This window comes from Eutrema salsugineum, unplaced genomic scaffold (assembly GCF_000478725.1).
Source record: "Eutrema salsugineum unplaced genomic scaffold, Eutsalg1_0 scaffold_9, whole genome shotgun sequence".
Lineage (NCBI taxonomy): Eukaryota > Viridiplantae > Streptophyta > Magnoliopsida > Brassicales > Brassicaceae > Eutrema > Eutrema salsugineum.
In genome coordinates this window covers 1,020,374-1,285,021 of record NW_006256342.1, presented here as the reverse complement: position 1 = coordinate 1,285,021, position 264,648 = coordinate 1,020,374, and the positions used below count along the sequence as shown (strand labels likewise).

Sequence of the window (264,648 nt, the reverse complement as noted above, 5' to 3'; positions counted from 1 at the left end):
CCACGCCTTTGCAACTTTGGTTATCCCGTTCTACTATTTTACCAACAAACTCTTTCTAAAATTAATATTTTACATAAGCCTAATTGATTTAATTTATTAAGTCTATGAACACTACAGTTTGACAAGACAATCCAAGTACCACAACTCGTTTAACAAAGGTAGTCCAATGAATTCGACTACAAACCATATTAAAGGGCAATTACCTAATTGTTAAAAGCTAATGTTAATAACAACTTCATTTTGTATTATTATATATATATATATATACGATATATATCTGAACGGTGAATATTGGTATGAGAAACGAGGAAACTTTTGAAGGCCTATTATCGGAAAACGGATAACCGCGAAAGTCGAGCCTACTTACTAATCTCATACTCTAATGTTTTAAACACACACAAATTTTGAATTTATTAGCCACCTTTCTTGTTGAATAATTTGAGCTATCGATTCTAGCCTTTTCTCACTTTATTAGTCTCCCACAAGGCAAAAACATATCGTTTAAATAATTTATTTATTTCTAATCAAAATTTTAAACCAAAAGCAAGATTAATCCCTAACTAAACATTAAAAACTATGATAAATTCTACAACGACCAAATATGAGAGCTCAAATTTGACACATTCGAGGGAAAAATAAATTAAGACAAAGAGCGATGAAAATTTAAATAGTCTCAATTTAGAGACTAAATTTGTCTGAAATTGAAAAACCACCAAATATGACCATTGGTATTTTAAATAGGCACATTATTCACATTCAAACATAAGGTTCCACTGCAAGGAGACACCGCCTCTTAACCATCATTCTCTTGTATACTTCAATTTACGATTAAAAAACAGTGTCAATTTTTAATCCAATGTTTAAAGTGTTATCTAATTTTATCTATATTGCTATGATCATGCTGTGTTAAACCCTAAAATAAGAGATCAAACAATAAAATGTTACGACAAACACTATATATTAAAGACTAAATATTTTGTTGAACATTATTAGTAGTGTTTGCTGGAGCCAAACTAGTTAATGTGTTGGTTTTACTATCAAATGAGACAGTTTGTGATATATATGGTTGAAATATTTGATCATATGCTATATTTGTGCAGTTTCATTTTATTTTATTGTTTTTCTTTTCTTTTTTATAAATCATTTATGGAATTGAATTTTACCAAAAAAAAATCATTTATAAAATTAGATTGTTTGATGAAATTTGATGTTGTCTTTTTATTTTACTATTTGTGAGTTTATATAAAATACGTGTTTTGATTTTTGTGGCGAGGAATTGTCATTAAACTCCTATTTTGTTTTGGTATTTAATTTTATTTAGGAATTAGATAGTCGCATTTCCTGCGAATCTAAAGCATGAAAAGTTTGTATACATAAATGATTAAATATCATAAAAAAATAATAATCCTGATTATCTGAATAAATATATATATATATATCCAATAACACTATTTATTTGATTGATTGCACATGCGCTGGATACATATTTTTTGTTTTATATTTTTTGCATGATTAATAACAATAATAATATATATTTTGTTTTTTAAAAGTTAGATGTACTTTCTCTGGCATAACTTTGATCATAACCGTTTTCATGTAATACTTTGCTTTTCCGAACTATTTTTTTTTTCTCAAACTTTTCCGAGTTCATGATTCTAATTTCCCAAATAACTCTAGATACTTTAATAAGTAAATATATTATGCACTAAAAATCAATACCATTCTAGTAGAAAAGTAATTGTTTTCACCATTTACAACATCTACAATAACCAGCACAGAAACAGTGAATGAAACTTAACCTATAACATTAGATTCGTTATATCCTTAACTCCTTATTATGTCAACATTATTTTACATTCATATCTATTCAAAAAAATTTACGCACACATCTCCAAATTTCTTCCTATCAACAAGACGATTTTTTTATAACGGAACGAACCTTTTCTCCAAATAATTATTGAGCTGCCAATATCTATCAGCTTCAGATTATACGGGTATCATTTGAATGGTTTAAAGTTAACTGCATGGCTGAAAAAAGATAACAAAGATAATCTGAAATGGATATATAAGGATGATATTTATCGATAGAGATTATATTTGAGTTTGTGGCAACTTCTTGAATGGTCGGTTTGGTGGGTTATCTTCCATGTGTCTCCCCCGAATGCTGTAATATTTTTCAGTTTCTTTAAAAAAAAAAAAATTAAGTTTCTTATATTTTATTGCATAAACGCTCGTGATCATGGGACATCAGAAATACTTTCTTTAACACAAAAAAACATTAGAAATACTTTCGTATTTAAAAAAAAAGAAGACAAATATTTTATTTTGTTTCTGTTTCTCTCTTTTTGTTTTATTCTGTGGTAGTTATCCAATTTTGGAATTTTCATTCCCTAATCGCTTTATATATACGTTTTTTTTTTAATATATACAAATTAATACTTCAAAACAATATCTAAAAACTCTGGCCACATATTTAATCTATATCATTCGACTTGTATAGTTCATGGATTTTTCTAGGAAAGATCTCTTGTTTTTATTTCCTTTTTACATGAAAGGTCTTCTAAGGGCATAATCGCATGTATATATCTTGTCTAGAAAGTGGAGAATTTATATCACGAGTGTGCAATTACGAATTAGACCCGAAAAAAAAAGTTGGATCACATGGTTGTGGGCCCAAATAAATGGGTCCATATAATTAAAAAGGCCCACCTGAGTTATTATTGTTGAAAAAACAAAGAATACGTAGAGAAATGACGTGGAGGACATTTTAGACGAACAAATGAGTGGAGAGGAGAGACGACTCAAACGAGTATAAGTACATAAATGTGATCGGGTCTAGAAGGCATCGATTAGTCCATTTCCCAAATTGGTCTCCCTGTTATATCAATTTCAAATCGTTTGGTCTCATTTCTTGTGATTCTAATTCGATTTGGTCGTTATTTTTTGTTCCATGAGTCGTGTCCTATCTCATATCATATGTTTTTGTATCATCATACAAAATATAAAACGAGAAAGTGAAATTTCGTATATTTAGAAAATATAAAATGTGTTGGCAGACTTTGTAGCATTGGTGCTTTAGGATGGTCTCCAAAACAATTTAATGGGTTTTCTCCATTGGGCCTCAAATGGATTATATTTGGGCCAAATTTCGATAAAAGGGAGACTAGAGAACGGGTTTAAGATCATGCTTAATTGGAAGTTTTCTCCTTCCTCTACAACCGCAATTACAAAAAACGACAATAAAAAAAGAGAAAATCATGTTTTGCTTATTTGATCAGCTACACCCCAACAAGTGACACAAAGTCTTAAACTGGTGCAAGAAAGAGTAAACAAATTTTGTTTGGTTCTACTTGCGAGGAGCTTTCTTCTTTCCTGCAATAGCAACTCTCTTTCCCTTTTTAGTGCGAGCATTAGTTTTGGTTCGTTGTCCTCTGCAAGGCATTCCATGTCTATGTCTACTTCCTCTGTAGCAGTCTACTTCTACCAGTCTCTGTATTTCCGATCCAACACGCCTCCTCTTGAATCAAAAATCATGGAAACAAAAACAGCAAAAGCCCATCGTTTAGAGAGACGAAAAATAGGTAAAAAAGATTAAGACGAGAAAGAAAGTTGAAATATGATATAGAAAGAGCAATTTTTTTTACCAATTCATCACCATGTTGGTGCATGCCAACTTCTTCACGGAGGTCAATGAGTTCTTTTCCAGTTAAGTCTCTGGCAAGTTTGTTAGTGATCCCGAGCCCACAGAGAACCTGGTGAGATTTACGGCGCCCGATTCCATACACTTCTTGAAGACCGGTTTTGAGTGGCTTATGGTTTGGAACCTCTGCGTTTCCCACACGAATCCCTTGGACACGTAATCCATGGAACTGCAGAGAAAGAGAACAAAATAAATGCGTGAATTTGATACATAACTCGAACAGGAAATTAAACAAAGTCTTGCAGCTTTGATTCACACAGGCCGAGTTAGGAATCTAGCGGCTTCAGTTCACAGACATATGTAAGACGCAGGATGTGATCCTCAAAGTTAAACTATAACTCAAGATAGTACGCAATTGCAAGATCTTTACACTTTTAGCTGAGCCAAAAACAAGCCAACATATATCAACAGTTACTCATAATTTCACACAACAACAAAGAAAAGTGTTGTTAAGCAAACGTTTGAGGAGAAACCAAATTCTCAATCGATTGACAATACCTTGCCAATTTCAATACTTTTAGACAAAATTCGATTTCAAAAAATATATATCTTCTCATTTCTCACGATCTGGAAACGGGAAAGAAACCTAAACGGACGATTCGAAACAAATACACAACGAGAGAGAAACTTCTAGGTCTGGCGAACAGATTGCAACTTAATAGTTACCCTACATTTTAGAATCGCATAAGAATCAAATGCCGAAACAGACGAATCGAGTTTATCTACTGAAACCCTAATCCGAAAACTCAAGGAAGAAACTGATGGAGATATTAAACGCAATTAGCATTGGAAAGAAGATTGGAATTCGAATAGGAGACGAACAACTCACCGATAGATTCCGAAGCAGAGACTGGCTATGGTCGAATAAGGTCGCCGCGGATCTGCGTAAACCCAACATCGTAGAAACTGAGTTACGGAGATTCACGGTGAAGGAGGGTTTAAGATTCAGTTTCCAACCGCCGTTAGCGCCGCCGCTTTTTTCAACCAAACGCAATCGCGTCTCCCCTCTCGTTCTACTCTGACTCTTGCTTGGGTCTCTGAGGCTTAGATTTCGCTTATTGGGCTTTAAAATGGAAAAACTCTTATTAGGCTTTTCATTTTTTGAGAGATGAGGTCTCAGGTCCAATACACTATGTCATGTTGGTATTTGACTGGTTGTCCAAAATCAACCCGGTTTTTATGAATGAGAGAAATTAGGAACTTGTATAATTCGTTAAGGTCTTCCTGATCAAATTAGTTTGATTAGCCTAGTTTTTCTAGGCGCTTCAGGTTTCGATTGCGGTGTAGAAGCAAAAGATTAAATAAGTAAATCTCTCGTGTAACTTTTAATCTATGTTTTGTGGGAGTCATCTTTGAAACGTGATGCTGAGGAGCTAGTGAAAGCGGTTCAAAAGCCAATACTCATAAGATTGATTTTTGTTTCGACCTTCTTTTTAATTTCAAGCAAGAGAAGCCAATTAAGTTGTAACCGAATATGATTTTCATATAAAATATGTTTTTGAGTAATATATTAAAAAAAAAAACATAATGGTTTTAGTATTGCAAGGATACAAAATTTAATGAAATTTGAGCTATCTCCTACGGGTTTATAGTTTTTTTCTTCTTTTACTTCAATGTCTTTTGGTTTCGACAAAAAAAAAGGATTACATAGTTTTGCAGCAATTATGACGTGATAAAATAACTGCCAGAGTTTTCATATAGATAGATATTAAAGATATTTGATTTAGCTCTTGTGAAAACTCGACATTTTTAGAGTTTTCTTCATATCTGAGACCAAATTTTGTTTGTATCCGTATGCTTATTCTGATTAAAGGTATAATTTTTGCGAATATATTATGCATGCAACAATCACATGTCAAGTTAAAATGTGTGGTCATTTTCACGAAAAGAAACTTGTAAAGGTTCCCAAAAGGGTTCGATAATGACTCAGACGTGTTAAGCACGGGACATATTTATGTATTTGTGGTCTCTATTACATTCCCTTTCTCACACTTATCATTTTAAGAGATATTTTATAATTCAACCATCATATAGAAGATTGTCGGGTAATAGTCATGTAAAAATAATTTACAGTTAAATGTTTTAGATTAAAACGGTGAATAAAAAGTCAAAAAGAAAATTAGGCAGAGCTCACTTTTGTGATCGGAATCAACATTTCGGTCTGACGTATATATTAGTAGATGTTATGTCTCACATTAAGACAAATTTACAACTTGGGATATAGACACTAATATAAGACGTAGGGTTTCCCTAGCTATAGTATGGCCATATTAATTATTGAAATTTAACAAAAAAAATTAATTAATTATTGAGAAAGAAAATTAAGAGGGTCGTGCCAAATTTATTTACAATCTAGCAACAACAAATAAATTATTTACAATGTCAACAATACTTTATGTATTAGTGGCAAGTGGCAAAGCATATAATTTATTTCAAAGTATAATATGAAGCGTGGCATGAACAGTGCCGCTTATTCCTCTGTTATAAAAAAGTTTGTGTAAAACTATCTAATTTTACGAATTCAAACATAGTATTAGAATATTTAATACTTTATGACTAATTGCCCACAATGGATTTTTAAAATTTTAAAGTCAAAGCTATATTGATATGTTTATTAAAATGCCATAGTATATTTCCCTTCATTTATAAACTATTTTTACTACGATTTGTTTTCCAACTATTGGGATTTGTAAATTACGCTGATAATTATAATGGATTCTCCCACTAGGAAATATAAATAACTCCAACGACTGTGGCAATGGGGATTTAATTTGTTAATATATTTCCCAATGTAGTTGGAGCCATTCCCAATGCTTTTGGAAGCCCACAAATCTTTGAATAATTCACGTATTTCATACTTTGCCTGTTGGCTGAGAGCTACTTAATCAATATAGTACAAAAGTAACATTATCGTAATAGATAAATTAATCTGACTAACTAGCAATTAATGGAGTAATGGTTTGAATATAAGACGCCTTAATGACCCTGGTCATGGTCATCTCTGCGTCTGACTCTTAATAGCCATAAGGGACGTCTTTGATAAACTTAATCATCCTGTTTTAATGGTACTATAAAGTAATGAGAGATGTGTAGTTAATAATTTTGTAGAACGACAACATTATACTAAAATAATTTGAGCTCTGGAGAAATTCTACCGGTGATTTCGTAGTTATTATATATATATATATATATATATTATTTTTTTCGTTTTTGGCTAAAGGGTTTATTTTGTTTTTTCGTTTTTATCACAAATGAACCTAGAAAAAGGGAATGACAACAAGTCTTCAGTGAATTAAACTTAGTTAAGACTTAAGAGTAGCATTTTATTTGTTTTTATTATTCTTCAATGAGTTGAACATAATTCTAGTAAACACACCAATCATAATACAATTAATAAAATAGATAGAAGTAAATTGGAAATGGTCAATTATGTTTTTTTTTTTGTTAAAAACATATTGGAAATGTTTATTTTCTGGCAAAAAAAGTATCGATTTGGCAGGTCTGTTTTGATCCACGTAACATATTACAGGCTGTCAACAAACCAATAATAAAGTACAATAAGGCTGGTAAAATATCTTTGTTATGAATTTATCTAATCCTAATTAATTCTAAAAAAATAATACCTAACATGAAAGTTGGTAGAGATCTAAGTTTTATAAAAAGCATAGACCAATCTACTAATTTTCATATTATCAGAGCCACCTGATTCTTTTGGCTACTTCGTGAATGTTTCCATGTTTATGTTCGAGCGTTATGGGGATTTTAGTGAAAGTTATGTATGTTGGGTATTTGTGAAGTACTATACAAAAGATATAAATTAATTCATTTATTTTTAATTGAATTTTGAGTTGAAAATTCATGATAAACTTAAATATTAAACATATAGTGATGGAATTTTAATTAGAAGAAAACTAGAACACTCATCATTGCAAGCAAAATGTGCATTATATTGACGTTATGATTCGGTGCATAGCTCATAAAAGGAGGTGGTCTCAACAAGACGTAGATGTTAGAACTGGACACTTGTGCGAAACTAGCAATCTTGGCGACCAACGAAAAAGATTGTGGCCGCACTTCGAATCAAACAACATCTTTGTGTGAATGACAAAACAATATACCAGACAAATGATGACTTTAGTGTAATTTTATAAAGACGACATATTTTTGCGGCAAATAGGGAAAGGGTGACGGAGAAGACGACGATAGCGAAAAACGGTGGTCATGAATAAGACTCATGAATTATACCAACATTTTCTAAATTTAGTTGGATTTTTCTTTATTGGAAGAGAAAATAAGACGATATGATGTCCACAACAAAAAAATTGAGTAAGTTAAAAAGGGCTATATCTACATACATACTTCTGTTATAATAACTCTGATGCTTTTAATATACCAAACGGTCTTAAAAATTAATTCATACAACAATCCATGTAAACCGAAAAACAAAAAAAAAGTAGATATGCTTTGTTTTAATCTTTATCAATTATTTAAGTAGGTGCAGATGGCCATTATATACAAGATTGTCAACTTTCAATACCTAGTATTGATCAATGTCCATGAAAAATAGTAGTAAGTTGCAGGAAGAACAACTCTTCAAATTTCGGACGTCATTTTCACTAAGGACCGAGGTAAGTGGAGAGAGAGGGAGAGATGACATATATAATTCAGAAGTAATTTAACTTAGATTATATATCACGAATAAAGACAAATCAGAAGAGTGGGATTTTATATGTGATAATAGAGGGAGTTTGGATATGGTTGACACTTGACCCTTGTGAGCACGAAACAACGTTCTTTAGAAAACTAAAGAGAGAAAAATCAGTCAGTGTCTCGCCGTATCCGCAGTGGTCGGGACGTCCCTTGTTACGAGATCGCGGCTAAACGTTTTCTTGTGCCTACCTTCTTTGTTTTTTTTTCTTATTCCTTTCTATTTTATTTTAGTTTTCTTTATTTAGGAAGTTTCCCTCTCGATCAATTTAGTTTTTTAATGGTCTAAAAGGTAACTACGTGCCCTATGCAAGCCCCTATGCATTTGACGAATTTTCTATAGAATGAATGGTAAGAGAACTTTAGTATTTAGAGAGGCACATTCATAATTTAAAGCGAGAGATCGATGCGTTTAGAATATAGTGTATGCTAACAAAAAATCAAAGACGAACGTATTGTTTTTATCGTCCATTTCTCATTTGTTAAAGCGATTCGAGACCGCGAAATACATATTCCAATTCCATTAAATACCACTTCCTATGGATATGGTATTCGATTGTTGAGATACTGACGTTTGAAGCGGGAAGTTACAAAAATGGTTGCATAGTATGATAGTAATCTAGATGAGATTTTAAATTCTGAGATTAATTGGTCCCAATATGTCGTGAAGAAAGGGAAAAGCATCAAGCATGCATGAGTAGTCTAACTATGAGATTAATAAGTTTCAGCTTTAAACCAGCATTTGTATATACGCAGAAGTTAAAACTAACTAATTACCAGTGAGAAGTAAAACTTAATCTTTCCATCGTTCTTTTATCTATAAATAAGTACTTACTCTAACTTATTTATTTTTGGGCAAAAAATGAAAGTTTTTGTCGTATTCAATTCATACACATATTGTATTTATAAATTAAATCGGGGATGAGTTCTTAAAAAGCTAATAAAGCAAATAATATTTATTTTTAATTCGATTTTGATACCAAGAAAATGTCCAAATTATTCATTTTCATAAGAGGTTTACGATAATCACTGGAGACTGGAGTAGTTCATAAAATTTAGTTATCGTCGATCCTGTATATTATATTCTCTTCATAACAAATATGGAAATATTATTACTTCCATTATTAACTCTTCTTGTATTAATATAATGTAAAATGCGTATGAACCACGAGTCCACGAATCTCGTGGGGACGAACCGAAACTCCATTTTGGCACTTTAGATCATTTTTCCTTTTGGTATCGGTATCGAATCAATACAACAGTACCGTGGCATTATTATTCGTCTCCCTTTGACGATAATAGTAAAAATGTGTATGCAAATCAAGCACAAGTGGTAACTAACTTGAAAAATAAAATAAATAAATAAAACTTGAAAATAATTATAGTCTCACTCGACAAACGTTTATCAGGCGTGATTGAATGAATAGCACTTGATGCGAACTATAACAAACTTATTAGACGACAAAGACATATTATGGGAACCATATGTAAGATTCCCTGACAATAGCTGAAAGGAAACGATAAAATCAAGACGGTAAAAGTTTAAGTTACATGCTTTCATCATCATCATCAACAATAACATAAATCATAAACACATTTATACATATACATTTGGAAAAGAAAAAAAAACTCTAACAAGCACCCAAATTACCATTTTTTTACATAAGCGGTACTTGTTATTGACTTTCGGATTTTCCAATGCATATAATCTTACACGTAAATCTTAGAAGATCAAGAGATCTTCCTTAACGTTGTAACCCATCTTCTCTAGATTAGGCTGCAACGCAAACTGGATCATAGGCGGTGGTCCACACGCGAGCGCGAGCGATTCTCCTTCTAAACCTTCAGGGATATGTTCTCTAAGCACAGCTTCGGTAATAAAGCCGGTGCTGTAATTCCAGCCTTCTTTTGCGATCTCAACGACATACCAAACCTTTAGCCTGTCCTCATGCTTACTAGCCCATCCTTCTAGCTCTTCTCTGACAAGTATGTCATCCTCGGTTCGGTTTGCGTAAACCACAAACATCTCGGTTTCGTCCTCTGGATCACTCAGTATCGATTGAATGACTTGGTAAATCGGAGTAATGCCTGTTCCTCCAGCAAGCATGGCTAGTTTCTTGGCAAACTTGGGTTTGCCGTTGACCATGAAGTTTCCTTTGCCTTTGTACTCGATATGTCCTAATGGACCCTTGATGTCTAGAACCGACCCGATGGGTAACGAGTCCAAGTGCTGCGACATGGTTCCTCCGTTGGGGAATCTCGGATGAACGTCTTTGAAGTAAATCTTGACGACCAGGTCGATATGTCCAATGGCGTCGACCGTGCTGGTTGGAGTATAGGCTCTGAGACAGAGCTTGTCGTTTATGTTGGCGCAGAGGAAAATGTGTTTCCCCACGGGTAAACCAAGCTGCTGATCTTCTGATGGTAATGCGAATCTGAACCTACGAACGTCGTGAGAGATGGAAGTCTTCTCGATGAGTGTGACTGGGACTTTCTCTCGTGGGTTGACCAAAGCGATGTTCTTTGAAAGAGCTAGCTCTTTGATTGGAGCTAGCAAAGAAGCTACGTTTGAGCCACCGTGGACCGAAACATTAGGTGAAGAGTCGTAGCCAGTGGTGATGAGTTCACCGATCCTGTAATCTTCTAGAAGCTTCTTGGCTTTGTCTGAGTGAATGGCTTCAAACTCTTCGGTGCAATCGGTGCCTGCGTTGATGAGGATCGAGTCCGAGCCTCCTGGATGTTCTTTCAAGAAACGTGTACAGTCGTAGATGTGACCGTGGACGATGATCCACGCGGATTCGAGGGAGTTGTGTTTTCTAACTTCGGAGATTGAAAACATCTTCGAGGTAGTGTTCATGAATGGAGATGAGACCGATTTCTTCAGAGTATGGTTTGATTCGGAGGATATCTCAAGCTGGCGTTCCTTTGCCATCCACCCACCCGATTGGTTTCCGGGTCGGGTCGGGTGTTCGAAAATGACCCCTATCTCTCCTTTGTGAGGCTTGCACACGTTGGTCCTCACCCTGAACCAACAGTTGTTCATCATTCCCTGTTTAAGCACCAGTCAACGTCAGTATTGCTCAAGTCAAAAGTATCATATGTAAATAAATCTATTCGTAATCAGTTGGCTGGAGACCATGGACTTACGACTTTTCTAAGTTTTATATATTTTCAAATTTTTTACACTAATATAATTGCCCACATCAAGGGAAATGATTAATTAACCACTAAATATGAACTGTACAATGGAGACAATTAAAGAAGTTTTCTTAATTCCATGTTGATTAGAGTTGTAATTAATTAAGAAATTCCGAAAAGCGAATATGGTTGGTGACACGTCTTAAGAAACCATCAACAATATAGCAGTGGTTCCAACTTTGTAGGACGAAGACGAATACAAAATCAAATTGTTTATAATACTCAAAGACTGGATTAAATTAATAATAACTCTAAACTAATCAATAAAAAAAAAGAGAACAAAATTTAATTTGTAATAAGTTAAAACTGAGAGAGAGAGAAGGTTACCATGAGATTCCAGATGAGTTTATCAGGCTGGGTGTTGAAAGACTCGTCCCAGGCTCGAACCGCGATGTCTTTGGCACTAAGGAGATCAAGAACCTCGACGTCAAGTGACCAGAAACACCAGCACCAGAACTTGCCATACTTGTTCGGCTTCTCTTGGTGGTCAAGCTCACACACACTCCACGTGTCTCCTCCATCTAGCGTCACCTCTACTCTCGTTACCTTCTTACCTCCTCCTGTTGTTTCAAACCATTTACAAGTTATTCTTCAGAACTTAACAACTTAATATGTACGTATAATCTAGTTTTTTTTTTTTATTAGAAGAGATTAATTACCAGAATAAGCATAGCCTCTTAATGTGTATGGCTTCTGAGTAGTGAAAGCATTAATAGGCAAGATCTCCTCGTGACCAGGTGTCGTTATCACCGAGTTTATATTAAGCTCGTTGATTATATATTCTGGCTTATACCACCAAGCTGCAACACACATGAATATTATTATTACCCCCAGTCTAGTCTGGTAAAAAAGTAAAAAGAGAAAGTAAATAAATTACCTTCTGCATTTGCCAGCTCAGCATCGACGAGAGAAGGGAGGACTCGGTTGTCTTTGTAGTGGTAGTAACTGTCAGATTCTTGAGGCGTGACGATGATTCGCTTTAACCATTTCACCATCCGCCCGCCGATGAAACCGGGTACGATGATCCGAACCGGAAACCCATGATCCGGCGTCAGAAGCTCTCCGTTCTGCATATACGCTAATATGATGTCTCTCGCGGGATCCATGGCCATCTCCTTCTTAATGCTTGTTCCGTATTTAGATCCGCCGCCTCCGGGAAGATCCTCCGCTCCTTCGAAGCAGACGTTGAGCGCGCCGCCTCTTCTGCTGTAGATTCCGCATCGGCGGAGGATTTCACTGAGCGGAACGCCTTTCCAGAGGGAAGTGGATACTCCGGCGGATCCCCAGTTGAATCCGATAGTCTGCTTCACCATGTTCTGTTCCTTCCGGCGATTCCCGGCGCAGACGAGTGTGACTGGGAATTCGCGGCTGGGAAACTCGGAGATTAGCTGCTCCATGGTGAATTTCACCGGGCGCTTGACGAGTCCGGTGATTTCGATGGTCCAATCTGACCAATCGGCTTTGGGGACAGAGCCGTGGTTTCGGACGTAATGGAGAGGGACGGGAGTGATGAATCCGTGGTGCATAAGGCGAGGGAGAGGCGGTTCGGCGTTGAATGGGTGTTTTCCGGTGAGACGGACCATAGAGGAGTTACGCTGGATCCAGTTATCAGCCGTTGATTCGTCTCTCGAATCTAGAATCGACGGCTCTAAATCGATGTTGGATTTGCGAACCATCTCCTTGTAGTAGGCGACGTTACGGTTGTGGCTCTCGTCCTCGTCGTCGCTGGAATCGTAACGGTCTTCTTCCTCGACGGTGGTGTTTTCGTTTTCTCTGACGACGAGTTTTTCGGTTAGAGCGCCGACACTCTGGTGGCGGTCGAATGAGCGAGAAGGAACGGGAGGAGGCTTGAAGGAGCGAACGACGCCGCCGCCGTTCATGGCGGGGTTGAGGCGGGGGTAATGGCGGTTATCGACGGAGGTCGCCATGGAAAAGATATTGAATCGGTGACGAAAGAGAGGAGAGAAGTGTGATTGAATTTCTTTTCTCTGCTCTTCTCTTTAAGAGAGCTTTTTTTTTTTTGGTTTTTTCTTCTTTTCGTTTATGAATTTTATTTGGTTTTCTCTAAAATCTGGCGTTATAGGGTTGTATTTATAGGCCGTTACGGAGATTGAGTAAATAAAATAATGAAAATTGAGAGTAAGGAGAAATTGCCAAATGTGAGTTTTTGTGGTCTCTGAGTCGGGGGACCCACCTACCTAGATCCTTAGCTTTGGCCTCTAGGGCGGGAAAACTTATTTCGCAATATTTTTTTTTTTTACATAATTTATTTCGCATGATATGATTAATTTTATAGTCTTATTTTTGTTAAGAAATGGTTACAAATAATTGCGCATTCAGAACATCGAACCCTGGTCAGTACCGAGGGAGAGTACTATGATACTACTACACCAGATTTGGTAGAAAAATCTTGTTTCATTTTCGTCGTCAAACTTGCATAATTCTTAATTAGTTCGCTACAAAATGAAGCTACACATTAAATTACACTTGTTAGTTATTATTTATGCAATTATATTGTTGAAACAAAGAGATATGAGTATAGTGCAAAAAGCAATAAGAACTGAGTAGGTTCGAAAATAGCCTGGAATATATTGAGTTCAGTTTTCCATGTAAAGTTAGTATATGTCACCAGGATACTATGAATAGCCATTTCATTGTAAGACCGCGAAAATCCGATTGAAATCACGAATAGAAAATAGCAATATTATAAACGATATGTTAAGGTAAGAGATTAAAACGAAAGTTTGAAAACCGATTGAAAACAGACGAAAACACGGAGTCGAGATATGATCTCTTTCCTTAACTCAATAAATCGCCCGTAATGTGTGACGGTTTGTTGCGATTTTTGAATCCCAGGATACAACCGTGATGAGACTATTACGCAACACCCGTAATAGAATCTGTGAACTAAAATACTATGCTATAACTCTCGAGACACTTACGATATTAAGACGAGAGGGATTTGCTGTGTGTTTGGAGTATTCGAAAATTCGATTCTTAATTCGATGATGTAGAATGAGAGAAGAGGGCGTCTATTTATACTGGAAGGTTCAGCTTGATCCGCAAGGAATAAGCTTTTGCGAAAATGAATATTACGAGATATTCTCCTATTTCCGTGAGTAAAAGGATTCGGAAATCTTCCGTTATTATCTGGACGCAATCTTTTATTTCCTAAGATTTATCCTTTCAATATGCAAAAAATATTTCGCAGGAACTAAGAAGCCCACGACCCACACCCAGCTATATAGAGCCCAAGAGCCCAAGAGCCCTAAGAGCCAATTAAAAAATGCAACGAGCAACGAGCAAGGCGACGGCGGCGGCGGCGGCGCGCATAGATGTTTTTGCGTAATGCCCTTTTACTTCCACAATGCTGTTGACCCTTATTGTGAGAAGGTCATATTTATACAAGAGATTTTTCTCCTTTGTGAGCAATGTGGGACAAATACACTTCCACTAAACTTCCACTTTTAGTTATAGCCAATAGGAATATTTCATTTTCATAGGCTCAAACCCAAATCTCAAATGAATTTATAAGGCCCATTTGCTTATTAAACTTCATTTCTTATTCACACACAAACTCAATATTATAAGTCCAAATGCTTATTAATATTGGGTTCCAACATTCATTTCTTTACTATAAGTGTTCAAATATTTAATTACTGGTCTTGATATCAGCTAACAAGTTCACTTCCAAAGATAGTGAGAATCAACTATCAATGCCAGCTTTAATAACTTAGTTTTCATTTGTTACAAAATTTCACATCTATGGTGTCGGAATTGTTTGTGACCATTTTGAATTTTGATGGAAGTAAACCATGTTCATGCATGATAGATTTGTATTATTCCTTTAGTGTTAATGTACTCCAATTTTGAATTTGGAAAAGTCAAAGAAACCCTAATATCGGAGTTTAAATGAAACTTCTCGGAAGTATGTAATAAACAAAAACATTGCACCTATTAAGAAGGTATACTTATTCTAATATTTGTAAACAGAATTCAAACAATAGTCTTAATCCTATCAGTACTTACGGGCAAGATAGACCCTCCCCCTTTTTAATTTCGAAAGGAGATAAACCTTCCCTTGAAGATACAAAAATGATCTCGTTGTATAACAACGCCTAAGCTTTGTTTTTCTTTGTCGCCAGTCTTTCTCGCTCGACAAATGGTTTATTCGTGTTTCAATTAATTATGATCATGCTTGCATACAGTAGTTTCCTAATTTGAGTACTAATTACTGTTGTCTGTACATGACCATAGCTGAAGAACAATTAAGCTGTTTTCCCTTCTATTTAATTTTCTCTAGCCATGACAACAATTTTATTTTTATATAAACAGTAAAAAGTATAGGCTAAAAAAAATTAAATTTATCTGGAATTCAATATACACACCGAATATTTTTTTCGATAAAATGGTCCTTTAATTTGTGGATACAACAAAAATCAAACTTTTAAATTTACAATCTGACCACTAAAATTGTTCTTTGTGTAATTAATGTGTCACCGCAGCAAAATAGTTTACGAGCAATCAGAGTCGGCCCTGAACTACATATTTTTTGCATGGGCCGCAAGCTATAGAACAAAAAATTGGCTATTTTACATATTTTTAAAAAAATGGGCTGTTTTATCTTTAAAAATTTTCATGTAAATATAGGGGTCACAAGCCCATGCTTAGTTTGCTTGGGTTCAAGGCCGGCTGCTAGCAATATGCACACGTTGTACATAGCAAGAACTATAAAATTAATCTATATATATTATATATATATATATATGACAAAGAACTTTCGTTTTTAGTAATTGATATGATGCGATTACATTAATGACAAATTAATAACACGTAAACCTGCTTATATCTTGGGTCAAAATTTTGTACGTTAGTGAATGCTTAATATGGACATAGGACTCAAGATCATATTGCATCATGTGTGGTGTGGTTGTATAGATTACAGTCTACAGAACCCGTAAGGGGTATTCGCAAATATATTTTGTTTATCTTGACTTTAAATTCTTAAAATTAACGTCGTTAGTGTAACTATAATAAAATGGAAAATGAGAATCCGGTGGGTAGCTATAAACATATATCTATGGGCATATTGTTGACTTGTTTAATATTGAAGAAAACATATTAATTAAGTCGAGAAAGTAAATATCTCGAAGATTTTTATGGATTACATGACGATTAAGAAGATAAAGCGCAATTAAGTATATACTAACTAGACATTCAGGCATAAAAAGGAGATTAGAGAGAAGACTTCGGAGGCTAAGTGGCGCATGGGATCACCAACGGCCAAGCAAATACACGAACGGGGCAACCATAAAAGGGGACGGGTCATAATAATATTTTTGGATTTTCAATATTACATTATAATTATAATGATACATGTGTAAGAACATATGGACCCACTTATTATTATCTTTTACATTCTACGTAATGAAATCAATTCAAGAGTCAATCTTGGTTAAAAGCCTCAAAACAAATAATCAACTTTGCACGGCGTAGCGTACATGGAGAAGTTTGAGTTTTTTTTTTTAACAAAAAAAAAATGCATGGAAAAGCTTCTAAATAATCAATATATTCTTACATTTATTTGAAGAGAAATCTTGGAAATAGTCTCGATTTACTTTTAAGCTTGGAATATTTAACTGCATTTTGATTTCTGTGCATCATTTTGATTATAGAAAATAATGACATCTAAATCATTTTTTTTTGTAGCTCTTTAATCTATTCTCAACATCGTTATCAATGGTAGCTTGTTACTCCATAGAGACTGTTTTCAAACTGTTTATATCACCTGGAATAATATTTTGTTTTCTGTTCATTTTGGTTAAACGAATACTAAAATTTACCCTCAGATATATCTAAAACTGATCAACTACATATACATTTAACTTAAACTTGTAGAATATGCATTATAAGTAACTTTTCTCGTGCTGGTCCAACTTCTAGCTCGCGAACTTTGTATGTGCTCTGATTTTTGAACAATTCGCTGGTTCAATTTCTTGCTTCATGATCTGCTTTTTCGCCAAAGCAGTTATTGGTCTTGACCAAATTCTGCAACTTTTTTTATTATATAGTAACAAGAGTTTTCTACTTTTCTTTGAATACGATTTAAACCCGTAGATTATAGACTTCGGTTTCTGATGGTGTTGTCAATGGTACAAGTAAGGTGCATAGACGAGTGATAACCTTTTTATGTTTTCGCTGGTCATCCGTGAAATATAGTATTTTGGACCCCAAAGAAAGTGAGGAATCGCAACGTATCCAACTACATCAATGCCATATTATAACAAATAAAATTATAAAATAGTGAAATACGAACCTCATTTTATGCAAAATTTTCAATAAACAAAAAAAAAAAGCATCTCTATATGTAGAAGTCTTTTACAATATGTTTATTTTTATAATAACTGGTAGACTGGTAGTCAAGTGTTGAGATTAATGAAATCGTCAAGCTATTTAACATTTTGAAAATCATATCAAAACTAAATTGATTATGTGGTCTTAGTTTACACCTACTGAATGTATTAGATATCAATTAAATTGTTGGTAGATATTACTAATAATAAAATAAAAAGCCAATAGAATAGAGCATTATAAAATTAAAATTAATATACTAAGTACAGTTTCGATCAATTTAATTTGTATATTTGTATTAGTACTATCAATCATAAGTTCTGTTAACATTTGGAATCAATAGTTTTAGATTAAAATATTATAAAGTCTATCAATTAATAGTTTAGTTGTTACAAAAAATAATATTTCAAAATATCCAATTCACTTACGTATTAATTTGAAACTTACAATGCAGATATAAACTAGTTACTATAAATACTAGCTAGTTCCTCTGTTCATTTATATAAAATGTTTTAGGATTTTTTTTTTGTTTCATTTCATTTGAGTTTTATACGTATAAATGTAAAAATATATTTTTAATATGCTATGTTGTATTTAGTATTTTTTTAATAGGTTCGATTGTTTTTCATTAAGTATTAAAAAATATTTTTTAAAAAAAAAATATTGAGGACTTCCTAATTTTCGTTAAAAGAGAACAAATTTTGTAATTAACGTGAATTTTTTTTTTGTCAACTGCTAGTGATAGTAGCATCTTAGTTAATATAATAAATTTTAAAGTAAAATTTTTAAAAGTTGTATACCTTGTAACGCAAACACGAAGCACAAAGAATATTATGGTCATCAGCATTTCCCCTTGTATTTATAACTTGTAAAAGATTTTTGATAAAATAGACAAAGAAGGGCAAATATTGTGATATTATTTGAAAGAAAACAAACTAACAAACTATTTAACTAGGTAAACGTAACGAAACATAATTGCAAATGCCGAAAAATCAAGATACACAAAAACACAATCAAAACTGGCTTGTATCATAATCTGTCACCGTAACTACACTAATATCATGTACTCGGACAACATCATAATCATTAACATATGATCCATAAATATGATGGACCACAGGTCATTATACAATTTCAAATAAATCAGATAATGCAAAATATCGCAATATACCATAACACAACACAAGCTAGCTTCATCTTTTTTTTTTATTGACGTCGGCAATATAGCTTAGCTCCAAGCCTCCAACATACAGGTTTGTCCCTATTTTAGTGTAATAACAACCACTAGATATGATATGGAGATTTGCCACACGTAATCTTTAATTAAATCGATACGTTCGAAATTGGATTTCACTTTTCACGATCATGAACAGATAGTTAGAGCATGTGCAACCGGGTATTTAGCAGGGTCTCTTAGATTTTTTTTGCATTTAACTAAATCAGAAAGGAAATAATTTGCTAAAAAGTCTCTTATTTAGGAGATGCAAGAGACGTCTCTAAATTACACGTGGCTTAATGTTATTGGACAAAACAAAAATCAGAGGAGAAAACATTTATAATGGGTTTAAAATAAATCTAGACAAGTCGTGAATCAGTTGTCTCCTTCTCCGCCGAGTTTCTTGTAACAGCTATGGAACGCGACGATTCTAGAAAGCACAGCCGCGAGATCCACTGTTACTTCGACTCTGCCTAGAAGCTTACCGGATGCGACGCTGCAAGTGTCGCCAGTACGGCCGGAATAGACAGAGACTCGGAGTGAGATCTGTTTATCGGAGACTCTTCGAATTGCGTCGGCATCGAAGTGAAATTTCGGAGCTGAAGTGGATGGTTTCGGCGGAGACGAAGCGTCGGAGAAAGAGGAGAGAGGGAGAAGCGCTTTTTGTGAAGGGAAATGTTTGATCCATAGCTTGCAGTAACAAGGCGTCGCAGAGGATGTACTTCGCCGCCGATTTCTAGAAATCTAATTAGATTTCTCCGTTGGACCTCATAAAAATGCAAATTTTTTAATTGGGTCTTCAAACCCATCTTAATAATAAAAAATTAGTTAAGAGACCTTTATGTGTCTTTCCCATTGTACATGCTCTTAGCTTATAATATAATTTCTCAATAACAATCTAATATAATATAGCATTGAAAATGATTCACCAATGTAATTTACTCTGGCAATACTTTTTACTTTTTTAATGTTTTACAGAGTTAAGATTCACTTTGCTACAGACAAAAATAAGAAAAATGAAATTAAAAAAAGGAAGGGAGGCAACTGGGGGAGCTTGATACGGTTAGGGAGACATCGACCCTTTCGTGACCCTTTGAGCCACTTTCACTGCATTTACGTTTATTTTTTTCCTAATGTTCATATATATTAATTCTGGTTATAAGAGAAACATTGTATTAACAATTTAACATGTATCATCTAATTTTAAACCCATATTGTGCTATTTAAGAATGTACTATTCGACGGCTAAAGAAATTCAAGTATGGAAATTTAGTATAGAAATATCTTCAATTTTTGGAAAACAGAATGTAGAAACTGTAATATATTCACGTCCTAAACATCGAACCGAAATGAAATCAATCCATTTTCTATAGAATTGTGTCATTGTTACTACGCAGTGGTCAAAATATCCCAATCGTGTGTTCAATTAACTTACCGTCAATTCAAACACAATTATCCTGGCGATTATGAGAGCAATTTGCAACTATCATAATTATAATCCCCCTTGTTGTTGTTGTTTTCATGTTGTGTTGTTGTTTTGGCTAAAAGCAAAATCATATAACATATTTAATGTGTGTAACGAAATAACTATTAGAGTTAAATGTTCCAATATATGCACCACTTGACAGACACCAAACACAAACGGCGAGGTATATTTTTGACCCATATGATATCATATTGGTATAATTGACACTTTACTGTACTGTTTATAGTCAATATCAAGTTTGTGTTTAAATAATATGGCACTTGTTTAAGTTGGACGTATAGACGGTATATTATTGAATCGTACTCGGAGCTAGTTTTCAGCTGAAACTAAGTTCACAAGAATAATGACTAGATGTTATAAAATAAAGTAAAGGGTAGAGGATTGTATGAAATGAAAAAAGTGAAAACAATCTAATAAGTTTATTAGTCTAATAATATATAAGAAAGAATAGAAATTGTTAAGAACCCATCTTATAATGGAAGTTCCAAGACTCATTAAGTTTTTTTTTGTTGCTAAAAAGATTCATAAATTTCAATGTAAACAACCCTTTTAAAGGAAGTAATCACAGAATTTCATATTATAATCCTTCCAAATCGTCATTTTAAAAAATAATATCAAATAACAATGGTTTTGGCGGATTGAAACAATGTGCCACATACATTGACAACGTATAGATGGTTATATATACTATATTCACCACAAACAATCAAACTATTGAATAACAAATTTTCTTTTTGACAATAATATTAATATTTAGAATGATTCAGAAATCTAAACCTGGTATGCCAAATTTACATATAATTTCAAAATCCATAGAATAAATTTTGGTAGTAGTTACTTTAAATGAAAAGTTCAGATAAAAATTGTTAAGAGAAACTATATTAACTTTCACAGAATATGTTTTAAATAAATATTATGAAAAAGATATGCAATCATGCAGTGACAAATGGTTGCAACTTGCAAGGCCCAAAATTCTCCAGGTCAATTTACCGCACTGGACGCACATTGTAATACATCTGCTATTTTGCTATAAGAAAGAGGAAGAAAAAAACGAAAAGGGAAGACACTAGATGCAACAAGAGTAAATAGATAATATTAAAATATTGTAACAAAATAATAAATTTCTGCATGGAAATCAGAACAGATCCGAGAAAGCTTAGCTATATTATACCATTCACATTTCGCAATGGCAAGGGTCATATTACCGCATATCGCCTCCCCTGGATATCCCCTTAATTTTCTGTCTGTATTTTTATTTTTGTTGCTTTTATTGCAATATTTAATTTTCTTTTTTATAAAAAAAACTTGTTATTGTTAAGACTGAAGACTGTGAAGTGGAAAGATGCCACACTAATTATTATCATCATTTAAATAATCAATCAACGCACTACTAAGTTAAAGTGTTTTAGTTTTATGGAAAAGAATTGGAATTAACCCCTGATGGTTTCACATAAAGCAGTGGTCCAAGGGATTACATTTTTTTTGCTTATTTATTTAACCATAAAGATGCAGTTTTTATAGTAATCATACAGTTATGGAACATTGTTGTTAGTCAAATTATTATAATGATTTTCTTCTTTATTAATGGATAATTATGAGATTCTTGTCAGCATTTTAATAACATTTTAGACTCTCGCTTTGCATCGTATCTATATCTTAAACTATAGGAAATCAAACAAATTGCAAAGTTCGTCATTAGGCAATGGCTAATGATCACTGTCGATTTGCTTTCATAATCAATCATCTGTTATTTGTTGGCGTCAAAAAAGAATTCTAAGTAAGGCCCAATGTAATGCAAGACGATATCTGTTACCATAAGCCCATAGGCCCACTACACACATGTTAGTTATTTAAATTTCATTTTGATAATTCATAAATGAGTCAGCATTTTAGATCGTTGACCGTGGAGTAGTTAAACTTGCAATGAAAAAAAGCCGCACGAGATACTGCCACGTGTCATTCTGATTAAGAAAGAGATTTGTCTCTAGCCTGATTTGCTGCGTTCTCCTAATTAACAGCAAAATCCCGATTCGAGTTGCAGAACCCCAAAACAAAAAAAAACTCAAAAAGAAAGCAAATGGGAGATGAAAATCCGAGGATTATGTTCGGTGTGATCATCACCGTGTACGTTGATCGTGAAATGACGACCGTCCGATCGTTACGAGCGAGACGGAAAAATGAAAGGACGTGGAGGCGTGACATCGGAAGGACACGTGGCTATGATCGGAGAGCTAATCTGTTAGCGTACATTCGTCAGCTGAGGGCTGAAAGTCTCGCCGGAGATTCGAAATGCGACGGCGTAGAGAGTGACATCACATCCGAACGGCCGAACCCGAAGGTAACGTTTCTCTGATTTTCATTTCTTACGATTTTTTTCCTTTTTTATTAATTCAGTTGACATAACGAGCTTTTATGGGCCGGATTTGGGTTGATTGACTTATGTGCGTACCTTAAAATTGATTGACTTGCGTTTTATACGCAAAGATTAGAGAGCAAGTAAGCAGTTGCGTCTGAATTACCTGACTATTGATATTTGATATGGACTATCCAACTTATGACATTGCTTTAGAGTTTAGAGTAGTAGCCTCTGTAAAGTGTAAACATTATTTTTTGTCCGTAAAGTGATTTGTTTTAAACCATAATGCAGAAAAAGAAAAAAAGGTGGATACCAAAGATGATGAGTAAGTTCCGGTTACCGTTTCTCCGGCCATTTCGTCGGAAAAATAGGACGTGGAGATATCGCCAGTTTGTTCCAGATGAAGAAGAAGGAGAAGCAAAGAGCAAAGCTTACAGTTCAGATATCTGGGTACTTCGTGTTCCGATTTATCTCTTTTTTTATACGACTTGTTTCAAATTGAAACTACATTCTTTATTTATCTTGTTTACTGTTTTCCGAATGAAGAAAAAGCTTAAACATGTGGTCGGAGGATTATCGCGCGGCTGCGTACGAAGTAGAAGAGACTCATGAAGACAAAACAAGAATCAATAAACGGACTTTTGTCCGATGTTGACAGTAGGGAGTAATTACAATCTTCTTCTTTTTTTGTTCACATAACCTTTTTATTTTTCTTCCAGAACTTAAGGAAGATGAAAATCAATTAAATACATGAAAACAGGAAATAAAGAAAAAGGCATAAGAGATCATGCCTCATTAGAGTACAACAATGCAGAAACAAGAATACAATTACAGAGAACACATAATTTACATGAAAAATAAATAAAAAAGAAAAGGGACGACTGTGAGTTTTTTTTTCAATTCCCTGTATGGCTAGTTGGCTAGTCATGTTAGCCTTTTATACTGCTCCTGCAAGTTTGAAGTCAATTTGTAATGCTGAAGAGAGTTTGAGAAATATGCAGAGGAGATTGATCATGCATTTGCTTTGGTCAAATCAAAAGTTACCGACCTCTATTGCCGCCCCTCTGATTCCTTGGGAAGAGCAAACCGCGAAGCGAACGGCTTGGAGAAGCAGGGGATCGAGAAGATGATGCGAAGTCGCTTGACTCCATATCGATAAAACGTATATGATGGCTTTGTCCGTGCCATGTATCTAGATCCAATATGCCATTGCTCAAAGAGTCATCCGAACTGTAATCTTCATCGTCTTCCTCATCATAAACAGCTCGGCTATGCGGCTCTATGACATAATCTCCCAACACAACAGCACCTGGAGTTGATGACATGATCGTGCTTATCACATCTCTCCTGTCTCTTTCCCTCTCAAGCCTCTTCCATTTGGTTTCTAGAGCTGGATCAACAGCTCTCGGGCAAGCATGTGGGTGTTTTTCCTTCATGTGTTTCTTGAGCTTTTTGAAGTTTCCTACAAAGGAACAGTTTTCCTGCATGCAAGTCCTCCTCTTGGAGTTGAAATGCACACGCGCATCTTCCACAACAGTCCAACCTTTCACTTGACCTCTGCATAGCGGACACAAAAGCTCGGGTTGTCCTGAGTCTTCGTTGCCATAAGACTTCCTGTATTGGTCAAGGCAGTTGGCAAAACGGCTGCTTGTTGCGCACATGTAGGGACGACAGCCTTTGTGATAGGACGAACACAAGAGAAGAACTGCATTGTGTGGAGACTCCAAACATACTGGACAAGTTGAGCCTGCCCATTCTTTCTTGCAACAAGACGGTGGTGATGGATAAGGACTAGCAATGTGAGCCCTACGATTCACTTTCTTGATTTTCCCCATTCGATCAATCAAACCTATTCAGCACAACAAAACCAAGAGGGTGAATAAGACCATCACACAGAATTCTACTTAGTGTGGTGCAAGTTGTGAAGCCAATGAAACCAGACAGAAAAAACTCAATCGTAAGATCCATGTGAGTTGGTGAGGAACAACCAAAATTTAGCACTCTAAACGACCAGTTGATCATGGATTGGAGAAAATTTTTAATCCATCAAATCAAACAGTAGCAATGCTCTTTAATAGCCATTGATCACGGATCCAAAAATCTGGATCAGGAAGTCATGGATAAGCTACCAGATAACTACAGTTTTACTTCTACGCAATAGAGTGAGCGTCCGTAAATAGCAACCACAAGCAAAGACACGATTATGAAAATGAAAAAAAATCCAGATCTGGAGAAGCAATTATGGCAATTCAAATCAACAATTCATGCAAATTTAAGCAAAGCATCAATGGGAGAGCAGATTTTCGATCCACATATAAGATCGAGACGAATCATACAGTTCAATGTTTGACACCACACAAACAATGACTCGAGATCTCGCTCGAACGGAATCGTAATCGAGAATCTAAGATAGATCTCTCTCCCGAAATGGAAGATCCGAGACTAGTAGCGAATCTTATCTAGAAATTTTGACAACGAGATTGGCGAATTTCAACAATATGATAGGTTGATGGATGCGGAGAAGGCGCGAGGTAACAGTACCGGAGAGAAGGAGAGGAGATCACGGTGGTTGCCGGAGAAGGAGAGAACTCCGAACTTCAAGGATGTTCAAAAAAAGGGAAAACCGATTGCTTCTTCGAATTGACGTACGCAAACAAAGCCTGAGACTCTCTTTTTCTTTTGTTTTTTAAAACTTGTGCGGTTAGATTCCAAATGTCGTCATTTTGACGCAACCGTTTTTCTCATCCAAATTCTCGCTATACGATATGCTCGCTGTGTTTGATATAATGGGCCTTTAGGCCCTTTCCGCTCTTAATCAGAGGCCAACATTTTTTCTTTCTTGCCATTGGTTTTGAACTTAGAAATTTCGGATTAGGTGATAAGATCATTTTTGTATTTTCCTAAACTTTCATATTTTTATATTAAAAGGCACAAGGTTATAAGTAAATTCCAGGTTTCTAGCTTACTTATACAACGAAGGAATTGATAAAACTATCGTAAAGTAAAGATGAAGTGTCTTGATATTGTACGGGAAGTGCTGAGTAATGTCTTTATTGAAGCTTTAGATTTATCTCCTAAAGATGCTGTCTTCTAAATATTATATATTTATTCCGTTTGGAGTAGCTTGAAATATAATCAAATTTAAGAAAAAAAATTATACAAATTTTAAAATCTATATAAGCTGATATTCAGAGATGAAAGTTTAAATAATATTTTACAGAAACTATTGTATCCATATAAGATAGAAATGACTCATTCTTGAAGGGTGTTTTGGGGGTATTTACCTAAACTATAAATACAAGTTCAAATAATTCAAATCGGGTTGTACATAGTTTTTTTTTTCCATCTGACTTGCATTAGAAAAGCCCACTAAAAGGCAGATGGCAGAATCATAAAGAGTGTTCTCTTAAACAGAGCCACAAAAAGAACTAAAAAAACAGAAAAGCAAAACCATACAAAGATGAGCACACGAAGGAATCGATTTACATCAGGGAAATCGATTACATAGTTAAGTGATTATTTAAAACAAATGGATATTCAAAAAAATATAAAAATAATAATAAGACATAAACTGGTATCGATGTTTTTATATGTTCCGGTCAGATTAGATGATCAAATGACCAAACTAGGATTTGGGTTTCTCTGTTCCTAGCTAGAGACACTTAACATTCCACATATCATAGACAGGAACCATGTTTGGAGTGAAGAATCCGAAGCTCTGTTCAACCTCTCCTTGCTTCAAATCCTCATTGAACATCTCAAAGAAAAACGTCACCACAGGAACCTGAGGCCGCCTCGGCGTAGCCCTAGCACCCGTGGTAAGTTTCTTAAGCAACCCCTGATTATACGCACGTGCGTTCTCCACGCTCGTGTACGGAGGGTTACCTCTCGTAGGCCAACCCGTCTCGGCCACGTACACTTTCACACCTCCGTGTCCGAGTTTCTCCAACGCCGCGTTGAAACTGTCCACAGCTGCATCGAATATGTTCGTGTATTGGTAATTCCCGTCGATCACGACCGGTTTATCTGAACCGAACGTGGCGTACGCTAACGACACGTGGCTAGGGTCAGACGCGTATGCGAAATAAGGGTATATGTTGACCATGAGTGGTGAATCAGTAGAGCTTAGAACCGATGCGATTTCGGTTAAAACTTCGGTTATTTGCGGTTTAAATACTCCGGCTGATGGTGGATAAGAGTTAGCGAGCGCGGCTGTGGATAAGACCGTGGTGACGTGGATCGTTCTTGAGATTCCGGTTTGGGTCAACGCAGCTTTTATATGTCTCATTGCTTGTGGAACGTACCGTCCGATCTCACTTTGGATCACTTCGTTTCCCACCGTGATCCAATTGAAAGAGACGTTGTATGGTGCTATAAACGTTTTGACCCAATTTACGGCGTACTCGTATTGATCGGCTAATGTTTTGATCTCTTCGTTTTTTGGTCCGACGGCTACGAGAAGACCGGTTCCTTGTAAGGAGTTGAGGAGGTCAGGGAATGGCTCGTACAGTCTTATCCAACCGATGTTGATTTTCTGGTAAAGAGATATTGTTTGGGTCGGAGATGGAAGATTGTCTCCGTTTCTACCGTCACAAACTCCAGCGAACAGAGTGTCTCCGACGACTCCAGTTGATCTGGTTGAAAGAAAGAGAAGAGTGATTACGAGGAACATTATGTTGCTCATGTTTTTGCTACTTTATTTTGGTATACATGCATATGTTAGTTTGTTTGTCTGTGTATATATATGTTTTGTGGTTTATGTGGACTTTACTATTGTGATCTATCTTTGGTGTTGATTAAATATGTAATGAAGTAATATCGAAGAAAATGTGCTAGTGAATCTTATGTATATTATTAATGACATGTAAATGGGACATAGCAACTTTTGACTGTAGGAACTTTTGAGCACGTTTATATCTTGTTTTGTATTTTTATTGTCATGTACAGTTAAAATGTTATGACATTAAAAGAACTTGATTAAATTACCTCATGAAATCTTGGCTAAAGAGTAAAGATGGCTTTAGATTTAAGATTTTTTAAAAACTTTTTGTTTGAAAAGGTAAATTAAAAATGTTTAAAATAACATAAAAATCTCTACAATGTTAAGAAAATCTGCAAAATATTGGGCTATTCAATCCAAAGCTATACTAAATCCTTTAAAAAGATCGAAAATTTTGAAACCAATGATATATTGATATGCAAGACTTGATCATCATGTTTTGGTTCTTACTCATGTCATGTATAAAAACTTCAATATCTTGTCCACCACTCCACCTACCGGCAAAAAAATTCAATTATCTTGTATCGAACCATCGTTAACTTTTATTTTCAGCTTTCAATAAAGCGCGTTTAAAGCTTGGATTAAATAGTTCTTTATTTTTCTATTGATTTGTCTATGACATATCTTTACCTTTCTAGCTTATTAATTTGTAAGATCATACGATATAGCGTAAAATGGGAAAATATAAAATTGAATTGGTTTTTAAAGTGAAAAACTGAACACTTATACATAAAAGAGTTTTAAACACTAGTATTCTAGTAACAAAGGTTATAGACAGGAGTCAATAGTCATATCAGGTGCGAAGATTCCAAAACTCTGTTCCACCGGACCCTGCTTCTGATCCTCCTTTAACATCTCGAACAGAAACAAATCCACGGCCGTCTCCGGCCGGCGAGGCGTCCGTATCTGCGTAGATCCACCACAAGCCCGAAGTCCCATATTGTAAGCCATAGCATTATCCACGCTCGTGTACGGTGGATTCCCTTCCGTCGCCACCGTCGACAAAGGGCCTCGTACATACGAATGGCGTCGATTTTTGTTGCTCTTTTATAAAGCTACTGTATCTGACGGCGACGGGAGATTGTTGCCGTTGCGGCCGTAAGACCATCATTATCGCAGAGTTTTATATAGGTTTCTTAGCCCAAAAAACAAATAAAATAATGTTTTAAGCCCAAAATTAATAAAAATCGATTCTTATTTGGGATCTGCAAGAAACGATTCTTATTCCACACGTGTCATAAATCTATTGGACAGACAAATCTCTCGGCCAAATTTTCAATTCTTGACCATTTTTCCTCTTCAGATTCCGACTCTTCATTCTTCGACCATTTCCCGGTCAAATCATCTCCACCGACGATTCATCCTCATCTTCGTCCACATCTCCGACGCGATGCCCGTCTCCTCCAAGCCGATACACCTATGACGCCCCGAGATCTATGTCACCGTCTCATAAACGATTCGCGAAGAAAACCAGCTCGTAGAGGTTTGTTACTCTTCACTTTCCTCTTTGGCAATGATGGTTTTGAGAAAAATGATGATTTGAATCTTCAATTAGGTGATTACAGACTTGGGAGACCACCTGACGCACGTTATCTCAGTGAACCTGGATGATAATCCTCTTTAATTTGATGGTGATTTGATATCCTCTTTAATCATAAGGCCTGGTGTTGGCAAGACCACTGTTTTGCTAGAGATTGCTTGTGTCTTGTCCGATGAATTCCAGAAAAAGAGTGGTGGGTCTTCTTGTCCTTCCTCTATATTTCTCTTAGCCCTGAAAGGTTTTGGTTTTTTCTTTTTGATAAAAAGTGATTTAGTATGTGCAATGTGTGTTTAGATGATAATTGATACAAGTAACGAAATAGGAGGAGACGGCGATATTCCACACTCGGCGATTGTAGGTGCATAGAATGCAAGTGCCGAAGCCATCTTTGCAGCATAAAGTGATGATCGAGGCAGTAGAGAACCATATGTTTCAGGTGATCATCGTTGATGAGATCGGCACAGAAGCTGAGGCGCTTGCTTGTCGTTCCATTGCTGAGCGGGGAGTGATGCTAATTGGCACTGCTCATGGAGAACAGCTCCAGAACATCATAAAGAATCCTACTCTTTCAGACTTGGTAATAATTGCTGTTCTGAAATGTTATATTTGTCCCTTTGCTTCAGCTTTTTTTCTCAATGTTCTTTGTCCCTTTACTGATTTTTTCACCAAATCTGTTCTTGCCTCTGCAGTCACTATCTTCTTGACATTCAATATATTCTTGGCTTACTCTTGTGCAGACTGAAAAGAGTGTTGATATGTTGCTTCGAGGAAGAAACCCCATGGTTGAGGTACACAATAACTGAATATACATAATGATGGTTGATCGGTTGAGATGTAAAGGGAACTGATTTGACTTGTGTAGGCTATTATAACTATGGTTTTCGATTTCTAGGTAAGGAGAAGAGATGAGGAGTTCAACGTAGTGATAGAAAGATGGAAGTCATACGATTGACAAGGCATCTGAGTTTTCCTTTTAATGGTTGTTCATGTCACAAACTCTGTCTTTCTTGTGAACAAAGGTGTTGTCAGTAGATTGAAAAAACAAAAAAAACATTTGTATAAATGACTAATGCAATTTGGAGATTGTGTGTCCATGTCTATTTAGAAAAACATGACATGAGGTATTAAAACTTCCCTCTGCTTGCTTCTTCTCACTAGTACCAATCTTCACTATTAATTTTTTTTTTTTTTAGAAACTCATTTAGAGGTTTTGCAATGAACCATCAAAAATATTGAGTTTCTTGTTAAGAGTTTTTAATTTATAATTAATAATAAAAAATTGTTAAGAAACTCATTAGAAATTTTAGGGATAATGATGCTCTAACATACTCCGGTGATGTTTACTAATAAATTATATACGCTATTATAGATAACTTACGGGTAAATTATTGATTGATGACGAGATAAAATCTCATTAATAATTCACATTGTATCACACATGATATATTTTAATACTCCAAACGGAATGCGAAAAACTAATTTGGTCCAAGAACCAAGATGTGGAAGAAACCCATCGTCCCACATAAAAATATCAAGACCTGATAGCTTCTTACTAATTTACAACCTGGCAATATATTAAGCAAAGTACTTTACGAAAGCAGAAATATTAAGCATGTATACATTTTTTACTAGTTCGTCGGTTTGTGAACGAGCTTTGCTTATTATAACCACATAACTTTATCGTCAGCTATATTAATTTCTACAGATTTGGAGGTTCCAATACCAACTTTTCATAAAGAATGTTTTAAAATACCTTTATATAAAATTAATTGAAATAACCTTAGCTCCTTGATATATATATGCATTAGCCAAGCCAGCTAAATTCTACTGGTTTGGCCATCTAACTTTTGTTACTCAATTAATTTTAAAGCCAAAGGATTCTAAACAATGGATTATAGTTTTTAATAAGTGGGCTCAAAAAACCATTTTTCATATTGCCATGCAGCATATATGTACATCACATGGAATTAATACGACCTCCTTTTAGTGAATCAATCAAAATCAAGGTTTTATTTGTTTGAAATAGAGCAAATCCAACAAGTACTAAAAATAGTGGAATCGTCATAATAAACAATACGAAGGCACCAAAACAGAAAATTAAAATAATATAAAAGAGGGATCTCTTAGCAAACTAAAAAAGAGGGATCTGAAAGGAAATCATATTTGGATCTGAATGAGCTTCTGAAAAAGGTATGATCAATATCTCCATTTACTACAAAAAGAGGGATCATATAATAATTAAGGAAAGGGAGGTAAATTAAAAAAAAGCATATCCGTACGCTCTATGAAAGAGTGGAATGAATTAACGTGCTCGTATCTCGTGAGTCATCTAACGAATTAAAACGTAACACGTGTTGAAACAGAGGAGGTGCACGAGTGCTACCCTACGCCTCACACCTCTCTATCATATTCTCTGAATAAAAAGGTGAAAGAAAAAAAAAAATTTCTGCCGAAAATGAACCGTTCCTCTGTTGCCTGCAAATAACGCGAAAATCTCTCTGAAGAAAAAAAAAGAAAAAAGAAAAAAAGAAAAATAATCGAACCAGTCGTGGGAATGATCCGAAAGAACATGAACCAGAGAAATTTGAAGAAACCCTAATCTTAGCCACGCTTTTATCCATCTTCTTCGTCTCTTCTTCTATCGTTCTAATCTGAAAGGCGCCAAGATTGGTACGGTGGAGCTAGGCTAGGGTTAGGTTTAGGCTTCGGGAATTAGGGTTAGGGTTTTGATTACCGGCTGATTTCTCCCGTTACCTGGGAGGTGCACGAGGACGAAATTGAAGGCGGAGTCATTTTGGGGATTCAGCGTTAGGGTTAAGTGTTCCTTTTCATGGGCCGCGCGGGAGTTTATGGTGGTGGTTTGTGTCGGTTATGAACGTTGACCAATGCCAGTGGCCGAAGAAGATGATGGGTAGGGGAGTGGACGGAGGTTGTGGTGCTGAAGATAAACCTTGCCGACCATTTCGCAGGGCTACGCCTGAGAAGGAAAATGGGAAGAAGGGCTTTGAGGATAAGGGTTCGCCGGAAATCGATTTGTTAGCTCAGGCTAGCAAAAATCTCTCAGAGAGGTCTCCTTATGATGTTCCTGAAGATGGCTCCACTTTGGTGGCAAGTGTGCCTACTCTACCCATTGTGTTTGCTAATTTGCTCAACCAAACGGATAACAAGAAACGGCATAAGAAGTCTCATTCTGGGACGGATAAGAAGAAGAAGAAGTCTTCTAGGCAAGGGGATAAGTTGCGAACTGGGAGCATCTGGGTTGAACATCAGGACTATTTTAGGCGCGTAGAATTGCCTGATTTAGAAACTTTGTCAGATTTAGCATCTCTACGATCTTTATCTTCTAGAAACTGCTTTTCAGTGCCATCTGTGGAATACGAATCCATTAATATTCAACAGAGGGAAACTGATGCGAGTGCAAAGAATGAGGATGTTGTTTGTGCAGAAGGCGTTGTTCTGGAAGAAATTAAAGACCTTCTTAGCAAAGAGATATCTGAAGGCACAGTAAAGAAAGAAGAGGTGAACGAGGATGGTGGGCAGCCAATGAGTGTTGACAATGTGGGGGATGAATTATCCTCTGGGACAGACTATTCTGGTAGTTTAGAATGGGTTTTAGGCTGTAGAAATAGGATTTTGTTGACATCAGAAAAGCCCTCCAAAAAGCGGAGGCGTCTTGGTGGTGATGCAGGTTTGGGAAAATTAGTGGTTGCCGCTCCTTGCAAAGGCAATGCGTTGTTATGTGATTTTTGCTGCACTGGTGAGGCCAAGGAATATCATAACCAGCTGATTGTTTGCTCTTCCTGCAAAGCTACAGTTCATAAAAAATGCTATGGTGTTGTTGAAGATACAGATAAATCGTGGTTGTGCTCATGGTGTGAGCTGGAGAATGCTCGTAGTGATTCTGAAAGACCATGCTTGCTTTGTCCCAAAAAGGGTGGCATCCTGAAACCTGCTCTCTCTAAAACTGAGAATGGTGGGCCAGCGGAGTTTGCTCATCTGTTTTGTTCTCTGTGGATGCCTGAGGTGTATATAGAAGACTTGAAAAAAATGGAGCCTATCCTGAATTTGCCTGGAATAAAAGAAACTCGGAGGAAGTTATTGTGTAACTTGTGCAAGGTGAAATCTGGTGCTTGCATTCGGTGTTGTAATGGTATGTATTGTTGCTTTCTGTGCATCCAGTCTACTTCTGAGCATGGGTATCATTGATATTATTAATGACATGTTCTGTTCTATAGTTTGGGTCATTTACTTACGCTGCTTCTTCCTTGGAACAACTTGACAATTGTGCAAAAAAGTACACGTACGGCTAACAAATAGCGAGTACTGGTTGCTCATAATCTGCCCATTTGAAAATGCCTATATATCACCTGCAATTGGGCTTAATTATTGTGCTCACAATTGTAGTCCTTGCTTTGCATGCGCCAGATAACACAATTGTCTGGATCATATATACCTGGAAAATGCTTTGTTGACATTATTCATCGCATGGAGTGTTATCATTTTTATACCAGGCTACTATGTGATGATTGCATCGCGAATGAAACCATCTTTTACATCTAGATCTATTTTTCTTATATGAATATTTTGCTATGCGGGGTTTCTGTGAAAGGAAACTTGCACGCAGTTTGGACCTAACTAAAATAAAAAAGGCAAAGAATGTTACCTTTCTCCGCTCCCTATGTTCTTACTTGATTTACTTATCCAAATTTATGGCTTCATCATGGAACTACTTGTTACACTTTCCTTTGATTCAGTTTATTCTTCAGTCTTTGGTGGATATCAGATTTGTAATTGTTACTTTATAACAATCTTTTGATCATAGGATCATGCCGAACGTCTTTCCATCCAATATGTGCAAGGGAGGCAGGGAATAGGCTAGAGGTCTGGGGAAAACATGGGTGTGATACTGTAAGTTTCACCACTTACAGAACGGAATCATAGACATTCGTGCTGATTTTTCTTTAACAACATAAGAAAAAAACTTGTAGGTTGAACTGCGAGCTTTCTGCTCGAAGCATTCAGATATTCAAGAAAGTGGAAGATCCATAGAGGGAGGAGAAATTATTGCAGCTGATAGTCGTTCTCCTGTATGTCATCTTCCATCAGAATGTGTAAGAGAAGGTCACCTAAGAAACGATGAGATGGGAATTGACGTAGGAACTCCGGGATCTGATATTTCGAGAAACAGTGACGTGCGAGAACTGGGATCACCGCGTTCAAATATTAACTGGTCTGCAACAGACAATGTTGAATCAGAGATGACTTGGAGAAGCACCGATAATGAAAGAACCCTGTCCGAGTCTCTTAGTTTTGGATTGATTCTGAAAAAGGTCTGAATACTCTTTACAATTTTTGGATTATCTGTACCTGTTGACTCTCTGGCTCACTGACTCACATATTTTTAGTTGATCGATCTGGGGAAAGTGGATGTGAAGGATGTGGCTGCAGAGATTGGGGTCAATCCTGATGCTTTGAATGCCAAACTTATGGTAACGCGTAAAACTTCTCGTATACCTGGTTAAAACCTCTGTGTTCTCATTGTGGGTTTCTGTATATTGATTTAAAATTTTTGAACTATAGGATGGAGACTTGCTGCCTGATTTACTAGGCAAGATAGTTAAATGGCTTAACCAGCATGCACACATGGGTGCCCGGAACAAAGGCGAAAAATTTAGAAGTACCAACACTACAATATCTGAGCGTCGGGCAGCTAACTGTACTGAGGATATGGTGATGTTAGATTCGGACATCTTAGATCCTGCTGTCACAAAGGCTTTTTCTTTGGAGCGAACACCCGAAAGCAGTATTTGTAATAATAATACGATATGTACCTCTGCCGAAAATTGTACTGGTAATGGTATTGTGGTTGATGAAGCTAAAGCTAATGGGCCAGTCTTGAAGAAAGATAGTTCTGGGAATTTGGCATCTGATCATTCTCCAGAAGAACAGGTACTTTCCCATGTTTCGCATCACAAATAGTTGTTACTTGTTAGTTATCAAAGGCTTGCTAGATCTGTCACCAAGGTTCAAACGCAGCTGCTTCTGCATACTTATTTTCATGCCAAAGGACCTGCTGATGAGATATTTGGCGTTGTGCCTTGTTTCTTATATACAGAAATCAGTAGTTGTTGATCAGGAAGTTCATCTCGGGAAAAGTTCTGTTAATCGTTCTGGTATATTCTTCTAACTTTTCACTATTTCTTCTTGCATATCTCATGTAGCAATTCTCAATGCTTGTTATCTCCATTTTGTATTTTCTTAATTTGTTTTACTTAGTTGCTTGGAATTTTTTCTATTGAGGATGTCTCTTCGTCGTCCAATGTTTATTACACTTGATTATTTATCTTTTCTTAGTTGATGGTAACTGCTTCTGATCTTATTTTTAATTTGTTGTGTAGATGATCACGGAGAACAATCCAACTCTAGTTCTTCTGGAGTCATTCTGGAGAATGCCGTTTCCTTGGGGACTAATGGAAATTTGAACAGTCCAAGCCCTATTATCTTGGATCTCCTGTAAGCTCCGAAACACAATGAGGAGGCAGTCTCTATTGTTCTCTCGGCTACATAAACATTCTGCCTACTAAATCATTTTTTTTAATATATGGTGCTGCAGTGATAATGAACCATATCCTGGTTTCAATCCTCATCCTTATATCCGTAAAGAATTGTCAGAGATGGGCAAGGGTAAGACCTCGAAAAGCAGTGAGGATTCTTATGTGGATACGTTGATAAACAAACCAGATGGTAGAGACTTTGTGATTTACGCCACAGCTTTTAGGACATTTGGTAACATTATAACATTTGGCAGGCCCTGAAGAAGGAAACAAACATCTGCAGGACGCTGGCAATCACACTATCTGTTGTAACCACCACAATCAGAATGCAGATTGCGGAGACAAATTCTGTCAGTTATCCAAAGCTAGGAAATTGGGCATACTGGATCTGTCTCCTGAAGATGAAGTGGAAGGAGAACTTCTATATTATCAGCTTCAGTTACTTAGCACTGCAGTTCCAAGAAAGCAACTATCTGGTAATTTTATTGCCCATTGTTATTTGCATGGTTCAAATTCATCATTGTTTTCGGCACTATTTAATTTCTTTTATGTTATTTTGAAATTGGTTCCTTTTGTCAGACAATCTAGTGTATGAAGTTACCAAAAAGCTGCCCCTGGAGATTGATGAACAGCATGGACGAAGATGGGATGATGTTCTGGTCAAAAAATATTTCCATGATGTCAGGGAAGCAAGAAAGCAAGGTAGGAAAGAGAAAAGACACAAACAAGCCCAGGCTGTTCTAGCTGCTGCTACTGCTGCAGCAGCAACATCTTCTCGGAATACATCGCTAAGGAAAGATATGACAGAAGAACCTGTACAACAAGAGGTTGTTGTTGCTACGTTTAGATTTTTTCCTCCGTGTGTTTATTCTATTTGTGCCATGTTTCTTATCCTTTATCATTCTTGTTGGTTTTAAATCGGACAGATGAGTACCTCTAGACGTAAAGTGACTGGCAGCTCTCACCTAGTGCCACAGACAAAGGAAACACTTTTAAAGATGGCTGTTTCCAGTCCACCATCTGACAAACGGTCTGATCATCGTACACCAGACTTTTCAGAAAATCCACGAAGTTGTGACATCTGCAGACGCGCTGAAACTATATGGAACCTGATTGTAGTGTGCTCTAGTTGCAAGGTGATAGACATTTCCTGTGAATTATATATAGTGTTTAATTAAGGTATGATTTTGTCTTTTAGGGACAACTTTTATGCACGGTATGTTATCTGATCAGAGCTTCAATTACAGGTTGCTGTTCACATGGATTGCTACAAATGTGCTAAAGAATCTACTGGTCCTTGGTACTGTGAACTATGTGCGGAATCTACTGGTTCTTTCAATTTTTGGGAAAAACCGTATTCTTCTACAGAGTGTACTTTATGTGCTGGCACAACTGGGGCTTTTAGGAAGGCCACAAATGGGCAGTGGGTACATGCATTTTGTGCTGAGGTGAAGTTTCCTTCTACAGCAGCAGTTATCTGCAGTAATGAACATTGCAAATAATTTGGTATAAAATTTCTTGCAGTGGTCCTTGGAATCAACCTTCAGAAGGGGGCAAATAAATCCTGTGCAGGGAATGGTGGGTTAATATATATTTTTAGAATGCAGAATCAGAATCAACTTCAAGCTGTTTAAAAATGCTAAAGCTTAATGTATGATGCTTTGTTAGGAGTCTCTGGCCAAGAACACGGACACTTGTTGTATATGCCAACGGATATATGGTGCATGCATTAAGGTACTCACCCTTTCTTACTTTATTTATCCGAAGACATCTAGCTTCAGGTGTTGGGACAACGATTGAACAAAAAGTTTATGTTGTCTATTTACAGTGTAGTTATGGTAACTGCCAGACGACATTTCACCCATCCTGTGCCAGAAATGCGGGCTTTCATATGACTGGTGGTGGGAAACTTCCACATAAGGCTTACTGTGAGAAGCACAGCTTGGAACAGAAGGCAAAGGTCTTATTTGTCATCTCTTTAGTCATCTTCATGATTGCCTACTTGCATAATAAGGTTGCTTAGATCTGTCTGACTGTATTTGCAGGCCGAATCTCAGAAACATGGGGCAGAGGAGCTGAAAAGTCTCAAACATTATAGGGTAGGAGTTCTTAGCAAAGGCAAATTATTTTGCTTTTCGTTGCTGTCGTATCAAATTATTTTTAACTCTTGGAGTTTTGCTAAATCTGTTCCAGGTTGAACTGGAGAGATTACGCCTTCTGTGTGAGCGGATAGTCAAGAGGGAGAAGTTAAAGGTAAGTTGAACTACCGAAACCCTAAATCTTCTTATAATTGAAATGAAACAAATGGGCGCTTGACCTGTCACTGGTATGGTATATTTGCAGCGAGAGTTGGCTGTTTCCTCACATGAAATACTTGCTGCCAAAAGGGATCACGCAGCACGGTCCTTGCCAGTCCGTAATCCATTTTCTTTTCCAGAAGTGTCGTCGGACTCAGCGACAACATCAATAAAAGGTCATCCAGATAGTAATATATCTGGCAGTGAAGCAATACAGAGGTCAGATGATATCACCATTGACAGCACAGCCTCTGTTAAGCGCCGAGGCAAAGGTCCCATTTTAATGGACACTGATCAGAGAACCGACGATAGTGCTACTTCCAAGGGTCGGTTTTCCCGTAAGCCAACCGAAAGCCAAATATTTTCCGGGAAAACCGTTCCCCGCAAACATTGTATAGTCTCACCTAGTGTTTCAGAGGATGGAGATAAAGACTCAAAGCCCAAGAAGGTGAGGAGAAACTTTTTGTCCTAAGTTTACATGCATCGTAAGTTGGACTCTTTCTGCCCAACTCAACTTTATTCATGAGATCTTATAATTGTTTTATCTTGATAACTGATAATAGCAGCATGTAGAAACATTCGCGAAGGAGCTTGTGATGACATCGGATGAAGCTTCGTTCAAGAACCGGCGGCTCCCAAAGGGATACTTCTATGTTCCTGTTGATTGCCTGCAAGAAGACAAGCCGGGCAACCCGAAGGCGGCTTCATCGGACAAGCCAATAAACCAGAAGGCCTCTTCAGGTGATCCGTCAGGTAAAGACGGGTAAAGCTTGAGAACATATGTTTTGGGCTCATTGCTCTTTACCCTGATTAAGATACTGGCTAGTGGTGGACATCGCTTCTGCGCCCTTACCAGGATTCACCAACTGGCTTAAAGCAACAAAAAAAAAAAAAGAACAGATGGTATTGCTAATTTGCTACAAAAGAGCTGTGGCTGCGACTGAGACTCTCAGCTAAAAAGGCCTTGTGAAGCTTTTGGGTACTCAAAAACAAACTGTGGCTATGCTAGTGTTTGAGATTTGAGAGTAAAGAAAAAAAAGGCTTCAGATTGGATTCAGGGTAGTGAGAAAAAAAGCTCCCTATGACCTTATAAAGAAGAATCGATCATGTGTAATTCTGTTTGTATAAAGCAAAAAAAGAAAAAAAGGGTTGCGTAAGTGTAAATATTCATCATTGTGTCTAAAATCTGACAGAAGGGTATAATAGTTTGTCTGAAATTTTGTTGGTTATGCATTCTCTTCACTCGTTAATTGCTAATTTGGCACACGATGGTTTACATCGATCCTGCTTCTGTTTGAGAGCACATTGACATTAGCTAACTCAAAAGTAGAAGAATTACAAAGCAAAAGTTGTTGTACTGCTAATTAAAGCTTAAGCAACAACTCTCATAACAAAGCCACACTAAAGAGTCTTTTGCTCATATGTTAAAAGATTCTGCATTTAAGGTCCTTAGTATGCAATTTGTATACCTATGGTTCTTTACAAAATTTGTCATCTCCTCCAATCTCTTTTTATTTTATTTTTCTTTCAGCTGTAAATCAAAGCTGTGACCTGTTGGTGTGAGCGTATGATTTTGTAATGGCTCCACTTAGATATTGAAAATTTCTTTAGAGAAGTGCATTCCAAACAGCTCCTTCTCCTTCGCTACACACTTGATGTACTATCTTCATTCTCTCTACCGACTTGCAAATCCCACTGCAGCTCCATTCGAATGACGCCACACACACATCGCCCGCCTCCGCCTTCCATCTACAATCTATGTGAAGCAGAAGGAAAAATAACCATCAGAAGCAAGAGAGAGAGGAGAGAGAAATTGCTTGAATTTGTTTGTGTGACTTAATTGTACTTTACCTGGAGGAGTCCCACAACAGAAGTTTCGGTCATCAATATGTTCAACCTCAAGACCGATAAACCATGACCCCAAAGACACATCCTCATTAGCATATTTATGCAATATTTGCCTGCAGACAAAGGTTTAACCTTTTAGAACAAACAAATATATGATGTTAATATATAAACGAAGCTGGAAGACTCTTTATTGGTGAGGATGTAGAATTACGTACTGGTTGATGGATATGTATTTGGCAAGATCCTTGGAGATGGCATAAATCTGTCCCGTAGCATGTCGAAAGTATTTATTACCTTCCTCTCCAAATTTCCAATACTCAGGTTCATGATACTTCACTGTCCTGAAATAGTTTAATAAACTACTAATTTAACATTACTCTTAACAGCAACTTCAGAAAGATTTGAAGATGGACTCAGGCTAATGGAATTACTTTTGAGCAAGAACAGGTCCTGATTTCATACACCCAATATAGACCCTCGGCTTTGAGCGGTGACGAGCAAGTGTGGATGCAAGCATGCCTGAAAGGCAAAGTTAAAAATCTTTTTGATTTGCTGCCACTGAAGGAGAGAGCAGCCAAAGAAACGAGTAGAAACAGGGGTTTTTTTTATTACCGAGATTCACGTGAACATCATCATCAACCTTGATATAGAACTCTGCATCCCATTTCGCTACTGCAGTGGAAAAGAATATTTTGGTTTTTGCTGAGAGTTCGTGATACCCTTCAACATGCTCCTGCAACCAAATCCAATAAGAACTTTAAAGAGAAAGAGAAGTGAATAACTTCTATCTTTTCTTAGAAATCTAGAATTGTCTCACCAGCCTAAGGAAGTCTTTGTGTTGAGCATATTCTGAATCAATAGCTCTATCCAATATACTATTTGACGTCGCACTGCCAACACAATTGTAATACACACAAGTCAATCTCAACCTCAGTTCCATGAATTCCTCGAATACACAAACCTCTGAGACAAAGAGAAACAGCTTCACCTGTGTCCAATCATGAACTTGATGACAATCCCTTTCTCCTTTTCCAGTTTTTCAAGCTTCTCCCCTGTAACATACCCACATATATATATTCACTAGATTTGATGCGAAAATATGAACAACCAGATCAGAGTAAGGAGAGGATCACTAAATCTGCGATACCTTGAGGCATCCACGTTTCTCTGACTGAATCACGCCGTTTTCTACTGCTAAATGCGGTATTGATTCCCATTACCATGAACACTTTCTTCCTCGCGTTTGCTCCCGTTGTTTCAACCGTCTCTTGAGAAGTCCTTGTAGAAGACAACTGCATTTGAAGCGTAGAAACTGACTTATCCAGCGACCTGTTAAGAGTCCAAATACACACACAAATAACATATCGAGAAAAAAAGACAAGTCCAAGCGCAAAAGAACTTGATTATCTAACTCACTGTATTGCTTCATGAGTTCTCAAAACTTCGTCAATCACATCTTTTTCTTGCGTAGCTTTCTGAATATGAGCAAAATCAAGATGCAGAAACATAAGAGCTCCAAAGCGTAAACCCAAATCTCTTTGATAAGAAAAGTCTAAAGACAATGAACTTTCGCAACTTATCTTCAGAATTAAGAGGTAAAATCATTCGATTGAACTCTTGAAAACTATAAACTAATCATAAAAAACGGATCTCCCGAAGCCAGATTCCCTAAACTGGTGCAACTCTTAGTTTAATCAAACACTAATCTAACTTTCAAAATTAAATTTTCATGATACTCTACTATAGTGAATCGAGAAGCATACTTTCTTATGAGCACAATCGTCTGACACAATCTGAAGTTCATGGTCACGACGGCGCTGAGAAATTAGCTGACTTCCGGAATCCGACGACGGTTCCCATGACCTGAAACGCACAAATCCCCAATTACCAAAAACCCATCAACAAAAATCGAAGAGAAAGAAACAAAAAAAAAACCAGAAGAAAGGAAAAGTTTTGACGATAAGTGCAGGAGAAACGAAGAGAAATTCTGAGAAACCTTGAGGTGAAAATTGCTCCCAGGGCGAAGAAAGAGATGCAGAGGAAAGGAACCCATTTGAGGGAAATTGCTCTCTTGGAGACTTTGTGCTTCATCGTGGAGAGGGTGAAAGAAGAGAGAGAGTGAGATCAGAGTTGGCAGATTTAAAGGGAACACACAATCGAGAAAATTTCAAGTGATCCATTGTCATGAGAAGTGATATGAAATTAGAAAGTTTCCAAATAAGACTTTTATTAATACTTTTTTGACTTTTATTTGGCATCTTTTATGTCTTTCACACCGTCGAATATGCCAAACGCATTAATTTTAGAAAAATACTTTAAAATGTTACAAAATTATTTTTTGAATTAAATCTATCACAATAAATTTAAAATTTTGAAAATAGCACAAACCCTCTAAGTTTGTCTATTTTATTGTCAAGAAAAAACCCTCGGTCTATTATTTTTTTCTTTGGAAAAAAACCCTTCTCATCATTTAAGGAAACTCTCCAAATTACATTACTTACATTACTTAAATGTGATAACTCATTCTTTGGAATCTTTGGTGGATTAAGAAATTATAGGAACCTTTTGATTTATCAGAAACAAAACAGTCTATGAAATCAATATTTCTGAAAAGTAATTCATAAAGTAGAGGAATTGAGCATTTGTTCTTCACTTGTTCTCATACTCAAGCAACATCATGAGGTTTTTTAACTCTTAAGTGACAAAAAAAACAAAATCGCTTTGAGCTTTGAGCATGCATGGAATAGATACATGGATTAATGGGCTTTGTTCTCTTGTGTTTGTTGTAATCATGGACTCCTCTATAATGTCTTGAAATTGAAAAAGAAGAAAGACAAAACATCATATAACATCAGATATGTTGTTTTCGTTCTTGTAACATTTCTTAGCCATATCAACATCAGCGTTGGTAGGGAAAAGTCTAGCTACACAACCAACATGAGAACAAGACGGAGAGCAAGATTTAGATATAGTTTCACATGGAGTCGTGGGATTCAACCAAGACCAGGATTCAACATGACAAAACATATGCTATCAACAAAAGGCAAGAGAGCCATATGCTTCATTGAAAGAGTGTAAGGAGCCAAGTATCTAGTTGTCGTTCATCAATAAGTTCAATTTCAAGTCCGATACATCATGACCCCAAAGACACATCTTCGTTAGCCAGCAATCAAATTGTTTTACTCTTTCTCAGTGAGCATGACTCACTTGCTACCTGGCGTCATCTTATCTTTCTCTGCACTAAACATATTTGTTTTTGGCTGTTTTCTCGAATTGGGTCGCCTAAAGGATAAAGCTCAAAACATAACCTCGAAATGAAGAATGTGAATCATTTTGTTTTACACAACCTCCTCATTGTATTCCAAGAAACCACATTCTTGATATTCTTCAACTTAAAGACGATTTGGAGTGCATGTTCATTTGCTAAACTCAGTTTCAATCTGGTCTTTACTACCAACCCATGAACCGCAAGCCTGACCGCAACTTCAGAAATCCCAGCACAAACCTTAATCACACATGGGATCGTAAAAGATGAGTCTCTTTGATCATTTTAATAATTAAACATCTCTAAAACGTCGTGGTAAGAGCTGAGCTGATAACAACATTTCACTAGAAAAAAAATCGTCTTCCAAGTTTTTATAATGCCTGATTAAACCAGTATGGACTGAAGTTATTTGATTTGTTCAAAAACTTCTATATTTATTTTTAAAGGTGGTCAATTAATAAAACCAACACTCGATCGTCCTCTGTTTTGCGATGTTGCCTAAGCTTGAGATTCATAAATATATAGTACAGATATTCCAAACATTTGTTAAAAGAACCATGAGCAAGAAGAAAGAAAAAGAGGAACTCTGGAATATCTTTGATCCAGAAAGCTCTCCAATTGCGTAAGAAGAGGAGAAAAATTAAATAATCTGAATATCTGATATAGGTTACGCACTCACAACAGTACTGTTCAAATAAGAAAATCCCTTTCAGTAGTATAAGAATGAGACGAACAAAAAGAAAAAAAAAAAAAACACGAAAACGTTGGATGTTCCAACAAACAACCTTAGAAGAAAAATATACACAAAATCTCAGGAGAAGAGGAGAGTTCGGATGTCGACAGGTGGCAAGTGAGCGGAGCAAACAGGACATTGAGGAGTGTGCAACAAGTAACGAGAGATACAAGTTCCGTGAAAGATGTGATTGCATCTTGTTTTGTGAACAATCTCATCTTCTTTCGGATACCCTTTTTCGCAGAGACGACACGATTCCGAGCTTTGGTAACCATCTACGATCTCTGTCGTCGGTGGAGCAATTGGTACAACTCTGTTTGTCGCATCTTCAACGTCCAGAACAGAGTCTCTGGTTCTCAATGCGCCTAGGACAATACGTGTGATGAGGTGAATCTCAGGGACATAATCTTGACCAAACGATCTGGTTTGAAAGTGAAAGACGAGGACCGGACACGCGGGAGGTACCACCTCAAGATCCTTGAAACAGAAATTGGAGACAATGTAGTCGAAGGTCTGATTTGTTAGGTTGGAATCCTTGCGCATCGCCAAGGACCAACCGACCAAATCTACGAATGATTTGGACAATCCTGCTTTCGAACCTCTTCTTCGTCCTCCTCGTCCGGTGTATCGGGACAATTGAAACCGTTGACTGGTGTGCCAACCTCCATAACTGACTCATAACGCCGACATCAGACTCATAAGGCACATCAAATTTGTAAAGCCTGAGATCACATAGACGAGATTTCATAATCTCTCTATTCATTTTTTTTTTCTTGTTTGTTTGGTTGAAAGTTCTGAATCGTTTGTGCCCTTTTTATAACCAAACAAAGTATTGACTCGGATTAAACGTGTAACTACTTTCCTAATTCAAAGAAATTAAGGAAAAGTAAAAAAGAAAATAAGAAATAAGAATTGGGAAAAAAAGAAGGAGTATTTGGTTTTGATAATTACCGGTATCTAATATCTTGATAAAAGAATTGTTAATATGTTCTTTAAAAAATATTTCAATTTTTTAATAATATCTAAAAATATTAACGTGTGATTTTTAAGTAACCCATGGTCTAAAACATAACATATTTCTAAGATATTACCAGACATTGTTTCGACAATGTAATGAAACTAATTACTTGAGGAGAAATAAATACTTCTGAATTGGAGAATATAAAAATAAGTTAAAGTCGAAAGAACAATAGTGTAAATACATAAAGCAAACCATAGGAATTGGGTCTTTCTTAATCCTGAAACAGATGGAAATTAAATGAATTACTTGAGGAGAAGGAAATACTTTTGAAACGGAAAAGTCGAAATAAAATAAAATTTGGGTTTTTCCTTTTCTATTCCCAAGTTAACCCATATCATAATTCGTTCTGGGCTTGTGTGTATTCGTTGGGCTAAAACCCAACCTTTATAATTGCTCTTTGGGCTTTAATCAAATCAAGTGGTTGACCCAAAAAAAAAAGTTAACCCTAATGTCTCCAACAACTCTCTTCCTATATAATCAAACGACGAACTCTTCATTCCGTATCTATCGCTTTTTGTGTCTTCGATTTCCACCTCGTCTAAGATAAGAAAGAGGTATTTCTCTAGATCCTTGTACCTTTTTTCTTCCAGGCGTATTAGTGATTTTGCTTTATTGGGCGATAGATTCTTCGATATTTGTTTTTGTTGTTGTTTTAATCTCGTGTGATTGTTGTTTGTCTACTGGCGTGTTGTTAGAGGGATCTGGGCCGTTTTCTTAGGCGGTCGAATTCTCCATTTATCTGATTATATTTTGTTTCTGGTGAGCTAAACGATTGAAACTGATGATGATTATGAACCTTATTGACTGAGATTTGACACAGATCGGAATTTTCGCCTTCGAATTTTGATTAATCCTTGTCTCGTTGTCTAATTTTTGTCGTCCTGTTGTGTTTGTTTGTAAACTGTAATGCTCTGATTGATCGATTTCGTTCATTGATGTTGTGTGGTTCTTTTGAATTTGCTCGATAGCTTGTCTAATTCCTTTGCTTATTTGTTCCTTTCAGAGTTTTGCTTTACCGGAGATTGGGTTTTGCAGTTTTTCGTCACCTGCAAGTGGAGACAGAATCGGATATTTGAAGCTTCTTTTATGTCTGACAAGATTTCCCCGTTTTGCTTTCTATCTGGTTGCTTGGAAAATACTGTCCTACATCCAGAATTAAGAACTACAAGTTCTTCCATAACTCTAGGCTCACGCATTTTCAAACCGGAGACTCCTTTAACTCAGTTTCCCGGTTCAAAGAAAGCCATTGATCCCTTTTTCCCCGTCTAGCAAGATCTCAAGATGGCGCTGCAGAACATTGGTGAATCCAACCGTAACGATGCCTTTTACAGGTACAAGATGCCAAAGATGCTTACCAAGACTGAAGGCAAAGGCAATGGCATCAAGACTAACATTATCAACAATGTTGAGATTGCCAAAGCCTTGGGGAGGCCTCCTTCTTACACGACCAAGTACTTTGGCTGTGAGCTCGGTGCTCAGTCCAAATTTGACGAGAAGACCGGGACATCGCTTGTGAATGGAGCCCACACTACCCCCAAGCTTGCCTCGCTTCTGGAGGTTTTCATTAAGAAGTATGTCCAGTGCTATGGATGTGGCAACCCTGAGACTGAGATTATCATCACAAAGACGCAGATGGTGAATCTCAAGTGTGCTGCTTGCGGGTTTATCTCTGAGGTTGACATGAGGGATAAACTGACAACATTCATTTTAAAGAACCCACCGGAGGCGAAGAAGGGCTCAAAAGACAAGAAAGCAATGAGAAGGGCTGAGAAGGAGAGACTCAAAGAAGGCGAAGCAGCCGATGAGGAGCAGAGAAAGTTGAAGAAGGAAGCTAAGAAGAAAGCTTCTACCAACGGGAAGGATGCTTCTTCTTCTAAGACGTCCAAGAATCATACTTCTGATGAGGATATCAGCCCGAAGCATGATGAGATTGCGCAGGAAGTGGACGATGATGAAGACGATGATGATATCCAGTGGCAAACCGATACTTCCCGAGAAGCCGCTGAGAAAAGAATGAAAGAACAGTTAAGCGCTGCAACTGCCGAGTTGGTGATGCTCACTGCTAGAGAAGAAGAAGAGAAAAAGGTGCCCAAAGGCCTAGCTAACGGAGATGTGAAAACTGAGAAACCGCTGGAGAAGCTAGTGCAGGAGATGAAAGAGCATCTGAAGAAAGGTTCACCGATAAGCGAGCTCAAAAATTTCATCTCCTCTCGCTCTGATCCTCCTCAAGACGTCATGGACGCACTCTTCACTGCACTCTTTGATGGTGTGGGCAAAGGATTTGCCAAGGAAGTGACGAAGAAGAAGAACTACTTGGTGGCTGCAACGCAAGAGGATGGATCACAGATGCATCTTCTCAATTCGATCGAATCATTCTGCGGAAAGAATGGAAACGAAGAAGCGGTCAAAGAGGTGGCTCTGGTTCTTAAAGCATTGTACGATCAAGACATCATTGAGGAAGAGTTTGTTTTGGAATGGTACCAAAAGGGTCTGACCGGAGTTGACAAAAGCTCGCCGGTTTGGAAAAAGGTGCAGCCTTTTGTCGAGTGGCTCCAGAGCGCTGAGTCGGAGTCGGAAGAGGAGGATTGAGACTTCTTATTGCTCCTTGGCCGTTTCTTTGTAATGGGTTTTTGTTTCAGTTTTTCGTCTGTTTCCCTGCGTTATTTCTTTCGGAGGATATAAAAGCATCTTTTTTTGAAAAATGCGATCTGACTTTTATTATTGTTTATTTCATCATACAAAAATTTACAAATGGTTGTTCGTACTTGTTGCTATAATCTATTCAATAAATATGTTAACTAATCATACTGTTTATCTTTACGTGTTTGCTAAGCGTAGGACGATTATTGACGTTACATTGATTTGACAGATATATTAACGAAAAGTACCATGGTCGAGTTTTGTTCTAATGAAAACTGATTTTTCAACGTATTATTTTATAGTTGTATTGGGTTGGGGTGGCTCATCAACTTCAACCCATTTAGACACCCTTAAATCAACATCCTTATTAAAATCCGGTTTAGTTCTGAAGAACTGTTGAGGGAATTGTTTGGCATTTCGGAGCTTATGCTTGAGTCTTAAATTTTCGATTGTGTACGTCTGCGTCTTCCACTTCTGTAATTTTTCACCTAATGGTCTAAAGACTTTATGGCTTTAAGACCGAACCGGGCCGGGTCCAAAGAGATAGATTGAACACCAAAATCTCAACATCACCATTTTTATCTACCATATGTTACGCGTCTCTTACTAAAATTAATATCCACGGTTAGAATAATGAGTGAATTTAGATTTATATATCAAGAAAAACATTCAGACATATGCACATAATGAACTTGTTCTCATGCTCAAAGCAACATCATGAGGTTTTTCTAACTCATAAGTGACAATAAACAAAAATCGCTCAAAGCCTTATGTAGTTATATGAATGAAATACAAAAATATACGGGGTTTGAATTGAATGAACCAGAATAAATGCATGCTAATCAATGTTCCTAACTTAACTCTTGTAGAAGACAAAAAAAAAATGGAGCATATATTCTTCACTTGTTCTCATGCTCAAGCAAAATAGGGAGGAACCAATTTACCGCATCAAAACTTGTTTGATCCACATAAAGATAAGAAAATCAGAGCAGATATAACAACAAGAATCTGTCCTTAATAATGTGATAGCTCTGAAATCTTTGGCGGATTTGGAATATACCAATTTATCAAATTAGTTGTTTCCAATGATGGGAGACTTCTAGACGAACCTGGCATCACATACTTGCCAGAAAAATCCTTAGCTATATGCAAAAAAAAAAAAAAAATAAATAAGAAGTTTTAGCTTATTTCTGATTTTATTATTTCCATAAGCAGTGTATATATACATTACATAACTAATGCATCAGAAACCTTAATGGGTCATGAGACATTAACCTAATGGTTAATGGGCCGGTTACTAGAAGTCCATTTGTTTATAACACTCCCCCTTGGACAAGGTAACCGTGCCTGTCACAAAACCGGGATCTCTATAATGCGCTGGGGAACGTTGTCTCATTAAAACCTTACCAGGAAAACCCAGTGGGAAAAACCATGGTGAAGAAAAAAGAGTACAACACGCATTACTCCCCCTGGTTTAGGCATCACTGTAGATCTCTAAGTCTACGCATTCCTATCTGATGAATGAGCTTCCGGAGTGTAGAAGTCGGTAATGATTTAGTGAATAGATCGGCTGAATTTTCGCTTGATCGGACTTGCTGAACCTTGACCTGACCATCCTTCTGTAGCTCATGAGTGAAGAAGAATTTGGGCAGAATATGCTTCGTCCGGTCACCTTTGATGTAGCCGTCCTTGAGTTGAGCGATACAAGCTGCATTGTCTTCATACATCACCGTAGGCTCCTTATCTTCGTCTATACCACAATCTGATCGGATATGCTGAGTCATGGACCGCAACCAAACACACTCTCTACTAGCTTCGTGAATGGCCAAGATTTCCGCATGGTTGGATGAGGTAGCGGCAATAGTCTGCTTCATGGATCTCCAAGATATGGCTGTTCCTCCATGCGTGAAAACATAACCGGTTTGAGACCGGGCACAGTGCGGATCTGACAAATATCCTGCATCAGCAAAACCAACTAGACCATCCTCGTTATGGTTAGAATAAAATAATGCCAAGTCCTTAGTACCTTGAAGGTATCTAAGGATATGCTTAATACCGTTCCAGTGCCTTTGAGTTGGACACGAACTAAAGCGAGCTAAGAGGCTCACGGCAAAGCAGATGTCTGGTCTAGTGTGATTAGCCAAGTACATTAATGCTCCTATGGCACTGAGGTATGTCATTTCAGGACCGAGGATTTCTTCATCGTCCTTCTTTGGACCGAATGGATCACTATCCAATCCAAGGCTCCTCACAACCATTGGGCTGGTCAATGGGTGGGCCTGGTCCATATTGAATCTCTTGAGTACCTTTTCAGTGTATGCCAATTGATGCATAAGGATTCCGTCATTGACGTACTCAAGTTGTAATCCCAAACAGAATTTAGTTTTGCCTAAGTCTTTCATTTCAAACTCTGCTTTTAAGCATTCAACTGTTTGGGCGATTTCACCAGATGTTCCGAGGATGTTCAAGTCATCCACGTATACTGCTATGATTACAAATCCTTTGTTTTGATATTTTCTAATGAAGATGCATGGACTGATCGGATCGTTTTCGTAGCCTTCTCTGATGAGATATTCGCTTAACCGGTTATACCACATACGTCCGCTTTGTTTCAGTCTATATAAGGATTTGTTCAGCCTAATGCAGTGTTTATCACGAGATGCATGCTTATCTTTGAGCTTAATACCATCTGGTAATCTCATATAGATTTCACTGTCCAGTGGTCCATAAAGATATGCGGTTACAACATCCATTAACAGCAAATCTAAGTTTTCTCTTATGGCCAGACTTATGAGGAATCGAAATGTAGTTGCATCCACCACTGGAGAATAAGTCTCCTCATAATTGATTCCGGGTCTCTGTGAGAATCCTTGTGCTACAAGGCGTGCCTTGTATCTAACGACTTCGCCGAGTTCGTTTCTTTTACGCACAAAGACCCATTTGTTTCCCACTGGTTTAACATCGAATGGTGTCCTTAAGATCGGACCAAACACATTCCGTTTCTTTAAACTATTCAACTCCACGTTTATAGCTTCTTTCCATTTCAGCCAATCTGATCTACGAGTGCACTCAATTATAGACGTGGGTTCTAGATCATCTTGCGTGTGCGCAATCTCAAGTGCTACTTTGTATGCAAAAGTTTCATTGATGTCGACATCTTTTCTGTTCCATAGAGAACCGAATATGATATAATTGATTGAGATCTCATTATTATCAATCCCTTCAGAACCTTGAGTTTTGGCGTCCCAAACCTCTTGAGATGGTTCGATAGGGTAAGTATCAGCTGAGGCTGTATCCGTGTTCTCTTGAATCCCGGTTTCAATCATTGCACCTTTCTTTGATTTCCGGGGATTCTTATCTTTGGAACCTGGTGGTCTGCCACGTTTCTTACGTGCGTCAGACTCTGTAGCAACTTGACTTTTCCCTGAGGGGACATCTATTCGTACTGGTGCATTACAAGCTGGTATGTACGATTTGGTAACTTTGTTCGGGTCAGCAAAGGAATCTGGCAATTGATTAGCTAGCTTTTATAAATGTATAATTCTTTGGACCTCTGAATCACATTCTAGAGTCCGAGGATCTTGCCATTGTGTGGATGTTTGATTCCATGAAAGTTCTTTTACCAGCTTGTCTGTCTCACCACATAATCTAGGATATACCGATTCATCAAATCGGCAATCTGCATATCTGGCTTTGAACAGATCTCCTGTAGTTGGCTCGAGATATTTTATGATGGTGGGAGAATCAAAACCAACATATATTCCCATCCTCCTTTGAGGTCCCATTTTAGTCCTCTATGGTGGTGCAATGGGTACATAGACTGAACACCCAAACGTTTTAATATGGGAGACGTCTGGCTCATGACCCGTTAGCAATTGGGATGGTGAATATTTGTGCTCACTAGATGGTCGTATGCGTATTAGTTCAGCCGCATGTAAGACTGCGTGTCCCCAAGCTGAGACCGGGAGTTGTGACCTCATGAGTAATGGTCTAGCAACCCATTGAATTCGTTTAATGAAGGATTCAGCTAATCCATTTTGTGTATGGACATGTGGAACGGGATGTTCAACACTTACCCCCATGGACATACAATATTCATTAAACGCTTGGGAAGTGAATTCACCAGCATTATCAAGACGTATAGTCTTTAATGGGAAGTCTGGAAAATGGGCTCGTAATCTGATGATTTGGGCCAATAACCTAGCAAAAGCCTGGTTCCTAGAAGAGAGCAGACAGACATGTGACCACCGGGTCGATGCGTCAATGAGGACCATGAAATATCTGAATGTCCCACAAGGTGGGTGAATTGGTCCACATATGTCTCCTTGGATTCTTTCCAGAAAGTTCAAGGTCTCTTTAGACACTTTGACTGGTGAAAGTCGGGTAATCAGTTTCCCTTGTGAGCAAGCTGTGCACTTGAGGTGCTGAGGGAAAATACCATTTGGTTTAAGGCTGTGCCCTTTAGAATTCTGGACTAATTTACGCATCATGTTCGCACCGGGATGACCCAGGCGATCATGCCAAATAGTGTAATCTAAAAACCGTGCTTTGATAGCAGCATTAGCCTCAATCATACTGACTTTAGCATGGTAAATGCCAGTAGATACGGCGGGTATAGTTTCAAAAACTTGTTTATGGCCATTTATCATTTTAGTGATAATTAAAAACTCTTTGTTCCCTTCATCCTGAGTTTCGATATGAAAACCATTCAATCTTATGTCTTTGAAACTCAATAGGTTTCTCTTAGAACTGGGTGAGTATAAGGCATCAGAGATGTCTAGATATGTGCCATTTGATAACAGCACATTAGCTTGGCCATAGCCCTCTATTAGGCTCGAACTACCCGCTATAGTGCTAATGTTTGCGGTTTTGATTACTAAATTTATGAAGTAATTCTTGTCTTTTAGAATGGTGTGGCTCGATCCACTATCCACAATGATATCCATATTGTCTTGCATATCTTCATTAAACAAGAATTATAATTCAATAACATGCAAAAATGAGATGTAAATAAAACATTACTCCATAAATTAAAATGTAAAAGCAAAAAGGTCTTAAAAATCCAAAGTAAAGACAATAAATCCCAAAAACAAAAGATAAAAGTTTAAGGAATAATGAAAAACAAATTCAGATTTTTGAGATCAATCAAGGAGGTCGGAGAGCTCATAATCCATGCCATCAATCTTATCATCCTTTGAGTCATCTTCATTGACTTGATGAACCAGGTTAGCCTCATGATTATCTTTCCCATACTTCTAGTAGAGCTCAGCAAGATATTTGGGAGTACGGCAGATCTTGACCCAATGATTAGTCATTCCGCATCTTGAGCAAGGAGTTGGTCTAGATGAACTGCCTCTTTGGGTCGGTTTGTTGATACCACGACCCTTACCCCGACCAAAACTGAGGCTAGGTCGGTTATCTTGGTTCGGTCTATCGCGTCCTCTGCCGCGCAGTCCATGTCCATTTCCACGTCCACGTCCACGATCTGAGGATCTGTTACGTTGGACGAAGTTGGACTCTTTTCTGGTTCCTTTTGGCAATGGGGCTGATCCTGGAGGCCGCATGGCACTGTTCCTAAACAGAAGCTGATTGTTCTTCTCAGCAAGCAGTAAGCAAGATATCAAATCCTCATAGGTGCTATGATTCATGGCACGGTATTGTTGTTGGAGAACAACATTGGGAGTGCCAAAAGTAGAGAATGTTTTCTCTAGCATATCCTTATCAGTGACCTGCTCGCCACATAGTCTTATGAGTGCAACTATCCGAAAGAGTTCGGAATTGAATTCTTCGACGGATTTGAAATCTTCGAACCGTAGGTTCTTCCAATCGAACTTGGCTTGGGGCAGTATGACCGTTTTCTGATGGTCATATCGCTTTTTCAGTGCCACCCAAAGTTCGAGTGGATCCTCAAGAGTGAGGTATTGTTGCTTGAGAGACTCAGCGAGGTGATGGCGGATAATAAATATCGCCGAGTACCGTTCTGTTTGAGTCGCGGTGTTGGGATCTTGGATGCATTCACCCAGACTTTTTGAGTTGAGGTAGATCTTGGTGTCAATGGCCCATTTGAGGTAGTTATCTCCGGAGACAGTGAGTGCCTCATATTCGACCTTCTGAATATTTGACATCTGAAACATATAATAATTTATGTTAAATAATCAATAGTATGAGACTATGATCATTGGAATAAGGGATTTAAGGTATTCTTGGGAAAACTTTCCATTTCAGGAAACTTGCTATTTTAGGAAACTTGCTATATAAGGGAACTCTAAAATCGAACCTTAGGGTTTATAACCTAGCCGGTTTACTAGGGTTTCCAAATTTAGCTCTAATAGATAAACTAATTTGAAATTAACCGATTAAGCTTAAACCGATCGGATTGATCGATTAAACAACAAAACCGGTTAAATTAGATTTAATTTTGGAAACCGGTTATTAGGGTTATTAATCGGTTAAGGGATTAAACTAAACGGATTTGCTAGGGTTTAATTTTTATTAGGAAAAACCGATCGGTTTAAACTTAAACCCTATCGATTTAGGATTAGAATTTATCGGTTTATAAACGGTTTAGGTGGATCGATTGGTTTAGAGTTTAAGGGGTCGATTGGTTTAGGATTTAGGAGCTTGCATGGACCGGTTTTAGGGTTTTCAAGGATCGGATCTAAGATAAATAACCGATCGGTTTAGGATTTAAACCGATCGATCTCGGTTTAACGATAGACAAACCAAAACGATTTTAGATCTAGGGTTTTGCAAAGATTTAGGTTTCGGTTTGCAAGGAATTTTAGTGTTTGGTTTAGATGATGCTAGGACCGATCGGTATAGGGTTTGAACAAAGCATTAGGGTTTAGATAATACTTTTTCGCCAAATGGATTTCTGACCGGCTTATGATTTGGGAGCTAAAGACCACAGATATCTACTGGAAACTTCTGAGAATGATGGTCAGAAGGGAGGACGAACAGCTGCTACAATGGAGGAACCACCGCTTGGAAAGAATAACCCGCGAAGGTGGGACAGTGCCGATTGTTTTGAGTCTTGAGGGCGCGTCTGGTGTCGGATTGAGGAGCGGTTTTCACCACTAGATTCTTCTCTTCCAGGGCTTCAAAATGATATGTAGATCGCCTTCTAACTCCTTGTATTTTGAGAGTATGATCGTTTGAAGTTGAGCTTCGTGCTGATAACGTATTAAGGGAAAAAACTCTGGTCTTATTATTTCCATAAGCAGTGTATATATATATTACATAACTAATGCATCATAAATCCTAATGAGCCATAAGACATTAACCTGATGGTTAGTGGACCGGTTACTAGAAATCCATTTGTTTATAACAATAAATGGTTTTTTTGGTTAAATGATAAGATTAATATCAAAATTGTTGAATAGAGAAGAGAGTTGATTTGAACTACAACTCTTAAATGGTATTTGGGTTTGATAATTACCGAGAAGGTACCTTGATAATTTTTTTTTATATGTATTATAGAAACTATTTATTTTTTTTATAATATCTACTAATATTAAAGTGTATTTTTTTCGGACTTATTAAAGTGTATTTGTTGAGTAACCCATGGTCTAAAAGACTAAAACATAATTTATTTCTAAGATATTACCAGACATTTTTTCTACAATGTAACGAAAAATATGTTATTAGGAGAAAGAAATATACTTCTGAATCGGAAAATATAAAAAATAAGTTACAGTCGAAAGAAAATTAAATAAATAAAGCAAGCCATTCCTATTGGGTCTTTCTTTTGTCATCTATTCATTTTATAAACGAAAGTCCAAAAACATGGGCATTACAAGTGGTGATTAGCATCCAAAACCCAACTGAAAACAAATTAAAGCCCAACATTAACCCAAATACAAAAGATAAAAGGTACAAGAAAAAACAACACGTGTAAACATGTGGCCAATCAAAGATTGAAGCAGAAACATCGCTGGCGGCCTTTCATCCTTAATCCTGAAACAGATGGGAAATTAAATGAATTACTCGAGGAGAAGGAAAATACTTTCGAAACGGAAAAGTCGAAATACTGTAAAATAAAATTTGGGTATTTTTCCTTTTCTATTCCCAAGTTAACCCTAATATCTCCAACAACTCTCTTCCTATATAATCAAACGCCTCTCAACGACGAACTCTTTATTCCGTATCAATCGCTTCTTGTGTCTTCGATTTCCTCCTCGTCTAATAGAAAGAGGTATTTCTCCAGATCCTTGAACCTTTTTTTTTCCAGGCGTATTAGGGATTTTGCTTTTTTGGGCGATAGATTTCTTCGATATTTGTTTTTGTTGTTGTTTCAATCTCGTGTGATTTTTGTTTGTCTATTGGTGTTGTTAGAGGGATCTGGTTCGTTTTCTTAAGCTTCGAATTTTCCAGTTATCTGATTATATTTTGTTTCTGGTGAGCTAAACGATCGAAACTAATGATATGATTATGAACCTTATTTGACTGAGATTTGACACAGATCGGAATTTTCGCCTTCGACTTTTGATTGATCCTTGTCTCCTTGTCTATTTTTTCTCGTCCTGTTGCGTTTGTTTGTAACTGTAATGCTCTGATTTATCGGATTTCGTTTATTGATGTTGTGTGGTGCTTTTGAATGTTACATAATTCATTCCTCAAAATATATTGTCTAACTCTTTTGCTTCTTTGTTCCTTTCAGAGTTTTGCTTACAGGAGATTGGGTTTTGCAGTTTTTCGTCACCTGCAAGTGGAGACAGAATCGGATATTTGAAGCTTCTTTTATGTCTGACAAGATTTCCCCGTTTTGCTGTCGATCTGGTTGCTTGGAAGATACTGTCCTACTTCCAGAATTAAGAACTACAAGTTCTTCCATAACTCTAGGCTCACGCATCTTCAAACCGGAGACTCCTTTGAAGATTGTCGCTCAGTTTCCCGGTTCACAAAAAGCCATTGGTTCTTTTTTCCCCGTCTGACAAGATCTCTCAAGGATGGCTCTGCAGAACATTGGTGAATCCAACCGTAACGATGCCTTTTACAGGTACAAGATGCCAAAGATGCTTACCAAGACTGAAGGCAAAGGCAATGGCATCAAGACCAACATTATCAACAATGTTGAGATTGCCAAAGCCTTGGGGAGGCCTCCTTCTTACACGACCAAGTACTTTGGCTGTGAGCTCGGTGCTCAGTCCAAATTTGACGAGAAGACGGGGACATCGCTTGTGAACGGAGCCCACACCACCCCCAAGCTTGCCTCGCTTCTGGAGGTTTTCATTAAGAAGTATGTCCAGTGCTATGGATGTGGCAACCCTGAGACTGAGATTATTATCACAAAGACGCAGATGGTGAATCTCAAGTGTGCTGCTTGCGGGTTTATCTCTGAGGTTGACATGAGGGATAAACTGACTACATTCATTCTGAAGAACCCACCGGAGGCGAAGAAGGGCTCAAAGGACAAGAAGGCAATGAGAAGGGCTGAGAAGGAGAGGCTCAAAGAAGGTGAAGCAGCCGATGAGGAGCAGAGAAAGCTGAAGAAGGAAGCTAAGAAGAAAGCTTCTACCAACGGGAAGGATGCTTCTTCTTCTAAGACGTCCAAGAATCATACTTCTGATGAGGATATCAGCCCGAAGCATGATGAGATTGCGCAGGAGGTGGACGATGATGAAGACGATGATGATATCCAGTGGCAAACCGATACTTCCCGAGAAGCCGCTGAGAAAAGAATGAAAGAACAGTTGAGTGCTGCGACTGCAGAGTTGGTGATGCTCACTGCTAGAGAAGAAGAAGAGAAAAAGGTTCCCAAAAGCCTAGCCAACGGAGAAACTGAGAAACCGCAGGAGGAGAAGAAGCTCTTTCAAGAAATGAAAGAGTATCTGAAGAAAGGTTCACCGATAAGCGATCTCAAAACTTTCATCTCCTCTCGCTCGGATCCTCGTCAAGACGTCATGGACGCACTCTTCAGTGCTCTCTTTGATGGTGTGGGCAAAGGATTTGCAAAGGAAGTGACGAAGAAGAAGAACTACTTGGTGGCTGCAACGCAAGAGGATGGATCACAGATGCATCTTCTCAATTCGATCGAATCATTCTGCGGAAAGAATGGAAACGAAGAAGCGGTCAAAGAGGTGGCTCTGGTTCTTAAAGCATTGTACGATCAAGACATCATTGAGGAAGAGTTTGTTTTGGAATGGTACCAAAAGGGTCTGACCGGAGTTGACAAAAGCTCGCCGGTTTGGAAAAAGGTGCAGCCTTTTGTCGACTGGCTCCAGAGCGCCGAGTCTGAGTCGGAAGAGGAGGATTGAGACTTCTTTTGGCTCTTTGGCTGTTTCTTTTTAATGGGTTTTGTGTCAGTTTTTCGTCTGTTTTTCGTCTGTTTTCAGTAAGCATTTTCTTTTGCATACAATAATGGAACAATAATCTACAAATGGTTGCTCGTACTTGTTGCTATTCAAGGAATCTATAAAAATGAGTTTGTGGTGTTATAAGCTGTGTGTGATTATTTTCATTGTTTTTGTCCAAACAAGAACCAATCGTACTGTTTATCTTTATGTGTTTACTAACCGTAGGAGGATTACTGACGTTACATTGATTTGACAGATATTAATGAAAAGTAGTCGAGTTTTGTTCTCATGACATGAAAACTTTTTTTTTTTTTTTCAACATTATATGATTTGTACATTTCACTTTTCCAAAAAAACAAAAACAAAAAAAGTTGTAAGATATGTTGGCGGCTTCGCGCTACTCGTATTCTAAAAGAAGATGACTTAGGGAAATATTTTGAGTCTGGTTGAGACGGTTTCACGGTCATTGACTTCTCGGTATAATTGTCATTTGTCATTGTCACGGAGTAGTATTTAAATTTGTAACCTTGATGTGATAGTGGGCCGTATATTAAAATGAAAAAATTCGAAACATGCGTAAACAGAAACAGGCCCGTTTGAACGGAGCGTAATAAATAGCGCTCATTTTAAAAAAATCTAAAAATTACACTCTTCTTTATCTGCCGTTGAAAATAAATGACATTAAAAATTATTAAAAATCACGAACAAACATTCTTAACTGGCCACCCATCTGCTTTTCCCACGCGCCAACGGAATAAAAAATGAAATCCTTTTTAATAATTTTCGGGATTTACATACTTTTTATTGAGTGAAAAATTTGTACAATATAAAATTTATAAATTATTACTTGATAAATTAATACCTTGATAAATTAATACATTTCTTAACTTTTAAATTAAATTTTTGGACTGATTTTTATATCGATAAATTAATAAAATATTACAATTCTAATATTATTAATTTATAGAAGTTTAACTGTATATCTTCTTTTTTTGTTAAAGAAAAAATCTTTATATCAATCTTGTAAAAATCAGTCTACAAAATTTTAGATTGCAATTCTGTTGTGAGGTATCAAATCTCGTAAGTAGATATCACATTATATAATATAAAAAAATTCTTCTTCTTTGATCTTGCAAATACTAGATTCCTTTTTTGTTCTAAATGCAAACTTTTTTCCTTCTTTATTCGTTACGTAATTTTTTGTTGAGGAATAAATCTAACAAATTTTAAAGAAAATCAATTAAAAACTAAAACCACAACAAACATTCTCAATGGGCCATCTGTATGTTTTTCAATGCCCTATAGATACACGCTATTTTGAACAGATACGCACTATTAAAAACTAAAACCACAACAAACATTCTTAATATTTTTTGAATAGAATTGAATATCTCAACAAAATTAATATATCTAAATTTTTTCATTTAAAAAATAATTGAAAAACACACAAAATACAACAATACACAACAAAAGAGGTGTGTAATTACTGTACACTGTGTATTTCACTTTTCCTTCACAAAATTGATATATTATATTAATATTTTAATCAAAAGTTAAATGATAAAAAAATGCACAATAGTTTGGTCAAAATGATTGAATGGTAACAAATAAGTAGAATCCAAATTTTCTCAAAAATCGCACCGCTTAATGGTCACCATTCAAGTTCTGAGTGAAAAACTGTATCTCTTTTCTTTTTGTTAAAAAAAAAATTTGTATATCAATCTTGTAGAAATCAGTCTACAAAATATTATATTGCAGCTTTGTTCTCAGATCATCAAATCTCGTAAGTAGATATCAAATTATATAATATAAAAAAATTCTCCTTCTTTGATCTTGCAAATAGTAGGCTCCTTTTTTTCTCTAAATGCAAATATTTTTCCTATTTTTCGTTACGTAATTTTTTGTTGAGAAATAAATCTAACAAATTTTAAAGAAAATCAATGAAAAACTAAAACCACAATAAACATTCTCAATGGAACATCTTATGTTTTTCAATTCGCCATAAAATACGCGTTATTTTGCCATCTACATTATTAGTTAAAAATTTAGAATGCTTAGATATTATTATTTTTGAAATTATCGGGTTGTTAAATTGAAAAATATTAAACATTAAAGCCAGCTTGCTAATTGAAACTGATAGTCTTGGAACTGATCCACTTTGATTTACTTTGAAATTTTTGTAAAGAAAACAAAACTTCTATTCTTTAAGAAAACAAAACAAAATAAAAACAACAGGTTAAATAAACAAGTAATTTGACAAAGTAATATTGGTCTTTGACAAAAACAAGGTAATAATTCTTTTATCTAATGTGAGAAAATCGACATTGTGAATTGTTAATACATCTATCTCCTGAAAACATGAAAAGGGTTTTACTATAAGACACAATATTTGTGTCTTTCTATTATGTTTTCAATCAATTATATTCTTCCTAAATCTAACTAGACTATTTTAATCTTTTTTGGCTTAAGAAAAGTAACTTTGGCGAATTTTATGTGTTGGTGGAAAAGATAATTCAAAGTGTTAAGGTCTTGAGTATAGTAAAGAGCATATATCATATGCATTATTAAATTTCTTTCCAATCGTTTTAAAAATCTACAGAAGTATTTATGTATTCCCTTTTTCAATTCCTCTTGACACTGCAGAAAATTTAATATAATATTTTCTTTTAAAACAAAGAATTCCTCCTTAATAATTCGGTTTTTTTAGAAGAAAAAAAATTGATTGTAGTTGTAGAACACAAAAAAAAAAAAAAAGTACCAAGTCAGAGTAGGACATAATTTAATTTTTGTTTACGCAAAAAAAGAAAAGAAAAAGGGAACATCATTAAGTGAACCTAAATATGAGGAGAAAAAATATTAAATGGAACCGAAAAGAGAGAAAAAAAGGATGAGAGTGAGATGCACGCGCTAGATCGGACGGTGTAAAAGAGCAGGTTACCGAATAAAGTTTGTTGTCGTGTGGCAGAAACTGTAAATTCGAACAAAATCAAGCAAAATCCCGTAGCAGCGTAACAGTAAATCGGTAATCTCTCTCTCTCCTCTTATCTTCTCTCTATCCCCTCCGCTTTTGATTCCGTTCCGTGCCCGTTTCAATTCTCTCTCTCAGACATACGGTGTTTCTCTTTCTCTCTCTAACACCTAACAGTACCTACCTCTTCTCCTTCTTCTTCTTCGCTGACCTCTCTCTGCTGTGAAAAACGACCTTAGCCTATGTCACCGCCGTCGGCAAACGCCGACGTCCTCCGTGAAGTCGACCCAAGGATCTGGCGCGCTTGTGCAGGCGCCTCTGTTCAGATCCCCACCCTCTACTCTAGGGTTTACTACTTCCCGCAAGGACATGTCGAGCACTGCTGCGCATCATCGGTCATCTCTTCTTTCCCTTCCTCTACCTCTCCAGTTCCCTGTATCGTCTCCTCCATCGAGTTGCTCGCCGATCCGATCACCGACGAGGTCTTCGCACACCTCTTCCTCCAACCGATTGCTCCCGACCAGTTTATGCCCCCTAATTTCTCCAGATTCGGGAGATACGAGAGTGAGGATGAGGAGAACAAGGTGGTTACATTCGCCAAGATTCTCACGCCGTCTGATGCTAACAATGGCGGCGGATTCTCCGTCCCTCGTTACTGTGCCGACTCAGTCTTCCCTTCCCTCGATTTCCAGGCGGATCCTCCGGTCCAGAAGCTCTTCATCACCGATATACACGGCGTCCTCTGGGATTTCCGCCATATCTACCGAGGTACACCGAGGCGCCACCTATTAACAACCGGCTGGAGCAAGTTCGTCAACAGCAAGAAACTTATCGCTGGAGATTCCGTCGTTTTTATGAGGAAATCACCAGACGCGTTGTTTATTGGTGTGAGGCGAGCTCCTATCTCAAACAGCGGCGGAACAAGCTTCTACGGCGGCGCCGGCGCCGGCGCCGGCGGGGATGAGTTCTCCAGTTACTACCAGAGCAGCGTAGTCGCAGCTAAGGATGAGGATCCGAGTGTGAAGAAGGGATTTAGGAGGACTGGGAGAGGGAAGCTGACGACTGAAGCCGTCGCGGAGGCGATTAACAAAGCTGCACAAGGTCTCCCGTTCGAGGTAGTCTATTATCCTACTGCTGGATGGTCCGATTTCGTGGTGAGGGCAGAAGATGTTGAAGCCTCCATGGCCATTTTTTGGACTCCTGGTACAAGAGTGAAGATGGCCATGGAGACCGAGGACTCTTCCCGGATCACCTGGTTTCAGGGCATCGTCTCCTCCACGTTTCAGGAAACCGGTCCGTGGCGTGGTTCTCCATGGAAACAACTTCAGGTATACAATGTTTTGCACGGTCTATTCCCTTGAATATTTCTATGGTTTTTTTTTTGCTGCTGGGACGAATACAGAATCGATGCTAGATCTCTATGGAACTATCAGCCGTTTCATGAGTAGATTTAAAGCCTCGTTCTGGTTATTCAAATGGAAATGGGGGTTTGGAGAATGTGAGATTCCAGTTGCTGGATTGCTGTGAATAGTTTGATTGAAAACAGGATCAGATAATACTGTACATGAAAATGAGTGCGGTATCGTTTAAGTTTCTTCTTCCACAAATTTATCATGGAATAGACTTAGGAATATACTGGTCTTAGTATCGGCTTTGTTGCATTCAACATTCCAGTGGCATGATGTAGATTGCTTTTGTTAAAATAGCTTTATCTTGAGATACTCGTTTCTTTGATCAGTACATTATGCTTCCTCTGATCAGTTCTTTGCTTTGAACTTGAGAGCAGATCACATGGGATGAACCTGAGATTCTGCAAAACGTGAAGAGGGTGAATCCTTGGCAAGTGGAAATTGTTGCAAACTCAAGCCAACTTCATGCCGCTTTCCCTCCAACGAAGAGGTTGAAGTTTCCCCATAGCGCAGGTGGGTTATTGAGTGGAGAAGAAGGAGATCACTTGTACTCCCAAAGAGGACTGTTGTCCAGTGTGGCACCAGCTGGGGATCCAAGTCCCTATATGTTCCCGTATACTACATTTCCTGCTGGCATGCAGGGAGCCAGGCATTATGAATTTGGGTCTTTCAATCCAACCGGATTCATTGGAGAAAATCCTCCCCAGTTATGCAACAATAACTTCTTTAGTCCGCTTCCTGGGTTGGGAAAAGTTTCGACTGAGATGAATTTTGGCAGTCCGCCATCAGAAGACTTATCGCCTAATAGCAATACCACTAATCTTTCCTCTGGAAATGACCCAGTTGGGAACCGAGGCCCCACTTCAGCAAGAACTAACTCGTTTCAGCTGTTTGGCAAGATCATTAACGTGCAGGAGCCTTCCGAGAGTGGTCTTGCTGAGTCTGGCTTGTACGAAGAGGATGGCAGCAAGGAGTCCAGTGACAATGAAGTTCTGAATGAGACACAATTGTCCTTGACGCATGGTCCTCAAGGCATGTGAAGAAAGCCCAGGTGCCTAAAGATTCCAAAAAGCTGCAGTGCAGAGGTATTTTTGATCTATCACAGGTTCATTGATCTATTGAATCATGGCGTTTTTATTTTTCAAACTGATTAGGCTTTTCACCATTTTGCACAATCTTATTTCTCATGCTTTGAACATGAAATTATTTAGTAGACTAGGAGGCACAGGTATGACTTTCTGATAGAACCAACCTATGATACTTGTGAAAACTAACTATCTCTATCTATCTCTTTAGTCTGTGGTAGTTGGAAATTTGAGAGTAAACATCACTCGCATTAACTTTTCAAAGCTTATTTTTCATCTTATGTTATTGAGAAAATCATAATAATTGTTATTATTACAACCCGTGTCCTTTCTCTGTACTTGGTATGCTTTGATTTACTGCTGCTATTAAGTATCTCTACTATGTTACCCCACTTTTTGGTCTCAAATTCATTATAAAATTCGCTGACATTCTCTGAACATTACACATGGAATTGCATTACTGTATACAGTCCAGTCGTAGTTTGACTTCACATTGATGATCTACAAAGAGCTTGAAGCTACTTTATCATCCATCTACTATAATGCTGCAGACTAATTTTGGAATGATTTGGTGTGTTGTTCACAGGTTTTAGAGTGAATGGATCTTGCTTGCTGGAATCTCCCAAAGTCGTTTGAGTTACTAGTACTAATATAAGTATCTGCATTGACTTTCTCCTGGTTTTTTTTTCTTTGCCACGTGCAAATCTCTTTCTTTCACCAACTTTCTCAGACACATTTTGATGAACATCTCGCTCTCTACTCTAATCGTTTACTATTTTACCGCGGGGGTAATGTCTATCGGATTTTTTTTTTTTAACATTGAAATCATTTTTAATCAAGACTGTTATGGAGTAAATAAATCTACGCATTGATTAAATTCCCTACTGGTACGGACCTGATGATGCATCTAAGTTAACGGCGCCAACCAGATAGAGAATTTAACTGTCCTTTGTTGCTGCTTTTTAATTTAACAATATTAATAATAATAATAATAATGCTGCTCTGTCTCTAAAAGAAAGCTCAAGGTCCCTACACTTTTCTGAATCATTAATCTTCGTGTAACTGATTTATCTATAGGCTGTAGTAGCACACCTAGTTGTTTGTCAATAAGTTAGGGTTGGTTTGATTTTAGCAAATCAATCAAGACAGATATATTTGAATTAGGTTGGTTTGATTAAGAATTTATGGGCCGATGAACGATGCAAAAGAGACATTGAAGATTTTAGGAACCAAAGTGACACATACAGCTGAGTGTCGCTGTCTGTCACAATACTCATTGATTCTGTAAATTTGGTAGAAATTAGATGAACAACATCTCGTATACTCTTATCTATGTTCCCTGTGTACATTAGACATACAGACCTGGGAGAGTGGAGTATGTCTTCTTAATTTTAATTTCCATAAGTGGTAATAGTATGACATTTTAAAAACATCTATTCTTGGAAAATTAGCTGTCAAGGCAAAGTTGAATGTGCTAGGAAAAGAAAAAGGGAATATTAATAATAATAACATCTCTGAATCCGGTGATGTGTTGGGGAAACACAAATAATTCATGCTGACCAACATACAAAAAAATAAAAAAGGAAATTGGTTCTGACTTCAATCATAGTCTCTGGAATTTTTTTTAAAAAAACATACAGTTGTGTAAGAAAAGGACGACAAATCTTCAAAATGTAATTATTCGATTTATGATTTTTTATTTTTAAAAAAAATTGTATTAGTAGCTGTAAAACACTATATTTATCCTGGAAATTGGGTGAAATTTGTATGGTACAAAAGCAGTAAAAAGTGTGAAAGAACAATATGAGTGAGAGGAGTGGTGTCCTCTGCGGAAGAAACAAAGCCTGAAAATTTCTGGTGTGACTTTCCAAATAGGTTTCTTTTTTGTTCTTTTAATTTTTTTTTTTTTCGCTTCTGTTAAATTGAAGTTTGATGATGCTGACCCCTCTCCCTCTCCTTTTGTTGTTCATATGTAAGTTGATATACTACATCCTCGAATTTAGTTTTTGTAGATCTCAGTTAAATCTGCTGCAAACACATACGACGAAAGCGATAAAAGTTCAACTAAGAATTAAATGAACGGCAATCTGTATTAAAAAGTTTAAAATATTTTTGTAAGACAGCAAGACAAACAAAGAAGATTATCTGAATAGTATGATATGGGCTTTAAAATTGTAACATTCAAATAGACGGTAGGTAAAGTTGAAAAAAAACAAACAAAAACTAGACGGTAGGTCACAAGTAGATTGAACTAGAACAAGCGAGACAAATATGGTTAAGCCCCGATCAAACGTATCGAACTGAAGACAAGAAATAATAGAAGAAAATTTACAAAATTGCTGATATTCTAAAACCAGAAAAGAATCCACATAATTCACAAAATAAAAATAAAAACTAATCATTGAAAAGAAGAGCACGAGATGCTTTTCTTGCTCTGCACCAAGTCAAATCAAAGGAATCAGTCAGTTTTTAATCATTAGCTGTTTTCGTTTTATTTCCCTTCTCTTCCTTCCTTCTGCAACTCCCTTCCGTATAGACAACATCTATTTTTGCAGTCAATTCCTACTCAAAAGCAACCCAACCTAGAAAAAAATTGAATCATCTAAAGTTTCATCTTTTTTTTTTGTCAACATCTAAAGTATCATCTATCTGTCATATTATGTGCATTGTGCAACTGTACAACAAGTCTCTTCGTTTGAATATTCATATGGAATCGCCATTGCCCAACATATGTTCTCTACTTATAATGGTTTTTTTCTTTCTCAAATTTAAACTTTAACAAAACAGCTTGAATTATGTTTGTAAGCGTCATATTAACCCCAAAAAGGTTAATATTAACACCGGTATTTTATAGATATTATTACAAAAATAAAAACAGAGCAGAGCAGATTAACAATCTGATTCATCTAGAACTCTAAAACATACTGAATTTATATTACCTGTGGCTACAGAAATCCAAAAGCATTTTCCTTCCATCAACAATCTCATCAAAGAAATCATCAATCTGAGCAACAATACTCTCTGATCCATTCCTCAAATTCCCAATATTCACTTTCACGTTCTCCACTCTCTCTCTTAACCCTTTCTCCGCCGCCGCCTCCGCCGCCTCCTCCTCCCTCTCTCCTCCTCCGCCGCACCACCGCCGTTCCAGCTCCGCCTTGAGCTCCTCCATCGCCGTTTTGCTCCTCCTAAACTCATACATCATTACCCCTTTCTTGATCCCTGTCCTCTCCATTTCCGCCGCCACTCTCTGCTTCAACCTCACCAACGCCGTCGCCGTCATCGTCACCGTCGCCGTTGTCTCTCCGGGGATACAATAAATAAGGCCTTGCATTAAGATCATGAGAAGCCGCGAGTTTATGTTCTTCATTGTGTTCATTACTCCTCGGAAACCGCTGAATCCGTTCTGTATCTTCGATGACTCCATCGCCGCCGTCGTCGTAATTTGCTCCGATAAAAAAGGAAACCTTTGGATCCGATTCTCCATTAAAGCTCTGTTTTCTTCCTCTAACCCCACCGCTTCTCTCCGACATCCAGATATCGCTCGTATCACCTGTCTCCGTTTCAAAAAAAAAACAGTCAAAATACAAACTTTCTTCGATAATAAGCGAAAAAAAAGAAAAGATTCGATCTTTTTATACCTGCCGGGAAATCTGACGGTGGTGGTGGTGGCCGTCGAGCGTAGAGGCGATGGAAATCGCGGCGGAGCAGAAGGTTTCCATGGAGGAGAGAGAGGATTTGATGACGTGGCAAACGTCCCAGAGCTTGGAGGTTTCGTCCATGTAGTCGTCGAGCCACTTGTCACCGACAGGTAGATTAAGTTTTTGGACGAGAAGTGTGAGATGGGAGTGAGAGGTTCTGAGAAGACAGATCACTCTCTGTAGGAACTGTACGGACATGAAGTTGTTAGAGAGATAAACCCTTTCGAGATCTTCCATTGATCTGTTTAGAAACGAGTAGAATCCGTTTACTGAGTTTGTACAAGACGGATCCATTATTATTAACGAAACAGAGAACCCAAGAAAGATAATTTGATTTTTGTTTGCGTTTAGTAAAGATTCTCCGGAGGGAAAATTAGCAAGAAGAGAATTTAAAGGTTGGTTATATAGAGATTGGGTGTTTGTATAGATGGAAAAAGGAAAGTGAGAGAAAGGAAGAAGAAGAAGAATCAGAGATTTTCTAAGGCTGATAGTGATTGTTTGGAGCAATGATGGTTGTTTCCTATAGAGGAGGAAATGATCATTAGTATTAGTAAATACTAATATATCGATTTTTTCCCCCTTTTTTCTATACCTCTAGATGTTATGGAAAGAAATAGTTTTCAGAACCAAAATAAAAAAGTTGAAATTTGGCAATATAGTATTTTTTTTTTTCAAAAGGCATAAGTTTCTTTTTTCAGGGGAAAGAAGAAAATACATAGTACATGAATTTCTATGGAATCCAAATAAATGTCATCTATTTTCTGATACATAAATTAAACTGAAATAATAGTTTGTTTTCCAAAAGTTGCTCATATCTTTTCTTTCTTTCTTTTTGCTTAGCGTTAGATGGATCTTTTTTGTCCGAATAATTTTTGTAATAAATTGAAATTAATAGTAAGAAATAAATAACAATGATCATCTTTCAATACATTAATGATCGGATTAGATTAGTATACACGATTTAGCGTTTTCTACAAGGATTTCTACTTTCTAACACCAACTTATGCTTCACCAAAACCAAACTTCTACCGACATTATCTGATACAAATACAATAATATATTATTTTCTGGTAAATGGTAAACATAATAGTGTACATCCCTATAAAGTTTACTTCAGAATATATTCATTAACTACTGTCTACTGCTTATTACAATCCAACGAAATGAAATAACCAGATAAACTTGATTGTATGATGATTTGTATCGATATTTAGTTCATCCTACTGGATGGATAACAATTAGATTCATCCATATTATTAAAAACGTAGTGTAATTAAAGTATACAAGGAATGAAATCAAGTTCGTACCTACAAAGTGACATTTCGGACCCATGTAACGGCGGATACCAAGGAAAGAAACTTATAACATATAGATTGACGACGAATTAATGGAACATTTAATAAAAGTAATTAATTAAGTAGATCGGATAAAATTAATTAATTGCAAAAGGGAATATATGTTGCTTTATTCCCGTTATCAAGCCGGCGCGTATTCTATACTCATTTGTATTTTTAAAAAAAATCGGAACTCTTTTTCTATTTATTCCATTCGTACACAATAAACCACCGATAAATATCAATATTATCATCTGTATGCAATTATGATTCTTCTGGTTTAGGTTGATATAAAATAAACACCTCCATTTCGTGAAAGTAAAACCATATGGGCTAAATCTTTAAACAAATTATAAATGTATATAAATCTAATATATACCCTGTATATTAAAAGAAAATTATGCTGATGTAGGGAATCGACCCCAAAAAAATAAAATACCAAATAATCAATCAATCTCGCATTACGGACTACAGTAAGATAAATGTTCTATTCGAATCAATGAAAGAGTCCACAGTCAGTGAGTCCATATTGTGTAGATTTACACATGAAAGCATGCAAAATGTTTTAGATATATATATATATATATATATATATATGATATAATGCAAGTATTTTGTGGATGGATGTGTAGACGACGACACAAGTGTATATTAAAACCCTGAGTGGCGACTGGCGAGGTCTGTTAAGAGAGGGGACCATCAAATCTAATGGAAGCGTCGGGCGACTCAATAATTTCCATTCCGATTCACATTTTTTTTAATATTCTCTACTTTAATTTTCCGCAATTCTGTCTATGTTATCCTCTCTACTTATTTTATCATTAAAATATACAAAGAGCTTTCAGGGGTAGACGTCAAAGACATACTTCTAAAAATTATTCTTATGTTCGTTTTTCAATGAAAACAAAAAAAAAAAACAGACCAAAGGAATAGTATTCACCAATTTATCTAAACACTAATATGTCAAAATACAATTCAAAAAAGAGTTCAGGAAAATTTTAGAAGATGGTGTATATTGGTAAGAAGAGTTTTTCTTTAGTAAAAAATAATTTTTAAAAAAGTTATAAATGTTTTGGTCAAATGACAATGTAATAATATACATGTTTACTATATACAAGCGTATACCCACTGACCCAGCCTTAGAAAGTAATTTATAGGTAGATTTGCGAGAGAGAATGTTTCGTTTTCTCAGTAATGGCTTAAGATAAAGAAACAACTGTTTTTGGTCCATACTCTCTTCTCTTTCTGTCTACCATTTTGAAGTGGGTCTTCTAATTTTTTCTTCACTTCGTTGTCCCATTTAATTCTGGTTGATAATGTTTATATATTTATTGATTACTTTCGTTTTAGTCTTTAGATTTATTGCTACCAGTAGCAGTAACTTTTTTGATAAAATTGAAGTCAAAGAATATTCTTTTGAATAAGAGAATAGTAAAATGTAAGACGTTAAAGTTTTTTGTACACTCGTCTACTTTGTTAAAAGTACTCGACTGAGAAAATAAAAATCCGAAAACCTTTATTGTATTATACCCGTTTTACCTAACCAGAAGCTATGGTCGCTATTAATCAAGGTCAAAAGTAACTTTTAACAGAGAAACAAATGAAGTAAGGTTGAAAGAAAACTAGAAAAGGCAATAGGTAACAGCAGATAAAACACTCTTTGATCACCAGAAAAAAAAAACCCTCTGATCCCCAATCATCTAATTATTTAGAAGGCCAAGAGCCGCCACTAAAGATATAGTATATCTTTTATAATGTAAATGTAAAAGTGTTGAGCTGAAATTAGGATGCAAAGGTATATGCTATTTGAACGTTAAATGGTAGAGATTTGTGGTTGTAATATTCCACTTTCGTGTATGTCATTGATGCACATTAAATTGTAGTTTTTTATAACATGTTGATGTGGTCCAATTCTCGATATTGAGGATTGATTAATATGGTAAGAAGAACTAAAAGAAAAGGACGATTGAGGAGTTGTTTTTTTTTTTTTTTCAGAAATTTATTTCAACAACACGAATATTGCTTGTTTTACTTTGTGCAAATGCTAAAAATCTGAAATAAGAAGAACCCAAAAAATTGTGTGTCGGTTTATGGGTTAACTCCAAAATAAAGGACACATTTTAAAAAAAGCTGCCAAACCAAATTCCCCAACGACCATCAGCTCCAATTCGGGCTTCATATCCGTCTTAACCGGATAAAGTTATAAAGTCAACGGATTACAAAACAGAGTGGGTCCTTCGTTTTCCTTTTTTTTTTAATTTTTTTTTTACACCAAAGTACTTAATTGAAGCCAAAACGAGTTACAAAAGTGTCCAGATTAATTCACAGAAATTGGAACGATGAAACGAAGTCACAAACTAGCGATGGCTGAAATTAAAAGTGAATCTGGCAGAAATCGAGTGACCCGAAGAAGGAAGATTTGGATAGAGGAAACAAAAAGCATGACTTTGTGTTTATAAAATGCGATTAAGGAGTAATTAAACCAATAGAGAGATGTAGGCTGTTGTCTGTTGAATAGGCCTATGAGATTTAGGACCACGGCATGGGGCTTCTTCTGCTATTACGTCTGTTTTTAATATGATGAGTAAAATTCTCATTTCTAGTTTTTTCAAAATCAAATTTTTATTTTTTGTTCGAAATTCCCCTTAATAGTAATAATAATCAATTTTTTTTTTTTTTTTTTGACCTCATGTAATAATAATCAATTCTAGTCGCCCTATCTCTCTATCTGTGTCAAGGTCGGCCCTTTTCTTCTCATTCTACTAAACCCACAAAAGCCACACCTACATTTCCTCATCATCACTCTTCTTAAAAGCATATAAAAAGAAAAATACACAGCAAGTAAAAAGAAGCTGAATATTTTTATGCATACTTGGTGTGTCATGTGTGCGTAGATATGATGTGGATTGTGTAAAGTTTATGTGAGGAAGAACTAATGCGGCTACTGGGTCCTCCTATGTGACCAAACTTGGTAGACTTTAGTATTCACATTCATAGTATCAAGAACCAAGACAATCGTCTCATTACAAGTCCTACCCTCTTATCCATTAAGGCTATGCACAAAAAAAAAAAGTGTTAAGACTTGGCTATAGATGAGTTTTGGTATTATATGCAATTATCTGAAGTTTTGGAGTATAAATGAGTTGAAAACCTTGTCATGTTTAAGAACAGACGAGTGTGCAGAGGTCTTGTGTCCTGGCTTGTGAGATGTTGGTGTAAGGAAATATCCGGAACTTTCCATTGGCCATGCAGGTCAGTGTTAGTTGAGCATCACTCACCATTGCCTATATTTTACAGTGTTGTATCACTAACCGAATTATGATTTAAAGACTTGAATTTTAGAAACAGGCTCACAACAAAGCCTAAGGTTTAGATGATATACCTCGCACGAAGTAGTCATGTCGCTGCAGCTCCATTTTCTGGTTGGCACACAGTCAACATAGCGACACCAATTACAATGACGGTTAAGATTGATGCCCCAGCTCGCTGCTATTAGAACCCCGACAAATCTATAAAAAAACATAGATTGATAAGCTTTTTCATGTCACGAAAAACGCAGAGAGATAAAGCTAGATCAAGAAGAGATAAAGGGAAAATTCTTACATTGCACAAAACAAGACCAGGCACACAATCCTTAATACCGGTCTATCAAACATTTCCTTAAGCCTTGTGGAACTTTTCATATCATCTTCAAACAATTTTCCCTTGTGAGGTGGAGGGTCCTGTCTCAGTTGTGGGGTGAATAATAGCACAAATCCAAGAAGGAATCCTGATATGAAACCGCCAATATTTGCAAAGTTGTCTATGTAAGGGAGAAAGCCTATCAGGAAATTGACAGTGGAGATAATGAATATTATCACTAAGGCTGAGATCTGTAGCAAGCAAGAAACCAAAAGACACAAACAAAGTCAGCAAAGGTATGAGAAGAAGATAACCAGGGACACAAAATAAACGCAAGAATTCCTTGACCTTGCAGGTATATAGATTCCAGTTCCTTGCAAGTGCAGAAAGCATAGCTCCAATCAACCCAAAGAAAGCAGCACCAGAACAGATTGATGGTATGTTTCGAACAAACAAAACAGCAAACAGACTCCCCACAATGCCAGAGAGGAAGTATATTACTGCAATCCTCACTAAAAGATACCAAAGCAAAAACATAAGAAAAACTGATTATAAAGGTGAGAAGTTCCATCGAAATCAGATCAAGTGAAACAACCAAAGTGAAGCAGTCTAATTTACATGGTCCATATCGCTGCTCCATGTATATCCCTACGAAAATCAAACTCCCAAGATTTATGAAAAGATGAAACAATCCGCTGTGCAGCCACGGAGATGTCAGAACACGCCAAATCTCATGCTTCTCCACCAGAGCATTCCAGAAAAGACCTCCCATGTGTTCGAATCTGCAAACTCACAAGAATACAACAAGTACATAACTTGTATTTAGTCGTCTAGAAGCTACAAAACAGCACCTGTTTCCCTCATTTTGCTTAAACCTATAGCTCTCAGCAGAATCAGAACTTCTATTAAGTAACTTAATGTAGCACCAAGATCGACACAACAAATGAACACTCCAGAACAACACAGAATTGGAAATAAGAACTTGCCGCTGCTATCAATGATTGAGACACAATGAATCAGCTGAAACTCATTGCTGATAATGGAGAAGACCTACGAAACTAGTCTTATTCAAACCAACAAATTCCGATAAGCTATTATCACTGATACGAAACATAAGCACAAGCAAAATGAATCCGCAAGCAGAGGAAGAAGAGACAAAGGCTCTAAAATTAAACTCGTAAGGATCTTCTTCATTCAATTAGAGGTCGATTCCAGAAACAGATACTAGCAGAGACCTAATAACGGAAGCTAAATTCGCCGAGAGAGGCAGAGAGCTACTCACGTAGAAGCGGAGGGGCCGAGCATAGGATTCTCGGAGAGAGGCTGAAAAGAGAATCGGCCGAGCAATTTGGCGGCGCAGTGGCCGTTAGAGTTCCGGGAGCAGTCGTTGACGCCCATAGTTACAGCGAAGATGACGATTTGAAGAAGCACGAAGACGGAGACAAGCCAAGTGTCGCGCGTGATCTGCCGTGATCGGTGACGGAAGAAGGGGAATTTATCCCAGCTTGGATCGCCGGCGATGGAAGTAGAAAACGAGAGATTGTGAGAGATTTCATCGATCTGAGTCTTTGGCTTCGTAGGAATCTCCATCGAAAAGGGGAGCGAGAAATTAGGGATCCGAGAGGGAGACGATGTGTTTGTTTTATAGTTTCTAGAAAGTGGTTTTCTTAAGTGGCGGGAAAATGCTTCTGAGAGCAAACCGATCGTCAACTGTTTTAATAATCCGGTTTGGATTTGGTTTACCACCCATAATATTTATTTTGTCGTAATTATTTCTCACTTCTTTTAACGGCATTTTAAATCTCGCAGTTTAATCTGTTCGGACGTAATCTTTTATAATAGTTAGTTATTAAATGCAGATTTGTGGTTTATTCTGATAAAGGAAAAGAAAAACAAATTAAGTGGGATTCAAATTTGGATCTAGTAATGTTCAAAAAACATCTTTCTCCATGCTTAGATAAAATAAAATAAAAACCTGTCCGAATGATGATGGATATTGAACTTGGGTAAGTCAAATAAACAAGGTATTGGCATATGCTAGAGTTGTTTTTTTTTTTAAAGAGAATTATTATTGTTTTTTCACCGCATTGATTCTGTATTTATCTTTCTTTAAATAGATTCAGTGCATTGTAGGCTTGAAGCTGTATAACAAAAAATATTCAGTGAATTGTCACTAAGGCCATCTCCAATGGAATGGTTGGAGATGCTCTAAGGCCATTAACTTTTCAAGCAAAGAATGTATTGTGTTTGTGGAATGCACGCAACGAATCCCACATGTATTATTTATTCAGCAGTATATCCGTTAGTTTTTGCGACGTTTGGTTTGGTTGCCGTCTAGAGGACAAGTTATCACTTATCAGAAAGCTAGTAATTTAACATTATGCAAAAAAGAATTAACAAGAAAAACAGTAACTGTAGTATTTTATGCAAAATGCTGTTTTTAATCTCATATCTACATGGTCCTTTCAATTTTAGGATGTTAAATGGAACTAGAAGTCTACAACTGGTCAACATTTGCCTTGAAATCATCCCCAAAACGAAGATCATCATATCCAAACTTATTCATATTTCATAATTAGTGGTTCACTATAGTTTTGCCAGCCTTGTATAAAGTTGGTGGCTGCCATTTTCTAACCATTTGGATGGAAAATAGAGTATGTTTATGTGGAAAACAAAGTTATATATAGTTCATATAGAATTCCAAATTTGTCCCTTTCCATTGGTATATAAATAATTTGGTATATATCTCTTAAAGTTACACAAATATATAGCATATATATAGTTGTTACATATGTGTTTTTTTTTGTATAATGCATAAGTAGAGAATTTATTGTATCTACATTTTACTCCTTCAGTTTCAAATAGTTTATTTCATTTTAAGTGCTGTTTTACATTTTCATTGCAAATTTTATTAACCTTTTATGTTTACGATCACCTGTATTTTGGAGTTTTATGTGTGTAAAAATCGGATTATCAGTCAAGAGAACAAAATATAAACCTTAGATTTGTATAGGGGCAAAAATGTAAATAAATAGAGAAGACTAATAACTTCAGAATCAGGACAGGTAGTTATAAGAAGAATCTCAGTTGAGAAAGAGACCCAAATTAGTGTTTTTTTTTTCTTTCCTCTCACACTGTTGCTCAAAGACGGCCTTTCAACGGAACTCTCTGAACTCTGATTTATCTTCTTCTTCTTTGGATCTTTTCCACTTTCTTTCTATATTCATGGTAATAAAATTTACAATTCCTCTGTTCGGTTGATAACCAAACCGGTTTGAGAGAGAGAAGGTGAAATTTTTGGTAGAGATTTTATTTTGATAAGTTTTGTGGGGGAGATTAGAAAATGGGAGATGAAGATCGGATAGAACTGAAATTCAGACTCGCAGATGGCACCGACATTGGGCCGAGCAAATACAGTCAATACATGACTGTTGCGTCTCTCAAGGAGAAAATAATTGCTCAATGGCCTAAAGGTTAAAATGCTTTCTTTACTAAATTTTGATTGTTCAACTTTGTTTTTAATGTTTCTCATAGTTTTGCTATTAAAAAAAAAATATCTGAAAACATTAAAAATGAAACCTTGCTCCATTGTGTTTGAAGTGCTGTTTTTTTTTTTCTTTTTGGACAGAGAATGAAAATGCTCCAAAGTTGATAAATGAGATCAAACTCATCAATGGTGGCAAAATACTGGAGAATAACAGAACACTTTCTGAAGCAAGATCACTAGCGATTGGTGAACTTCCTGGAATAGTAACTACGATGCATGTTGTTCTTCGTCCTCCTACCTTAGGCCAAAAAAACGGTACTTCCAATACATTTCCTCTTGAATTCTCAAGTATTGTTGTGTGTATTAAAAAGTTTTGGTTTTGGTTTTTTTATTTTGTTCTATTATTGTTCAGAGAAACTGCAGAATGAACCTTCAGTGAAGAACCGTTGTGCATGCTGCATTTTGTAACTGTATTAGAGATCTTTTTTTATCTTTTTACATAAGATAGGCTATTTGGATTCATTATGGAACAGCTTTCCATGGCTTCAACAATGTAGCTCCGTCTAGAAGTTCCAAGGATGATTGGTGGAATACGCATGGAAACATAGAATCTCCATTACATAATTCAAATATCCTCTTATATCATTTTGATTTTGGATTTTTTACTTCCTCCTTCATTGTTTATTAAAAAAAATATCTTAATAAAAATGTGGTTGTGGTTCTGAAGACTGGTGTTTTATACAAAAGTGTTCATAAGAACGAAATGGAAGCAGGAGTTTATTTGATGATTAGAAGTACTATGTTATCACAATCTTTTCTCTCTTTAAAATATATAAAACAAGCAAAGATTCATGGACAATTTCAACATTCATAGAGATGTATATTTGCATAGTAACCCTTGCTCCAACGTTTCTCTGATGTGATCTTGGGATCACCAATCTTCATCAAAAATCTCCAATGAAAGGCTACAATGTTTTCTTGAAGCATTTATCTCAGAAATGTTATATAAACAAAACAAAACAAAAAAAGCCAAAGGTGCTTCTCCTACACATCTAATTCAATGAGCACATGCATTTTGGAAGGTTGTAGGGTAAGTTTTTTTTTTCTTTCTCAGAAATCGATTAGAAAGGGACACACCACCTTAAGATGTAGAATGGGTCACACTTTCACTTAGTGGGTGAGGAATATGGTTTTTTGAAGAGTATTACTGTATTTTATAACATGGTTACCAAAGTTTTTATCAATTATTTTACTATCTTTATAACCACTTATAAAACATATATTATTATATTGTATATTCTTTAATGTGTTTGGTTTCTTTTTTTTTGTTTTAAAAAAAAATAGTTTCTTAAGATTAAGTTAAGATTTATAAGAATTTTTGTGCAGCGGATTAACTTAGTCTTCTTGCGTAGAATGATGACATAACCAAACCTGATTATATGACACTCTAACAAAAACAATCTTAACTTAATCTTAAGAACTTTTTTTTTTAATAGAACATTTTCTTTTTTTTTTTGTTAAAAGAGTTCTACCAGACTACCACTATAAGTACAAGCTTGTGAAATTATTGGATAACTAAGGTATAGTGTTCTACTTCATACGATCACTCTTTTATACTACATTACTTGTTTACGAGCACTCGAGTTAAAATCGGCTATCATTGGAGGTGGATCTAGGAAATTACTGAATAAATAAAGAGAATGTGGCGCTTCATCGTTACGACATAATGACTTATGACTAAACTTAATCTGTTTAGTTATAAAAATACCCGTTTGTTTATTAAAACAAAAAATAATCCACTTGACAGACAGGAAAAAATCGTAATTAAGTACACAACCACTCAATCCATACGGGAATTAAATATTCCGTTTTAAAATACAAAGTGATGTACATTAATTCTATCTGGGCCATGTCTCTATTAAAGTTGTCTTGCAGAATTATCAAAGATAAAAAATGTCATCTGAAAAAACAGTGCGTATTAAGAAATATATCTTTTAAATCATTCATTTTTGTGCAGCGGATTAACTTAGTGTTCTTCCTTGCGTAGAATGATAACATAACCAAACCTGATTAGATGACACAAGGTTAGCACTATTCGATTGAACACAAAGTGGCCCCATATCAGATATTTAAAATCTTTAGAATGATTAATTTCGATATAGATCACTCAGAAAGTAATTAGTAGTTGGGTTTAGGGTTTAGTAGTTTGACACATCTGAATTCTAGTTTTGTCTCAAATTCTTCCTACCCCCTAAATCAATTCATCCAAATCCAATCCATACATAAATTAACATGGCTGCCAAATATATATACTAAAGTTTCTTACTTTTGATCAATTTAATATACTGATTGCGGTGAGATTAAAAATGGAAGTTGATTAGTGTGATGCTGCCCGTTTCACAGGCAGCCATGGGGGTAATGAATCTGGACGATTATGTTTTGACTTTAAACAATTCTAAAGAATGATGTTTTATGTATGTATTAAAAAAATGCAATAGATCCTAGCGCAGCCAGGCAGGTAGCCTCCTCGTTTTATTCCACACTAACAATTTAAATGTCAATATTCCCTCGCCATTGAACTTATGTTGCATATCTTATACTAAACAAAAAAACGAAGAAGCGCTCCCTACCGTGGATATCTAGATCATTTTAAACAAATAAATAATAACATATGTTCAACTATTAATTGCATATTCGTATTAAGGTCCGAATGAACTAATTAATGAAATCATATCATTATTAAATAGTGCATTCAGACATTGGTATTTTATCTTTTTGATAAAGAACCTTGATATTCTATATTCATTTAAAACGGATTGATATTTCCAAAGACAACATTCAAATTATAATATCATAACAAAACGCTGCATTATGCAAGTTTGTAACCGTATTTTTGTTTGTATTGGAATGTAACTATTTTGCATGCTCATTATATTAAAAAAAAAACTATTTTGCATATTGTTTCCTTATCATCGTGGAAATGATCAAATGATTTTATTTGTTTTTCGTGGCTTTCGAGTTAGTAATAGATAGCGGTCCCTTGAACCACGTGGTGAATATCACATGGAGATCGAAATTTGATGTTTTATTCGGAAAGATGAATATCGGATCTATGAGAAAGAGATAAAAAAATATATATATAACAAACAAAGTAAAAACGAATCAGGGGAATATATCGAACATTATCTGATATCACCTCTTAAATTTTTGATTGCGAGACAAAAAATGGTCTGATTTATCCAAAAGAGGAACAACAGTTAAAACAAAACGTGACTTAAAAAAAAAAAAAAAACAGAGCCCAGACAAATAAAAACAAAACAAAAAGGTAAGAAAGGTTATTATAGTTGATGACTGTGAAGTCCACTACCAGCAATAGCAAATCGAGCGAAAAAATCAAATCGAATATAAAATTGGCAAACTTAAATACTTAATACTTATGTTCTCGACTTCTTGGCTTGTTAATAGGGACACGTTTATGGATACTGTGGTCGATTCGATTGTCATTTTGGAAGTTAAAATGGCGGCCGAGTCAGATTCCTCTCAGGCCTTCTCCAATATATTCGTGGATTATTACTCGAATCTCGATATTTATTTATCAATTGTTTGTATACTTTGTAACAGCCATCATACTTTACTACGATCAAATATTTTTTGTTTGTTTGATAATTAAAATCCCTTTAGCAAAAAAATTGTTTGACCATGATCTAAAAAAAAAACCAGTCCAGAGTAAACATTCTAAACTAACGTAACTTCTGAATAGCATTTAATTGATGGCCGGATTATAGAACGAAGTGTTTGTCATACTAGTAATTCGCAAATTTAGGATTAAAATATTTGTGTTTGCCAACAAAAATTCTATTTCATGACAGCCAGATGTCCATATTCAATTAAAATATAGATTAAGTTTTTAATTATAACCCCCTTAACAGAGAAGTTACTATTTAACTAGATAGTGATTGTCTTCTCTGTCCTGACCAAATATATAGCTGACGTCCAAGTCATTATCTTCCCAACTCACACTAGTTTTATCGTCATTAACCATGTTTAATTTAGATTTGATATTAATTTACAAGTTTTTAAAAATTTCACCTTCTAACATAATCTAGATTCAGAATGTCGCTATATATACATATATGATTGCTTGACGTTTAATAGTATTATTGTCTTCTATGAACATTATGAGGACTTGCTCTGGACATCACAACCTGATCGCAAGCGCTCAGGACCCTTTTATTTTGTATGGTATAAATAAATCTCATGAATTAAAAACGACAACGCAAACAAGTCACAATAACAAAGCTCGTTTCAAAAATAGTATATATTTTTTTTTGCGTTGCCGTTCTAAACTCAGGTCATACTAAAATTACTAATATACTATTTTTATAAAGCTGTACACTTGTACTTGTACTGCGATCCGCAACAAACTAAATTTGTTACAAACTTCAATGATATATAAAACGTACTATAATAGTATACTACACAACAGTAGATACGTATTTTACAGAACAGAGAAAGTATACGTGGCAAACAAACGCAATAAAATTCAGTAAAATTGGACCCCACCAGTTATATTTTCCCTTATATTTATCTATAAATAACACCCCAAACATCTCCCCCGAAAATGCAACAACACTCATCTTTCCCAATCTAGAATTTATTTTCTCTCCTTCCGGATAATCAAATTTTCTTCTAAACTAATCAAAGATGTCGCTAGCTATTGCAGAGGTTTACACGGTCAGGAAGTTTCACAAAGAGAGTATGAAGCAACCGGGGAAACCGGCGGTTTCCGGCGACGGAGACGACAAGATCGTCGGAGGAGCCATGAATACGCCTGTGAAACAGAGTGGTTCTAGAAGATTCGGACGGTGGTTTGTTGGAAAGCCGGGAATGAAGAAAACCTCTGCCAAAGTTTCGGATCCCATGACGATTGAGTGAAAGTTTTCTCTTATTTTCTTATCTTTCTTTTCTTTATTTTGTTTTATTTTCAGTTTTCATGTATCCTTTTTTTCCGACGTACGCTTTTTCTAGTTTCTTCTCTCTCTCTCTTTTTTTTTTTCATTTTCTTTATTGTGTAATTTCATAAATAGTTGGTAAACGTTGTAAGTATAACTTAAAATATTAGCAAAACATATATATGTAGAATGGAACGTCGTTAGATAAAACAGCACTGAATTTCCCTAAATACCGTAGCTAGTTGATGAGTTTTATACCAAACCAAGCTAAACATGTGTGATGTGTGTGCCAAAAAATGTTATTTTCCTATTGTTTCAACCATTTTAGGTACTGAAAACTATATATATCCACCAGGATATATATAAAGGATGTAATAAAAAACATCTAATAGTGTTCATCAATGACACTTATGATTTACGTGTGTTCATACTGGTCTACAATACAATTCACATACGAACATTCTTGAATTTGATCTCGGACTCACGATGTATATACAAGGCTCATTAACAACACATATTCAAATGTAATTTCGGCGCTATGCAGTATAAATTAACTATTATGAACTCCTCATATATGTCACGACAAGTCACAAACATTTTGTATTTAAAGTTACATATTGAAAGTAAAATAAAAGATATAGGACATTTCTTTTAAAAGCAAAAGATAGTGGGTTAAAGAAAAGAAAGAAAATTGGTGGATTCTCAAAAGTATGATAATAAACTAAAATAAATCTATGAGGGTGACTGGAAGAAGGGTCACATTGTCTAAAGATTTATTTTGCAGCCAATCAAAATGCATTTAAAATACATTTAACATTGGTGTAGGATCATAATGTTATGGCCTTCACCTTCAGAGTACAAACAGCTTAAAGCTAAAACAGTTAGTTTTACTGGCTTTACTATATTTTACAGCATCTGCTCTACCTTTTTTAGCTGTTCGTAAATTTTTTTTCCTCTTTTCTGATTGTTGCAGAGCTTTTGTTTTTTAAAATACTTAAATCACTCATAATATACAAAACATAATTGCAACTTTTAAACAAATGACCAAAAAATATTTTCAATATAACGAAAGTAAAAGAAAAAGCAAACGACAACAATATTACCTTAATATCTCTTGTAGCAAGTTGACATATTGAATTAATTCTTTGGGGGATAAAGTTAAATTATCAAACTTGATGATTTCTTGTATTATTTTATAACAAATTTACATACTTCACATTTTTCTTGAATATTTACATACTTCACAAGATTTTATAAGTGAGGATTACAAAGTACTCTCGAATTTCAAATGAATGCACAAATTTTAAGCGTGATAGGCCAAAAGTAAGAGTTATATATGCCTAAAAGGAAAAGAGTTATAGGTCAAAAGTAAGAAGTAAAAAAAGGGACTAAAAGTAAAATGTAAAACTTGATGACCAAATGTATAAACGGAAGAGAGTTATGGACTGTTGGTAGAAAAGAAAAGAGTTATAGAGCAGAAGTACAGTATGTATACAAGGAAAGAGATGGACCAAAAAGGCAAAAAGGCAAAAAAGGATCCAGTGTGAAAAGCAAAATGAAAAGGACCAAATATGTAAAAAACGTAGAAAATAAGAAAAGACGAGGAGGTGATGTGCACGTAATTGAATTCCTCCCCAAAAAAAAAAACAAAAAAAAAAAAAGTCTCGCGACTCTCTTCCTTTCTCCTTCCTTCCTCTCGTAAAGAAGCCCCACAGACGCAATGACGCTAACCTTCAAATTTATTCCTCTTTCCTCTCTTCTCAAATCTTCCCGCTTCATCCTCAAACGTACACCGGACGCTACGTTTCTCCGGCGACGGCGGATTCTTTTTCTAATCAAATCGACCGCCCAGTTCTCTCCGGTCGTTTTTATTCGCAGGTAATTCTCTCTGTCTAACTTTCTTATGCTCGATGCCCCTATTCAAGTCATTCTTTGTGTAGCTACAAACTCGAATTTCAGTTTTGGTTCATATTAGTGTCTGATTAGAGAACTATTGTCGAATTAACAGATTGATTGCGTCGGATTTGTCGAGGAAACCTAGGAATTTTTGTGGATTTTACGTTAGCGTAAACGAAGGATCGATGGATAAATCCAGTAAATGTGCTGTTTGCCACACTTTATTTCGTGCTTCAATCTGCGTAGCTTGTGTTAATCGCAGGTATGTTTTTTTTTTTTTTTTAATCAGTGTCTGACATTTTTACATGATCTCCGAGTAATATCTTCCATTTCGTGTGAACCTTTTTTTTTCAGTCTCCTGCTTGGTTGGATAGTTAAGTGTAACTTACAGTAAAAGTAGATTATGCTGTTGTTTGGCACTTTGTGCAGGTTAAATGAATACAAAATCATGTTGGACTCGTTGAAGAGCCGTCGGGAGATTTCATACTTGAGATTAAGTGGCTTGCTTGTCACAAAGGTTTGGTTATACGCTCATATAATAGTTTAAGTCTCTGATCTGAAGTTGCTTTTTTCTGCAAAAAATGATGTCTGATGCTCGTTTACTTCACTATTGACCAGGAGAAAGCGATTAGTCAACATTGTTGGGTGGAGCTTCAGAATGAGAAGCTTGCTAGGTTGCGGGAGAAGCTCCAGCTAGAAGTGGAGAAATTACATCAAAGTGTGAACATACTCATTCTGAAGAATTATTTCTTTGGTACCTCCTTCAAACTACCAAGTCTAAATATCTACTTTATGATGCAGGCAAAAGCACATTTAGGAGACTATCTCATAATCTGAAAGAGAGATATGGCATTATCGAATCAACTAACTTTGCGGTAATGTGATATTTTTTTCATTGTCTTCCTTTTCTCTTATAAGAAATTGTATGAAGCTGATTTTTCCACGGCTAATATAAACGGTCTCATCTCTCTCCCACCTCTGCAGTTGGAGAAGAGCCGTGTTGGACAATTGGAGAACCACTATTCAGATACTATTGGCAACCACTACTTGGTATATGTAAGATCTACATCTCATAATTCTTTAATTTCCATGCTTGAACCACTCCTTTTCTAGAACTCATATAGTCATTTCTGTTTCTCAATTCTTTTTATCCATTGTCATATGTATAAACACAAGCCAACATTTGTGGGTTACAGATCGAGCTTACGTCAGAACGCCTTTATAAACAGGCTCTGGTTATGAAACAGATTTGCAAATTATTCCCTCTATCCAGGGTAAGGAGATCAGATTTGAGGTTCTTATCTAGATAGTTTTTGTTTTTGTTTTTGTCAACCTTTGAAGACAAATTAAGCTCCCTAATTGGCAGGCATCTATAAAGTTATTAAAATACAGATTTCACACAACATATAGAATTCTTTACCTAAAAGATGATAAAATGCTACTTTTTCTTCTTGAGGCAGTTGTGGACTCTCTCCAGACTGCTGTGTTATCAAACACATTTTGTAAGATGGTCGTACTAAATCTAACTCTGTTCAGGTGAAATTAGAAGGCCGTAACAAAGATGGGTGTAGTGGACAGTATGATCAAATCTGCAATGCTCTCTTACCACAAGGTCTCAACCCACTCTCTGTTCCGCCAAAAGAGCTCGCAGCCTCTTTAGGGTAACACGTCCTTGTCTTTAAAATGTCATTTTGTGGCACAGTTATAGTTTAAGAAATATGGAGGTCAATCTCCTTAATGCATCGTATGCTCCTGCATTATATTTTATTTGGAAGTTTGATAAATTAACATTCCCCTGGTTGGTTGTTGGATCAGGTACATGGTGCAACTTCTGAATCTTGTTGTCCATAAGCTCGCAGTGCCTGCACTCCACAACTTGGGTTTTGGGGTAGATGCCAACACATCCTTAACTCTTTTTTATGCTAAACAGTTGCCTCAATGTTGGAATATTACACACACACACCCACAATCACTTGCATGCAATTGTTTTCATAAGAAACATATTCGGGAGATATCTCATCTGGAAATTGATTGATTGACAAGAATAAATAATTTGAATTATTTTGTCTCAGGGTTCTTGTTCAAGAATATGGCAACGAGATTCTTATTGGAACTCTCATCCGTCTTCTCCAAAGTAAACCATTCACATGAAAGTGATTGTTTGTTTCTACATTAGATTTAGAGATTCTAACAATCCTTTTTTTTTTTTTTTTATGTTTGGAAGCGATGAGTATCCCCTTTTTGTACCATCCCATGATTACTACTCCTTTGAAGGGAAGAGTTCATGGACGGGTAGAGATACAACCAATTTTGGTGTGACTTCACTGAAATCGGACGGAAGTGTAGAAGAAGATTATCATGACCTTGACGTCATCAACCTTTCATCTGCCTCTCCTCATTCTGTCGAAACATTCAGAAATCTGCAGAGAGGAATTGCACATCTCAAGCAAAGCGTGGCTCACTTAACTGTGTATGGCTACAGTTCCTTGTCTATGGAAGTTCCTTCTGGAGGCTCGACTTTTGAAACATTTGCGAAATTGCTGGCCACATTATCTTCACTCAAGGAAGTTCAATCTGCGCTTTCTATTGGTTTGTCAAGGTAAAAGCCTCGAATGTTTTCCTATGAGTCTATGACTACATATTTGAACTTGTATCCAAATGTATAGACTTCATACTTACATCTCTGACGTTTACAGTTCCAACAATCAAAGACACGAGCCGAACAAATCGGTGTGGAATTTGAACTCCTCAAGTTCGAGCACCTTGCTGAACAGCTCGCATACGCAGCCAACTTCGGTATGAGTTTTGGTTCCCGAGTTCACTAAAGTTTAGGATTTATCTAACTAACAACCTTAGCTTCAAAAGAATTAGTAACATATTGGAGCAAGTTCTGATCTTTGCTATCTGTCTTGTAGTGGAACAATAGCTATTATAATGTTCCAAATCGAGATCCCAGCTATATGGTGGAGTTTCCTGATGTGCAAAAGGATAAAAACTTTATTGGGGAATGGAATTTGGTTGAGCATCCTCGTTCTTCACATCAGCCTATGATTTTTAACCATCCCAAGAAGTATTGATCATCTCAAGCTAGACAATATCTGCTTTTTACATTCATAATGATAAAATTTGTGCCAACTCTTCAATCCTAGGCACACCCTGGAACGAACAATCATAAATGGTGATTTTTTGTTTTCTTTTAATCTTATTCTTGATTGCTGTAATTATGTAACATATACACGTATATATATATTTGGTAGTATACAGTAACAGCTAATTAGCAATGCTTCATTCTTTTTTTTTCTTAGAACTCGGTGGATCAAATATTGTGAAAGAGTCACTCTTCTGCGTTGCGGTGTTGTTGATACAACCAATGAAGGTCATGTTTGGGCTTGAGAATATCCTCTGGCTTGTTTGGCCTTTAAAATGAAATGAAAGGAAACCACCATAACAATTATATACTTCTCTTTTTCAGTCACTCAACAGAAAAAATCAGACCCTTTTTCATACCACACAATGGGAACAAAAGCAATTATATGCAGTTATGCACCTCCTTTGCTTTTAAAGTTTTCTTAGTTGTCGAGAAAATATATTTATAAACTATTTCTTATTCTTTTTTTTCTTTGTAAGTGCTTCTCTTACCGTATATGCGTTCTTTTGTTTATTAACATACATGATACTAATTTTTAACAAATTTGCTCTTTCTTACTATACTTGATTGTTCTTGTGTATAAGTTTTTTAAAAAAGAGAATAATGTTCTAACTTTAATATGAGAGTTTTCATTTCAAGCTTAATACCTTTTTAGGTCATAAAATGGACATGTATATGATAAAATTATCTATCAATTTCATGTAAAAAAGAATTTCATAAAATACTGGATATACGTAATGTTTAACGAAAACATTTGGTTAATTAAATATAAATATCTTATATTTATTTAACCAGCAGAAAAGAATCTAATCTCAGTTGTTTTGGTATGCGAAGAAGGAGAATCAGTCTTCAGTTGAAGTTCGAATCTTTGAACGACATGCGGTTTATATAAAAGGAATGAGTATATAACTATATACTATCTGTCTATATTTCGACCCCAAAAACTATATATTTACGAAGTATTCTTCGTGAAGGAATCTTACTAATATTCGAATCTTTTTTTTTTTAACCTTTGATGATCATTCGTCCACAAGAATCTCAGGGCATGATAGATTCGCAATGTTGATTTGCTCAGTAATATACAATATATCTTTGATTCTTTCTCCTACGCTTAAAACCTAAACCATGAAATGCGTAAACATAAAACTATAAGCCGTACGTATGGTCTTCGATTTTTTTTGGTAAAAGATAAATTAAAATAAAAAATAAAGGATAGAAATTATAAAAGATAGAAATTTCCAGTGTACTTGAGAAGAATGTAAGAAATCAGAGAGGGGAAAAAGTACAGATCGAAGATAACGGAAAAAGCAATAAAATGCGTAACTTTTGTGGTCATAAACGAAAAAGAGAGAAAGAAGATAATGAATTTAGTGGAAAATCGGTGTCTTCGTGATGAATCAAAGTAGAATTGTGTCTACGTAACTTTTGTGATCATACTATCTTTTTCTTCCTCAACTATAACACGTAACAATGATATCAATAATGCATGCATAAATGTGTGTATACTGTATACATATATAACCTATATAAATAATGGTTTTACTTTCTCGACAACTGTAAATGATATGCTGGTAATCTGAGGTACACTTGCTTACTAAAAAAAGTTCACATTATTATAAACTATAATTATATTCCGTTATCTAGTCTATAATTTATCCTATATCTGAAATTAGAATTTCTATGTTTCTTTTTTAGAAAATAGTTATATGTGTAGGTTCTTTATCCGACTATAGTCTCTCGGTAATACAAAAATGACTCTCGATGATAGAAAAGGGTTTGAAAAAACTTCGATACACTACTGAATGAATTAAGCCAAAATGTATATGGTCTTTCGCGAACCAATTGATTTTCTGACATGAATACACAATATTGTTTTTTCTATTACTTTTTAATTTGCGTATCAATCACCGCACCGATTCACATTTATCATATTATATGGATTGAAAAATATTTAAGGGTGGACTCTTTATTAAAGTAAAACCAGGACAGGAAATAAAGCTAAATAAAAAAATTAAACAGACATGCTTGTCTGTGTCGAACACAGATTTTATTACACAAGTGGTGCCAAACTAATGACGAACCATAATTTAAAAATAAATGAGATTTAAAAATGTTATCTTTTGTGTTTGGTAGGCCATTAAAGCTCCAATTATTTGTCACTAAGTCAGGGAAGAAGACTAAGCAAAAAGATGCCACTGCATAACCTTATGGACCACCCCAAAATACACCCAAAGTTCTAAAAGAAAAAGAAAAGAAAACATTAACAAAATAAAACTAGAAGAAAAAAAGAAAATCCTACATATTTGTTCCACCTAGATGAACCTAATTTTCTAGGGAAAAGGACATTGATTCTTTTGGTTAGCATGCATGTACAAAAAGATGTGAAAATAGGTTAACCAAAAAGATGTGAAAATAGTTTCGAAAATTATGGAAGAGAACTTGGCCGCTTTGGCAATATATAATTCGATATAACTATATGAATGTGTTTTTTTATTACTAAATTTAATATACTTAAGATTTTTTTACGGTTTAAGAAGTTGTATAATGTCAATTTTATTTTTGAAATTAATGTTTAGATTAAATGAATCATATGAGATGAATTTTGAGAAAAAGTATTTTAAAATTCAAAACTAATTATTATGTGATCGCTAAAAGCCTAAACATAAGACACTTTCTAATTATGGAATGCAGAAACGATGCAATAAACTCACCAAAGGACCGAATAATTGGACTGACCGAGCCAATAGCCACGTGTCGACACCGGAGGGTATTGAGCTTCTCCAAGAGTTTCCGGTTGATGACTTCATGTCGTGCGTACTTGAGAGATGCATGCGCACGATAAGGTCACCCTTCGGCTTTGTGAAAGAACCATCTTTTTTATTTTATTTTTGCCCCAGCGTTTTGTCCTTAAACTTTACACTGATTATTAATATTTTTCTTTATTAATAATAAATCGATTATTATTACTATTTCTGTAACATGGTTACTATTCATTATTCTAGTGCTGATGGACACAAATAAAGGAAAGAGAAAAGGAAAACAGAAAAAAAAAATCCTTTTTATCATCTCTTTCCATGATGGGAACGCTTGACCTTTAAGATTTTGTTTGGACTGTAAGTGTCCAAAGGAACTCGAAACACTTCTCCTTCCATTTGATTTTCTGTGGTCGGAATGAAAAATATCTCTGTTTGATCGAGAGATTCCCCAGAAATGCATTTCAAAAGTATTTTCTAACTCTTCATATCTCAACTTCGTCATGAATTCCTCTGCTTCTCGATTCAGGTATGTTTCAATTTTCCTCTTTTTTTCTGTTTCTTATTCTGGTTTTATAATTTTATAACCTTCTCTGTTTTTACCCTTGAAAAGTTGGAATCTTGGAGACTTTGGATTTTCTAGTGTTTCATTAAAGCTCCAATCTTTTTTATAAGTTTGATGAAGAATTTAATTCTGTTTATGGTTTGTATCAGTGAGCAAATGTAAATTTGGTTGCAAGCTATTGGGATCTACAGTTGAAGGTAAGACCAGTTTCTTTCCTTCTCCTTTGAATTCTTCTTGTGGATTAAGAGTTTATGAAGTTAATATAGAATTGTTTGATATGTTGAGAACAGAGAGATGATGAGTTCTCCAACTCAACTTGCATCCTTACGAGACATGGGAATCTACGAGCCATTTCAACAACTTGTCTCTTGGGGAAATGTTTTCAAATCAGACATCAGTGATCATAGTCCCAATACTGCTTCTTCCTCAATTATTCAAGTGGATGCTAGAATAGATGATCATGAGCACAACAACATCAAGGTCTTAGATCTTTCTCTCTAGACTTATTTTGAAAGGATGTTAGCTTGTTAAGCTAATGGTTTGAATTACGCGCAGGGAAACTACGTTACTTCGCATAACCAGATCGAAGCAGAACCTTCTAGTAATGATCATCAGGATGATGATGGCAGGATTCATGATAAGGTTTAGACCAAACAAAAGCTACTTAATGACGTTTCTTTTCTTGCTTAGAAAGTACATAAAGATATTAAAGGATGATAATGATTGATATTCTTTTCCCGTATATGCCAATAGATGAAACGGCGTTTAGCGCAGAACCGAGAAGCTGCTCGCAAGAGTCGTTTGAGAAAGAAGGTAAAGCCAATCCCTTTAACTAGTGAATCTCATATAACTAACTTAGATTACTAATAAGTGAAGTCTGTTCTGTTTCTTTAGGCTTATGTTCAACAGTTGGAAGAAAGTCGGTTAAAGTTATCGCAGTTAGAGCAAGAACTCGAAAAGGCTAAGCAGCAGGTGAGCTATGTGAAAAGAGAGTAAATGTTTTGTTTTTCTTGGTATTTTTTTTTTTTTTTTTTATCGAAATCAATGTGTTGATTGCATAAAATTGACTGATTGTCTTTTAAAAAAAAGGGATTATGCAGACGCAACTCGTCAGAGTCTAGCTATTTAGGAACCTCTGGGAGGAGCATGATTAACACAGGGATTGCTGCGTTTGAGATGGAATATTCACATTGGCTTGAAGAACAAAGCAGGAGAGTAAGCGAAATCAGAACAGCTCTTCAAGCTCATATAAGCGACATAGAGCTCAAGATGCTTGTAGAGAGTTGCTTGAATCATTACGCGAATCTCTTTCGAATGAAATCTGATGCAGCGAAAGCTGATGTTTTCTACTTGATATCTGGCATGTGGCGAACTTCAACTGAAAGATTCTTCCAATGGATCGGAGGATTCCGTCCATCTGAGCTTTTAAACGTATAAAAACTCTCAAAAAAAAAAATCCCAACTTTCTTCCAATAGAAAACACTATTTGTCAAAAATGTAAAATTTATTTCTCTCTTCTTTCTTCTTTTTGATTTGTAGGTTGTGATGCCGTATCTTCAGCCATTGACAGATCAGCAAATCTTGGAAGTGAGAAACCTACAACAATCATCTCAACAAGCAGAGGATGCTCTGTCTCAAGGGATTGATAAACTTCAACAGAGTTTAGCAGAAAGCATCGTGATTGATGCTGTCATTGAGTCCACGGATTACCCGCCTCCTCACATGGCTGCAGCGATAGAGAATCTCCAAGCATTAGAAGGATTTGTGAATCAAGTGAGTACAAAAATTTTGAGTCAAACAAAGGAAGGAAAGTTTGTGTCTTTCTTATATTTCAAGATTCAAGAATCTGTTATTTTGATGAACAGGCGGATCATCTGAGGCAGCAAACTTTGCAGCAAATGGCGAAGATCTTGACGACAAGACAAGCGGCTCGAGGTTTGCTTGCTTTGGGAGAGTATCTTCATAGGCTTCGTGCTCTTAGCTCTCTTTGGTCAGCTCGTCCACGAGAACCCACTTAAAGTGGGAAACAAGAAACAGAGTCCAAGTTTAAAGCAGACTCATCGCAAAAGCTTGGAATGGTGTTAAAGGATCTTTGCTAAGTAGAGTGATTCTCTTGATTAGAACTTTATGAAGTATCTCTCTCCATATATTTTTTAAACAAGAAGGTGTAAATTTTGGGTGGAAACTTTGTAATATATATTAGATACAAAATAAGTCTCTGCTCATTAGTCTAGTATAAATATGTTTGAAATCTGAGCAATGTGATCATATGTATGTGTAACGGATTCTATACAGTATTATAAAGTATTGTTCAGGGGTCTGTTAAAAAAAAAAAAAAAAAAGGTATTGTTCAGGGGTATGATTGTAATTTAGGTTTGTTGTGCTTCAATCGTCCACAAAATTTCCCGGGAATTTGTAATTTTCTGAGGAAAATGAGAAAAATCAATCGAAGAAAAGAAAAGAGCAAAGAAAGTCTCGTGTTGAGTTGGATTTTTCAAGGACTTCATTTCCGGAGTTTTGTGGGGAATCAACAAAATTTACCTTGGCGAAGCGATTTGTTCATGTTTATAACAAGCCAAGAAGGGGAATTCGATTTATATGAATTCTGATTTCTGGGTCTGCGAAATTCATCGGTTTCTGGGTCGTAAATTGAAGCTATGAGCGGCCTGAGAGCTATCTGTAGACCGCACATGGTATTCTCTTCGATCGTGTGTTGTAGTAGAAACCAAACTCGATCAATCGTTAGGGTTTCGATTCAAAACGTCGGCTATAGAACTCGCGTGTCGAATCCATTTCCGTTTAGGTCTAAAGATACGAATCCTTGGTTTCGTGTTAGTCAGAGGAAGACTCTTGTCAGGGCAGCATCGAATTGGAGCGAAGAGAAGTCTCCGTACGATACTCTCGGTAAACTTCTTCTTCCAATTTTGGGGCTTTTTTGTATCTACAGTTTCATTTCGTTGGTAGGTTTCAAGATTTAGCTTAAAATTGATAATTATTCGATACCAATATATTGCAATCTACAGTCTTTCCTTCGACGTGGTTGTTGATAAATTGGGATCCTGTTTCGTGAGAGCTTTGTGGCAATTAGTGGTTCTGGGAATAAGATTCTACTGCTTGGAGATTGTGACTTGTGTCAGAAGAATTGATCAAGTCTTTTGTTTTTAAGTATCCTGTCTTTATACTTTCTAAGATATGGTTCTATGCTGTTTGATTCTGTGTACAGAGCTGGATCGAGATGCAGAGGAAGAGCAGATTAAGCTGGCATATAGACGATTAGCCAAGTTCTATCATCCTGATGGTAATTTTCTGGAACTTTAGAGCCAAACCAAAGTTAATATGTGTGATTGTTTCCATTTCCGTTTTGAACTACATTTCAGACACTTGGGATCTTAAGTGTCTGTGAGGTTTATGAGAACGTAAGACCTGGAGTATTTGTAGGCAAAAGCGTCTGTTTACTTGTATGTGTAGCCACAACAGATATATATACATATATATTCATTTCTCTATTAAGTTAGATCCATTATATAAGGAGTCACTTTGTTCTCACGAAGTTGTAACTCTGTATTTGATTCTTGTTTATTGCATGAATTGTGTTTTGGCTGTAGTTTATGATGGAAAAGGGACTCTTGAAGAAGGAGAGACAGCAGAAGGTAGATTCATCAAGATTCAGGCTGCATATGAGCTGCTCATGGACACGGAGAAGAGAAGACAATATGATATGGATAACCGAGTGAACCCAATGAAGGTATTTATATAAAAATCTCAACTTGGAGTTTTCTTTTTCCCTCTGATTTTTTTGTAAAGGATGAGATGTTGGGTTTGTGTAGGCGTCACAAGCTTGGATGGAATGGTTGATGAAAAAGCGTAAAGCATTCGATCAGAGAGGCGACATGGCGATTGCAGCTTGGGCTGAGCAACAACAGCTTGAGATAAACCTGCGTGCTCGTCGTCTTTCTCGTTCTAAGGTACCAATAAATAGTCTTTTTGAGCTTGTTCTTCCAAAGTAGTAATTTTCTTTTGCTCTGTTATAAATCTGGGAAGGTGGATCCTGAAGAAGAGAGAAAGATACTGGAGAAGGAGAAGAAAGCATCGAGAGAGTTATATAACAGCACTTTAAAGCGACACACGCTGGTATTGAAGAAAAGAGATCTGATGCGAAAGAAAGCAGAGGAGGATAAGAAAAAGCTCATCACTCAGTTATTAGCAGCAGAAGGTCTCGAGCTCGATACCGAAGAAGAAGAGGAAGAAGCAGCCAAGTAAGATCCCCAAACTTTTTGGAAGCTTCATCTTCGATGTCTAGTTCAAGTAATTAAGCACTTTGGTACTTGCTCTCTCTCTGTTTAACTTGCTCTCTCTCTTGTGGTAGTAACATATCATATTTGATAAGTACCAGAACTTCATTTCACGATTAAGTTTCTTGATTAAGAAATGAAACATGAGTCAGTCAATATACAATTGCAATGACTAAAGCAAATCATGACACAGATCAGTCACTGACCAATGATTATGAATCCGATAACAACGAATATTCTTGGTTATGAAAAGATTTATATTTCATGATTTGGGCAAGTGGCATTCCATTTCAGCCAGTAAATGGCAAAGTTCGAAACTCTCTTTTGGTTTCATTCAGAAGCATTAGAAATTTAGAATGCTGAGAAAATGCGTGCACTTTCCAGTTGATTTGCTGCTTTCAAAAATTTCTTATCCAGTCCTTTTAATATAAGAAAACTTAACAAAAAAAAACGAAACACTATGTCTTTTGCTCATAAAATTGTAGACACTCCAATACAAAAAAGGATAAAAGTCGGGGGAAATTTAAATCGAAAATTGTATTACTGATCACCAGGAATTGACTTGATAATGTCAGAATCACCTGAAACCAGTCAAAAGACAAAATTGTTAGGAATGATCGGAAGAACCAACAATATATACTAAAGTTGGTGAGTACGTATTAGTAAGAGATTTGTTCTTTTACCAGGATCAACGATGCTCAGACATGAAACACGGAAGTACTTTCCACAAGCTGTTCCCAAATCAACGTTATCTAAAGAGATGAAAAACACAGTCAAGCAAAAATGATACAACAAATGAGCCCTGAAGCTGGTGCTTCTTGAAACTATGATGAACAGTATAGATATTCATCAACTTCCTTCCACAGTTTCAAAACATCAGCAGATAAAAGGATTATACACGCTCTCTCGGGTATATCAAAGAGGTAAGATCAAGTTGTGTATAAGAGTAAAAACCAGACTATCATCTGCAGTACAAACCGAAATCCTAGAGTATGGATTGTACCAATACATTGAAATCAAATCTTTAAACTATGCAAGGATGTGACTTTCGTAATTTGTAATAAACACAACACATTAAAAGAGACACCAATAGCAATTCAACCGGGTCGTGAACTTGCAAAAGATCAAAACTTTCAAGTCGACAAACATTCTAGTTTCCTCTACTTAGGATCATATTATCATCATCAGCTGAATGGTCCATTTATCTACTTTGGAATATACATTCTCACTTACGAAACTAAATGAAACCAAGATACCAACAACGGGTCAAGGATGATTGTTCAGAAGAAGAAAGGAACTTACTTCCATTGTAGTGGTGGACACCAACTTTGGCGAGCATAGCGTAGTACTCAATCTCCGATCTTCTCAACGGTGGGCAATTGGAGGAGATGAGAATTAGTTTTCCTGCCACCAATAAAGCAAAACCAGAATAAGCTTTAAAGCTAAAAGCACTTTGATATGCACACCAACTGTTCGACGAAATTACCTTTCGAGCCGCGAAGGGACTTGAGGACAGACTTGTAGCCAAGAGTGTATTTACCACTCTTCATCACAAGAGCCAACCTGCTGTTGATACCCTCGTGAGACTTCTTCTGCGATTATGCATAAACCCAGAAGCATATCTTAGAAATCGTTGGGTGGAATACATTGAGATCGAAATACGATACTTATGATGACGGAAAAGAATAAAACTTTTATGAGAGATAACGCAACGCACCGTTTTCTTGGCCGTCACCATTTTCGCCGGCGATGAGGCAGAGATCAAAATATCTTGGATCTGTGCGGCGGAGAGAACTCGAGAGGAAGAGGAGCACGAATGACCAAAAGGAAAAATCGCCGCGTAGTGACCATTTTATATTCTTCTGTCATTTTTCTAGGGTTTTGCTATTTCGATTTTCTGAATTTCCAATTATACCCTTGATTTTTCGAACGAATTGAATTATTTACTCGTTCCCTTATTTTCAAGAGTTTTTTGGTCAGATGGCATGAAAAATAGTTTTTTTGTTTTTATTAGATGAAGATCCGCATGTACACGCGGATTTGTATATTATTTAAATTTTTTAAGTTATGTTTAATATAATAATATAAATTTCATATATATTTAGTGTTTAGGAGTTAATTTTTGATTGGTAGGAAATATATTTTAACAAATATAACCTAATTCGAGATAGAGGATTAGTTATTCGATAAGTGATTTGTTATAACTTTTTATTCTCTTTTCTGAGTGTTTTTGTTTATTCAATATTTTTGTAAACTTTCCATAATAGTTTTTTTATTCTCTTTTACTTGATTTTTTTTTAATGTAAAACACTTTTCGTTTACTCTAATTATAATTATAAAAACTTAAATTCTTTAATTATTTGTTTCTTTAAAAAATCAAAACCTATACAAAAAAACTTCTTGTACATCCTAGAGGAGAGAGCAATATCCTTCGCTTTCTTATTCTTTTTGTTAGCCATCTCCTTGGTGTATTATCTGTAAGTTTTGACTTTCTCTTTGCCTTTTACTTCTTCTATTTTTCTCTTTACACAAATTTTTAAAAATGCAGCAAAAAAGAATTATAAGAATGGAGATAACGAAGTACCTTATTAATAGCTAGTATATGCTACAGTTTTCTCTTTTAATTTTTCTAGAAGCAATTTTTCCATAGACCACACAATCTTCACCACATATGTATAAACACAAGCAACTCTTTGTATCCTTCTGATTTTGTGCATTGAACTATACAGAAACTACAGTTGGTGTGGTGATATCATCGCAAATTCTACTCTGTTATTCCCGGAAAAAAAGATGGAACAACCTTCAATTTAGTACGCATTGCCGTCTACTTTGGGGCAGTCTTTACAAACGATAAAAGAGTGGAACCTTACCAACTTGAGTATCAAGTAACAGATAACATTAGCATTGTCTCCTCTAAACAACAAATGGAACTCTCCATCCTTGATTTTTTTGCCTAAAGAGCCACCAATACTCTTGTGGGAATCAGAAACATGTCAACTTTAAGCATCTCCACCTGGTTTTGAATCACAATTTCACACTTTTAATAAGCGCAGCATCAGTCTTATTGATGCAGTTGAGTTCAGATTCAAAAACCATCAGCCCAAGTTTTCTCAAAATGACGTCTTATGATTCTATAGTTCCATTACAATATGCTATCTGGTAAGAAGATTTGCATGATTTTAAAATATTTTCTAGGCTTTGGTCGCACATTTCTATTTTCTTGACATCTTTTCACTTGTTGGGATGATTTCTGTAGAAGTAGAAAATTTAGGTACTGAAAATTAGCATATAATAAGCTCAAATCAATGACTTTAGACGAAGAAACATTTGAATTAAAAATATATTAAAATTTCAAATCCTACAATTATAAAATTCTTCTGAAAAGACTATACAATACATGAAAATATAGTAAGATAACTGTAAATTTTAATTGTATTAAAATTTGTTTCCAAAATGGTTACTTACATAGTTACATCTGTGATTGTAGTTGTAACATTTTCAACTTTAAAAATACAAAAGGTTTATCAATCATTTCAACTGGTTATGTTTAAACATAATCATATAATTAGCCAAAAAAATTTTAATAAAGCTTTAAATAGTTTATTTTTTAATCTCTATTTTAGTTCGTAAATAATTTTTTAGTTAGTAAATAACTCATATCTCTATTTCGTTAAGAGATTACAATTATAAAGATAGTAAATAATTCACAACAAATTAATCATCTCAGTTTTACCAAGTTATTTTATTAGATGAAGTTTACTATCTTTATAAAAAACTATTACCGTGATAACCAAATTTAAAAACTATCACCGTGATAACCATCTTATTTCGTCTTTCTAACTTCTAGGAATGAGATTAATGAGATAATAATGAGTGTTAATGACAAAAAATGGATATTTTTTTCTTTTTTGATTTCTGGGATTAAAAATAAAATTAATATTGGTGTTAAAATTTTTTTCATAATAAATTGAAAGCTGATTTGTCATAAGGAGAAGAGCTGGTGTGTCAAAATTTTTAAACTAAACTTGTGAGACACAACTCACTCTTTATATAATAAATTTTTAAATAACAAACAGAAACAAATAGGGTAATTGAATTTGAAACATAGTTCGTTCATGTTTCAAGTTTCAACAATTTTTTGTTTGCTGGTGCAGTAAAAAACGAACTCCAGCTGGTCGGATACAGAGTATGAATCAAATTCTAGTAAAACCGGACCGAACTGATTAATCTGTCTGACTGAGCAACTGCGACAACAAGAATTATCGTTTTGGTTTTTGCCACTTTTCCACTAAAATCAGAATTTATTGAGGCTTTCTTCGTAAGAGCCCATCTTTTTCATTCCACTTCCAACCAAAGCCAACATCACAACGTTTTCACCCTATAGCTAACTACTACTACTTTTTATTTTGTTATTTTTTTCTGTTAACAGCACATTCAAGCTACTACTTATACTCAAGATAACTCACGTGAATCAACCCGAGGTTTAAAGGTAAATTACAAAATAATGAAATACAGGTGGAACACGATTGTTGTGTTTAATTTGATTACGGTATTAGATACTCTCCAAACCGGCATATATATAATCCGATCGGTCCAAATGTATAAATTACACCGAGTAAACTTCGTGTTGAGGATCTCATACTGTCATACATATATAGATTATAGAGTAAACTTCGTGTTGAGGATCTCGCGTAAAATACAACAACCGATACAAGTCTGAGATAGTGACATTAGGTGGTCGTCATGTACAATTCTAACATAGTAACATCCGAGAATTTTTTCCATACGAACCCTAAATACTTTGCCCCTTCTGAAGTTCCTTCATCAAAAGGCAGAAATATATATATATATATATATATATATATATATATATATATATATAACAAGCTTCCTTCTGAGTTTATTGACCTCCTATAATAAATAGATTCATCTTTTTTTATATAGATCAGTGATGATCATATTTATAATTAGTGGCAGGCTAGAGAAAATATTATATCTTGGACTTGGATGCATAGAGTACAGATTTATTAATACATATATAAGCGTGTATTTGCGTGTGCGCTCATAAAGTAAGACTAATATGAAATCTTAAAGTATTAAATAAAATGCGGTATAAATGTAAGGCGATGTACCTAGCTAGCCGTATGGCACCGATTCGTCCAAATTAAGAACAAAAATCTATCCACTTCATTTGTAACTCGCTCTCTTCTCTCTCTCTCCCTCCATCTCTTATATAAACACAGAAAACATAAAAACGTTTTTAATTTCGTCGGCTCATACACACGCACAGCCGTTCAACTCAAATAAAATCACTCGTACCAACTTCTTATAGATCGTGTCTGATTATTTGCAGTGTCCATTAACTGGAGATATGGGTCGGGCTAAGTTGGAGCTAAAGCGGATAGAGAAGAGCACGAACCGACAAATTACGTTCTCAAAACGTAAAAAGGGTCTAATAAAAAAAGCTTACGAATTGTCAACACTTTGCGATATTGATATTGCTCTCCTCATGTTCTCCCCCTCCGATCGCCTCTGTCTCTTTTCCGGTCAAACAAGGTATTTCCATTTTCTTCTAGAACATTCCACGCACTTCTAGAATCATCTCTCTCTACGGGTTTTTCAACTTAATAAAAAATGTAATCACGTTTACGTATACAGTATACTGCCCGTTTGCCCCTATCATTTTAAGCCATATATTATTTTTCTCCCTTTTTCTGTTTTGGGCAGTGGAAGCCTATATCTTTATTTTTTTTGGTAATAGTAATATTGACTTTTTTTCTCATTTATTCTACATCGCTTTTGAACTTTCGAATCTATTTGAATTTTGAAGTGCAACCGAACGACGACACGTTCTTGCATGTATTACTCAAGCTTTAGATCGAGCCTCATCTAAAAATAGATAAAAATTACTTTGATCCAATGCAATAAGTTTCTGATGAAACTGATAATAGAAAGGTAAAAAAGTATAATATTATGTCATTTATAACGAACGAAATAACTACTTTTGTTTAGTTTAAGTTTAGTTTTTTCTAACGAAGTTTGACTAACTTCTTATTGTTTACTTTTGTTTAGTCGTTTAAGTTGGGTTTTTTAAACCAAAAAAAAAAAAGTTTGGTTTTTGATAAAAATTGCTATTGTTATAAAAAAAAAAGTTTGTTGTGTATTTTAAAGGTTGATATCCGTTGTCGTCTTAATTTAAAATTAGAACACACAAAATGAGTTATTTTATATAGTTTAAGATAAACTCTCATCATGTCAAAATTTATACCGATATGGCCATATACTTAATAGCCTAGTAGTAATATGAAAGCATTGAGGCCGAATACACGGCACTCTATGTCAGCAACACGTCATGTTTCGATCGTGTATACTGCATACACTGCATGCAACGACCACTATGGGTCCCATTCAATCATACTTATCTTCATTTTCTTTTCTCAAACAATCTCGTTTTTATCGTGATAAGCACAAAACCTATGCTACTTAATAGCGCATAGCTTCTTTTATCCTTCATTCGCTCTCTACAACTTAAGTATGTTCATGCATGGTCAAATTTGTATCTCCATTATCTTAATTTTGAGCTAATCTCAGGATTGAGGACGTTTTCGCGAGGTACATCAATCTTCCTGATCAAGAAAGAGAGAAGTATGTAGCTTCCTTTGCATTAATCTACTTGGTTTATTAAGTTATATATGTATTCACATGGTTTTTTTTTGTAATATTTCTAAATTTCAGCGCTATAGTTCTGCCCGATCAAAGTAAACGCCTGTGAGTATCTTGCTTCAACTTAACAGTATGTTATCTATATTTTGATACTAACCTTTCTTATCTGTTTTGCAGAGGCATCCAAAACAAAGAGGTGAGACCAAACAAAGTTTATCGGGTCCATCAGCTCTTTACAATTATATGATGATCTATCTAGTTACAAAGTTTAGTATTGAATCTAAGTACTTTAAAAAAAAAAAAATAATCATGATTACCTACTTCTGACAGGATTTGTTAAGGACTCTTGAACAACTAAAAACTGAGGACGACATGGCCCTCCAAATCAACGAACCTCGGTTTCTTTCTATTTGTCCTTATAAATAAACCTCTTCATAGTTCATATATGAACTATAATGATATGTATACAGTAATGACTTAATGTTGACACTTTCCTAAAATCAAAATCTGCAAACTGATATTGTATTTCATGACTCTGGAAAAGCCCTAAAGCTATTCACTCCGATGTCGAGGTAATTTTCCCAATTTTCTCGGTTTGCTAAAATCTTTTTTTAAAAAAATTCATCAGAAATTATGTCTAATTATATTTGCAATTTTTTTTTTGCTAAGTTATATTTGCAAATTTACAGGAACTTGAGCAAGAAGTTTGTAGATTACAACAGCAGCTTCGGATTTCAGAGGAGGAACTAAGGTATTTTACTTTAATTTCCTATGTATAAAAGGAAAACAGGTTGCTTAAACACTGATATTCTTGTGATACAAAGGAAATTCGAACCAGATCCAGTGAGGTTTACATCTGTAGAGGAGGTCGAAGCATGTGAAACTCATCTACTCAATACTCTGACACGTGTCGTACAGAGAAGGGTAACGAACACACACTACACCTCTACTACTTTAACTACATAATATAAGAAGAGGATATTAATAATTGAGTAATTGATATTCGCAGAAACATTTGTTGAACAAGTCCTGCGACGTCGTCGAGAGCTGGAGGCCTGATGCTGAACCCAAATTAGCCCATATCATAACTAATTCAGCCCATCAAACCAATTGGCTAAGGTCGTTAACGTTGTAACTCAACCCAATTTGTTTATATAGATATTATCTTAAGTTGTAACTGAGATTTTTTTGTTTGTTTGGTAGTTATGATCTGCTGTTCCAAGGGAGTGATTCAAGTCCAAACCAACATTCAAAATGATGTTTGTTGAGTGAATCGCAACGTGTAAAATTCTACTCTTGCGATGCATGTTGTTGACAACAATAAAACGGCCAGGGTCTAAACTTAAACTACCGCGCTTTGGCTCTTTTTCCTTAACGAAAAATAATTCTCAACTATTGTTTAATAATAAAGTTAAAAAAAAACTATTGATTAACGAAATTTTGAGAAATATTCTTTGTTAGAACCATAATAGAACCAGTAAATTTTTTAAAAAAAAAACATTAGACAATAGACACTGTGATCAAACAAAGCATAAGGAGAGATTTTGATTGTTTTCCGAATTTGAATAACATGTGTGTTTAGCTAGAGTCATAGGAATACTTCACATAATCACATTGTCCTGTTTGTAACAGAAACAATGGACGAATCAAAAACGACTAGTGTGGAAAAAAAAGAAAAGAATACGGGCTGCTAGATCTACAAATAGACATGTTAAATTCTCGCCGATTTTTATACTGATATATTTGTAGAAATATTAGAAATATTATCGACTATTTTTCCACCAATTTATAACGGATTTGAAAATTGGCATATGAATCAATGATCAGAAAGCGATATATGAGAAAAAAACTTTAAGAAGGAAAACAAATCTTCGATTGTATAAGACAAGTTTACAATGTCATAATGTATCAACCTGTTTAACAAAACGAACACTTGACGTTACCACCACAAGAGATAATTAAGGACGTCCTTAGAGAAAAAAGAAAGGAGAGACCATGACCATGCACGATTTAACAAAGAAACCTTTCACTTATTCAAGCTTTCAGGATAGATCAACGACCTATATAGATTAAAACGAGCAAATACTGAATTAGTAAAATGTGATATTAATTCTTGTCAAAATTCATAAAAAGTCAATATAAACCAATTTAAGTTCATAAATTAATCAATAAATCAACTCAGACTCATAATTAACCAGTTAATTACCGTTTCTCATTTGAAAAAACTTTCTCAAGTACGGATCAATACAAAGACCGAGGCTTTCGTAAATTGGATCGTACATCTCATTTGGTAGCCTGAAAAAACATATGTATTTGTTATGTTCCTACGAAATTTTTTGTATCTAGATAACATATGATTACTTAAATATTTCAGACTGAAAAACTCGCACAAATACAAAATTACCAATATCTATATATGTGGATAGTCAATGGAAAAAGAAAATCAAACCTCTCTCCAGCAAGAGTGACTGCAGTTGAACCAACATTTCCGTTTGCTGATATATTCCTCTGTGTTATTTAATGAACTTTTGTTATCTTTCTCTTCCATGAATTTTCTATTTTAAAGAATAAATTTTAGTTGTGTTTCAAGAACCTGTACTCTGCGTTGAGTAGAAGATGATGATTCTTCAAATTCAAACCGATTTTGGTAACTTCGTCGCCCAGATCCCAAAACTCCACTCTGTAACGTTCATGTTATCAATATGTATATATATGTGTATATATATATATATATAGATTATCATTGTATATTCTGTTTTCCTCCTCCAGTTCACTAATTGTATATTTTTAGCGAATATATTGTTATTGAATTGCTGATGCAAATTAGAGTGATATATATACATTGTTGTTGTTTATTTGCATTTGAATATGTTAAGGATAATTTGATGACTGCCTAGTTGATCTGACCTCGAATTTTCTATTTGGAGGTCAATAGTTATTAAAGTTTAGTTTCAAATCAATTTTAAAAATATCATTCATTGTATGAAATAAATTGTACCTGTGGAGGTATGATTGAGTTTGTGTATGGACGTCTACGGGTCTGAGTGTTAAGGTTGGAGAACCAAAAACTCAATGAAGACTGATAAACCGATCTTTGGATACTGCCATAATGCCTATAGAGAAGTCCAAAAAATATAGATTTGGAGTTTAATTAAAACGCAGAAGACGAAAAATAAACATGAAAAGTAGTTTTTCTCATGTGATAATCGAATAGATCCCGATTTGGTTATAAAACTCGAGGACATTTGAGGTATGGGTATGGATGAAATATTACGTTTTGGAACAGTACTTAAGGTAATGTCCTGCACAAACCCAATATAATATTTTCTAAAACGTATATATAGATTAAGAGAAGCATACAGTGTTTGGATTATTTTGACTAACAGTAAATCATCAATTATAATTTATTATTATTTTGTACTAGAAATAGAATTGGAAACAAAAAAAATTACAGGTAACATCTTGAAATTATGTTTTTTTTTTTGTTTGGGAGGGTAAAACATCGTTAATTTCAATTATAACTATTATAGATAAAAAAAATTTGATTTGCTTCATTATATATGGAAAGGAGAGATGATCTTACCTAGCTGAATTGTTAACAATCCTTAAATTGCGAGGTTCTCTTGGCCGATTGGCTAAGACCGATGGAGGCAGACCATACGAGGTAACATAAGAAGTAGATGGGACATATCTATAAGTCTGATACGTCAGATGGGTTTGTGATCTACATTTGATGAAAATAAGATTCTTATGGAAAATCTAGATCAATGTTATATCTATGCATAGTTCTACGTTTGACTAGTAGTACCGATCTGAGATGCGATTGTTGGGTGTTATAGGACTAATCTGCTCTGAATTCGCCACCATATTTTGATCCAAATTCTAAGAATTATGGTATTGGTTGTTTAACATGGGTTCTCAAATTTATTCAGATAAAAGATGATAAGTAAATTTAGCAAATAAATTAAAATTAAATATAAATTTTTTTATAATGTACCTAATCGAAAGATGACCGTAACGGTGGCCTCGTTGCTGCTGTCGCATATCCAACACTTTGACCATTAACAAATCACAATAAATATTAGATAATTTAATCAGAAAAACAGAAAAAAAAAATTATCAGGATTACATGATTCAGACGATTCGAAAAGAGACAAAGAACTCAACATCAACGCTTCATCATCGAGAATATCACCATGAAAGGACATGTTTATTGATTATCTTGATTAGGAGAACGATATCTTTTATATATGATATGAGAGAACGTAAGAAAAACCTAATCCAAATTTGTGATCGTAAAAAATTTAGAGATATTTGTATTTTATCTAACAAAAATATGGAAATATCCTATAAGCTACAGTATACTACAATTATACCTCTAATATAATTGGCTATCTGCTTCTTCTTTTCTGATAAAAGTTATCTTTTTTTTTTCTTAAATAAAAAGATAAATAGACCAAACATAGATTTTAAATTATTGATTATATTACAAACATAAAATGTCGACTGGCTCTTAAAATTAGATATATACTCATTGGCATCATATATTTTTTGACACTCATATTCATTATTTTCTTATTATAAACTTACATTTTGAGAAGAAAAGCTACATTTTTTTTTTGGGTAAGTATCAACAAAAAAGTTGACAAAAAGTTACTTTATATAAAATAACGAAAAAAGCTCGTTACAATATCTTTGGAAGAGTTTGTACTTTCCATATATACGCTTTTTGAGCTCCACTTGTGTGTGTTCTAAGATAATACTCAGAGTAGATGATAAAATTTAGTGAATGCATGTAAGTATGGTACTGGAGGTTGGTTATTGGCTACTGAGCTGAGGCATTCTGATATCATAGTCGGAGACTTCATGGTCTGCTTGTGCCTCCCTCGTCATTACCGGTATTTCACTTTCCTCCATATTGGGACCTACCACTCCATGCTGGCATTTATTCATTCCCCGAAAAAATTACAATAACAAATTTAAAAATTGGACAATTTATTATTTATGTATTTTGTTTTTTTTAATAAGAAAAAAAAGGAGAAAGTTGAGAACCTGATGCTGCATAGGAGGAAACATGGGTGTGGGATTGAGACCCGTAGGAGACGTATAAGCTTGGGCCCATTCTTGGTACATGTCACCATTAGGATTTGTCATGTGGCATTCACCCATGGTGTTGTTTTGGTTCGAGCTTGAGCTACTTCCTTGCAACAACGTTTCATACATTGCTGAATGGGCTGATGAGTCGAACATATGGGCTTGATTAGGCCCGTTTTCAGCCAGCCAGCCTCCAACGTTCACATAAGGCCCACCCAGATTTTGCTGTTGTATAGCAGATGCTTCGAATGAAGATATTTGGTCACTCAAAATGTGTTCCTGCGTCTCAAAAGGAAAAAAAAATCGATTTATTTTAAATGTTATTTAGCTGCTAATATCATTATGATGATTAAAATTAAGAAGTTGTTTAAGTTATTGACCCGTCGTTGAGTGACACGTGTTAAGGTGTCCATGAGCTGCTTCTCACAAGTTTCGTACTCTTCCATTGTTGTAAACCTGATTGGATCTGGTTCGTATTTCCTAATCGTATATTTGCATATAGCAATTAGTCAGTAACTTCGACATGCATTTACATGTATCGTATCATATCAAAATTTTGTTTCCCGTTACAAAAGTAAGAAACAAAGACCTTAATTCTTCCTCTGCCATATGAAGCTGTTGTTGTAACTTATAAACTTCTTGCTCAAGTTCCTTAGATTTTTAGATTGAAAATGACAAGAAGAAAAAATGATGTTATGAGGGGAAGGAAATATACGTAATAATTTTAAAAAATAATAAGTTAGCAAAAAAAAAATACAAGTAATAAATTTTTAGTTTAAGAAAAGACATAATAATTAGAAGAATCACCTCGACGTCTGAGTTGATAGCTGCAGGGCTTTTAAAAACCATCCAATAAGAAAAATAAAGAAAATCAAACTCTCATATTTTTGAAAAAGTAATGTGACAAATGATTATAAAGAAAGAAAAGAGAAAGAAATTGAGACTTGGTGAGTTGAAGAGCAATATCATTCTCAGTCTTGAGTTGCTGCAAAGTCCGCAGTAGATACTGTCACGTGACAAAAAAAACTGTTAGATTTAATAATATAAAACTATTAACATTGCATTCATTATATAAGTATTATCCTTTTCCTACATTAGACCGGATCGGAGCTACGTACATTTCATGTCATAAAAGAAATAAAAGTTAATTATATCATATAAAGTCAGATTTTCCACTCTCGTTAATTGAAAAAGTATACACACACATTATGCTTAATTAGTCTAAATAACTTACCTCTTTGCTCTGGAAATCTCTGGAATAAAGTGGTCAAAACATGGAAACCAAAATTAGATCATGTATAATCATTAATATATGATTATATGTTAAGAGGAATAATAGGAAGAACCGAAGTTACGTACGGGCGTCGGCTCTGATCGGGATTTGATAGAGCACTGAAATAAAACCAAAGAAACAAAATAAATAAGACAATAAAAAAGAGAAATGTTAAAAAAGAATCAAAGGAGATTCCTCAGCTTACTTCTCTCGTTCTTGGTCAGGAAGATTGATATATCTTGTGAAAACGTCTTCGATCCTGACCAAAGTTTCACGCAAATCATATATTTTAATATTTATTTATTACTTAACCGAAAAAAGGGTGTAAAAACAATGATAAGAAACCTTGTTTTGCCGGAAAAGAGGCTAAGACGATCGGAAGGAGAGAACATGAGGAGAGCAATATCGATGTCACAAAGAATGGACAATTCATAAGCTTTCTTTATCAAACCATTTCGTCGTTTAGAGAACGTAACTTGTCGATTCGTGTTGTTCTCTATTCGCTTTATCTCCAATTTCACTCGACCCATGTCTCTCTAGCTAATCCGATCAATGCAACCAACAAATTCAAAGATTCTTCTCTTCTTTTTTTTTTTTTGGTTGGGAATGCAAAAATCTGATCATTGGAGACTAATGCGCGTATATGTATGAAAAATGTATGGACGAGAGAAAAGAGAAAGCATGAAAGAAGGAGAGGTTAGGTATAAGAAAGAGATTCGGTTGGAAATGTATGGGAGAGATTGATGGGTTTTTCTTCTTTGAGCGAATTAAGAATGATTTGTATTTTTTGCCACGGAAAATTCACATAGGAGTATATGAAATCAAATTAGGCAGTAATTGGTCGCAACTCCGGTATACAAAACAACACGAAATAAAAGCTATACAAAACAAAGTAAACCGTTTTTTTATCAGGCTTCATATATTGTTCGCTCGCCTGCTGATCATCGCGTTACTCATAGGTTAATCATGCATGGGCATATTATTCATATGTGATCTCCGTATAGGAAAATCAATGAAGATCTGTCAAATATTCGCTTTTTCTTCAACGGCTATATATATTATTCTGATTTCTGACCGTTAAACACGTTATCTCAAGATATATGTGCTTAATTATTACAGGTGATCGTTATCTGATTTGCAGAGATTAGATTCCGCAAGGTACGTTCTGATTCCAATTCACCATTTTTTCTACACCACTTGCGTTCTGCTTGTATTAACCGTTTATTGCATGTTGTAATAATTTACAGTTACGTGTTTAGGAGTATAAATTATTACAGATGTCAGTTAAAGCCAAGTATACAAAATGGGATTAAAATACACCATTATATATATTTTAATTAGCATACATATACGTTACCAATCTTACATTATTTTTTGTTAAATACAAATTTTTACATATTGGTTTGTTTTTTCGATGTTTTTAAATATCAACACAAATCGTGCGACGTAGAACTTGCTCTTACATAAACCTCTACAGCTTCTCCTACTGTCATAAATATATTTTCTTTTTTCATTTTCTCCTCCAATGTTGATCGCTTCAATTTGTGAAGTACCCTCCATCTCGGACTAGCGATCACTAACTACACGCACAAGCGTATAAAAATATTGTTACGTTTGAATCACCAATAAACCTAAATATATTATTGGTGAAAAAGTAAAAAAACATTTGAGCACAGGTTGCAAATTCTATTCGGGAAAATAAATATTTACCCTGATGTTATTAGAAGCCAGTTCTTGATGTAATTCTTCAAGTGCCACTATTCCTGATGTATCTACGCCCATCACGCCTTCACATTCATTTTGGGACGTGGAGAAAACAAAGAAGAGACAGATCAGAAAGTTGAATATTTTGTTACATACTATATAGTTAAAGTATCATTTTCTATTATTTCCCCCCCCCCCCAAAATATCATAAAACGTAGACCATACTTACAAGACATGTCGAGAATTACTACTTGAAGAACCGTTTCCACTTTAACTTCTTGTTCATCATCCTCTTCTTTTACTTCTCCAACTGTATTCAGTATTCTGCATTACAAAAACGGAAAAAAAAAACTGTCAAATTCTAGAGTTTCGTAAGAGTAATTAATAATTGGAACACACACACACACAAAAAAAAGAACTCGATTAATGAAAATAGAAACTAACCGGTCTCGAATAAAATTGGCATTGGCAAAGCATAGCAAAGGAGAGCTGATTCTAAGAGTCAATAATCCTTGAGTCTTACTAGCCATTGGGTACTGATTTATGTCACCAAAGATATCTGTTCTTGACAACCTCCCTAAAGCCTCAATGTTTGGTCTTATCGAACTCAGCATTATTCTGGCAAACGATATTCCCACCTACACATATGCAAATATAATAATAAAAAAAGATTATGCTTCACCGATTGATTTAACAGTTAAAATTATTGGAACACTAGAAAAACTGATAAAGTGGATCAAAATTATAGGGTTGGCGAAAGGATGGTTTGCATACTTGCAGGGACTCCACAATAAGAATTGATGTCTCAGTCAATTATCAAAGGTACTTTCCCTTGTTCATCTAAAACTTGACTTCATATTTTTGTTTGACCCAAGAAACATGTGTTCTTGAATTAATATGTACTAAAAATATTACCACTTGATTGAAAACATTATTGATGTTTTGTCTTTCAGGGTCTATGCACAGCAAATTTTGTCGGCCTAGTAGCTTCATAATAACAAAATTATTTGGTTATATCTTCTTCATACATATGAGATGTTGACTCTTTTGGACCTATATATTTAATTACATGTCTGGATATAGAGCTTATAGCTAGCTGACTCGGACTCCTCATGCACCAATCAATTAATCTGAATGGCAACGACATTTTTAATTAATTTTTTAATAACGACATTTTAACTAGAATTCGTGTAGTAAAACAAATCGCCGGCGTTTTTAAATTTACGGATAAGAGTTTTAAAAATTAAATAATCAAGAAACATGAAAAAGCAGTGAAGGAGAAAGAAAGACTCACGGCAAGAAGAAGACCGATCTCGACAGAGACAAAAAGGACGCCGAAGAAGGCGGAGAGGAGGACGAGAAAATCGAGCTTATCGAGTTTCCAAATGTGAAGAGCGCCGGAGATATCGATAAGGCCAGGAAGCGCCGAGAGAATGATGGAGGCGAGAATCGCCGTCGGTGTAAAGTAGAGAAACCTTGTCAAAACCTCAAGAGAGATCATTACCGTAATCGCCATTACAATGTTCGACACCACCGTCTCGCAGCCTGCACTGAAATTCACCGCCGTCCTCGAAAATGATCCTATCACCACAAATTCCACCATAATATGAATAAAATTGGTTTTGAATTGAAATATTATGGTTTCTTACATTTTACCGGTTAATTTTGGTTTGGGATTTATATGAACCGGGTTTAATTGAAAAATAACATTTTTACCGGTAGCTACGTAGCAAGACGTTAGAGAGCCAGCGATGTTGCTAAACCCCATAGCCATCATCTCTTTGTTTCCATCTAGACGATATCCTTTGATCGTCGCAAAAGATCTCCCCACTGCTATTGCTTCCTGTATTATTTAACTTCATTTAATCAATGTTATCCAAATTAATCAGTGGTTAGAGTTGACTAGATATATATATATATTATATATATATATTATATATATAGACTGCTATTACTAACCGTGAGAGCGATGATTGCAGAAATAAGACCAATTTTGGCGATTTGACCGAGATGTGGACTATTAAATTGTAATTCATTAACCGAAGGTCGGTTCAACCCTGGTTTAATGTTTTTAACGATCTTAACCCCTCGTGTCTCCGCATTGGTTAAGTACACGATTAGTGTTGCTAATATCACTGCTATTAGCGGTGCGATTGCCGGAATCCAGAACAATTTTTTGTTTCTTTTCCCCTGAAATTTTTTATAAATCAATAAAAAAATCCTGATGTGGATAAATAAATGTAGTATATATAATTATATATCACATATATCACTTACGATAAATCTCGCTAGGAGGATGAAGATAAGGAATGAGCTACCGATGACAAAGTTCAGAGGTTGCCACTGCAAAAGTAATTTTTTAATGAAAGCTAGAAACTTGATATTTCAATTTCCATTAGATTTTTATTGGGGAAAAAAAAATAAAACAAATTAACCGGTGCTTACCGGATGATGAAGCGAGTTGAAAACCGAAGATAAAACCGAAACTACATCGGTTTTGTTGGTAAAATGAGATAAACCAAATAAACCTTTGAGTTGCTGCAAACCAATAACAATGGCAGCACCAGCCATGAAACCGACAAGTGCAGCGTGTGACAGAAAATCCACAAGAAACCCTAACCTGATATACATAATATCTTTATTAGATGAATACACCTTTATCGTTGACGTTGGTCCCAAATTATAATATTTTTGAAGAGAACATTAATTAAATGAAATTATAACGAATCTCTATGCAATACTTGCCTGAAGAGTCCAAAGATAGCTTGAAACATGCCAGCGAAAAACGTGACCGTGAAGACAATATTTCGGTAAGCAATTGGGTCCGTGATCGGATCTTGAAGTTCACGAATCAGTGACGAGAGCAGAAGTGAAACTACAGCCACAGGACCAATGGCTAACTCTCTCGAACTTCCCATTGTCGAATATATCAGAGGTGGTACTACACTTGTATCTGTTTTTGTTTATTTTATTTTAAAAAAAATAATTTAATCAAATTCACAGCAAAAATGTAAGGAACTGTGCAAATTTAAGTTAGAAAAATTTGGACTTACATAGACCGTACTCTGGATCAAGTCCAGCCAAATTAGCATATCCTATACTCTGCAAATGAAATCGAAATATTGTACTTATAAAGGAAAGTTATAAAGAAAAAAAAAACCAACTTTGATTATATTGACACAATGACATAGTATATATATCGATCGATTATAATTTTGTGAGTAAAAATTACCTGAGGAATGCAAAGACTAGCGAGGGTAAGACCAGCCATTAAATCTTTCTTGAACATGTTGAGTTTGTATTGTCTTCCCCAAGTAAGTATAGGGAAAACCGATTTAAGACAAGAGTAAACCGGGTTTGATGGTTTCTTCTTCGTTTTGTTCCTCTTCTTGGACAACACCTTTGTTCTTACGTACCCAATAAGCTCTTGGCATATGGTTGGTGGCTCCGGCGTATCTATCAGCCACCGCGACATCGGCTCTTCCTCCGGGGCGCCTTCCGCCTGGTGGCTCTGGTGGTTCTGCATCTCTATTCCCATTTTTTTGTTGTTATCTTTGTGGGCTTTTGAAGTGTGTGATAGAGAACTAACTTTGTGTTTCCTTCTATATATACTTATAATTCGGTGCCATCTGGACTTTCCATGTTATGTGCTTCATCTGCATTGACTAATAATTGTAACTTTATATATTAAACAAAAATAACAGTGTATATCTAAAAATACCTTACCATACTAAAAAATTGTAGAATATCGAATTGTAATCCCTTATTTTATTAGTGACACTATATAGTAGTGTTGGGTGATTTTCCAGCAACTAATCCGGTCGTGATATGTGGTGAAAACTTCGGAATTACAATAGTGCACGTAGAAAAAATATTACGTTAACCCAAAAAAAAAGTAATTGAAATATTAACTCTCCCCCGAACAAAAAAAATAGAAATCGATGATCCGAGTTTTTGAGTTACTTTTGGATTTTTTGACAAGCAAACCACAATATGGCCACTCAAAACCAACAATGCATCTAATACAGTCGTATGAAAAATGTCACAACGCAAACGGCAAATGACACTTTTCTGACCAAGATGGCACCGAATTATAAGTGTCTTTACAAAATTCCAGATTATGGATCCGGGTCAAGTATTTATCTATAAATATTTCTTTCATTTTTTCGGTGAAAGAATGGATGAAGAACGGACGATCCACGCGTACATCTAACAATCTCACGCTAAATCAGATGATCTGACCCCTTAATTTGTCGGAGATAATCAGATAACACATTTCTTACCACTCAGAGTTCTAGAACCATTATAGAGATCTTACCTCTCATCTTTAAACCACTTCTAAACTCACCAAAATTAGATTAAGATTTAAATCTTCATTTGACCAGATTTCACCTCCCACAATTTTTTTTGGCTCTTCGACTAGTAACGTTATCTTTTTTTTTTTAGAGTGTTGGAAAATCTTCCAGAAAACAAATTACTTTTGTCTTTTGCAATGTCGTCTTGACCGTGCTCATATATTATGAGAAGCAACCGAAGAAAGAGTCCTTGTCCTCGTCGAGCTTTGGTTCGCCCCACCTCAATGGCTTAGTCATATATATTTAGTCACGGACGTTTCTCATGACGGAGAAATTTAATCGTCTTGTGAATTTTAAGAATACTTAATTATTGGTGAATAGTTTTTTATTTAGCGAATATGTATAATACGTATGGCATGTGAGTTTAATTCAAATGTTGTTATCCGACTGTATTTCATGTGTAACATATAAAAAAATGGAGATGCCAACAAGAGGGCATGTTGCTAATAAATGATAACTTTGTCAGAATATATCACGGTCGTAAATAATATCAAATATATTAGGTCTATGAAAGATAAGTACTATCTTGCTGTGCCCATTTTTGTTATGGCAAACACATTGATGACTGAATAATAATAATAATAATAAAACCATTCAAGATTATATGCCATTAGATTTAATAACTGAAGTTGATAGCCTACCGGCTAACCCTTCATAAAATCATCTACAACCTCTGGTTCAGATATGTGAGGGGTAAAAGTGTGTTACTGATACCATTAGGCTAATGTGAAATGAAAACTAAAAATGAGCAGTATTATTAGTGCTTAAAAAAAGACCTAATACATAACCAAAGTTTATAAAATCAGGAACTATTTTATTTATTAATTATTGGAAATGATATGTGAGACCACATGAATTATCATAATTGTAGCATGCCAATAGTGGTGGACATCAGATAATTGCATCTATTTTTGAAATTTAATTTTCTGGCAAAAAAAAATCAGTATATACTTTTAGGAATTTCCAGAAGATAACAAACAATCAATATCCAAAAGTTTTACATTAGAACGCATTCAATAATTTTTTTTTTTTTTTTGCTAACTTGGAACATACTCATTTGATAGTTAACATATATAGGAATTCTGATCCAAAACGAATATTTTAAGTGGAGAAACGAATAAAACAAAAATGGTTTATTGGTTTGATGGAGAAAGAAGGCATTACACCAAGGTTTCCTTTGAAAAAAGAAGATGAAAAAGAAATGCCAATGAAATTTTTAATTTGAATATTTATATATATTGTTCGTTTCTTTTTCCTAATCTTTATATGGAAGAATATAAAATTGAACGGAGGAGATGTGGTCTTTGGGCTTGTTCGATCCACATTATCTCGTCATTTTGGTTACCATAATCAGAACCAATGGAATATATTCATCATACGGCTATGATCCAAGCATGGCTCGTATATGTTTAATTGTTTCTACATCTTTTCACTATGAACCACTATTATTCTTGACCAACAAAAAAAAAAGAACCACTCTTATTCACTTGTCCACTCTTTATCATCCACCAGAATCCTCCAAACTTGGTATTGTAAGGTCATAGTCATAGACTCGTACGTAGAATTCTTTGTCCAAACGATCTCAACAATGCCATTTCTTCTTTAAAAAAAAACCAATGCCATTTCTTTTTCTGTGAAAGTTTGCCAATCAATAATGTCAACATATGATCATATGTTTAATGTCAAATCCTCTGTGTAAATTGCCAATCAATATTTCTCATGAGAAATATGGTTTTTTTAAAACGACGGCATCATTTTTTTGCGACGGATGCATTGGGTTTTTCATAAAAAACAAAAGTAGAACAGAGTTGTATAATAATGGACTTTGCAATTGTTATGCAAATCTTGTAGTGGTACCGTACGTAGAGGATGAAGCCACTGATATTTTTATATGCATGGGTGCAGCCAAAATAATTAAATTTGCTAGATTCTAAGCATTTGACTTAACATGAATTTTTATTTTTATTTTGGGTGTTGTAGTTGTTCAATTTGTCACCTATATGATGTGTATTCAAAATTTTCGTTAAAATGCATATTTCATTTTTTTTTTTCAATTTCATTGAGAAGGCCAATAACAAGTTTTACAAAAATGACAAAGAACACACTTTACAAAAAAAGGGTCAAGAATTAAAAAAATTACAACAAAATTTCGGCTCTAATTCAAAAATGAACATTGAGAAGATATCTCCAACCAATTACCACATTTAAATTTTGTCTGTAAACGTTGTAAACTTCATGAGCTCTGTTGTATTTTTTTTTTTCAAATAGTGAACTAAGGGTTGAAATGGTTCGGCTGAGTATCTTCCGAGCTAATAACAACTGGGAATGCGTCTAATCCCTCTGGATCGATTTAGCAATGTTTACAGCTAGAATATTAGATTAAAAGTTTATACAAACTATTAAGAACTTGCTTCACCTCTGTTTATTTGTATTGTCTGTATTGTCGGTTATTTTCACCTTGTGCTATTTTGACATTGTAGTTCCAAATGTTATCTCCTTCGGGAGGTGAATAAAAAAAAAAAACTATTAAGAACTGTTCTGAACCGAACAAGTTTATCCACCGAGATATATATTCCATTATATATGACGCCTTTATCTAAAAGGCATATAATACGTGTGGCCGCGTCCTACGCTTAAGGGAGACCATCAACTGTGCCTTACGAACTTTTCTGAAAATAATGCTAAGAAAAAAGAATATAATATATAATATATACATATTTAAAGATTTATTAATAATATACTAACAACGTGTGATTAAAAAGGTTAGATTGGTTTAGATGCAGTCGTCTGTAAATATAGTACTTTCTACTGTATAACGGCGCAAAACGTTGGTTTAGAGAATTTTCCATCGATTTGTTTCAAGCTTAATATTTCTTTAAAGGATTAAACTAGTAATTCGTATCGAACTTTACTGATTTATCTTGAAATCTTTCCGATTTGACTTAAATCTGATCGTAAATCTTGTTTATATATTATTTAAACTATTTGTTAAGGTTATCTTTTATTTTTTCTACATACTTGGTCCCGTTATATCTCTGGGGAGGTGAAACTCTATTTGTACTGTGTTTCGGAGAAGATTTCTAAACTCATTTCTATTAATTTGTTGCAGTTTAGTGTGTTTTTTCTCATACATATTTACTTGTCAACTTTGATAATATGTGAGTAGTCATTCTAAGGTTTCAAATTTTTTTATGAATGACTAGTTTATGATTGTTAGAAAATTACTGATTATTTTTTATTCATTATTCAAACTTTATTAGTTACCTAGTTTAGGATTTTATATTATTTAATGCATAAAAAACGTGAACATAAATGAATAAGTCCCTAACCAACGAAAGATAGTGTTTAGAGCGTTTTAAAAACATATAAAATTTGAACTTAATACATGTTTAACTTCCTGAATTCAAATAATAGTTCAAGATTTTAGGTTGTTAGACATAATAATTGAGACCATGAAAAGTAGAATTAGTATATAAACAATGATTTAAGTTCCAAAACGGTGTTTAATATTGTTTCCATATTCGTCTACATATATAACTCTGTAATTCTTTAAATTTTTAATTAAAGCTACCCTGATGCATAACACATTTTAGTCCATAAGTTATATCGTTATTTATTTAAAAAAAAAACTCGTTAAAAATAATTTAGAATATATTTTGATAATTTACATTCATAAAGTCTATATATTTGGTATCGATATCATCTAACAAACACGTTCGTTTAAGTCCTTATACTAATCGTATAAACTACTCAATAATGTTTTGTTTAAAAATTAAAAGTTCTAACCAACCAATGCATAATATTATATTTTTGTCAAACATAATCGTAACTGATTACACATACAAACACACACATATATATGATATTAATTCATGAATAGAAATATTTGTCTGGACAGTTGGTTACTAATATATTTTTGGGCGGCACCTGGAAATTTAAATATTGCTTATCTGTAGATTATTACTTATCTAAAAAAAACTTGTAGTTATCATCATATGCCTCCCGAATCACGTGAAACGTTCGGTTTCTTAAAATGTTACGAGGCAACAAAGTATCAAATTTTTCCTGGTCGGCAAATCAACGATTAGATTATTAGCAGACATGACACCAAAGTAGTAGGTTTTACATCCCAAGGCCTTTTTTACATCGATTTCTCAATTTGATCCATCAGGTATATGCTTGAGAAATTGTAATAGACTCAGGCCTAAGCTCGGGAAATTATTATAGACAAGCAAAAATGGTTACCTACCATATTTGTGTGTGGGTGTGGTAGATTGGTAACAAATACAAATCAAGCTGAAATTTTTTTTTTTTTTTAAAGAAGAAAAAAGCGAACACTCTTGTAAAATTCAAACTAAAAACAATAAAAACTTTGTTAAGGAAAAAAAAACTACTACAGGAGTGTAGTATATTATTAGTATGTGGCTGACCATGAACCAACACGAAGAACCAATAGCATGTAGCCAGCAAAGCACAAGCGCGCGTCATGAACACGAAGTCAATGGCTAAATGCACCGAGGAAGAACCTAGCCATATAACAGTCCACGTTCAAGTTTACTTGCGCGGGGCCCGCTATTTTCTTTAAAAAGTCAGCTCCTTCCCCCAAAAAACGCTCCTTTCTTTTGACCTTTTCGTTTTTTCTCGATTTGGAGCCAGTGGCATTTTCGTTAAATACAACTTCGATCTAACCGCTTCGGGGTTCTTTCTAGTTTCCGTAACTTCTGTCATTATCACCTTATATTTTTTATTTCCCTGGAAAAATTATTTCAAAATCACGACTTTTTATCTCTTATATTGAAAGTTTATTTCAATTAAAACGATAATCACGACTTTATCTCAGTTTATTTTTACTTATTAAACGAGATTATTCAAAACCACAGATCAATTTTTTCTCTTCATTTTTGCGAAATAAGTTTCTCTTCTTCTGCTAATTCCTTATAGTTTCCTATTCAAACATTCTCTTTTCTGGGGAAAATTTACCTATTTCTGTAGACTTGGGTTTTTTTAGTTCTTTTTGATATTTTGAGAGAAATTCAGTGAACCTGGACAAGATTCGGGTTTGCTGGTTTTACTGTTTTTTAAAAAAAAAATGGAAAAGAATAGTGAACGATCTGGCGTTCCAAATCTTCAAAAGGGGAGGTTGTAACTGTGTCTATCGTGTACTTTCATTTAATTCTTAAATCTTTCTTTATATTTTCATAAAGAAATAATCAAATCACGTGAAAGATCTTTGGAGGAAAAGGTTAAAAAGACGAGATCGAATTTCTTCTTCTTCTTTTCCAGGTAAGTGGTTTCACCTTCCAACTATCAATGGTTATGCATCTAGTTACTTTACCCACTAATTATTTATCTTTTATTTATTTATTTAAAATTGCTCATTCATAGAATACACGTGCGTATATGTTTAATCATGTACCCTTTTTATTGTTAAAGTCTAATTATAGGTTGATCAATTCCTTTTTCAATAGTTTTTTTTTTGTGTGTGATATCAGGACAATGACATAATATTATAATTGACTATATACAATAATGTAGCACTAGGAAAGTGTTTACCGTATGGGGCTGGACTGTAAGTAGAATGTTTTTTTTAAATCAATTAACTCACAGTTTCAACTTTCAACCATGCGTAATTGTTGTTGCATGGATCCCAAATTCATAAACATGCAGTATTTTTCTGGTTCCAGTCTAACTACTGCCAAAATCTTTTTTTTTTGGTTAACAGAATATAATTAATTTGAGAAGAAAGAGAAACACAAAGGTTGATTTAAAAACAAAACTTTTCAGACTTTCTGATAGAAGTTAGCTTGATGGTTAAAATAGTTTCATATGAACTGTAAACGCCACTTACTTTGAATTTTCTTGGTGGAAAAATTAGAAGAGCAGCCAATATTTTTGCAATATAATCCAGCCACTTCCCATCACATTGCACGCAAGTTTTTGTCCAGATAATAACTTAAATGATTCTCAAGTAGCTATCTGATTTATATGCTTTCTCTCGAATTCTAGCTAATAAACAAGATAATTACAAAATTGATATAAAGCTACACAGTTTGAGTTTGGACGAGATGTTGAGTCCACATTAGACCATCATTCTCGGGGTATTTAGGTAAATCTCTAATGTTATTTTAATATTAAAGTTAACGAAAAAGTGAAAAATTTTGTGAAAACGTTTCTTATCTGGCGACGATAAGAAACGGTATATTTTGCCACGTGTTACTCGATGAAAGACTAAAATTTTTTGGGCCAAAACCCCATTTTCTGTTTTGTTTCGACATTTCTTCGAAGAGCTTACATGCACTTCTTCATTGGACAAAACTAACATATCACTATGAAAGAACAACAATCTCTGGTGACCCAATTCCTTTCTCACTGTCTTTAATACTACCAAGAAAAATCCGCCCTCGTTTCCGTTGCGGACGACGTGTTCACTTTCTTCTGCCCACCGTGGTTCAGCTCCTACGCTAAACTCATTCTCTGGGTCAGCGATTTCAAACCTTCCCTCGTCTTCAAACTTACCGAGGCCTCCGTCGACGACCTGACGCGCCACCAGCAAGAACTGATTTCGAGTCTCCGATGAGCGGGAATGGTGGACGGAGAAGAATCGGATGTGGAGGAGAAGAGTCGGTAAATTTCCAGATGATAGAAACGTTTTTAAAAAAAACTCCATTGGACGCTACTAGATTAAGAGTTTATAATCAAAAATTTTAAACCCAATTTAATATTAAAAAATAGATAAAGAACCCATAAGTGTCTCTCCGTTAGAACCGCCAAAAATTAACATACGAGTTAGGTTTTTTTTCTCTTTTTTAGGTCTTCTTTCTAAATTTATGTCCAGAGTTCAGTTAGGTTCGTTTTCTATGTTTTTTAGGTCTTGTTCCTAAAATTTCTGTTCAAGCAAACGATGAGAAAATCCGGAAAGCAAATGCTCCTATTAATTAACTACAGAGTCTCTTTTTTTCAATACTGTGATACTCTTTTCCATTCTGGTCAACGTTCTCTCCTGCTGGCAAGATTGTTTGCAGTTTTTGCGCACAAAACCATTGACTTAATTTGTTTAAATTTTATGTCAATTGACACAAATAAATATTATGAAATCCATTTAGACTTTTCGTAATGTACTTGGTCTCTTAGCGAACCAGGTTCATCAATTTATAGGATGACACTCTACTCGTAATTAAATAATCCTAAACATTTCATTATAAATAAGCGTCATCAATGTTGATCCAAAATCACACAAAACAAAATATCCACTTTATTCACTTTTCCAGCTGTCTATCTTTCTCGTGGTTCGATCCTTATTCCTCGGTTCACAAATTTCCAAACCGAACTTTAAAAATTGTAAACCAACTTAACCTAACTAGTCTCTTGTTATGTTTGCAGATACATAGCTATGTCGGCGAGAGCTCATCCCGTGGACGGAGATGTAAGTCCGGCGACGGACGGTGGAGATACTCCGACCAATTCGTCGCCCCATCGGCATAAAGTAGGGGTCCCACCGAAGCCAAACATGTTCCATGATTTTATGTACACTTTCAAAGAAACGTTTTTCCACGATGATCCTCTTCGACATTTTAAGGACCAGCCTAAGTCCAAGCAGTTCATGCTCGGTCTCCAATCCGTCTTCCCAGTTTTCGATTGGGGACGTACCTATAATTTCAAGAAGTTTCGTGGCGATCTCATTGCCGGTTTAACAATTGCCAGTCTATGTATTCCTCAGGTGAAAAAACCTAATCTCAATTAATCTGTTACTTGTGTCACAAGATATATATCCCTCCTTGTTTCTTACGCATATTCTATGATGATTCCAGGATATTGGATACGCTAAACTCGCGAATCTGGACCCTAAATACGGTTTATGTAAGTTTGGTTTTGACTTATCTCTGATTAATCACATTTGCCCTAGTTTGGAAAGCATGGGATAATTCATAATATATAAATATGGTTGAAAATGCTTTTACAGATTCGAGTTTTGTTCCTCCATTGGTGTATGCTTGTATGGGGAGTTCAAGGGATATAGCAATTGGACCCGTTGCTGTGGTATCTCTGTTGCTAGGTACTTTGCTTCGAGCTGAGGTCGACCCAAACACAAATCCTGATGAATATCTCCGTCTTGCCTTCACCGCCACGTTTTTTGCCGGCGTCACCGAAGCAGCCCTCGGTTTCTTCAGGTAATTGATCTTTTCTTCATCGAAAATATCATCTTGTTTGATGATCGTCAAGGTTCTCACAGTTTTATTGAATCGATCTCAGATTAGGGTTCTTGATTGATTTCCTTTCCCACGCGGCTGTGGTTGGATTCATGGGTGGTGCAGCCATTACAATCGCTCTTCAGCAGCTCAAAGGGTTCCTAGGGATCAAGAAATTCACCAAGAAAACTGATATCATCGCTGTTCTAGATTCCGTCTTCAGCTCAGCTAATCACGGCGTAAGAATCCTTCCTTTTTGCTTTCTATGATCCAAACACTTTGTTTCTTGCTTACTCCATTGTTGGCTAAACCATATCAATTTGGCTATTCAGTGGAATTGGCAGACGATAGTCATTGGTGCATCCTTCTTGACCTTCCTTTTAACCTCTAAATTTATCGTAAGTAATTAACTCTGTTATTGAAATTTCAAGCAGCCTATTCTTCTTGCTTTGATCTCAATCTGAAATATTCTGATGGAACAGGGGAAAAAGAACAAGAAACTGTTTTGGGTTCCAGCAGTTGCGCCACTGATATCCGTTATCATTTCCACCTTCTTCGTATACATAACCCGAGCGGACAAACAAGGAGTTCAAATCGTAAGAACTCAATCAACCTATTCTAAGCAGTTACTTGCGTCCCAAGTAATTCGAAGTTGTGTTATAATCTCTTTCCCTTTTTGATGATTGAAGGTGAAACATCTTGACAAAGGCATCAACCCTTCCTCTTTTGGTCAAATATACTTCTCCGGTGATTACCTTGCTAAAGGAATTAAAATCGGTGTAGTTTCCGGCATGGTTGCCTTAACAGTGAGTTCCAAACCAACGACTAATTAAAACTTCCTCATCAAAACCCTAATATTCCAATCTTTTTTCACAGGAAGCTGTAGCAATTGGAAGAACCTTTGCTGCAATGAAAGACTACCAAATCGACGGTAACAAAGAGATGGTAGCATTAGGTGTAATGAACGTTGTTGGATCGATGTCTTCTTGCTATGTAGCCACAGGATCGTTCTCAAGATCGGCAGTCAATTTCATGGCTGGTTGTCATACGGCGGTTTCAAACATCATAATGTCAATCGTCGTTCTCTTGACATTGCTATTCCTCACTCCTCTCTTTAAGTACACTCCAAACGCGATCCTCGCAGCTATCATCATCAACGCTGTGATTCCTTTGGTCGATATCCAAGCTGCGGTTTTGATCTTCAAAGTCGATAAGCTCGATTTTGTTGCTTGTATGGGAGCTTTCTTTGGCGTCATCTTTGTCTCCGTTGAGATTGGACTTCTCATCGCCGTACGTCTCAATAAAACTAAACCATATCTACAGTTAATCGTGATGATTCTACTTCCCTTTTAATCTTAATTATTGATTTTTTTTTTTTGTGTGTGTGTGGACAGGTCTCTATATCGTTTGCTAAGATTCTCTTGCAAGTAACAAGACCTAGAACCGCCATTCTTGGAAATATTCCGAGAACTTCGGTTTACCGGAACATCCAACAGTATCCTGAAGCCACTATGGTTCCAGGGGTTCTTATGATTCGTGTTGACTCTGCGATTTACTTCTCCAACTCAAATTACGTCAGAGAAAGGTAAACCCTATATACAACACTTTAACCCTAACCAAGAACTACTACGTGGTTTACAAGGTTATATAATTCGGAGTCTCTTAAAATTTGCAGGATCCAGAGATGGTTACTAGAAGAGGAAGAGAAGGTGAAAGCAGCAAGCCTGCCAAGGATTCAGTTTCTCATCATCGAAATGTCACGTAAGTTAAACGTTACTCCTAATCCCTTCTTAATTATTATCACTAATTGTTTTGCCTTATAAACAAAGATTAACGAGTACGATTGTCTTCAGCTGTTACTGACATCGATACAAGCGGTATCCACGCCTTAGAAGACTTATACAAGTCTCTCCAGAAAAGAGACATTCAGGTACATATTATATATAGACACTAATTCATATATAAGTAATTAGCAAATCGAAGTGAATTTAGTTGAAGATGTTACCTTTTTATAGAGTTATGAAATTGACTCTTTTTTTTTTCTTTCTTGTATATAAACAGCTAATTCTGGCGAATCCTGGACCGTTGGTGATAGGCAAGCTACACTTATCGCATTTTGCTGACATGTTAGGACACGACAACATCTTTCTCACGGTGGCTGATGCCGTCGAATCTTGCTGTCCAAAACTCTCCGACGAGGTCTGATAAAATTTACAAGAAAGAAGATGAAGATACTGACGAAGAAAAATAAGATGCTCTGTGTTTGTGTTGTACAGTGGAGCTCAGAGAGTGGCTTTAGCTTTCAATTGTGCATCTTTTGGTTCCTTTTTCTTTATGTTTTACAAGAAGTCAAGTGTAAAGTTGACCTCTGGGTCCCACCTTAGCATCTTGTTGTTCTTATTTTTTGGCTAACCTTGTTGTGTCTATTTATGTGATACGTAAATATACTGAATTTGCTTGCAATCAATACCATTTCAAATCGAAACTCTTAATATCATCAAATCAATTTTAAATAAACCCAAAATTTGTTAACAATTATGTGATCAAGGATTTCCAACGTGTGGACTGGAGATTTTATACATCTGGAATAAGTTTATTAAAACAAACGGAACTCAATAATGTGACAAGTTGGAATTTAAAATGTATTGATGAATATTTGTAGTATAAATTGATCTTATCCATATGCTGACAAAAAAAAAAGATGAAGATGATCATATAGACCATAACCTTAGCACTAATCAATCATATTTTTAATTTCATTTTTTATCCAATAAGTCAATCGGGTTGGTTGGCTAATTATTTTATCTTGGACCAAGGCATTGATATGTACCTGAACTAGAAACAAAGCCAAGTTCATTTAAGAGTTGTTAAAAAGCCTTAACACTGTAAATGATAAGATTCCTTATTTTTCTACTAAGCGAAATGCACAAATACCGTGAAAATGATGTGTTAGGAATCAATCCAAAAATCCCACATCGGAAGTTTAGACCAATATGGTCTAGTATATAAATAATGTTCAATTCTAATTAGTATGAGGCCTTTTGGGAAGGAGCCCAAAAACAAATCCGTGCGGGCTTTGCCAATTGGGCCCAAAACAGACAATATCATACTAATTAGAGAGTTGGACATGGGCTTAGAAAAACCCAATAAATGGTATCCAGAGGCAGGTTAAGAAAAAGTGAATGTTCGGTGTGGGAGAGAAACCTTCAAAAGTGACCTTGCGATTAAGAAGTACAAGATGATACTAAATATCGCTGTAGGTTGAAGATCAAGAGTTATAGGGTCTTTGGCTTGAGGGGGAGATTGTTGGGAATCAATCAAAAAGTCCCACATCAGAAGTTTAGACCAATATGGTCTAGTATATAAATAATGTCCAACTCTAATTAGTATGAAGCCTTTTGGGAAGGAGCCCAAAAACAAATCCGTACCGACTTTGCCAGTTGGGCCCAAAGCGGACAATATCATACTAATTGGGGAGTTGGATATGGGTTTTTTTTTTTTTCGACGAATTGGATATGAGCTTAGAAAAATCCAATGCATTTTTACAAGTCTTTTATATATAAGATTATTTAACTATTGGGCTTTATCAGAAGCAAGCCCAAATCCACGAAACCCATTTCTTTGTGAAGAACCAAAAACGCTGCGTTTGGGTTTTATCTCTCTCTGTTTACCGGCTCCGGCGTTATCCGTAAACGTTTGTGTTCGGTGCGTTTTCCGCCGTCAATGGAGCTTCTCCTCTCCTTCCGCTCCGTCGGTGTTCATCTTCTCCGAAAATCCACGCCTATCTTCACCCGAGGCAGTAGAAACTCGATACCCGCCTCTAAGAATCTCTTCGTTCTCTTATTCTCTTCCTCTGCTAAAACCCCTCTTCTTAAACCACGAGCTGCGTCATCAGGTCAAGAGCCAAAGAAATGATTCCGAAGGTTTCTCATTTACTCTATTGCTAATGTGATTGTTTCTTTCTGATTGTTGCAGAGAAGAATCCTATCGTTTTCAAAGGAGACGAGCGTGTGATGGGTCTTCTAAGCAAGGTAGATGATGCATTCGATAACGTCGATCGGTTTCAGAGCTCAAGCACGATAGTGGCGATAGTGACGCCGATCGGTGGCCCACCTGGTGCGGTGGGAATCGTGCGGTTGTCTGGGCCTAAGGCTGTGGAAGTTGCACGACGAGTCTTTCGTTCTGCTAAGAAAAGGATGAAGAAGACGAGCGATTGTTCTGCAGATTCATATTCATGGCGGCCCACGAGTCATTTCGTGGAATATGGAGTTGTCGTTGATTCAAAAGGCAATGTTGTTGACGAGGTAGAAAAAAGTTATCAAATTTCAATTCAAGTTCACACTTTTTCTTGTTTTCATTTCTTCGCAATCAAATTACTGGCTTTTGCTTAGATCACAATTTAAACTGGGGAAAAAGATCAGAATTTTATTTGACGTTTCTACTGTAACGTGCACGTTTGGTTAGAGATGGATTTTCAACTGTGACTGCTTGTTAGGTTTTAGCCGTTCCCATGTTGGCTCCTCGGTCATATACTCGAGAAGATGTAGTTGAGCTCCAATGTCACGGGAGCGAAGTTTGTCTGCGCCGCGTTTTGAGGACATGTGTTGAAGCTGGAGCAAGATTAGCAGAACCAGGTCCGTGACTCAAATTCCTTCATTACCTTTTTGTATCCATCCTTGGATTACAGATTTGTTTATTGGTTTCTTTGGTTAATTATTTCAGGAGAGTTTACACTTCGTGCCTTTCTAAATGGGCGTTTAGACCTTACGCAAGCTGAAAATGTTGAGAAACTCATCTCGGCCAAGTCTTCTGCTGCTGCTGATGCTGCTTTAGAAGGGATTCAGGTATATATTTTACCCTCATTATGATCTAAATATTAGCCTATTGGGTATTGATTATACATGATCATTGTTAAGCAACTACAAGTGCTCTTCTCTACTCTTTTTTCTTCAGGGAGGGTTTTCATCTTTGGTCAAATCATTAAGAGCGCAATGCATTGAGATCCTCACTGAAATCGAAGCTCGTTTAGATTTCGAGGACGAGATGCCGCCATTGGATATAGACTTGGTTATTAGCAAAATAAACAGCATGTCTGAAGACGTTGAAAGTGCATTAGATACAGCGAACTATGACAAACTTCTTCAGAGCGGGTTGCAGGTATAATTTTAAGAACAAATATCCTTCTTCTTGTTCATGCTTGAAGCTTTTCTAAGTGTATTGTATTTCATTTTTCATTTACTAAAACGTTACAGATAGCTATTGTTGGGCGTCCGAACGTTGGGAAATCAAGTCTTTTAAATGCCTGGAGCAAAGTATGGAACAGAATGATCCTTATTCTCTTCTCCTTTTGTTTTCTTCTATATAAACTACACTAATTATTCAAATATCCGCTGGTGATTTAATTTTAGCGTGCAGAGTGAGAGAGCCATTGTTACAGAAGTTGCGGGAACTACTCGAGACGTAGTGGAAGCTAATGTTACACTCCGTGGCGTGCCTGTCACACTTCTCGACACTGCTGGTATCAGAGAAACCTGTGACATTGTCGAGAAAATCGGTTAGTTTAATATTATTCAACGATTTAAAATCGGAATTTCGTGTCCAAAAATTGCCAAAGCTCTTAACTTGAGAGAGAGTTTGATAAAACGTGCAGGAGTTGAGAGATCAGAAACAGCTGCTAAGGTTGCTGATGTCATAATCATGGCAGTGAGTGCTCTCGAGGGCTGGACTAAAGAAGACACTGAGCTTCTACGTAAGATCCAATCAGACAAGGTAATTTATTTGATATTCACTTCTTCTTCTTCTCCTTCTTCTTCTTCGGACAAGGTAATTTGTATTCTGATTTTGGTAATTGAAACAGCCTATGATTCTGGTGATGAACAAAATCGACTGTGCTCTTCCTGATTGTTTTGATCAATTAGAAGATGAGAAGAGGAAGAGAGCAAAAGTTTTCCATAAATCTGTGTTTACATCTGCTGTTACTGGTCAAGGAATTGAAGAGCTTGAAGAAGCAATATTGGAGATTCTTGGTCTTGATCGTGTCCCCACTGGAGGACATCAATGGACCGTGAATCATGTATGTCTCAATTTTCTACCATTAATTCTGTTTCTGTCCATTAACTTTTGAATGTTGCATTTAATCCCCCATTTTTGGTGTTGTATCAGAGACAATGCGAGCAGCTCGTGCGGACGAAACAGGCGCTCGTGAGGCTGAGAGAAGCGATCAAAGATGAGATTCCGATTGATTTCTGGACGATTGAGCTGAGAGAAGCTGCGTTGGCTCTTGCTCAGATCAGTGGCCAAGATGTCTCTGAAGAGGTCTTGTCCTCCGTTTTTGCCAAGTTTTGTATCGGAAAATAAATTATTGTTATTAATTAAACCCCAAACAAATCAAAAATATTTCGTATTTACCACATACTTTCAACTCAGGATCTACACCGTCATAGAACCAATAAAGGAAAAATGGTTATCACTGAATCTAAATTTAAAATAAATTCTTGTTTTATTATTGGTTTGTGGATCTTTTTTTTTATATATCATTCATGGACTTACAATAACTAGAGTTAGCTTCAGATTCTGAAGTAAAAAGGTATATGCTGATATATTACAATACGGTCTTCTTAACGTAAAAAATCTCTGTTTCAAATGTCCTGATTGATTCGAATCATTGTATATTATATTATCGTTAATTAACAAACATCGTCAAAATAATAATGAAAGCGAATTATGAAATAGAAGTTCCCCGACAAACAAAAATAATGAAGTGTGTGGACCAGATATTGAAGCCCACTAGTAAAAGAGAAGATGGCCCACTTTTCAATTTGTGAAATTGATTGATATTTGGAGTTGGGACCAAATTTGTGTTTGGTTTACTGTAAAAAAAACCTTTTCGTTGTTGTGTCCAGAAAACGAACGAATCACAAAGTCAAGAAAAAATAAATAAAATTAACGTCTCTTCACTTTTTTGACTCACTTGTGTCCACTTGTCTTCTCAATCATACCAAATCCATCTCTATTAGCACCAAACTTCCACGTCAGCTATAGCTTCCCCTTCATTGTCATTTACTATCATTATAACAAAATAATAATTTGAATATACAGGAATTTTAATCAATTAGTCATACTCATATGTATATGCTTAGTATCAATCACATCTATAAATAAAATCGTAATTTCCCGTTTATTTGATTGATCTCAAAGTACTATCATATGAATGCAGACCTCTTTGTGTGTTGTATTTAAATTTTGAAAAAATATCTGACCTGAACAAACTATTGAAGATAATAATTATGAAATTTTTGTTTCTTTTATTACCGTCTATGGTATCACATAAACCAACTCATGGTGGAATTCTTAGTGGAAAGATCATGGTTCGAAACAGTAGCGGAGCTAGTCAAAAAATTTATAAGGATCAATTATAATTTTCAATAAAATTTGAACAAATTTTATAAGAGTCATTAAGCTAATTTTCAACATTTTATCTATTTTTCTAATAAAAAATACATGTAAATATAATTTTTTTAGAAATGCACAGGGGTTAAATGACCCCCTCTCTACTACCTACCTCCGCCATAGTTCGAAACCTCTTATATTGTTTTCTGTTAAACTCTTACACTACTATTTCTGCCCAATAACTTGCACCTAAGTTTTCGAAACAAATCCTCTCATTTAAACTTCTCATCGTAACCTTTTACCTTTGTAGAAAGAACAAAAAAATGATTTATATTGATCTTACTTCCTAAAAATAGTCATTTAAAAATGAAAAATCTCTTCGAGGCTCACGACGTTGAGACCGACCATTTTGGTACATTGTGCCACTCTGTTTTATCTCTAGTTTTTCTGTGTAAAGAGGTCACAATGCACCAATCAGCATAAGCTTCTGTTGTGATTTTCAATCACCAATTATTTATTGAAGGAAACACGAGCTTTTGAGGAATACTATCGTCCCCATTGCCAAAATAATACTCTTAATTGTTGGGCATTAAATCGTCTTCAATTAAATTTAAGATGAATGTTGAAATTTGGTGAGAAATATGAGGCATGTGAAGTGGAGAAACGAGAGAAGGCTCTATAAAATTGCAAAGGGCAAATTGAATTAAACATTGTTGTCAAGAAGGTGGTCCATTTTTATATAGCTCAGACCCAGACGTTAGGAACCAAATAACTAAACATTTCCCTTTCAATTTTCTTTATTTTTCAGCATTTTTTCCTATATATTTTCTTTATTGTTACTTAAGAATTGAAATAAGTTTTTTTTTAAATTGTTATTGTTTCTTCGGGCTTTATTTTGCGGGAAGAAAATGACCGGGTGGAAATGGACTATTAATTCTTGTGGCAACTATCGCTGATGTAGAAAGTTAATTATTGTTAATTTAGTGGGTCCATTTTAGCCCCAATGGACTCTTTCTCAAATGATTGCGAAATTTTAGATGCACTGTAAGATAGTGAAAACAAAAACTGTAGTTTTAGTCTTTTAGATGCAATGTAAGATATTTAATCGCCAAAACGCTTATATTGTTCATGCATCGATAATATTCAAAAATCCTTGCACTCTTAACTAGTTTTGAGTTTTTAACTCTCATTTTGATTTTTCGGTTTGTTTGATTTTCATACTTTTGTCTATAAGACAACCTTTTGCAAAAAAAATAGATTGGGTTAGCTAGCCAATTCCTATATGAATTTCTATAAATTTCTCTAATGAAAATCAAGCACTTTCTTAACAAAAAATACTTTTCTAAATTTCTTTTTAATCATACCCTTAGATTTATTGGCCAGACAGGTATTTTTGAAATACAAGATAACATCAAAAGTTTCATATATTTTGGGACAAGAAATAATTTCTCTGACAGTTAATAATGTAGTACATTGATTCGAAAACAAATTTTATTTTATGGTACAAACTGTATATTACCAAGTTTCACCATACACTACAAAAAAATATCACTTTACCGTGGAGAAAATTAGTAAAATCATTTTTATCCTGTCAACGAGGAAATAACAACATAGAAGTTTTTATACTGTTTTGTACTTACACCACCACCACATAGTACAAACAGATTAAATGCCCATGCCAAAATGTTCTTGTTAGAAAAATATATAATAATTCCAGAATCCTGACGTGGCATAATCGTGAAACGAACATATTTAGATCAGAGAAATCAACGGTCCAGATGTAGTCCTCAGTTTATGGTTCTTCTTTATCTTCTTCACTGTCCCTTCTCCTTCCTCACCCCCTCCTCACTCCCTCTCTCTCTCTAGATTTGCTCTGTTCAGAGCGCAAAATACAAAGAAAAAGAGGAACAGAAACGGAGCAGACATATACACACAATAATACGATGTTGCTTGGAAAGAGACAACGACCACCGATTAACAGAACCACAAGTCTGTCGGAGATAAAGTTCGATCTCAACCTTCCCGGCGAAACAGAGGTATCAAATCAGCAGAATCCAAGCCAAAATCCCGTGGTGGGCTCGTATGTTTCTAACGCTCAGAACATAGCAGCCGTCGATCAACACCGTGGGCTGTTAGATCAACGGTTCTTAGCTATGGTCTCACCGAGAGGTAACCTGAGGAGACACTCAGGCGATTTCTCCGACGCTGGACATTTCTTGAGATCTTGCTCCCTCTGTGAACGCCTTCTTGTTCCCGGCCGCGACATCTATATGTATAGGTATATATATAACAAATAATATCATCGGAAAGAAATTAAACCTGCAAACTCTTGAATTTTGGTCGTAGAGAAATTCGTGAAAGTGAAAGTGAACCACTTTAAATCGTGTGTGTTTTTGTTTTTTCTATGTTATAATCCTTTTTATGGAGCAAAGAAAAGTAATTAACTTAAAGGGGTATAAGGTTTTCCCTATGATTTATGATAATATTAGATAATTTGTTTTATAATTAAAGTGATAATTTTGGTGTAATTAAAATGGCAGGGGAGATACGGCCTTTTGTAGCTCAGAGTGCAGGCAACAGCAAATGGCACAAGACGAGAGGAAAGAGAAAGGCAAATCGGCATCGGCCAAGGAATCGACGGTGGCAGCCACCGCAAAACCCGGCAAAGGAGGGAGAGCTGCAGCCGCCGTGTAATCCCTATATTTTCACACACATTATATAGTTAATTATATTATGTGTGGGTTTGTTATGTGTTTGTATATGATTATGATGGGTAATATATATTAAGCATTGAGCGTTAATTAACCGTGTTAATCACCCCCTCGTGTTTTGTGTTGAATTAGATGGGTTTTTTTCGAGGGTTCAAGTTTTACAAGTTTTGATCTATTTGGAATAAAATCAAATGTATGTTTCTTTTTTTTTTTGTTAAGTACTTAATGAGAAAAATTAAGATCATAAGATTTGCAGCGAATTTGTGTGGGTGAGGTTGCATTTCTGGAGACTGAATCGAGTTTTTTAGAATCAACGATAAAAACAAATACGTAATTAGCAATTTAGTATTCCCATTTAGCATTACTAATTTTCTATCATATTTAACACCAAAAGTTGTATCACAAGCTGAATATCATCGGAGATAACGAAGAATATATATAGAATACACACTCTTTTGAAGTTAGAACAAATGTATTTTTTTTTTTTAATCAACATCAGACCTGGAATCAAGATCATTTCTTTTATTGGAGAATTAATACCAAATTTTCAATTTAGGTCAACTAAAGTTGATGTACAAGTTTGTACTGGCTGTAGCCTTTATGTACTTTTATACACACATATTTTACAAATAAACCTATATACAATAATACAGACATACGGTGTTCGTCTTTGTGTATGACTATGAATTTCTTAATTGTATGTAAATTTATATTTAAATATGCAAGGTTAATTCAATACGATGTTGCTTGAGTCAGGAATCTCATGCCTAATCAGCATGGGTCCCAGTGTTCACCAATTGGAAGAATTAATAGATTCTTTTTTTTTTGGATTTAAAGGTCGTTATATTTTTGACAGACTCCTAAATCCCAATTACATTTTTCTTTGTGCGTTTCCCCATTTGTTTCAAAACTTTTGCAAAAAAACTAAATTTGTTTTAGTTCTTATCCTTTTTTCTTCTAACGAGATGATTAACGCTACCTTCCTATACTTTGATGGATGCATACAGCATACTCGATAAACACTAAGAAGATATGAAGCGTTAAGTTTGTTCTTTTTTTTTTGTTTGGTTTTCGCACAACAACAAAAATATATTTAGACTAAAAAAGTGCATATATAATACTTTTTTCAGAACAAATTTTCTAATTCTACCATGAGAAAATTCTTTACAGTGGTTGTATAATGGAGACTATGGAGTAAAAACAGAACGTATTAACAAATTATATTTAAAGTTCGTATCACACAGATAGATTGCTTTGTGAATAAATTTTGTAGTAGCAAGTTGATATTAAACATTTTAACGTATTAAGTGAGCAATATTATAGTACCACTTGGCCAAATTGGCATGTGTCCGCATCAAACTTGGCCAACCATCTGAATTCCAACGTCTCCTTGATATCTCCAACCTAGCATCCATGCTCCTTAATTATTGTTTTATGAAACAAAAGCTGAATAATTATGTTTTAATTAACAATCTAAACTATAACAAGTCCGAGATATGTAAAGTAAAGATGGTTGGCATCTTTCTCGACCAAAGAGATGGTAACTTATAAGAGTAAGCGCATGGTCTCTATTTACTTATTTGAATTAAGACTTAATAATTAGTTAGCTACTTCGGAAAAGAAAAGATAAAAACGATTAGTTTATTCCGTTTAAGTGAAAACCATTATCAAATATTATATATGAATTCCTTTGTGAATTATTCACTTGATTCAAGAAGAGAATTTTTCAATAGAGGGTTTAAGTTTTGTTTTCTAGTTTGAGCTTTTAGTAAAGGATGCTGGTTTTCACAAAATGATCGTGTGACCAATGAGCCAAAAACTCAAAATATATATATAGCCTATCAAATAAAATAGACTATGTCTTATTGTATGTGGTATTTGTTTTCTAGGAGGGGACAGGAAATGCGAAGTTGTCCCGTTACTCTTTGGTTCTACTTATACGAGTACTTTTCTATATTCAAGAAAATTAGCCGAAGTGTGGGGATACACGTGCAAATATGCTCTCCATTAATTTTTGTTTGTATGCCTAATACAGTTGTGTAATAGATATTATGGATCCTTTTTACTTAATCCTTCTATAATATACTAAGATTAAGTACACTTGAGAAAGGCTATATTTATATTTTATTTACACTCGTTACCCGTTTGTGCTTATATATGAGCAGTGAGTTCATACTTAATGACTAATGGCCATCTTTAAATTTTGATATTAACTTAGTCACATCTTAACGCGGCCGTAAACTTCTTTCCGTTTGCATTAAGGCAACATTTTGAAACTACACACACGCATAGTCTTTCACCTTTATCCCAAACCTTGGTTTTATTATTATATGATCGATATTTGATATTAATAATACAAATTTTTAGTGGTGTTGGCCCATTTATCTACTACGAATCGAATTGTTCCATCCAAATTAAGCAAAGACAAGTGGGAACAGCTCATTTCAGAGTCAAGTAGTTTATCAATTGTTCATTTCATTCTTAATTTGGACTTCAACAAATATCTCACGTATGTTTATCATGACTTATGCATATACAATAAAACAAAACATACTGGTATCTCAATTATTTTGATTCTTGATCTTATTTAGATATTATACTTTCATGCCTTCCCACTTGCTTAGGTATAGAGTCCTCGTTTTTTTTTGTTTTGGGTATAATAATTACAAATGAACTATAGTTAATTGTATAACTACACAAAGTAATAGAATATGTATAGAACTTGTGTAATCTTATATATAGTTTTTTTAGAGGACAAAACGATGTTATTAGAGTAGGATGATTTCAGTTATGATTTCACGATCGTCAAACGATAACACGTTTTTATGTAGTGCGATTATTACATTCGTTTCATTCTACTAACTATGGAACTGTTAATCCTATAGTAAGTCCATCATTATAGTATGGGGTTTCTACCAGATTATATCGATTCTTCCACAAATTAAAGAAACGATTTCAACTATCTACGTACTCATCAAATAAAAGTGTCACTAATCACATCACATGACCAGAACCAACGTACACAGTGGAGAAAAAAAAAAACTATTGTGTATATTGAAAGAAGAAAAAAAAAAGTGAAAACATAACGGTGATGAATATCAAAATAATGGTTTAACAGAAAGGTTTTGGTTTGGTACGATAAAATAATTGATGTTCGCCACTATATGTACATTACATGAATAGATAGTCATCAATATCATCATCATGTGACTGAATAAACTATGCTCAAACAAACTTATTAATGATGATGTTCATATTTAAACATTAATATCGCAGTATGTCGCCTTTTCCTTTCTCCTCTATTTTGTTTTCAGTGCATCATTCTTATTTTGAAAACTTTCCCTGCTGAAAAGAGCTCAGCATATGTTTTATTACATTACCCTTATAGATAACTAATAATCCAAATTAAGAAATACTATTACAAACGCGAGCTGATAATCTTATATATAAACGTACTGTAACTATATAAATGCAAACACAAACGCGATCAAAATGAAATTCGAGATAGGGTCTTTTTATTTCGTTAGAGATGAAAGATGGCTAGCGTTGTATTGTATGGGCCGGAAAGTAGTGATCCGCTATGCCCACATTACATAATCATAACTCAGATAAAAGTAGTGAAACTAATGGGCCAAGAAGAGATCCAAGGAAGCATAATGGACTTTTTTATTTAAAGTAATAATTTTTTGGACACCGTCGTTTTTAGGGACTCTCCATTATTATAATTATTATTGTTTTAGCCTTTACGAAAAAAACATTGGACTTTGGTGCTTTCTTCTTCTGCTTGCCATGTGAGCACCGACAGAGAGAGAGAGAGTAACCACTATCCTCCAGCTGCAATCACGCAAACGCACCGCCTTTTTTTGTTTTTGCAAAGAGCGTTTGGGGTCCACTCGTTTTCGTTCCAATCATATACTGCCACGTTAACATATACTACTAACAAATTGACGAAAGTGCCCCTGAGCGCATAGTAAATCTCACGCGCTTTCATCTCCCCCTCCTAGATTCGCTCCTCCACTGTCTTAAAGTTCCTTCCTTCCTTGTCACTTTGATCAGAAATCCATAGCAACTCTCTCTCTCTGTCTCTGTATTCGAAAATGGCGAAACTGGTGATGTTGATGGTTCTCTGTATCTTACCGGCGATAGCCATGGCGGCAAGGATGCCAAGAAGCATCGGAAAGAATACTATGGTGGTGCAAGGTTCCACTTACTGCGACACTTGCAAATTCGGCTTCGAGACTGCTGAATCCTCCTACTTCATCCCCGGTTTCTCTCTCTCTCTTTTGCTTAGATCTGACAATTTTTTTCCCTATATGTTGCCTTCTCTTTAGTGTTAGATTGTCGATTCGGATGGATTACATTTTTCTCTATAGATCTGGGGGGCTTCGCTTAGTGTTGACGAATCTCGATTCTTAATGGACTAGTAGTATGTTAGATCTAAGAATCTCACTTCCATTTTGCTCTAGATCTAGCTTTAGATTTACAAATACCATTATTTGAATTATACACGACGCTGATGATTTGGCTTTTTTTTGATTCTGATGAGAGCTGTGTTTTTTTTTTCTGGCTTTTAGGTGCGACGGTGAAGCTAGTGTGCAACGACAGGAAGACAATGAAACCGATCTACACAGACGTGGCAGTATCAGACAAAGAAGGCAAGTACAAGTTCATTGTCCACGAAGACCACAAAGACGAGATGTGCGATGTTGTGCTTGTGAAAAGCTCAGACGCAAGCTGCCCTAAAATCTCCCCAGGACGCGAGCAATCCCGTGTCATCTTAAACCATTACAATGGCATTGCCTCGCAGATCAGACACGCCAACAACATGGGTTTCGAGAAAGAAGTTAGCGATGTCTTTTGCTCTGAGCTTATTAAAAAGTATCAGGTTGATGAAGATGATGTTTAAGATTAGACACCATCCCTCTAATCTCTCTCTCTATCTTAATTAATGTGCATCTTTTTTATATGTTAATCCGGGGTTATGAAAGAAATTTATATTTGTATTTGTTTTTAGAAGATGATTGATTGATTACTCTGGTGATTCGGAACTCTGTTTGTGTAAGTTTCTTATATGGGCCTGTGTCACTTCCTTGCTTGGGAAGTGTCTTTTATTGATTTCTTCATTCTTCGTTTCTCTTTAGTCTCTGATCTTGGCTTAGTGAAGTTTCATTAATTTACATATACAAAACATAAAGTGGAATGAAATTTGAAAGGAGAGATTTGAATTTAACATTACACTAAAACACTCCATCTAAAATAAAAGATGGTGAAACTTTTTTTCCACTAATTCTTCTAAGAAAACTGAAGTTGCTAACGAGAGTTAATATATTTGTAATTAAATATCTCTTCAACTGTAACATCGAAAATACTGTGTGTGAAATCCCTTATATACACCGAGAACGGCCCTTCCCAGAAAGACAAGAGAATAAAAAATCGAATTCGGTCGCACCAAGTTCGGGCTACAATCTCAACTCTGAGATTATACTTTTGTTATCGAACAAAACTCTTAATGGACTTTTATGGGCTTGGATATATTCCGATGTAGAAGTAAAAAAACACCACCTACCGTTTTTTCTTTTTCTTAAACACTGTAGCGAAAAAGTTTAGGCAAAATCAAGCATACAACATTATCTCATGTTTGGTACCGTACTTTGGTATGTATAATGATCTAACAATATTTGTTGGAAACAATTAAGTGAATTTCAATTCACATTAACCAACCTCCACCAGCAAAATTCATCACCTAACTCAACACTCCATCCCATATGACCTTTTTTTTTTAACAAAGACAAAGCAAATTTAGGCATTCCCTTTTAGATTCCTAACACTGTTCGAATCAAAAATCAGAATACATAAATCAGTTATGTAAGCTGTATTGATTTGTGTAACTAATAATTAGGTTCTACTCGGTTCTTTTTTTTTTTGCGACAGTTCAACACTGTTTTTTGTTTGTTTGCATGTGTATGAGTTTGAATACAAAAATAAAAAATCACGAGACGAGAAGTGAAGAAACGGCCCAAAAGGCAGAAACCAGAACAGCATATTGCCAAATGTCAATCCCAGTTGGTCGCCGTCAGAAATGTTCCAAGTCGTAGAAAAAAACAGTCAAATAAACCCTAATTAATCAAATACCAACCAAAACGACGCTTTAATTTGTATTTATCTTTCTTCCGAAATCGATCGCTACAAACGCCACAACTTCAACAACCCTCGCGTCGTGTTGTCATTCACTTTTCGTATGTATTTCTTCACCACGTAACGAAAAGTTTTTCTTTTTTTTTGGGGTCAAAATCCTATATAAAGCGTTAATTTTTTGGTCTGAGGTTTAGGTGGGTATACTGAAATCGACGTGTAGTCGAGTAATACCATCTTTTGTTCTATTGCTTCTCCATCCTCGGTTTCGTCGTCATAACAGGTATGTTTCTGTAATTGACCTACATTTGATTTTCAATTTTTCCTCTTTAATCTCAGTTTGTTTCTTTCGATTTTTGGGTATACATATTCAATCGAATTTGTTGATGCTATAGTGTATGTTGTGGTTTGCGTTTTGTTTTTTTTTTCCCCTAGTTCATGATTTCTCTTCACTCAAGTATTGAATTTGAGATCTTCAGTTAAATCACCTAACTTTAGTATTCTTGGTTACTCTTAAAGTTTTAGACTTAAAACCCTGTTGTTTCTTATTACGCATAGGAATATCCGGAAATGGCTACGGTTGTGTCTCACCAAGCGATCGGGTCTATTGTCTCTCATAGACCTTCCGATTTCAAAGCTTCTCAGTTTCTCAAGGAGCCTTTGAATGTACCGATGAAATTCAGACATAAAGGATTCAAGATCAAAGCAACTGCATCTCAGATTCCCATTCTTGACACTGTCTTGTCTCCTTCCAACAACATCCCTCATGAATCCAAGAAAAAAACAAGTATGCTGCTTTCTTCTTGGTCCTCATCATGAGTGTGTGTATATTAAGAGAAAAGAGTGCTGAAGAAACATTAAATCAAGTTTTTGGTCTTTGTTTTCAACATATGTTTTTTCAGATGAAGCATCTCTTATATTGATTAGGCATGGAGAGTCGTTATGGAACGAGAAGAATCTGTTCACGGGTTGTGTTGATGTGCCATTGACAGAGAAAGGTGTGGCAGAAGCCATTGAAGCCGGGAAGAGAATTAGCAACATACCTGTAGATTTGATCTTCACATCATCTCTAATCCGTGCTCAAATGACCGCAATGCTTGCTATGACTCAGCATCGCTGCAAGAAGGTTACAACTAGATCGAAAAGATTATTGCTTCTTTTTTGTTTTTCTCAAAAAACTCCTCTTTTTTGACTTGTTGTGTGAATTCTCTAGGTTCCGATCATCTTGCACGATGAGAGCGAAAAGGCGCAAACTTGGAGTCATGTTTTCAGCGAAGAAACGAGAAAGCAATCTATCCCGGTTATAGCGGCTTGGCAGCTAAATGAGAGAATGTAAAACAACAAATGTGGCTTCCCTTGTGTCTCTTTTGTACGAAAGATCATAAGAACTCATATATCTAGTTTCTGGCCTTTATTTGTCTTGAGTTAGGTATGGAGAGCTACAGGGTTTAAACAAGAAAGAAACAGCGGAAAGATACGGAACACAGCAAGTTCACGAATGGCGCAGGAGTTACCACATTCCTCCTCCTAAAGGCGAGAGTTTGGAGATGTGCGCTGAGAGAGCTGTGGCTTATTTTGAAGACAATGTATGAATGAAAGACTCTTTTCTTACATTCGTAATCGTTTTTATGCAGCTCCTTAGAACGTTTTTAATACAAATGCAGATTCAACCAGAGCTCGCATTTGGAAACAACGTATTGATTGCTGCTCACGGGAACTCTTTGCGATCTATCATTATGTATCTTGACAAATTAACTTCTCAGGAGGTAACAGACCAATTTGGTTGCAGTCCAGATTCAGTCTTTTTTATCATTTGGTTTTGAGGATTTCCTAGGACGAAAGAGTTTGTTTTGCTTCTCTCAGGTTACAAGTCTAGAGCTATCTACTGGTTTACCGTTACTCTACATTTTCAAAGACAGAAAATTCATGAGACGAGGAAGCCCGGTTGGTCCTACAGAAGCCGGTGTCTATGCTTATACTAAGGTAAACCAAACCAAACCAAACTAATTGTTTATCTAGTATCTTTATCTCCAATTGTTTGTCTGAGTTTGCTGACATAATGCTTCTTCGTTTCAGAGATTGGCAAGTACAGACAGAAGCTTGACGAGACCCTGACCTAATGTGTTCCTGTAGCAAACTGAAAAATCAGTTCTTTTTTTTTGTTTTGTCTTTCACTCTCTGAGTCCCTATTTAGTGAGAAAAGAATCATCAAGAACAGTTTTAAAATATGTATTCGATACACAAATCTCGTTCATTACATGTCATTTTGAATCCCAAAAAGCCAATTCAAGAGAAAGTGTCTTTTGTATGTTTTCAGATTTCAGACATTAACCGTAAGAGGGAGCTCTGAATCTCCAACGGTTAAGAAATACTTTCCTTCTTCAACAACCATAACTCCAACGTCATTAGCCCTGCTTAGATGCTCGCATAGACCAATCTCAAACTCAATCTCCGCCTTCTCTCCTTTACTTAGCACAATGCTCTTAAACCCGACGAGCTGTTTCTCTGCGCGTTTCCCTTCTTCTCCTCCTCTCTCGTGCCTCGCAAACACCAGCACGGGATGTTTTCCCGCCATCTCCCCTCGATTCTCAACCACAACACTCACCTTAGTCTTGGCTATATTGCAACCTTCTCTCCCCATTTCTGAAACCAGAGCGTATCGAACAGACTCCGAGTTGGTTTGAGCTTTGGATTGGTTCAAATAGAGATTGCTTTGAGCCAGAGCCTTGAACAGGTAAGAGTAACTTGAGTAGCTGAGACCATGACCAAACTCAAACACTTTAGGGCCTTTATAAAATCTGTAAGTCCTTCCCGGATATCCAAATGACGACCGCATTCTCATGTCTGTCATCTTCACATTCACAAAGCTCTGAGGATACCAAGTCACAGGTAATCTCCCTCCTACACACACAAAAATCTTAACTTTAGAAGAAAGCAAAAATCAAAGCTTTTTCACTAATTGTTGGAAGAAGAGAAGAGAAGTGTTTACCGGGGTTGTGATCTCCGAATATGATCTCAGCAAGAGCAATCCCTCCGGCTTCTCCAGGATAACCAGCCCAAATAATGCTTCCGATTTTATCATTATTCGTTGCAAACGAGATATCGACAGGACCGCCACAAATCAGAACAAGAACAACTGGTTTCTTTGCAGCTTTCGCAACGGTCATTACAAGCTCCTGTTGCTTCCCGGGAAGGCTAAGGTCCACACGGTCCATATCTTCTTTCTCTTGAGTCTTGTCTAGTCCCATGATCAAGACCACACGATCAGCATTCCTCGCGATTGCAACCGCTTGATCAACCGCAGCGTTTGAGCAAGCCACGGAGTCGCATCCTTTGTGATAAACAGCGGTTTTGACGTAACCGCGCAAGGCCTCAAGAGGAGTCACGTTCTTGCAAGGCGGTCCAGCGTAGTTACCGAGAAGCGTTTCAGCGGCGTTAGCGTTTGGACCGATCACAGCTAACGACGGTACACTGCGTTTGGAGAAAGGAAGGAGCTTTAAAGTGTTTTTCAAGAGGACGATACCGTTGCGAGCTGCTTCGAGTGCTAACGCTTGATGAGCTGGAGAACAAACGTCGTTAGGACTGATGTTTCCGTAAGTAAGTTTGGTTGGATCGCCGTTAAAGAGACCGAGACGAATCCTAACGGAGAAGAGATTGGTTAGAGCTCTGTCAATGTCTGATTCCGACACTTTCTTCTGTTGGAGAGCTGATTTGGTGTGTTTTTGTAAGTAAGATCCGCAGTTTACGTCCATGCCGGCTTTGAGGACGTCAGCGACGGCGTCTTCAGGGGATTTAGCGTAGCCTTGAGCATCGTGGATGATTGAGACGGCATCACAATCGGAAGTGATGTATCTGAAAGAAGAAAAGAGACAATTTTTAAATTTTAATCATCAGCTAATTAAGTGGTAAAGAAGCAACAAGAAAGGAGACGAACCCTTGGAAATGCCAGAGACCACGAGCGGTACGAGTCAAGAGATTAGGGTCAGCACAAGAGGGAATGCCGTTGACTCGGTTATAAGCGCACATGATGCCACTGGCTCGACCTTCTTCTATGCATTTCTTGAACGGTGGTTGGTACGTTTCCGCCAGGTCAGCCAAGCTCACCTATTATTTTTTTTAAGTCAAAGAATTATGTTATTTAATAATCATAATTAACATGAGATTAAGAAGAAAAAAGACATACTATTTAACATATATTTTGTAAGACTGTTGTGATGTTTACTGTTATAATTATCCAAGCTAGAATTAATAAATTGTATAGAAATTTCAATATAATTTGTGAATAGTTGGAGATATAAAAGGATAGATTTTGAGTCGATTGTTACTGTACAACAGAACTTTATACTAATAAGTTTAATTTTAATGAGAGAATACTTTCTGAGCTTTATTTTATTTTCCTAATTTCAGACAAATTTTGACTCTATTCCAACCAGTCTCCACGTCAGAATTTCAACATGAAGATTTGTTAAATAATGATAATCTACGCACATATTTATGAAAAGACATGAAGATTAGCACATATTCATGACAAGACGTAAAGAGTGCAATCAAAGAATTAACTTAAAAAACTATAAAAACGGCATTATGTAAAAGATGAGTCAAAAGATGGTAACCGTTGAAAAGTGATTAGAGAAATTAATTTACCTGAGCATTGAAGACGTAGCGAGTGATACCTTTCCAACGGTCAAGATCATAAGCCGTGAAATGCTTGCAACAAGCGGAGGCTTGGAGGTGACCGGAGAGTTTTTTCCGACCGTCGAAAGAATCACCTTGTAGTCCTCTGACGTAAGCCACCGCGTAAGCTCCGGTAACCGTCGGATCCTCGCCGGGAGTCTCTTGGCCTCTTCCCCACCGTGGATCCCTAAATATGTTAATGTTTGGTGCCCAAAACGTCATGCCTTTCGCTTGTCCTGCGTTGTATACTCCTCTTGCTTCTTTTCCTATTACCTGAAACCTCAATTCAAAAACTTTCTTATTTTGTATACAAGAGAAATTGTCAAAAACACTACCAAAACAGGATTTAGTTCCAAAATTAACACAAAGAAAAACATACCACAGGTTTGACCTATTAGCAATTTACCTATTAACATGATTTATAAACTTTTACTAAAGTTGGTATATTTCAAGAACAAAAAGCTTGTGTTTAGTTTTTGAAAGAAAAAAAAAATGCGGAATTTAGTGGTATGTTTGGAAAAAAAAACATAATTAAAATGCGAGCGTTTTGGATATAATTCAAGTTTTCGATATTACTTAGAAATTCTGGATTCTTGTTAAATTTCACACACAATAAAACGTTTCTAAACTTAAACAATTATAAAACCGCAAGCCAGATTATTAAATTGAAAAAAAAAACAGTGTGAGAGAGAGAGAGAGAGAGGCACTTGAGCAATGCGGAACCATTGATAGGAATCGAAGGAAGCGGCGGTTAAGATGACTTGAGGAAAGCTAGTGGCCGCTTTAACCGTGCCGTTAAACCGGATTCCAGGACCGGCGCCGGCTACGCCGTGTAAAGCCTCTGACCACCACTCGTACGCCGGAACTCCAAGACGGGGAATCCCCGGAGCTGAATTCACCAGCTGAGAGATCTTCTCGGAAATGGTTAGCCTCGAGACGAGATCACGCGCTCGCCGGCTAATTGGGAGGTCAGTGCGGCAGAACTGGAAGAGTTTGGTGCTGGGATTCGAAGAGTCGCACGCGTGCGGCGGAGGAGATGGATCGACGCCGTGAAGGAAGAAGAAGAAGAAGAAAAGAATGAGAAGGAGAGGAACCAATTTAGCCATGGCTTCGAAATGCGGAAAAACAGATGAGAAAAACACTCAGAGACTGATGAGAGTGACAGAGTCTGCTTATTATTGTCTGAATCAATTGACGTAATTACCCTTATAATTCGCATCTCTGACCAACAAAAAAATATTAGTTGAGGGGTTTTTTTACTAAAAGCCCTATTTAGAAAGAAAACAAAAATAAAAACTTCTGTTATGGTTTTAAAGCCCAACAATGCTTTCTCAAATATATGAATGTGGATTCTTTTTTTTTTCTGGTCATTGATTTAGGCCATTTAGCATTTTTATAGTGCTAATGTTTTCTACAGACTATAGTCCATTAGGAGGCCTATTAAATCATTTTTGGTAAATCTTAAAACATTAAATTAGTAGAGTTAGAAGAATTGTCAAGGAATGTAAAAGATAAAACGCCCAACCAACCACAAGAAGTGGAAATGGATAACACAATATATTCTATCACATTAGCTTTGCCATTTCAAGCCATTTGTCCCGACGTGCTAATCACAATAAACCTAATTGTGATTATACTTATTAAATTTCTTCTGGTCACGTAATTAGGTTTGACTGGACAAAAATGTCGGTTTTCAAACAATTAATAAAAGCTTAAAATCTATGTAGATACTAGTATATTTTTCTGTCTCAGACTCTCAGCGAAGTATCTGGCGATAAGAGCTCTGTAGAAAATTATTTTCATCAAAAACTTTCAAATTCTACATTGTAAAAGCTAGTAAAATATTCACTGGTAGTCTTTTTTTTTTTGTCGTCACTGGTAGTGTAATAGGAAATATTTGTGTTCTCTTATTCTTCTGTGGTCTCTGATAAATCAAAGGCTAGCATCCACGTGGACGAACCTAGGCCCTTATTATCTGACACGTGACATGTATGGTTGACGAGTAAGGATTGTGTAAACGTATATGTTCTAGTGACGTCATAAGCTTGTAACCGGGTTAATGACTAAAATGCCGGTTGATTTGACGAATTTGCCATTCATAGTGATAGTGAGATGTCGGTAGAATCATATGTCCACGTTCCAAAGTGTGACACTAACAACAAACATATTTTATTACAATGTTTGAAATTTTCCTCTTGTTTCCTATTGTCGTTATTAATACTCCAGTCATCGAAATTTCTAATTTATTACAATGGTCTGCCGCTTCACTCATTTTTTTCCTAAGAAAATCCATTCGTTTTTTACGTGATTAAACATCCAAAAAATGAAACTTGCATTTACTAAGAAGATAGATAAATAGAAACAGAAAAAAAAAAAAGGAAACGCCAAAAAAATCAGCGCACACAAGAAACAAGAATGGGATATTTTGGTTAAGCCCAAAAAGAATAGATATTTTGTTTCCTTATTTGTCGCATATATTAAAGATTTATGTTATTTCGTAGAGAGTATTAACGTTGTCATTATATGACCAAGTAACGACTGTACCGGTTACACAAGTGGGTCCCAAAGACTACCGACCTGAACGTAAAATGCCCGCGGATTCCAACCCTTTTGAAATCCGCCAAGCTGTGTTTGAGTTTGACCGGCTCCAACCGGTCCCACGTGTAAATTTTAAGGGACCCACCAGAACCCTCTCAAAGCTGATTCCTCCACCGTTATAAGCAGAGGCCCTTTTAACTCCTTGACCTCCGTTTTCTCCCTTAACCACCACACAAGCTCATCTCTTCCGATCACAACATTTCATTTCCACAATCTTCTTTTAAGCCTGAAATTTAATCGCCTTAATCACGATCAAATATACGATCTCTTCGAATATCGTTTGTGTTGCTTCTTCTCAACTTTGAACAGGTTTGTTTCACTGTTTCCCCTCTTCTTCGTTCCTTTCACTGCTTCGATTTCTAATTATTCTAATGCTAGTGTTTACGATTTTTATTCACATGTTATCGATCGATTCTCACCAGGTTTTAAAAGATGGATATTTTCGACAACTCCGACCTCGAGTACCTCGTCGATGACTTTCACGGTGTGTATGATTTCGAAGACGATGAGCCTTCCTTTGGAGAGTTCGAGCACAGGAGTGGAACTGATTCGGATTTCATGGACTCTGATTTCGAGCTGGTATAGTAATAATAATATTCTTGTCTAATTTAGGAGGAGAGGAAATTATAACGGATGTGATGAAGTAAACAAACAAGAAAACCTCTGTTTATGTTTTATTTTGTAGAGTCAGAGCAAGACGAAGACTGACACGTCAGCGTTGGAAGCTAGGAACGGAAAAGACATCCAAGGGATTCCTTGGGAGAGGCTTAATTACAGCAGAGAAAATTACCGTGACAAGAGATTGCAACAGTATAAAAACTTCGAGAGCCTCTTTCGATCCAGGGAAGAGCTTGATAAGGTTTGTCACACACGAGCAAAACTTGTATACAAAATCGAAATTCTGTGTTTTCAGTGTGCATCTTTCTTAAGATTTCTGGTATTTTTGCTGACAGGAATGCTTGAAAGTAGAGAAAGGGAGAACTTTTTACGACTTCCAGTTCAACACGAGGCTTGTCAAGTCCACAATTGCACATTTTCAGGTAGAACATATTGCCCAACTACGTTATTTGCAAAGTCTGGAGTCATCTTGGTTCTTTCACTAATTATTTTTCATTTATAAATACACTGTGTAACTCAGCTCGTGTGTCTAATTAAAAATCGAGTCTTGAACTGCAAACAGTAGTATATACTTTGCCCTCTTATTCAATAGAATTAGTAAAATTAATGACTTGCTGCTACTATCAATCTCGCTTTAGTATTTCACGCCGAGTCTAAAAACCCCAACTTTTTTTTTTTGTGAGACCTGCCGCTGAATGAAATGGCAATTCAAATCATATTCTGAAGATGTATAACATGTTTTTCTTTTTATTGTTTATTTTCTTTGGTTTACTTATGTTTTGACCATAGAATCTTAATTGCCTTTTCCTGTTTTCTTATGTCCACTGTTCCCACCTCAGCTCTGCAGCTGGGGTGTTGATTCACACAAAGTCCTTTTCTTTTGCAGATAATCTTGACGGGTGCTTAATTTAACCTGCTCGTACCTAAATTCTCGAAAATTTTATAATTTAGGTTCGATTTGTTACTCGGGTACAATACTGTCAAGGTTCTAGCTAATTCAAAAGTTTGTCAAGATATAAAGCAGAGTTGAGAAATCTAACTAGTCCAGGCTACTTGTTAACAACTTCTTCATAGACTTTCATTCATATGCATAGAAAAATCATAGTCACCGACTGTTCCGTTATTTGCATTACCGTCTTTCAGTGTCTTGGTTAGATCATTACTCATAATCTTCAAACAGAGTAGTCAGAAAAGAAAAGAAAAAAGCAAGCATTTGATCAAGGTGTCACTACCTCACTGCATTTTGAGTAACAGTTACTATGTATATGCTTTAACCTTTCTTAAGCAGGTTTGGAGAGCAGCTGGCGCCATAAGGGGAAACATTTGTTAATATGGTATGATAGGAAATGTTTGGAGGACTCTCTGACTTTGTCACCATTCTTTCTTACAGGGAATCTTTTGGTTGAGCTTGCATATAACTGCTACTACATGACTTTGTCACCATTCTTTCTTCTGACTTTAGTCTTATTTTCTGGCACTGTTGATTCATACGTCTTGTGAACGACTTAACTCTAAAAAAATTGAGATATTTCAGATTTTGTAATTTGGCTTTACACCAACTTGTGTCATCCAATCATTTGATTACTGAAAGGGTCATTTTTTTTTCCTTCTTGCTTTGTGTTTTGTGTGAGAATCGACATGTTCTGTTTCTTCTTCTTTTTTTTTTTGGCTGTAAATGACTTACTGTGTCTTATGTGAATCCTTGTATTTTATGTTGCCATGTTTCAGTTGAGAAACTTGATATGGGCAACATCAAAACACGATGTGTATTTCATGAAGAACTACTCTCTCATGCATTGGTCATCTTTGCTCCAAAGGGGCAAAGAAGTACTTAACGTGGCAAAGCCCATTGTTTCAAAAATGGTGAGCAAGCAAATCCTTCTTATGTTACTTGTTCTTGAACCTCCTCGGAATTCAAGTAAACTAACATTGTGGTAACTCAAATCTGTAGAAGCAGCCTGGTTTGTTGTCACAGTCTCTATCAAGAGTTCGAATAAGCACAATGGCAGTTAAAAACGACTTGATAGTTGCCGGAGGGTTCCAAGGAGAGCTTATCTGTAAGGTATATAACATAACACACTTTTTGGCTTTTTCTACAATTTGTCTAATATATGTCAATTTAGGATTCTCACTCGCTGTGATCTTTTTGAATTCACCAGAAAATCAACGAACCTGGGATTGCTTTCTGCACAAAACTAACATCAGCCGAAAACGACATCACCAACTCGGTTGACATATACAACGCACCAAGGTAATTAAGACTAAACAGAACATACATCTGTTGCAAGCAAACAAACAAAAGCTCTTCTAAACTCAAATCCTTTCTTCCTTGAATCCATGTAGTGGATCGTTAAGGGTTATAACCGCAAACAATGACTGCACGGTCCGGATATTAGACGCTACAAACTTCTCTTCCATCAACAGTTTCGCCTTTGACTGGTCCGTAAATGTAAGCGAAATCACCATCTCTTGAGAATCATCCATTGTTATATATGCTCCTCGTTTCCAAAAAGTGTTCACCTTTTGATTATCTTTTGGTAGAACGTGTCGGCGAGTCCAGATGGTAAGTTGGTGGCGGTTCTTGGAGACAGTCCCGAGTGCATACTAGCCGATGCAGGATCTGGAAAAACCGTGGACGGACTCAAAGGCCATCTCGACTACTCGTTTTCATCAGCGTGGCATCCAAACGGTCAGATCTTAGCCACGGGGAACCAAGACACGACCTGCAGGCTTTGGGACGTGAGGAACTTGTCTCGGTCACTGAAAGTGTTGAAAGGAAACATGGGAGCTATAAGAGCCTTGAGGTTCACGTCTGATGGACGGTTCTTAGCCATGGCTGAGCCTGCAGACTTTGTACACGTGTTTGACACAGAGGCAGGTTATACTCAGTGTCAAGAGATTGATTTGTTTGGAGAGATAGCGGGAATCTCGTTTAGCCCTGACACGGAGGCACTGTTCGTTGGAGTGGCTGATCGTACCTATGGCAGCTTGTTGGAGTTTAGCAGGAAGCGTAACCACTTGTATTTGGATTCCATTTTCTGAATTTTCGCTCTAATGAATCGGTTTAGAAGCCAAACAGGATTTTAATCATCTGTATCTTTGAAGTCTCTATGTGTAAGTTGATAAATAAATTATACCATAGAAAGGTTGAGAAATTCTGGTTTAATCCATTCCGGTTTCCTTTTTTTTTTTTTTGGTTACGGTTTTGTTGGTGAAATAGATTGGGTTTCTGGGCCTATGATGTTGGGCTTTCGTACAATTAGCCCACTGAAATAATGCGATTGATCACTGAGGAGAGTTAAATTGTAAGGAATTTAGATCATCATCGGAAACCAAGTTAAACAAACAAACAAAAAGTTGATCTAAGACTAAAACTGAAAGTGGTTACTTAAGACATAAAAGATTGTTAGGTGATCTGATAGTGGAATAATTCGATTGATCACTTTCGTCTGTATTGAGACCGAGGAGAGGTTAAATTGTAAGAATATTAGTTAGGGGGATTTAATGTGTTTGTGTGTAAGAATTTTAGAGCATCATCGGAAACCAATTTGAACAAACAAACAAAACAAAAAAGTTGATCTAAAACTGAAAGTGGTTGGTTAGAGACATAAAGATTTGTTAGATGATCTGATGGTGGAGATTGTTTTCTTCAGATTAGAAAATTAAGGATGTGTCATGTGTGTGTGAGCCACTGAATCAAATGTTAAAGCTTTACGAAACATTCCTTCTAAAATTTATATTACTGGATTCTATTTCTTCGATAACTTTTTTCTTTTTCTTTCACAAATCACAAGCGTCACATATTAAAAGTAGTACTTGTAATTTATAAGGAATTTTCTGCCAATAATGCTCACGAACAACTCTGAGATATTTTAGTTTTTACCGAATATATAGTGGTGTTACAATTCAAATTGGCTAAGTATGTCTATTTGAAACAACAATGTAATAGATTCCAAAAATTCAGTACTCATTTTGGATCTCCAGTTAAAAAAAACAAAACTTGTACTAATAGTTACGAGTATTAAAAAAAGAAGAAAAAAGAGGGAATTGGACCATATGTCACGAAATTCACAATATCACGCGAAAACGATAAAACCAAGGAAGGAAAAAAGGTATTGAACAAAATCTGAGGGCGACAATTCACCTAAAGTTCACATGTGCCATTCATCTTCCTCATTAAAACGACATCCAACTGCTCTGAAAACGACGACACCCTCATTTTTGCTAAATCTTTCATTCAGTCAAAACTTAATTTTCTTTCTTTTCTTTTCTATTTGTATCCGGAAATAATCATAATTTCTTAATGACTACTAAAAACTTTAACCATATCATCAAAAATAAAGTTGACTTATATTTAATTGAGGTTGTTAATAGGAACCGATCAAATTTTCAAAATTTGATGGATATATTGTTTTATCTGAAGAAAATACAAAAAGATATTTCAAAGCGAGTGAGAGAGGAAGAGGCAGACATAAGTGGAGTGAGGTTGGTTACAGTTCACGGTGACCACACAGCTAGCTAGATGACAGTTCAATATGGGCCATCGATCTCGAACACGTGGCGAGAATGTAACGGTTCGTTGGTTTTCAAAAGTCTCAAAACGGCAGTGTGTGACGGAAACCGCGTGAAAAAAAAAAGGAACTTTTCAAAAATAGAAAAACTTTTCATCGTAACGATGAGATGGACACGCGCAATCCATGCCATTTATCCTATTGGATACCATTTCCCTTTATCCCTTTTCTTTCTTCTTCTTTTATTTGAATTAATTATGTGTATTAGAAAAATTCGAGGTCGATGATCTTTTTTAGCTATTCCGTGTATTACGTGATAGATTTTTTTCTTTTTAAGGGATAATTAACTAATTAAGCACAAACATATCATATTTATTGCATTTATAATGTTTTTCAGAAGCGATGCCAGACAACTAGTGCCTTTAAAAACACTTTTATTATGGGTCCTATTGCTAATCTATAATGGTATGGCGTTTTAGCGTTTAGAAAAAGTGATAAACAGTTATAAATAGTTGAAGTTACAGGAAATAGCTTCTGAGTTTTGTTGGTATCAAGTATATAAATTATGTTCTAAAATCGAATAAACCAAAAATTAAAAGTATTCAAATTGAACTTTAGATATGGATTTAATATGGTAGTTATTTCTTTTAAACCAAACAAACAAAACAAAGAGTACGAAATTACCAATCAAACTTTATTTAGTATACTAAAAGATATTTGAGTAACATATGTTTCATAAAAAGAGAGAATAATCTGGATTCGAATTTTAAATTTTCTTATCATAAAAATATAAAATAGTAAATAAATCATGACGTATCCTGAGTATTTCAAGAGTAAAAAATGCTTATTCATTTTATATAAATGTCAAATAGCGCCTCCTCGATTATGGGTTTTGCATATTGGTGACCATTAATTAGCACCCCGAGATGTTACGTTGAAACTTTTAGTATTGGGTTTACTGTTGAGGTAAATCTGAAGGTGAACTTGTGAAAATTATATTCAAGGAATGGTATATCCTCCAATTTTCCAAGTAACAGCTTTTTCGTTAATCTTATGAGGAGTCCAGTTATTTGTATTCTGAATAAAAGCCATTGAAAATAATAAAATTAAAACAATCAAAATGTTAGAGCTATATATTGATAAAATTTGAAAGTGCATAGTCGGATTTAAATGAACTACAAATCTGTAGATTAGATGGACATATGCCGTCAAAATAAAGGATGGATTTTGTGGCTTAATTAAGACGCTGTCAATTTTAATTCTCATAAACAGCTAATTAGAGGATGCACTATGCAGTTGACAATTTCATTTCCTCATGGCATGCTCCGCTAATTATTCCTCATGGCACTCGTATTGTCCCATGTGAAATTTCGTATACAACAAAAAAAAAACAAATACTTGTGTACAAAAGCCATTTCCAGCTCTTTTTGTGAGTTTTTCTACCGGAATCTTGCTCTTCTTTTTTTTTAAAAAAATCTTGCTCTTTCAGTATACGAAAAGTCGTGTATATTCAACCCCAACAAGAAACGTGATTTTCCATATTCATATATATATGGTCTAGCTAATTTGACTTTAATTTAGTTATAGGTTTTTAATTATTTTGAAAGTCATCGATTGTTATGGACACGTTACTATCATTTTTCAAAATTATCAATTATTTTTGAACCATTACTGTTAAGGTTTTTGTTATTGATTAACATGTGAGTAGGCTACATATTTTTAATACAATTTCTAAAACCTAATTTAATACTAACTAGGTAACTAGACTCAATTGCCTTAGCATAAACTATTTTCTTAAGCAGCCTTCAAAATAGCTTCCGTTTTTTTTTTTTGTAATGCGGGTTGCTTAACATTTTATGCTTAATATTAGTATTTAGGAATCTAAGCTGTATACAAAACATAAATTTTGTTTTTTTTTTCTTTAGCGCGCAGATCCGCCGCAATTTTAGTCAGAACTCGAAGCTTCTTCCGCCGTCGCCGCAAACGACTTAGGTGTTCAATATGGTCACGTGCTTCCCACATGCCTCCCCTACCTCGCCTCGCGTATTCCATGCTCCTCTGCTGAATGCTCGCTGTCTCGTTATATTTTTTTTGTTTGACATCTGACTGTTTTCGTTATGTATACAACAAACAAAATAACTTTTGGAAATATAATCTTGTTTATATATCCAAGACGCCACTAGCTTCTTCTTCTTTTTTGACGTCAAGACGCCACTAGCTAGTTTCTCATTTTTAAATACAAGTGGTAGAAATAAGGGATGAACAAAATTTCAAAGAGAACTATCACATTTTCTCGATTCTATTTTATATTTATTATCTAGAGTCTTATTTGTTCTTCATGGTAATTTCTTTGTTTTTTCCATTAATAATTTACTAATAACATAGAAATAAGTAAAACTCGTTGACTAAAAGGGGAGGTAAAACTCAGGTATTTAGCAAATAAATGATATGTGCATGCTTTTTTCAAAAGATCATTTATTAAGATACAGTGAAGTGTTATATACTCTCTTTGTTTTATAAATAGTGTCAACATTTTTCACACTTATTAAGAAAACTATTAAAAATATTACTTTGCCCTTTATTAATGCATTAAATAATTATTTTTTCTCTAATTAATACATTAAATCAAAAGTATAAAACGACACTCTTTATAAAACAAAAATAAAACCTTAAAACGACACTCTTCGTAAAACGGAGGGAATATTAATAAGTAGCATGTTTGTATTATGAGAAAAAAACGGTTTGTATTATGCCTTGTCTCCATGATAATTGATGTTGCGTTTTTGTCTCAATATTTCTAACCACACCCGTGCAGGTTATCGAATTTGAACTCGATTTTTTCTGCATAGATATATTCAGAAACTTAACCATGGACATTGCACGAGCTAATCGGAATCTTTTTTTTTTTTGTGGTCGGGCATTTGAATTAAAGTTAGACCTTTGATAATAGCGATAAATTTGAGTTATCTGGAAAATGCGGCTCGGAATAAAATACACCACCAGATAAGATGGCGAAAGGTTCGGACTTGAGCTTAAAAAATGGAGGAATTTAAAAATGTTGATAAAATATGGTAATGATAATGGTGGAGTTCTCCGCCAATCCATTTCTAACCCTCTAGAGACTTCTTATTATTTTTGTAACAATTTATCGCCACTAAAGTCTAAGCTACCCATTATAATTATCATGATCATTACTTGCGACTAAACAACAATTTTATATATTAAACAGTGATGTAAATCTATGTCACTATCGGCGTCTTAGAATATTTTTCTTAATTCCAACTATTATTTCTTACATGGCGTCGATATTCGAATTTTGAACCATATTCGTTTGTAGTCTATTTCTTAAATAATCAAATAGTTAAAAAAAAAATTTATCAAATAGTTGATTCCGAGCCAAGATTAATTTTTGTTCCTAAACAATGTCTCTCTTTGTCTCCACTAACAAGAACGTAATAAAATACAGAGGGGTGAGGAGGAATTAGGTGACCCATTAATAAGAATATCACAGCTGTTTTGGAAGCAGACCTGTGCCGTCACTCACCATCTTATTCTTATCTCTTCCTTATCATTATTACCAGAATTTTTGTAATTATAAAATCACCACTACTATCTCTTATATTCACATAATGATTATATATATAACGTTGATAAAGTTGCATATATATATCTACCGTTGTTAGAGCAAATTTTTATACATAATTACCACGTTTAGATCTAAAACCAAAACATGTTCTATGCTTTCGTTTTAAATGCCACTCGATTTTGAATACTAATCAAGCATTTAATTGGCACATAATTAATTCATAATGAAAATTTGTTATCAAGATCTTATTTTTTGTGTTTGTTTGTTTCAAGCTTCTATATTCAAGGTACATCAAGTTTGACATCTACGTACCTTTAGCTAAAGCTGGGCAAAATATCTATTAGATTTGCTTTGATCCGTTATTCGTTTTGATTTGATCCGAAAAATCTGTATATTATTTTACAGAGCAAAACAAATACTAAAATTGAATATCCGTTAAAAACGAAGCAAATCACAAATATTAAAATAAATTCAGACGGATATCTGCTCCGTTCCGGTTTAAATATATATGTATATATATAGATAATAATTCATATAAACTGTATAATTATTATATATAGATGTAATTTTTTTGAACTATTGTTAATACATTTTATTATTATAGATATTAAATTTTATTATTATAGATATATACTTTTTAAAAAATATATTGTTATTTTTTACTAAATTTTGAATTTTTTTATTTTTATTTTAAATATATTATTATTAAAATATTTTTTAAAGAGCGGATCAGATATCCGGCAAATATTTGGATTTTTGCCGGATATTCAAAAAGTAGATATCCAAATAATTACAAAGTGGATACGAATCAGAAAAGTGATGATCTGGACGGAGCGGAACGGATAACGGATATCCTCAATATCTAGGATATCCGCTCCGCTTTCACCGCTACCTTTAGCAATCATCTAAGGATCAAAATCGTATAGGTAAACAATACCAAAATATAATACCATGGCATATTAGAGAAACAAAAATAAACAAATAAACGAGTCGTTTAAACTTCGGTATATATGTAATGTGATATGTATATCTTCCTAATTATATCTTATGAAATTTAGTCAACGACACAAACCAATTATTACTTTTAAATTAAAATAGTACAGCAAAACATATTGAAGTCCATATAACACCAGATAATATTGGAAAATAATATCATCACAAAAATTTACTTACAAAAAAAAAAATCATTGTGAAAAAATAGAATATATGTGAAATATGTGTTGATCTAAAGTTAGATACATTTTAAATAGTAGTCTTAATATTTATATTTAAGATTCCTTTTTTTTCTTCGCTGGACAATTAAGTTTTGTTCCTTTTTGTTATAATAGCTGAAAAATATTTAAAATAAATACAAAAAATAATCAAATGTTGCATTTCTGGAATATTTTTCAACTCTTCTTTCAAAAAAAAAAAAAAATTTCAACTCATCATGTTTTAAGAGCGCTGTAAATCTAAATAATTTAATATGTAAAATATCAGAATTCTGTTACGAGGGGTCTGTAAATCTAAATATATGAAAAAGACAACGACTTTTATAGTTTTATACTTTTATTAATTCAATCTTTGTAATGGAGCGACCCAAAATATTGTAGCTGTCCTGCTTATGGTAATAATCTTTTTTATGTTTACTTATATTTTGTCCAATATAATTATGTTAAACTAACAAGCAAGTCGACAAAAAAAAAAAACTAACAAGCAAGCAATTGAGCAGTGTGAACACAAGCAGAGAAAACGGTCAACAAAATCAGCTGTGACTATTGACTCCACAAATCACGAATGATATGGGGACACGTGTATTGAACTTACGACACCTGACAGTTACTTCTCTGTATGTATCACACGCGTCGTTTACTCATTAGCCGGATGTCATTTCTCTACCGTCTCGCTGGTTAGTGAACAACTGTTTTACCTCGCTCAGGTAGTCAGATTATAAAAATTTATTTAACAGAATTCAGAAATATGATTGATCTAAATTTTCCCCTTTTCTGATTTTATTAAATCGAAATAAATAACTTAAACTAGTAAAAATTAGAAATGTTCAGTTGTTTGTAAAAGATAAGAAGTATCACGATTCACGTTGGTCTTTTTTTTTTTTTTTTTTTTTGCTAAAATCTAGCGTTCGTTTCAAGATTTTTTATTTCTTTTCTAAAATCTGGCGTTAAATTTTACTGTGCCTGACAGTATTATTTACTACTCATGTGGATCTATCGCGTGAACATGAAAAGAATACTCTTTTAAAAAAAAAATCAATCGTGAACATGTATAAGTGTACAATATCAAAATTTGATATACATCTATGAATTATGAATAAACATTCCATTAATAGAAAGTAGAGATAACTTTAACGACAAGTTTTCGGTGGACTAATTTAAATTCAAGTTACTCACTTAATTTCTCGAAGTGAAAAAAGTTGCTTAATAAATGGAAAATATCGTAGTAAGAAGAAACGCAAAATACGAAAATAATATGAATAAAAAATGGAAAACAGTGTGAGGAGACAACTCCCACTATATAAACGGGAGCCAAGCTGCTGAGGTTAGAGCATCGGTGAGGTGAGAGTAAATTCACTACAAAATAAAAACTGAGTGTCCTCCCAAATTAAAAAAAAATTTGTTATATTATAATTGCAATTGTTTCTCTGATTTGATATTGAATTTTCGATTTTCTCTTTGCAACCCCCACCAAATCTGTTTTCCCACGCTCTTCGATCCCTTTCTGTTAAACATCTGTCTTTCAAAAAAGAAGAAAAACATAAATCGGTTTCTGGGTTTGGTTTATGTTTGAATGGTTTTGATTGCATATTCATACAGAAATTCAAGCTTATGAAACTGTATTTTTTCGCTTTGTTTTTAGTTGAAAGTAAGGTATTTTCAGAACGAGATATTTTTTCATAACTTCTTCTGAATTTATCTTCTTTTTTTTCATAGATTTAGTCGAGGGTAATTTTTTGTTCCCTCCTTTTGGATCTACACAAAGGTTGCCTATTTCAAACCTTTTTGATCCACTTTTTTTTCTTGAATTTTCTCGGAAAACCCTGTTCTTTACTTTTGATAAGAATCAGGTGAATTTTTCGGATTCAAATTTCTTTTTCTTTCTTATTTTGTGATGGAAGCTGCTATGAATTTGTACAGTAGCAGAACAGTTCAACAATCAAATTCCTTTGGTGGTGGTGAACTCATGGAAGCGCTTGTACCTTATATCAAAAGCGTTTCCGAATCTTCTTCTTCTTCTTCGGCGTCTGCGTTTCTTCATCCCGCAGCGTCTGCGTTTTCTCTTCCTCCTCCTCCTCTCTCTACCTTCCCCGGATATTACCCGGATGTTGACTGTTCGACGTTCACGACCCAGCCGTTTTCATACGGGTCGGATCTCCAGCAAACCGGGTCATTAATCGGGCTAAATAACCTATCTTCTTCCCAAATTCACCAGATCCAGTCTCAGATCCAGAAGAACCATGCTCTTCCTCTTCCTCCCACGCACCACCATTCTCAGATCAACTCTTTCTCGAATCTTCTCAGCCCAAAGCCGTTACTGATGAAGCAATCTGGAGTCGCCGGATCTTGCTTCGCATACGGATCAGGTGTTTCTCCGCCGAAGCCGACGAAGTTATACAGAGGTGTCAGGCAGCGTCACTGGGGAAAATGGGTGGCTGAGATCCGTTTGCCGAGGAACCGAACTCGTCTCTGGCTCGGGACCTTTGACACGGCGGAGGAAGCAGCGTTGGCCTACGATAAGGCGGCGTATAAGCTGCGCGGCGATTTCGCCCGGCTTAACTTCCCTAACCTACGTCACAACGGATCCCACATCGGAGGCGAATTCGGCGAGTACAAACCTCTTCACTCCACAGTCGACGCTAAGCTCGAAGCTATTTGTCAGAGCATGGCGGAGACTCAGAAACAGGACAAATCGACGAAGCCATCGAAGAAACGTGCCTCGACGGTGACGCAGAAGAAAACAGAGACGGTTTCGCCGGCAGATCAACCGGAGAAAGTCAAGACGGAGGAGAATTCGAATTCGATCGCTGGATCTCCACCGTTCGTTGAGTCCGCCGGGTCATCGCCGTTGTCGGATCTGACCTTCGCTGACACGGAGGAGCCGCCGCAGTGGAACGAGACCTTCTCGTTGGAGAAGTATCCGTCGTATGAGATCGATTGGGATTCGATTCTGTCTTCTTCTTGATCCGATTAAGGGTAAAATAGGGAATTTAGAAGCCGCCTGCAATGGAGTTTTTGGAAATTGCAGCGAGTGGCTACTAGAGTATTTAATTATATTATGATTAGTGGGTAAATTTCGTATGTTAATATTCTGTTTGTATAATCAATCTCTGTGTCGGTCCAGCTTGCGGTTTTTTGTCATGCTCGACCATGCCACAGATTTTCAGTTTATGTAATTTCTTTTCTTCTTATGTATTATTATCATCTTAATGAAGTCGTCCCTTTGTTGTTGTTTATTGCATTTTTATCTATTTGGCTATTTGACGAATTAATATTTTACGTCGTATTGAAGCACTTATTGAGTCTCGTTTTCTTGTTGTTAAGCAAGGCACCGTGTATAATCAAAAAGCAATAATGCATTTTTGAAATACCTGATTTGGTCCGGTTTGTCATGGATTTAAATAATCGTAAATTTGATCATTTTAGCCAGCATAGAATATCTAACCCTAATTGTATAAAATAATTCCTAGTAGTAACGTGTGTTTACAAGTAACTATTTGATTGAAGACAAAGTTATATCTCATGCATGATCCGTCAGAGTAACCCTAAAACCCGGTTGATATTGACTTGGTAGTTACTCATTCGAATATGGACCGACGATAATTATCACTTGTAATGGATCTTTGTAAACATACGTATTAATCATACACTACAAGAAAGAGGGGCTTTTCCGTCGAATTATTTACGACGATTTGTAGTCGTCGTAAATTTACGACGACATTACGTCGTATTTACGACGATAAAAAATTTCGTCGTAAATTCGACGTAAAAAATAACCCTAGTAAAATCGTCGTAATGTTACGACGATATTACGACGAATAAAGAACGAATTTTATTTCGTCGTAATCTTGTCGTAATATTTACATCGATAATACGACGAATTGTCCTCTATCTTGTAGTTGACGTAAAATCGATGTAAATTTGATGTAAATATGCAATGGTAATATGTTGGTAACCAAACAAAAAATTCTATATATACCCTTTCTTCTCTCATTATTCCATCAACCAAAAAAACATATAAAGACACAAATTTTTTGAGTCTTTGAATGTTTAAGTAAAATTTTTAGTAGTTGAAATTTCTATCAAATTTCAGAAACAAAAAGTCAAATATTTGTTTTTGAAATGTCTATATACGATCTACGAAAGTGGATGTATACGCCCAAAAATGGTGATGGGTCGTTGACTGAAGACTTCAAAAACGGATTGGAAATATTCATGTACCAAGCCGGCCTTCTGGAAACTGTAATTGAAAGCGGCAAAATGTATTGTCCTTGTGTGAAATGCAAAAATAGGAAACATATTCTTATTGACACTGTCTGGCAGCATTAATTGAATAGAGGGTTCATGCCCCCAATACTTTATTTGGTATCAGCATGGAGAGGGATATGGTCAAAGTAGTGGTCAGATGGCTGCACGGAGTAGTAGTAATCATCAAGAACATGTGGATTTTGAAGCGTCCAATGATTATCAAAGTAGTCAAGTTCAGGGTGAAGATCATGATAGGATGCATGAAATGATTACTGATGCATTTCATGAAACACATGCTGATACTGTTGAGGAGCCCAATGCAGATGCGAAACGCTTTTATGATATGTTAAACGCAGCAAAACAGCCTCTGTACGAGGGATGTAGGGAAGGTTTATCAAAATTATCATTGGCAGCTCGGATGATGACAATAAAAACTGATCATAATCTATCTGAAGTTTGCATGAACGATTGGGCAGATCTTATTAAAGAGTATTTGCCAGATGATAATTTGGCTGCTGAAACGTATTATGAAATTCAGAAGCTGGTTTTTAGTCTTGGATAGCCTTCTGAGATGATTGATGTTTGTGTTGATAATTGTATGCTTTTTTGGAGAGATGATGAGAAGCTTGAAGAATGTCGTTTCTGCCAAAAGCCAAGATATAGACCGCAAATTGCTGGTCGTAAGAAGATTCCTTACCAACGAATGTGGTATCTTCCTATCACTGATAGGTTAAAAAGACTATATCAATCCGAACGGACAGCTGCGTCGATGAGATGGCATGCGGAACATTCACAAACAGATGGCAAAATGACTCACCCGTCTGACGGGAAATCTTGGAAACATTTTAACACCGGGCAACTACAAACTATGGAGTTTGTGTACGAGGTGAAGTAGACTTTTATGGGATCATCAAAGAGATAATTGAAGTGGAATACCCCGGATTAGTCAGAATGAAAACTGTTCTATTCAAATGTGATTGGTTTGATCCTACGGTAGGTCGTGGAGTGCGAATTAACAAATTCGGAGTGGTAGATGTAAACGCATCTCGGCGATACAATAAGTTCGAGCCTTTTATACTTGCATCTCAAGCAGAACAAGTCACCTTTGTTCCATATCCTCGAGTTCGGAATACGGGAATTTCATGGCTGGCGGTTGTCAAAGTTGCTCCAAGGGGTATAATTGATGGTGTAGATCTCCCGCCAATGCAACAAGATGATTGTGTCGACATTACAGCACCTGATGTTGAAGAAAATGTTCTTTTAATTGATCCACGTAATCGACAAGTTGAAGATCTACATGGGGACGAAACTGAAGAAGGTGCTGACGAATTTCAAACAAGCAGTGATGATGATGACAATGATGATGAGGACACCGAGGAAAATGTTGATGAAGACTAATTAAATATGTTGACATTTAATTGCATGCTTTGAACGTTTCAATGTAACATTAATTAAAGCCAATTAATGAAAACTAATTAAATGTTGATGAAAATTTGTTAAAGTGTTGACTTGGACATATGTTGACTTTTACGACGAATTTACGACGATTTTTTGGAATTCGTCGTAAATTCGTCGTAAAACGCAAACCCTAAACCCTATAGGGTTTAGCTTTCCCAACTTACAGAATGGTTTTTGGGTTTATTTTCCTAAGTAAACTGATGTATTATATAAGGGTCTGTAGTATAAGGTTCAGGAACTTGTAAAAATGTGGTTTTATTACAACGAATTTACGACGAATGGGTGTTATCGTCGTAAATCCGTCGTAAAATACTATCGAGATTACGACGAAATGTAACCACAAAATATTATAATCTATCTTTTCTGGGGTTTAGGGGGGATTTTGATGAAGAGAATGAAATGTCTTACCATCTCATAAGGTAAAACAACTTTCTAAACAAAAAAAAAAAATTCAAAATTTGACATATATGTGTTTATCAAATAATCTTAAGGTGTTATATACATTTACACAAGATGTATGGATTTATCTTACATCTTACTAAATTCTTCATTAAGTTATGTAAACATGCTAGAAAGTTATACACACCACATTTATCATGAATAGACATGCTTGTATGTCCTTATGGATGTTTCAATTTTTGAATTTCATCAGTTTTGGTATAATTCGTCGTAAATTCGTCGTAATATTACGACGAATTTACGACGATTTGTGGATACACAGCCGTCTTAATTTTTATGATTTATACGATTTAAGGTAATTATTTTTTTTAATTATTTTGACGCAAAAAAAGGTAATTATTTTTTTTAATTAGTTTAAATTATTTTATTATTAAATAGTTTAGAAATTCAAACGGTTTAGGTCGGGAATTAGTTTAGGCTCGGAATTTGTTAGATTTAGGATCAGAAATTCTTAGATTTAGGATCGTAATTAAAAATTAATTGTAATTAACTTGAAAAATAAAATTTTATCGGTTTTGCAGACGATGACTCGACGGAGGACGCATTACATCAATTTCATGGCGGACGGACACTCTTCCCGAGCGTCTGCCTCGGGAAACACCGGGACCGATGTCCCTTCATCTTCCGGAGCCTTCCAGGTTCCGAATACCGCGGAGCCGTCTCCACCACCGCCTCCACCATCGCCTCCACCACCACTTCCACCGCCGGCTGCCGAACCGGTACCCGCCCCTCCTCATCCGTATGAACAGTTTACGGTTGAGGATTTACTAGCCCTACCGGGACAGGGGGCTTTACGACGTCTGGTTCCCGGAAAAGCGGAACCAGGCTCTTATTGGTAAGTAAACTTTTTAGTTTTTTATATTTTTTTAAACAAATGTTTTAATTTACTTAAATATTAATGTAATAAGTTTTTTTTTTTGTTTCATAGGTTTAGTTTGGATAATTGTGTCGGTCGGAGCGTTTCCGACACAATTAAGAGTCATTTCGTGGAGCCACACTACAATTGGAGCAAGGTGTCGCAAGAGACGTTCGACACCTGGTACAAGTGCTTTGCGGTAATATTTTTTAAATATTATTTATATCATTTTAAATTGTATTAAAATTCAATTAATCTTACTTTTATATTATTTATCTAAATTTTTTGTTTTCTTTTGCAGCAACGGTGGAACTGGGACATCGGGATCAACGAGACGGTCCGCGAAGCTTTCCGGCTGAAGGCGCAGAAACGCCTAGTCAACACCGTTTCCGATTGGAAGCGGAAATGGGAGACCGACGGCGACGACGCAAAGCCGAGCTCCATGTCCACTACCTGTTGGAACGGGTTGAAGGCGTACTGGCTGGACCCGCATGCCCAAACCACCGCTGCTAAGTGTTCGGCCGTCCGAAACCGGGTCGATCCGGTGACTGGTGAGAAGTTAGTGACCCCGCACACTTCTGGCCAAATATCTTTTGCGGGAAGACGTCTCATGATAGTAAGTAATTATTATTTTAATTTAATTTTATTTATTGCTATAATTTATTAAATATTTTTCACTAATGTTTACTAATTCGTAGGCCGAGGAGAACGGAGGATAACTACCTCCAATGACGAAGCTCTTCGAGACCACTCACCGGAAGAGGGACGGGAGCTTTGTCGACGCTCGGTCCGAGGAGATCTACAATGCCGCTATGCAGCGGATCGCCGAGCGGGAGACCCAGGCCACACCTGACGGTACTATCCAAGTACCGTTGACCGTCGCTGAGCAAGACCAGATTTTCGAAGAGGTATGATCTATTTCAATTTTTTTAAAAATTTATTATATTTATTACTTAATAAATAATTAACGTTTTTATTTTCCATTTGTAGGTTGCTCCGAAGAAGAAGGGCCGAACCTTAGGGATGGGCTCTATTAGAGACTGTCCTGCCGCCTCGGCTTCCGGATTCCGCACGCAGGAGGATCCGAGTCAGCTTCGCCAGGAGCTTGCTACGGCCAATGCTGAGATCACCACTCTCAGGCATGAGCAAGTGGCCCAGAAGCAGGAGCTCACCGAGATGCACGGTCTCTTCGACATCATTGCGGAAGCGGTTCCGCAGTTGGCCACCGCAATCCGAGCAAGGCAACAGCGAGCACGAGGGGTCTTTGAGACCGGTGGTACTTCCGGTACTGGACCATTGGACCAGCAGACGCAGGGTCAGTCTTCGGCTCCGGTAGTGCAAACGGGAAACGACGGTCCAGCAGCGACGGGCGGCCAAGACGGAGAGCCTCCTCGTGACGTCGATCTGAACCTCGACGATTACGAAATCACATTGTAGATTAGGTTTTTTTGTAAAAAACAATTTGTATTAATTTTTTTTTTATTTTTAAATTATTTTTGAATTAAAATTGTTTTTTTTCTATTTTTAATTTTTTATTATTTTCAAAATTCATTAATTAAATTAAAATCGAATTAAATATTTAATTTATAAATCGACGTAAATTCGTCGTAAATTTACGTCGATTTAACGTCGAATATTTAACGACGAATTTACGTCGAATAAGTTTACGTCGAATTTACGTCGAAAATTTACGACGATTTAACATCGACAATTAAAAAATTAGTTTCCTTTAATTGAAATTGTTCGTCTCCTAATCATTGTTAAATCGATGTAATTTTACATTGATTTTACGTCGTTTTTATGTTAGAGTTCTTTCGTTGTACTTCCGTTGTACTTCCGTTGGAAATTTTACGTCGCATTTACGACGAATAGTTTCCGACGATTTTACGACGATTTTCCGGAGTTGGTAATTTTACGACGATTTTACGACGATTTTGGTTTTACGACGATCGTTTTACGACGAATTTTTTTTCGTCGTTAATTTACGTCGATTTTACGTCGATATATGCCGACGTAAAACCCAATCTTTCTTGTAGTGATATATTCATATTTGTCGGATTCATAGGAGTTCAAACGCATATTGTCATCTAATTAATATAAAAAGTCTTAATCTTTACAAAGATCCATTACAAGTGTTAAATATCGTCGGTCCATATTCGAATGAAAACATAACAAAACTGTTTAATAGCAAAATATTTTCAAGAATTAACACAATGAAGTAAGTATATCGATTTTCTTCATAATAAAATAGGTGGCGCAACGGTTTTGTTCCGCTAGTAGTTTTTTTCTTCTGTGTTTGGCCATTTGTTTATAAGTGGAGTTAAATTTACGAATGCTGTAATTCATTTACAATTTATCCCCCTAAACACGTTTCTTTATTCCATATCTCGTCGTTACAAAATTTTGAGATATGTCTAGCACGTTCTCGTATATATTTTCTTGACCGTTATAATTCACAAATGGTGGTGAAGGTTCGCGTGTTGGTAGATGTGGCCGGCCATGCCGCTTTTCAGCATCTTCAATCATTTATTCACTTATTCAAACTTATTACAAAGATTTTGGATTTTGCAATCAAAAGAATCAAGAAAGCCAGTTATTTGATGGCACTGTAGTGATGTAGAAAAAGACAAAGTCGGCAGAAAAATCTTCATCACACATTCAGAAAAGTAGATATGGATTTTCTCCAATGGCTGACTCGAAGAAATTAAAGGAAAAGGCCAAGAAAAGAGAGAGCCGATGGATGTAATAGAGCTCTAAGTTTTTGAACTAATATGTACTATTATCCAATATTCAAAACAATTTTATACTAGATGTTTAGTTCGTACGCACTTAGAAAAAAGATAATGGAAAACAACATAAAATTTTACAGAATCCTTTAATTGTTCTTATATAAATGTGAATACGTTACTCTTTTAGTTATACAATGCTTAGATGATTTCGAACAGTATACATTATAACAACAACTAGATACCAACTTATTTCAAGAAAATAAAAACTGTATTTAAGTATTTAACTGGTTGATTTAAGTTTTAATAAATTACTTTTATCAAAAACTATAATAGAATATTAGGTTTTTTTTAAGTTGGTTTAAAAATACCATTTTGAAAAAGAAACAAATATATTACAGAGGAATCAATATGTGTCTGCATTAGTAGTATATTACAAGTAGTACAGAGAGGAGAATTCCAAATTACGCAAAGGAAGCATAAAGATGGAAAGTTTGAAAGGCACACAACACCAAAGGAACCCACCAGAGATTATGTTCACACTACTCTTCTCTTCTCTTTCACACGCATTTTTCAAACCATGTTTGTATAAAAGTTGTTGCATCTATAGCACTGCATTGAATTCGCTAACACCATTATTATCCACTCATGTGTGATGTTGAAAAAAAATTAGTTATCAATCTTCTAGTTGTATCCATTCTATTAATTAGTTTGGATTTAAGCTTAGAAGAACGATTCAACGATTTTGTTGACAACTTAAACCAAAACATTTGACAATTACAAATTAACAGATCCCGAGATTAATTTTGAATCTAATACAAGACACTCACATTAAATAAGAGAAACAGGGCCAACTATAGACAATTTAAAGTGGTAATCTTGAGTTTTTTTTCTTCCAAAAAAGTGCACTAGTTTCTGCAACTCTAATCAGAATTGATAACCATACAACACTTGTAAAATCCAAGCTTCTTGAGCTGCTCCTTGTTACCGATCAATGGGTTGTATAACTCAGCCGAATTTACCGATTTCCATCTTTTTCTTTATCGCCCTTTGTCCATGATATATGAATGAATCAATGATTCCGGATACCGTGAAAATGCCTAATAGTATGCAAACGATAAACCAAAACTGTTAGATTTGATGATTATCACATCTACAAAAGTATATTGATTAGAGAAGAGATAGAGAGATCATCACACCTCCTACTATAGCGCAAACATTGGTGAGGAAGTGCAAGAACTCCACATGCTGCTCCGTAAAAATCACCTGCAACAATCAAAAGCAAAATGTTAGAAATGATGATAAAATAGTAACACATACACGTATTCATCACTATCAATTCCGAGATACCTTGATTGGAGAAAGATCATAGAAAAAGAAAACACCAGGCAGTGACTGAGTGTGTCCTGCTTCCGTTTTCTCGAAATGTTCAGTCACAGAGAACTGCCAAGCAAACCAGAAACCCCAGTTTTTAGATATATTACGTGTAGGTCAAGACGATTTTAAGAGAAAGTTACAGCCAAGTCAGAGGGTGTGGTCTGAGAGGTAGTTTCTTAACCTGGTTTGACTGAATAATATGCTCTTTAACATCTGTGTATTCGGTCGGTACAACCTGCAATCTCACGTTAAAGAAACAGAAACATCAATCAAATGTATGATCATCGCATCTGAATGTTAGGCCAGTTATTATAGGCGTTTCAATGAATTATTTGAGCGAAATATCCTCATAACTCTCTTCCTACTACCCATAGGTATCAGTAAACCGAACTTAAGATACAGAGGAAATCCCCAAACAATTAGATGTGGAAATGGCTGTCTAAAGGCAAACCTTGATAAAATATTGGTACATGCCATTCAGTGTCTCTTGAGTCCACTGAACACTGATAAACCAAGAATAAAGGTCAGGAAGATATGATGATTTGGTTTATCGAGTAATCGCACCAGACAGAAAATAGGTTACCTATCTAAAGGATTCACTACACCAGGGAAATAGTCTCCGAAGGTCAGCCTGTTAACCTTGTGGCTTATCTGTGCAAGAAGATACAATAGGTCAGACTTATTGTGGGCATATTATACTACAAAGCTATAAACTATAAGAGACATAAACGGAAATGGTTCTTAGCTCACATTGTAAGTGTCTCCCTGGAACGCTAACAGATCTTGTAAATGAAATCCTGAATGACGGAAGGTTTTCCCAGGAACGAAATGAAAACTCCCAGCCACTTTATTAACTTCCAAGAAACCATAAATATTACAACCTTCTCCTTCCTCGTCCTTAACCCTTTGAACAAAACCTTCTCTTTTACACTGAGATCAAACGAGTAAATATCACACAACTGGATGGACTAAACTCGCAGTATATACAGGCTACGGAAACAACTGAGATTGAGCTAGTTCAGCAAACAAGACCAGCAAAGCTATACATCATGAAAGCCACGTTACCATACCTGGTCAATGATCTCAGGGTCTGACATGGCCCAACCTTTCTTCCGATAAGCTTCACCAACTTCCTCACATGAATTACAACACTCTTCATCTGTCTGCAGAGTATTAAGAAACAGAAATTAGATTCCAAATATACCAAAAGCAAGAGAGGTAAGAAAAATTTTCACTACATATAATAAAATCAAAATGAGATGTTTGTATACAATCAACTAAAAAAAATTGTTAAAGCCTCTCTATTGCAAAGTTAAATTACACGTAAGTGTACATTCTTCTTAACCTTTGGAAAGAAGGCTTACCGCTTCAGCTCCATAACAGGAACCACAGTATGTTTCATTATGCTCTAGCCTGCCACCATGTCTTTGTAATGGATTTTCAATCTGTGGAAACGAGAAGATCATATAATAAGAAATACAGAGGAGAAACACATTTTTTTTCAATCCTTGAGAAAAAGGCAGCCAACCTTTGTATGACCGATTCCATCTTGTCTTGTCTCTATAACATTGCCAGAAGAGTCTAACCTTCTTTTAGCTATATCATGCCTCTGCAATTCACGAACAAATTCATCATGACTTTGTAAAACGTAATGGCAAGAGTAGACAGTAAACACAAACCACATCGAGGTGTTGCTCTCCGCTGATATCCATGGAATCAAGGCTAATAATCGAACAAGCAAGAGCAGGGAAAGTAACATCGAACTGCAAATGATTAAAAATAGTAAGTTATCTCATCAAGTAAAAGAAAGAAGTACCCATCACTAAAGAAGATTTCAAGTTTAGCAACAAGGAACAATTTTTTTTTTTTGTTTTTACATTGATGCGAAGCTTCTCTCCTCTTGACGTATCAACACGAAGCTGAGACTCAGTAACAGGGTGAAGATAAAGTCCTAAGAAAAACAAGCTAAAGTGAGAAAAATTGGAACTTTGTTAAACTGTGACAAAGCTAGCATCCAATATTGGATTGAAAGCTAAGCAAAAAGTTAAAGATCCTCGGAAATTGAAGCTTACGAAGCTCGGAGAAGAAGAGAATCAGCATGAAGATGGAAGAGACCAGTGTGATGAGTCCACCGGAAAGTGAACGGCTATAAAAATCATCGTTGATTTTAGGGTAAGCATCCAAATTCCTCAATCTGTTCATCACGCCAGGCATTACCCAAGAAATCTACACAAACTAGGGTTTTCTCCCCTTTCACTACAGTTTTTGATCGATGATTTCACACCTCCAATTTCCGTTTAGCAAGCTATGATTAAGGCGAGAAGGATATGATTAACGGCTAATCATCAGACATTTCTTTGACCTGCTACGTCAACGATGATATACCTCTTTGCTTTGTTTTTTGTTTTTTTGTTTTCTCTTCTTCCAAACTCTACACTTTTTGATACGTTGTGAAATACGGTATGTCGTATTCGTATCTTATGTATACTTTTCAGTATTCATTTATTTAAACGCTTTATATTTTTTTATTTATGTTCATACTTCTAAAATTGGAAAATGGGCTCATAACCCAATTAACGCCTATCAGTATTTTCTGAAGGCCCATCTTGTATTTAACTTATTCGGTTTATTGCCCAATTGCCATTCCAGAGGCTTTATGTGATCTCACGTTTTGGACTCAATGCACAATGCCATATTTTCATCAATTTCTCATTTAGATTTTTTTTTTTTTTTAGTTTGTTTGAGGAGTTATTGAAAATGAAAATGTTGAAGTTTCTAATAATAAAATTCAAAAAATTTAATCACAAATTTGAAATTGATCTTATATGTTTAAAATGTCATGCTCAAACCTTGCTTGTAGTTTCACTAATAGTTTAAAATGTCATGTTTAAAATATCTAAGAAGTAGGCATAAAAACCATTGAAACTACCAGCACGAGTCTTTTTTAAAAATTTTGAAATCAAATGTCATGGAGCGACATATCACTTCTTTGTATTATGTGAAAGTTTATTATTGCGAGAAATTGTTCTGATTCTTAGATATTTCATCTTGTAGGTTTATTATTTAAGCTTTATTTGATTAACCAGATCTGGGTTTATTTTGTGTGTGTTTTGGATTTATTGTTCTGGGCGGAATCCATCATGTATTATGTATATATGGTTCGTTTTTCCATTACTTCTTTTTGTGCGTCGCTCTTCTAGCTGCTGCTTTCTGAGTTTGCTCTATCAGTTTAAAATTGAAATGCGAAAACTTATTAATAGAAAATGAAATATTGTATTGGACTGTCCACAGACAGACATTTGGGGAAAAATACAAAAAACAGAAAAAATGTCGCAGCGTCGTAAATCCTAATCCTAACAACCGTTAACTTCTCACGTGTAAAGTCCATCTTTTTTTGCAGTAGAAACTGAAAAACTATATTTCTCTAATAGATAAATATATAAAATATAAGCTTTGAGTGGGCTTACCACTATGGGCTATAGTGGGTCCTTCGATGTATCATCTCCAGCCCGATATTTCACGTCGCAGTCATAAATTTATCTAGTTAAGATAAAAATACACGAAAATACGTTATTAGTTGCACACAAAAAACAATATTAGACTAGTAGTCAAGTCGATGTGGGTCCCAAGTCCTTTTCCATCGGTTTCTCAGTCTCAGCTTCACTTTTCGTTTTTCCTTATTAAGGTATTTTTGAAGTAAAAATATCTTGCTTTCTAAAAAAAAAATTCGAAAATTAACTATTGGAAAACAGATGACACAATGACACATAAACTCCAATTCTATGTGTACGAGGAAGAAATAATGAGCTATCTATCACATCATAGTATTCTTTGAGGAAGGGTTTTATTTATGTTTGGTTAAATAAAATATGTGAATTCATGCATTTTAAAGCGGTGAGTACTCGTCGAAAGTTAAGTTATTTTATAGAAAACTAGAGTCCAAACACACAAAAGAATGCACTAATATAACTTTTTCATAAATAAAAGTAACTTATTCAAGTAAATGTTGAAGATTTTGACGTTACATGAGAGACTTTGGTACTAAGGATCAAAACTAGTTGGGTATGACAAAGAGCTTAGTGTGTACCGTAAAATGGACATATGGATCCACTAGCTCATAAATCGACCATTTCAAAAGATTATTCATATACACTAATAAAGTATAATTGGTTTATCAACAATCAATTATATAATTTATAAGCAAATCTTTTTCTTTTGGCCTCTCCGAAAAAGGAACTCAAAATACAATTACCGATCACATTTTTCTCATTTGAATAAGCAAAGCTAAAACCATATATATCTGTTCGTGTCAAATCTTGGGTACCTACATTGACAACAAAAAAAAGTATTTCGCAAAACACTCTTTCGTGTTACAACAAATCTTGGATACCTACAGTTACAACAAAAAGGATTTATCGTACATGATATACAGATAAAATTTAATATACAGGAATGTGCTGGACTAGCTAAGGGCCAATTTGGTGGTTGATATCAAATTAACATGATACTTACTATTATTATGTTTTTAAAAAAGCACAAGTGACAGAAAAATAATAATATTGGTTTAATTAGTGTTAGATTCAGTAAAACCAAATCAAGGTTTTCATGTCGGTCTAAGACATAAGTTGGCAATACTATTCAGACCTAACGCTAATAGTTAAGTATATCTTTCATCAATTTCCTACCAAACTAATTACATGTGTCTTCACATGCCTTTACACCTTAATTTATGAAATAAATCTATATATTTATATATGTATATAGAATTTGACTATTATATCACATAGCTAGGCCTTCATATAGTTGATACATGGAGATTAGTTCTTAAAAGCTAATCGAAAAATAATTGTATACGACCTATACATGCACGGATGCTTTTGTTATTACAAATAACAAAATTGGTTGTTTTAAAAGATTTGATTGTATGCATGTATTAAGATTAGCCTCATAACGGACGGCGAAGTCGAAGATGGCGGCAAACATATAGGTAACATCTCAAATGGAGCAATAGTGAAATTCCAATGGTGTTCAGCATGTATACTTCATATTTTGAATTGTCGATATGTTGTCTCGACCAAAAGAAAAAAAGAATTGTCGATTTTGTTGAAAAATCCCTTTAAAGGTTTTTCTTCTGAATTCTGTTTATGTCTTATAACCGCACTTATGTTTTCGATAAATTTCTTGCAACCCACTTAAACTCATGCAGAAGCATTGGTTTGGATCAATAAACTAATATAAAGAAAGCTTCCCATTACATAAAATTAACAATTTAAAAAAAAAATATTTTCCGTTTTGTTTAATAGCAGCAAAGGCAAAAAGATTTTTGTTTTAAATATTTTTCATATTAATAAATCACATTAATATATTATTGAGAGCACGGTAGCAATAAATTGATAATATTATTTAATTATAACCACTCGAACTAACATTGAATTCATCACTTAATAAGAAAGAACATTAGAGAAATAAGATCCTTTAGCTCTTGGGGCAAGACAGTTGAAATGTGGCCCTATGCTCCAACGAAGGGACCAAATCTTCAGTTTTGTTTTATAATGTTTTATTATTAGCATTGGAAATGAGCCATCTACAGAATGATATTACAAAAGATGTGACAATCTTGACTAATATAGAGAAAACAGTTATATTATTTTTGGTTATCAAAACAATCTAATGGTGCTTTTACTGGAACTTTAGACTCCAAAGAAAATTTGAAATGTATTTCATTTGTAAGCAGAAAAAAAAGAGAACTTGTGTAGAATTTGGTCTAATTTTTTGAAGCTAAATAATGTAAACCAAAAGACATAGCAACTCCAATTTTGTTGGTGAAAGAAAAAACAGCAACTTCAAATTCATGCAAGTGGACAAATTATAGATAGCCACGTAGACACAGTTCAGGGAGCTCTGTGGTGAAGACACATTCACATGTTTTATAAAACTCAAATTATTTTGGGAGAAACAACAAAATTCCATCTTATATGATATTTAATTATAACCGTAATAATGTTACCGTGAATTTGAATCACATTACGTGTTTTGATTTGATTACACAAACTAATTCTGCTCGATGATATTCGTATATTTTCTCTAGAAAAAGAATCAGTGCAACTATATATGAACTTTTAAGTATTAAACTAGTCATTCTCAATATCCAATTTTCTTGATACGAATAAATTCGAGTTGTGATTTATTTGTGAAAAGTCAAAAATTAAAGGCATTTCTCAATCTCTACATATCTCCCATGTCTAGAAAGTTTAGGCAAATTACCAAATTCATTATGCATTATATAAATTTTTTTTTACAACGCAGTTCCAAACCGGTTCAGAAGATAATTAAAAAATAAGGGATTTAGAGTTGTGCATGCCTAGAGCAATTGAAACTAGCATAAGATGTGCCTGAGCAAAAAAAAAAAAACCTAAAATATTATAGTGCTACTTCTTTAATTTAAAATAAATTTGATGTTATTCGAATTGCATCTAAAAATGCTAAAAATGCATCTACTTAACCAAAAACTTAATGTCTTAGTAAACAAAAAGAATGAAACAAAAGTAAAATCTTCTTATTAAATCAATATATAAGAATGTGAAAGCAAAAGTAGAAATTATGGATTTGAAAACAAATTCTCTTTAAATGATAATCTTATAAATTAATTAGTAAAATATCATATTTTGAACAGTATTCATTTATAGAAAAATTACTGTAATGACAAATAGTTAAATACAATCATAATCCATTCATTTATAGCTGTCTTCTTCCCCTTTTTCCCACTCATATGATAGGTCCCATCTGTATGAACGGTGTAAGTTATGATATATTTTGGTTCAAAATCTTGGACAAAAAGCTTTGTTCTTTTTATCAATTTTTTGTTTAAAGTTCTTTTAGCGTCCAGTACTTGTTTATACATGTTCATTAAAATCCATTTAATAGCAACTTCTTTTTTTTTAACTAAATATTAGGTCATTTAATAGTAACGCAAATATAATCCATTCATTTAAAATTCAAATTGTAAGTCCAGCAGTTCAGCAGTTCATTTGAGATGTCTGCCATAGACAATACAGTTACATTTTTTTTTTTTGCAAGAGCTATTTCATTCATTCAATTAAACAAAAACATAGTTTTGAGCAGCATCACGAAGAATTCGCTTAGCTAAAACCTAAACTTTAACATTGGCTTTGCTGGAAATAAATTTAAAAGAGATAGATTTAAATAAGCTAGAACTTAAACCGATATTATAGCCAAAATTCTGGGAGCTAAATCAGATGTGACTGATTGCCTTGAAGAGTTGTTCTGAATTGAATTCAACAGCGATGTTTTGATGTCCCAAGGTGACGGCAAGGGAAGAGACATAGTAGCTAACATTTGAATGCTCTGAAGGGGATCGATGGATCGGTTGAAGGAATGTCCAGACTAAACCTGCAATATTCGACCATACAGTTTATATATTGAAATCATGTTTAAGGAACAGTCAATAGAAATATCCTCATTTTTCACCAAAAGAATCGTGGTTCAAATTTTACATTATAACATTCCAGACAACAACAAAAAAATTGTAATTAATTAGCATCGACAGAAAAAAAAATTAAGTTAGCAATTTGGCAATGTTTATTGATTAGTATTAGTTCAACTTACTTTGGTTTATTTTAAAAATGTATTTCTCTCTCTCAGACAGACACAGACAAATATGGAAGTCTATTTGAAAGGCGACACACATAAATCGAAAATTACATCGAGTCGGAGAATATAATTTGGTATATGGGACTATTTGCAATGAACTTTTGGGTAATGGTGATTAGTTCATGAACCCAACCATGCCGAATTTAGCTTTTCTCTAACGGCCGCCAAATTTAAAGATTTTTTTTTTAAAAAAAAATTTAAAACCACAACCGCACAACGTCTTAATTAACAGCACAAAAAGATTGGAAACTTCCACTCATGTGTTTATGACTGTGTTAACTTAAATAAGATACAATGAATATATAAAATGTGGTAATGGGGCTTAATTTAACAATTTAAAAACAAACTAATAAATACAAAAGTGATTGTCCCCGTCGGAACAAGAAATCTAAAGGGTTTCTAGTTTCGTGGCCTTTATAGATTCTCAAGTAACGAAAGTCAATAATGTTGACCCATGTGGTCGTCTTTAGTTATGAAATTATATTCAAACATCAATTAGAAGAGTTAAAAGCAGTACAATACAACAAGCCGACGTGAAAATCTGTATATAATTTTATAGTATATAATATGGGTGAAGCCGTCCGTACGATACGATGCATTTGCAATGAGGAAACAATGAAAAGAGAAAATTGATACACGTACGATTTATATGCGATTTTGATTACATAACAAAAACTATACTAGTTTCGATTGAATACCACAGAATGTTAGATAGCCCATTTGGGTGTACTCGTCTTTGTTTCTGTGGGCGTTCACCATTTTAGTATATTTTCGCTCTATTTCTTTTTGCTTTCCGGATTTTTGTTAGGTCTATTTTAGGTATAATTTAAAAGCTGTTTAAAGATTCCCCAAAACAAGAATTTATATTTCCTCTATTTTGTAAACCAATGGATCTGTGTGCTATGGTTATAGCTGGTTAGATAATGTGATCAATAGACCGGAAAACAATATTTATAACTAGTCGAAAAAAAAACAATATTTATAACTTACTTCATCGTAGCCATATCCTTACCCGCATTACTCAAAACTGTATAAATCAACTCATAAATAAATCCATATTACCTACTTTCATACTTTTTGGGTGGGGGTCAAACTATCTACTTTCATACTACTGTATGATCAGTTTCCTTACTGCATCTTTATAGAAATTTACATATTTTTTATTTATTTATATGCTGATATGGATTTTGGTGAGGTTTAACCTTTTGTTGATTAAAGAACTGAGGACTGAGGAGAGGGGTCTATATATATATATATACATTTTGAAGTGGGCACCGAGCGGTTAATTCTAGAAAAAGTCTTTGAATATGCTGATATGGATTTCGGTGAAGTTTAACCTTTTGTTGATTCCTAATCTTACTAATAATATAGGAACCGAATATATCATTTTCCGAGATCATGCAGAGATATGGTTTTTGATCAAATTCCTTATTTATTAATAGTTGATGTGTATTCTAGGAATTTCGAATAATCTTGGAAGCTTGAGGTTAGTGATTCCATAATATAAAAAAATTCACGCCATTTTTCAGTCATTAGATTCATTTAATCCTACCACCATTTTCTACCTTAAGAGTTCATATTCAAAAGACAAAAAGCACTTGATAAATTCAATTAATAAGAAAGAAAAAAATATATTAAGACAACCTTTCCAAAGACCAATATCGCCTCCCCACCATCGTCAAAGAGGGGCTGATCACAGTACTGACTATTGCAGAGGATATGGTAATGTGTAAAACAGATGGAGCTTGGAGACAAGTATTTGTGAACTGCTATTGGCCACTCATTGATTAAAGAAGATAGCTTTTTAATTCGATTCTCTCCAAATGATAGGAGCTATCTCGGGTAATTCAAACTCTCGGAGTTTTATGGAATTCATTCGGATATTTTTTTAAGACCTTTATTTATTTGATTTTGTATCTCTTAAGTTTATTTATCGGTAAACAAATGGTGTGGCGGACAATTTAGCTACAACTGCGCTACGTTCGTATGCTCTGAAGTCTGAACTGAATTTAAATTTATAATGGAGTTGATGTTGAAAAAAAAAAACGCCCATTCCAACAAATTGTTAACCACAACCTTTGATCAAATTCCTCTCTTTTTTTTGTTGTTGTTGGAGTCTATATAGCTATGGACCGGCCCTAATTAAAATTTTGCAGCGTATTAACACATTCGAACTTCAACTATAGCTGACTAGCTAGTAAGCTAAATTAATACTCTCTATTTTCAATTGAAACCACACTCAAATATAGCAATAATATAAAAGTAATTAATCAGCAAAAACTCATTTGTAACATAGCTCGCATAATTAAACAATCTGAATTCTTAAATAAAAGCGGTCGCTTTTGTAAGCCATCAAAAGCTCACATCTCATGCGACAGACCAATTATATAAAAGGTTAGACGTTTTCTAATCCAAAATCCAGATATAAAAATCCATAAATAGACCCTGAATGGTCTTATTATTTCTGGAGTTCCACCGGCTAACCTATTGTATTGAAACAGGGTAATATTTCTGTAAGTACTTGTTTACGATATTATATTAGTAAATATTATTGACTTAGATTTTCAAACGTTTAAGAAACTCAAAGTAAATGAACCCATATGTTTTTTAAAAAACCATATATATATTTCATTCACATTGCTAAATAACAACAACAACAACAACAAAATGACTCACTAATATCTAGAAGATGTGCTTTAATTTACTTAATTGAAAAAATAAAACTTCCATTAAACCTAATTAAATAACGAATTTTTTTCAAGGATCCTATGGAATTAAAGGACTGAAAAAAAAAATAGAGAAAGAGAGAGGGCATAATATGGCCAAAAAGATACAGAGGGAGCCACCAATGATCGATGGAGTTTTTTTCCAATTTCTTTTGTCTCATATTTCACCCTCTCTTCCTTCTTCTTCCCACACCTCTCTCCCTCTATAAATGCCTCTTCCCCTCCTTCCCCATTTACTCCTCCTCACTCTCTCTCTCTTTTTCTCTCTACATCTCTCTATCTCTCTGTTCTCTAATTTCTCAACAACACACTTGTGAGAAAAATGACGAACCAGAATGTCATCGTCTCCGACAGAAAACCCATCTTGGGTTTGAAAACCATCACAGTCTCTGTCTCTAACTCCGCTTTGTTCTCTTCACCTCCCACTTACTTTACCTTCCCTCGTCGAAAGTTCTTGAAGCTTCTCGAAGCAGCCGACAAAAACAACAGCAAGAACAATCTTGGTGCTGGAAAGATTGCATCTTGGGTCGATTCCATGCGTGATTCTTCCCCTACACGTCTCAGATCCTCTTCTCATGACTCTTTCTCAGATAACGACGATCAAACTTCTTGGATCGTACGTTAATTTTTTTTGTATCTTATCACCTGTAAATAACCCATTTCCGAATTTTGGAATCTGATGATCATGATCTTGTGTACGTTTTTTTTAGGTTCGATTTCCTTCTGCTTTGTCTATGTTTGATGAGATTGTGAATGCTGCAAAAGGGAAACAGATTGTTATGTTTCTTGATTACGATGGCACTCTTTCTCCTATAGTTGAAGATCCCGACAAAGCTTACATAACCCATGAGGTTTTTATTTTGTGCCATTGCTTTAAAGATTTTTGTGGGATTAATTATTTTTGAATTTAGTAATGTATATTTTTGTTTTACAGATGCGAGAAGTTGTGAAAGACGTGGCGTTAAACTTCCCGACTGCTATAGTCACCGGAAGATCCATAACTAAGGTACATTACATTTTAGTTTTTACCAATATATATGTATATATATATCAAAGTTTTTACCAAATTTTTACTATTTGATTTTATTAAATTTGAGTTTTTTTTTTTTTAAATCAGCGTTTATAGTGACGCTAACTATGTGATAAATATATGATATATATGTTTTTTTTCAGTAATATATGATATATTTGTTTTTTTTTTTTGAACAAATATATGATATATTTATTGTTTTCAGGTTCGTAGTTTTGTCAAACTAAACGAGATTTACTACGCTGGAAGCCACGGCATGGACATTGAAGGTCCGACAAACGAAACTAATTACGGCGGGGTGAGGAAACAATGCAGAAAAGTCGATTAAAATTTTTTTTTATTTTGTCTGATCTCTGAGATTTTTTTTTTTTGTGTGTGTGTGTACAATGATCACAGAGTAATCAAGGAGTGTTGTTTCAACCTGCTAGTGAATTTGTACCGATGATCGAGAAGGTGCATTTTGAGATTTTTTTATTTAATTAATCGAATTACGGCGAGTTAAAACAGTAAATATATTTAACTTTGTCGTATATATATTATTTCAGGTCGTTAAGATTTTACAGGAAAAGACAAAATGGATCCCTGGGGCAATGGTGGAGAACAACAAGTTTTGTCTGTCCGTACATTTTCGACGTGTTGATGAGAAAGTAAGAATAAAAATGATGAAAATAAAACTTTCTCTTCTTTGAAAAATAAAAATGGTCCAAATAAATTTTGTTTTTAACCCAAAGAGCTTAAACAAAAATAGTACTTAAAAAATAGACTTTTTTATTAAAAAATTAGTTTCTCGTAATGTAACATAATTTTTTTTAACTATTGTTAAAGATGATATTGGGTATTTTAAAGCACCAGTATTCTTTTATGATGATGATTATTGTGGGTAACGAAATACTGATATTTTTTTAGCAACAATACTTAACGTGTCTTATAATTTGTTTACTTACATTTTGTTTCAAACAGAGATGGGCTGCGTTAGCCGAACAAGTAAAATCAGTTCTAATTGACTATCCAAAGTTAAAACTAACCCAAGGTAGAAAGGTAATATTAATCTTCCTCTCCCTTTTTTTACTAGTCATTAGAAGGCTAATTAAGTATACAATAATCATAATTAATTTATTTATTTGTATAAAACCAGGTGCTTGAAATCCGCCCAACGATCAAATGGGACAAGGGCCAAGCTCTCAGTTTTTTGCTAAATTCATTAGGTGAGAGAACCCATATAAAATTTTATTATTTGAAAAATATTTGTTAGATCTGTTAATGCTTATATCTTTAATTTGATTAAAATAGGATTCGAAAATTCGGAAGATGTTGTACCGGTGTACATTGGAGATGACCGTACCGACGAAGATGCGTTTAAGGTACAGTATAGTGACAACTACTATAACACGTTTCGTACCATCAATTACTTTTTTTTTTTTAGTGTGTAACAAATATACTTTTATTCTAGATCGAGTTCAACTCATATTAAAGTAGCTAATTAACCATATAATTCGATAGGTTTTACGTGAAAGGGGACAAGGTTTTGGAATTCTTGTCTCAAAAGTTCCAAAGGAAACCAATGCCTCTTATTCTCTTCAAGACCCTTCACAGGTAAATATATCATACCCTTTTATAATCAATTTTTTTTTTTTTGCAAATTTATGACTATTAATCAACTCATTAAACTATAAAATATTCTAATGTACAGGTTAATGAGTTTCTGAAGCGTTTGGCAGAGTGGAAGAGGAAGGCAGTGGGAAAAAAGTGAACACATACAACATAAATAACACCTGAGTTTATTTCCAATATTTTTGAGGATTTATTTAGTAGTAGCATATATAAACACCCTTTTAAGAAAACTAAATTAGTAAATCTAAAGGATGTTTAGGCCAGAAGTATTTATATTTATTCTACATCGATCCGAAAATTGTAAATTTCGTGTAACGATCTAGAAATGAACAAAATACTTTTATAATATCTATTTATTCTCATTTGATCTTTTCTTTTTCACTTCTTGTTGCTCAGCAGTCAGCACATACTAATTCAACATTTTTTCTAACTTAGACTGTATCATTACTGAAGGAAGTGTAAACGAGTTGTTTGCTACGATTTTGCAACGATATTAGAAATATGGGTTATTAGTTTTACCAGTACTTTTTATATTGAGGTCGTAATAATACAGTTTTTATCAGTGTTTCTAAAATGGTGACAACTTTATTTTGATCCAATTCATCATGGTGGTTTGGTGAGTGATTAAATGATATATTCAAAAGTTGAGAGATTTAAATCTTAAATAGTAAAAATACTCGGTTTTTCATAGATTCTAAACTAGTTTGGATTTGTTAAAGATTATTAATTCTTAAAAAATTATCAAATAATTAACTTTATATTGTTGTTTTCCTAGTTGGTTAAAATAAGAACACTTGTGACACGAATAAAATCACAAAGAAAGAATATGCTTCAATTAGTCTATTATCATTATTACATAATACCCTGAACCAGAAAAAATAATGAGAAGAAAGAGTAAACATTACATCAGATGTTTAGACTGTGCGTACTGCGTAGTACGTGTTTATAATAACTAATGGAGTAATAAATAAATGGTCATATAAACCAGTATATTTATGATTGTTCAGCAAAAATTACCCATTAAAATAACCAGCCAAATGTCATTGCCCTACCTATTCGATAATTTTTTGGATTTTTTGGAGGAATCCGAGAAATCCCTGTAAAAGTAGAAAAGCAAAGTAGGGATGAATAAAAATCACATAAATCCATATGCATATAAGAACTAACTAAGTATGTATATGTATGATAGAAAAAAGTATTAAAATATAATAGCTTTAAACAAAACAAAAGTTTTATGTAAGAGTGCAAGTACTATTTTGCAGTGAAGGAAAAGCTCTTCTTGTCAGTTTTTTTTTTTTTTTTTGGATGCTAAAAAGAACGAAATACTACGATCATGGGCAGTCAGAAGGATTCTTTACCGCAAACCCAATAACTTCAAATCCCAAATATTATCTTGGAAATATGTTTTTCTTCTTTCACCACCACTTAGGACAATAACGTACCATTTATTTTTAAGTTTCTTTTTTGACAATAAATACAATTTTTGCAATATACTTACTTTTTTTTTTGTCAATATACTTACTATATAAGCTTATATATAGAATTTTATATCGACCCAAAAATTATTTTGGATCCGTGATACTTTGATGATCATAATTTTCAGAGATAATCAAATAAATATAATTTACTGAAAATTCATATTAGTATACGTGCAGGTTAGTCTGACTGAAAAAAAAGTATACGTACAGGTTGAGTCATATATAAATTGTATCAACCGACCACAGGATATATGGCAGACCGTGGGAAAAAAATGACTTTCATTTGAGAAAAACTAGCATTTGTTTAGTATATACTATATACTATATCACAAACATAAGCCTTAAAAGCTCTATTTCGAAACATAATGTAGGAAAATAAAATTTGATATGAAAATCAGATAGAAGCAATTAGTTCACAAAGACGAAGTATTCTCGGTAAATAAATAGATATATATATTTTTTTATTAAATAAACGAGTAGAGATTTTTCGGTAAAAAAGTAGAGTGAGTATTTTTTTTTTCCCATAGACTTATTTTTTTATATATACAGATAAAATTTGATGGTTTAGTTCCCTTTAAAAAAAGTTACAGATTAATTATTGGAAGAAAATAAGAAACATTGGGGTGACCATATCATTAACAACTTTATCCACATATAGAAACTTAAAGTTCATTAATTGGTTATGGATTTTGGACTATTGGGAATTGAGATGCGAGAACTGTGAAGAAAAGACAAAGGAAAATTGACGAAGCTATGAATTCCCAACAAAATGAATATTAATTTGGACGACTTTTGTCGTATCTTAATTCGTGTCCGGTTTCAACTTATACTTTCCTTTTCTCCTCCCAAAAATCTCGTTATTCGTTTATATACAAAATACATCTATATAAATTTTAGTACAATTTCCACTACCATCGCCATCAATATATATAAGGATATATAATTTCTCATAACATACATAACAAACGAATAAATGTACTGTCAGAGTCATCCGTGCCCCGATTACACACATGGGCACATTCACTCATTCTAAGGTAATTAAATAAAACAATTTAGACTGACAAAAAAAAAACCATTTTTAACAATGTTGTAGAAAAGAGACGTAGAAAAAAAAATATTAACTTAACATGTTATGATCTCTAATCTTAAGAAGTCATAAGCCAAAAACTTTGAAACCTTTTAATAATATTGTCATGTTGACTAAAGACTATAAATTAGTTTTCGCAGAACAAGCTATATATTTTTTTTAGCTATTGCAGCATTTATATAGCGAGTTACCGAGTAGCAATTTGCAAATTTTACACATTTTTAGCTATTACAAGATGGCCTCATGTTAGATTTTGATAGCTAGGATGGGTCAGTAGGCTTTATCCATAACTTTTAGATGAAATCTGCATAGCATTGACATGTTACTCGCGCGATCTTGACAACGTGATAAGATAAGAAGTAGTAAATAAGTATTTCTCTTTACATTTAACCAAATATTTTTATGGCCACCAGGGAGATTAAAACATTAATTACAAGTTTCATGCAGAACAAGAACATGGAAATTACTAAGACAAAAAATTGTTTAATAGAACTTTTGTAATAAACTAACTGTCTCCAGATATCTGAGATATAAAGTCACAGGCTTCTAAGCAACACTGAAAATTTTTAATATTGTGGATGTAATAACTATATTATGTAATCTACAATAAAGAAAGTACACTATTCCTGTTAAAAACAAAAAAGTACACTATTAATAAAGATAATCAAAGAATTGACATAGATGATAGATCTTGACCTTATACTGCAGCTAAGCCATTAAGAAATCTCAACAAGTGGAAAATAAAATAGTAAGATTCAAGTGCATGCGCTTATTGAAAAATACTTCTGAGTTGATCATTTATCCTTTTTTGTTAAGATGTATTTAACTTAATCTTTTGTAAAGACAGCTTGTTTTTGACATGTTGCAATATGTTATCATACTATCAAACAAATATCATGAATGTACAAAGATATCATATATAAATTACATTTTATATTTTATGACACATTGGCATGGTTATATGCTGAAACTGCGAATTTTGGTGTATAACGTTTCTGTTATTATTAGTTACAATTTAATATGTCGTGTAAGATATGTTATTGGGAAAAAAAAAAGATATGTTATTGGGCGTGTATATATATATATGTTTTTCCGTCTTGACTAAGAAAAAAAGGCAGAAGACGAAGGAGGAATCTTGTTAAAGCGAGGTCTCTTTTATTTTCTCCTTTAAAGGAACTTTTCATTATTTAAAGAAACAGACATTTATCATATTAAAATGTAATGTGTGTATATATATGGAATAGTGAGTTATTTTTCGAATGGTAGGTGATGAAAAGGAAAGCCGCTATAAAGTCACACTACTTAGGTTGAATGAGGAGTTGGAATCCACTTTAAGTGGTTGAATTTATGTAAAATAAACATATAAAAGGGGTTATATATACTATTGTTATTTTACACTAACCTTTCTTTTTAATATGTTAGATATATCATATATTTGAACTTCAAGTGGGACAACCAACATGCTTCCTTTCCACGAGAAAACATGACTCGATACGTGTAAAGCAGTTAAGTGTGTGTGTATCTTCTTCACTTATATTTACCACATTAATTACTTATCGAGATATTATTTAAAGAAGAAACCCCATCATTGGTGACCCGACCTGGAAAGACTAAACTAAGTACAATTTCCTCCAATTATTGGGATCAACTCTATTGCCACTTAATTCTATGGTAGCTTCTACCTATTCACTTCATTTTTATTTTTTTACTACGACTGTCAATTTATGGAGTATATTTTAAGAAGTGACCAAATAAATAGACCCAGACCCAGATATATCAAATCTCCACCTAACTGTAACTAATAAACAACACATTTGTATGAATCAAGAAGTATATCTGTATATGTTGTAACCCTTTCTCAAAAAAGAAGATGTATCTACTAACTTCTTGGTTTCAGCCCAATAATAATTCGATGACGTGAATTTTTTTCATGAAACTTTTCGTGGAATATCTATTCATCCAGATTTTGATGGGACGCTAGATATAGCAAAGAAGATACATTGAATTACAATAAGAATGAATGACAAATGAAACAAATAAATTTAAAATTAGTGAAAGACGATATTCATAAATAGAATGCTTTGGATGGTGACAAAAAAAAAAAGAAGAAAAAATATATAATTAAGGAAATACATAAGAAAAGAAAAAGAGAGCAAACATAGTCTGTTTTCTATGTGACAGCTTTCAGTGAGTCACTTAATTATGCACATGAATAATGGGGTTCATGTGTTCTTCTTTAGATCTGTGTGTGCCCAGATTAACATCTAATATGATACATTCAAAATCTACAAGTCCTAAATACTTTCCTAACAATAGTTGAGAAGGATTAAGAATTATTTCTGCAAAATATTGGATAAATAAAGAACATTTTTGTTGCTTGCAAATGTTGATGTAAAATTTATTAGTGTTTCATGATGCTTATGTGATTTTAAAGGATTCCTAAATCCTACTTCTTCGAGCAGTGACGATTGACAAGCAGGTTCACTGTTTGATGTATCCAGTATCCCTTAATTAATATTCCATCCGTTTTACAAAGAGTGTCATTCTGACATTCTTTACACAAATTAAGAAATAAGATAAAAAGTCTTTTATAATCTTATTAATTTGCAGAAAATGATTCTTGGAATTATATTTATAATTAATTTTCTAAATTTATTGAGGTTAAAAATGGTATTTTATATTAAAAATTACATTGGAATTCTAAAACGACACTTTTTTTAAACAAAAAAATAGTGTCAGAACGACACTTTTTGTGAAACGGAAGGAGTACCAACCATCTAATAGGTTTTGTTTTTGGTAACAAACCATTAATAGTTGTTGTAGAAAAAATGAAAAAAACTTTGTATGCTAAATGCTTCTTACCTATTAATTAATTAATTATATATATATATATATATTCCTTAATTGCAGCTTAAACCCCATTATGTGAAAGTATAAGGAACCAATTAAAGCTAACACGCATCTTAAAAAGGTAACGGGGACCATTAATCAGATTCTCATTGTTACTTAATTACGTTTAGTTTGGCAATAATTCATGTTTCAAAGCATACACTTGTCACCCTAATGGTCCCCTCCTCTCTCTTCTCTATTTGCTTCTCCCATCTTGTAGGCTTTTAGCTTCGAGAAATTTCGTGTACTATACATCATTTTTAAATTACTAAAAAATGATAAGTTTAAATTTAATTGGGTGATTAAGATTTCAGACCATGTGATCTAGTGATCTTAGACTGGGGAGCAGATTTAGTTTCGTCCCAATAATTATCCGCCTTCAGGTTTTAAAACGTAGGGAATAAATTAAACTTTGGGTAGAGGTACTTAGAGGATCTTTAATGGTGAACCCATTAAAGGGTTCTAATTTTATTTAATAATATTAAAATTTTGCTTCCAACAAAAATTAGAAACTCTCATAATTTCATACATACAATGGTGAACCCCTTATGAGGTTCATAATAATTATTGCTCTCGGTCCTTCACTCCATTATCCATGTAGTGCAACTATAAACCCTCTTCATATGACCTCGCAAAAGAAACTTAAATTGTTAGCAAATATTCCACAAAGAAAACCAAGCATCAATGATTAACAAAGCCAAGCATCGATTAATAACAAAGCCTACCATCGACTAAAAACATACAAAACCAAGCATCTGAAATGATATTGTATATAACAAAGAAAGCCAACCATCGAGTATTCACACATCAATATGGAAAACTCATTCACATATCAATATTGTAAACTATCCTTAACAAACAATATTCTCATTCACACTTCAATCTACTCATTCACTCATTAACAACCCACACAAGTTTTAAAAGATCTCAAATCCAAACCGTTCACACATGATCCACAATGTAATCAAATTACAATTAAAAAACTATCACTAATCATCAAATCCGATTTCATCCATAATATGATATGGATGAAATCCCAATTCCCTACCCTATTGATTATCGCAAACATACACAGAAATTCAGCACACAAAAACCCCTAAATATTGATTCAAACACAGAAAACCCCTAAAATTTTCCCAAATTTTAAAACCCTAATAATTTCCCTAACTCCAAAATCCCTAATTTCAGACGAAATTGATTCAAACTAATGACGATACATCAACCACGCAATCAGAATACATACCTTCTCTTCGCAAACGACACTCCGATACGATTAGAAAGCCGACGATCCTCGATCAAAATATGAGGAGATGAGGAGAAGAGGAGATGAAACGAATTAGCAACGATGGGAAACCTCTGAGATGATTAGAAGACAGAACTCCAGCCGACGTGAAGATCGTCTCCGATTAACGGTGAACGAATCCGGTGGAGATGTGAGATGAAGAGAGCTTTCTCCATGACAAAGGTTTTTTCGGGGACATTTTTTTCTAAGTATGAGATTTGGTCGACAGATTATTTTCCCTCAAGTGCAACGAATAGGATAATGCCACATATCTCATGAACCGTTTATAGAGACGGTTTTATCATTATTGGGCTTTATTCATTTTTTTTAAATCCAAAAACATTTTGAACCCAATCTTAAAACCTCTTTAAAACCACCGTTGTGGATGCTCTTATGCACCATTTTTATAATCTTATTGCATTATAGGATACTTTAGAAAGGATAAAAATATATATTTAATAGAAGGTAGTAGGGTTATAGGGTTAGTTGCTTGATCATATAAATGATTCTACTTATTATTGTTATACTAGTACTCAAAATATGTTCTTAGATTCCAACTAACAATTTAAATAAAAGTGCAGTGATATATAAATAATAATAGATAGGGTAACGAATATATGAATGTTTCATCTGAATATTAATAGAAGTTGTGTGTAGCCACTAGAGCCGTGCCTAGAGTTTCGGGACCCGTAAGCGATATTAAAAAAAGCTCCCAATTAACTATTATTGTCATAATTTCAATAAAATCAAAATGATTCATATAAAATAAATAATAACTTTAATTATTTTAAATTATTTAAAATCAATAATACATAAATAATTACCATTATCGGTTTTGAATTCACAAAACTACAAAAAATATCTATAATTTAAAATTATTTCAATCTAAAATTCTGAATTATATTTCCTTAAAGTAGATAAATTAACCAATTATTTGAGTTTTTATTTGTAATTAAATTTAAATCACAAATCAAACTAAATCTAATATTAGATGAAAAAAATATATTAAAAAAACTTAACTATTAACAGATACCAATTAAATATGTGGTTATTTTGGTAAGAAAAATAATGAGTTGTAAAGATTTTTAAGAAAGAAAAGGAAAATAAAAAACATAATTTTTCTAATTGTTTAAATTGTTATGTGTATTATCTTAATATTTTATTGTATTATTATATTAAGTTTTAATTAGTTAATTGAATATGTCAATTGTTTTTAAAAAAGCAGACCCGTAAGTGAGTGTTTTTTTTTTCTCTGCATAGGCACGGTCCTGGTAGCCACCAAGGAAAAACTTCTTTCATCTTTCACTAAATTACGTGTTGTACTTGTATGTCATATTATTTGTTCACGTTTTTACATTTTGAAAATATAAATCTATTATTTTTTACTATTCATAATATTTATCCATTTTTTTATGTTTTTACATCTAGTTTAATTCTGTCAACAAACAATTACCAGTTATTCAGTTATTCCTATTCATCTGACATGTATCAATCAAGTGTTTAGTTTACTTTTCTACTAATTTTACTATATCTTTTCTTTTGGTAAACAAACTGCAAACATTTTACAAAATGCCAATAAGAAAAAGTTCATTCAATAAGGCTTAAAATATTATTAACGGGCCTGGCGTAGAATAAAATGGCCCAACAAAAACATCATTATTGGTATACGCATATCGGGCTATAAAGCGATTTGTTCATTATTCGAATAACCAACCCTACAATCTAATGCGATTGTTGACAAAAAAAAACTTCAATGCGATCGTGCGCTTAAATTAACTGCATTAATGGGCCTTAAAGTCCAAAACGTTTGGAGTCCAAAAGAGAAATCGACGAAACAAATGGCTAGAGAAAAAGCCTAAAAGCGATCGTAGGTTCAGTTTTCTTTTTTTCTTTTCTTTCTTAACTTTTTGAAAACAAACAAACACATAATTAGGTGGTGGTGGAAGTCCCTTGGTAACATATCTTTCAAGGGCCAATCACAAAAAAGTTTAGAGAAGGAGAAGACTTATTGGGAAAATAAAAACAAATGTTACAGAACAAGAAACCAATTCAAATCAGACCCCGGAGGGAAAAGAAAAACAAGTTTAGACACTCTAAATTGTTGGTAGTAATTAGTAAAAGTAATAACATTGGTTAGAGCTTAAAATAGACCCACCCAGCTTCTCAAACACATTCACTAAAACACTTAAATAAGAAAAGAACAACCAGTAAGATGCTTTCTTCGAAAATTTTTTTTTCAATATTTTCTTTGAAAATAACACTGGGAATCTATTAATAAAATCGGCTTATAAAAGAAAACCCCATCATCGTCACGAAGACGTTCAATTAGATGAGATCGTTAAATCCAAATTGCAGAAAAAGCTAGTTAGCTATATATTTAGCTCACGAACAAGATTGATGACAATTGCGAAAGCTGCAACGAGACAACGAGAGACCGAGCATGCAACTGCGGTGTCTATGATCGGCGTTAAAGCGAGATCGAAGAGAGATTGATACTGCCTAAGATTACGTGAGATTATGAGAAGGAATGAAATTGGGTTTGATTGGATAATCCACTAAACCCATTTTAGGCCGAACCATTTTAACCCAACAAAGTCCCAAAACTGCCAACAAAGTCCCTAAACTGCCAACAACGTAATACTCCATTCTACACGCCAAACTCCAAAGTCCAAAGCCTAAGTAATTGTTTATGTTTTTTTTTTTTTTTTCATATTCACATTTCTCTTAGAATTATTATCGAAAAGTCTAACTAAACCATTTATCCCAAGAAAAAAAAAAGCGCTAACTAAATCACTATTGACTATTCCAAACTGGCGAGTTGGCCTTGATATATAAAAATCACATTTCCGGATTTTTTTATTTAAATTAGGATTAGTAGCTGTGCGGTACGGTTCTAATAAAAAAACTTCTTTGGTTAATAAAATAGCCAATAATGATACACAATGCGCCAATGATTAAGATCATTTTCAAATATATTGTTTAGTCTTTGTCACGGCTGAGTTGTCCACTTGTCCCCGGGAATTAAATTAGAATAATCGCTATCCACTTCTAATAAATTATTTTTATTCTTATATATTTCTATAACTAGAATTAATCAAATTTTTTATCGTCTTACTAAACTTTAAAGCAGTTATCGAGTAATATATTCATAAAATATTAATATATAGAAAACATGACATTATTTTAATGGGTCAAATAAAATTATAAAACTGTAAAATCTAATATATGACACAATTCCTCTAACAGATTTATTTTCTATATATCATATTGATATCGGTATAGTAAATTACTGATGCTAAAAGTCTAAAATGGGTGGGCAATTACTTTGGGGAAAATATTCTATCAATCGTATTGGATAAAATAATTGACATTAAACAAAATAAAAGCTTTCCTCCTTTTTTAAAATGCAACAAATAATTAGTATAGACACAATTTCGTCATTTCATAGTTACACATCATCTAGACATCTGCCATTGGCATAGCAATAAAACCTCTGGTTTACAATTCGATGGATTATTCTCTAAGTTGAAAGAATCTCTTATTTTAAATTCTACAGGTCTCTCATAGAAATGTTTTTTTTGACAGGTCTCTCACAAATTTTATTTTTCACAACAAAAATATAGTTTAACAGATTGTACTAAGGAAACTATTTATTGGCGTAAATTATTTGGAGATAATGTCAAGTTGCTTGTGACAACAATAGGAAAAAAGAGACAAAAGATAAATGTTGGAAGTTGAACCGTACCTTTTGATTATCGTCTCCAAGAAAGATGCGTTTTTGGCGATCGCGTAAATTTTGGAAGGTGGCATTTTTTCCGTGCGAATGAATATTTTCGTCACTGATTCTCTCTCTCTCTATCTCTATTTCTCACTTTTTTTTTTCAACATCCTCATTCTCATTGTTTCTCTCTTATTTCTTCAAAAAAAAAAAACTAAAACGAAAATAATTTGACAAATACTGCATTTATTAATCGATCAACGATCTTCGTGTGTTTATCTTGACTTTACACTTTGTACGGGGATTTTCAATAACGGTTTCTGGTCCACAATCTAAACTGGTTAGTTTTCTTTCAAGAAACTATATTGCGAAAGTATGTACAATACTTTATATAACATGGTGAAAGTTATATTAAAACGTCAACTACTTTCAGGGCAATGTAAAAATTAAAGTATTTGTTATGTCAATACTCAAAATGCCTACAATGGCAAAAAATACGAACTAATAGTGAGAATTCGTATATGGGGTATGATTCATTGTTTGAACTAGTTCTTAATAAACTTCTTTCCATTACTAACAAAATAGTTAAAAGTCATGTGTGTAATTCGTAACTTATCTAGTGATGGTATAGTATAATTTCAACACACATATATGTAAGATTTCCACTTAATACATTTACACCACTAACTTTATGGAGTAAATTTATTTCCTTTATTACGATGTTACTATCATATTAACTCCATGACCGTAATTGATTCAACACTATAATAAACCATTGTCATAAGTCATAACTCACGAGTAAGACATGTCTACTCAGCCACTAGATAATGCATGATGTATGGATCTCCATGGTAGAACGTGTGACAAGATCTGCCACAACAACTCCTAAATTCATTGCAATAAATCGGAAGAAAAAGGTACATTAATACAACCTGCTGTCCTGCCCCAACGTAATCTCATCATGGAGCTTTTATATATTAAAATAATGATAAATAGAACGAAAATTATATTTGAAAATAATTTAAACATATACCACGTCAGGGAATGATATGTATTACTATTGTTAATCTGCACAATACATGTTTTTGTAATAACTTTTTTATAGTAATGATACTTATGATAACCCTTTAACAAACTTTTATTTTCTTTATTAATACGGTCAAACATAGCCTAAACAACTATCAAACTGAACCTAGTGATAGACATATTTATAAGAAAACTGTAATTAATGTTGAAAACATCTTATAAGATGAACTGAATGTTTGAATATAAGATCTCAAGATTTTTTGTAGGTAAAAAAAAAGATACAAACGTTTTAACGAATTCCGGTGTTTAGTATAAAACTGTAAATCTCAGAAATAAATAAACATATACATATGTATATAAAAGACACAGCTAATAGGAGAAACCTCCGTACTTATTCTGTCTATATGCGGCATTATGTTTATCTTTTCCTAAGCTGCATGCCTACAACACATAATGACATTTTGTATTTATAAATGTGATTTTTTAGGGTGAATCTGGGTTTTACATGTAAACACAAACATAAAAATAAGAAAAGTGATTGTTGAAATAATGAAATTGAAATAGTCAAATGTAGTTTTTGTGACACCTTTTGTGTGGACCGAGTCTATGGAATTAACAAACCGTCCGGTCCCTCCAAATGATTTGGAATCTCTTCTTTGATTGCAAAGGATGTCGAGGTAAAACACTCTTCATCATCAAATTAGATATACTCATGTATTTAACCAAAAAGTGTAGTAAGAAATCAAATACTTGTTCATTTTTCAGCATATAGACTTTGGGTTTTAACTTTTAAGTGGTTGATATGTAAATTACTACCGTATATCATATTTGTGCTGCCATATCAAGGAAAAAAAACCGGTAATATTTCTTGAAATATCAGTCATGATCTCGATTATTCATCTGTCATGAAATATGTTCACAATTTTTTTCCCTTTTTTAAAAACTATGTATCCATCCAAATATTTATCTTTTTGGCCCGGTATGGCACCGGGATTTAATAAATACTTAAAGTAGCTTTGGACCGTCGATCAAGGACGTTGTCGCCGGGTAGAGAGCATCTCAATCGTTGATGTCTCCTCATTAAATATCAAACCACCAATCAAAAATTCGAGAAATCCGTCCTTATTGTTCTTCATTAGTTATAAAATATCATATACCGACGGCAATAACGGCCCCACATGCCGGTCATTAAAATATCATTTCGCCTTTGGGTTTTTCCTTATTTAAAGTCCAAAATCTCTCAACTCACACAGCAGAAGAGAAGACGACCCAAAAAAACAAAGCGAGAGAACTCTCTAAGAGATCCCGAAGGTTTTAAAAGGGTAATTTGGTCAAACCAAAGAAAAGAGAATCATGGACGCTTTTGATGCGATTCCTGATCCTGTGGTCATCGACATTTTGAACAAAGTCGGTGACGTCAAAACGCTGATACGATGTCGTTCCGTCTCGAAACGATTCAACTCGCTAGCCACTCAGTCCGACTCGCTCCTTCTCCAATTAGATCAGATCCTCGGCACCACCGAGTCCGACTCCGAGATTGACTCTCCGATCGCTAGCTTCTTCCGATCTCTGTTCAAATCTATCCACGGATTCCTCCCTATCTTCTCCAGACCCGCTAACCCGGCCGAAATCCTGACCCGCTCCCCGAAAACTCCGGCCCAAATTCTCGCCGGATTCAACCGGATCCGGAATCTGGAGGTGGAACTATACGGCGGCGATGTCAAGCTCGAGAAAGGCGCTGCTGTTAAGTGGAAAGCGGAGTTTGGAGAAACTCTCAAGACCTGCGTCATCGTCGCTTTCCGCTCCGCGACGGTCAATACTTCAGCTACGGAATCTCCCATCGACGGTGTTGTGGAGTCAGATTCGGAGTTCGTCTGTGGATTGAAGACGCGCGTGGTGTGGACGATCAGCGCGTTGATGGCGGCTTCGACACGCCATTACCTGATGAGAGATTTGGTGAAGGAGCACAAGGAGATGGAGAAATTGACCGTGCGTGACAGAGAAGGAGAAGGTACGGTGGTGATGGACGCGGCGGGGATGAAAGAATACAGAGAGACGGAGGCGCGTGTTGATGAAAAAGGATTTGAGCGCGTGCGGGATCGTACGGTGGTTCCTAGCGTGAGGATGAGTATGAGACACGCGCCGTCGCTGAAGCTGAAAAGCGGGATTTGTCTAGAAGCAGCGACGCTCGTGGTCGTAAGACCCACTGGTGTGGCTTCCGATGACAATGATGCTGAGCTGGCGACGGAGGCGTTCGCCGCAGATGGCGGCGATTGTATGTACGGTGAAGCGGTTACGGCGTTGCTCAAGCGTAGGAGAAATGTATTAGAGATGAATTCTTTCTAGATTTGTTGAAAAAGGCCTAATGGGCTTTTTGGGCTTTCGTTTGGTAGGCCTTTTATATGTATAGTGTATACATACACTCCGTACAAAGCCAATCCTGTACTTATGGCGTACGACTTTCGTCAAATTCGAATCGAATCTGATTATCACATTAAATGCGTCTCAGTATAGTTTAACTAAGTTGGATACCTTTTTTTACGTTTAACAAATCACGAGGTTTATGGTATCATCAAAGCAAGCAATTAATAATTTCGCAAATTGCAACGAGAGTCGAGCGAGATTCAAGCCTATTGGATCCGGGTTTAAGCCCATTACGGCCGGTAAAGATCGCTCTCCTGCAAAATGATAAACTAAACCACATCTAGTTTAAAGTTTATGAACTGTAGTTCGACTTTTCAATATCCTTGTCTAACTTTCTTGAACAATGATCTATAAAGAATTGAAGTGATATCATTACGGAATTGAAGTGATATCATTATGGACACATCGTTTATTGTATCAATCGTTTTTGTAGCCATTGGGTGGTATCATCACTATCATGATCAAAAGGATGTTATTTGATTACGTCACCAATACAATTCTTAATATGGTTATTAATTTGCAAAAGGCTATAGAGTGGGGATCGAAAGAAACTAAAGGTGTTAGTTCGTCAAAATATAATTCAATCCTCTATTATTAAACAAAACGAAATGTGGTCCTTGCTTACATTTCAATGAAAATACTTGTGCTTGAAATTAAACAAAGACTATTAAAACAGAATACTATCAGTTTGATTAGAGCATTAATCTCTCAACTAGCTTATAGGTATGAATGATGCTAGAATCCAAAGCTTTGATTGCAAAGCAATACAGTTTTCATATTTATCAGGCTTTCTTTTGTCACGGTTTTTCATGGAGTTTGTCTCAATTAAGCTTACGTTAATTTATTACATACTTATGCCATCTATCATAAAAAAGTATGTTTGTTTCATTGTGATTTGAGAAAGGAAAAAAAAAAAAAAAAACTTAAGTTCGTGAAAAAGGAGTAAAATAAGAATTGCCTTTCGAATGGGGCTGTTATTAGTGCCAAAGGCCTACCCACATGATTTCTCAATATTGTCGCTCTCAGGAGTACAACTAAATCAAACACTATCTTCATCTACATAAATTTATTTGGAAAATAATTAAAAATCAAAATATGTCATTATATATTTATAAAGAAATTTCTACTTAACTGTTAAATGCCTTTTTATTCTTCTAGTGCTAAAGGCCTACCTCTATGTTGATGCAACTTATCATGATAAAACATACCTAACTTTTCTTTTCAACCTTTAATTTATTTGATAGTTGGGGGCCTGTTAGTTATATTTATTTGATTTGTTTCCAAGTGCGTAAATATCATTCCAGCAAATTTTATCTGTACTACTTCAAAGAGATGAACGCAATTAGCGCATTATTGGTAAGAAAAATTAACTGGAGTCTCTAGTAAAAGCGGGGAATCGAGCCATGCCTATTTACCCATTCATGTGAATTAGAGCGACAAAATTCGAGTTTTATAAAGTCATTTCGGTATCGGCCAAAAATTTAATTTGCAAAAAATGTTGTTATAGATAACACGTTACTTCTGACAAAAAAAAAATAGATAACATGTTACTCTTCACGTTTACACTAAATATCATTTACAGTTTTTTCCACACAAAATTAAGAAAAACTTATTAGGAACTCTATTTCAACTCTAAAAACAACTTAACTATTAGTATCATCCATTAGACTTGATGTTAAATGAGATATTTAATACCAAAAATTTACATTGAAAATAACGACACTTCATTTGAAACATAGGAACTAGTAGTAAGGTAAAAATGTATTAGCAATCTCAAAACCATATACAAGAATTTGCACCAATAGTTAAATTTCATTAAGCTCTTAACAATAATTCTCTTACCGAAGGGCCAAAACATTCATATTTTAATTCGGCTAGGAATTGACGGCTAAAGCAAGAGTTTCATGAAAAATGCTGGAACTATTCTATAATTAAAGCTGGAACCAGAGCTACATTCAAAACGGAGAAGACAAATGTCGCGCAACTGTACATGCGAACATTCAGTTAAGGAAAATATCTGTTGTGTGAGAAGCATGACATTAAATCAAAATATTGTGTTTGGAGCTAAAGTTTAGGAAATTAGGAAATCATTTTCTCGTTTTATATGTGAAAACTGAATATTAATGTAGAAGAAGAACAAAAGAAAAAGGAAAATCTCCTATTCAAGAATTAAAATTTGTATAGATCATGCCACAAGCCCATAAAGCAAAAGATTTTGTGCGACATGTGGTGAGATATCAGATAGAGTGCTATCTAAGAGACCTGTGGAAAATTTTCGTGTGAGAATCATTAAGTGAATTTAATGTGTTTCTACTCTTTGTAGAAAAAGAAAAGTGTCGACTAATGGTTTGTCTTAGTGCTCAGTAAAACCGTTTAAACTAGACGTGTAATTAAAGAGAGTTGCTCAAAGTTTTTTTCTTTCTTTTGTATGTGTTTTCTAATCTCTATACAAATTTCATTGACTTTAACTTGATGTTAAGTTGAAGTTTAATTTGAAATATCATTAAAATTGTGATTATTTGAACTGTGAAATTGCAGAATATTTGAAAAACAAAGCTGTTTGAAGCGGAACCACTATTTCTTTTCCGGTTTTCCAAACATTTTTTCCTCCGCAATGATCCTTTTCAATGGTGAAACAATATCAAATAATTCACGTCCAATGTCGTAATTACTTTTAACATACACTATTTCAATTCTTCATTACATCATTTTCATATTACAACATTCACATCATTTGGTGCTATTGTTTGGTGATATAGTTAGAAGGTAGTTAAACTCGGAGATGGAAAATGAAAATTGATGAATGTGTGGTTGAAGATAACAACAACAAAGGGAAATGTGACCACACACCTTGTGAGTACCATTGGATTAAGAAACAAGCCTCGTGCCCTTCCAATCTTTTCCTTTTTTTTCCCTTCTTTATACTATTGTCTTTCTATTTCCATTCATATAATAACATTATTAGTTTATATTGAGTTTGCAAAAGTAAAGCCCACGAAACCTTTCCAACTTTAATCTATTGGAGCATTCGACTATAACCCATCATCACCCTTGTCACATTCACATGTTATTCTTTCTTTTAATAATGCGAATATACACCAGAAAAAAACCTCTGAAATTAGATTGTGGATGAAATTTATAACAATATATGTAAGAATATCATTTTATTTACTAAATATTTGTAGCCCGTACAAGGTGCGGACACAAGTTATTAAATTAAACAAAAGTTAGTCAAATACTTTATGTCGAGAAAACCAATAATTTAAAATTTTCCTTTTTTATTAAGAAATAAACTATTAAACTTTTCTTTTTAATAAAGGGATTATCTTTACCAAATCCGTTTCTTTGATAGAGTTTGGGGTTCAACAAACCGTTACTTGCATCTATATAAATGTATAATACATACAACAATTGAATAATATCATAAACAAAATAAATCAGAGAAAATAATCACATCTAAATAAAACATAAGAAAAACCCTAAATATTCCGACAATGGACGACTTACCTGACATTTCCTAGACAAGATTCTATTCGGGATAGATTCCAGATCTCTAACGATTATGTAATGCATGAATACATTTCTTAAATCGCATATATACGACTTGTTTTTTAATATGAGTATTTTTCTCGGATCGGATCCGGTGTGTAGCCACCTACGGCTCAACTATGCTCCGCTACCACCCTCACGGCGATTCTAGGTCACTGAGAACCAAATATACTTTAATGGTGCGTCATATTTTGGGCTCTTGCTCTGTTATGACCAATGCATTTATTTTTTTGGTACTGATCGAGTTTCTTTGAGGCAAGTAAAATATAGGGTGATACCTATCTATTACATGAGTTTTAGAGTGACCAAATATTGATGTCACATTTGGTACAATAAGTCTTTGAATTCTTTCACCATATAAAAACAAACAATCAGAATGATGACATAAGCATAAATCTCAAAGTGAAATGATAAACAAATGTATGAAGAAGTAGTGGTGACGACCATTGAATGTAAATGATTTAGTCAAGAAGCTTCTTGTTTACGATCGGAATAAAGCTGAAATGAATCCACTTCACTCCTTTGACTCCATCACTTCTCCTCTTCTTCATATATTTATCCATCAATTTCACAACATTTTTAATATCAACATTTTACAAAGACAGTTGGTATTGCACCACCGATTTTTTCACCTTTTGTTTCAATGAAAAAGAAAGTTTTTTTCCCCTCTCAAAAGCAAAAAGCATGTACAAGCTGTCAGCACAGGAATTTCAAAGCCTAAAAAAGAAAATAAAAAAGAAGAATTTTATAAATATAGACATAAAAAAGCTGAACTCTTCCATTGAGAGAGATCGATCCAAAAACCAAAGCCAAAAAAATAAAACAAAAGCAGAGAAGGAAAGGCGATGATCAAAGGAAGAGATGGAAACAGAGGATCCACTTCTTCTGGTTACTCTGCAGATTTGTTGGTTTGTTTCCCTTCAAGAGCCCACTTAGCTCTTACTCCTAAGCCCATTTGTAGCCCGTCCCGTCCCTCCGACACCAACACTCGTCGTCCCCACCACCGTCGCAAGCTCAGCAGACTCTCCGGCGGCGGCGGAGGAGGACACGGAAGTCCTGTTTTGTGGGCTAAACAAGCAAGCAGTAAGAATATGGGCGGTGATGTTATAGCCGAACCCACTTCGCCTAAAGTCACTTGCGCCGGTCAGATCAAAGTCCGGCCGAGCAAAGGAAAGAATTGGCAATCGATGATGGCGGAGTTCGAGAAGATTCATCGCAATAAATCGGAGGGAAAGTTTCTTGGATTGAAGAAAGACGTGATGGGTTTCCTGACTTGTCTCAGAAATATCAGATTCGATTTCAGGTGTTTTGGTGATTTCCGACATGCCGATATCACTAGCGACGACGACGAGGAGGAAGGTGATGATGATGATGATGATGACGATGGAGAAGAAAAAGAAGAAAAGGAAGAAGAGGAGAAGTCGAAGACACTTTTCTCTAAATGGTATATGGTTTTACAAGAGGAACAGAGCAACAACGATGATCACAAGAAGAACAACAATTGCGTCGTTGATGAAAAACACGATCTTGAAAACTCAGACGCAGAACCGGCGGTTCCACCTCCAAACGCGCTTTTGCTGATGAGGTGTAGATCGGCTCCAGCGAAGAGTTGGTTAGAAGAGAGAATGCAAGCAAAAACAGAGCAAGCTAACAGAGAAGAACAACAAGAAGAGGAGGAGGAAGAAGAAACAGAGGATCAAGAGATGAGTACGGAGAAGAAGCAAAAGAAGAAGAAGGATTTGAGATCACTAATGGAGGAAGAGAAGATGGAATTGGTGTTGATGAGATACGATACTGAGTATTACAGACTCTCTTCAGACATCGCTAAGGAAACTTGGGTTGTCGGCGGAATTCAAGATCCTCTGTCTCGAAGTCGAAGCTGGAAAAACTGATTTTACAGGTCTACCGTTACTCACCATTAATCCCCGTATTTTATATATCTAATTAAGTATTTCAATTAATTTTTGATACTTTTTTTTTTTTTTTGGTTTCTGGAGTTTCCTTGATTCCCCTGTTTTGTATCTCAACGGTTTTCCTTCTTTGTTTTCGTGTGTTTCATCACAACGTTTGTAATGTAATGCAAATATGTACATACATGGCTTATATTTTTAAACAGATATGCTTAATCAACATTTTTTTTTTGGTATTTTATGTTTGATCACATGTTGTGTGTATATTTGTAAACAATTCTGGAGATTAATAAATGGATCATATTGTTGGTAATCATATATATGATTAAATTCAAATGGAAACAATCATCTCTATTTGCGCCATCGATTTATAATGGACAATAACTCCATCTCTCTTCTTGGATAAACTAAAGCAAATAATAACTACTGGTTTCGGATTGAGATATAGAACCAAACTGAAGGTGACATACCTTGAATATAGCGATCAATAGCACACAAAGTTAGTTTTCTTCTTCCTCGCATATCAACCGAATAACCGACATCAGCCAAGAATGTGTGCGTTCCCTCAATTCTATGGAGAAGCGCGTCACGATCAGTAGAGGAATGATGGCAATAAACAAACCTCTGATTATTGTCAAATTTTCTATAAACAAAGTCTCCTTCATTATCTTTGAATCTTCTTGCGATATTGTAGGATTCATTTTCACCCTAATCTATTGGAAAATTAGTCGAACAGTTTTCCAAAAATATATGTTATTGGATAACAATCTATAACAATTTTTTATAATAAAATTATAAGTAGTACTGAAAAAAAAAAATCTGATAATAATAATAATTCATACTGTACCCTAGTGAATATATTTGATTAAAAGGTTTGTCTAATTTCCGATCACTTTATTACACATGGTTGGTTTCTTAAACCTCTAGATCACACATAGGTTTTCGAGTAAACGCCTTTCTCAACTGTGCCCACAATCCCGTAAAGCCCTCGAGCTCGGGGCAAGGCCATTTACATGAGATATGTCGTTTCTAGTCTATGACCAGAGCCTTTAAAAAAGAGAAATTATATAAGATCTTTCCCTTATGATATGATGTTTTAGTATATCAGTTTGATACAAAATTTTGATGGTAAGAACACACAAAAAAAGGCCCGCTCAAATAAAATTTGAGACCTAATTTAGTAAAACAAGGCAAAACAAACAAGCAGACACAATCGAATCTTCAAAACATCTCAAAACTATACAATTCGGCTTACTTAAACTCAAATCTCCTCCCATTTCAATTTACCACAACTAAATCCGAGTCGATTCCTTTAAACCGGACATCTCGACCGGTCAGTTTCCTAAACCGGACATTTGCCACAGCCAAGGCTCTTCTAGTCTCCTCGTCTCCAGGTGTCTCCGTAATCAACAATTCATAATCTTGAATCGCTTGTTGCCATTTCTCCAACTAAGAATAAACCAACCAAACATTAATTATATATCTTTTTTAAAAAACAACCAGTACCATTTTCATATAGAAATTCAGTCATGGTTCGAGCCGGTTTATACGGGTTCTAAAAATTGAGCTTTTGAATACCTTGGCATTAGAATCCGCCCTGCGCCGCCTCGCTTTCCGGTACGAAGGCTGGAGACTGAGAGCCAATGTGCAATCTTCGATGGCTTTCTCGAACAAACCAAGCTTGAATCTAGAGGCAGCTCTGTTACAAAGCAAGAGGGCATTATAAGGATCTTTCTCAAGTCCTTCCGTGTAAACCACGCAAGCCACTTCGAATTTCGAAGCATTGAAGAGCAAATTTCCGCTGAGTCTCGCTGCAGCAACCGCTCTTGCCTTTCTATCCAGCACGTTTACTTCTTCGTTGCTCGGATCCAGTCTAGCCGCTTGCCTTGACGCAGCTACTGCATCTTCAAATCTGTCCATAAAGAATATAACACAAAGTCTCCTAACGTTTTAGAAGCTGAAAATAAGTTTTTTTTGTAGTTTTGTACCCGTCCCAAGAAGTGGAACGGCATGTTGTTCGATCTTCTCTTTGTAAAAAAGGAAACAAAGTGAAATATACGGCAAGGCATTCGGTGAATTTTTTTTTTTTTTTTGGTGAAAATATTATACTGACCTTCCTGCTGCAATGTAGACCTGAGCTCCGACCATTAAGTGGTAAGAAGTGATGGATAGACCAAAAATCTTTATGAAACAATCGACATCGAAGTGTTTTGTTCCTTTCTGGTACACGTTGTAGGCTTCCTCGTGTCGTTGTAGATGCAATAAGGCCTCGCTTTGGAGCGCATAGACCTTATGAGATTGAAAGTTATGGATTTAGTTGTATGGCTAAACAAGAGCAACTACCAAGAACTTTCCTTTTATAATATATCCGGTTTGCTAAACCGACACAACTGCTTAAAATTTCAAAAAATGTATTTTGGCTTCTTTTTAGTACTCCATATATAAAAGAACTTTATAAAGTTATATCGTGTGAATGCAAGAAAGAAAAGCTAACCCGAGGAGAAGAATCGGCTCCATATGATATCGCAAAGCTAGTCTCCTTCAACACAACGTTCCATTCCTTTGATCTTCGAGCTTCATCGCACCTCCTTAAGCATTTTATAACATCTTCAACTTGTTCTATATGTTTTGTCTCTGTGTATTTTCCAGCTTGGTTATAGTGACTCAAAGCTTTTTCAACCTCACCCAATCTGTTTTAAAATAATAATAATCAGCGTATAAGGTAATAACTATAAGGTTAGAACTAAACGGAATTAAAAAAAAAAAAATGCAAAGAGGGAGAAAGCTAAGACTCTACCTGAGTTGGAGGGAAGCGAGTCTCTGATGAGCTCTCTCGTAAGTCGGGTTTAGTCTTAACGCTTCCTCGCAAGCATCGGAAGCTTCTAGAAGGCGACCGAGACTGATCAGAGCGGCGGATCTGTTAGACCAATACGTCGGCGTTTTGGGGTCAACTGAAATGGCTCTCTCGTAAAACACAAGAGCTTCTTCAAACCTTCCACGACAATACTCTTCGTTTCCCATTCTCTTCAGAGCCTCCGGATCGAGTCTGTAATTTACCCTTTTGCCCTCCCACCGACTTCTTGTTTGTGCCACCTCAGCGGCAGGCTGTGGTTTCACGATGATGTTTCCCATCACGCCGTTCACTGAAAACCTCTTGCTCTCTGTTCTCGACGACGCTCCTGACGATATCGATTTTCTGGCGGAATCTGATGATTTTCTTGGGTCACTTTCGTCGGATTTCGTCTTTTTTTGGGGTTTCTGTGGCTCTGGTTTCTTTGCCTGAGATGAAGAATCGGTTGATTTTCTCGGGAGGGTTTTAGGGTTTGTAATGGTGGTTGACTTGGGAGGCAAGTAATCTTTTGCCTTGTGATCTTTTTCCGGTAAAGATGGTTTTCGCCGGCGAGGACTCCAGCTCTGGAAAATACACCCAAGGAGACTCTCACAACCTATTTTTTGACCCGTTGAGATTTTCTTAGATTTCGCCATTTTAAGAAGAATGAAAGCTTTGAAATCGTTGCAGAGGATAAAGCACTGTGAAGAGTTCGATGAAACAGAGGAGAAAGGAAGTTTTCTGGGTTGAAGATGAAAGCTGTTTAATGTATTTATACAAGTCTAACAAAAGAATTACTGTTGAGTACTTTACAAGATACCCAACTTTTTTTTTTTGTTATTTGTCTGCCTTTTCCTCTAACACAAAAATCTTGCTTTTGTTTTCTAAAATCCAAAAAATTAGATTTTAATTTAGATTTAATGGGGTCGATTCTTTAAGACATTCTTGTACAGTTCATTGAAATAATGATAAGGATAATATAATAGGCTGACCCCATCGTTGATTGTTTATTGTCTTAATTGATAAAGACGAAAAATGCAATAGATTGTTCAAATATATTTGGAGCCTAGAGAAATATATATATAGTTTTTGCTATCATTATTCGTCGACATTTACGGTAATCATTAATGCAATGAAAATTAAACTTTCCAATATAAACGATAACCATAGAGCATAAAACTCACTTCGACCAACAAATAAAAACATAAAACTCGATAGCTATGTTACTGTTTAACTAAATGTAGTTAGTATGATAAGTGATATATGGATATCCACTGATTTTTGTGTGTTATTAACAAGTAATTTTGACTAGAAAATACGTAATAATTATGAGATTGTGATATTGGATATATGGAAGTATGTTTTGACTGTATACCAACTCGTGATAATGGTATATTGGCATTGGCCTGTATCACACCAGCAAAAAAGTTAAGAACAAAGGGTCAAATGTTTAATAGTGCTTTACAAAAGTAATTAATGGAATAATTAAGCTTATCTTCTTAAACGCATTCACAATAATAGAGTGGGTGATATCCACAATAATAAATCGCTAACAACCAACAAACTGTTTGCTTTTTTAAAATACTTCAATTTTGTTTATTTGTTTAAACAACAACCAATTCAATTAAAGTGATTGATGAACAGATTCTGCTTAAATTCCGCTTAAACCGTTAAATAGTATTAACGGGAACTTTCTTTTCTTACTGGGACTTGTACGTGCATGAGTTCGGAGTGATAATTTATTTTGATAATGATGTACCATTTTTTTGAAAATTTCGTTTTTAACACGATGTGAGTGATACGGTCCCGTGTGTGCGTTCGTGCGAGTCGGTGCCGGCTTTGTCCGAGACCTTCTTTCTCATACGGCAGCTTTCTTTGTTTGTTTGTTATTTTATTTTGTTAAAAGTTTTTTTGTTTGTTGTATGTTTGTTGTATGTTTTATTTGGCTTTGACCGCTTTTCCTTCATTTTTTTCCTCCCACCAACAAGGTTAGTAGGTTACCTCCAACTTTTTATCGATTTGACTAAAAATTCATATCTAAAGAGAAGCTGGGGAAAAACTTAAAGCTTCTTGTTTACAAAATTTTCTTGTTCAACATATTAAATCCGACAACATTTCAATATCCATGATAGAAATTTTCAGAAAAAATATATTGTCAGCAAATTGCAGTATGTTATAATTTCGTTTGTTTGTTCTTTTTATAATCTCTCCATATATGTATTTTAGTATTCTTGTTTTTCTTTTCCTTCTGAAAATGAATGTGCTGTTGCAGTTTTGCGTTTTGCTGCCGACAACTTAGAAAACTCGTGCTACATGAGGAAAAGATAGTTCTAAAAATGAAGAAGGGTAAAGCTATATGAACAAAGTTACAATAAACCCAAAACAAGCCACGTAAAATAGATTCCCTTAAATCTCTCTTTTTCATAATATTTCAACAAAAATACCTAAAAGTAGTCAAAAACCAACGACGACTTATAATTAATAATTGAAATAGAATCATTTTATTTTGAAGTATCTATCTTTCCTCTAAGAACAAACATACTATTTCATTACCATGTTGCTTTATATGGACCATACGACTAGTCTAGACTTTTGATTTAAAAATTCGATTACAGAAAAACCTAACCTATTATAGTACATGATTACTAATTTACAGATAATTAACTAAAAGGTAGTCAATTTTTCTAGTACAAGCTTATAGTTATTGTTTTTGTTTCGACGGCACTAGCTATTAGTATTGTTTTAGTAATGTTAAGGTAGAATATATGCATACAATCATATATATAGTGACATTTTCCGGAAAATGATAAATCCTTCTATTTCTATTAGTTGATTTTTCTTTTTACAACGTTATATGGTTTTTTTTCTTAAAAAAAAAACCAAAACAACGTTATATGTTACTCGATTAGATATGTCAATAAGTCTGATTGACCCACGATATGTACTACCAATTAGGTAGGCATCGAAAAAAAGCCCTTGGCTTCTATCCAAGATGTCATACTATATATGTTTTCTTACTCCAGTATATCATATAGTTTTAGTCATATTTTGTATTGTATGCACTAAAAACGAAAATAAGAAGATCCATAGCTAATATACCCAAAGGAACATTTATAATAAAAGTGCTTAAACCAGAAAAAAAAATATATATATAGTAAGGAAAGTCACTCGATAAACCCCTACTGTACTCAAAGTGCATAAATTATTTTATATGCAACCCCATGATCATTACAAGTTTTATAAGTGAGATTTTCAATTAAAAACAGATACAATAAAAAATAGTTAGAATCAACAATTATTGAATTTTTTTTAACAAAATAATTCATTTTCATACGTTTAAGTATATTTCTATTAAATTTTAATTTACATATTAATGTAATTATAGACTCTTAATTAGAATAAGTTAGTCATTGAACTAAAAAAGAATTATACTTAAAAAAAAAAAAACAAAATCATTTGAAAATAAAACCTCCTTTTAGTTTATTCTTCCAAATTTCCTCATAAAACTATTACGCATGGTTTTTTCTTCGTAGCATGAATTTGTACACTAAAATACCAAATCATGGTCAAGTAATGTTAAAGATGGCATCATGGCAACCGATATGATTAGATCTATGGCGTGTGGACCTCGTAAACGAAAATAGCATATGAAAAAAAAAATAACGAAGGTGGCTTTAGGTTTAAGATTTAAAATGCGGAAAGGAGATAATTTCTTATAAATATCCAAAATATTCTAAATGAATATCATTTCTTACTCATACATAGAGAAGCTAAAAAAAATGATGTAAATGTCTGTATATAATTAATTTTAGAATGGAACCTTAGACCAGTTCAATGGTAGCAACTTTTAAAGGATGCTTAAGTATTATTTAATTATTAATTTGAAGTTAAGAATTTTTGTTAAGCAATTCTGATTGTGTAAGTTCCAATGATAGAATCTCCAACATTCATCACATAAATGTCTTCACCTTCCATCAACATCACCAGAACACAAATAACCCATTAAAGCTAGTTCAGGATTTTCATCGAGCATCTTATCTGCAGTGTCAAGATATGATTCTTCCGTCTTCCTCAGAGCTCGAGACAGAGCCTCTAGAACTTCAGAATGGTTCGTCATTGATGCAGAGTGAAAGAAGATGGTCGGCGACGGAGAAAGATGAGGTCGAGCTGCAAAGAGAAGATGAGGTCGAGCTGCAAAAAGTTGGATAGAGAAGAAGACACCATTGATGCAGAGTGAAGGAAGAAGGTCGTTTACCCTCGGCGGCGAGAAAAGTTGACGGAGAAAGAAGAATCGATCATGGTGACGGAGAATTTTGATCGAAGAATTTTGAGCAATGAAGATGAAAGAAGAGAGAGAAAATTTTTCTACACCTTGAAGCCTATCACTATTTGACACGTGTCTGGCAAGCACCAATGCTTAAAACGCTTATTTAAGCGTTACTGCTTAAATTAATGTATTATTTAGATTTTTTTTTTAAATTGTCTTAGCACTCCTTCTAAACCACCTGCATTGAACATGCTCTTAGAGCACGTTCAATAGGAACGCTTAAAATGGATTCTGAGGTATTTTTAAAAAAAAATAAATGTAAATAATTAATTGAAGTAAAAATCGACGCTTGTTTAAGCGTTTTAAGATGCGATGCTTGTGGACAAGTATCAAATAATTAGAAGATCATAAGTGTGAAATCAAAACATTTTCTCTCTCACACGACCAAAACATTTTTTCTCTTTCCTGAACCAAAATAGTTTTTCTTTCTTTTAATTTTAGATTTATTATTAAATATTGTTTAAGCATTCCATTTGAAGATCTAGTATTGAACATGCTCTTAGATGGTATCGGTGATAAATTATAGGGTTTTAGTAATGTTGAAAAAAGTTTTTTTTTTTCCTTTTTTGCTAGCGAAAAAAGTATAAAACATTGAGAAGATAGATAATCATTATTTAGAAGAAGACGTCAATTTGATCAATTCGTTTTCTATTTGACATTTTTTTTTTAATTTTGTATATACTACTAGGAATTTTAAATGATGGATCTTTGGAATGGATTTGCTATTTGGTCTGGAATTTCCAAAATATAACAATAAGATAAAGTATTGATTTGAGGGGAAATATACGAAAGATAAAGATGCATGTTCCAAGGGCACATTGGGACTACAATATATGGCTTGGCTTAGAAGGGAAAAAGAATAAAAGAAGAAGACTTACTCTTTTTGGATATTTCTTCACTTAGGATTTAGCTCTAATCTCAAACGCTATTCTAAACGCGGACCGTTGCTTATTCACGAATTTCAATTGTTGGAACTTGGAATACAAGACTTGTTATTATTAAATTTTTTTTTCAGCTGAATACAAGACTTGTTCAAACACCAACAACTGGTAGAATAGGCCCATGTTCGGTCGTAAGAAAAAAACCAATTATACGATTTAGGGTCCACATAAGCCCAAAATTAATCCGCAAGCCAAGTATGAAGAGATTGAAACCATAAAGGCACAAACTGTGTAATATTGTACCACAGTTTTTCGTCTCAATAAAAAACAAAAAAACTGTACTATAGCTTATGACTTATGAGGAAGTAAAAAACATAAAAAAGATTGTAAAAAATTGTCAGTATCAACATAACCCAGCTCACGTTATTGCTCTCGGTGCATATTTCTGGCCGCTGCTACTTTCTTGTCGCTTTCTCTTTCACTTTCTTACAGGTTTTGTGATTTTTTTCCTGAACATTTTTCGTTTCCAATTTACGGAAGAAAATTGGCGTATTGGGGTTTAACTTTTGTGTTAGTGACACATAATCTCTCTGGTCGTTGTGACATTTCTGATTCTAACAGAGACATCGAGTTTTCACAAGAAGACCCTTTTGCAAAGCAGGTTTAAACCAAGTTACAAGCTATTAGGTAAGAAAATTTGCAAAAGGCTTTACAAGATAGGTTACATTATATGCTCTTTCGAGTTGTTATGATGTTTTATAACTATATACCAAATTTTTAACAACAGAAAACTTGTGTATATTTTCAAGAATTCAAGCTTTTCATAAGAGGGTTAGCTTATCTGCTGGGTTTTGTGGCAGAGAGCATTATAAATGGCCCGTTTCTCACACAAGTGAAGCCAACGAGTCCACATGCTCCACAAATATCTTTGAGCTCACGTTCACTCAGAAAAATGTGAGAACCTGAATATCTCATTATTTCCTACCATTTACATCATCGGAATGCATAATCAGCCACAGACCACACCACGAGCAAGCGAGAAGGAAATGCAAAACAGAAATTAAATGTATTTAAGACTTAGAAGTAACATATACACACCTGACGAATATTCTTCAAGAACGGGATAAAACTGAAGGGACCATCATAAATGAACGTGGTGGCAACAAAAACTCCTCCAGGTTTCAGAACACGACTTATCTCTGCAACCTAAAAGAACCAAAGAGACAACAAACATTATACTGTATGCCCTTTTTTGTGCTAAATTTTGAATTAAGAAAAACGCTTTACGGCTGATGATGGCGAAGGCCAGCAATGCAACGCAGCACCAGCATGGACGGCGTCAACTGAACCCGAAAGAAAAGGGAGTCTAGCTATGTCTGCTCGGACCAGAACTACTTTCCTTGAAAAAGCAACAGCGCAGTGAAAAACAACACATCTGGTTACTCAAGATCTAAGACAATAATGGAACAAAAAGTTGAGAGTACAAACTCTTTGTTAGTAACGTTTTCTTCTTGATTTAAGAATTCGTAGCACTGTCGCAGCATATTTTCCGAGTAATCAAGGGCTATCACCAGAGAAAACAGCTCGCTTCTAGCGAATAATCTCGAGAACATCCCACTTCCGCAACTGGCATCAATGATATTGCCTCCCAAAACAGGCTTCAGGTAGTCTTTAGCCATTTCAAACTGTGGAACACAATGTCAACAGTGTTACAACTCGCTCTGGCTATATAAATGACAGGGAACGAAGAAGCCTTTAAACTTTAAAGAGGGAGAGAGTTTCTTCCATCTCACCTCTTTCTCTGGTCCTGGAAAACCACCCCATATGAAATTCTGACGCCAACCCCTCTCGTAAAGGAATGAGACTAATGGAGTCCTATGAATCAACAACGCCAAAAGAATCTCGGTTATAATAAAATTGGATAGAGGCTAACATTGAATAGGAGCCTATTAAGGCATATCATCAACCTGAATAACTCGGTTGAAAGTGGCATTGGTTCACTGTATTGATTGCTTCCACTAGCCACAGCCAAATCAAGATGCGTCTCATTACCCGAGTAACTCTTTTTACAGGTATTGCATTGTAATTGAGTACCAGAGGCAGTAGGTTCCCTGTAGCCAATAAAGTACAAATCTTTTTAACTTGCCTCTCAAGAAAATTGAGCAATCACTTACTTTCTGGATAAAAGCCACTATCAGTGAAGAGTGAGAGACTCACACTAATCCATTAGGTTGACTAATCCATGCTAAGGAGTTATAACAGATGGGACAAGCTAGAATGTTCTTCTCTCCCCTGTTTTTCTCTTTCTCGACAACAGAATCAACCTGCACGCCAATCAAATCGCATCATCTGAAAATCGAGATCATCAAACAAGACCCACTCACGCTGTTTCGGAAAGAACTCAGAGTAAAGCACCAAAAAAAAAAAAACATTTCAAACCAAACAGAATCCAATCCTGATTCCGTCTGAAATATCAATACAAGTCGAATTGATTTCTAAAAATGCGTATATATATAGAGAGAGAGAGTTGGAGAGGAAGGAAAGCGTACACTCGAATTCGTCTCGACGGAGGCGGAAGCAGAAGAGGCGTTAGCTGATCTCGATAAGAAAACAGCGCGTCTTTGACCTGCATACTTGAGGACCCGAGAAATTGATAAGCTAATAGGGAGAAGCGCCGGTGAGAATCGACCGGAGATAACCGTCATCGGCATTTTTTAGGCCTCTGTGGCTGCTTATTGAGCACGAAGCTTCTTCGCTGTTTAAAGAAAAGAAATCACAGAAAATTCGTGAGAGCGCGAGGCCAAGATGCCACAATCTCGAAAAAAAAAGCCAAAATGACATGTGTTAAATTTGTAATTTAATTTTGATTTTTTTTTTAATAAAGAAAAATCTGGAGAATACTACCCTCTTCCTATTTGTCTCTTTATTTATACTAAAACCAGGATTAAACCCACCCAAACCCAATGACCCATGGATATCCATCCAACTTCCTTAGATATTTTCATTTATTAATTTATCCTTCTTTTTTTGTTAATTCAAAATCGATTATCCCCAAATAATTACACAAATTACATCTTAAATTTACAATTAAAAAAATCTATACTTTCAACTCTCATCGATGAAGCATTTTGGCGCAAAGGGGAATTATACAAAGACGAGTGTGCTGTTGTTTCACCAACGAAGAGCATTTGGAAGTGAAGCTGTTCTGGGTTTTGAAATTAAGGTTTGCCAGAAATCCAGCCACGAGGGAAGTGATTTCGACTTTTGAATGAAGGAAAATTGATGAAGCATTGTTCTATATATATACATGAATTTTGGATTTGCAGAGACTAATTTAATAGCTTTGTTTTGGATTTGAAGAAAGCTTGTGTGCCTGAACTTGGTCTGGTTTTCATCTCAACAAAAAAATTGGGATTTTGCGCATGAGGTAATCTCGCCGTTGTAACAATTGAGTATCAATTAGATTTGCACCTGATGATCCCCTTCTTTGCTTCGCAGCGTCTAGCTTTCCAGGATCTATCTCCGGTTCGAATTCCTCCGATTCTGTACTCTTCTATGGGTTAGTTTTGTTTAGTCTGGTTTGTGTATTGTGTGGATCTTTGTTGCCTTTGTCGTTGGTTTCTTTCGTCTTGGTCATCGCTTCTGGATAGGTGCTACTTGGTCAATTCTCAGAAGAAGCTCTTGAGACGATGTCAGAGACTTTGAAGAAGCATAAGGAGCGGTAGTTTTCTTCCTCCATGGGATGAAAAAAGCGAAACGGTTTGAAGAAAAATCGATCCGTACAAGTTCGCTTCTTCCGATCAGAAGGATGAATGGATTGTCCAAGTCAGACAAGCTCTGATGTGTCCCGACGGTGGAAGATTCGAAGGTCTTTGAACGGCACAGCTCCTTAATTACACCACCGCCAGACAAGCTTTGATGACGTTTTCGAGCTTACACTTGATGCGTTTATGTCTCGGCCAGAGACGTCGGATCCAGAGAAACCGTCGGTGAGATTCTCTTTTTCTGGATAGGATTTGCCGTTGGTAAATTGGATCGAGTGGGTAAATGCGATGGCTGAGTCCAACGCAGTGGTGTGGCAGAAATCCAGCGTTCCAGCGTCTACGACGCGATCATGGCTTTGGTGGAGAGATGGTGCATCAAGACTAACTCGTTTGTGTTCCCTTGAGGCTTAAGTTCTATAAAACGAGAAGCTAATCTGTGTTTTTTTCAGCTTACATTCTTCACAAAAAGAGAGATCGATTCTATGGAGGAATTTGTTGTCTTGTTGAATATTAGAGATAAAGAATCGAATTTGTTGTCTTGTTGAGTATTTGTTATGTCTTTGAAGTCAGAGAAGTTTGATGAACTAATAGCTGCAGCCAATGAAGAAAAAGAAGTTGCAAAAGCTCAGGTGTAGAGCTGAACATAGAAGTTTCATGATCTGACTTCTATGGTACAACTAAGTACAAGTATGGACAACTAAGTATAATTATAGTACAATTAAATACAATTATGGACAACTAAGTACAACTATGTACAACTAATACTAAGTACAATTTGGTAACTGTAAAATTATAATTAAAATTAATTAAAAATTAATTAAAAAAACATGTGTGCCGACTAAAAAAGAACATATGCACTTTGTAACATGTGCACCGTCAATTTTGTACATAGTTATACCCAATTGTCCAGTTGTCCAAAATTCTTCATAGTTGTCCTTTCGTGATTTTAGAATTTTTTTAGTTGTCCCTTAATATAAATTATTATTTTGGTAACCCAATTTTATGTGACGATTGGGTATTTTCATGGATAATTTCTTAAATATAATCGTTGATTCGTAGTGATTCTTAGGTAAATTATAATTATACCTGATTTCATCACCAAATCTGCAGAGGAGGACAACTGGTATGAATAGTACAACTAAGAGATAAGAGGATAACTAGTACAACTGATACAACTATGAGATAGAGGACAACTAGTACAAATGGATATAACTAAGACGACACCTTGAATAATTGTTAATTAAGAATTGTTTTACTATATTTTCAAGAGATAATGAGCATCAGCCACACAAGCAATTCAATAGATTTTATATCATTTAATACCTCATATTTGGAGCAGATAACTTATTCGGTATTACTAGATAAGATACTGTATGTAAGAAGATTGCGATATATGAAACTAAACAGTTTTGGAGTAGATAATTTATGTGGAGAATGAATTGCACACATAAATGTAACTAAGTGAAGTATTTCGGATAATATACAAGAATTTTTTGTCATACTGCCGAATTACACCAAAAAAAATAAAAAAGTGGTTTCTATTCTCCAAAAAACGTCGCCGAAAGACAAAAATGGATAATAAATTAGATAAGTGGTTTCAGAGCAAAAATAGCATAGAAACTTAATTTGTGTAAGTTTTTGAGTTTATTTTATCCGAAAAGATTTTATTTTAGCTAAGGAAATACATTTTAGCCGAGGAATTTTCATTCTCGATAGCCTTAGACTGTATAGGAGTATTTTGGAGTTATTTGTATTTTCGATTTCTTTGATTTATTGCATTACTATTTATTTTGGAGTTATTTGTATTTTCGATTTCTTTGATTTATTGCATTACTATTTATTTTGGAGTTATTGGTATTTTGGATTTCTTTGATTTCTTTCATTACTATTTATTTTGGAGTTATTTGTATTTTGAATTTCTCCAGGACAACTAGGTGCAACTCAGGACAACTATATTTTAATTGTAGTGTTAAAAAATAAATTCCTAATATTATTTACTTAAAAGTCAATATAACTCATACCCTAAAAACTGTATCTTTTCACGTATATACTAGAAATAATAAAATAAAACTTTGTTTTGTTCAAAGAACCAAATATTTTTGGTTTCACTTGAAACAGCCCTTATGTTATAAGGAAGTCTTTGGCAATGTTATCCATCTTATGCAAGCGTCTATGCAAAAATAAAGGAAATAGAAAAATAATAACGCAAAATCTTTGGGGCTGCTATATAATGATCGAAATTCTTGTGGACAACTAGAACATAATAATTTATGTCGAAGGACAACTGAAAAAACTACAAAATCGATCAAAGGACAACTATTACAAATTTTGGACAACTGGACAACTAGGTACAACTATGTTGTCAGTTGTAGACGCACGTGTGCCGACAAAAAGAGACATGTGCGCAGTCAAAGTACCACGTGCGCCGTCAATTTTGTATATAGTTGTATCCAGTTGTCCAGTTGTCCAAAATTCTTCATAGTTGTCCTTTGGGGATTTTAGCAATTTTTCCAGTTGTCCCTTGATATAAATTATTACTTTGTAGTTGTCCACATGATTTTCGACTATTGTAGTCCATTTACAACATTTTCATATTATAATTGATGCAAAATTATATTTTTGGCTCTTTTCCATCATAAGATTGTTAACATTATCAATTCTTTGTATCATAAAGGGTGTTTGACAATGTTATCAATCTTATGCAAGCGTCTATGCAAAAATATAAAAATAGAAAAACAATAACGTAAAACCCTTGGGACTGTTATATAATGTTCGAAATTTTTGTGGACAGCTAGAATATAATAATTTCTGTCGAAGGACAACTGAAAAAACTACAAAATCGATGAAAGGACAACTATTACAAATTTTGGACAACTGGACAACTAGGTACAACTATGTTGTCTGTTGTAGACGCACGTGTGAAATACAACTGGTACAACTGGTACAACTGATATAATTATGTAATTTAAAATTATAATTAAAATCTATTAAAATTAATAAAAATACACATGTGCGTCGACAAAAAAGAACTACATATAGTTGTATATATGTGTCCAGTTATACCTTGTTTATTTCCATCCGGAAAGCATTTTCGGCCAAAAATGAAATCCTCTAGACTAGATTAACTTTCCTAAGTGTCTAGTTATCCGTCAAGGTAACATGTGCACCTATGTGCATTGTCAATTTTTTGTACATAGTTGTACATAATTGTACATAATTGTACTAGTTGTCCCTCTCTACAGATTTGCTGATGAACTCAGATATAATTATAATTTACCTAAGAACCACTATGATTCAACAACTATATTAAAAAAATTATCCATGTTAATTTTCAGATAAAACGGGGTTACCAACCCGATTCGCAATTATAATAAAATAATTTTCAATCAACAATTATTTAAGTTGTCTTAGTTATACCTATTGTATCAGTTGTCTTCTATCTCATAGTTATACCAGTTGTACTAATTGTCCTCTTATCTCTTAGTTGTACCATTTGTACCAGTTGTCATTTTTCTGCAGATTTGGTGATGAACTCGGATTCTAATTCTAATCTACCTAAGAATCACCATGGTTTAACAACTGAATTCGAAAAATTATCTATGCAAAGACCTAATCATCACATACCAACCCGATTTGCATATAGAAGAACAAACAATTTTGGCAAATTAAATCCCTAAATTTTGAAATCCCCAAATCTGTAAATAAAAACCTAACTGTATTTTAAAACTTCAACAATGGTGGTAGAGAAAGGAGATAAAATAAGAAACTGATTGTAGAAGATGAAGAAGAAAAGGAAGAGGCGAGGATTCAACGGCGAAAATAAGATTTGCTTGTTTTCAGAATCCACCGACGAAGAAGAAGAAGAGCATGAAAAACAAATTATTTTTTTTTAATTAATTTTCGTTTTAAATTATTAATTTTAATAAAATCAATTATTTTTTCACTAAATTCAAAAATGCCACAAAAACTTTTATTAAGAGTAAATTGGGAATTTTATATATATTATGGCATGTAGATTTGTTTATAGCACAACAGATTACTTTTTTTAATTTGTGGCATTAATTACAGCCATTAAACCGTTGATGGCATTTGAAACAAATTTAAATTTCTTTAATATTTATCGAGTTTTGTGAAAAGAGAAGCCTTTTTAGTCTTTGATGATAATACATACTGAAATAAAGTCCAACAATCTAATCAATGAAATAGATTTGGGCCCTTTTATCCCAAAAAGTCTTGGGCTTTTTTTTTTCTTTCTTTTTGTGCAAAAGCTTCGTATTTTATAAGCCGATTAATTAAGGGGATGACTCGGTAAAAGAGTTTTAAGTTTTAGTCCCCTCTAATTGTACAAGTGCATTTTATTCGGAAATTCGGATGCATTTTTTTTTTTGGTTAAAAAATTGGATGCATTTGTTTTAAGAATCGTTAATTATCCGGATCCTTGGCGATTTTAATGTTGGTTACGTTTAATCAGGATCACAGATTGCGGATAATAATCATTCAGTTTATTAAAAAAATTGAGAGGATAAAATCACGGCTTTTTGAATTCGAAATTACCTTTTATTCGGTTTTTTTAAATCAAATTGTAATTTTGTGTGCTAATTATAAAAGTGGCAGCACGTGATCACTGCTTAAAAAACGTTGGTAAAAGTCTTTATTAGTTTTGATGGCTTCACATGGTGTTGTGTCAGAGAAAAGAGTATGATTGACCTTAATTCTCTCTAGTGCTTTGTTATTTTTCTTCTTTTTTTCCCACAACACATTTTGCCTTTACCTCCTGCCTCACCATGCCTAATCCCATACGCAAGAAAAATATTTGAATATTTCTGCTAAACGCTAGTTAGGAAAATAGTTATTTAATATATAATTTTCTTTAGTTAGAAGTTTATAAAATTTAATTAACCTTTACCATTCGTTACTATAATCGTATACCTTACACGTAAGAGAAGAAGCTTCCAGTCTTCTGACCGTGAGACGGTGAGAGTGAAAGCAAGGGCAAAAGCGTCAAATAATATGATCGGATAATCACTGTGTAGATAGTAAAAAAGAAGCTGAGAGGGTGTTAAAAATTTGATAAAAGAGAGTAAAGAGTCTTCTCTTCTTCTTCTTCTCTTCTTCTCTTTTCTTCGATTCGTTGCCGTGAAAAAAGCATCAGCGTTTTGCTTCTGCGAAGTGAAGGAGATTGACATGGAGAGAAACACTCCGGTGAGAAAGCCGCACACATCAACCGCAGATCTGCTTACTTGGTCGGAGGTTCCACCGTCGGATTCTCCTTCCTTCGCTTCTCGCTCTGCCGTGCGTTCCCACCAGGTACACTGTGTCCGCTTCGAGAAATTCTGTTTTCTTCTTTTGATTTGAGCAATTTGGTAAATCCTTGGCATCTTTATTTTTGGGTTTGTTTGTTTTCCTCAAATTTGTGTGATTGGGTTTATGTGAGGTAGCCATCGGATGGAATTAGCAAAGTGGTGTTTGGAGGTCAAGTGACTGATGAAGAAGTTGAGAGCTTGAACAAAAGGTTAAAACTTTCCTCTTCTATCCTATTTTCATTTTCCATGATTTTTGTTTTGATTTCTTTGAAAAGTTTCCAATTTTTTCTCTTAATAAATACAGCTAGTGACCCAATCATTAGAATTTGTACTGTCACCTCAAAACCAAATAGTACGCATAAATCTGAGATTTTTGGTTTCTGCGACGCTGAATTGAATTCATCTCTGACATTTCGGCGATAAATATAGTATAAATACTCTGTTTGCCTCATTTTTCATGGAGAAAGTAGCAGCCATATATTAGAGAAATCTTGGGATGTGCCTTGTTTTATGGGTTCTTGATCATGCATTGTGTAGGTAGTTTCATGTTGTTTTTGTGCACATATATATGTAATGTATACATGTCTTGGAGCTGATGTCAAACTTGTGAAAATGTTAACCCATGATTCATTTAGGAAGCCTTGCTCAGAACATAAAATGAAGGAGATAACTGGCAGTGGGATCTTTTCTCGTTACGAAGAAGATGACGCATCAGAGCTCTCTAGTGCCCCAAGTGCCCGAATATATCAGGTGATTAAGATCATGTTTATAGAGAGTTTAATTGGTTCTGTTATGTATTACTCATAATCCTAAAACACTTGATTAACCTTCAGCAAGCACTTAGTGGTATAAGCCATATATCATTTGGTGAAGATGGGGACTTATCTCCTAAAAAGCCGACTACTTTACCTGAGGTTGCCAAACAGCGAGAGCTAAGCGGGACAATGGAGAGCGAATCAGATTCAAAGCTGAAGAAACAGCTCTCTGATGCTAAATACAAAGAGATCACTGGACAGAACATCTTTGCACCACCACCTGAGATAAAACCTCGATCTGGAACAACGCGAGCTCTGGCTTTAAAGGACAATTTCAACCTCGGAGCTGAACCTCAGATCGTAAGACCTTTTCTCCATGACATCTTTAAGCAACTCAAATACTCCATGTAGTAGTCTATTCTAATCTGAGAACTTGTTTCTGCAGTCTGCTGATGAAGACTCATCTGTGAAGACAGCAAAGAAGATTTATGACAAGAAATTCACAGAACTTTCAGGGAACGACATATTCAAGGGAGATGCCACATCATCTTCCGTTGAAAAGCATCTGAGTCAAGCGAAGCTGAAGGAGATAGGAGGAAACAACATATTCGCAGATGGGAAGGTAGAGTCCAGAGACTATCTAGGTGGTGTTCGTAAACCGCCAGGTGGCGAGACAAGCATCGCCCTTGTTTAAATACTCTCTTTTCCGGAAACATCTTTAAGATTGCTATTGATCGGTGTCTGTTCTTGTGGTATCCCATACACTTCAGCTCAGATTGTGATTTGTATTATGCAGTTTCGTTAATTACTTGGTTATGGTGATAATCATTAATATTATTCAGTTGTGTTTTTATGCATTAAGGTTTTCTAATTTATCTTCTTTAGTAGTAAACAAGTTCGAGCTTAAACTATTCGGAGATTATAGTACTGCTACGGAACAGAGGATGTTGCTTGGGGCAAAAGCTACTATTTTATTTTTTCCGGGTCTGCCTAAAACCAGATAACCAAAGTAATTTGATAAGTAAACGTCGTCTAGCGAAATGGGTCTATATTTTATTTTGAAAATAAATTAAGTTAGTATGACACAAAAATTATATGACTCTTGTTTTAAGTATTGGTATTGCAATGTGGAGTAAACATACTCAACTTTTCAATTATGTTGTAGCTATAAGCACACTCGAATGAAAAGTTATTATTTTGATTTCTTTTGTATAAAAATTACAACTAATATAAGCAAAATACAACAAAAAGAAACTAGAAATGCTAGAAAAAGTGTTTGTTAGGAAAATAAGGAGAGAAGAGTTGATGGCTTTACTACTTTGATTCTTTTGAAAAGAAGGATGTTTTAGGTCTAAAAATAGGAAAGAGGAGTAGTTTCCTAAGTTGGATCCGACGAGTAATATGCGATCCATAATTGCCGTGCTCATGAAAACCAATTCAATTTGACATCGGTATTGCTTTTATATATCTTCTCATTTTTCTTTTCTTAATAACATAAAAATATACTGTTTTTAACCATATACATTTTGCATTTTGTTTCACTATGGTTTCTTCAACTAAGATATGTATGTATGCATTGCATATATTAATTTAATAGTTAGCACACACTTTCTTGTGTTTTTTGAACAAAGTTAGCACATACTTTATTTAAAAATTTATCTCATAAATTCGTAGAATACTTAATACTGATTTCATTTTAAACAACTTAAGAAATGTATTAATTTATTTTAAATAGCTTAAAAAATGTAAGAAAGTTTTATCATTCAAAACCTATAAATAATTTGTAAAGATCTAAGTCTAGATCTATGGTTGTTGATTTAGTCTTAGATCAAATCCGATTATGACTTATAAATAGAAAAAAAAAGAAATTTACGTTGTCTAATTTATTCCTTTTTCAGAAAAACTTCTAAATCATTTAATTAAATCATTTAATTGATCTTCTGTTAGAGAAACCAACGTAGCAAAAAAAAATATATTTTCGAATTATATAAAAAAATAACATACACTGTATTCTACTTCTCTCTCAATAATTACATATATTAATTTAATAATTATCACACACTTTCTTTTGTTTTTTTTTTAACAAAGTTAACACATACTTTATTTAAGAATTTAACTCATAAGTTAGTAGAATACTTAATACTGATTTTATTTTAAATAGTTTAAGAAATTTAAGAAAATTTTACCGATTCAAAACCTAAAATAATTTGTAAAGATCTATGATTGTTGATTTAGTCTTAGATCAAATCTGATTATGATTTATAAATAGAAAAACAAAGAGAAATTTACATTATCTAATTTATTTCTTTAACAACCAAAAATACTAAATCATTTACCTGATCCTCCTAATCTGTTAGAAAAACAAACGTAGCCAAAAGAATAGTAGTCTTTTTCGAGTTAAATCAGAAAAATTCACACTCACTCTACTTACTCTTCTCTCTCTATAATATCCTCTTCTACACTTTCATTTCTAGTGGCGTAAACCACGATTTTACTGTAAATTTTTGGATGTAAGATCTTTAAATTCTGTTTATAAATCTCGTAATCTCCTCCGTTTCTTTTATGCGTCAGAAACAGTAAAACTTCATTCTCTTGTTTTGTTGGTTTTTGAATCCAGAGAGTATATATAATGAAGATGGACGAATTTCGAGAAGCTTCTTCGTCTCCTCTGCGAACACCGTCGCATTCTCCGAACCTCAACCTCGTTCGTCAAAACATGTTTCATGGAGATTATTCCCCAAACAGCAACAGATTCTCTTTCAATTCGTCGTCGGAATATTCTCTGTCGAGTTCCTTCTCCAACGGATTCTGTTCTTCCGAAGACAGTTCTTCTCCGTTCGCTTCTCCTCCGTTAAGCGAGACTATCCCTAAGAACAATCACGCCTCTCCGGTCGCCGCTTATCATCATCATCCTCATGATTCACTCTTGTTTCACGACAAGAGTGATGATTTAGGTCTCTGCGAAGATCTCTACCGTATGAAAATCAAGCAAGATGTTGAAGAAGACGCAAGATCCGAGTCTCTCGGCTATGAACAGAGTAACAACGGATTCGTAGTTGATGGTGGATTCTTCCTTACACCAAAGGAAGACAAGAGAAGCATGTTTTGGAATCAAGTTCCAGATTCTTTAGCCAACTCTCGGCAAATTGGTTGGCCAAGCTACTCAAGCAGCAATGGTGGTTACATCAACGGTCACGATATTCTCGGATCGGGTTTGAATCGTGAAGGAATCTCAGCCATGTCGCCATTCTTCTGCCAAGGAGCTCAGGCTCCTTTCTCTTCTTCTGCTTCTAAAGGCTCTGAGTTATTTAGCTCTGAGGAGAGTCTGTTCATGGAGTTAGGACTTGATCATCAGAGTCAGAGAAGCAATGGTCATGGGAGCAATACAGAGATGTGTCTGCCTAACATGTGTGACATTCAGGGATATGTATACTTGATGGCTAAAGATCAACACGGATGTCGATTCTTGCAGAGGGTTTTCGATCAAGGAACTCCACTTGACGCCATGATTATATTCAATCAAGTTATTGCTCATGTCGTTGAGCTTATGATGGATCCTTTTGGGAATTACCTGATGCAGAAGCTTTTGGATGTTTGTAACGAAGAACAGAGGACGCAGATCGTGCTCGTTGCTACTGCTGAGCCTGGTCAACTCATTCGCATATCTCTCAACGCTTACGGGTATTAAAATACATCTTGTGATCATATATATGATAATGTTAAGATGAAAAAGCTCTGTTTTTGATCGTCTCTGTTTTGTGTAGGACTCGAGTTGTTCAGAGATTAGTGGAAACCCTCAGAACCGGAAAACAGATTTCTCTGGTGAAATCGGCGCTGAGACCTGGTTTTCTTGACTTGATCAAAGATTTAAATGGAAACCATGTGATCCAACGTTGCTTGCAATGCCTTAGCACAGAAGATAACAAGGTCAAAAACAAATTAGTTCATTGACTCTTTGATCTTCTGATCATATTAGCTAAATTTTTTGTTTTTTGGTGTGTGTTTCACATGCAGTTTATCTTTGATGCGGCGACAAAGTTCTGTACGGAGATAGCAACACATCGACATGGATGTTGTGTGCTTCAAAAATGCATTGCTTATTCGATGAGACAACAACGAGAGAAGCTGATCGCTGAGATCTCTAGAAACAGTCTCCTCCTTGCTCAAGACCCATTTGGGTAAGAACTTATCCAACAACACTTGGGGTCTTTATCACATACACACACACAGGCTAATTAAACCAATGTAGAAGAATCTTCTAAAACAAGAAAGATCAATGATTTTGCAGGAACTACGCAGTGCAATTTGTTATAGAACTGAGGATTCCTTCTGCAGTAGCGATGATGTTGACTCAGTTAAAAGGGCATTACGTTCAGCTTTCGATGCAGAAATTCAGTAGCCACATGGTGGAACGATGTCTTATGCATTGTCCGGAGAGTCGTCCGCAGATCGTGCGTGAGCTCGTCTCTGTTCCTCACTTTGATCAGCTTCTTCAAGACCCTTACGCTAATTTCGTCATCCAAGCCGCTCTTGCCGTCACAAAGGTACCAACTTTACGTACCAAAAAGTCGGTTATTCGCTAGAAAACAAACCAATTAAAACCGGAATTGTTCAACATATCCTAAAACTAATTATACATGCACACACTACATATAACTGATAAGGATGTTGGGGATATTGAAACAGGGTCCACTTCATGCTTCACTTGTGGAGGTCATAAGGCCACATTCGATTCTGCGTAATAATCCTTATTGCAAGAGGATTTTCTCGAGGAATCTATTGAAGAAGTGAGGGATATTCTGGCTGGTTTGCTGAGTCTGTAATTTCAAAAATCTGTTGTTGTTTCTCTTTTTCATCCCTAAGCTTTGTTCTTATGAATAATCTCTGGACAATGATCTAGATCCAGAGACCAAGAGCTCAGTGTTTTTTTCTGTATTGCCCTGTTGTTTCTTTTGTTGTTGTTTTGTCTCTGCTAATTTTGGGTATTGGGAATGGGATTTTCATGTTGTAAAAAATCGGGTTTCTTAACCCGGTTTTGTCTTTGAATAAATTCGTTATGAACTATGATTTGACTTCTAAATAATAATACTACTGTTACTGTAGTTTGTATGATTGATTGGAGTATCCCCTATAAATAATTCGAGTGAATTTGAGGAGTATTAAAGAAGCCCATTATGGCCCCATAATCGTTAAACTTCAAGTAAAATTAGGGTTTTTGAAGCAGGAAGCTGCAAGCCGCCCCTATATATAGATCAAATCAATGCTGTTTCCAATTTCCAAGTAATCATTCATCGCCAGTAGTTTTGCTCCAATGTCGACGGTTCTCATCATCTCATGCAATTGTTAATTATGCCTTTACTCTGTTTTCTGAGTTGAGTTATTTTTGCTTGTGTATTTGAAAGTCAATAGAAGAAAAATGCCTCTTCTTTCAGCAGCAAGATCCGTTCTTGTTAGCTTTGTTCTGGAGGCACATATCAATTCCCCATCATGAGAGGGATTTTTATAATTTGCAGAGTTGTTTCTTTCTTCTCTGCAATATTATCCTTTTCTTTGGTACATTTATATCTTCTTCTTTCTACATTGATAATCAAATATAATCAACTTCTCTTCTGGGGATCAAAAAAAAGTTTCCAGAAAACAATAAAGAAGCTTGAAAGGATTGCATTCTTCTTGCTGAATTGATATTTTTATGTGAAGAAGTTGTTAAAATATGGACCAGCCAGTCAATAAAGTTTGTACATTGGCTCATATTAACATCGTGGTCACATAATGCGTCACATATACCTGTAAACTTTTCTCTTGATCACGTTTCCTTTAAAAAGAAAAAATCAACTAATGCCTTCCATTTTACCACATGAAGGTAATTGGAGAATTAGGATCAGATACCTTATGTTTAATGACGAAAACAAAAGAGAAATTTGGATGATAGACGTTCTCATTACGTCATATAATCATTTTACACATTACCAATCTAAGTTTTAGGTGGGCTTTGTTTCTGTTTTATTATGATCAATCTAGCCCGACCTGGATGACTGGGCCCGGCCCAGTCATAGCCTAATTCTAGACTATTCAATTGGTTTTTCAGTCGTTGACAAATCAGTTTTGGCCTGTGGTAAAGAAATAAATTTTCTCGAATTAAGTTTGTTGTACAGTATATATTTTCGTTAATGATATACTGTATATAAATATTTCCTTGTGTTATTTAAATCAATGCATAGATATTTTGACTAAAATATCTTTTTTTGTAGCCCTCTATATTGTGGAAGAGCTAGCTACTGTAATATTCCTACTAAAATCCAGTAAGTAAAATGTTAAGAACGATGATAAGGATAACCAAAAATACTTTATACATATCTATGTTTTTTCGGCAGACTATTTAAAACTCGACAATGTTTGCATTAATTTATGGGTACTGATGCATTTAATTCACATTATCAATACATCCTCTCAAACCTAATTCTTGGGCAAATCAACCGTAATCAATAAGAACATATACCCTATTTAATGTTCATCGTCACATGCATTTTGTTTTCAAACAAATTATTTAGTCGTATAAGTTTTTTTTATTATATGTTGTTGGCTATCTTACATTAATGTTATACATAAGCCGATTGGTTATCACTTAACGGGATGATAAGTATAAAAGTCGAGACGACTCAAAATAGCATAAAAGGGTCAAAACTCAAAAGACGTCCGTATAGGTCTTTGATCCTTGCGCACGTATGAATATCCATTGAATTGCATGAAATCTTCCGCACAAACAAAATATTGAACGTTAAGAGTGTACAAACGGGCATATTAATTATATCTTGTTTTTAACATGTTTAAAAATATATTCAGTGACAGTACTATACTATGGTAACAAAGAAACTTTTGTAAAACTAATATATTTTTTCTTTGTTATAGTTAGAAGATGATTGATTAGCGTTTTACCATCTGATTATTCTCTTTAAGTGAATGTGGTCGTCGTTGAGTAGCTTACTCATTAGGTTTTGTAATTGGTCAAAAGCATGACATTATTTCGATTGATTAAATGTGAATAGTTAGTTAACTCCACTTTTGAGAGGTATTAATTTCTGGCCTAAATCTATACGGCAACTTCTGAAATGTTTTACTTTTGCTGAAGGTAAAACAAATATGTTAAAAGGCTCACGCATTCGTAGTTCAGATGGTTCGATAGATGTATGATAAAATTTATGTTATATAGACAAGTAGATATATACTTCAATGCATATACTTCAATTTTGCATTTATAATCGATTCACAATTATTTAATGGAAACGGGTAGACAAGTACTGAATATTTAATTCTTCCACCAGGAAATAACAACTAATTTATTTCAGAGAAGAAAAAACGACTAATTTATTTCAGAAAATAATTATCTTAACTGAGGGACTCAGAATAATGATTCCATCTAAGCATGTACGTAGTTCAATTATGTTATTAATGTTTCGTTGTAGCTTTCAAACACATTTTTTCTATTTCTTTATATATATATATATTATATATATTTCTATATCATTTTATTAAATTAAAGTTTATAGTACGAAATAAATTGAAGAGAAGAGACATGAATCTTTATTGTGGTTGCATGCATGGGGGAGCGGATGTTGGAGCTTTAAAAGCTTGTTCTCCCATTCTTTCAAAGTTTATAATATGTAACCTTTTTTTTTCGTTTTTAGTATTTTAGATGTATCTTGATGACAATTAGGTTCTATTTATGCATGAGTTTAATAGCTAAAGACCGATCTATTCAAACATAAATACTATTAGTCTATTACTAGTCGAAGTATAACCAGAATTGTATGCGTACATACGCAAAACACGAATGACATCTATCAATTCATTGGAGTTTTGTTTTGTGCAATACAATATCATATTTGATGTCTATTAAAACACGCTAAACTTATGTTTGTTCTAAAAGTAAATGCAGTAGTTTAGTTCATAAATAAACACAAACAAAGTATGGAACCCTAAAAGACAAATATGGCTTATACGTTTTGGTTCCTAATTTGGCATGCATATAAACACATGACCACCTTAGCCAAAATATACAAGTGAAGCTATCTTTAATTCATCTTTATATGATTGGGATACGCAATTATATGGAACTATAGACATCGTGTTTGTAACTTATTGTATTGGTTTAGTTAGACATTGTGGTTTAGCAAAAAAAATTAGTTAGACATTGTGCGGACTCAGAGTGACTTAATTTTTTTTAAAAAACATGTTTTTCAGACATCCTTCTCTTGGTTTCAGAATCACGGCTTTGTTTGTCGTTGTTCTTCATCATCACTAGACCGAACGACCAAAAAAAGAATCAGTAGACCGAGTCTCAATATTCCGCAGTCGTCGTTGATAGTAAAGGGATACATTGACAAATGTGACTTAACTATTGCTTTTCTTTTTTGGGGGTGCCATTAGTCCTTAATGAAAAAGTATTACCAAAAGAGGAATTTTAATTACCCTGTAGGAAAGAGTAATTTCTGTATATTCATTCTATCAAAATGGTGCTCATTAAAAAAAAAAAAAACAAGGAAATATATACACAGAAATATATCGATTAAGATTATTATTGAAGTTGGGAATTTATGTGGAACTAGCCAAAAGAGCCGTAACTATAAACGAGGAAGCTTAGCTCATCACATGACATGAATATGAGGCCGTTGAAAGCTTTTTAATTATTTGAAATTGTTTTTTTTTTATTAAATCGATTTGTTGTATTAGATCAAATAATTAAAACCTCCTAAGGTAAATAACATTTTTAAAAAGAGTGGGACTAATCTTGCATCGCAGGATTCATTAATCCAGAGTCATCCAAAAAACCATACTAAAATAAAAACCCAATAAACCTCATTTTTTTCTTCATAAAACCGACTTGGGATATGAACGTAGGAGCCATATCCTGAATTATTTAAAATTGTTTCAAATACCTTTTTTTTTATTGTACTAATAAAAATAAAACAGTGCTAATAAAGTGGTAGGGAGGTTGGTTAGTAATGTGTATATTTTGTGTTATATATCCAAAAGTGGGAGTAGGAGTTAATGTGAGTATTAAAGTTGCATCGGCATTCATCAATTCATCAACCTTCCCTTCTCCCATCTTTAATTCTCTTTATTGTCTCTCCATTTATTGACCTCTCTCCCTATTTCCCAACTCTGGTTCCTTCACATTCTTCCATCTTATCATCACACATGGTGCATACATACATCCATCCATCCACATGACTTCACCAACAATCTGTTTTTTATTTTAAGATTTATAACTATCTATTTAAGAACTTGAGGTAGTTAATGGTTCTAGCTATGGTGATGACGATGATGATGATGGTGGCAAAAGCAGAAAGAGAAATTGGTTAGCACTTCACATCTAAGCATTTAAATGAGACTGTTTGGAGTTATTGAACACACCCAACTTGGAACTCACACATCATGCTTCACATTACTTCCCTCCCTTTTTTATATTCCTCCTCCAAATATCAAAATATTCATATTAAAATGCAATAGTCGACACATCACTTTTATCGCCAAGAAAATCTTAAATATAAAATTTTATACTACTAATCTATCAACCATTTTTTTTTAATATTGGTATCTAATTCAATTACTCCATATGAACCGGTGGAGACAATAACTCCCCTGAAGATTTTCCTACATGTATATATATAGAGACGATCTTCACATACTTTTAAGTCTATCTGCTCATTTCCTCATAGGATCAAAGAGAGTTTAAACTTTCCTCAAAAGCATAAATCACTCAGTGGAAACAAAGACTGAGGCTAATGGTTTCTCGACAAGAAGGAACCCTCTATTCTAGAAAGAGGGATTTCACAATCTATGGAGAAGAGTTCCATAATTCATTCAAGAAGAGCAAACAAGAAGATCAATCACAGGGCAAACTCCACAGCACTCTGTTCAATGAACGAGCAAAATCAGAGAATTTGAGATCAATTACTTTTGATTTTGAACTCCATCTACACACTCCTCTACCTTCGGATTGGCAGAAATCTATCGAGGCTAAGGTATATATTCATACATGTATTTAAGTAATTTCTATATATGTATCAATATGATATATGCATAAGCATGCATCTAAAACATGGATCCTCACATTTTTAGGGAAACTCAAGAACATCTGAGGATCATAGGACATACCCCAAAGATCCGGTGATTGCTGGACGACCTAAGATGAGCCTAGACCTTGAGCTGAACCTTTCACCTTCTTATTCACCTTCAAAAACAACAACAAAGGTTAACGAATCCTCAAATCACAACGAAAGCGTGTCACTAAAGGGTAGAAATATGAAGAGCCCGAGTAAGAATAGCACAATTGGGACAGGATTAAACAGATCGCTGTCATGGCTTGCCTTTGAAGGTGGTGATGATGATGTTGATCACAAGGAGCAAGAGATGGTAACTAAAGTGTGCATGAAATGCCACATGCTGGTTATGCTTTGCACATCAACTCCTGTTTGTCCCAACTGCAAGTTCATGCACCCACATGATCACAGCTCTACAAAACTGTTTAAATCTTCAAATTTGCTTAGGCTCCTGTGCTAGGCTCTATGATATTATGTACGGAATAATATGAATCAGAGACTAGATAAGGACAAAAGTTATGTATATACCACTATAAGTACCAAAAGTTTTATTCTATGCTTCTATGAAGGATATTCAATCTCTTTGTTCATGCTTTAGATCTCTCAACCGATCAGTATGTGCATTGAATTGCACTTGACATAACACGTACACGGAATTATATCTACTAGAATTGCATTTAAACACTTATGGATACTGACTATAGTTATGTTCAAAGTATGATATAGCATCAGAGTTTGACAAGAAAACTTGAGTGTAGTCACTATCGATATTATCACCGCAGGAAAAGAAGAGGGTTATTTTTTAAGCTGTTATAAACCAAGTTATTTGAATAAATTGATGGTTCAGTAGCAGCCCACGATGCTCAATTTATGCTATTGACAAGTCTTCAGATACAAATGTAGGGATTTAAGGAAGATGAAAGGATTTAAAAAAGCTGAAACCTAATGAACTAAAGCTAACATGATCAGACAGATTCAGGTATAGGAAATATTTATACCACAAGGAGTCGTGAAGGAGAGAAGCTTTACACAGTTCACAGGTGGGAAGCAAAACCAAGACGCAGCCTTACAAGAAAACAGTAGATGAAGATTAGTTTATTCAAAAAGGTTTTGAAAATGTGGCTATGTAGGAAATGTGTAATCTAGCAATTAGTAACCACAGGGCCTTAGCGGTGAATAGTGGATTGCCTAATGAAATAATCTACTGAATTGGAGTACATCGCCTGTGTATAGTTTAAACAAAGGCGAATAAACACATCGGAGAACAACACAGCAAATCCATTCGTACTATTGAGATTAGGGAAGCAAAACTCCAAACTTAGAAATCGAGTAGTTTGATGTTTCATACCCTAAAAACCGTCTGAAGAAATGCCAAATTATTGATCAAAACTAACCCAGTGCACTCTGATTGTTGACGTTCGGAAGATAAAACAGCAGCAAATCTTCAAATCAGGATTTCTCCAATGGAATACAAACGATATCAGCGTTTTTGATTTATTTGCCAACTCTAAAACTTGAATACCGACCAAATCAGTGTAACTTAAACAGACTAATTTACTAGGGAAATAAAAAATCTATGGGAAGAATAAAATCGGCAGCTTACCAGGAGAAACTTAGAGACTAGCGGTAGAGCGATTATATTCTTCTACCGGCGACGGCCACGATCAGAAGATTCATCTTGCCGGCGACAACAGGAGAGGCGAGTATCCCAAACGATTTTCATGACTCCTTTCCTAATTCCGATAAAGATTTTAAAGTATTCTTTCGAAAATACTAATTCCAACAGCGAAGAGGTATTGAAATGCGCCCCTAAATCATAAGCGAGGGAACATTTAGGATTTAGGAGGGAAAACCCCGAGATCCGCTGAAATACATACATATTTTCTGAATGATTTTACTTTTTCAAATAATTGATTTATTTTTATGTAGCATAACTAATCATATATTGACATCTGTCACTTGTGGGGCGAAAGTAAGACGGTATCCAATCCCGCGCTCCATTAAATCTGGGCTAGTTTCGAAACTCAAAATCGAAATAGAGCAAAGCTGAGAGAGAGAGAGAGAGAGAGAGAGAGAGAGAGAGAGAGAGAGAGAGAGAGAGAGAGAGAGAGAGAGAGAGAGAGAGAGAGAGAGAGAGAGATGAAGGAGGAGATGACAACCAGCAAAGACGAATCGATCAGAGTGCGAACTGCAATCCGCTGCGCCAGAGCTACGATGCTCCTCTATTCACTCGCATCATCCCGAGCCACCATCGATACCGCCGGCGAGGTTTTAGATCCTACTTCTTTCTCCGTTTTCTACTTCCGATCGGAATTGATTTGCTAGTGTAGTTCTGTAATTTCGAAGATTTCGTCTGGTGTTGTTTCGGAAGCAGGAGGAAGGAGAGACACGAAGAGAACTAGAGGATCTGAGGAGAAGGCTTGCGATAGAGAAGAAAAGGAGGAATCGGATTAAGCTTTGCAGCTTGATGGAGCTGGTTCTTCTCGTCGTTTTGGTTCTCTTGCTTTCCACTTTCTTCCTTGTCTTCTTTCTCCGATCTCCTTGATCTCTTCCCCTTTGGAATCAATGTCTGTATCAGCTTTTGCTATGGTTCCAGTTCCACCGCATTTTCTTATGTATTAGGTTTTCATGATTGTTCATAAACAGCGTTTGCTTTTAAATCGTTACGATTTCATCAATAATGGGGTTTATTTTTGTTTTTCTGTAACTAGTAGCAAGTTCTTCAACATCCACAACCTTACACGCCCAATTAACAAATGACAAAGTTGATGCAATAGGAAAGGTCTGTACAAAATGTGTGAGCAACATTTAACTTCTGTAATCATTATCTCCTGAATAGCGTAGCAGAGAGCCTTAAGAGCAAGGAAAACGATTTTAGGAGCAAGGCTTTGTGCTAGATTCTACTGAGTGCTCAGTCAAATGCATAGGGATCATCATCATAAGGATTTAGGGAGCCTTCTGAAAACAGATCTCCAATATTTGCAGAGCGTTGATGACTGCTTATGCCTGCTACCTGTACATGTACAAGACAATTCTATGTGTTAGGCAACGGTCTCGCTCTACAGACTTGGCCTTAACACACCGTAACTGTGATCTAAGCAAAAAATTTTACCATGCTTCCTCATGTTTCCCTCACCTCTTAAACAATTCTTCTAGTAAAGAAAGTGCAGTCCACAAAATTATACTAGTTTTACTTGAGTGATATTTAAACAACCTTGCTTCACCACTAGTTTACTTGGGGTGGGGTTTATACATTTCAGATAGTTAGCAAACTTTTGGGATCTATCTTACCTTAGCGATACTTCTAGGGGTCTTAGCTGTGGGTGTAAACCGAGTCGATCGCCTCCGTGGCTCCTGTAGCCATTAAAAAAAAGGTGAGTCCCAACTCAGAGAAGAAGGCTGCTGAACATATCTATAAATTTAAAATGAACCAAATCAGAGGGTTAATGCGCAGAATTGGTTACCTCAAACATGACCGTGCCTCTTGTCTTCCTTCGTTTTGTGGTCCTCCCATCTTTCGTTTCAACTTCATATTCACGACGAGTCACCTGCCAAGTCGAACAACAAAACCAATGATGAGGTTGGGAGCTGATGTAAAAGTAGTTAACAGAGGGTTTTAAATGTTTTACCTTGCTACGATGCTTTGGACTGCTCATTAAGCTTCTTGTATTCACATTTTCAACTTTCTTTAATATCTTTGTCACGGGTGTATCTGTTGCCTTCACAAAAGGGGAATCCTGCATTTTCATTTATATGCATATTTATATGTGCAGACTTTGACAAAGCAGAAAACAAGATATAAAAAAAACATGGCATTTTATTTCCTACCTGTTCATCGTCATCATGCATCATCACTGCTGTATGCTGGCTTCTCCTGCTACCAGCAGGACGAGAACCTCTCACTTTGGCAGATGCGACTGAATATTCCTACAAGATGATTAAGTTGTTGAAATTAACATATGTTTGTGTTTATTCAAATCTGATGATGATATATAGTAGATAAAGCATTCTTTTAGTGGATCAAAATGATTCGTGGTTGAGGTTTAACCTTTCTAGAGCTCACTTCTTGCTCTTCAGGCGGTTTGTCACTCATAACCCTCCACTGCATTTGCAACAAAGCTCTTTGCCTTTCTTCCTGCAAACGATGGTAACACATTTACGTCATTAGGTTTTGAACCTTAACAGGTGCATCTTATAATGAATCTTGATATACACTAACTTTTGATCTCTGAAGATCTAATTCTTCTTGCAGCTTCTTGCAATCAACTTCGTACTGACACTTGAATGCTTTCAACTGAACATCATGCTCGTCCCGGATTGTTGTTATCCTCTGGGTAAAGATATAAATTATTTGAATACCAGAGGCTTCATATTCCTATCGAACTATCAAATTATGTCTGTTGGTACCTCTTTTAATTCATTCTCAGCCTGAATCTGAGCTTGTCTCAGTTCCTCATCGTGCTTGGCTTTGAGATTGAACTCTCTATTTTCATGTTCCTCTCGAATAGTGAGTATCTGCATGAACATGCAGCTTTATCAGTCTATTTGCTAGTTAAAACCTGCTCAGTATTAAACTTCCAAACAGAAAATCCAGAGAAAAAGGGACTTTGATCTAGATAGCTGCATCTTCTGGTGCTAAACCTTCAGAGGGGTTGAAATCTTAGAAAAGTCACTTTAACACATGTATAAGCTTATCTATGCTTGGTGATATTCAGATACATCAGGTTTTAGTGGAGATTACTATACCAGAGAAGCATGGTCCTCCTGAATGGTCAGCAATTGCTGCTTTGATTCGGCTTTACAATCTGAGAGTTCTTTATCGTATTTCGTTGATAACTCTTTGATAACCTTTTCAACCTGAAATCAGAACCAATAGCATCTCAGAACCGTGATCGATTGCTTGGTCGATCTCAATACAATATTTTGTCGGCATAGACCTTTTCCTTTTCTGCATTAATAATTTCCTGCTTCTCCTCATCATATTTCCTCCGGATTTCATTGATTGCCTAAAAAGCATCAGAAAAGCATATGTCGTCAAATTTTTGGTGTGTTTGATTAAGGGCGCTAAGCAAATCCTCCGGATACCATTCGAGCATATATGAAGAAATTGATCCAGATATACCTGGTCATTCCTCTGAGATAACTCCTTCAAGTGCCTTGATAATTCCAACTGTTTATTTTCCAGCATCAGGTCATATTGCTTCTTCGCGTCTAGAAGCTTAGTTTCAGTAGCTTCCAGTAGCTCCTTGTCCTGCAATGGAGTTCATATGTGATGAGTACTACTAATAGGTGGATTAAACTCATAAAGCTTTGTCCAATATCTATCTTCTTAAACCTCTGCAGTTTTCTGGTCCAGCTTCTTCTCATTTTCCTTGCATTGATGGATAAGAAGCTCTTTCTCTTCAATAACGCTTTGGAGCTGGTTCACCTCTTTCGACAATGATTCTACACGCAGCTGATTGCTCTCACTCTCTTTCTGCAAAATCTCCATTTCTTCAGCTTTTCTCTGTGCATCAGCCTGCAGCTTCTCATAGTTCTCTTTACTTTCCATCTCTGATGATGAAAGCTTTAACAACAATTCTTGCTGCGAGATACCAGAATAGATTAAGCATTACAACTATGCATTGATAATTTTGATAGAGACTGCACAAAGAGATGGAAGATATATCTACCGTCTTATTCTCTGAGGCCCTCAGATTTTCCACCAAAGCTTCTATTTCCTCTTTCAACTTTGAGATTACTGCTTCTGACTCAGCATTTGTTGAAACTAGAAGTTTTGCTTCAGACTCTAGCTTTTCAATCGCCTGCCTTGCGGAGCAGCGTTCTTCGGCAAGTTGGGAAACTAGTGACTCTTTAGCTTTCTTCAGTTCCTCTTTTTGTTCATATAACTCATTGCCTGCTGACTGCAGAGATTCTTTCTGGAAAGTCACAGTCAAGAACTCTCCTTGGAGTTGATTGAATAATCTTTGAGCACGATCAGAAGCAATATCTCTATCCTTTTGGAGCAACATAAGGTGAGTGCCATATAAACCATTTAGCTTATCAAATTTTTCCATGAAGGCCAAGTTCTTTTTGTCTAATTCAGCCAATTCGATTGCCAAAGAGTGGACAAAGCCCTCGAGCTTCTTGACCTCCTGGTCTGAGTTAATCAGTTTCTCAGATAGATTATCAGCACTCATCTGAATTGTCATCTTTTCTTGCTCCAACTTCTCCTTGACGCCAACAAGGAATTTGGCTTCATCTTCTTTTGATGTTAATTCCAGACGCAGCTTCCCAAGTTGGAAGTTTAAATTCTCAATGTTGAGTTTTGCTTCAGCAATAGCTGCTTCAGAATTCATTATGATAACATCTGCCACAAAGAAGGGATATAAGAAGATTCCATGCAAATACCAATACCATCACATAGCATCAAAAACTAATATTTCTCGTTTCATATGTGTAATGTATATCTTTATTGCAACATTAAACACCATCTTATCATGTAATCTAGGGAAAAATCTTGTCATAAAGTTGAGATACAAGACGTCCAGAGAGGTGATTAAGATCCAATACATACAGAAACTTTGTAATAACACAAGCGTGCGTTCCTTTGAATTATGTCTGCAAAGCTAAGAACTCTCTATCCTGTTTCCATCTGAATAGTGAACATTCTTCAGAAACATTGAGTTTTCAACCTATTTGGTGTGTGGGTACATTCTTAAGCTATTAAATCAGATAAAACATGTGATCTACTGCGTCTGAGAATAACATTGTGAATCTAAAAGAGCAAGAAATTTACCTTTCTCCTTTAAGAGATCGGCAGTTCTACACTGTTCATTTAGGTAAGAGTTTTCTCTCTGTTCTTTCTCGAGGTTGAGCTCCTTTAGCTCCTTCTCACCTGCATGGTTAACTTAAATGTATAACAATATCCCACAAAAGAACCATATAGAATGGTTTGGTAAACAATATTGCAGCAACTCAATCCTTTTCAAATTAAAGGTATTCCCATGAAAGGAATCAACAACACATGTCTGAAACAAACCAAAAACTTACGGCTTTTGATGTCTTCTTCAGCAGCACCCAATCTTAAAGATAGATCTTGCATTTGCTGCTTTAAAGAGTCTATTGCTTCCGCACTAGTAGAGAATTTGGACTCAAAAAACTCTTTATCCTTCTCAGCTGTAGAGGCAGTTTAGGAAACATTTAAAGCAACAAACCATAGGTACTTTCAAGAACTCAACGACCAATGTGCATGTAATTATTACCTTCTTGAACCTGGGAAGCCAAGTGCTGCAGAGTCTCAGTAAGTTGATCACACAGAGTCTTCGTTGAAGAAAATTTGGACTCCATCCCTCTCCAGAGCTTTTCATCCTCCTTTTGCATTACCCTGAGCTTAGCATTCTCATTGAAAGCGTTCTGCAGTTTTTCTTCTAAAGCAGCTATATGATCCATTGACTTCTTCAGCTTAGAATTCTGGATCATGGAAAAATATCAGAATTGTCTATCAAATTCAGGTCAAATGCATTTCTAACAATATATCATAAGAAATTAACAATAAATCAGAATCTATCAATGTCAAAATCTTTCCAAAATTAAGATGTCTCGCGGATAATCAAATCGAAGTCGCAAGACTAAGCCCATAGATCTGCGTATTCCTGCTCATTCCGGTTTAAAACTAAACAGTTGAACCGAAACCAAAAGCACAATCCTAGCAACAACACCAACGTATTTTGGCAGTACAGCATAAGAATAACTCGAATCTATCAGTCCCAAAATCTTTCCAAAAATAAGATGTTCCCGCGGATAATCAAAGACTCGCAAAACTAAGCAAAGAGATCTCCGTTTCTTGCTTATTCCGGTTAACAGCTAAAAAAGAAGAACGGCAACCAAACACACAATCCTAGCAAGTAGCAACACCACCATACATACCTCTTAAGCACATCGATCAAACTTAAGTTCGAATAGACGCAGAATGTAAGAAGAAAGCGGGATAGCATTCGAAATACCGCCAGTTCGAGATCGGATTTCATAGAAGCCTGTTCCTTCACCAATTTTTCTGGAAAACAGAAACGCAGATATCGCGATCATCAGAATAGCGCGATCTCAGAAAGTATCGGAACGAAATTCTCAAATCAAACCAAACGAACAAAAAACAAAACCTGCAGTAAACTTCAGATTCGAGAAATTTCCGGAAGAGACGGAATCCTGAGGTTGACGCGAGGAGAAGGAGAAGTTCTTCGCCGATCCAGCCAACGAACGGATCTGATCGAAGCTCTTCATCGCTGGAAACCCTATCTTCTGCATTTCGAGACTTTACGAACAAAGAAATCGTACTCGTTTTCCCGCGCTCTCTCTCGTATGGAGCCCTAGTGTGAGATTATTGGAAAATGAAGTTGGCGCTAAAGCCATCCAGTATTTATAGGATCATCGGCACCGACGACTCCCGACGGGCGGCATGCCCGCCTAACGGCTATTTGCTACGCGGATGTGCTGACGTCAGCACTGCAGGAGTGTTGACTAGTCAAAGTTGGGAAATGTTACACAATGACCACATATGTTACATAAAATTACACAATTCGTACCATATTACATAAAACTACACTATTAGCTCCAAAAAATTCAAATCAACAGTTAGAAACACTTCAAATAACTACGTCTATACTTATATTAAAACCAATAAGAATCGATACTTGATTCCACGTGCCATAATTTTATTAGATAGAAACTTTGAGATAATTTTTTTTTGTGTTTCTTCTTTCTTTCTTTCCTGAGAAAATTTTCTTCTTCTCCATCGCTATAATAAAATGAAGAAATTCTCTTTGTTGTTGACCAAAACTTTGTAATTTCGTGAAACCCATTGAATTATTCCTTCTGAAACGAGACCAATCTCATCCAATTTCCCTCTGATGCTCTGTTTTCACGGCTTCCGATACGCCATCGACGGCGACCCATAATCATCATCTTTCTGCTTCGACGGTTCGACCCATAAGCCCTTTCTAGCAGAGATTTCGAGGAGTATCATGCAGCTTTCCTTCGTCGGAATTCTCTCCACCTTGACACACAACGGTTGGCTGCTCGGCGTTGGCGTTCAAAGATTTTTTTTTTTAAGAATCCATTACAGATTCTTGCATTAGAGGCAACAAATCTTAATTTTTAAATTGAGATTCTTAACATAACTTTAATATTATTATATTGCTTAAGTACCTTTAATGAGGTATTAGCATTGCTGATGCTCTTAAAATCATATTTCGACCAAAAAAAAAAAAGAAATTCAAATTATGAAGGCCCCACGAACGGTCCAACCGGGTCTAAGACCATGATTATGGAGGGTTTCTCGATGAATTTCTAGTCAATTAATTGATTTTTTTTAATTGAAAAATGGGTTTAAATAGTAGGATCGATCCTAATTTAGGGACTTGAAGGATCGATCCTTCCTAGATGCGTGGCAGACTGTGATTGGAAATTTTTTGGCTTGGGAATTTTTTTTTGTCTCGAACATTTCTTCTCCTTCGTCGAGAAAGACTTTTCGACTTCTCCAATCCCTACTCGATCCCTCCTCGTGGTGTCCATCGTCGACGAGCGTCTTCCTCGACCGTGTACAATCGCATCACCGCCGCCTTCTTGTCTTCCAATCTCCTCCTGAACAGCGGCGGCGCATCACCGACTGATCCGACTGATGAGAAATTCTGAAGATTCCGATCTTCTGAATCCTTTCGTGACAGGTAATTTCGTTTACCAATCTTCTTTTTATGCTTTGCAAGTGATATTTGTCCCTTGTAAATTGATTTGGGTGTAGGTTTAAGGTTTGATTTTCTTTGGGGATTGATTTGGAATTATGGATTTTGGATTTCGCTTTAGGTGTTTGGATTCAATTCTTTTGCATGCATATGATTCGGTTTTAGATGTTTATATATTCTTCGCAACTCAAAGAAATCTTTGCAACAGGAATTGTCCTTGGAAGCTACATGGCTTTAATGACCGTCGTTTTCTTCTGGGCTACTTACATGGCTCGATCTCTTCGCGTCTTTGGTCAACTGTTTCAATTTGCTTGGTTTAGCTTCTCATCACGAGAACGTTGATGTCATTGTGATCAGAGAGAACACTGAAGGTGAATATGCAGGGCTTGAGCACAAAGTTGTTCCTGGTGTCGTTGAGAGCCTTTAAGGTGAATTTTATCTTGGATTTTTGGTTATAGATGTGATTTGGTAGTAGATTTGAGTGTTTACCTTATTGTTTTTGAGTAGAGTTTGATCAGTAATTAGAAAGTGCTGGGAATTTTTGCTCTCTAAGTTGAGTTCTCTGGGCGTCTATAGTCGATTTTAGATGCATTTCCTGAATAAAATGTCACAACCATGACTCTGTTGATGTGATTTGAGTGGAATAGTTAGCTTAACAATCTGATATGTCCATGATCTTGAAGTCGACATTCATAGATTTACATTGATCATCATTATTTTTTATATGGGATTGCCACTAGTATTATCCAAGATGTTTCTGATACTTATTGTTATGCTAAGTGATCACAAAGTTCTGTTCGGAGCGTATTGCAAAGTATGCGTTCGAGTATGCCTACTTGAACAACAGGAAGAAAGTTACAGCAGTGCACAAAGCCAACATCACGAAACTAGCTGATGGTTTGTTCTTGGAATTTTGCCAAGAAGTTGCTAAAAAATACCCAAGCATCGCCTACAACGAAATCATTGTCGATAACTGGTGTATGTAGCTTGTTGCAAGACCAGAGCAATTCTTCAATTCTTCCAAGTAACAATATTTTTGTCGGCAAAAGTAAGAAAATGAATTGGAAAACAAAATGGATTGGATTTCTTATCATCTTCCTTTTGATATTTTTTTAAAGAAACTCATATCTGGTTTTACCAATAAACCAACATAAACTAAAGGTTTCTTATCAAGAATTTTTTAACAAAAAATAATAATAATAAATTGCATAAGAAACCCATATAGGTTTCTGCAAGAATCATGCTCTAAGATCTCTCGATTGGCCGAATCCCGAATAAGCTCACCTACAAAATTTAGTGAATTTTCTTCTTCATTATCCAAATGTCTGGACTCCATATCTATCCTCACGATCCTTCTTCTTCTTCCAGCTTTAGCGACCAATCCAATGAAGTTTTCTTCAGAACCGGTGGTTTGTTTCTCGAACCTCCAGGCGTTTCATTCTTCGACTCGATCTCCTCCAAATGGGTTTCCTCCGAGTCCGAGCCTGTGCATTTTACCGGTTACTGGAGAAAGCAAAGCCGCCTCCGCTCCGGTAAGGATTTGCTGTTCCTGTCCGTGAGCTTGAGTAAAGACGGATCTGAGCGGGAATGTAAGGATGCACTGGCGGAAAACGACGAAATTCGCGGCAAGGGAAATGGAAAACGAAGAGTTTTGAGTGGAGTGAGAAGAAGCGGGACTATGAACACTCGGAAGCATCTCTGGGCCGGTGCCGTAGCTGCCATGGTTTCCAAGTATATATCGTTCGATTAGTAACGCCTATAATTCGTTTGATGAAATGCCTGAACCAAAAACCATGATTGTGTTTTCCCCCAATTTGGCTTTGGTTCTAAAAATGGGATTTTGTTGTTGATGCCAGAACTTTCTTAGCCCCACTTGAGAGACTAAAGCTAGAGTATACAGTTCGTGGTGAACAGAGGAATTTGTTGGTGGTCGCTAAGACAATTGCGACCACGCAAGGCTTCAGAGGGTTCTGGAAAGGTAATTTGCTCAATGTTCTCCGAACGGCTCCTTTCAAAGCCGTCAACTTTTGTGCCTACGATACGTACAGAAAGCAATTGCTTAAAATTGCTGGGAATGAAGAAGCAACCAACTTTGAGAGATTCGTTGCTGGAGCTGCTGCTGGTATTACTGCTACTGTACTCTGCTTGCCACTCGATACTGTAAGTTTTCGAAAGTCCTGTGCTTTAGAGGATTAAAGTGACATAGAAGTCTAGTGTTAGTAAGCATTTAGTTTTGGACGGGAAATAAGAAAATGCATGTGGAAACAATATGATTGAAATGTGTTCTTCTAATACTGCATAGTTACGAACAAAGCTAGTGGCTCGGGGTGGAGAAACCTTAGGCGGGATAACAGGAGCTTTCAAGTATATGATCCAAACCGAAGGTTTATTGTCTCTCTACAAGGGTCTAGTCCCCTCAATAGCAAGCATGGCTCTGTCCGGTGCGGTTTTCTATGGCGTTTACGACATCCTTAAATCATCCCATCTGCATACACCAGAAGGCAGGAAAAGACTCAAAGACATGAAGCAGCAGGGACAAGAACTCAATGCTCTAGACCGGCTCGAGTTAGGCCCCATCAGAACTCTCCTGTACGGTGCTATAGCAGGTGTCTGTACTGAAGTAGCTACTTATCCTTTTGAAGTAGTGAGACGACAGCTTCAGATGCAGGCAGGTAGAAACAAGCTCAGTGCTTTAGCTATGGGATTCAGTATCATTGAGAGAGGAGGGATCCCAGCTTTATACGCTGGACTTTTACCTAGCTTGCTCCAGGTTTGCATAATAGTATTTCTTCCATATACCACATTACAACCAAACTCAACCAGCTTCGATATTTTTCCAAAGCTTGATATGTTATTGTCTGTTCCTCTGTTTCATATCTCCAGGTATTGCCTTCGGCTGCAATAAGTTACTTTGTCTACGAGTGTATGAAGATAGTGCTTAAAGTAGAATGATAAGAATGGAGAAAAGATATAGATTTGCAGAGCATTATTGCTTAGAGAATCATCCATAACACAATGCAAGAGGAATGAAATGTAAATTTTCTTCTAATTTTTAAATCTTCTAAAATTTTCGGAATCCATTGATCTCTGAAAACATCAGGATCAGGAATAATTAAACTTCGTCCTCGTGGAGAAGCATATTGGGGATGCCCTTGTTGACAGAAAACTTTCTACCGGTTTCGGGGCAGACGAGTGAGCCTTCCTCGAGGTGGAGCTCGAGCAAAGCGTGGTGGAATTGCCTGAGAAATGATTCGTCGGATTCCAGCGCCGCCGTGTCTGGTGCGTGATCCGGAAGTTCGGTGTAACCTAAAGAACGAGCACCATCCACAAGAGCCTTCCACTCGATCTTTGCGAACATGTGCCTGAGAAAATCCGGGTTGAAATCGACTTCCTTCTCAATCACCTTCTCGGCTTCGATCCGCAGAGGAAAGTTGTTAACAACTCCTTTGATGTTGCAAGACATCATGTTGTGCACAATCAACCTCATCTTCTCTCTCTCTGTCTATCTCTGCGACGATCAAGAGACGCGCGAGGAAGGAGCAGTGTCGTGGCGGCTGACGACGGAGGTGGAAGACAAAGTGTCGTGGTGGCAGGCTGAAGCTTGCTAAAAGGACGAGAATACCCCTATGGTTACTTAATAGCTAGTTTTTTTTTTTTTTTATAGAAAACTGATCAATACGTGTTGTTGCGTAAACAGTCGTCCAAACCACTGAGCAGGCCAGATTTGTTCAATTAGTCAGAAAAGGTATGTGATAGAAAAAGAAATAAATTTGCTTGAGATAAAAACACACAAGAGAGTCAAATATGTTGTTAAAGTCAGAAAAGGTATGTGATAGAAAAAAAGAAATAAACTTGCTTAAGATAAAACACAAAAGACTAAAAAAATAAATAGATGGTAAAATACTTTGGAAGATTTCATGGAGATATGATGTAGATGGATTTGGTTATTAAAATACAATATTATTAAATTGATGCATATTTGAAACCAGTGTAATGTTGACAATTGTTTAAGTAGTTTCCAAAAGAAAGGCATGCAAAGAGTTAAAATAACCTTAAGATGGTATGGCCATATGGATTGAAATTAAAAAATAATTCATGAACTTAGTTACTATACCAGAATTATTTTTTCAGTGGATATAAAATTCCGCAAAGAAAACGACATTAACGAAGGAGAACGAAGGCTTCTTCGCTCAAAGAGTTGGCGAAATTGATCTACAGGTTTACTTCCACTCTTTCCTCTCTTCAATTTTGCTTCATCTTCTTAAAAGTCTCTGCGTGTACTTTAATGCATCCTCCTGTTGGTGTTTTTTCTAAACTCAGAGTCGTGAATTTCGCAGGCAGATTGTTTGTTTGATATAATTTTTCGCAATTTGCTAATTCGTTCACAACCGCCGAAGAATTTCGTCCAATCAAATGCCCGGGATCTGCTGTTCTCGTTCCGCTACACAGGTGAAAAGTGCAAATCATTTCGTTTTCTTTTTAAATTCAGTAGTAATGATGGTACTTACAGTGTTTTCGAAATTTTTATATTTGCTTATTATGTTGTAGCCTCGAGATCTTGCTTGGTTTACGGAGATTTTAAGATTTTTTTTTTAATCTGTTTTCGTCTTCTTAATGTTAGGTTGTGGTAGCACAAAAATCTCACTCGGGTAAAGGAAAAAACAATGAAGGAGGAATCAAGTTTGGATTTAGTTTAGTAAAGGGGAAATCGAAGCGTTCAATGGAGGATTATCATGTCGCTAAGTTTATCAATGTCAAAGGCAATGAATTGGGGCTATTTGCAATCTTTGATGGTCATAAAGGTGATGAAGTAGCTGCATATTTGCAGAAACATCTCTTCTCAAATATCCTAAACGATGTAAGCTATAAAAAGTTGTTTTTTTTTTTTTGCGTATTTATGTATGATAAGTGTGTGGTAGATTGATAAAGACATACATTTTTGTCAAAATTTTCTAGGGAGAGTTCTTGGTTGATCCTCGAAGAACAATTGCAAAAGCTTATGAGAATACAGACCAAACGATTCTATCAGATAATAGTTCGGATTTAGGGAGTGGCGGTTCAACTGCCGTGACTGCGATTTTGATCAATGGAGAAACTCTGTGGATAGCTAATGTTGGCGATTCACGAGCAATTGTGTCTCGTCGAGGTAAAGCAAAGCAGATAAGTGTAGATCATGATCCCGATACTGATACTGAAAGGAATTTGATTGAGAGTAAAGGTGGATTTGTAACCAACAGGCCAGGTCAAGAACAGCTTCTCTCTCTCTCTTTTTTTTTAAAAATCTCTTGTTACAATTTGATTGAGAGTAAGGATGATTCTGATGTTTGTGAATTTGAACAGGAGATGTTTCTAGAGTGAATGGTTTACTAGCTGTGTCGCGTGTCTTTGGAGACAAAAACCTCAAAGCTTACTTGAATACAGAGCCTGACATTAAGGATGTCACAGTTGATAGTCACACAGATATTCTTATTCTGGCTAGTGACGGTATTTCCAAGGTAAAAATCTTCGATGATAGATCACTAATTAGATTGTTCAAGTAGTTCATGGGAAAGAGTTTTGCTAAACATAATTGAGCAGGTAATGTCAAACCAAGAAGCTGTTGACATAGCTAAGAAGTTGAGAGATCCAAAGGAAGCGGCAAAGAAACTAGTTACTGAAGCATTGAAAAGAAACAGTAAAGATGACATATCTTGCATTGTTGTCCGGTTTAAATGATAACCAAGATAAATGATTCTTTTTGGTCCCGTTCAGTGTGATCTGGTTCTTGGTTACATCTGCATTTTCAAGAGTAGGAGTTTTATAGGATTTATTTAAACTAGTTTGACAAGCCAAATGATTTATTATATAAAATACTTCACAAATTACAAGAACATTTGATTGTAAGTTTAATGGATCGATTGATGTTATTTTAAAGTGAAAGCTATCTTTCTTGATTCACGTCCTGTTTATTTTTAGCAGCAACCTCACGTCCTGCGACTCTAACTGATCTTTCTTGACTCTGAAGAATTCACAGTGAACTTCCCTGAGTAATTTTAGAACATTGGCCAATGCACCGTTGCTTTCACTCTCGTCTCCCTTCTCCTCTGAGTAAGGCTTTGAATCTTTTTGGCCATCGTCTCTGAAATAGTTGTACTTGCTAATCTCCACAAGGTTACTCTTGTGATGGGTCCAAACACTAGCCGTATCATCCACAATGAGCACTCCACGCTCCTCAGCCCAAACCAAATCAAGAGTCTTCACATATGGACTATCGTCTCCTTTTATCACTCTACCCTCAAAATAGTCTCCCTCCGGATCAATCAGCTCCAAAAGAGCTTTAGCGTAATCACGAGTACCCATCGTGTAAACATACATTGTGAACATCTCGTTGGCTTCCTTCAAGAAGTCGTGAACAAAAGGCCGTAGCTTTGTCAAGAATTCGGTGGAATCTTCTCCGACTACAATCTTCCGTAGAACTTCCCTTGCTTCTCTGATTAGATACTTCTCTGCTTTGGAGAGACGTGAAACGTTAGTGGCGTGGAGAAGCGTGTGGTCCAAGTCAAGGACAAGGTGAAGCTTCCTCTCTTTGACACAATAGGATTTTGTTGTAAAGCGCTTGGTTAACGCCACAGCTTCGTGGCTTAGCTGTAATCCTTGGACAAGATAATCGAATGCTCGGCCTTCGCGTTTCTCCACCTTGGTTTTGCAGACGATGCAGACTCTAGAACGAACGTACCAGTGACCACACGATCTCGGGTTCGATCCTGTGCCCTTTTTTGGCTTCTGGTTCGAGGGAGAGTTTTTAAGCGCTCTTTTGGCTTCTACTTCGGTAACGAAGGAGGAGCATGAGTCTTTGATCTCCTGTTCGATCTTCTGCAACCTTTTGGCTTCTGGTTCTAGGGAAAGATTTTTAATTGCAGACATGATTTCTCTTACAGTCACAGACATGATAGTCTTCCTTGAGTAAAGCTGAGAATTTCCCAACAAGGCAAGAACTGTTCAGAGCCTTTGAGAGGAAATTCACCAAACCCAAGTCAAATTGGAGGAAGAAGATTCACGTGGAAGAGAGGGATAGGTTCTTCGTGATTGTGCCCGACGAGTTCAATGGAATTGGGAATTGCTCCATAAACACCTTCTTTCTCTTCTCATGTTAGTTAAAGGCTTTAAGATGGCCCATTATGTGTATCCGAAATTTGGGCTTTAACAATTTTCTTTTAAAATCTGAGATTTTTTTTTGCTCTTCTTAATTCGCATGTACCATGCTGGCTAGTGGCTATATTAAGGGAAATTTCGGTTTACCGAAACCCACAAGGCCACAATCATTGTGGTTTTTAACTCTTCTTACTTGAATAATGACCATTGATTATTCAGCATTTATCTTAACAATGTACGTATATATTTACCGGGCTTTATGATATAGGCCTACACGTTGGCCCATTACGCCCACAAAACGTTAAACCTAAAGTAAATTAGGGTTTTTTTGAAGCAGGAAGCTGGAGGCCGCCTGTATATATATCAAATGCTGTTCCATGGAGATGTGCATATATCATCACAATCGTTTCTGTTCCATTCTTATAGTTCTCTAAGCCGATTTTTCTGTCTTTTATGGTTTCAAATTTTGCTGATTCAAGTTAATATAATTTGTTGATAGGTTAAGAAAATTTGTTGTGTGTTTGTTGATAATTTGTTGACAGGATTTCTTTTGTTTTTCTTGTGTGTTTGAAATTCGATATGAGAAAGATGCCTCTTCTTTCAGCAGCAAGATCCGTTCTTGTTAGCTTTGTTCTGGAGGCACATATCAATTCGCCATCATGAGAGGGATTTTATAATTTGCAGAGTTGTTTCTTTCTTCTCTGCAATATTATCCTTTTCTATGGTACATTTATGTCCTCTTCTTTCTACATTGATAATCATCTCTTTTCAAAAAAAAAGACGTTAAAAACAACAAAGAAAAGAATTTAAGATTTTAACGTTTCTTCTGGGCTACAAATTTAAATGATGCAGAATAATTTGACATTTAATAAGCTGAATAGAATGTTATGATCCAAAACAAGTGAAGTATTTCATTTTGATAAGCTCTGAAAGAGAATCTTTTTCTTGCTTAACGAATTATAATTCAGATAATTTGAACATAAATCATCGTAATCAGAATGACTATTAAGTATATAGTTAACGAAATGGGGAGGTGAATTTGATATATATATTACGCGTGTGTAACTAAAGCTTGAAGGATACATGATAAGGAATAAAAAACCAGAGGTTAAGAGAATCAAACGGCTCCATTAGTGACAGGAATCTGTTGTTTCGTCTGCAGAAGAAAAGATTTAAGAAGTTTGAGATAAGTTTTGGGTCTCTCGAAATTGAAGATATGACCAGTCCTCTCGATGACAACAAGTCTACCATTATCTCCCAAATGCTTTTCAAGTCTCTTCCCCATCTCTAGTGGAAACACTTGATCATGCTCTCCCCATATTATTAATGTTGGCTGCAATCATTAATTAAATTTATATTCATTAATTACCTGTACATTTGGAAAACTGAGTGATAAGAAAACGAGATTAAGAAGAGAGAACCTGTGTGAGCTTTGGAATCTCTGAGATTATTCTGTCTTTAGGTATGGCTTTAATCAACTCTCTCTTCTCCTTGACGTTGTCTCTAGTCAAGGCCTGTTTTTTTTCACGTTTTGATTTTGTTTATTAGTATAGAAAAGTTACGTCGATATGGTTAGGAACAAAATTCTTATTTATTAACAAACAAAAGAAGAACAATTAATTCTATTGGTACGAATAAAGTTTTACTATTTCTTAACTGGCACAACAATTACAAGTACACAGAGAACTACTATCAAGTTTTATTTAACTCTGGGAAAATGGGCATTCTATGATCTAGTGAAAAAAAAAACAAAAAAAAAATGAATTTCGAAATTCTACAAACAAAAAAGAACCAACCAGAATAAAAAAAAATATTTAAAAACTCCAAAGTAGACAATATAAAATATATTATCTTGAAGCAGCTAGAATCTTTCAAATCTTTTTTTCCATGTTTTTAAACTATATTTTGCACTTGCTAGATTTGCATCATTCAACTTTTTCTAATCTTACGTTGAGATACTTAAGACAGTTAGACACCTGTCGCAAGATTATAGGTTGAAAAAGCTAAAAGAAGAAAGTTGCTCACATGTTCGATGAAATCATGAAGCAGACAAGGAGGAACCATTCTCGGCAGCGACGGCTTGTAGAAGATGTAACCCATAAGTTCCCGGAGCTTTTCCACAGATTCCGGCACCAGAATCTTCGAAGCTTCATCAATATCCGACACCTTAAAAACGCCGTCTCTCATATCTTTCTCCTCCACGCAAACGGCGGCGCAGCAAATCACCACCCGCTCCACGGCGTCTCCGAACATCGCCGCCATTCGATAACCAACGAATCCGCCGTAGCTGAGACCAACAAGGCTGAATCGTTTCACTGATTGGGCCTCTAAGGCCCGCATGAGCGTCTGGGCCTGAAAAATGTCGGACCTTTCGGGTCGGGTCGTGGAGGATCCGCCGAAGAAAACGAGGTCGGGGATGAAGAGGTTGAAATGAGGAGAGAGGCGTCGAGCGACGTCGTACCATTGCCAGATGGCAGTAGCTCCGAGACCGTGGATGAGGAGGAGATTCGGTTTGGATTCGGGTCGGTTCTTGGAAACCCAAAAGTTGACCACGGTTCCGTCTTTCAAATCGATGGTTACGGGTCTTAACCCAGATCTTTTGAAACCGGATTTGTAAGTCCGTTCTATTGCTTCAGAGAAGCTGAAGCAACCTGTCATTATTACAAAAAAAAATTAAAACGAAGAAATTTTTAATTTGAGGTTTCCAAAAAAAATAAACGATGAGTAGAATATGTATTGTGTTGTACTTTCAACATTTGTGTCTGGTTCTCTGGTATTAGTTGAGGAATTTATTACCAATCAGCAGAAAAAAATATTATTAATATATTTGAGGGGGATTAAAATGAAATATGGTTTCAAGTTGTAACAGTAGTCACACAACACATTAACCCAATATTCTTACTTGTGTCAAAGTGTGAAACAAAAACTGTTAATTTGTGTTTTGCAATTTGCAGGTGTACATGTTTTTAAAAGATTTTTCTGATAGTAATAAAAAAATCATTACAAGAGCATAATTGATTTGATCAAATTTGGTTATACAATCAAATTTTGTTTATTTGGTAAAAGTAATAGTAAATGTTAGCAATGTTACGAAAATCTTTGTATCCGAAATCGAGAGGTGCGTGGATGATTCTTTAATGAGAGAACACAAGTGTGTGACAGTGTGTAGGTAAGTTGGGAATTAAATTCGAGTATGAGACGGTGACCAATATTTGAAGACCCAATAATTTTACAACTTGCGATATTAGACAGAAACCAATGAATAATAATAATAATAGCTTCGTCAACGTTGGTATAGGGAGGAGTCTTTTCTTCGTCAAATATTAAAGAGTCTTAAAATCCGTCGATATTCTACAATCTCGGAGAAACAAACATCCAATGTTCACATGCATTGATTTCAAATGGGTTTAAGAAGGTAACGTTTAAGCCTGACTTGTGGTTGACATCCACCCTCGGACTCGAATGTTGAGAGGCATTTTAATGATGTTGCTTGCTTTGTGATGCAAGATTTAAATAATATTTTTATTTTCTAACCGCTATTTTATTTAAATTTTCGGAATTCTATACTCGGAAAAAAAAAACAGATGTTAATGTAAACAGATGTTAAATTTTCGGAATTCTATGTGTTGTGTTACCTTATGAATAGGCTTCATTTATTTAGCGGTAGAGTCAAATCTTATTTATTTGGTAGGAACAATAAATGGCACGTCGTTAATTTTTAATGGGAGCACAAGTTTGTGACAGTGTGTAGGTTGGGAAACTAAATTCGAGTATCCAACTGGATTTATAGTTTTATAGTTAGAAGACCCCAAATACGACTTGCGAAAGACAGAAAAAAAGCTTCGTCCATTTTGGTTATTTTTCTTTGTCAGATTTTGAAGAGTCTTGAATCTGATAATATTATTGAACAATAATAAAATAAAATAGGAACATGTTTTTCACAGAACTGTCTGAAAGTCAGAATCTTAATATCAACGTTCTTAGTCTTACTTTGGAAAAGAATCCGAGTACAGCCTGAAAATCAGAATCATTTCTTTGTCAGATTTTGCTCACATACTTTTCTAATCATATCGGCCACATACATCCTCTTGTAATTCTATGAGTTTAATAACAGTAATATTTTGTTCACAACCAATGGCCGGACGAAAGCATGAAAAGAAAACATAAACCAATATTATGATAATTAATTAACCACCTTCTTTTTTTGTTTAAAGAATTAACCACCTTCTTAAGTACAACCAAGATCAATTGTCAGATTGAAAACTCAGCTATGTGAGAATATACCATCATGTCTTCAGCTTGGTAAGAGCATCTCCATCCCTCGTATTTATGAGGAGTTGTTAAATATTGTTTAATATTAAATTTGACATTTTCAAAAAATGTTAAGAACCTTTCTATTTTTATTAGTCCATCCCTCATATTCTTTATAGGTTATTAAAATGTTAAAATTTCTCACCAAGCGACTGGGCTTTTTCCTCTAACAGACCTTTTCCGATTTTCAGCCCAAAACCATTAAAATACAGAGCTAATGAAAATTGGACACGTTATATGATCTCTTAACCGAAGTTGTTATATAATAACTTTAGCATACGAGTTGTAAGCTTTTCAGAGTTTTTTCTTTTTTTTTTTATTAGCTAAAAATCATAACAACTCTTCTATATCTCCCTGATGGAGATGGTCTAAGTAAGCTTAGCCAAGTAAAGTAGGATGTAAGATCAATTCAATTTTATTACTATGCTTCTATAAACAAAACTACAGAAGTATAAGAAGATAGATTATCTTAAAAGTCTATGGGCTTGCACGCCAAGATGGGCCTTTTAAAATTTTAAATCTACGACCCAATAACAAGAGATTACTAACAAACTCGACGCTGTTCCAAGACAAACAAGCATTCTCGGTTTAACGATATTGTATCACTTTGGAATATATACAAACTGGTACGAGGTTTTTTTATTAATTTATGCATTTTATGTAATAATTATATTAACATTTTCAGAACAAAAAAAAATCAAAATTATATTAATACAGAACCTCAATCAATATAAATGGGACTACTGTTTAAGTAAACAAAAAATTTATAGAGGTACATACTTCTTCAATCACACGGTTTAATAAAAAAAATTTAAAAATGTAATACCCAAATCTTTAACCCTAAATCTCTAACAAGAGTGGTGAAAGACTAATACCATTCGACAAATTGACTTTTTCAAAAAAGTTATGAACCGTTAAATTTAATAAATCTCTCAGGATTAGAAGTCCCTACATACTTCTTCACCTTCTACGCAGCGCCACCACTTGGTAAGTATCTCTCACATCCTCGATATTTCGTTGGACCCATTATTTCACCATATTTCCAAAATCTGATTAAATTTAAACGTGGAGATAACATAACAAAACATTATTAGATATTTCCTTTAGAATGTTTTACGTTACTGTAACGACACGTATATGAAAAACAAGGACAACATGTTTTTAAACTTCCTATCGCTTACGTCCCTATATTCATTTGTTTTTTGTTTTTGAACCCTTTGTATATTATTATATATTTTACGATAGTCGTTTGAATTTGTCTTGAATTAATAAGTTTGTGGAGATTGTGTGATGCATAATGATAATGTATGCCAAGTTTTACTATTTTTGAAAAGAAAATGAAAGGAAATCCAAAAGCAAGAATGAATATTATTTGGGAGCCTAGAAAAGCAATAGCTTTATTTAAAAAAAAAATATAGTCATACATGCTATGAATAATAGCGTTAGTAGGGTTGCATTTTTTAGTATTAACATAACCAAATATAATCTTCAAAAAAATTATTATCTTCGAGAAATAATAAAGTTGGGGGATTTTGGCATATACACGAGAGTGATTCCTTTATGTTTTCTGAATGATCTTTGAGTGAGTCCAGTGTTTTAAAGCATGTGACACGAGGGACCATTAGTTGGATATAGAGTCTTGTACCCAATGAGATGTAATCACGTCATCACAAAGACAAAACACACAGATGCGCGTAAGATGGTGGGACCCATAAAATCTGAAATCGACGGCTAGTATTTAGTCGAAGACAGACCACCGGAGATTGGGTGGACTAAAAGCAGCGGAGTTCGGTGGACGCCGTTACTTGCGGCTACCCGACGCAACCATCGTACCTAATGCTCACCTTCTCTTAAATCTCTTCTGCCTTTTAAATCGTATATCTTTTTTTTCTTTGGTTAATTCCGTTTGTCTTTTCTTAAGTGCTTTTATTAAGAATAATAAAAACCAGTGATCTGTTTTAGCACAAAAAGAAAAGAAAAAAATCAATGCTCAACACGTAGTAATCATTTGATTTTTTATTTAACTTTTAATTTTATGAGAATAAAGTATAGATTTCTATGTTATATATTGATTGAGTTTGAGTGGCATTTATTTTTTTTGGATCTTGGTAACTAAATATGTACACCAAAAATCCACTAGCATTTATTTTACATCTTTCAAACTTCAACATTTAATTATATAGAAATACTTTTAAACTTATCTATATAAAAGGAGATAATAGAATAGCCAATGCTATGCCTATAATTATAAACTATATTTTTTATTATCCAGTGATATGCAGTTATATTAGTTCAAATTTGATATTTTACTTTAAAATAATTGGGTTCTGAATTCTTCCATTACGATTACCTTAAAATAATCGGCATTTTATAGACTTTGGGTACTAGTTTAGGTTTCTTTCTACAATCCTGCGGTTAGAGGGGAAAAAAGGAAAAAACAAAAAAAAAGTTAAGAACCACCAACTTAACGCATTACCATAGTCTAAAAACATCATACAATAAAACTTCTATAAATTAATAATGTTGGGACCATGATATTTTATTAATTTATCTATAAATTATTAATTATTAATTTATAAAGAAAAATTGTTTTCTGTATATAATTTTCTAAAAATTATTTTGGAATAATGTTATATTTTAAAATTTTAACAAATATCATAATATAAATTATGATTAAAAATCATAACTATCACAATAAAATAGTTTTCTCCATATTAGATTATCCATATAAAAATATACATGTTCATAAGTTTAAAATTTATAAAAAAAAACTATGGCTACTATCAGTATTGATGATAAAATTGAAGATAACACTATAATACATTTAAAAATATTTATATATAAGAAAATCAATTATCACATCAAAAAATCATCATAAATTTTGAATGTATATAGTAAAACTGCAATAAAAGCTACTGATATAATAATTAGAGAGATAAGAACCAATGAGATTTTCACTTTAACTAAAAACGAACATATTAGTAATATTTTAAAAAATAAAATTTATATATATTTTCATAAATTTATATCATTATTAATTTATGTTTTTGTTGGGACCATATGTTTACATAAGGGTTTCAAAAAAAATTATTATCTTATTATCTTATCGAATTTGATAGATTTTTACATTGACCCGACTTGAGACCAGTAAAATTTATTAATTTATAGTGATTATTAATTTATCGAGTATTAATTTATAGAGATTCGATTGTATAAGTTTCTTTTTATTAGTATTTTATTAATTTCCAGTCACCAATTACTCGTGTTTCCTGAATGCGATAGGATCATCTATTATGGAAAATAACTCGAAATAATGGACTCCGTGTTATAGCCGCGGATTCCTTTGTATATAATTTGGAATTAGGTAGTCAGCTAATCTTATATGCACAATGATAATGATTTACATTTGTTGACAAAATCAAAAAATTGAAGTATACATTATAATTTAAAATGTAAGGAGTAAACTTATCATTTTAGTACGTTATTCCATAAGACTTTCTAGTACTTATCTTCCCATACTCTATTTATCTTAGCAAAGATAAAAATAACAAAAATAAAACTTTTATCTTCTTAATTGAAAGTAAAGAATGAAATATTAATTACGTACACACAACTTTTCTATGTCATATAAGAGTTAAGCGAAAAAAACCATAGATTGCAGGTACATGTGGCTCTCCTGCATCTGCATGCTCTGTAAAACCCGTCCATTTCATACTTCCTCTTCCTCTCTTCTTCTCTTCTTCTCTTCTTCTCTGTTATTTATTTTTTTTCCTGGTTCAGTGGCTGTCGTCGCTTGTATTGATGAAAGAGAATTAAAAAAACAAGTACGGCGAAATTTCTGAAACTCTGGCCGACACATCAGCGGATTCGGCGGCGGTCGGATCAAGAACTGCCTCCTCGTTTCCCGGCGTCATTTCTCCTTCTATACTCATCGTCTTGCTGCTTTCCCGACTTCCCGTAGATTACGGCTAATTCTAAATCTTTGGGAGAATTTTGAGGCCTAACGAGTCTGTCCACAAAAAAAATGAAGATATTCAACTGCTTTTCTGGATTGATCGGTAGAAAGAAAAAGAAGGTGAGGAATTTCGTTCTCTGGCTCTCTCTGATGACCTTTTAGTTTGTTTGTGGTTTTACTGTGATTATTTTTTCCCGGCGAGTTATCTATGTTTGAGAATTATCCGTTGAACACTTTCTGTTGTCTGGAACAGGGGAATCCAAAACCTCCTCTGCCACCGAGAACGCAGAGAATCCTTCAGATCAGACTCGAAGAGCCAGTGAAGCCTCTGGAGAATGACGAGCCTAACAACACAAGCTATGACAAGCCCCTTGATCACAAGGACAGTCCTATCGAGCACGAGCTATACGACGGTGAAGATGAGCACGATTCAACGAATCGCGAGTCTCCCAAATCCCAAGTTCAGCAACGAGCCGTTGAGTCTCTGACAAGAAATGAGGTCACAGATTGCTCTGAAAACGGCGATGATGACGAAGGCGGTCACGTCAGCGACCCTGGCTTAGGCAGAACCACGGCTTGGGTGGCTTCTCCTAAGCTCAAACGATCCTGTTCAAATCTCAGCAAGTTCACCAGCAGGTTCCATTGTTCTGATCCTCGGGAGCTCCATGACGAGAGAGAGAGCTTCGAGGTCAAATCAGTGAGGTCCCATAGAAGTGCAGATAGAGTGATGCTCAAGAAACATTCCTCGATGCAGATACTTCCCTCGGGGAGCAGGCGGCTCTGGTGGAAATTGTTCCTCTGGAGCCATAGGAACCTTCACAAACACCTTGTTTCGCTAAAGTCACAGACTTTAGACGTTTCAACCAAGAACCACCAGTCTGGGTACACGTCTGACTTTGCTGAGCACGACCAATCGAGCCTTGAAGTCTTCACTAAAGAATCTCCAAACATCTGCGGCGGTTTCACCAACCAATCCTCGGACTTGTGGCCTCGTCATAATCAGTGGGTAGCTTTCTCTGCGGATTCCTCTTCGATGATGAAACGAGTGGATGAGTGGGTAAGAGGACTCGATGTCGATACCGTAGTTCCAGTAAACGAGGATGAGGATAAGCACAGCTTCATAGCCTCTCCTACGACCGTGAGATCACCCTCAAGAAATGTCTCAGATGCGATTGTTCACGCAAACAGCCTAATCCAATCGCTGAGTAAATCCTCGAGCGTGGCTCACATCTCGAGCATAGGCTTGAAAGCTGTCCCGAGCATCTCACATTTTAACAGCCTCAAGTCGATTGATTTATCAAACAACTTCATAGGTACGTTCCTGCCTCCTGGATAATTTAACCATAAATGACATGTTTTATAAGTTTGTGTGGTGTGTTTAATAGACAACGTTCTGTTCACTGCAGTTCAAATTACTCCTGCATCGCTTCCAAAGAGCCTCCACGCGTTGGACCTGTCAAAGAATAAGATCAATGTAATAGAAGGATTGAGAGATTTGACACGACTAAGAGTGCTCGATCTCAGTTACAACCGTATTTCTCGCATCGGACAAGGTAAGATTGCAATCATTAAGCAGAAAAAAACATACAATGCTTGTTTGCTTTCTGTCTTAACCCTGAAGCTAAATGATCATCAGGCTTATCAAACTGTACACTGATCAAAGAACTATACCTCGCTGGGAACAAGATCAGCAATGTAGAGGGCTTACATAGATTGCTGAAACTCACCGTTCTCGATCTTAGCTTTAACAAGATCGCCACCGCCAAAGCAATTGGCCAGCTAGTTGCAAACTACAACTCTCTCGTGGCTCTGAACATCCTTGGAAACCCGATACAGAGCAACATTGGTGAGGACCAGCTGCGTAAGACTGTCTCCAGCCTGCTCCCAAAGCTAGTTTATCTAAACAAGCAGCTCATCAAGCCACAACGAGCAAGGGAAGTGGTCAAAGACAGCGTCGCGAAAGCTGCGTTTGGTGGAGGAGACAATCTGCACCACCGACGCAAAAGAACAGTGACCAAGAGATCTGTGGGATCAGCCTCGCCTAGCGTTCACCACCGAGGCCACACTGTGGATGATAAACAGAAAGGAAAGGGACGAGTCTCCAAAGTCAGAAGCCAACATCATCTGAGAAAATCTTCGGTTTCAGACATACCACCATCACATTGAAATCTCCCTTATTTTTCTATGGATCTTATTAATTGTGCAATGCAATCAGATCCACCATAGCACCATTTATGTTCTCCAAATAGCTTACTTAGTCCGAATCTTCCATTTTTCAAAAAGCCATCTCTGTTCTTTGGAAATACTATATGTCTACATCACATAGCACCATTTATGTTCACCAATTAAACAAAAAGCCATCTCTGTTCTTTGGAAATACTACATCGCTTTCTCTTGGCCTAATTTGTGTCTGCAAATAACAATTTCTATTCTCTGTTCCCAAGTTTGCTACACGGCTTACCAGAAAATGAAGATTCTGTGCTTTCCGGAGCGGCAGAAATTCAGAAATGCCTCATCGCTAGGGATATAATCCGGCGCTCACCATCTCTTCGCAATGGTTCTCTACAATTTTTTCATCTCCGGGAGATCAAATTGACAGAGAACAGAGATCTGACAATCGACGCGACTTGGAGGCAGTTTTTTTTCACGAGAGGATTCATTGTTTTGGGGAAGGCGGGTCTGGACGGTGGAGACGGTGGAGGAATGAAGTATACCTCGGACTCCAAACGGATTCATTGGAAACGGAAGGATCAATATCTGGAGTCGAATCGTCGTAGAAGCAGCGAGAGACTCACTCGGTGAAGAAGAAGAAAACGAAGAAGAGACAGAGGAGGCGAGCGCAATTCTGTGCGTGAAACATGTAAACCGAATCTAAACCAAATATATTCTATTCGGTTCAATTCAATCGTCAAAAATAATCTACTTTTGACAACCATTGGTTAATTTCTGGTGTGAAAGAATGTATACTTTTTCTGGTGTGAGAAGAATGAAAAATGAACACTGTAGAAGTGTAAACAGCTATAACTTATTTCATAAACATCTTCACAAATGTTGATCATATATTTTTTCACTGTATATAATAATTAAAAAAGTAGTAAAAATAGTAACCCCAAAGGAAAAAATAAATCTAAGATTCTGTAAAATGGGAACTCACGAAACCAGATAAAGAAATTTCACCGGCGGACTTACGTCCCCGGCGGGATATTTTTCATCTTCTTTCTCCTTTCTTCTTCTTCCCCGTATAGCCAGCACAGTTCCATGACTGATTCCAAACTGTGAGACTTGGAACAAAAATAAAATATAAAAAAAAGGTGGAGAAAACCTGTGTCTATGTTCTTCTTCTTCTTCTTCTTCTTCTTCTTCTTCTTCTTCTTGTTCAGATTGATTGTCGCTTAGTGAAAGGTTTTTGGCAGATGAGGAGTCTCTGTTCACTGCTGCTTTCAATCTCTATGACTCGAGCCTCCCACTTCAACTGCGTTGTCAAAGCTCTAGCCGCTTCCACCAGCTGTGCCGTGTCACGGATTATCACCCATCCCTGCACCCAAAGGTTTTTTTTTTCATTATTTACCCAAAGTAATATTCTTCTCTCAAAGTAAGTAAACGAATGTGTACCTCTGGACGCAGTAATCGGTCAATCTCTGTGAATATCTCTATAAGCGAGCATGAGCTTCGGCGCTGACTTGTCTGAAGCGTCAAAAGATTGTCTGCGTGTACCAGATCATATGTTCTTGGGTAAGTCGGGAATGCTTCACACCTGGAAAAAAAAAAAGACAAGTTGAGAAAACAAATCTTCTAATGGCGAAAGTAATATCTAACAGACTTTTTTTTGTTATGACTCACCAGTCGTGCAAAACGCCGACAAAGCCACGGTCAAGGATCATGGGGAGGTGGTTTGGTCCAGCTGTAGGGACAACATTCATGACCCAGACCGATTTCCTTGCTTCCAACAACGCTGAATTCAGACCACCGAACTGAGCATTCATATCCAAAACGTTCCTAAGCATGTTATAAGGAGGCGACGGATCTTCATCACCGGGTCTCTTGGGATGATCCGAGAATATCAGAGGAGACAAGAGAGACCAATATTCTCTTACTGTTCTTTTCCAGTTCTCAGCATCTTCTCCAAGCTCCTCGGGGTGAATACCTGAACCAAAAACTCCCAGAATAATAAAAAATGAGAAAACAAAACACTGCAGACAATATGGATTCAGAAGCAAGAAGACTAACCGTATAGTGAAAGTTCGGTCTTGTTCATGTTAGACCGGCTAGGCCATCTTGTCCTGCCTTCAATGGGAATCCACCTCCGGCTACGTGTTCCACCAATACACATCTGAAGAGGCCTGTAATAAGGAGTCTCAACATCGTGCCCTTTGCTACACACAGAAGGGCCCACCCCAGGTTTCCTGTTTATACAACATTTAAGCACCCATGTAAGAAGACTTGCAAAAATAGCAATATTTTTTAATTCATATGAAGATTTTCGAAAAGAATAATGGTGTGTGTGTCACTGACCTGGCACTGTAACATTTGGTTTTGATTGTCTTTTTCCAGACAACTGTCTTGTCTTGCTGAGATAAAAGAGTCCAACAGATGCTTTCAGCAAAATCATGAACAAAGTTCCATCTTTTTAGATCCTCTTTGTTACGAGCGTTTGTGAGCGGAGACGTCCAAACAAAGTAACCTCCGGGCTTCAGAACCCTGTCGATTTCTACAAGGAGTAGCCCGTCTGCACAGTGGATCTACATTAGATTAATGCCAGGTCCTTCCTCGGCTAAAGGAAAATGGGAATAATCGTTCTTGAGTGTCATCGAATGATTACCTTTCTGGTCCCAGTCAATGCCACATCTTGAGCAGTGCAACATATCAAAGGAAAGAGAAGGATATGGCAATTGCTTTGATATAAAAGAACCAATCATCGCAGGGAGACCCCTCTCAAGTGTTAGCTGGACTTGGCTACCCGATGCTTCATAGTTTGCTATGCACATGGTTAAGAGCTGTTTGGAGAGTAGATGCGCCCCAAAGCTACCATAACCACATCCAATATCCAAGATAGTTCTCACCTGAAATAAAATTAAGAGGAAAATAGCGTTTGAGAAGCTGAGCTGAGAGAGAGATAAAGACCAACTAGTTTGCGTCTGTGACTTACACCAGCCTCTATAAAGTTATCATTCTTAATCCCGATCATTTGAGCAATCTGATGGGAATAGTCTTCAACCTCATCAGACATAAGAGATGCAGAACGGAAAGATATCTGATCGTCTTCCATCATCATCATCCTAGAAAGAAAGAAAAAAGAAAAAAAGAAGAAGCAAAGGTTAGCAATGGAACCAGCCAAGTTTAGCAAGAGAAGAAAAGAAGCAACAATTGATCACCTCTTGGTAATACTACCAGAAGTCAAAACTTCTTGAGCAGTAATCTTAACGTTATGATACCAGATGACATCTTTACCAGTCGGCCACCTAAGAGGAACCCGATATTTCACCGGTGGTAACACTAAACAATCCTGTCTTGCTCCAGGCACGCAAAACCGATCGTTCTCATCACCGTTGGAGTAACCAAGTGCAAGATTCTCAGAAACATTAAAGCAAGGAACATAATTCTCAGATTCTAAAGTACAATACTCCAACTCTTTCCACCTACTAGGACCAATAGAAATCTCCCCAATATCCAGTAAGTCAGAAACAAGCTGCTCCTGTAATCTCCTATAGTTGTGATATACATGACCTCTCGATGAAGTCGAAATGGAAACCGTCCACCAGAAGGATCCAGCTAGAGCAATAACCACAATAAGAACCAAACTGATCTTAAGAAACAGCAGCATCAATCTGTGCCTACTCCTTGCGCTATAAGGATCAGCAGGGAAGCCGTTTTCGCCATGTTTCGAAGAAGATTGGTTACTGAAGAGGAAAGCAAAAGGAAACCTCAAGGTTAAGCTATCTGTGGAACGACCTCGAGCCAAATCTTCTTTTTCTGTTTTGTCCTTCATTTGAGAGTCTCGCAAATCATCACTGCTATCAGAGACTCGTACTCCTGAGATGCCACGTTGCAGTGGCATTGACATTTTTGCTATAAATCTAAAGATCCCTGTAAAACCCAATATCAAATGTATCAGACAAAAGAAGCTGAGAGACAAAATCTAAGCTTCAGGCAAATAAGATTTATGTAATAATCCAAGATCAAGTCGAGATCATGTGTTGTATACGAATCCGAAACAAAATAAGTAAGGCTAAAACTTCCAATTTACATCAGCAGATCCACAATTTCCGAGCAGAGACGATAATACCACGAGTAACTTAATTTTGATTTAGATAAGATCAGGAATTTCGATTTGTTCTATCGTGGAAATCGAAATCGAACCAGGACCCAGAAATTTTGGACAAAAACCCACCCACCAACCCCCAGATTAATCCAGAAATCATGGGGAAAAGGAAAACCCAATCGAATCAAATCAAGAAAGTGAAACAAAGCAAGAAGGTAAATCCGACACGAACGAGTAAAAGAGTGAAGAAAAGACGAGGCACCTTTTTGTTGATCCCTTTGCAGTAGCGTTCTTGGAGAAGAAGATACGCACTGTATTTACAAACAATTAAATCTGGAGTTTTCCCTCACAAAAAAAAAACAGATGAATTACGAAAAAAAAACAAAATCAGATTGTCTTCTTCTTCTTCTACTTCTCTTCCTCGAGAGCTCTCTTTCTCTCTCTCTCTTTCTCTCTCTCTCTTTCTCTATCTCTCTATCTACGACTCGAAACTCGACAGTGGGAGAGAGTGAAGCAGCAGCGTCGTGTAGATTTTGTATGGATCCAATCTCGACAAAGCTCGTGAGAACTGAATAATTAAAAAAAAAAAACAAATTATCTCAATTAAGAAACACTCTCGTTGGCAGGCTCGATTACCATTTTTATTACAAACAGAGAAAAATATTAGTAAGAAAGAGGAAAACAAAAAAATTAGTCGAATCTTTACTCTCGCGTTCAATAAATAACGAAAATTTCTCTGTATATTTTTATTATTTTTCCAATTGTATTTAAGGGGAAAAGAACGAAGCTTCCCAGTGTTCTCATGGGTAGATGTCTAATTACCTATAATTTATTTAAACCCTTTATTTAACTAACGCTCTGAGTATTTTATTATTAATTAAATTTAACTGTTGACCTTTTTCTCTCTCTCTTCCCATGAAACCTTGGCGGTGCATAAAAACAAAATATATTTATTGACTGTTCAATTAAATTTCAGTAATTCGACAGCAAAACTATAATATTTTTTTTTGGTTACAAAAATTAGAACTAAAGAAAATTAAAAGATGCTTAATAATTACATTGTCCGTAAGTCGCTGTTGAACTGGTACAAAATACTACTTATTGTGTTAGGTCTCACACCAGATTTTCCCAAATTAAAGGTAATTTTGTCGATAGTAAAATATTTTCTTACGATAGATGTATAATTTGTTTTATAGCGTCAATGGCACTTATGTAAACATCATTATTTTCAGTAAAATAAAAATAATATGATTTTTAATTATCTTTAAATATGCCATTATAACAAATTTAGTATAATCGTCAAATTTTAACTTCAAATAAATAGTATTAAAAGCGAAAAGATCATAAAATAGGATACTAGTATTTAAGACGAGATCATATAACATGTTTTTCGATCCCGAGCTTATGAGATATAAAGATACCAATCAAGAACCATCTAATCATAAAAAGAAGGAAAAGAATTACAAAAAAGTATGGTGTATTTTACATGCAGATCTGATGAGAATACGTATATTTGGATTGTTTAAAAAGAACGACAAAAACACATGATCAGTTTTATGAGAGAAATAAATAATTGGCCGGTTTAGGCCAAGTTCCTTTCGAAAGAAAACGAGACCTTTCTTGGCTTCTTCAGAGTTCAGATAATATTAGGCCGGTTTGCCTCAGCGTACTTTTCTTATAATTGCCTTACGATCAGAGTTTTTCTTAAAGAAAAAAATTACGTATGTCTTATTTTAAACTTGGTTTATTATCCTAGTATTAATGTTTGAGAAACTAAAAAAGAGACATTATAAGAAAATCACGATCATTTATTATCAAACGCATTAGTAGGCGACCAGTTGCCAACTTGTACACGCCAACCACGGGGTAATTACGTGAGGCAAAATTAGTATTTTATAAAACTCCATTCATAAATCAGAATATAGTGCTACTTTTATTTGATATTAAAACCTGTATTGTGTATATTTCATTTTAAATTTTCTTATATTCTGTTTAAATCTGCATGTACGTAAAAAATAAAGTAGAAAATGCCACGAGGATGGTGATATGATGATATGTTTGCAATTTTTGTATATGTTTGTACTCATGTAGTACCGAGGATTTGGACAACTATCACGGAAAACAACGTACGAATATAAAGCCACGTAAAGTTATGAATTTTATTGGAAGAATAAAAATTCCATGAAGAAAAGGGGATCAGGCTTGCTCAAGAAAATTCCAATTGCTAATAGACACCGTACTAGGTATCCTTCAGTGTTTATATTTTATTGCGTTTGGGGAAACGTATGATTCTGATAACAAAACAAACAAACTAAAAAGAAGAAGAGATAAGTAAACCAGTTTTAGTATTGATAATATTAATTTATCGATTATTAAATTATTCAAAAATTATTATAAATGAATAATTAGAGACAATATATGAATTATGTAGGCAGATAGGTTTTATTAACCAGGTAATCAGAAGTTATTTACTAACACAATCGATCGGCTACCATTGCCGCATCCTATGCAATGTGTACGTATGTTACATATTCTGCAAATGCATGCACACACACGTATATATATATAGGGGTGGATGCAGTGAAACTCATCCCTTTTTTTTTAAAAAAATAATAATTTAGTTAACTTTAATTAAATTTTTTTAATTTAATAGTAAAAATAAGAAATTATCCTTAATTAAATTTTTTTATTTATTTATAAAATTATGCCTCCAGCTAATTTTTGTTATGGATTCGTCACTATATATATATATATATAATGTTTTCATTAAAAAAAATATGGATTGGTTATTGTTTCAAGATTGCAATATAATTATTAGTTATTGCGATTCTTATGTCTGAACGGAATTTATTGGATCAGCGGAATCACCATATAAATATCAAAAATCGACGTGATTTTTTGGTGAAACGGAGAAATATGGGTCCCATGTGAAACACGGTTATATGTCGGTGGCTCCTAATCTCTGACGTGGCGGATTTGACGGTGTTTGTAACCGTACGCCTGAATATAGAGAGGATCACAGTTTGTTTACCGTCGAAACAGAGATGTTTGGGTACAAGGGTAAGAATAAACGTGGATTAGTTAAGTGCGCGGTATTCGAGCTCCTGTGTGTGGCGGACCATGACAAGGAAAACTTCACGGATCTGTCAATTTTGGATCACATGTTCAGCTCATTTCCCATTTTCTATATTAGATATATATATATATATATATATATATATATTCTCATTCAAATCTACGCACGCAAAACAAAAACATAAGATAATTTATTTTATATTTTATGATATTACTGTTAAATCTACTTACAATGAAATGGTTCTAGCTTCTACCGACGAGCTTTGAAAATTACTGTTAAATCTACTTATAATATATGATATTTTTATGTGACGTGCGATTTATAAGAAAATGATTTACAACTTATTCCCAATGTCTCTGGTAGGTCGTCTATGCCAACTTGTAATTTATCAGCATTTGGATTGTGTGTACATATACACAATTTGGTTTTATACACAGATCTAAAACAACGTGATAATCGTGTCATATCCAATATATTTTGGAGTGTATGTACTTGAAGACATTGGTCAAAGTATAGAGACGTTTTAGAGATTTTGGATTTAAGCATGCACGGATAACGCTAATTATCAGTAGAGAATATCCTAATTCTATCAAAACATAGAAATCATGTTGACACTTGACACAGTTCTGCAGTAAACAATATAACATATATAGAAAACAAGTCTTATTTTCTGTGTTTAGCGGATAAATAAATATTGTAAAATATGATATGCAAAATAAATAAATATTGTATTTGAAACTGCAAGTCGTCACATGCGACTTATTTTCTGTGTTTAGCGGATGAAATTATACTAATTAATAGATGGAATAGACACACCGACATGGTTTGAACCTCTGAGCATACCGATGTCTAGTGACCGAGGAATAATGCATACAACGTCGTTGTCCATACGCCTTTAGTATAATAGCACTTTTTAAAAGTACGATCATTAATTAAACAAATTAAGAAAGAATTACCCTACAGTAAAACATCTTTAATCTAATTATTTTTGAAGATGATATGCACTAACGTTGGGGCTTATTTTACAAACCACTAAATGGTAAATTGTAAGTAAATTAATTCGTTTATCGCGTGTGTTTTTAAAAATAGAATCGATTTTCCATATGTATCATTAATTATATAAGATACTATTACGCTATTTTTTTCTTTCAAATCACACGTGAAAACAGTAACACTAGTTTACGGTTTTGTCATTGCATGTTCTTTTAACAAATTATGGCCCTCCAATCCATATGTGTCACACTGTCACTTAGCAATGTAACCCTTTTTGGTATAGTAAAGACCTAAACACAGATTTTTATAAGTGATATACAAAACTAACCGATATTTTGTAATTTTTTATGATGACTTTAATAATAGAGATTGAGATATATAGACATTTGACAACATTTCAAAAATAAGACAAACTTATATATATAAGTTTACCGACAAAAATGGTCGAAACGTAATGAAAGTTCTTAGCAAGCGATAAACAAAAGCAATAAAGAAAAAAAGGAAAAAACAAAATCTGGTCCATATATCCCTAGCTAAGTCAGTTGTACAATTTATTGGATTTTAACGGAAAACTGGTGATAAAGGAAATATAACTGATGACTAGTATAATCTTGTAAGTTTCTGTAAATTCCGTAAAAACTATAAATATAAACTGTGAATCATCATCCCATTCGTCATTTCCTCCAAACTTTAATTTTAGTAGGCATCTTTTACGACTACTCGTGCATCCTTCCAAATTTAGTTGACCTTTTTTCGGTAGTTACACACATAAACTACATATAATAATAAATAATATATAATTCGTTCACACTAAGCAATTTGGTAGCTGAGATTATCAATTTCAAGACCTATCACAAACCATCAGTCAAATGTTCCGGATTAACGAACCGTGTGTCTTGGATCCCAACCCAAAATCTGACTTGAAATAACTTCAACTTTAAATTATACTCCGCATTGATTAAGCATATAGATCTGGAAGTTTTGATTATAGGTTAATGTGGAGTCGTTGTTCTTCCATTAATGTCAGTGCCTTATTTCCTAACATCACTTACGCTTTTTCTTACTGGAAACTAGTGGTACTGTATAACCCACATTCTAACATGATATAATTTTATACAAGTGGGCCTGGATGGTTCAGTGCTAAAATACTTTCATTTGAATCATAATGCTGTATATTAATATAGTATAATTCATAAGCATAACCGTAGTTGGGAACAAAAGTCAAAGTCTTTACAACTACGACTACGCTACGTTATGTATTGCCAATTCATAGAAGCTGTCACTGTCAGAATAAATTATACGGACTTTTGATGAAATTCTTTCTTTTAATTATAATAGTGAAACGACAAAATTCGATCTTTATAGCTTTGGGATGTAGGATGGCAAAGAATTTCTACAAAGGTCAATGGACTATTTTGACATATATAAAATGGTTGTTTTTATGCATTATAAGCAAAATGTTTTTTTTTTTAAAGAAAAGGTCGTCCATTGTTTTTTAAAAACCTTTTTCTTCACGGATTACTTACGAAACACGAACTTGATATAAGTAACTGACTATGTATATGCCTGATAAGAAAGAAAAATATATTACATTTTGTATAAAAAAAAAGATATTGGTATCGCTGTGTGACGGTAGATCTAATCGACACGACGACACTACGGTATGGTTAATTTTGTCTTGGCTTGCATCACTTTTCCGAGCTGTGAACTTATGATTAATTGTCGACAGTTATGAGTATTACATGCACGTCCCAGGTTTAATAGTAAATGAGCACAATACCTCGTAAGAAGATACACGAAACAGTATAAAAATACAGATATTAAAATGTCATTTTTTCCTTTTTATTTTTGCAGCAGAAAAGTCGGCTTTAATGATCAACATTCAACACAAACCCGCACATTGTATTTGTGTATATAATTATAAATGATAGTGACAACATACTTCCTAATTCATGATAAGTTATTAACAAGGTAGGTGAACAAGCAATAAATTATAATTTGAAGGCAGTAAGAATGATTCTTTTTGTTTTCATGACATTAATATAAAACAAAGTTTGGGGGATTTGAATTTGCCTTCTTTAAAACTCGAAGTATATAGGAATATTGGACAATAACAAAAAAACTATATATCCGATTGCATGAAAAAATGGATTTCGCATTTTTTGAATTTGATGGATGTGGACCTTTATTTTGTCATTTACAAAAAATCTTGACAGAAACAAACACCTAATTTTCTCTACTAATTTGACCTCAAGTGCCACCAAATCCACCATTCTTTATATTATTATATACAGGGGTTTATACATAAAGTTTCTGTTATGAAGCGTCTATCATCTATCTGCTTCGTTTGGAAATTATCAAATAAAAAATTATGTTACTATATGTTAATCGGTGGAACCGGATAGTAACATTGAGACAAATTCCATTTATAAGATATAAATCTTAAACTAAATAACACATTTACCGTCGCATGGTATTACCGTTCATAGAGAAATAAATTATTGAAGTGGAAAAGACAAGATTTCAATTTGTTTTTTAATGGCGACAATATCAGACTTATCAATAGTAAAACTGTATGTTCGATGTAAACAAAAGACTAGAATCTATTAAAGCGGTCAGACCACAAGCTTCATTATTGTCCACTCGAATCCAAGTTTTGTAACTCAAATTCGACATCTCGTTTTCCAGAAAGTGATGGTTATCCAACTATGCCCCTCCTATTGAAATTGTTTAGAGTTTTTTCTTTCAGGAAATTAGATGTACCGAACCAAATTGAATTCTAATTCCAAGATACTTTTAAGTTATATTACTGGTTCATAATTTTAATTCTAATTACAATATACTTTTAAGTTATATTACTGGTTCATTATTTTAAGTTATATTACTGGTTCATTATTTTAAGTTATATTACTGGTTCATCATTATTATTTTTGAAGATATGGTATACATGATATACGAACATGTTAAAAATATAACAAAGGAAAATCACTTAATAAATTTATAAATAGTAGTTTTTATATGTTTTGTGATTATTCAAGCGTCTACTATTTTTGTCTCGTTGCACCCTTCTGATATACGGTCACAGCTATTAATTTCTATATTTATGTGATTAAATAAAATTTAGAAGATATATTATAATACAATGCAATGATCAAAATGTAAATAATCACCTAGCTAGGAATATGTTACACTATAACGCTAAGAAGTATATCTTAAGTTTTGAAAAAATAATTAGCATAGGAAAACGATGGAAAACATAATTGATAGATGGCAGAGACGGACCATATATGAAAGAAAAAGGGGCTTTTGCAAAATTCTCAAAGGGATTAAGGGAAGAATTATGAGATTAAAAAGAAATTCCATGTGACTTCTTTTAACGTTGGTGGGGTTCTATTCTATCCTCTCTCTCTCTCTCACGTCAAATATTATATAATGCATTGCCACAATGTCACTTACTCGTAAGTTCCTCATGTGCACACATGCCATTTCATGTGGATCTCTATAAGTCAAACCTTTTTCTATCTACACAATCCAATCAGTAATTGTTGTTTCACACTCAAGATGAAATTTGGAGCGACTCATGCAAATTGAAATATATTACAAAATATTGAAATGATCAACAAAAGTATTTGGTTGTATATAGGGCGACTGAATTTTTTCAGCGATCGAGCGCGACGGCATTCCATTAAATGTGTGTATGTTGTAGGGACAAATTTATTCGAATGAAACTTTAGGGAACATGTGAAAGAATTGAAGTGAGAAATAAAGACTAATGAGCAATATAAACCACATCGTGGAGTTTTTCAAATGATCAAGATG

General features: G+C 35.2%; 50 protein-coding genes and 1 long non-coding RNA gene across 71 annotated transcripts; 29 read left to right on the top strand and 22 right to left on the bottom strand.

Moving 5' to 3' along the window:
* Positions 1-3,101: 3,101 nt before the first annotated feature.
* Positions 3,102-4,714, bottom strand: LOC18008676 (small ribosomal subunit protein S13, mitochondrial). Its single transcript, XM_006389997.2, has 3 exons — positions 4,530-4,714; positions 3,645-3,869; positions 3,102-3,517 (listed from the first exon to the last, which is right to left on the bottom strand). Exons 1-3 carry the CDS (start codon positions 4,596-4,598, stop codon positions 3,347-3,349), a joined length of 465 nt encoding a protein of 154 aa, XP_006390059.1. The 5' UTR covers positions 4,599-4,714; the 3' UTR covers positions 3,102-3,346.
* A 5,221-nt stretch (positions 4,715-9,935) lies between these two features.
* Positions 9,936-13,652, bottom strand: LOC18008850 (nitrate reductase [NADH], clone PBNBR1412). The gene is made up of 4 exons (XM_006389996.2): positions 12,483-13,652; positions 12,265-12,405; positions 11,933-12,165; positions 9,936-11,456 (listed from the first exon to the last, which is right to left on the bottom strand). The coding sequence occupies exons 1-4, from the start codon at positions 13,531-13,533 to the stop codon at positions 10,131-10,133; spliced, it is 2,751 nt and encodes a 916-aa protein (XP_006390058.1). The 5' UTR covers positions 13,534-13,652; the 3' UTR covers positions 9,936-10,130.
* A 9,083-nt stretch (positions 13,653-22,735) lies between these two features.
* Positions 22,736-23,690, top strand: LOC18008462. The gene is made up of 3 exons (XM_006389993.2): positions 22,736-22,996; positions 23,306-23,464; positions 23,561-23,690. The coding sequence occupies exons 1-3, from the start codon at positions 22,736-22,738 to the stop codon at positions 23,624-23,626; spliced, it is 486 nt and encodes a 161-aa protein (XP_006390055.1). The 3' UTR covers positions 23,627-23,690.
* A 73-nt stretch (positions 23,691-23,763) lies between these two features.
* LOC18008255 lies at positions 23,764-25,686 on the bottom strand. Its single transcript, XM_024156958.1, has 3 exons — positions 25,556-25,686; positions 24,063-24,863; positions 23,764-23,962 (listed from the first exon to the last, which is right to left on the bottom strand). The coding sequence occupies exons 2-3, from the start codon at positions 24,847-24,849 to the stop codon at positions 23,952-23,954; spliced, it is 798 nt and encodes a 265-aa protein (XP_024012726.1). The 5' UTR covers positions 24,850-24,863; positions 25,556-25,686; the 3' UTR covers positions 23,764-23,951.
* Positions 25,687-26,613: 927 nt separating this feature from the next.
* Positions 26,614-27,700, bottom strand: LOC18009412 (putative glucan endo-1,3-beta-glucosidase GVI). Its single transcript, XM_006389992.2, has one exon. The coding sequence runs from the start codon at positions 27,696-27,698 to the stop codon at positions 26,667-26,669; it is 1,032 nt and encodes a 343-aa protein (XP_006390054.2). The 5' UTR covers positions 27,699-27,700; the 3' UTR covers positions 26,614-26,666.
* Positions 27,701-29,063: 1,363 nt separating this feature from the next.
* LOC112086587 (uncharacterized protein ycf45-like) lies at positions 29,064-30,426 on the top strand. 5 transcript variants are annotated; one of them, XM_024155563.1, is made up of 5 exons: positions 29,064-29,277; positions 29,350-29,527; positions 29,629-29,911; positions 30,072-30,122; positions 30,227-30,426. In XM_024155563.1, exons 3-5 carry the CDS (start codon positions 29,702-29,704, stop codon positions 30,284-30,286), a joined length of 321 nt encoding a protein of 106 aa, XP_024011331.1. In that variant the 5' UTR covers positions 29,064-29,277; positions 29,350-29,527; positions 29,629-29,701; the 3' UTR covers positions 30,287-30,426. The 5 variants fall into 5 exon arrangements, with proteins under 5 accessions (XP_024011331.1, XP_024011326.1, XP_024011337.1 ...); XM_024155558.1 differs by having other exon boundaries at positions 29,096-29,277; positions 29,360-29,527; XM_024155569.1 differs by having other exon boundaries at positions 29,096-29,277; positions 29,360-29,527; positions 29,657-29,911; positions 30,227-30,420.
* A 1,373-nt stretch (positions 30,427-31,799) lies between these two features.
* On the top strand, positions 31,800-39,402 carry LOC18009413. 4 transcript variants are annotated; one of them, XM_024151716.1, is made up of 19 exons: positions 31,800-33,484; positions 34,157-34,242; positions 34,323-34,664; positions 34,740-34,823; positions 34,915-35,283; positions 35,450-35,507; positions 35,733-35,847; positions 35,948-36,018; positions 36,143-36,364; positions 36,468-36,715; positions 36,815-37,024; positions 37,136-37,336; positions 37,413-37,466; positions 37,557-37,622; positions 37,717-37,848; positions 37,934-37,987; positions 38,082-38,141; positions 38,232-38,633; positions 38,752-39,402. In XM_024151716.1, the coding sequence occupies exons 1-19, from the start codon at positions 32,206-32,208 to the stop codon at positions 38,950-38,952; spliced, it is 4,254 nt and encodes a 1,417-aa protein (XP_024007484.1). In that variant the 5' UTR covers positions 31,800-32,205; the 3' UTR covers positions 38,953-39,402. The 4 variants fall into 4 exon arrangements, with proteins under 4 accessions (XP_024007484.1, XP_024007482.1, XP_024007493.1 ...); XM_024151714.1 differs by having other exon boundaries at positions 38,749-39,402; XM_024151725.1 differs by having other exon boundaries at positions 38,759-39,125.
* Positions 39,403-39,424: 22 nt separating this feature from the next.
* Positions 39,425-42,189, bottom strand: LOC18009128 (beta-1,3-galactosyltransferase 7). Its single transcript, XM_006389989.2, has 11 exons — positions 42,030-42,189; positions 41,797-41,896; positions 41,450-41,508; positions 41,181-41,362; positions 41,022-41,085; positions 40,851-40,923; positions 40,646-40,766; positions 40,465-40,552; positions 40,249-40,374; positions 40,037-40,146; positions 39,425-39,941 (listed from the first exon to the last, which is right to left on the bottom strand). The coding sequence occupies exons 1-11, from the start codon at positions 42,122-42,124 to the stop codon at positions 39,793-39,795; spliced, it is 1,167 nt and encodes a 388-aa protein (XP_006390051.1). The 5' UTR covers positions 42,125-42,189; the 3' UTR covers positions 39,425-39,792.
* A 1,920-nt stretch (positions 42,190-44,109) lies between these two features.
* Positions 44,110-44,779, bottom strand: LOC18009127 (E3 ubiquitin-protein ligase RNF181). Its single transcript, XM_024160910.1, is given in 4 exon segments — positions 44,110-44,357; positions 44,434-44,452; positions 44,488-44,707; positions 44,709-44,779. Coding segments are annotated over 4 exon segments (558 nt in total).
* Positions 44,780-45,550: 771 nt separating this feature from the next.
* Positions 45,551-47,850, top strand: LOC18008154 (probable eukaryotic translation initiation factor 5-2). Its single transcript, XM_006389987.2, has 2 exons — positions 45,551-45,606; positions 46,056-47,850. The coding sequence occupies exon 2, from the start codon at positions 46,334-46,336 to the stop codon at positions 47,639-47,641; it is 1,308 nt and encodes a 435-aa protein (XP_006390049.1). The 5' UTR covers positions 45,551-45,606; positions 46,056-46,333; the 3' UTR covers positions 47,642-47,850.
* A 5,097-nt stretch (positions 47,851-52,947) lies between these two features.
* On the bottom strand, positions 52,948-53,817 carry LOC112090084. Its single transcript, XM_024160887.1, has one exon. The coding sequence runs from the start codon at positions 53,815-53,817 to the stop codon at positions 52,948-52,950; it is 870 nt and encodes a 289-aa protein (XP_024016655.1).
* Positions 53,818-55,701: 1,884 nt separating this feature from the next.
* On the top strand, positions 55,702-58,131 carry LOC18009408 (probable eukaryotic translation initiation factor 5-2). Its single transcript, XM_006389986.2, has 2 exons — positions 55,702-55,886; positions 56,352-58,131. Exon 2 carries the CDS (start codon positions 56,641-56,643, stop codon positions 57,946-57,948), a length of 1,308 nt encoding a protein of 435 aa, XP_006390048.1. The 5' UTR covers positions 55,702-55,886; positions 56,352-56,640; the 3' UTR covers positions 57,949-58,131.
* A 2,860-nt stretch (positions 58,132-60,991) lies between these two features.
* Positions 60,992-64,286, top strand: LOC18008417 (auxin response factor 17). Its single transcript, XM_006389985.2, has 4 exons — positions 60,992-61,009; positions 61,195-62,283; positions 62,742-63,449; positions 64,036-64,286. The coding sequence occupies exons 2-3, from the start codon at positions 61,198-61,200 to the stop codon at positions 63,402-63,404; spliced, it is 1,749 nt and encodes a 582-aa protein (XP_006390047.1). The 5' UTR covers positions 60,992-61,009; positions 61,195-61,197; the 3' UTR covers positions 63,405-63,449; positions 64,036-64,286.
* A 1,616-nt stretch (positions 64,287-65,902) lies between these two features.
* LOC18007951 lies at positions 65,903-67,511 on the bottom strand. Of its 2 annotated transcripts, XM_024153673.1 has the most exons (3): positions 67,091-67,511; positions 66,389-67,002; positions 65,903-66,031 (listed from the first exon to the last, which is right to left on the bottom strand). In XM_024153673.1, the coding sequence occupies exons 1-3, from the start codon at positions 67,442-67,444 to the stop codon at positions 66,016-66,018; spliced, it is 984 nt and encodes a 327-aa protein (XP_024009441.1). In that variant the 5' UTR covers positions 67,445-67,511; the 3' UTR covers positions 65,903-66,015. The 2 variants fall into 2 exon arrangements, with proteins under 2 accessions (XP_024009441.1, XP_006390046.1); XM_006389984.2 differs by lacking the exon at positions 65,903-66,031 and having other exon boundaries at positions 66,242-67,002; positions 67,091-67,444.
* A 3,899-nt stretch (positions 67,512-71,410) lies between these two features.
* On the bottom strand, positions 71,411-73,695 carry LOC18008058 (RHOMBOID-like protein 8). The gene is made up of 7 exons (XM_006389983.2): positions 73,388-73,695; positions 72,724-72,887; positions 72,454-72,617; positions 72,088-72,356; positions 71,867-71,993; positions 71,636-71,768; positions 71,411-71,537 (listed from the first exon to the last, which is right to left on the bottom strand). Exons 1-6 carry the CDS (start codon positions 73,693-73,695, stop codon positions 71,646-71,648), a joined length of 1,155 nt encoding a protein of 384 aa, XP_006390045.1. The 3' UTR covers positions 71,411-71,537; positions 71,636-71,645.
* A 1,512-nt stretch (positions 73,696-75,207) lies between these two features.
* On the top strand, positions 75,208-76,318 carry LOC18008064 (membrane-anchored ubiquitin-fold protein 5). The gene is made up of 3 exons (XM_006389982.2): positions 75,208-75,578; positions 75,734-75,907; positions 76,005-76,318. Exons 1-3 carry the CDS (start codon positions 75,449-75,451, stop codon positions 76,058-76,060), a joined length of 360 nt encoding a protein of 119 aa, XP_006390044.1. The 5' UTR covers positions 75,208-75,448; the 3' UTR covers positions 76,061-76,318.
* A 3,895-nt stretch (positions 76,319-80,213) lies between these two features.
* Positions 80,214-80,734, top strand: LOC18008426. Its single transcript, XM_006389981.2, has one exon. It carries the CDS (start codon positions 80,297-80,299, stop codon positions 80,525-80,527), a length of 231 nt encoding a protein of 76 aa, XP_006390043.1. The 5' UTR covers positions 80,214-80,296; the 3' UTR covers positions 80,528-80,734.
* A 1,463-nt stretch (positions 80,735-82,197) lies between these two features.
* LOC18008528 lies at positions 82,198-85,932 on the top strand. 2 transcript variants are annotated; one of them, XR_002897644.1, is made up of 14 exons: positions 82,198-82,422; positions 82,553-82,702; positions 82,870-82,957; positions 83,059-83,158; positions 83,242-83,315; positions 83,425-83,496; positions 83,637-83,714; positions 83,977-84,101; positions 84,256-84,328; positions 84,513-84,574; positions 84,665-85,039; positions 85,137-85,236; positions 85,356-85,618; positions 85,746-85,932. XR_002897644.1 is itself a non-coding variant. In XM_024151337.1 (13 exons), the coding sequence occupies exons 1-13, from the start codon at positions 82,265-82,267 to the stop codon at positions 85,515-85,517; spliced, it is 1,617 nt and encodes a 538-aa protein (XP_024007105.1). In that variant the 5' UTR covers positions 82,198-82,264; the 3' UTR covers positions 85,518-85,713. The 2 variants fall into 2 exon arrangements, 1 of the variants encoding a protein (XP_024007105.1); XM_024151337.1 differs by lacking the exon at positions 85,746-85,932 and having other exon boundaries at positions 85,356-85,713.
* A 2,747-nt stretch (positions 85,933-88,679) lies between these two features.
* LOC18008639 (transcription factor TGA7) lies at positions 88,680-91,210 on the top strand. The gene is made up of 9 exons (XM_006389979.2): positions 88,680-88,870; positions 89,056-89,103; positions 89,197-89,386; positions 89,462-89,548; positions 89,660-89,719; positions 89,801-89,878; positions 89,996-90,337; positions 90,446-90,679; positions 90,772-91,210. Exons 3-9 carry the CDS (start codon positions 89,201-89,203, stop codon positions 90,922-90,924), a joined length of 1,140 nt encoding a protein of 379 aa, XP_006390041.1. The 5' UTR covers positions 88,680-88,870; positions 89,056-89,103; positions 89,197-89,200; the 3' UTR covers positions 90,925-91,210.
* Positions 91,211-91,343: 133 nt separating this feature from the next.
* On the top strand, positions 91,344-93,395 carry LOC18008655 (uncharacterized J domain-containing protein C4H3.01). Its single transcript, XM_006389978.2, has 5 exons — positions 91,344-91,810; positions 92,130-92,204; positions 92,512-92,651; positions 92,734-92,871; positions 92,948-93,395. Exons 1-5 carry the CDS (start codon positions 91,564-91,566, stop codon positions 93,164-93,166), a joined length of 819 nt encoding a protein of 272 aa, XP_006390040.1. The 5' UTR covers positions 91,344-91,563; the 3' UTR covers positions 93,167-93,395.
* A 187-nt stretch (positions 93,396-93,582) lies between these two features.
* LOC18008779 (60S ribosomal protein L30-2) lies at positions 93,583-95,041 on the bottom strand. The gene is made up of 5 exons (XM_006389977.2): positions 94,916-95,041; positions 94,685-94,790; positions 94,501-94,602; positions 93,882-93,950; positions 93,583-93,779 (listed from the first exon to the last, which is right to left on the bottom strand). The coding sequence occupies exons 1-5, from the start codon at positions 94,934-94,936 to the stop codon at positions 93,739-93,741; spliced, it is 339 nt and encodes a 112-aa protein (XP_006390039.1). The 5' UTR covers positions 94,937-95,041; the 3' UTR covers positions 93,583-93,738.
* A 3,528-nt stretch (positions 95,042-98,569) lies between these two features.
* On the top strand, positions 98,570-101,208 carry LOC18008382 (agamous-like MADS-box protein AGL66). Its single transcript, XM_024153556.1, has 10 exons — positions 98,570-98,754; positions 99,790-99,843; positions 99,934-99,966; positions 100,039-100,057; positions 100,192-100,259; positions 100,406-100,433; positions 100,551-100,612; positions 100,686-100,785; positions 100,871-100,980; positions 101,065-101,208. The coding sequence occupies exons 1-10, from the start codon at positions 98,570-98,572 to the stop codon at positions 101,117-101,119; spliced, it is 714 nt and encodes a 237-aa protein (XP_024009324.1). The 3' UTR covers positions 101,120-101,208.
* A 3,471-nt stretch (positions 101,209-104,679) lies between these two features.
* Positions 104,680-106,758, bottom strand: LOC18009032 (agamous-like MADS-box protein AGL66). Its single transcript, XM_006389975.1, has 10 exons — positions 106,574-106,758; positions 106,434-106,487; positions 106,315-106,347; positions 106,190-106,208; positions 105,900-105,961; positions 105,763-105,790; positions 105,545-105,606; positions 105,336-105,435; positions 104,914-105,234; positions 104,680-104,799 (listed from the first exon to the last, which is right to left on the bottom strand). Exons 1-10 carry the CDS (start codon positions 106,756-106,758, stop codon positions 104,680-104,682), a joined length of 984 nt encoding a protein of 327 aa, XP_006390037.1.
* Positions 106,759-107,553: 795 nt separating this feature from the next.
* On the bottom strand, positions 107,554-111,529 carry LOC18008864 (sulfate transporter 2.2). The gene is made up of 12 exons (XM_024155268.1): positions 111,165-111,529; positions 110,986-111,034; positions 110,678-110,885; positions 110,378-110,552; positions 110,210-110,275; positions 109,892-110,122; positions 109,649-109,775; positions 109,227-109,513; positions 108,377-108,570; positions 108,162-108,256; positions 107,939-108,015; positions 107,554-107,808 (listed from the first exon to the last, which is right to left on the bottom strand). The coding sequence occupies exons 1-12, from the start codon at positions 111,468-111,470 to the stop codon at positions 107,656-107,658; spliced, it is 1,968 nt and encodes a 655-aa protein (XP_024011036.1). The 5' UTR covers positions 111,471-111,529; the 3' UTR covers positions 107,554-107,655.
* Positions 111,530-117,154: 5,625 nt separating this feature from the next.
* On the top strand, positions 117,155-122,940 carry LOC18008878 (sulfate transporter 1.2). Of its 3 annotated transcripts, none has more exons than XM_024153156.1 (13): positions 117,155-117,570; positions 119,668-120,004; positions 120,096-120,144; positions 120,248-120,455; positions 120,538-120,712; positions 120,806-120,871; positions 120,956-121,069; positions 121,163-121,279; positions 121,350-121,763; positions 121,868-122,058; positions 122,149-122,234; positions 122,327-122,403; positions 122,535-122,940. In XM_024153156.1, the coding sequence occupies exons 2-13, from the start codon at positions 119,678-119,680 to the stop codon at positions 122,676-122,678; spliced, it is 1,968 nt and encodes a 655-aa protein (XP_024008924.1). In that variant the 5' UTR covers positions 117,155-117,570; positions 119,668-119,677; the 3' UTR covers positions 122,679-122,940. The 3 variants fall into 3 exon arrangements, with proteins under 3 accessions (XP_024008924.1, XP_024008919.1, XP_006390035.1); XM_024153151.1 differs by lacking the exon at positions 117,155-117,570 and adding an exon at positions 118,789-118,911; XM_006389973.2 differs by lacking the exon at positions 117,155-117,570 and adding an exon at positions 119,518-119,573.
* Positions 122,941-124,166: 1,226 nt separating this feature from the next.
* LOC18008956 (tRNA modification GTPase MnmE) lies at positions 124,167-126,894 on the top strand. The gene is made up of 10 exons (XM_006389971.2): positions 124,167-124,368; positions 124,449-124,777; positions 124,969-125,107; positions 125,196-125,317; positions 125,427-125,630; positions 125,726-125,785; positions 125,889-126,027; positions 126,124-126,242; positions 126,331-126,546; positions 126,636-126,894. Exons 1-10 carry the CDS (start codon positions 124,197-124,199, stop codon positions 126,828-126,830), a joined length of 1,695 nt encoding a protein of 564 aa, XP_006390033.1. The 5' UTR covers positions 124,167-124,196; the 3' UTR covers positions 126,831-126,894.
* Positions 126,895-129,679: 2,785 nt separating this feature from the next.
* Positions 129,680-130,828, top strand: LOC18009217. Its single transcript, XM_006389970.2, has 2 exons — positions 129,680-130,140; positions 130,403-130,828. Exons 1-2 carry the CDS (start codon positions 129,806-129,808, stop codon positions 130,554-130,556), a joined length of 489 nt encoding a protein of 162 aa, XP_006390032.1. The 5' UTR covers positions 129,680-129,805; the 3' UTR covers positions 130,557-130,828.
* Positions 130,829-134,397: 3,569 nt separating this feature from the next.
* Positions 134,398-135,684, top strand: LOC18008239 (protein DOWNSTREAM OF FLC). Its single transcript, XM_006389969.2, has 2 exons — positions 134,398-134,839; positions 135,148-135,684. Exons 1-2 carry the CDS (start codon positions 134,671-134,673, stop codon positions 135,477-135,479), a joined length of 501 nt encoding a protein of 166 aa, XP_006390031.1. The 5' UTR covers positions 134,398-134,670; the 3' UTR covers positions 135,480-135,684.
* A 1,004-nt stretch (positions 135,685-136,688) lies between these two features.
* LOC18009034 (2,3-bisphosphoglycerate-dependent phosphoglycerate mutase) lies at positions 136,689-138,987 on the top strand. Of its 2 annotated transcripts, none has more exons than XM_024150693.1 (9): positions 136,689-136,809; positions 136,897-136,988; positions 137,264-137,492; positions 137,608-137,831; positions 137,919-138,037; positions 138,135-138,291; positions 138,370-138,471; positions 138,569-138,688; positions 138,782-138,987. In XM_024150693.1, exons 3-9 carry the CDS (start codon positions 137,276-137,278, stop codon positions 138,818-138,820), a joined length of 978 nt encoding a protein of 325 aa, XP_024006461.1. In that variant the 5' UTR covers positions 136,689-136,809; positions 136,897-136,988; positions 137,264-137,275; the 3' UTR covers positions 138,821-138,987. The 2 variants fall into 2 exon arrangements, with proteins under 2 accessions (XP_024006461.1, XP_006390029.1); XM_006389967.2 differs by having other exon boundaries at positions 136,729-136,809; positions 136,903-136,988.
* Positions 138,911-142,530, bottom strand: LOC18009212 (probable beta-D-xylosidase 7). The gene is made up of 5 exons (XM_006389968.2): positions 142,087-142,530; positions 141,350-141,652; positions 140,640-140,809; positions 139,695-140,557; positions 138,911-139,606 (listed from the first exon to the last, which is right to left on the bottom strand). The coding sequence occupies exons 1-5, from the start codon at positions 142,483-142,485 to the stop codon at positions 139,026-139,028; spliced, it is 2,316 nt and encodes a 771-aa protein (XP_006390030.1). The 5' UTR covers positions 142,486-142,530; the 3' UTR covers positions 138,911-139,025.
* A 1,584-nt stretch (positions 142,531-144,114) lies between these two features.
* Positions 144,115-147,761, top strand: LOC18009305 (uncharacterized WD repeat-containing protein C2A9.03). Of its 7 annotated transcripts, none has more exons than XM_006389966.2 (9): positions 144,115-144,286; positions 144,400-144,556; positions 144,663-144,836; positions 144,931-145,017; positions 146,324-146,458; positions 146,547-146,657; positions 146,755-146,846; positions 146,939-147,044; positions 147,137-147,761. In XM_006389966.2, the coding sequence occupies exons 2-9, from the start codon at positions 144,410-144,412 to the stop codon at positions 147,635-147,637; spliced, it is 1,353 nt and encodes a 450-aa protein (XP_006390028.1). In that variant the 5' UTR covers positions 144,115-144,286; positions 144,400-144,409; the 3' UTR covers positions 147,638-147,761. The 7 variants fall into 7 exon arrangements, with proteins under 7 accessions (XP_006390028.1, XP_024006386.1, XP_024006377.1 ...); XM_024150618.1 differs by lacking the exon at positions 144,115-144,286 and adding an exon at positions 145,884-145,929; XM_024150609.1 differs by lacking the exon at positions 144,115-144,286 and adding an exon at positions 145,482-145,929.
* A 7,476-nt stretch (positions 147,762-155,237) lies between these two features.
* On the top strand, positions 155,238-157,137 carry LOC18009170 (ethylene-responsive transcription factor RAP2-4). Its single transcript, XM_006389964.2, has one exon. The coding sequence runs from the start codon at positions 155,798-155,800 to the stop codon at positions 156,866-156,868; it is 1,071 nt and encodes a 356-aa protein (XP_006390026.1). The 5' UTR covers positions 155,238-155,797; the 3' UTR covers positions 156,869-157,137.
* A 7,240-nt stretch (positions 157,138-164,377) lies between these two features.
* LOC18009475 (endoplasmic reticulum-Golgi intermediate compartment protein 3) lies at positions 164,378-167,446 on the bottom strand. The gene is made up of 13 exons (XM_006389963.2): positions 167,100-167,446; positions 166,905-166,978; positions 166,707-166,790; positions 166,556-166,636; positions 166,392-166,472; positions 166,098-166,190; positions 165,778-165,957; positions 165,611-165,678; positions 165,479-165,530; positions 165,209-165,262; positions 165,001-165,093; positions 164,850-164,916; positions 164,378-164,750 (listed from the first exon to the last, which is right to left on the bottom strand). Exons 1-13 carry the CDS (start codon positions 167,239-167,241, stop codon positions 164,659-164,661), a joined length of 1,161 nt encoding a protein of 386 aa, XP_006390025.1. The 5' UTR covers positions 167,242-167,446; the 3' UTR covers positions 164,378-164,658.
* Positions 167,447-175,731: 8,285 nt separating this feature from the next.
* LOC18009221 (trehalose-phosphate phosphatase B) lies at positions 175,732-178,313 on the top strand. Its single transcript, XM_006389962.2, has 11 exons — positions 175,732-176,040; positions 176,135-176,275; positions 176,359-176,430; positions 176,660-176,752; positions 176,851-176,907; positions 177,000-177,101; positions 177,415-177,492; positions 177,590-177,659; positions 177,745-177,815; positions 177,955-178,047; positions 178,145-178,313. The coding sequence occupies exons 1-11, from the start codon at positions 175,747-175,749 to the stop codon at positions 178,202-178,204; spliced, it is 1,131 nt and encodes a 376-aa protein (XP_006390024.1). The 5' UTR covers positions 175,732-175,746; the 3' UTR covers positions 178,205-178,313.
* A 5,642-nt stretch (positions 178,314-183,955) lies between these two features.
* LOC18009093 lies at positions 183,956-185,040 on the bottom strand. Its single transcript, XR_002897984.1, has 2 exons — positions 184,763-185,040; positions 183,956-184,136 (listed from the first exon to the last, which is right to left on the bottom strand). It is a non-coding gene; the product is annotated as an uncharacterized LOC18009093 (long non-coding RNA).
* Positions 185,041-190,721: 5,681 nt separating this feature from the next.
* On the top strand, positions 190,722-192,044 carry LOC18007974 (F-box protein At1g78100). The gene has a single exon (XM_006389959.2). The coding sequence runs from the start codon at positions 190,899-190,901 to the stop codon at positions 191,889-191,891; it is 993 nt and encodes a 330-aa protein (XP_006390021.1). The 5' UTR covers positions 190,722-190,898; the 3' UTR covers positions 191,892-192,044.
* A 4,263-nt stretch (positions 192,045-196,307) lies between these two features.
* Positions 196,308-197,644, top strand: LOC18008601 (cilia- and flagella-associated protein 251). Its single transcript, XM_006389958.2, has one exon. The coding sequence runs from the start codon at positions 196,364-196,366 to the stop codon at positions 197,408-197,410; it is 1,047 nt and encodes a 348-aa protein (XP_006390020.1). The 5' UTR covers positions 196,308-196,363; the 3' UTR covers positions 197,411-197,644.
* A 917-nt stretch (positions 197,645-198,561) lies between these two features.
* On the bottom strand, positions 198,562-200,914 carry LOC18008486 (inactive TPR repeat-containing thioredoxin TTL3). The gene is made up of 5 exons (XM_006389957.2): positions 200,226-200,914; positions 199,923-200,118; positions 199,542-199,717; positions 199,007-199,340; positions 198,562-198,877 (listed from the first exon to the last, which is right to left on the bottom strand). The coding sequence occupies exons 1-5, from the start codon at positions 200,912-200,914 to the stop codon at positions 198,707-198,709; spliced, it is 1,566 nt and encodes a 521-aa protein (XP_006390019.1). The 3' UTR covers positions 198,562-198,706.
* Positions 200,915-206,043: 5,129 nt separating this feature from the next.
* LOC18007983 (uncharacterized methyltransferase At1g78140, chloroplastic) lies at positions 206,044-208,297 on the bottom strand. The gene is made up of 8 exons (XM_006389956.2): positions 208,016-208,297; positions 207,684-207,790; positions 207,434-207,577; positions 207,260-207,341; positions 206,955-207,151; positions 206,754-206,865; positions 206,565-206,672; positions 206,044-206,447 (listed from the first exon to the last, which is right to left on the bottom strand). Exons 1-8 carry the CDS (start codon positions 208,175-208,177, stop codon positions 206,304-206,306), a joined length of 1,056 nt encoding a protein of 351 aa, XP_006390018.1. The 5' UTR covers positions 208,178-208,297; the 3' UTR covers positions 206,044-206,303.
* A 5,993-nt stretch (positions 208,298-214,290) lies between these two features.
* On the top strand, positions 214,291-216,110 carry LOC18008937. The gene is made up of 5 exons (XM_006389955.2): positions 214,291-214,537; positions 214,669-214,742; positions 215,169-215,283; positions 215,367-215,648; positions 215,734-216,110. Exons 1-5 carry the CDS (start codon positions 214,415-214,417, stop codon positions 215,980-215,982), a joined length of 843 nt encoding a protein of 280 aa, XP_006390017.1. The 5' UTR covers positions 214,291-214,414; the 3' UTR covers positions 215,983-216,110.
* Positions 216,111-217,917: 1,807 nt separating this feature from the next.
* On the top strand, positions 217,918-220,079 carry LOC18009208 (putative pumilio homolog 7, chloroplastic). The gene is made up of 5 exons (XM_006389954.2): positions 217,918-218,969; positions 219,053-219,215; positions 219,303-219,466; positions 219,577-219,832; positions 219,975-220,079. Exons 1-5 carry the CDS (start codon positions 217,918-217,920, stop codon positions 220,077-220,079), a joined length of 1,740 nt encoding a protein of 579 aa, XP_006390016.2.
* A 4,847-nt stretch (positions 220,080-224,926) lies between these two features.
* Positions 224,927-225,939, top strand: LOC18009202. The gene is made up of 2 exons (XM_006389953.2): positions 224,927-225,310; positions 225,408-225,939. The coding sequence occupies exons 1-2, from the start codon at positions 225,071-225,073 to the stop codon at positions 225,846-225,848; spliced, it is 681 nt and encodes a 226-aa protein (XP_006390015.1). The 5' UTR covers positions 224,927-225,070; the 3' UTR covers positions 225,849-225,939.
* A 1,540-nt stretch (positions 225,940-227,479) lies between these two features.
* On the top strand, positions 227,480-228,063 carry LOC18009220. 2 transcript variants are annotated; one of them, XR_002897668.1, is made up of 2 exons: positions 227,480-227,656; positions 227,763-227,942. XR_002897668.1 is itself a non-coding variant. In XM_006389952.2 (2 exons), the coding sequence occupies exons 1-2, from the start codon at positions 227,528-227,530 to the stop codon at positions 227,931-227,933; spliced, it is 303 nt and encodes a 100-aa protein (XP_006390014.1). In that variant the 5' UTR covers positions 227,480-227,527; the 3' UTR covers positions 227,934-228,063. The 2 variants fall into 2 exon arrangements, 1 of the variants encoding a protein (XP_006390014.1); XM_006389952.2 differs by having other exon boundaries at positions 227,760-228,063.
* A 14-nt stretch (positions 228,064-228,077) lies between these two features.
* LOC18008912 (synaptonemal complex protein 1) lies at positions 228,078-233,791 on the bottom strand. 2 transcript variants are annotated; one of them, XM_006389950.2, is made up of 18 exons: positions 233,527-233,791; positions 233,374-233,423; positions 232,633-232,840; positions 232,421-232,546; positions 232,167-232,265; positions 231,061-231,737; positions 230,724-230,972; positions 230,511-230,639; positions 230,326-230,394; positions 230,135-230,245; positions 229,796-229,903; positions 229,608-229,718; positions 229,437-229,523; positions 229,217-229,315; positions 229,018-229,125; positions 228,853-228,936; positions 228,680-228,742; positions 228,078-228,401 (listed from the first exon to the last, which is right to left on the bottom strand). In XM_006389950.2, exons 1-18 carry the CDS (start codon positions 233,669-233,671, stop codon positions 228,300-228,302), a joined length of 2,625 nt encoding a protein of 874 aa, XP_006390012.1. In that variant the 5' UTR covers positions 233,672-233,791; the 3' UTR covers positions 228,078-228,299. The 2 variants fall into 2 exon arrangements, with proteins under 2 accessions (XP_006390012.1, XP_024007441.1); XM_024151673.1 differs by having other exon boundaries at positions 233,297-233,423; positions 233,527-233,587.
* Positions 233,792-236,379: 2,588 nt separating this feature from the next.
* LOC18009278 (probable mitochondrial adenine nucleotide transporter BTL2) lies at positions 236,380-238,153 on the top strand. Its single transcript, XM_006389948.2, has 4 exons — positions 236,380-236,835; positions 236,961-237,264; positions 237,407-237,874; positions 237,988-238,153. Exons 1-4 carry the CDS (start codon positions 236,426-236,428, stop codon positions 238,054-238,056), a joined length of 1,251 nt encoding a protein of 416 aa, XP_006390010.1. The 5' UTR covers positions 236,380-236,425; the 3' UTR covers positions 238,057-238,153.
* Positions 238,048-238,878, bottom strand: LOC18009084 (multifunctional methyltransferase subunit TRM112 homolog B). Its single transcript, XM_006389949.2, has one exon. The coding sequence runs from the start codon at positions 238,589-238,591 to the stop codon at positions 238,217-238,219; it is 375 nt and encodes a 124-aa protein (XP_006390011.1). The 5' UTR covers positions 238,592-238,878; the 3' UTR covers positions 238,048-238,216.
* A 379-nt stretch (positions 238,879-239,257) lies between these two features.
* LOC18008334 (probable protein phosphatase 2C 17) lies at positions 239,258-241,037 on the top strand. Its single transcript, XM_006389947.2, has 6 exons — positions 239,258-239,322; positions 239,442-239,553; positions 239,726-239,962; positions 240,061-240,346; positions 240,445-240,599; positions 240,682-241,037. Exons 2-6 carry the CDS (start codon positions 239,518-239,520, stop codon positions 240,817-240,819), a joined length of 852 nt encoding a protein of 283 aa, XP_006390009.1. The 5' UTR covers positions 239,258-239,322; positions 239,442-239,517; the 3' UTR covers positions 240,820-241,037.
* Position 241,038: 1 nt separating this feature from the next.
* LOC18008355 (RNA polymerase II C-terminal domain phosphatase-like 4) lies at positions 241,039-242,007 on the bottom strand. The gene is made up of 2 exons (XM_024160882.1): positions 241,918-242,007; positions 241,039-241,866 (listed from the first exon to the last, which is right to left on the bottom strand). The coding sequence occupies exons 1-2, from the start codon at positions 242,005-242,007 to the stop codon at positions 241,039-241,041; spliced, it is 918 nt and encodes a 305-aa protein (XP_024016650.1).
* Positions 242,008-243,235: 1,228 nt separating this feature from the next.
* Positions 243,236-244,958, bottom strand: LOC18009167 (monoacylglycerol lipase ABHD6). Its single transcript, XM_006389945.2, has 3 exons — positions 244,261-244,958; positions 243,657-243,749; positions 243,236-243,568 (listed from the first exon to the last, which is right to left on the bottom strand). Exons 1-3 carry the CDS (start codon positions 244,891-244,893, stop codon positions 243,353-243,355), a joined length of 942 nt encoding a protein of 313 aa, XP_006390007.1. The 5' UTR covers positions 244,894-244,958; the 3' UTR covers positions 243,236-243,352.
* A 5,222-nt stretch (positions 244,959-250,180) lies between these two features.
* Positions 250,181-253,459, top strand: LOC18008575. Its single transcript, XM_006389944.2, has 4 exons — positions 250,181-250,621; positions 250,755-251,814; positions 251,908-252,054; positions 252,138-253,459. The coding sequence occupies exons 1-4, from the start codon at positions 250,571-250,573 to the stop codon at positions 252,665-252,667; spliced, it is 1,788 nt and encodes a 595-aa protein (XP_006390006.1). The 5' UTR covers positions 250,181-250,570; the 3' UTR covers positions 252,668-253,459.
* Positions 253,460-253,510: 51 nt separating this feature from the next.
* Positions 253,511-257,485, bottom strand: LOC18007980 (probable pectin methyltransferase QUA2). The gene is made up of 9 exons (XM_006389943.2): positions 257,023-257,485; positions 255,874-256,585; positions 255,648-255,777; positions 255,321-255,561; positions 255,014-255,227; positions 254,729-254,904; positions 254,342-254,645; positions 254,114-254,255; positions 253,511-254,036 (listed from the first exon to the last, which is right to left on the bottom strand). The coding sequence occupies exons 2-9, from the start codon at positions 256,560-256,562 to the stop codon at positions 253,878-253,880; spliced, it is 2,055 nt and encodes a 684-aa protein (XP_006390005.1). The 5' UTR covers positions 256,563-256,585; positions 257,023-257,485; the 3' UTR covers positions 253,511-253,877.
* Positions 257,486-264,648: the final 7,163 nt, after the last annotated feature.

Bases quoted from the DNA above. Each gene is read 5' to 3' on its own strand.
- LOC18009408 (XM_006389986.2), top strand. From the start codon at position 56,641: ATGGCTCTGCAGAACATTGGTGAATCCAACCGTAACGATGCCTTTTAC.
- LOC18008064 (XM_006389982.2), top strand. From the start codon at position 75,449: ATGGGAGATGAAGATCGGATAGAACTGAAATTCAGACTCGCAGATGGC. The intron at 75,579-75,733 runs GTTAAAATGCTT...CTTTTTGGACAG, and splicing joins AATTGCTCAATGGCCTAAAG to AGAATGAAAATGCTCCAAAG. The intron at 75,908-76,004 runs GTACTTCCAATA...ATTATTGTTCAG, and splicing joins TACCTTAGGCCAAAAAAACG to AGAAACTGCAGAATGAACCT.
- LOC18008058 (XM_006389983.2), bottom strand. From the start codon at position 73,695: ATGGAGATTCCTACGAAGCCAAAGACTCAGATCGATGAAATCTCTCAC. The intron at 71,994-72,087 runs GTAAGAATTTTC...GTTTTTTTATAG, and splicing joins CTGGTCTTGTTTTGTGCAAT to ATTTGTCGGGGTTCTAATAG. The intron at 71,769-71,866 runs GTATATCATCTA...TGTAAAATATAG, and splicing joins ACATGACTACTTCGTGCGAG to GCAATGGTGAGTGATGCTCA.
- LOC18009084 (XM_006389949.2), bottom strand. From the start codon at position 238,591: ATGAGGTTGATTGTGCACAACATGATGTCTTGCAACATCAAAGGAGTT.
- LOC18009167 (XM_006389945.2), bottom strand. From the start codon at position 244,893: ATGACAGGTTGCTTCAGCTTCTCTGAAGCAATAGAACGGACTTACAAA. The intron at 243,750-244,260 runs GTGAGCAACTTT...GAAAAAAAACAG, and splicing joins TTCATGATTTCATCGAACAT to GCCTTGACTAGAGACAACGT. The intron at 243,569-243,656 runs GTTCTCTCTTCT...TAATGATTGCAG, and splicing joins AGATTCCAAAGCTCACACAG to CCAACATTAATAATATGGGG.
- LOC18008239 (XM_006389969.2), top strand. From the start codon at position 134,671: ATGGCGAAACTGGTGATGTTGATGGTTCTCTGTATCTTACCGGCGATA. The intron at 134,840-135,147 runs GTTTCTCTCTCT...TCTGGCTTTTAG, and splicing joins ATCCTCCTACTTCATCCCCG to GTGCGACGGTGAAGCTAGTG.
- LOC18008255 (XM_024156958.1), bottom strand. From the start codon at position 24,849: ATGGGGAAAATCAAGAAAGTGAATCGTAGGGCTCACATTGCTAGTCCT.
- LOC18009475 (XM_006389963.2), bottom strand. From the start codon at position 167,241: ATGCCTGGCGTGATGAACAGATTGAGGAATTTGGATGCTTACCCTAAA. The intron at 165,679-165,777 runs GTGAGCTAAGAA...CTTCTTGCACAG, and splicing joins TCCAGGGAGACACTTACAAT to ATAAGCCACAAGGTTAACAG. The intron at 164,917-165,000 runs GTATCTCGGAAT...TGATTGTTGCAG, and splicing joins ATGATCTTTCTCCAATCAAG to GTGATTTTTACGGAGCAGCA.
- LOC18008355 (XM_024160882.1), bottom strand. From the start codon at position 242,007: ATGTCTGCAATTAAAAATCTTTCCCTAGAACCAGAAGCCAAAAGGTTG. The intron at 241,867-241,917 runs GTTACCGAAGTA...CCCTCGAACCAG, and splicing joins AAGACTCATGCTCCTCCTTC to AAGCCAAAAAAGGGCACAGG.
- LOC18009208 (XM_006389954.2), top strand. From the start codon at position 217,918: ATGAAGATGGACGAATTTCGAGAAGCTTCTTCGTCTCCTCTGCGAACA. The intron at 218,970-219,052 runs GTATTAAAATAC...TGTTTTGTGTAG, and splicing joins ATATCTCTCAACGCTTACGG to GACTCGAGTTGTTCAGAGAT. The intron at 219,216-219,302 runs GTCAAAAACAAA...TTTCACATGCAG, and splicing joins TTAGCACAGAAGATAACAAG to TTTATCTTTGATGCGGCGAC.
- LOC18008779 (XM_006389977.2), bottom strand. From the start codon at position 94,936: ATGGTGACGGCCAAGAAAACG. The intron at 94,791-94,915 runs GTGCGTTGCGTT...GCATAATCGCAG, and splicing joins TGGTGACGGCCAAGAAAACG to AAGAAGTCTCACGAGGGTAT. The intron at 93,951-94,500 runs GTAAGTTCCTTT...TCATCTCTTTAG, and splicing joins TGTCCACCACTACAATGGAA to ATAACGTTGATTTGGGAACA.
- LOC18009032 (XM_006389975.1), bottom strand. From the start codon at position 106,758: ATGGGTCGAGTGAAATTGGAGATAAAGCGAATAGAGAACAACACGAAT. The intron at 106,488-106,573 runs GTTTCTTATCAT...AACTTTGGTCAG, and splicing joins CTCTTTTCCGGCAAAACAAG to GATCGAAGACGTTTTCACAA. The intron at 105,436-105,544 runs GTCTTTGTTTCT...ATATACGATTAG, and splicing joins ATGGCAGAGGAAGAATTAAG to GAAATACGAACCAGATCCAA.
- LOC112090084 (XM_024160887.1), bottom strand. From the start codon at position 53,817: ATGTCAAATATTCAGAAGGTCGAATATGAGGCACTCACTGTCTCCGGA.
- LOC18008528 (XM_024151337.1), top strand. From the start codon at position 82,265: ATGACGCTAACCTTCAAATTTATTCCTCTTTCCTCTCTTCTCAAATCT. The intron at 83,316-83,424 runs GTAATGTGATAT...CCACCTCTGCAG, and splicing joins TCGAATCAACTAACTTTGCG to TTGGAGAAGAGCCGTGTTGG. The intron at 83,715-83,976 runs GTAAGGAGATCA...AACTCTGTTCAG, and splicing joins AATTATTCCCTCTATCCAGG to GTGAAATTAGAAGGCCGTAA.
- LOC18009170 (XM_006389964.2), top strand. From the start codon at position 155,798: ATGGAAGCTGCTATGAATTTGTACAGTAGCAGAACAGTTCAACAATCA.
- LOC18008462 (XM_006389993.2), top strand. From the start codon at position 22,736: ATGGGAGATGAAAATCCGAGGATTATGTTCGGTGTGATCATCACCGTG. The intron at 22,997-23,305 runs GTAACGTTTCTC...ACCATAATGCAG, and splicing joins CCGAACGGCCGAACCCGAAG to AAAAAGAAAAAAAGGTGGAT. The intron at 23,465-23,560 runs GTACTTCGTGTT...TTCCGAATGAAG, and splicing joins CTTACAGTTCAGATATCTGG to AAAAAGCTTAAACATGTGGT.
- LOC18008850 (XM_006389996.2), bottom strand. From the start codon at position 13,533: ATGGCGACCTCCGTCGATAACCGCCATTACCCCCGCCTCAACCCCGCC. The intron at 12,406-12,482 runs GTAATTTATTTA...TGTGTGTTGCAG, and splicing joins TGAGCTGGCAAATGCAGAAG to CTTGGTGGTATAAGCCAGAA. The intron at 11,457-11,932 runs GTAACCTTCTCT...GTGCTTAAACAG, and splicing joins AACTCATCTGGAATCTCATG to GGAATGATGAACAACTGTTG.
- LOC18009212 (XM_006389968.2), bottom strand. From the start codon at position 142,485: ATGGCTAAATTGGTTCCTCTCCTTCTCATTCTTTTCTTCTTCTTCTTC. The intron at 140,810-141,349 runs GTAAATTAATTT...AAAAAATAATAG, and splicing joins GCTACGTCTTCAATGCTCAG to GTGAGCTTGGCTGACCTGGC. The intron at 140,558-140,639 runs GTTCGTCTCCTT...TTCTTCTTTCAG, and splicing joins GGTCTCTGGCATTTCCAAGG to ATACATCACTTCCGATTGTG.
- LOC18008937 (XM_006389955.2), top strand. From the start codon at position 214,415: ATGGAGAGAAACACTCCGGTGAGAAAGCCGCACACATCAACCGCAGAT. The intron at 215,284-215,366 runs GTGATTAAGATC...ATTAACCTTCAG, and splicing joins CAAGTGCCCGAATATATCAG to CAAGCACTTAGTGGTATAAG. The intron at 215,649-215,733 runs GTAAGACCTTTT...TTGTTTCTGCAG, and splicing joins TCGGAGCTGAACCTCAGATC to TCTGCTGATGAAGACTCATC.
- LOC18009220 (XM_006389952.2), top strand. From the start codon at position 227,528: ATGAAGGAGGAGATGACAACCAGCAAAGACGAATCGATCAGAGTGCGA. The intron at 227,657-227,759 runs GTTTTAGATCCT...TTGTTTCGGAAG, and splicing joins CCATCGATACCGCCGGCGAG to CAGGAGGAAGGAGAGACACG.
- LOC18009278 (XM_006389948.2), top strand. From the start codon at position 236,426: ATGTCTGGACTCCATATCTATCCTCACGATCCTTCTTCTTCTTCCAGC. The intron at 237,265-237,406 runs GTAAGTTTTCGA...AATACTGCATAG, and splicing joins TCTGCTTGCCACTCGATACT to TTACGAACAAAGCTAGTGGC. The intron at 237,875-237,987 runs GTTTGCATAATA...TCATATCTCCAG, and splicing joins TTTTACCTAGCTTGCTCCAG to GTATTGCCTTCGGCTGCAAT.
- LOC18009217 (XM_006389970.2), top strand. From the start codon at position 129,806: ATGTTGCTTGGAAAGAGACAACGACCACCGATTAACAGAACCACAAGT. The intron at 130,141-130,402 runs GTATATATATAA...TTAAAATGGCAG, and splicing joins CGCGACATCTATATGTATAG to GGGAGATACGGCCTTTTGTA.
- LOC18008575 (XM_006389944.2), top strand. From the start codon at position 250,571: ATGAAGATATTCAACTGCTTTTCTGGATTGATCGGTAGAAAGAAAAAG. The intron at 250,622-250,754 runs GTGAGGAATTTC...TGTCTGGAACAG, and splicing joins TCGGTAGAAAGAAAAAGAAG to GGGAATCCAAAACCTCCTCT. The intron at 252,055-252,137 runs GTAAGATTGCAA...AATGATCATCAG, and splicing joins TATTTCTCGCATCGGACAAG to GCTTATCAAACTGTACACTG.
- LOC18008601 (XM_006389958.2), top strand. From the start codon at position 196,364: ATGATCAAAGGAAGAGATGGAAACAGAGGATCCACTTCTTCTGGTTAC.
- LOC18007951 (XM_024153673.1), bottom strand. From the start codon at position 67,444: ATGGATCCGTCTTGTACAAACTCAGTAAACGGATTCTACTCGTTTCTA. The intron at 67,003-67,090 runs GTATAAAAAGAT...AAACGGAGACAG, and splicing joins ACCGTCAGATTTCCCGGCAG to GTGATACGAGCGATATCTGG.
- LOC18008864 (XM_024155268.1), bottom strand. From the start codon at position 111,470: ATGGGAATAGAGATGCAGAACCACCAGAGCCACCAGGCGGAAGGCGCC. The intron at 110,123-110,209 runs GTAAGTGATATA...AAAAAATTTCAG, and splicing joins TCCTCCTAGCGAGATTTATC to GGGAAAAGAAACAAAAAATT. The intron at 108,016-108,161 runs GTAAGTATGGTC...ATGAATGTGAAG, and splicing joins AGTAATTCTCGACATGTCTT to GCGTGATGGGCGTAGATACA.
- LOC18009412 (XM_006389992.2), bottom strand. From the start codon at position 27,698: ATGAGCAACATAATGTTCCTCGTAATCACTCTTCTCTTTCTTTCAACC.
- LOC18008676 (XM_006389997.2), bottom strand. From the start codon at position 4,598: ATGTTGGGTTTACGCAGATCCGCGGCGACCTTATTCGACCATAGCCAG. The intron at 3,870-4,529 runs GTGAGTTGTTCG...CTTTCTCTGCAG, and splicing joins CTCTGCTTCGGAATCTATCG to TTCCATGGATTACGTGTCCA. The intron at 3,518-3,644 runs GTAAAAAAAATT...TTTTGATTCAAG, and splicing joins ACCAACATGGTGATGAATTG to AGGAGGCGTGTTGGATCGGA.
- LOC18007980 (XM_006389943.2), bottom strand. From the start codon at position 256,562: ATGTCAATGCCACTGCAACGTGGCATCTCAGGAGTACGAGTCTCTGAT. The intron at 255,562-255,647 runs GTAAGTCACAGA...ATTTTATTTCAG, and splicing joins ATAACTTTATAGAGGCTGGT to GTGAGAACTATCTTGGATAT. The intron at 254,905-255,013 runs GTCAGTGACACA...TTGTATAAACAG, and splicing joins ACCAAATGTTACAGTGCCAG to GAAACCTGGGGTGGGCCCTT.
- LOC18008912 (XM_006389950.2), bottom strand. From the start codon at position 233,671: ATGCAGAAGATAGGGTTTCCAGCGATGAAGAGCTTCGATCAGATCCGT. The intron at 232,266-232,420 runs GTAAGTTTTTGG...TTAACCATGCAG, and splicing joins TGAAGAAGACATCAAAAGCC to GTGAGAAGGAGCTAAAGGAG. The intron at 228,743-228,852 runs GTAACCAATTCT...TAATGGCTACAG, and splicing joins GAGGCACGGTCATGTTTGAG to GAGCCACGGAGGCGATCGAC.
- LOC18009128 (XM_006389989.2), bottom strand. From the start codon at position 42,124: ATGAAGCACAAAGTCTCCAAGAGAGCAATTTCCCTCAAATGGGTTCCT. The intron at 41,509-41,796 runs GTATGCTTCTCG...GCTCATATTCAG, and splicing joins ACGATTGTGCTCATAAGAAA to AAAGCTACGCAAGAAAAAGA. The intron at 41,086-41,180 runs GTATCGCAGATT...GGTATGTTACAG, and splicing joins AGAAACGTGGATGCCTCAAG to GGGAGAAGCTTGAAAAACTG.
- LOC18008486 (XM_006389957.2), bottom strand. From the start codon at position 200,914: ATGGCGAAATCTAAGAAAATCTCAACGGGTCAAAAAATAGGTTGTGAG. The intron at 200,119-200,225 runs GTAGAGTCTTAG...ATTTTAAAACAG, and splicing joins CTCGCTTCCCTCCAACTCAG to ATTGGGTGAGGTTGAAAAAG. The intron at 199,341-199,541 runs GTCAGTATAATA...CTTTATGGACAG, and splicing joins GTCTACATTGCAGCAGGAAG to ATTTGAAGATGCAGTAGCTG.
- LOC18008639 (XM_006389979.2), top strand. From the start codon at position 89,201: ATGATGAGTTCTCCAACTCAACTTGCATCCTTACGAGACATGGGAATC. The intron at 89,720-89,800 runs GTAAAGCCAATC...CTGTTTCTTTAG, and splicing joins AGAGTCGTTTGAGAAAGAAG to GCTTATGTTCAACAGTTGGA. The intron at 90,680-90,771 runs GTGAGTACAAAA...TTTGATGAACAG, and splicing joins TAGAAGGATTTGTGAATCAA to GCGGATCATCTGAGGCAGCA.
- LOC18008878 (XM_024153151.1), top strand. From the start codon at position 118,871: ATGGTGGACGGAGAAGAATCGGATGTGGAGGAGAAGAGTCG. The intron at 120,005-120,095 runs GTGAAAAAACCT...TGATGATTCCAG, and splicing joins CCAGTCTATGTATTCCTCAG to GATATTGGATACGCTAAACT. The intron at 121,764-121,867 runs GTACGTCTCAAT...GTGTGTGGACAG, and splicing joins AGATTGGACTTCTCATCGCC to GTCTCTATATCGTTTGCTAA.
- LOC18008417 (XM_006389985.2), top strand. From the start codon at position 61,198: ATGTCACCGCCGTCGGCAAACGCCGACGTCCTCCGTGAAGTCGACCCA. The intron at 62,284-62,741 runs GTATACAATGTT...ACTTGAGAGCAG, and splicing joins CTCCATGGAAACAACTTCAG to ATCACATGGGATGAACCTGA.
- LOC18009202 (XM_006389953.2), top strand. From the start codon at position 225,071: ATGGTTTCTCGACAAGAAGGAACCCTCTATTCTAGAAAGAGGGATTTC. The intron at 225,311-225,407 runs GTATATATTCAT...TCACATTTTTAG, and splicing joins AGAAATCTATCGAGGCTAAG to GGAAACTCAAGAACATCTGA.
- LOC18009221 (XM_006389962.2), top strand. From the start codon at position 175,747: ATGACGAACCAGAATGTCATCGTCTCCGACAGAAAACCCATCTTGGGT. The intron at 176,753-176,850 runs GTGAGGAAACAA...CAATGATCACAG, and splicing joins ACGAAACTAATTACGGCGGG to AGTAATCAAGGAGTGTTGTT. The intron at 178,048-178,144 runs GTAAATATATCA...TCTAATGTACAG, and splicing joins CTCTTCAAGACCCTTCACAG to GTTAATGAGTTTCTGAAGCG.
- LOC18007974 (XM_006389959.2), top strand. From the start codon at position 190,899: ATGGACGCTTTTGATGCGATTCCTGATCCTGTGGTCATCGACATTTTG.
- LOC18008956 (XM_006389971.2), top strand. From the start codon at position 124,197: ATGGAGCTTCTCCTCTCCTTCCGCTCCGTCGGTGTTCATCTTCTCCGA. The intron at 124,369-124,448 runs GTCAAGAGCCAA...TGATTGTTGCAG, and splicing joins ACCACGAGCTGCGTCATCAG to AGAAGAATCCTATCGTTTTC. The intron at 125,108-125,195 runs GTCCGTGACTCA...TAATTATTTCAG, and splicing joins AGCAAGATTAGCAGAACCAG to GAGAGTTTACACTTCGTGCC.
- LOC18009305 (XM_006389966.2), top strand. From the start codon at position 144,410: ATGGATATTTTCGACAACTCCGACCTCGAGTACCTCGTCGATGACTTT. The intron at 144,837-144,930 runs GTTTGTCACACA...TTTTGCTGACAG, and splicing joins CCAGGGAAGAGCTTGATAAG to GAATGCTTGAAAGTAGAGAA. The intron at 145,018-146,323 runs GTAGAACATATT...GCCATGTTTCAG, and splicing joins CCACAATTGCACATTTTCAG to TTGAGAAACTTGATATGGGC.
- LOC18007983 (XM_006389956.2), bottom strand. From the start codon at position 208,177: ATGCCGATGACGGTTATCTCCGGTCGATTCTCACCGGCGCTTCTCCCT. The intron at 207,791-208,015 runs GTACGCTTTCCT...ATTGGCGTGCAG, and splicing joins CCGTCGAGACGAATTCGAGT to GTTGATTCTGTTGTCGAGAA. The intron at 206,866-206,954 runs GTTTGTACTCTC...TGCTTTTTCAAG, and splicing joins GAAAACGTTACTAACAAAGA to GAAAGTAGTTCTGGTCCGAG.
- LOC18008334 (XM_006389947.2), top strand. From the start codon at position 239,518: ATGCCCGGGATCTGCTGTTCTCGTTCCGCTACACAG. The intron at 239,554-239,725 runs GTGAAAAGTGCA...TCTTAATGTTAG, and splicing joins GTTCTCGTTCCGCTACACAG to GTTGTGGTAGCACAAAAATC. The intron at 240,347-240,444 runs GTCAAGAACAGC...GAATTTGAACAG, and splicing joins ATTTGTAACCAACAGGCCAG to GAGATGTTTCTAGAGTGAAT.
- LOC112086587 (XM_024155563.1), top strand. From the start codon at position 29,702: ATGCAAGTGCCGAAGCCATCTTTGCAGCATAAAGTGATGATCGAGGCA. The intron at 29,912-30,071 runs GTAATAATTGCT...ACTCTTGTGCAG, and splicing joins ATCCTACTCTTTCAGACTTG to ACTGAAAAGAGTGTTGATAT. The intron at 30,123-30,226 runs GTACACAATAAC...TTCGATTTCTAG, and splicing joins GAAGAAACCCCATGGTTGAG to GTAAGGAGAAGAGATGAGGA.
- LOC18008426 (XM_006389981.2), top strand. From the start codon at position 80,297: ATGTCGCTAGCTATTGCAGAGGTTTACACGGTCAGGAAGTTTCACAAA.
- LOC18008154 (XM_006389987.2), top strand. From the start codon at position 46,334: ATGGCGCTGCAGAACATTGGTGAATCCAACCGTAACGATGCCTTTTAC.
- LOC18008382 (XM_024153556.1), top strand. From the start codon at position 98,570: ATGGGTCGGGCTAAGTTGGAGCTAAAGCGGATAGAGAAGAGCACGAAC. The intron at 100,434-100,550 runs GTAATTTTCCCA...GCAAATTTACAG, and splicing joins CTATTCACTCCGATGTCGAG to GAACTTGAGCAAGAAGTTTG. The intron at 100,786-100,870 runs GTAACGAACACA...TGATATTCGCAG, and splicing joins CACGTGTCGTACAGAGAAGG to AAACATTTGTTGAACAAGTC.
- LOC18009034 (XM_024150693.1), top strand. From the start codon at position 137,276: ATGGCTACGGTTGTGTCTCACCAAGCGATCGGGTCTATTGTCTCTCAT. The intron at 137,493-137,607 runs GTATGCTGCTTT...ATGTTTTTTCAG, and splicing joins TGAATCCAAGAAAAAAACAA to ATGAAGCATCTCTTATATTG. The intron at 138,292-138,369 runs GTATGAATGAAA...ATACAAATGCAG, and splicing joins TGGCTTATTTTGAAGACAAT to ATTCAACCAGAGCTCGCATT.
- LOC18008655 (XM_006389978.2), top strand. From the start codon at position 91,564: ATGAGCGGCCTGAGAGCTATCTGTAGACCGCACATGGTATTCTCTTCG. The intron at 92,205-92,511 runs GTAATTTTCTGG...TTTTGGCTGTAG, and splicing joins CAAGTTCTATCATCCTGATG to TTTATGATGGAAAAGGGACT. The intron at 92,652-92,733 runs GTATTTATATAA...GGGTTTGTGTAG, and splicing joins ACCGAGTGAACCCAATGAAG to GCGTCACAAGCTTGGATGGA.
- LOC18009413 (XM_024151714.1), top strand. From the start codon at position 32,206: ATGAACGTTGACCAATGCCAGTGGCCGAAGAAGATGATGGGTAGGGGA. The intron at 35,848-35,947 runs GTAAGCTCCGAA...ATGGTGCTGCAG, and splicing joins CCTATTATCTTGGATCTCCT to TGATAATGAACCATATCCTG. The intron at 36,019-36,142 runs GTAAGACCTCGA...AACATTTGGCAG, and splicing joins ATTGTCAGAGATGGGCAAGG to GCCCTGAAGAAGGAAACAAA.